Source organism: Macaca fascicularis, chromosome 12 (genome assembly GCF_037993035.2).
Source record: "Macaca fascicularis isolate 582-1 chromosome 12, T2T-MFA8v1.1".
NCBI lineage: Eukaryota > Metazoa > Chordata > Mammalia > Primates > Cercopithecidae > Macaca > Macaca fascicularis.
The window spans coordinates 97,884,419-98,113,381 of NC_088386.1; the positions used below are offsets into that span (position 1 = coordinate 97,884,419).

The 228,963-nt window shown below is 43.8% G+C and overlaps 3 protein-coding genes, 2 long non-coding RNA genes, 1 other non-coding gene and 2 pseudogenes across 12 annotated transcripts; 4 read left to right on the forward strand and 4 right to left on the reverse strand.

Annotated features, from left to right (window-relative positions):
* Positions 1-16,288: 16,288 nt before the first annotated feature.
* Positions 16,289-156,533, forward strand: KIAA2012 (KIAA2012 ortholog). Of its 7 annotated transcripts, none has more exons than XM_005573956.5 (24): positions 16,289-16,745; positions 17,925-18,209; positions 35,777-35,936; positions 38,032-38,187; positions 42,435-42,577; positions 44,616-44,799; positions 45,425-45,567; positions 48,104-48,272; positions 56,871-57,020; positions 60,508-60,684; positions 64,236-64,346; positions 76,210-76,278; positions 88,150-88,226; positions 104,930-105,067; positions 115,420-115,492; positions 135,405-135,495; positions 137,589-137,754; positions 138,803-138,917; positions 140,818-141,137; positions 145,112-145,314; positions 146,004-146,176; positions 147,237-147,453; positions 152,854-153,012; positions 155,136-156,533. In XM_005573956.5, exons 1-23 carry the CDS (start codon positions 16,662-16,664, stop codon positions 152,990-152,992), a joined length of 3,543 nt encoding a protein of 1,180 aa, XP_005574013.3. In that variant the 5' UTR covers positions 16,289-16,661; the 3' UTR covers positions 152,993-153,012; positions 155,136-156,533. The 7 variants fall into 7 exon arrangements, with proteins under 7 accessions (XP_005574013.3, XP_045223409.2, XP_045223411.2 ...); XM_045367474.3 differs by having other exon boundaries at positions 64,239-64,346; XM_045367476.3 differs by lacking the exon at positions 56,871-57,020.
* LOC141408212 (uncharacterized) lies at positions 17,215-19,980 on the reverse strand. The gene is made up of 2 exons (XR_012421377.1): positions 19,761-19,980; positions 17,215-18,600 (listed from the first exon to the last, which is right to left on the reverse strand). It is a non-coding gene; the product is annotated as an uncharacterized lncRNA (long non-coding RNA).
* LOC123568185 (small nucleolar RNA U13) lies at positions 26,827-26,930 on the forward strand. The gene has a single exon (XR_006691404.2). It is a non-coding gene; the product is annotated as a small nucleolar RNA U13 (small nucleolar RNA).
* Positions 59,303-78,652, reverse strand: LOC135966603 (uncharacterized). The gene is made up of 2 exons (XR_010580033.2): positions 78,217-78,652; positions 59,303-65,486 (listed from the first exon to the last, which is right to left on the reverse strand). It is a non-coding gene; the product is annotated as an uncharacterized lncRNA (long non-coding RNA).
* LOC102132405 (proteasome subunit alpha type-2-like) lies at positions 118,694-134,593 on the forward strand (annotated as a pseudogene).
* On the reverse strand, positions 151,675-152,411 carry LOC141408150 (DAZ-associated protein 2 pseudogene; annotated as a pseudogene).
* A 389-nt stretch (positions 156,534-156,922) lies between the features above and the next one.
* Positions 156,923-189,280, reverse strand: SUMO1 (small ubiquitin like modifier 1). Its single transcript, XM_005573960.5, has 5 exons — positions 189,154-189,280; positions 170,349-170,423; positions 164,996-165,073; positions 161,603-161,674; positions 156,923-157,762 (listed from the first exon to the last, which is right to left on the reverse strand). The coding sequence occupies exons 1-5, from the start codon at positions 189,163-189,165 to the stop codon at positions 157,694-157,696; spliced, it is 306 nt and encodes a 101-aa protein (XP_005574017.1). The 5' UTR covers positions 189,166-189,280; the 3' UTR covers positions 156,923-157,693.
* Positions 189,281-190,128: 848 nt separating this feature from the next.
* On the forward strand, positions 190,129-190,515 carry LOC102130753 (short transmembrane mitochondrial protein 1-like). The gene has a single exon (XM_074009762.1). It carries the CDS (start codon positions 190,193-190,195, stop codon positions 190,409-190,411), a length of 219 nt encoding a protein of 72 aa, XP_073865863.1. The 5' UTR covers positions 190,129-190,192; the 3' UTR covers positions 190,412-190,515.
* Positions 190,516-228,963: the final 38,448 nt, after the last annotated feature.

The window sequence follows — 228,963 nt, forward strand, 5'->3', positions numbered from 1 at the left end:
TGATCTTATGTTTAGAAAAACCCAAAGACTCCACAAAAAATAACTACAGCTGACAAACAAGTTTAGTGAAATTGCAAAATACAAAATCAACATACAAAAATCAGTAGCATTTATATATGCCAACAGCAAACAATCTAAAAAAGAAATTTAAAAAGTAGTCCCATTTACAATAGCTACAAATAAGATACCTAGGAATAAACTTATCTAAAGAGTAAAAGATCTCTACAATAAAAACTATAAAACGTTGATGAAAGAAATTGAAGAAGACACACAAAAAATGGGAAAATATTCCATGTATGGATTAGAAGAAGCAATAATTTTAAAATGTTCATACTAGCTGGGTGCAGTGGCAGGTGTCTGTAGCCCCAGCTACTCGGGAGGCTGAGGTGGGAGGGTTGCTTGAGCCCAAGAAGTGGAGGCTGCAGTGAGCTAAGATCATGCCACCGCACTCCAGCCTGGGTGACAGAGCAAGACCCTGGCTCTAAGAAAATAAATAAATAATAAAAATGTCCATACTACTCAATGGAATCTCAGTCAAAATATCAAAGACATTCTTCACAGGAATAGAAAAAAAAATCCTAAAATTTATATGGAACCACAAAAGATAGAATAGCCAAAGCAATTCTGAAGAAAAAAGAACAAGGCTGCAGGCATCACATTACCTGACTTTAAATTATACTAAAAAGCTATAGTAACTAAAATAGCGTGGTACTGACATAAAAACATACATGTAGACCAACCGAATAGAGAACCCAGAAATACATCCACACATTTATAAACAACTTATTTTCACCAAAGATGCCAAGAACATACATTGGGGAAACCACGGTCTCTTCAATACATGGTGCTGGGAAAACTCAATATCCATATGCAGAAGAATGAAACTAGACCCCTATCAATCACCATATACAAAAATCAAATCAAAATGGATTAAAGACTATGAATCTACTAGAAAAAAAAACATTGGGGAATGACTCCAGGACTTTGGCCTGGGCAAAAGAATCTTGAGTAAGACCTCAAACCACAGGCAACCAAAGCAGAAATTGACAAATGGGATCACATCAAGCTAAAAAGCTTCTGGGACAGGCATGGTGGCTCACGCCTGTAATCCCAGCACCTGGAGGCCGAGGCGGATGGATCACCTGAGGTCAGGAGTTCAAGACCAGCCTGACCAACATGATGAAATCCTGTCTCTACTAAAAATACAAAAATTAGCTGGGCGTGGTGGTGGGTGCCTGTAATCCCAGCTACCTGGGAGGCTGAGGCAGGAGAATCACTTGAACCCGGGAGACAAAAGGTACCGTGAGACGTAATCAAGCCATTGCACTCCAGCCTGGGCCACAGAGTGAGACTCCATCTCAATAAATAAATAAATAAATAAATAAATAAACAAACAAACAAACTTCTGCACAGCAAAGGAAACAATCAACAAAGTAAAGAGACAACCCACAGAATGGGAGAAAATGTTCACAAACTACCCATCTGGAAAGTGATTAATAACCAGAATATATAGAGAACTCAAACAACTCTATAGGAAAAAACCTAATAATCCAATCAAAATGGTCAAAAGATCTGAATAGACATTTCTCTAAAGAAGACATACAAATGGCCAACAGATATAAGAAAAAATGTTCAACATCACTAATCATCAGAGAAATGCAAATTAAAACTACAATGAGATATCATCCCACCCTAATTCATTAAAATTGCTTTTATCCAAAAGACAAGCAATAACAAAAGCTGATGACGATGTGGAGAAAGGGGAACCCTCATATACTGTCAGTGAGAATGTAAATATGGTTAACAATAATACAGCCACTATGGAGAACAGCATGGACATTTCTCAAAGAACTAAAAATAAAACTACAATATGATCCAGCAACTCCACTGCTGGATATATATCCAAATGAAAGCAAATCAGTATATTGAAGAGACACTGCCATGTTTATTGCAGCACTGTTCACAATAGCCAAGACATGGAATCAAACCTGTGTCCATCAACAGGTGAATGGACTTTTAAAACATGGTGTATAGACACAATGGAATAATATTCAGCCATAAAAAGAATGAAATCCTGTTATTTGCAACAACATGGATGGAACTGAAGGACATTATGTTGAGTGAAATAAGCCAAGCACATGTTTTTACTCATATGTGGAAGGTCAGAAAAAAAAAAGAAATCAAATCCATAGAGGGAGAATAGAACAATGGCTACCAGAGGCTGGAAATGGTAGTGAAGAGAGGGGGTTAGGGAGAGGATGGTTAATAGGTACAAAAATACACTTAGATAGAAGGAGTAAAATCCAGTGTTCAGTAGCACAATAGTGTACTATAGTTAACAATAATGTACTGTATATTTCAAAATAACTAAAAGGGGAATTAAAATGTTCCTAAGACAAAGAAATGATAAATGCTTGAGGTGATGGATACAACAATTACTCTGATTTGATCATTACACATTGCTTCCTTATATCAAAATATCACATGTGGCTGGACACCGTGGCTCTCACCTGTAATCCCAGCACTTTGGGAAGCCCAGGAGGGAGGATCTCCTGAGGCCAGGAAGTTCGAGGCTGCAGTGAGCTGTGATCATGCCACTTCACTCCAGCCTTGGTGACAGCAAAAATCTGTCCCTGAAAATAAAAATAAAAATAAATCACATGTACCCCATAAATATGTACAACTATTATGTATCCATAATTATAAATTTTTTAAAAAGAATTCATGAAAACTCACAACAATGTGGTCAAAAGATTGAGGATTAATTTGAAATATTTTTGAAGGTTCTGGGATTTCTAGATCCAGTGTCCCACATTGCTTTGGGCTACCCCACCTGGTTACTAACCACAAAAAGTTCTATCTTTGTTTATGTGTGTATATATACATATTTAAACATTTAAATTAAACAATTAAACAATGTATTTAAAACATTTTCTTCCGGCCAGGCACGGTGGCTCACGCCTGTAATCCCAGCACTTTGGGAGGCCGAGGCAGGCAGATTACAAGGTCAGGATATCGAGACCATCCTGGCTCACACGGTGAATATACAAAAAATTAGCCGGGTGTGGTGGCGGGCGCCTGTAGTCCCAGCGACTCGGGAGGTTGAGGCAGGAGAATGGGGTGAACCTGGGAGGCGGAGCTTGCAGTGAGCCGAAATCGCGCCACTGTGCTCCAGCCTGGGCAACAGAGGGAGACTCCATCTCAAAAAAAAAAACAGATTATCTTCCCTAAAATATGCCCTACAAATGCTTGCTATCCATTCTATTAACTAATGAAAATGACTGTGTGGTTCTACGTCTTTATTCTCTGGGCTTTTTTTTTTTTTTTTTTTTTTTGAGACATTCTGGCTCTGTCATCCAAGTTGGAGTGCAGTGGCACTACCGTAGCTTACTGCAGCCTGGAACTACTGGGCTCAAGCGATCCTCCTGCCTCAGCCTCCCGAGTAGCCTCTTGGTCTTTCATCGAAGTGTGCTGTCCTTTATCGGGAAGGATAATAAGCACTTCCTGCTTAGAGTCCAAGCTGAAAATGAGTCCCCCACTTCGGAGGGTTTGAATCCTCCCGTGTCACACAGTCAAGTTTCCCCCAGACAAAGGCCACTTGGGGTATTACTATTTAATCATGGCAAGCCCAGGATCATATAGGTTCAGTGTAGTATGTCTTATTTTCTCCTACTAGGCTGTGAGCTTCCTCAGTCTAGGGACTAGTTATCTATTTACCCCTATAATACTATTCAATCTCTCCCCCAGAACATTCATATGAAAGGTGCTCTCTCTATATATATACATATTTGTGTGTGTGTGTTGTGTGTGTGTGTGTTTAATGAAAAAAGCTATTAAGACCAGCCATGAACTATTTATCTATTTATCCCTATTATACTATTTAATCTCTCCCCAAAACATTCATATAGAAGGTGCTCTCTCTCTGTGTGTGTGTGTGTGTGTGTGTGTGTGTGTGTGTGCATGTATGTATATATATGTGGTTTTGTCTCCTTTTTTTGAGACGGAGTGTCGCTCTTGTTGCTCAGGCTGGAGTGCAATGGCATGATCTCGGCTCACTTCAACCTCCACCTCCTGGGTTCAAGTGATTCTCCTGCCTCAGCCTCCCAAGTAGCTGGGATTACAGGCATGTGCCACCATGCCCGACTAATTTTGTATTTTTAGTAGAGATTGGGTTTCTCCATGTTGGTCAGGCTGGTCTCGAACTCCCAACCTCAGGTGATCCGCCAGCCTCGGCCTCCCAAATTGCTGGGATTATAGGCGTGAGTCACTGCACCTGGCCATATGTGGTTTTTTTCTAATGAAAAAACTATTTGACTAAGACCCATCAGGGCCTTTCTTGCCCCACTCTCAAGATGTGACATGCCAGCTCCCCATTCACTTTCCACCATGATTGTAAGCCTCCTGAGGCCCTCACCAGCAGCAGTTGCTGGTGCCATACTTCATGTACAGCCTGCAGAACTGTGACCCAAATAAAACTCTTTTTCTTAAAAATTAAAAAAAAAAAAAACTCATCTGGAAAGGGCTAAAAGGGGAGAGAATGCATCCACTGCGCTGGGCTACACTTTCGTTACAGTCTAGGTAACTCTGGAATCTGACAAATGAATAAAGAAATTTTGTTTCTGTAGATATTATCTCCTCATCTCCATCCCTAAAAATCCATAATATTTGAGGAATTCTTCAGCCTAAAAAATAAATAACCACAAAGTGCCTTTCATATGCAGCATCTGTGGTTCTTAATGCTGGTTGAACATCAGAATCACCTGTGGAGCTTCTAAAACCTATCAGTACCAGGGCCCTATTCCAGAACAATTCAATCAGAATCTATGGGAGTGGTGCACAGATACTTCATTTCTCTTAGTTCTTGCAACACCTCCATACGAGAGGTGCTATTATCCCCATTTTCCAGAGGAGGAAACTGAGGCTGAGGCTATGAGAGGTTAAGACTTGCCCATTACACATTTAATAAGGGACACACAGCCTGATTCCCAAATAGCCCTCAAACATACGTTGTTTTGGTAAGTGCTGTTCATAACATACTTTAACAACATGTGGCTATAGAACCACCAAGAACCCTTACCCTGTTAAGCTGTGGACAAGCCAGTGGATCAGACATGGAGAGACATTAATCCACCTACACAGCAGCAGGAAAAGACCTGTGCTCACTTCCACACCACAGTTTTCACTCTCAGGCAGAGCAGTCACAAACCCTGTCTCTTTGACTTGTCAGCTCTTTCATAACATCTCACCACCATGACCAAGATAGCTGTTTTCTTTTTTTTTTTTTTTTAATTTTATTTTTTTGGTAGAGATGGGGGTGGGGGGTCTGGTATGTTGCCCAAGCTGGTCTTGAACTCCTGGCCTCAAGCAATCCTCCTGCCTCAGCCTCCCAATGTGTTGCAAGTGCAAGCATGAGCCACCACACCTAGCAACTTTTCTCTTGAAAAATCAGAAGGTTAGAGCAGCACAAATACTAGAGTGGATGGCCAGGTTAAAAGCCAGCATTTTTAATAAATATTACCGTGAATTTTGAACACTTTTATTTCCTGAATATGCTATGTACTTAGATTTTAGTGAGCACAAGTACATGAGATGAAATTTGCTTTAAAAAGACAGAGTCAAATGAATTGACACAAGTGAACCAAAAGTGAGACTAGAGTGAGACTAGCTTACCTTCTTTAAATCCACTTTGTTGCTTGTCATTTTATTTATTCCCTAAACAAAACAATAAAACTCAAAGTGCTTCTCAGTAAGACTGAAGAATTCCCCTAAGAATTCCCATCTTTATGAGTTACAGAATCGAGTTAACTTTTCTTTTTTCTAAATGCTGCGTGAAGAGCTACTTTTCACTGCTATTCTGAGCAATTCTGGAGCTGCTGAGATGTCTTGGGGAAGGGTGGAGCAGCTGCCAGACTCCTCAGGTTCTGAGGGAGGCAGATGCCTTTCCCCAGCTTGTTGCTGGCTGGGGACAAGCCTTCCACAATATGGATTTCGTTGTCTGACCTCCCTCAGCTCAGCAACGCCCCTTGTCAGAGCACAGAGCCCACAGTTATATCACAGATCAGCCCAGGAAACAGATAGTCATGAATCACAGAGGCTCATGGATCTCTGCCGAACAAAGAACTCCAGCTCTGGGAAACTTTCTGGCCCAGCCTCTCCCTCTGTCCCAGTGGCAAAGCAGGTAATTTCCCACTGGCCCAGTAGAAAACCAGTGCAAGGTTCACGCAAGACAGGTGGACTTAACCTGGCCGTTGCTTTCTCTTTCCTCATCTACTAATGCTGTTTTCATACCAACTGCATCCTAAACACAGAGTTAAGATGGTGATTCATAGTGGTGGTGGGCGTCTCAGTAGGAGCTTTCTTAAGAAGAAAGGGCTTTGAATGAGCCAATGAAAGCTGTTGCCAGGGAACCAGATGCCATGAACAGGCCACTCCAGCAGCATAAGAATACAAGCCGGGAGTGCTGGACTGAGCATTAAGTGTACTTGGCAGCTGAGTCCTACGAGGCCTGTTAACCCTTTGTGCACCTATGTCTAGACAGTGAGTCAAGAGAAGAATGATGGTAAAATCTGAGAAAGCCAAGCCACCTTTTCTGTCGTATCTCCCACTGGAATGTACCATTTCAAAGTTGTTCTCCCTGCTTGACTAACAGCTCCCCTGGACACCTGCTTTAGAGTGGATTGGCATAAGAGGTGGGCACGAGCAAGGGTTGGTGTGGAGGATGAGGCTCTGCAGAGGGCACTGCTCATGTCTGATCGTACACATTAGAACGCTAATGACTCCTTTTAACTTGTGGTTGAGTTTTATGTGTTCTCTTAGCCTTTGGAGAAGGGACTTTGCTGCCCCAGGTGGGTCAGCTCTATGAGATAAGGAGGAAATGCTTCCCCTCTTCCCTACATGTATACTTCAGAGCCTCCTAGGGCCAGCTAGAGATTGGCAGCCTATGCCTCGTGTTCAGATTGTTGGCTGGAGGAGTGTGGGCACAGGCTGCTGGTTGGGAAAATGGGGGAATGGACAAAGCTGCTGTGGATGGGCCTCCCGACCTACCTCCCAGGACTCCTCCATCTTGTCCTGCTTCTTCCTCTCCCTCTTCCGTCAATCCCCAATCCAGGCATCCTCTCTGGGTTCCATTCCTGCACAGCCTGATTAATTCAATCTCTACAAAGGTACTAGCATCTTATCTCAGTTCTCAGAAAGACGTGAATGCTTTCCAAAAGGAAACTATAAAGGTTGAAAAACAGGCAGTGAGATTACCTGTGGGCTAGAGGCTCCTTGATTCAAAAGGCAAACTCTAGCAACGTGTGGGTCTTGAGGGGAAGGTTCTCCCTGCACACAGGCTCCCTGCGCCCCTTCCTCTTTTTCACACCGTTAGCTGCAGCTCCCTGGCCACTCCCCTCCTGGGGCTAAGGATGGGGACATCAATTTGAACATCAAAATCTCACTAATGTGGGCAAACAGTGGGAAGAGAATTTGTGTATACCTTGGGTGTTGGTATGTCCCTACAAAGACACATGTTTTATATATCACATTAACAACATTTCTCTAAAATGATTAACACAGGGTTCACAATTTTCACTCTGTGATAATCAGAAAATACAAAAATTATTCTCATCATAGAGTTAAAATGGTGAACTGGAAGCCAGTTGACAGAGAAGCGTCTGGTAATGCAGTCTAGTGACTTACTATCTATTTATATTAGATTTCCTGTTGTGAGGAAATGACTTTCAGAGCATCCATTTGTGCAGCAAAACCTCACTGCTGAGCTGGGCACAGTGGCACTTGTCTGTAGCTCCAGCTACTTGAGAAGCTGAGGTGGAGGATAACTTGGGCCCAGGAATTCAAGACCAGCCTGGGCAACACAGCGTGACCCCCATCTCCAAAATAAAACCAAACCTCTCCTCAATTATGAGATGGAATTATTCATTAAACAATATTTTCAGCCGGGTGTGGTGGTTCATGCCTGTAATCCCAGCACTTTGGGAGGCCGAGTCGGGCAGATCACGAGGTCAAGAGATAGAGACCATCCTGGCCAACATGGTGAAACCCCGTCTCTACTAAAAATACAAAAATTAGTTGGGCGTGGTGGCACGTCCCTGTAGTCCCAGCTACTCGGGAGGCTGAGGCAGGAGAATCACCTGAACCCGGGAGGTGGAGGTTGCAGTGAGCCGAGATCGCACCACTGCACTCCAGCCTGGCAACAGAGCAAGACTCCATCTCAAAAAAAAAACAAAAAACAAAAACAAAAAACCCAATATTTTCTATTTATTGAGCATGTACTATGTGCCTGGCACAGACTCAGTGCTTGACACAAATAATCTCATTTGTTAATTACATAAACATCATTGTAACAGTATTTAATGAAAATCAAAAGAAAAATTTACCCACCACTAAACAACACAAATAAAACATTGCTATGTTATTATTACATGTTATTACTCTAAAGTTCAATGGTGATAAATTATCAGAATCCGTGCAGTCCCAATGAATGACATCTGCTCTAAGATCCTCCCCTTAGAATTAAAATCATCCCTGCTCCTGTCACCCTCCATAGGTTGGTTCCTATGGAGGCTTGTTACTTTTGCCCCAAGTAACTGAGCTGCCAGCCAGGTGGTGATTGATTTTCCCCATGTTATGAAAGAACCAAGAATGTGTGGCTTTTATTTCTTCTACAAACTCACTATCTCTCCACCATAAATTTAAAAGCTTGCAATTACAGTGAGTGCTCCTACTAATAAAGTGAAGCCATGAGCAAAGGGATAACCAAATATTTTAGACTCCCAAAGCAAACCCTTCAGAAAGATCTAAAATAAATAGATCCTTAGTCCCTTCCCTCTGAACTAGGCAGGCCATGCGGCCATAATTTGTAGCTAAGGAGAGAAAGGAAGCAGGAATCCAAGGCTGACACTCTCTCTCTCTTGCTATGATTCCAGAGTATTCTTTATCGCCTTTCATATTTTCTTCTTTCAAACCTGGCCTGGGCCACATGAGAAATTAGCCCTAGTCTCTGAATAAGCCAAGTAACATATCCTTAGCAGGTCTGTACTTCTTCTAACAAGTTCAGAGGGTTCTATCTTCCACACTGATTCTATTAGGGCCCTTTCAGCCTTTGTATACTAAGCCTTGAGTTGGTAAGCACCTTCAACCTATGGGTCTGAGCTTTGTACTATAGCAAACTACTGACTACTAAAACAGGCTTTGACCCAATTCTCTTCTATATTTTTCATACTGGCTCAAAGACAATTATGCATCTCTTTGGGCATGCTAAAAAGCAAAATGACAAATATTCAATCAGCTGCTACTATAATGCAATGGGTTCTATGCTATGGGGAGTATTAAGAATTTTAAGGGCCGGGCGCGGTGACTCATGCCTGTAATCCCAGCACTTTGGAAGTCCAAGGTAGGCTGATCATGAGTTCAGGAGGTCGAGACCATCCTAGCTAGCACAGTGAAACCCCGTCTCTACTAAAAATACACAAAAAAATTAGCCGGGCATGGTGGCAGTTGCCTGTAGTCCCAGCTATTTGAGAGGCTGAGGCAGGAGAATGGCGTGAACCTGGGAGGCGGAGTTTGCAGTGAGCCAAGATCGTGCCAGTGCACTCCAGCCTGGGCAACAGAGTGAGACTCCGCCTCAAAAAAAAAAAAAAAGAATTTTAAGATATTGGCCAGGCACAGTGGCTCACACCTGTAATCCCAGCACTTTGGGAGGTTGAGTCAGGAGGACCACGTGAGTCTAGGAATTTGAGCCCAGACAGGGCAACATAGTGAGACCCCATTCTACAAAAAATAAAAAATCAGCCAGGCATGGTGGTGTACACCTGTAGTCCCAGCAGTACAGGAAGCTGAGGTAGGAGGACTACCTGAGGCCCAGAGGTCAAGGCTGTAGTGAGCAATGACCACAGCACTGCATTCAGCCTGTGTGACAAAGCAAGACCCTGTCTCTAAAACAAACAAACAAAAAAAAGAATTGTAAGATGTAGTCTCTACCTTCCAAAGACTTAAAGTCTAGTTGGGACATAAAACACAAGCAAATGGAAAGAGCCTTAATAATGTAAGGCATTGCTGCTTGTCATGTACATGGCCCATCTTTTTAATTTTTTTTGAGACAGGATCTTGCTCTGTCTCTCAGACTGGAGTGCAGCGGTGCGATCACAGCTCACTGCAGCCTCTACCTCCTGCGCTCAAGCAATCTTCCCACTTCAGCCTCCAGAGTAGCTGGGACTACAGGCCTGCACCACCACACCCAGCTAATTTTTTTATTTTTTGTAGACAGACTGGCTAATTTTTGCATGTTTTGTACAGACAGAGGGATTTTGCCATGTTGCCTAAACTGCTCTTGAACTCCTGAGCTCAAGCGATCTTCCCACCTCAGCCTCCCAAAGTGTTGTGATCACAGGCATGAGCCACCATGCCCAGTCTCACAGCCCATATTTTAAAAAATCTTTTGTTTTGACTTTCTCATACAACTTGTTTTTGGTGCTTATGGTAGATAATTGTAGTTGGCTCTATCAACTTTTATTCTACATTCCCTCTGGTGCAAGAGCTAGAAAGCAGAAAACTTTATTTTCTAGACTCCCTTCCAACTAGATTTGCAAAGTGAACTTAAGAGAAGCAAGGTTGGGGAGATCTGAGTGCTTCGAAGTAGTCATAGCAGCCAGACCAGAGGTCCAGGGCCCAGTCACCAGCTTCATGGCTGAAGCAGGTAGTGGGGGCCAAAGTCATACCTGCTCTCTGAGAGCCATGGGCTTCTTATGAAGAGCTGCTACTACTCTATTGCAGAAGTATTACAGGATGAAAGACAGGCTGAAATTGGAACCAAATTTGGACAAGGTCCCATTTCACCTCTGGTTTGCTCTATGGCTTTCTGCAAATCATTTCATCTCTCTGTGCACTGATCTTTACTCTTTCGTTAACAAGAGCAACACCAAGGACTCTCCTTGTAGATTGCCCCTAAAGATGAATAAAATACTAGAAAACACGATTATACTTCTTTTTAAAGAGGGATAAAAGTTCTGACAGTATCACATAGGCCACTTCTCCAGAGTGGCATTCATTTACTCCAAGCACTTTGGAACAAGGGATACATTCCTGAATGTGCTGGGGAGGTGGCCATTGAACAGCATCTATCTTCTGTTTCATGTGGTTTCTATTTATTTACAGAGTGCCATGGTTATTCATGATGTTTTACAAACCATAAAAACAAGGTCTCCACCCTATAGAAGTTACAGTGTAATTCAAACAGACATGCTGCATGGGCTGACAGGTCAGGCGTGCCAGGAGATGGTGTTGGTGTTGTATAACATGGGTGTGGAGGGGTTCTTCTTGAGTTATAAATACTTTCCAGTTACAAGGGCCTTTCATCTGGGATCCCCAAGCACTTTAGAATAGCAATAACCTGGATTGCTTTCTAAATGTACTTTCTATAAACTGTTGTGGGGACTGAGTAAATGCTTTTAAATGACTATTAATTGATCTGTGGATCTGTTCATTGTCCATATTAAACAGCATAGATGTAAACACCATGGTTTAGGAGAGGCCCACTTTAGGTTGTGGTCTGGCTGCTTACAGATTACTGCTGCCGCAGAGACCTGGAGGGCTTGTCACAGCCTTGGGAGGGTCAGGTGGACTCCTAGGCATTTTCCTAGGTGGTATGCTCACTCAACCCAGACTCAGAAAGAGCACTTCTTGGGGCCCTGGTTCACTATGTATAGATGAGTTAACATTTCAAAGTCAGGTGAGTTCAGAGAAAGAGTCTCCACTGGAGAAACTTGGAGCCTTCCCTTGGCTAACGATAGTGGTTCTCATTCAAGTCCCAAGGGCTCCATTAAGTTCCTCTTATGCTACTTTTCTCTCTTTCTTGAGCAATGGCACTTTCAAAACAGCAAGATTTATCTTTCTTTGCAGCTGGTATAGAGTTTCCCCTTCTGTCTTATTCAAAGACCACTTAGCTGGTGATTTTTCCTGACCTATTTGACAAGTTCATTCATATCCAAGAGAAGACTGGCCCGGGTTGCAAGTCTTGAAAGTTCACCCAGAGGTTGATGAGATAAGGATTCTTCCTTCTATCCATCCTTTATAAACTTCTCGGGGTTATCTTTCTAAAAACCCAGATGGAATCATATCACCCACCTGCTTTAATAAAACCTACCTGGGGGTGCAAAGGACTCACGCCTGTCATACCAAGGTAACAAGGGCAACACCACGGACTCTCCTTACAGATTGCCCCTAAAGATGAATAAAATTCTAGAAAACACAATCACACTTCCTTTTAAAGAGGGATAAAGGTTCTGACAGTGTCACATAGGCTGCTTCTCCAGAGTGGTATTCATTTACTCCAAGCACTTTGGAACAAGGGATACATTCCTGAATGTGCTGGGGAGGTGGCCATTGAACAGCATCTATCTTCTGTTCCATGTGGTTTCTATTTGGGAAGCTGAGGCAGGAGGATCACTTGAGCCCAGAAGTTCAAGACCATCCTGGGCAATGTAAAAAACAAAACAACAACAACAACAAACCTACCTGAAGATTAAAATCCAAAATGCTTCAGCACAGTGTATGCAACCTTCATGGCCTTGGCCAGCTGACCTCTGTCCTTGCATCTCTGTCCACATGGCCTGCAGTTTTGTTTTCTTTTTTGTTTTTATTTTTGTTTTGAGATGGAGTCTCACTCTGTCGCCCAGGCTGGAGTGCAGTGGCGCAATTTCGGCTCACTGTAAACCTCCTCCTCCCAGGTTCAAGTGATTATCCTGCCTCAGCCTTCTGAGTAGCTGGGATTACAGGCATGTGCCACCACACCCAGCTAATTTTTGTATTTTTAGTAGAGATGGGGTTTCACCGTATTGGCCAGGCTGGTCTCGAACTCCTGACCTTGTGATCCGCCCACCTCAGCCTCCCAAAGTGCTAGGATTACAGGTGTGAGCCACAGCGCCTGGCCTGTTTTTTTGTCTTCTTGTTTTTTGAGATGGAGTTTCACTCTTGTCGTCCAGGCTGGAATGCAATGGCACAATCTCAGCTCATTGCAACCTCCGCCTCCTGGGTACAAGCAGTTCTCCAGCCTTGTCTCCTGAGTAGCTGGGATTACAGGCATGCATTACCACACCCAGCTAATTTTGTATTTTTAGTAAAGACAGGGTCTCACCATGTTGGCCAGGCTGGTCTCGAACTCCTGACCTCAGGTGATCCACCCACCTCAGCCTCCCAAAGTGCTGGGATTACAGGAGTGAGCCACCGCTCCTCGCTGACCTGCAGTTTTGATCACAACAGAGAAATCACCCCTTCCCCAGAGATCTCAAACTTTTCTGTCCCTGCCGCCTGCAATATCCTTTTTTATCTTCCCTCCTCACCATTCTCTCACATCTTCCCAGTGAACTGCTGTTTTCCAAAGCCCACCTCTAAACCTCCTCATCTTGGCACCCTTCCACAATGCCTGCCACCATCCATTCCCCACTCTCCCCATGCACAGGCCTTCACCTCTTTTCCTAGAGCACCTACTTCACTCTACCTCCATTAACACAGCTGTCATGTCATATTTCAGGTATCAGGACCGCCTGGAGTTCAGGGATCGTGTCTGGAATATAGTAATCTCTCGACAAAGTTTTGTTTAAGGGCCCTTTTTGCACTTCAAAGGGATAGGGAAGGGGAAGGGAGGGAGCAACCGTAGCCTAAGACCTCAGAAACTATTTGGAACCCTGGGTTTCTTGGATTTTATCTCACCTACTGTGAGGCGGTCACTCCATGATAATACTGACCAATCAGTTTTCAGATTATAAAGTGCTGAATTCAGTGTTTTCTTTTTTATGTTTTGCTATACAATTAAAAAAAAAATTTTTTTTGAGACCAAGTCTCACTCTATTGCCCAGGCTAGAGTGTAGTGGCGCCATCTCGGCTCATTGCAACCTCCACCTCCCAGGTTCAAGCAATTCTTGCGCCTCAGCCTCCCAAGCAGTTGGGATTACAGGTGCACACCCCCATGCCTAGCTAATTTTTGTGTTTTTAGTAGAGACGGGGTTTCACCATGTTGGGCAGGCTGTTCTCAAACTCCTGACCTCAAGTGATCCACCTGCCTTGGCCTCCCAAAGTGCTGGGATTACAGGCATGAGTCACCACAGCCAGCCAGAAAAAAATTTTAATTGTAGTAAAATATATGTAACATAAATTTATTTTCGTTTTAGAGATGAGATCTCACAATGTCACTAAGGCTGATCTCAAACTCGTGGGCCCAAGGGATCTTCTTGTCTCAGCCTCCAGAGTAGCCGGGATTACAGGTGTGTGCCACTGCACTGGCTCAAGTGGACCATTTCAACATTTTTAAGTTTACAGTTCATTGACGTTAAGCATATTCATATTGTTGTGAATCCAGCTTTAGAACTTTTTCATCTTCTCATACTGAAACTCTGTACCCACTACACAGTGATGTTCCATTCCCCTCTCCCTGCCAGCCCGTCAATCACCATTCAACCTTCTGTCTCTATGAATCAGACCACTCTAGGTACTTCACATAAGTGAAATCATACAATGTTTGTTCTTTCATGATTGGCTTACTTTGTTTAGGGTAATGTCTTCAAGGTTTATGGATGTTGTAGCATGTGTCTGAATTTCCTTCCTTTTTTTTTTTTTTTTTTTTTTTTGAGATGGAGTCTCAACTCTGTTGCCCAGACTGGAATGCAGTGGCATGATCTCGGCTCACTGCAACCTCCACTTCCCAGGTTCAAGCGATTCTCCTGCCTCAGCCTCCCAAGTAGTTGGGTCTTGAACTCCTGACCTCAGGTGATCCGCCCGCCTCGGCCTCCCAAAGTGCTGGGATTACGGGCATGAGCCATGGTGCCCGACTGAATTTCCTTCCTTCTTAAGGCTGAATAATACTACATTGTATGCATATGCTACATTTTGTTGATTCATTCATCTGTCAATGGACACTTGAGTTACTTCCACCTTTTGACTCTTATAAACAATTTTGCTCTGCATATGAGTATACAAATATCTCTTTGAGACCCTGCTTTCACTTCCTTTGGGTATACAGACCCAGAAGTGGAATTACTGGTGGCACAGTAATTCTGTTTAATTTTCTTAGAAACCGTCATACCATTTTCTACAGAGGCTGTGCCATTTTGCATTTCCAACAGCAATGCACAAGGTTTTCAATTTCTCCATATTTTCACCAATACTTGTTATTTTCTGTTTTTGTTTTTGTTTTAAATAGTAGCCATCTTAGTAGGTGGGAAGTGGTTTCTCATTGTGGTTTTGATTAAATTCTGTTTCGAGCCTCTGCATTCACTCATTCGCTGTCTTGATTCCCCATAATAAATCCTATTTTATTTTACAACAGAACCTCCGTTTCTTTCTCAGGAGACTTGAGCTTGGTTGGGGGGGGGGTCGGAGGGGGAGGGGAAAGTGCCACATAAGAAGATCAAAAAGGTAAGTGGGCTTGTAGCCCATTGTGCTTCTTCACACAGGCCAGCAGGGGGCACTCCCACAAGACTGCCAGGGTAGTTTAGCTGACCACTAACAGGCAGTTTGCTTTTCAAGGCTTGAGCAGGTTCCTAGATCCCCAGCTAAGCGGTCTTTTTGTTTCCTGACCCTCTTGCCTCCTGTCTGTGCTCGTCACAATGTCACTGCCAAAGAGACCCAAGCATCCCAGGCTACACAGTGCTTCTCAAAGCGGGTGCTCCTGGCATTCTAGTGGGACAGTTCATCACTATGTGGGAATTTCACGCAATGTAGAACATTTAGCATCTGGGGCCTCTGCTTGCTCAATGCCAGCAGGACCCCCAATCATTGCAACAACCAAAATGTCCCCCACCCACATTTCCAGAGCACCCCCATCTGGGGATAGGTTGCCCAGTTGAAAACCAAGTATGCAAAGGAAGCTAGAGAATCCCAGTGTCTCCCGCTCAGGCAAAGCAGCAACTACCATAATGAGGTCTCGTGTTCAGTCAAGGGGATGATGGAGCTCAGCCAAGGAAAAAGTCACAGGTGGTTTTAGGTGACCTAGATGACACCCTGGCTCTGTTAATGGTTAGTTGACAGTGACAGGCTCACATATCAGGAGAGAGGGAAAGACGCTTTCTAAAAACAAGATGACAACAATAACAGAAAAAGTACCCCAACAAGGCCCCCACCCCCCCGTGCAAATGAGACTTGCAACCTGAGCCTGGTCCCTTCAGTGTCCATTTGATCCCCACCCCCATCCCCGGGGACTGCACACTGCACCCGGCACCTCTCTGCCTTGCCTGGGTTAGTTTAAGGGACTTCATTTCCCGGTGCTGCCATAGCAACCAGGAAACAACCTCCGCTCAGACAAGAAGGATGGTGCTGTGGCCGAGCTCTGTAGATGCACACGGCTGGTAACAGAGCCACCGGGACCAAGGGACAACAAGAGCTCAGGAGAAGGGGAGAGACGGGTCGCCCAGAGAGTAGACAATCCAGGGCTTGAGGAGGCTGGCTGTGCGGTTTATTTTTTCTCTCCACAAAGACACACACTGTCTAAACTGTGTGACTGGTTGTTATTAAGAAGCTGCTGTGAGAGGGAAAAATGTATTTAATAAAAGGCCCTGTGTTTGTGGTCTTCTTGGGCTTGCTGTGAGCTCTGGAAATCTTGAGGTGTGACCAGATTTCAGCCTTCAGAACCAAGATGGACTGCCCTTGAGAAGGGGTGGTCAGAGGCAAACATGTTCACGCTCTCCCTCCTGAGTCGGGGCCACGGGAAGCTGGGCCAGGACAAACAGAAGTTAGAAGTCTACTTTGAACCAGAGGTGAGTCTCACAGCTGAAGAAAGGCACATTTTGGAGGTGGGAGAGGAATGCTCTATGTTTCCACTTGGGAGGTAAACCATGTGTGTCTTGGTTTGTGTTGTTAGTGAGGTGGCGGGGTCACTGGAAGATGGTCCTTCCTCCTTTATGAAACTCAAGAAAATAACGCCGTTTTCCTGACACACCGAGATTGCCACTGGGGCCCTCATCTTTCCCCTTATAGCTGTCTTTGCTTGGACCAAAGGAGATTCCAGATTGTCTGGAATTTGGATGGTTTGGTGCAAGACCAGAATTTCCACCTGGGTTCTAGGCAAGCTGATGGTTGTTTGGTTTTTGGAGGTCATGCTCTGCGGTTGAAATGCTGTGTGTGTTCATGCCATTTCAATGGCTTCCTTGAACTTTCTGGAATTCAACCCACAGGACTCATATTTAATATAGGCCAAAAAGAAAAAAAACCACTCATTTTAGAAGATTTTAAAGAGGTGGCAAAATTCCCCTGTTATACTAGAATTTTATTTCACTGAATCCTGCCAGGAATAAGAAATCTATTGGGGATACTTTGCAAATTTGGGGGTCATACAGAGATTTCCATTGTCATGGTACTTTGTCATGATATTTGACCTTTGCTGTGTTAAAAGGCGTATAAAGTTTCAAAGGACCTGTATGGCCAATGGCATTTACTTACCTACAAAATATGTAACCGCTTTATAGGCCCCTAAATAGCCAAATTAGGTAATGTTGCATAGCATCTGGAATGTGTAGAAATTCTCCCCACGTACAGCTGAAGTGGTAGTGGCTTGGAATGCTCCTATTTCAACTGCCAGCTAGTCCAGGTCTAATTTCAAAGTTATCTGCTGCCCTTAATAATTCTGATCGCTTACTTGCATACCAGGAAACTTTAACTGGCCTGTAACCTACACGCAAGCTAAGTTAATCCTCTGGTCATACATGACTCTCCTGAAAGTTTATGGGGTGAAATAGAACCATGCCCTGGGTTCCACTAATTTTGAAATGTGGAGAGAAAAGGCAGTTGCTAAGAAGAGCAATTGTGTTCCATAACACTGTGTGAACAATTCAGAGAAAATCAGTAACACAAAAATGCCGGAGGCTTTGCACAAGCAGTATTTGCTATAGAAAAGTCTTCCACAGTGGCTCCGTCAAAGTGGCTGCTTTTCATTGCAGGATTACTTGAACTGGAGGTCCCCAGAAGACTATGCTCCTGTCAGCAAACCTCAAGACGAGAACAATGCCAACCAGCACTCCTGGAGCCTCTTTCTCCCTAAAACTTTCAGCACTAGAAAGGGTGCCCTGATCCTCTACTCAGAAGGTTTAGCCATTTCGGCATGGACACCCAAAGAGAGGAGAAAAGGCCTCTACCGCCCCAAAGGTCCCTGGAGGAAGCTGGATCTTGAACTACACACACTTCAAGACCTCCAAGAAGCCATCCTGGCATATGGAAGGCAACAGGTAGGCAGAGTACTCCCTCGGGTTTGGGGAAGGTGCTGGCAACATGTCTAGAAACCCAGGTGCAGCTTTGGTAATAACTTCTTGGACCCGGGGAAGGTATGAAACTCTCAGACCTCTGTTTCTTCATCTCTAAAATGAGATTGACTGTACTCCTAGCCCTATCTGCTGCACACCATTGTCACGAAGTTTAAATGAGATAATGTATGTGAAAGGGTTCTGAAAAGCATAAAGGGCTACATTATCATCATTTTGTGTTTTCCTTTCAGTTAGAGTAACACAAAGTCCTTTTCAGCATTCCAACAGATTCAGGCCAGCAGACGTTTCAGCAGGATCCTTGAAATCCTGTCTCGTAGCTACAAGCATCATCATCCCACCTCTGATGTTCTTGGCTCTGTGGAAATGAGAGGGAGAACATTTTAAATATTTACCTTGAGCCCTTCAGCGTCTGCAGGATAAGTTAATGACTTTTTCCATCCTGAATATAATATTGAGGGAAAACGCCTGTGCTCATTTTTCTGATTCATACTTCCTAACGTCTTGTGAGATGTGCACCTCGCCCCTGCTTTATATAATTGCATGCATCAGCCCTTTGGCTGAGGCCATAAGATAGTCTGGGAAAATGTGTCACTTTGTAAAATTGTAGGTTAGAAATGGTGGGTGACTCCCTAATTTAAAAGTGTCTACTGACTTTTCATTCCCACAAAATAGTCATCAGCTTCTTCTATCAGACCTTTCACACACTGGCTTTTCTGCTCAATGTCTAGCCACATTTCCCACCTGTTCCTGTACCACTTCAATCATGGATGCCATAAGGCCCCACCCATGTGATTAGCTCATCATTCTTCAACACCTGTGCCCTGTCATGACTCTCCATTTTTGCACACACTTCTACAGCTGGCAAGCTCCCACCCATCCTTCAAAACACAACTTAAATACCATCTCCTCACTGAAGCCTTCTCCCACTTGCCTAGGCAGAGACAGACCATGCCTCCCTCCTCTGCAAATATTCCCATACCATCATGCACTGAGATTTATCTCTTTGACTGTCTGTCATTCCTGATGGATTAACATCTCTTCCCATCTGGGGACCATGTCTAAATCATTTCCAGAAAGAGTACCCACAAATGTTTGTGGAATAAATGACTTGGTCATGCATGATATTTTCAATGTTTCTTAGATCATCTCCTAGAATCATTGTTGGACAATTTATCACTACCCCCATGCCAGGCAAAGCTTCCAAAAGAAAAAACTCCTCTGCCCTCTTTTCATCTTTCAAAATAGAGAAGCTTGATGACCTTGGCCGAATACCCAATGATCTTTGCCTTAAAAATAATAAATTCTTGAATAAAAGAAAACCAATTATTGAATGCTTACTGTTGCGTTATAGCTAAATATTATTTTATTTAATCCTTACAATGACCCTGTTCAATATAGTTTTTCTTGCCTCCTTTTATAGATGAGGAAACCAAAGCTCAGGGTAGATAAGTGATTTGCCCAAGGCCAGAGAGCTACTAAATGACAAAGCCAGAATTCAAATCCAGGACTGCCTACCTCACTAGGGCCTGCATACTTTGCACTCTGCCCTGTTGTTTGTGGACTTGAAGGGACTCCAGTGGTCATTGAGCCTGGTCGTGACCTGTTTGTCTCAGATTCCCTCTGTTCCCTTCCCCTGCTCTGCTCTGCATCGCAGGCAGGTTGACCACAGGCTATATACAATTCCACAAACATCTGTGTTCACTGGCTTCTGGTTGAATTTGCCAATGGGAGACACAGAAAAGAGATTGGAGAGGGATAAGAAGAGGAAGACCACATTATTTCTCCCTTCCCCCTCTGCCTCAGGTGAAAAGAAGCATCTGCATTACCTCTGTGATACAGCTCTCAACAGACAGGCCCACTGTGACCCCCGACTCCTCCAGATGACCCCACCAGCTCCTCCCTCTGTCTTTCTAGCTTAAGTGTGGTGCTGACTTCCTGATGTTACTGATCTCAGTGTTGCCCCCCCGCCCCCATCTGTTTGGCTTCTGAGCTCTCCAATCAACTGTACAAGCAATTCCCTAAATTAAATTCCTTCTGTGTTTACTTAGTTTCTATTTTCTTGGTTGGACACTGAGTGATATATAGGCTAACTTACTGCCCAGAGTAAGAATACCTTCCATCGTTTTCAGATGCTTGTCTATAAGGCTAAATCAGGTAACAGATATCTTATTAGTTTATAAAGTAGATGAGTCAGTTTGGGTCAGTTTCATTTTTGGTTATATTTGGTGTCAATGAAACAAAGAAGTTACTATCTTCCTGTGATATCCATCTTCTAAATTTATAGCTCATATCTGTACAAAACAGAATATATAGTCTAACTCCACATGAACAGAGGGAAATGGTGTGAAGAAATTAGAGAAAAGAAAACGTATGGGAGAGTACAGCGCTGGAGTTTAAGATTAAAGGACATAGTAGATTAAAAGAGGAGGGGAAGCAACTCAAAAGGGACTTAGAATTAAAGAAAAAGAACACACCGGGTGCAGTGGCTCATATCTGTAATCCAGCACTCTGGGAAGCAGAGGCAGGAGAACTGCTTGAGCCCAGGAGTTCAAGACCAGCCTGGGCAACATAGTGAGACCCTGTTTCTATCAAAATAAAAATAATAAAAATTATTCTAAAAAAAGAAAAGAAACGCCTCAGAAGCTTTGGAAAATAGAGAGTACCATCTGACTATGAAAACAACAGCCTGGCAAGAAACTTTTAAAATCATAATACCCAGTGCCAGGACAGCTATAGGGAAACAGCAGTCTCACATGTTAGAAGTACAAATTCACATGACATTTCTGGAGGACAATTTGGCAAAGCCTAAAAGGGGCTGATACCTTTTGATTCAACATTTTACCTTTAGGAGCTGGCCCTAGGACATAATCAGATATAGGTTCAAAGATTTATGCAGAAAAACATGGACTACAGGGTTCTTTACCATGCAAAACACTGAAAACAGTATATGCCCAGCAATGGAACACTGACTAAATGAACTCTGGTAAATCATGTAATGACCTGGGTCAAGCAATGAAGTCATGTGTTAGTCATGAATAACATGAGAAAATCTACACAATGTTTTTCTTTTGTTTTGTTTTGAGACAGGGTCTCCTCTGTTACCCAGGCTGGAATGCAGTGGCCAGTGGCACCATCACAGCACACTGCAGCCTCAAACTCCCGGGTTCAAGTGATCCTCCCATCTCAGCCTCCCAGGTAGCTGGGACTGCTGCCTCACGTCACCATGCCAGGCCAACTTTTTGTATTTTTGTAGAGATGGGGTTTAGCTCTGTTGCCCAAGTGGTCTCGAACTCCTAGGTTCAAGCAATCCACCGACCTCGGCCTCCCAAAGTGCTGGGATTACAGATGTGAGTCACCATGCCTGACTCAGAATTTATTTTTTAAAAGCAGATTACAAAAATGTATTCATATAATAAAAATACCAATGTTCATTAACCTTTTTTGAGTAGTTATGGTATTTTTGCCACTATTCTAAGTGCTTTCCAAGTATAACTCATTTATGCTTTCTAATAATCCTGGGAGTAAGTACTATTATTATCCACTTTAAAGGTGAGGAAATAGAAGCACAGAGAGTTTGAGTGACTCACGCAAAGTTATACAGCCAAGTAAATCACTGCACCAGAATGTGAGATTAGGCCACATAGAAAACATCACCTCTCTAATATAATTCTGATTTTTAAAAAGTGATTATTGACCAGGTGTGGTGGCCCACACCTGTAATCCCAGCAGTTTGGGAGGCCAAGGCGGGTGGATCATCTGAGGTCAGGAGTTTGAGACCAGCCTGGCTAACATGGGGAAACCCAGTTTCTACTAAAAATACAAAAACTTAGCTGGGCATGTGGCACACGCCTGTAATCCCAGCTACTCGGGAGACTGAGGCAGGAGAATTGCTTGAACCCGGGAGGCAGAAGTTGCAGTGAGCCGAGATGGCACCATTGCACTCCAGTTTGGGCAACAAGAGTGAAACTCTGTCTCAAAAAAAAAAAATTGATTATATATCCACCAAAGGATATCCACCCAAATTTCAACTGTGGCATAAACCATGGGTGGTGGGATTATAAACCACATATTAATGTATACATTTCTTTCTACCAAATATATTTTTTAAACTATGGGATTTTACAAATAAAATAAAAATCTATAGCTTTGAAAGAGGTAGACAGTTGACCCTAGAGATCAAGATGAGAGGTTTCAGGGAGGAAAATGGAATGGCAAAAAGTGCTGCAAATTGAGTCCACCAATAACCACACCATCTGTCCATTAGGGTGAGTATTTCTTTGTCCAAATACGATAGTTCAAAAGTTTAAAACACTACACTCAAAGTCAAAGAGCCAAAGTGAGGATGGAAAATGGGGTAGAGTAATAGTGCTGCTGACGGAAGGATCTGTTCTTGGCTGGACTGTGTATCAAGAAACCTGCATGACTCAGGCCCCACCCAGACCTGTAAGAATGAAGCCTGTTGCAGAAAGGTGAAAGTCAAGGTTTAAAGCATCTCACAGCACCTCCAGCTCTTTGGATCTGACAGCACACATGTGGCAACCCGTCTGGAGTTTATAGCTCAGCATACATCCACCCTTGAACTTTCTTGATGGCCCAACTCCTAATGGGTAAAGATAAATGTAAAGTCAAGAAATCAGAGGTCAGCATTCTTAGACTTCTGGATACACACAGATATGTTGCTTGGTTGGTTTTTCGTTGTTTTTTAACAGAATGAAATCTTGTTTAGCATTTCTAAAGTTGAAACCATTCTTCTTGAGGCCTTTAATTTATTCAGCTTCCCATTATTGAGACATCAAATAGCTATAAAACCTAAGTAATCATAATTTGGGGTAGGATAAATACCAACAATGAGACATTGATTAAATAATGTACCTAAAATAATGTGTTTTAAAATTCAGTTCACAGGACATGCCACTTCTCTGTTCCATTGAGAGACAAACAGGATTTAGATAACTATAGCAGATTTCAACCAACATTGTACAATTGTCCCTCGGTATCTGCAGGATTCCAGGATACCCCTTGATTTCAAAACCAAGGACCACGATTACTTCCAGGAATCCCTGAAGATACCAAAATCCGAGGATGCTTAACTCCCTTATATAAAATGGCATGGTATTTGCATATAACCTACACATACCCTACCATATACTTTGAATCATCTCTAGATTGCTTATAATACCTAATATAGTGTAAATACTTTGCAAATAGTTGTTATACTGCATTGTTCTTATTAGTATTTTATTTATATATATATATATATATATATATATATTTTTTTTTTTTTTTTTTTTTGTGGAGACAGAGTTTTGCTCTGTTGCCCAGGCTAGAGTTCAGTGGCATGATTGTAGTTTACTATAACTTTAAACTCCTAGGCTCAAGCAATCCTCCTGCCTCAGCCTCCCAAGCAGCTAGGACTATAGACATGTGCCACCACACTCAACTAATTTTTTAAAAATTTTTTGTAGAGATGGGATCTCGCTATGTTGCCCAGGCTGGTCTCATACTCCTGGGCTCAAGCAATGCTCCCACCTCAGCCTCCCAAAGTATTGGATTACAGATGTGAGTTGCTGCGTCTGGTCTATATTGCTATTATTAATTGTTTTTTTCCACATATTTTTGATCCATGGTTGGTTGAACCTACAAATGGGGAACCCACAGATGCGAGGGCCAACTATATTGCTACTACCATCTTCATTATAAATTTGGTTAAGTTTAAAAGTATTGTCAGCCTTGTTCCACTGAATAGTCACCACTCATTCTGTACTGCCTAATTTCTCCCCGCATGTTAATACTCAAGGCATTTAACTCTTTCATTGCTATTTTCAGCCAATGTCCCCCCACGAAGGAAACTTTAGGTTACCTTTTTTTGTTTTGTTTTTTTAGACAGAGTCTCACTCTGTCACCCAGGCTGGAGTACAGAGGTGTGACCTTGGCTCACTGCAACCTCCCGCTCCCAGGTTCAAGCGATCCTCATGCCTCAACCTCCTGAGTTGCAGGGATTACAGGTGCATGCCACCATGCCTGGCTAATTTTTGTATTTTTAGCAGAGACAGGGTTTTAGCATGTTGCCCAGGCTGGTCTCGAACTCCTGACCTCAGGTGATCCTCCCGCCTGGGCCTCCCAAAGTGCTGGGATTATAGGCCTGAGTCACCATACCCAGCCCAGATAGCCATTTTATCAAGTAGAAAATACTGTAAGAAATATGCCTTCTGAATTATTTTTCCCATTCTAACAATAATATCGGGGTTTTATATAAATTAGAAAAATATAGAAAAGGAGAGAGAATTATAAATTATCTGTTACCCTTTTAGCCAGAGATTAGGAAGGTGAAGTTTCCTTGCAAGTCCTGATCAATAACCTGCTACTTGTTTGACGGTGTTGGTAAAATGTAGGAAGTGCTCTGGTGGCTGTCAACAGTGTTAAGTAGGCACCAAGGCAGCAAAGGGGAGAAAGAGCAATTTGCCTGCACTCCTTTTTCTGAGTGTGCTCCATTGGAGCAGGTCCTGAGTCGTTGTACTTGGAGTCTTTAACAAACCTAGAAGTAGGAAAGATCAGAGAGAAACATGGTCAACTCCAACTATGAGGTCAAAGGTAATGTCAATAACAGCTGAACTTATTGAGTGCTTAGTGTGTGGCAGGCACTTTACCTGTATAACCTCATTCAATCTGCACAAGCCTAAGAGCTAGGTGCTAGCATTACCTCTGTTTTATAGGAAGGAAACCTGGGGCTTGACATTAACTAGTTTGCTCAAAATTACACACCTAAGTGGTGAAGCTAGAATTGGAGCCCAACAACGGACTCCAAAGCCCCATGTTTAACCCCTAGGTGGCTTGATTTTGGAAACTCCACATGCCCCAGAGAAAAAGAAGCATCTCCCCAGCTTTAACAGTATGTTTAAAAAGTGGACCTGAGTCTTTCAACACATCCATTAAGCTAACCCTTTGTAATTCTAGGAGAGCAAATCAGACTTTTATTAAAATTAATTTGGATGATAAGTAGCATTTCTATAATAAGCTATATATATGATCCAGTACACTCCTGTTTCTCTAGGTTTTATGTACTTCATTCATTTGTTCCCTTGTATAACTAACAGAATATTTATAACAATGGCGGGGGCCAGGCATGGTGGCTCACGCCTGTAATCCCAACACTTTGGGAGGCCAAGGCGGGCAGATTACTTGAGGTCAGAAGTTCAAGACCAGCCTGACCAACATGGAGAAACCCCGTCTCTACTAAAAACACACAAAAAATTAGCCAGGCGTGGTGGTGCACACCTATAATCCCTGCTACTCGGGAGGCTAAGGCAAGAGAATCGCTTGAACCCGGGAGGCAGAGGTTGCAGTGAGCCGAGATCACGCCATTGCACTCCAGCCTGGGCAAAAAGAGTGAAACTCTGTCTCAAAAAAAAAAAAAAAAAAAAAAAAGAAAGTGCTAACACTTATGTAGAACTTAGTATTATATCAGTACCATTCTAAGTGCTTTACACTTATTAACTCACTTAATCCTCACAACAGGTTAATAAGGTAGATGCCTTTTTTATCATAGCGAAATATATATAACATGAAATTTACCATTTTAACCATGTTTAGGTGTACAGTTTGGTGGCAGTAAGTATATTCACATTGTTGTACAATCATTACCATCATCTATTTCCAGGAGTTTTGCCACTTGGCTAAACTGAACTCCATATCCATCAAATAGTAAATCCCCATTTCCCTCTGCCACCAGCTCCTGCAACCATATTTCTGTTGTCTCTGTGAATTTGACTATTCTAAGAACTTCATATAAGTGAAAGCATACAGTTGTATCCTCTGTGGCTAACTTGTTTCACTTAGCATAATGTCTTCACTCATTAGAAGAGTGAATTCATGTTGTAGCATATATCCAAATTTCCTTCTTTTGTAAAGCTGAGTAATATTCCCTTGTATGTATACACCACATCTTGTTTTCCATTCTTCCATCAACAGACACTTAAGTTGCTTCCACATTTTGGCTGTTGTGAACAATGCCCTATAAACATGGATGTACAAATATCTGTTCATGTCCTTGTTTTCAGTTATTTTATGTATATACCCAGAAGTGGAATTGTTTGGATTATACGGTAATTCTATTTTTAATTCTTTGAGGAACTACCATAGGATTTCCTATAGCAGTTAGTTACACCATTCTACATTCCCACCAGCAGTGCACAAGAGTTCCAGATTCTCCATATCCTCATCAATACTTGTTACTTTCTGTTTTCTTTCAATTTTTTTTTTTTTTTTTTTTTTTGGTGACGGAATTTCGCTCTTGTTGCCCAGGCTGGAGTGCAATGGCGTGATCTCGGCTCACCGCAACCTCCGCCTCCCAGGTTCAAGCGATTCTCCTGCCTCAGCCTCCCTAGTAGCTGGGATTACAGGCATGCACCACCATACCAGCTAATTTTGTATTTTTAGTAGAGACAGGGTTTCTCCATGTTGGTCTGGCTGGTCTCAAACTCCTGACCTCAGGTGATCTGCCCGCCTCAGCCTCCCAAAGTGCTGGGATTACAGGCATAAGCCACTACGCCCGGCCTTAAACATTTTGTTTGATAATAACCAGATCGTTTTGTAATTCATAAGCATGACGATTGGGTGTTCACATGCATATGTGAATGTGCCACCCTCTGAACCTTGTTACAATGTCAACACATCACCTGTCTGACCTGAAAAAAATTTTTCTTTATTTTATAATAGCCATTCTAGTGAGTGTGAAGTGGAATCTCATTGTGGTTTTGATTTGCATTTACCTAGTGATAAATGACATTGGGCATCTTTTTATGTTCGTATTGGCCATTTGTATATCTTTTCTGAAGAAATATCTATTCAAGTCCTTTATCTATTTTCTTAAGTGGGTTGTTTTTTTTTTTTGTTTGTTTGTTTTTTTTTCATTGAATTGTAGGAGTTCTTAGATATTCTGAATACTTGGTTCGTGCCTGTAATCCCAAAACTCTGGGAGGCTGAGGCGGGAGGATCACTTAAGCCCAAAAGATCGAGGCTACAGTGAGACATGATCACACCACTGCTCTCCAGTCTGAGTGACAAACTGAGACCATGTCTCTGTCTCTCTCTCTCAAAGAGAGATATTCTGGATATTAATCTCTTACCAGATACAAATTTACAAATATTTTCTCCCACTCCATGGGTTGCCTGCCTTTTCACTCTGTTGATAGTGTCCTTTGATGCACAAAAGTAGGGAGACTGAGGCAGGAGAATTGCTTGAACCCGGGAGGTGGAGGTTGCAGTGAGCCAAGATCGTGCCACTGCACTCCAGCCTGGGTGACAGAGTCAGACTCTGTCTTAAAAAAAAAAAAAAGTTGTAAATTTTTATGAAGTCCTACTTATCTATTTTTTTCTTTTTTGCCTGTTCTTTTGATATCATATTCAAAAACTCATTGCCAAACTCAGTGTCATGAAGCTTTTCCCCTATGGTTGTAAACTCTAGGGGAAAACTTTTCTAAGAGTTTTTGCTCCATTTTGAATTAACTTTTGTAAAGGGTGTACGGTAAGAGTCCAATTTCTTTTTTTTTTTTTTGCATGTAAAGTATGTACTTTTGTCATCCTTACTTGACAGATAAAGAAACTGAGGCACAGGTGAATCAAATAATTTCCCTAAGGTCACACAGCTAGTGAGTCATCAAGACAGGATTCAAATCCAGGCAGATGGAGCTCTTGTAGGACCTGGAGCCTAATTTTTGCTGCTAGCAATCCTAGTTGTACCTTCACATTTGTGACATATGGCTGGTCAAATCTTTGATGCTGAATGGTTTGGTCAGGGATCAAGCCTTCTTACAGCACTGCATTAATGAGAAAATTCAGACCACTTAACGACTCTCTTCTTTATGGCCTGGTATCCAGGAACACATGCTCACCGCAGATAGACAGGAGAGAGAGTTATCATTTGCACAGAATCCCAGAAATTAAACCTGCAGAGAAAGGGCTGGCTGAGAGCAGCAGTGTTTGCACAAGGCTAATCAAAGTCAGGCTGGGGATGGAGGATGCTTTCCAGGCACCGCTGCAAGTGGCCCCTCTCCCCTCCCGCCCTGCCCCCGCCTCTACTCCAGTGGCACTCACCTGGCAGTCCCAAGGCTGGCTCCAGTCACACATGCACAGGTGCAGCAACAATGGGCAGTCACCCTGTTCTAAGGCTTGGCCTTTGCCAGAGAACACAGACTCCAGCAAGCCTGGCTGAGGGTGAGCAGATGCCAGCTGTGCCCCTCCTGAGAGAAGGACTTCTGGCTGGAGCAGGCAGCTCAGAGCACAGGTGGTCAGCAGTAAAATGCAGACATTATTGGGTTTTTCCATTCAACCGAGCCAACATCTGAGTAGTCAGGAACTGCCCTGGGCCTAAAACAGTGCCTGACACATAGCAGATGCTCAGCAAATTGTTTAATGACATATTGGTTACAAGGATGTGGCCGGGGAAGGTGGGGATGGGGGTGGGGGTGGGCAGGGGGGGCCGTAACCTCTACCCACCAGGAGTGCACAATCTGGTGAAAGAGGCAGATTTGTGCCCCAGTGACATTTTGATACAAGGCAGTCCATGAGAGGAGCGAGATGATGATTTCCTAATAAAGAAGGCAGAGAGTGTGACTGCTTCTTACTGGGGAAAATCTAGAGCGGCTTCTTGGAGAAGGTAGAATTTGAGCTGAGTCTTGTAAAGATAAGCAGGGTGAGACCTTCCAGGCTTAGGTGAGCAGAGGCCTCTAGGGGAGAAGGTGCAGGGCAGGGGAAGTCAGGGTCACCCCCAGGCTGCCTGATGGAAATATACCTGGGGATGTGGGTGGGGCCAAATTGTGGAGGGCTGTGCCTGCCAGTTCTGGGATTTGGGGGCTTCTCTCTTCACCATTCTGCTGATTCCTGCACACAAAGCCTGGGCCACCCGCTGCAATATGATGGCAACTGGCTGCCTGGGCCTGGGCCTTCATTGCCTTCCTAGGGACTCTGGCGCCCTGTCACCCTATATCTGCTGGGCAGGAGCACAAACCCTACCATCTCCTTCCATCCTCTGAAAACCCTCAGCGGCCAGCACTACAGCAGGTGGACAGGACAGCCAGTGCGGGGGAAGGGACAGGTACACGGGATTGCCCTTCGTGCCTCTGCATTCATAGACCTGATATACATCAGGAGAGGCAACTGGCCAGAGCAAGTCCCTCGTTAAAGGCAGTGCTTACGGTGGAATGTGGATAACAGGCCACCCTGTGCACACTAATTACTCATTGCAGAAGAAACCCGAAGCTGGGGTTGATTGGCAAAGCCCAGGCAGGCCTGAACAGTCTGAAACCATCCGTAGCCAGCCTCCTGCTGTCATGTTTATTTCCCTGTTCCAGAAACTCCCTTCCTGGCTCCCTTCTGTCTCCTTTTATATTTTAGAGTGACTTTTGAGTGGGTGGTTAGGTCTAGGATAACTTAAGGGAAGAACTAAAGAAATACGCATGAGAAGAGGGTGGGTGCCATAAAATTAATTAATTTTTAACATGTTTTCTATTTAGAAATATAATCTAACTATATTACTGAAAACTTGATTTTATTTAAAAAAAAAAAGAAAGAAAAGAAAGAACTATTTGTAGTCTTAAGCCCAACACCCTAATACTGCCATTATTAGCTTTTTCATCTATTTTCTTCCAGTCTTTCCATCATGACTATATACAGGATATACTTGTGTGAGGCTGTATTTATACTATGCACGCTTTCTTATATTTTGCTGTTTTCCACTGAAAATATCCTTCAACAGGTTGGAAGTGAGTAAGTCGATTTCACCCTGACTGGTCTCTTCGGTCACCCTAAGCAGGCCTTGGGCATCCCTCAGTGCTTCAGTTTATCCAATGATATGGGACATTATTAACCAACTTCACGGGCATAATTTGAGAAGTTATTAAAAGAGACCAAGAAACTAGAAAAAAACGTGAAGAGAATGTGGTAGACAGGACGTTCTGCCAAAGATATCTCTGTCCCAATCCCTGGGACCCGTGAGGTTACAGGGCAAAGGGAAGTCAAGGTTGCAGATGGAATTAAGGTCGTCCTCAAGAGATGGCCTTGAAATGGGGAGATTATCTTGGATGATCCAGGTGGGCCCAAGGTAAGCACAAGAGTCCTTAAAAGCAGAAGAAGGAATCAGAAGGAATGATCAGAGAGAGGGCAGCCTGAGGAGGACTCGGCTCAATGTTGCTGCCTTTGAAGATGGAGGAAAGGGTGACAAGCCAAGCAATGAAGCTGGGGGTGACCTTTAGAAGCTGGAAAAGGCAGGGAAACAGATTCTTCCCTAGAGCCTCTAGAAGGAACTCAGACCTGTCAGCACCTTGATTTTAGCCCAGTGAGACCCATTTCAAACTTCTAACCTTCAGAACAATACGAGAATAACACATGTGTGTTGTTTAAACCACTAAATGTATAGTAATTTGTTAACAACAGCAATAGAAAATGAATACACCAAGATCAGCTTCCAAACCCTAAGCAAAAATATATGTAAATACTCTAAATTCCTGGTCTAGGATTCCCTAACTCTTCTTGGCAACTCCCTGCACCATGGTGCAAGCTTCTCAGTAAAGCTTCAGAACCAAGCTGGTGCTTCAGAAATGCCCACTAATGGCTGGGTGCAGTGGCTCACTTCTGTAATCCCAGCACTTTGGGAGGCAGATCATGATGTGAAGAGTTCGAGACTAGCCATGGCCAACATGGTGAAACCCCATCTCTACTAAAAATACAAAAATTAGCCAGGTGTAGTATTGGGTGTCTGTAATCCCAGCGACTCAGGAGGCTGAGGCAGGAGAATCACTTGAAACCAGAAGGCAGAGGTTGCAGTGAGCCAAGATCATGCCACTGCACTCCAGCCTGGACAAAAGACCGAAACTCTTTCTCAAAAAAAAAAAAAGAAAAAGAAAAAAGAAATAAAAGAAAAGAAAAGAAAAAGAAATGCCCACTAACGAGAAACTACAAGGGTTCTTGTCCAGACTCAAATAGCACATCATGCCATCCGCACAGGGGCCACCACAGCATCTCGGAAGAGACTGGTCCTTACTGCATTCAGAGGAAAGTCAGTCAAAGCAAAGATTCACAGAAAAGAAATGAAGTTCCAATTCACCCAGAAAAGGCCTCTGGTCTAATGGCTCCGTATTTCAGGGCCCAACACAGTGTCTGGCATATAAAAAGTACCCAACAAATATTTATCGTATGACTGAATGAAAAAATTGAGTGAGTAAAAGTGTCATTTAGCTTCCACCATCCTCTTTATAATTATTTCTTTCATGTCCTCTGGGAAAAGCCTCAAGACCACATGAGACTGAATTTCTAGGCTGTTTTTGCACTTGAAGTACCTGCCACATAAACTTTCCAGACATTAAGGAGCAGGTGATGCTCTGTGTTTGAATTCTAAGCATTCATTTAATTCATGAGTCCCTAAGGAGTAAAGCCAATTGAATAGTAAGCCACGCTTTCTTTTATCTTGAACCTTGAACCCATGCACTCTAGCCCTAAATCTAGAGCACTTGCCCAGGCTTTCTCACAAGCTGTCTCCTCCCCACTCTGCCGCTTGTACATTTTGCACTCACTTGATGTGATTTTATTAGTTATCAATCCATCTTAATCATCCCCTTTTCTCCAGTGCTTGTTTCCCATCCCTTCAATCTGTAGCAGCTTTCAATCTGTTGCTCCCATATCGTATCCATGTATCAGAAATACTTTTGGCTGCAAGCAACACATTTGATATGTTGATATCAATCATTGATAACTATGATTATCAATGGTTGAAGTTGGGGAATCAGCAAACACTGTTCACTGGCCAAATCCTGCCCATTACTTGTTTGTGTAAATAGAGTTTTATTGGAACACAGCCATGAGCATTTGTTTACATATTGTCTATGGATGCTTTTGCACTACAAGGACAGGTTGAGTGGTGGCAACAGAGACCATATGGCCTGCAAAGCCTAAAATATTTGCTCTCTGGCCCTTTAAAAATACCTTCCAGGTTGCGTATGATGACTCACGCCTGTAATCCCAGCACCTTGGGAAGCTGATACAGGTGGATAACTTAAAGTCAGGAGTTCAAGACCAGCCTGGCCAACATGATGAAACCCTGTCTCTACAAAAATATAAAAATTAGCCAGGCATTGTGGTGCACACCTGTAATCCCAGCTACTCTGGAGGCTGAGGCAGGAGAATCATTTGAACCCAGGAGGCAGAGGTTGCAGTGAACCAAATTAGCACCACTGTACTTTAGCCTAGTTGAAAAAGCAAGATAGTCTCAAAAAAAAAAAAAAAAAAAAAAAAAAAAAAAAAAAAAAAGTCTGCCAACCCCTGATTTAGGCAATAAAGAGATTTAATTATCTCAAGTAACACAAAGTGAAAGGGCAGGAGTTTCATGCTTGCCCAGCTGCTCGCCAATGCCATTAAGGATGCAAGCACTATCTTTTCCTTCCACTATCCTTTGAATGTTGGTTTTTCTAATTAGGCTTGTTAGCACATGTTCACAAGATGGTCCCGTACTTTCAGAGGTCACATCTGGGTTCAAAGCAGAAGAAAGGGGCCAGCAAGCCATCCTTGCACAGCTGTTCCTTCTCTAAAGAAACAAAGACCTTCCAGAGGCTCCCAATAGTTTCCCCTTAGTTTCATTGACCAGAGCTAGGTCCCTTGGCCACTCTGAGATGCAACGGAGTCTGGGAAAGCAAGGCCCTCCATGTCTGCACTTCCCTGGATTCAACCAACAGGGATTCAGAATATTCAGGAAAAAAAAAAATCCAAACAAACAAACAAAAAAAAGAAAGTATAACTATTTATACCGCATTTACATTGTATTCAGTATTATAAGTTGCTAGAAACAATGTAAAGAATAAGGAGGATGCATACAGGCTATACTGTACAAATATTACTACCACCATTTTATAATATGTAAGAGACTTGAGCATACACAGATTTTAATATCCACAGAGGCCCTGGAACTAATTCCCCACAGATAACAAGGGATGACTATTTGGGAAAGGGGATCTGCTGACAAAAAATCGGGGCTTTTTTAGCAAAAAGAAGCGAGAGGGAATAAGTGTTGAGCAGTTAGCATAATCTCCCACCACCTGGACAAGGGAAAGGAGAAAAGACCTAATATTTGTTCACCACCTACTATGTGCTAAGCATTAAATATTTTACATACCTCAGCTCATCTAATCCTTACACTGAGGACACTGAGTAAAATTACTCAGAGAAGTAATTAACATGCCCAAGGATGGGGCAAGATCTCAAGATCAATCCCATCTTAAGGCAAAGCCTTTGCTCAGTCTCCACTGCGTTCTCCTCAGCTCCCTTTAGGAGTACTGAGAGATTGGAAAGCGCTTTCACAAGTGCAGGGCGGACAGGGAGTGAGAGGATGCACCCTGTCACCTTACTATAAGCTGGCTCAATGGGACACCGTTCACTTACATTATTTCATTTACACCAAAAAGGAGGTATTATGCCAGCATTATGGGTGAAATTATATAACAATTACACGATTGAGAAATGGTGGGGCTGGGATTGAACTATTTGTTCATTTATTCATTTCCCCCACAATATTGAGCCCCTAGTATGTGCCAGGCACTGTGAAACCTGACTCTCGGGTTGATTCCAGAACCCATGCACTCTCCATTCCCTCTACCACTATTTAGCTCCATTTTAGAGAGAAGTCCAGAAGGTTCCAGAGCTCACCCGAGATCATAAAGTTCCCCTGAGGCAGAGCAGGCCTTGAGCCCAGGCACTCTGGCCGTAAATCCAAGGCTCTTTCCCAAGCTTTCTCACAGGCTGTCTCCTTCCCACTCTTCGGCTTGTGCTTTTTGGACCCACTTGATGTTTCCCTGTGTCCATTGTTCAGCCTCTGCAGGCCCATAAGACTGAAATGAAAGACTGTTCTGAAGGTTAGAAAGAGATTTGGTGCCTACAGGATGAGTTTCAGGATGCCAGAGCTATTGAGCCACTGAATTAACCAACCCTGGTATTCTCTAGCCTTTGGTCTTTTTGTTACATGAGACAACAAACTTTCTTTCTCATTGTTCAAGTCTGTTGAGTCAGGATTTATTGCATACTAACACGTATGAAAACGCTGGTCTCCCTAGAAGATAGTTCTTACAGTCTGCGACACTCACTGAGGCACCTACTTCAAAACATCTTTATTTATTGTTTTGACATCAAGCTGGTTCATGGTGCTAACTCTTGGTCCTTTGATGAGATGGTCAGTTGTTGAAGAACAAGAGGCTTTGCACTGATGTGGATTCTGAAACCCTAGATTCAAGCCCAACTCCACTTCTAACTGGCTCCACACAGTTGCCCTCTATCCTTCCAGGCTATATCGTTGCCTTGGGAGAGTTCCTTAGCCAAAGGGGACTAAGTGGGCTTCATCTCTCATGCCAGTTCTTACTGGCACACTGTGTGGATCACTTTTGTGGAGCATCCAAGAATATATGCTGTCTGTTTCCATTCATATGAAGTTCAAGAATAGAATAAAACAGTCCACAGTGTTAGAAATCAGAATAGCAATTACCTAGTGGGCAGGAGGATATTGACTAAAAAGTGGCATGAGGGACTTCCTGGGTGGATGAAAATGTTCTGGATTTTGTTTTCTGTGGTGGTTACAAAGGTATATACAGTTGTCAATATTTATCAAATGAACATCCAAGCTCTGTATAATCTATGCTATATAAATTATGCCTTAGTTTCAAAAATGTTTTTAAGGAGAAAATGGATTCTGAGATCACCTTCAGTTCAGCAGTCAAGAATTCTGTGATTGATTAGGAATGTCTGCCATGGACACTGGGGAGGGTGAGAGATGTCAACACAAATATCACACATTTGCTATTCTTGTGCCTAAGCAATCATCCTCTGAGAGCTTCTACATCAGTTAAGTGGTTATAGTAACTCAGTCCACCTTATAGGATTACAGATGAGGTGAAAGTTCTCTGTGTAATGTAAATTCCTAGTCAATTGTAAGATGTTATTATCCATATTTATTCCCCATGATGTCTTGCACGGTGGCACTGACTTTGGCAGGTAGGTTCCCAGAAAATTCTCCCCAGCTTAAATGAAATGCATCAGAGCCAGATATTTTCAAAATGCCAGGCTCCCCATGAACACGGACATGATTTGTCTGTCCCAGTATTCATATTACAAACACTGAATGCCAATGCAGATTTGTGAGCTGGCTTTCCCATTACAGTACAGAGCCATTTTTGAAGACACTAAAATGATGTCCACAGGCTGAACTAGGTAATGTGTTTTCTTCTGAAGTTTTTACCCTTTCCTAATGCTCTATCTCAAGATGGAGTCTGGTATATGTCATTTCTCCTTCTGCTTCCAACTGCAAACGTGCAGGGGCCTTTCAGAGCTTTGTTCTGAGGGCTCTTGGTTTATGTCTATTAGCCAAGGCATCTGTTTTTGGTGCCTTCTGGCACCTTCTGGGAGTTTCCTGGATTACTGATGAAGACTGTGCTAACCAGCCTATATCACTAGGTGGCTCAGGGCTCAGCAGCTGTACTGTTTCCTGACTGGTGTCCCCACAGGGACAGCAGGACAGAGCCTGGCAACCATACCTCCACTTCCGAAGCCAGCTGGAGAGCCAGGCCCAACGGCAGATCCAGCCGGGACATTCAGCCAAGAGATACCTCAGAGGCCTCCTGCGGACTTGGCCCCCAGACGCCATGTATAGGCTGTGGTGCGCAGGTCAGTGGGGAAATGGGAGAGGGGCACACCCCAAACTGCCCCACCTCCCATTCTGGTGTGACAGTGTGTTTTCCATCAAGACCTGAAACACCAGGATTTCAAGCCCAATTCTGTGTTAAAGCAAAACTCCATGCCTGGTAGCCCACAAATCCCTTTCACAGCTCCCACCCTTTGTCCTCTGAAGCATTTGCAGAGGGAAGAACGGCCTGAAGTCCTGCCTTCACTCCCACCCCTCGCCCTCAGCAGCCTCACATGCCACATCCAGGCCAGAACTTTCTTCCCAATCTTCTCCACTCAGAGACCCTCCAGTTCAACCCCCACCTTTTACAAGATAAGGAAGAAGAAGCCCAGAGAGGCAAAGGAATTTGTCCAAGATCATTCAGTCAAAAGCAGAGCTGGGACCAGAAGTCAGATCCACCCTGCACTCCCACAGTTCCACATTCTTCCCAGCATTCCTTAGTTCCCCATCTGAGGTGATCCCAGGTCCTCCCAGAAATGAAATGTTAGGACTTCTCCTCTTAAAGATGGCAGCTCTCCAGCATAATCCATTAGGAGTGGGATGGACACCCTTCTGATGAACAGACTCTAAATGCACTCTGTAAATGCTTGAAAACAAAAGCGGGAAGTGGTTGGGGATTAGAGTTGCCAGATTAAGCACGTGCATACCCACCCCTGCAACACGCATAAACAGTTACACTTGCAATCTTCGGGATGTACTTCTACTAAAAAAGTATTCCTCATTTATCCAAAATTCAAACTTAACTGGACATCCTGTATTTTATTTGGCAAGCCTATTTGAGATGAGAAGAGTGAGCAGCGAATGTGCCAGTACCCACTCAGCTGTTTGCCACTTCTTTAGCAACAAGAAACAGCCAGGACCAGAGAAAGACTGACTTTCTTCCTGCTTTATAGGTTTACCCTGAGGAAGAAGAGAAAGCAATTCACTCCCCCAATAAGTGGTGACTTGAAGCAAAATGAAAGTTGTGGGCTCGTCCAGTCATTGGTTTTACTCTCAGGGTAGTTCCACAGTTATAGGCAGTTCCATTTATTTGAAACTTTTGAGAAAGAGCCACTTAACCAAAGAAGTGTTTGTCATTGGGTGGGGCAGAGGGCAGAGCAGGCCACTCTCCTATAGCCTAGGTGCAACATTCCCCAGAATGAAGGACCCTCTTAGCCTCAAAAAAAGTCTCCGAGTCCTCCATGGAAGTCTATGGCTAAAATGTATGGTTTAAGGAAAGATACACACACACAAATGCATTCTTGAGCTCCTTGCCATAATTTCTTGCCAAAGTCCCTCTTGAAGGTGAGACCCTCAAGCTGGAGGCACAATGGCAAGAATCTGATGTGAGCCCATCAGTCCAATGGCCCCACCACCCTCTTCCTGCACATCTCAGAACTCCCCACTTTGTGACACTAATGTATATATTCTCTGGGACTTCTTTACACCCCTATGATTAATCCTCCCCACCCTTCAAGCTCACACCTTCTACAAAGTCTTTGCTGAAAACTCCAGTCAATATTGAGCTCCTTGTTTTCTGACCTTATATTACACTGACACTCAGAGCCATACAGAACACAAGAGAGCTTTGCCTCTCCAATAGACTATTGAGTGCCTTTTAAAAGGGCCCAAGTTTGGTTCCATTGTATCTACTTCACTGACTAGCTGAGGGGTGAGCCCATAGGGAAGCCCTCAATAAATACTTATAGAATGATGGATTGAGGAGGCTGCTGACCATGGGGCCTACAGAAGCAAATAGGATACATCCACTACCACTGGATCTCCTCCTGAGGCAGGAGGAGCTTTTTGCCCCAAAGAAGCAGCCATGTTCCTTCCACCAGGGAGACCCATTTCTTGGGAATGATGGGATGGAGGAAGTACACATGTAGCACAGAACCAGAAGCACCTAAGACACTGGATAGACAAGCCTCTATGGGTTCTATCCGACTTTTTAATCTCCCTCATCTTCTACTTGTCTTCCCTAATGGGCAATGTCCAAAGCCAAGACTAGTGCAAGTGAGGAACCTTGTAGTTACCGCTGAGAACTTGAAGTTGGTGACCACTGTTTCTATCAATATCCCCTGATCTGCTCTTCAGGATACATCAAGGATTCTGTGCTGCTCCAGGACAGTCAACTTAATGTACCAAAGAAGCTCAGGCCACAACAAGATCTTTCAGGTGTACCCCCAAAATACCATCTCCTGCCTGTCTTCCCTTCATTTTGGATTCAACAAGGAAAATCTTTTGAACAAGGTACATGTTGATTTGCATGTTGATTTTATGACCGGTTCTCAGATATTTGAATTGTTAACACCTTAAAATGGCGTTTCCCAAAACAAGGTCTTCGGATTCTGGGTTGCATAGTCCTCAATCTGTAAAATGAGGGGTGAGTGCAGACCAGCACTGTCCAATAACGCTTTTCACAGTGATGGAATGTTCCCTATGGGCTGTCCAATAAAGTGGCCATTAGCAACATGTGGCTATTGAGCACTTGAAATGTAGTAATTACAACAGTGAAACTGAGCTTTTTATTTTATTTTATATTAATTAACTTATATCTAAATAACCACATGCAGCTGGTGGCTACTGTGTTTGGCAGTGTAGGTCTAGACTCTAGATTTTAGATGATTTCTTAGATCTGTTTCACTCTTATATTCCTTAATCCTGTGATTTTTGTGCAATATAATGTGAAATATATATATAGGATTTGGAGCCAGAAATGTGTATCGAAATGGCTGTTCTCTCACTTACTAGTGTAAGATCTTAAGCAAGTCATTTAACCTCTTTGAGCTTCTGTTTGCTCATCTCTGTAATGGGCACAATAAGATCTACATCATGGCTATACAGAAAATTATTGCAAGCCATCTGTAAACTGTTTAGTAGTATGGGGATTGACCCTGTCAATATTATTCTATGGAACTTGAAGCATTAAAAGAGCCAGAAGTTGCCTTTGTAAGGGAGATGTGAAAAGACAACTGGGTAGCAGTAATAGGCAAAGACAAGAGCCTTGGCTGGTAGCAGAGTTCTTGAGAAAATAAAAGAACAAGAGCCCAACATAAGATTTTTGGCCAGACTCAGTGGCTCATTCCTGTAATCCCAACATTTTGGGAGGCCAAGGAGGGAGGATTGCTTGAGGCTAGGAGTTTGAGAACAGCCTGGGCAACATAGTGAGACCCTGTCTCTACAAAAAATTTAAAATTTAAGCTGGGCGTGGTGGCACTTGCCTGTAGTCCCAGCTACTTGGGAGGTTGAGGCAGGAGGATCACTTGAGCCCAGGAATTCAAGGCTGTAGTGAGCTATGATGGCACCACTGCACTCCAGCCTGAGACCCTGCCCCTAAAATATGTATAATGAAATTTTCCAGAAACAGTCGCAGTGGCTGACCAACCCCCATCTTTGGGGAAATGATCTGGTCAGGATAAGTAGAGAATCTGGTTTATCAAATGAATGGAGAAGAACATGGCAGGTTCTCAGAGCCTGAGGCCATTACATAGTTCAACCAACCACACATCTCACTTGAGTCTCTTTTTTTCTTTTTCTTTTCTTTTTTATTTTATTCTACTTTTTATTTTTTTTTTTTTAGAGACAAGGTCTTGCTCTTGTTCTGTCACCCAAGCTGAAGTGCAGCCATGTGATTACGGCTCACTGCAGCCTTGAATTCCTGGGCTCAAGCGATCCTCCCACTTAGCCTCCTAAGTAGCTGGAACTGTAGGAGCACATCACCACTCCCAGCTAATTTTTGTACTTTTTTGTAGAGATGGGGTTTCACCATGTTGCCCAGGCTGGTTTCAAACTCCTGTTCTCAAGTGCTCCTCCCCACTTGGCCTCCCAAAGTGCTGGGATTACAGGCATCAGTCACTGCTCTCGGCCTCAGGGCTTTCATTTTATGGCTGGAGTAACACTGCACACCTGAGGGATAAAGTGACTTTCCTAATTGATGCCATATACTAAGGAGCTGTCACAATCAGGCAGAAAACAAAGAGACTGTATCAAATAGTGATTAAACATGTGACCATTAGCACTGATTCCAAGCCATATAGCCACTCTGGGCCTCAGTTTTCTCATTTATGAAATGGAGATGACCATACCCATCTTTATCTCACAGGGTTGCATGTGGGAATTAAATGAGATACTGTAGTACTAGAAGCGGGCACATACTATGTGCTCAGTAAATGTTCATTATACCTCCTTAGCTTGTTGGAATGCCCAATTACCCATGATCACAGTGGCCAAAAAAATCTATTTTAAAAGAAGCAAAAATAGTTCAGTGGCTGTAACTTGAACCCTGACTGATGTTTTCATTTGTTTGAACCTTATCTTCCACTGGTTTCCCTCTCTTTGCTCAACACTGTATCTGAAGAAGTAGCAAAAGTCCCAGCTGCAAATCCCAGGTCTCCAACAATATGATGTTGGCTAAGTCACTTATGCTCTCTGCATCTTCAGTTTGTGCATATGTAAAATGCAAATACTGGGGTCTGCATTCCTTCCTCCCTGGTTGTTTGTGAAAAATAACAGGAGAGGACAGAGCTACTCCAAGGCACATTATCTGGATTATCTGAATCCATATCTGAGATCCAGAGAGATTAAGTTTTGTGGTCTCCTTTCAACAACTGAAGCTTCCAATACTTTACTTGCAAATCTGTTTCTATTAAGCACAAATAAATGAATCAGATGATGATGTTTACTAAGAAAAAAAATTCTGTTTCCCCTCACGTTGCTTGAGTCACATATTCAAACTCACCTGGGATATCACCAAAGGGAAAATTGTCTCTCTGTTCCGCCTACTCACAATGCCCCCTACCCCAACTTAGAGACCCAATGTGTAAGACTGTTCAGACTGGGTGCAGTGGCTCACACCTGTAATCCCAACACTTTGGGAGACTGAGGCAGGTGGATCACTTGACGTCAGCAGTTTGAGACCAGACTGGCCAACATGGTGAAACCCCCGTTTCTACTAAAAATACAAAAATTAGCTGGGTGTGGTGGTGCATGCCTATGATCCCAGCTACTCGGGAGGCTGAGGCAGGAGAATCACTTGAACCTGGGAGGTGGAGGTTGCAGTGAGCCAAGATAACACCACTGCATTCCAGCCTGGGCAACAGAGTGAGACTATGTCCCTGCGCCCCCCACAAAAAAACAAAACAAAACAAAAAAACTATTTAGTAGGTAAGTGGCCATTTGGCTAGAGTTTCACTTCCTCCACCCTCAGAAATGCATTTAGTTCCAGGTGAATCTGACCAGAAAAGATGGACCTAGTTAGTATCCGGTTTGACCCCAAGGAATCATTCTACAAGGAATCATTCTAGAATATCCCCAAAGGTCTTTAGTGCTGCTCTCTGTATGGAGTTGAGATCCTCTCAGGAGCAGGCCTAATGTAGCCCCGGGTCACCTCATATTAATGAGTCCCCAGCCCATCAGATTTCCCTGGGCCACTAAAACCAGAGCAGACCCTCTGAACCTGAACCTGAGCCTGAGCCTGTATTTCTTCCACCAACACTCAGCCTCAGTTCACTTCTAGCACGGCCTTCAGGAGCCACTGGGCAAAGGAAGGAGAGCTGGAGGGAGGGAGTAGCCCCACCTGTGGGCGATTGACTCTTGGCTCAGTGACACCAAGGATGGAAATAATGAATGGGAGCCGAGAGGGAAGGTGAGGCTGGCTGGAGGCAGGAGGAGAAGCAGCTCCCAGAAGTCTTGTGATCCATCACACACGGGCCCCCAAAGCCTTCCAGAGCCCCTAGTTGAAAGACAGCCCCGCATTGTTCCATGGAGCCGCATGCTGGGAATAAAGGTATTGCTAAAACTTGGCTCCAAACAAGGAAGCTTTGCCAGACTGTTTCAGCAATAAATCTACCTTGAGAAAGTGATGAAAACAGCTGCAGGACCCCTTAAACCATTGATGAAAGATTTGTTAACTATGTTGGAGTCATCTGTTGACTCAGATCCTTCCTGAGGATTGCAGACAGTATAAGTTCAGAGAGCTAAACAGCAGTCTCACCTCATTGCATTCGGCAGAGGCTTTTCTACAAATAAAGAGCCAGGAGACAGCCCTGGAATCCCAAGAGCTTGCTTCAGGCTGAGCACCTCCATGACAACACAGCAGGCTGCAGGTCACGCCACCATAATCACACCACTGTCATCCACTAATCCCTCACAGTTTACAAAGGGCTGTCACATTCATTATCTTATTTGAGCTCCAGATAACTCTACAAGGAAGTGAGGGCAAGAAATCCATATCCCCATTTTACAGATGGGGAAACTGTGTCTAAGGAATGAAGACTCAACCCTGAGCCTCCTGACTGCTAGTGCAACTCTGTTTCCACAGACCTGGCTGCCACTTCCAAGGAGGCACTAGCAGAAATACCGAATAAGGGAGGAGGGGGAGCAAGGGAGGGCCTTGAGCACCTTTACTCAGAGAAGCAAGAAGGGAGGCAGTTTGGAGGCAGCAAGAACACCGCATCCATTTCCAGGGTGATGAGCTGACCCGTTGTTCACCTTGGCAGGTCAACAGGGCCTGGATGAAGGGGAAGCTGGAGCTGCTGGACATGTGGACCAGGGCCCTCTAGCCAAGAACCATGGCAGTCAGGGGACTCGCTTGCCACCACTCAGGAAGCAGCCCTGGCAGGAAGACGAAACGCGGGCAGAGGTACCATTTCTTTGTTTTTGTTTTTGTTTTTTTTCTTTTCCCCCTAGATGGAGTCTCACTCTGTCACCCAGGCTGGAGCGCAATGGCGTGATTTTGGCTCACTGCAACCTCCACCTCTCAGGTTCAAGCATTTCTCCTGCCTCAGCCTCCCGAGTAGCTGGGACTACAGGTAAGTACCACCAGGCCTGGCTACTTTTTTGTATTTTAGTAGAGATGGTATTTCACCATGTTGCCCAGGCTGGTCTCGAACTCCTGAGCTCAGGCAATCTGCCGGCCTCAGGCTCCCAAAGTGCTAGGATTATAGGCATGAGCCACCGAGTCTGGCCAGTGCCAGAGGTACCACTTCTAATGTGCTCTCCTCTGTCATTGTTCTTAACTACTGAGAGGATTCTCTCTCCCTTTGCCATTTCTTGATACCTCCGCAGAAGGGAAGAGTACTTTGACCCTTTTGACCAGCATTTCGCTGAAGTGTCACATATAGAACTCTAGCATTGCAAGATGCTCCATTTCACAAAATTTTGGCTGGGTGCGGTGGCTCACGCCTGTAATCCCAGCACTTTGGGAGACCGAGGCAGATGGATCACCTAAGCCAGGAGTTCGAGACCAGCCTGGCCAACATGGCAAAACCCCGTCTCTACTAAAAATACAAAAATTAGCCAAGCATGGTGGCGGGCACTGTAATCCCAGTTACTCGGGAGGCTGAGGCAGGAGAATCGCTTGAACCTGGGAGGAGGAGGTTATAGTAAGCCAAGATCGCACCATTGCACTCCAGCCTAGGCAACAGAGCAAAACCCTGCCTCTAAATAAATAAATAAGAGTTTCATAGGCAAATACATTGGGGAAGTTCTGCATGCCTTCTCCTCCTGGAAAGTCACATGCATAGATACAGAGAACTTCAAGAAGTTCTATAACATAGTCACCAGCTTAACTTTGTTAAACTCTGGGTTTTCCAAACTTAGGTAACCACAGATTCTCCCCTGACTCTTTGCTCATCTTGGCAGCTGTTAATCTTGTTTGGAAAATAGCTATTGCCTTAGACTCAGAAAAGCCTTGGTTTGGGTCCTGCTTTTTGCTAGTTATGATAAGCCTGTCCAAGAATCGTTAACTAACTTTGAGCCTGAATTCACCTCTTCTGTAAAATGGAGCTATTATCATATGTCTCACAAGGTTACTGTGAGGATTAAATGAGTTACAATGTAGAAACACTTTCTAAACTCTAAGGCTGTGTGTGTGTGTGTGTGTGTGTGTGTGTGTGTGTGTGTACAAGATAACAATTGTTCAGAGCAACATAGACAATGTCTGCTCCCATCCTGAATAAACTCATTTGACTTACAAGAAGGTCATACACCAAGGAGAAGAGGAAAGGGGGAGAAGAGCCACAAAGTGGAAGGGCAGTGGGGAGAGACCTTTATTTTGGGGGGGGTGATAGGGAAGGGACACGATCTTGCTCTGTTGCCCAGGCTGGAGTGCAGAGGCGCTACCACAGCTCACTACAGCCTTGACCTCCTGGGCTCAAGCAATCCTCTTGCCTCAGCCGCCTAAGTAGCTGGGACTACAAGTGTGTGCCACCATGCCTGGCTAACTTTTTAAATTTTTTTGTAGAGATTGGGTCTTGCCATGTTGCCCAGGCTGGTCTCAAACTCCTGAGCTCAAGCAATCCTCCTCCCTAGGCTTCCCAAAGTGCTAGGATTACAGGTGTGAGCCACTGTATTCAGCCTGAGAAACATTTCATAATGGATAAAGACACCAATACTAGCACTTCATTTTGATTTTTAATCAAAATTTTGTGATTTTTTTCACAAGATAGTACTGTATGTCAGGCATGGCTAAGTATCATTCTTTCTATCAACAACAATAAAATGTTTTATTGTAATAAACAGCATTAGAGAGCTTGCTGTTATAACCTTATTTTTCTTCCCAACCTGCAAAGGAAATTTCATACTTGAAACCACAAGCCTAACCACGAGGGCTGTTAAAGAAACCTGCTCTGCCCTTTACAACAGCCTGTTTACAGGAATGTGTATTTGTCGTTCCCTAGGACACGTCAATAGAGAATCACCTTCGTTTATATGCTTCAAAGGAAAGATACAATGAAAAGACACAGCAAACCTTCAGGAAGGCCTTTGGGCATGGCCACATTGATTACTCTTGTCTCCCAAGTGACAAATCCCACATTACATTCTGTGGAGGCACCTTCCCTAATAGGAAGGCAGATCTCAGCGGTAAGAACCCAAATGTCTTGCTCACTGATCTGGGTAAACCCAGTCATGCAGAGTTCATATAAGGACACTGAAGCATGCCAAACATCACTTCCTTGTGCCACTCACCTTAGAAAATAAAAGCCAGAATCTAGCTGGACATGGGAATGAGACTCTGGCAGGTGCCTCTTTGTCTAGTGCTTAGCTGCATGCATTCGGAAATCACACTTTCTGGGCTCAAGTTACCCCCACTTACAGCTGTGATCTTGGGCATATTAACCAATATTGCTGATGCTCAGTTTTCTCATCTGTAGAATGGGGATAATGATAACCCCATAAGTCTATTGTGTAAATTGAGTTAATGTACATGAAATATCTACATAACTCTTTCCCCATATTTAGAGCTCAATAAATATTAATTATTATCGTTATCGTTCTCTTTACCGCCTGACTCAGCCAGCAAGACCTCAACCCAGATCAGGAGACTAGGGCTCTCTGAACCTCCCTCCCGCAAGGCTGGGGCTGTCCCAGCGCCCAAGCACACTCCCTGCCTTTCTCCCCATTAACCACAATATGATAAAGGTCAAAACTCAACTGTTCATCCCCATACTGCAATTAATATATTCTCATTCTCATCCTGTTTTTAAAGATAAACAAAGGAATGTGAAACGCCACAAGGCCAGAAGCGGCCACTTGTTACAGGCGCTTCCTGCTGAAAGATGCCTCTTCCCTCCCGTAGCATCTGCCACTGGCTCCGGAATAATCACCCCTGGGGAAGTGAAGAAGGAAAAGGTGGTGTGTATATGTATGTTTGTGCACGCAGGAGAAAGAGAGAGAGAGGAGGGAAGAGAGAGAGATTAATCCCAATCTAGAAATAAGGTGACTCAGAAGGTGTCTCAGAAGAGAACTGGCATCTCTAGCGTCTGAGCTGACCAGGTGGAGCTGGAATAGAACTGTAGTAATTTACTAAAGATTGAAAATTGTGAAGGGCAAGGAATTTCAGCTGCCACCAATTCTACCTTAAAGCATGTGTTATTACCACACTCCCTGACAGCGACAGAATTCTTTGATTTCTTAAGGGGCAAGGGATTATCTGTACACGTTTTAAAGGACAGAATTTGAGTTTGTAAGCAGTAAACCCACTTCAGATTCAAAATGCTGGAGATCTTGAATCCAGCAACAGTTTGGCTCCACTGAGAGTCTATCGCCTTTGAAAATGTAGGGGAAATTTTGCAAGTCTATCCACCTCCTTTGGGAGCCAAATACACCTTCTTTATTAGAGATGCCCTTGGCTGTCTCTGGTCTGGTCCTGCCTTGCAGTTCTATGTGGGCCTTTCTTCAGTGTTTGGAAGCACCAGTGATGAATGGGGACAAGCAAGGGCCCCAGGATGTTCTGCCCGGAGTAGCCATGGGAACATGAGCAGGTCACTCACACACTCTGAGCACAGTGACTTTATTATATATATTATCTGTGTATACAGATAATAACGTCCACCTTACAGGGCTGGTAGAAAAGATGAAGGACTTTTAGGAAAGTACATTGTATCTGACTGTGATCTACAGCGATGTTGATTAATTGTAGGGATTCGTGTCATCTGAAGTGTTCCTCAAGCAGCCATGGGCACTCCAGGTGGTCCTGCTGCCAGTGAGGGAGGTTGTTTACAGTCTGTTCAAGATTTTCTCAGATTTCCTGTGTCTGAGTTGATCTAAACCTTTCCATCCACACCAGAAGGGCTTCTGTCTTCCCAGGTTCCTTTGGTGCAGGAGTGAACAGCAGGCCTGACCTGCCAGGCTCACCACAGGCCTAAGGAAAGCCCTCAACTTTGCTCCTGGGTCCGCTCAGAACTGAGCCAGGCCCAGAGGAAAGGAGTCTGTTCCCTCCGCCCATGTATGTGGTTTCACAGAGCAAAGCAATATTTTCCACCATACTAAAACTCTGTGTAAATTTTTAATTAGGGTAAAGAAATTAAATCTTGGCTTGTCAGCCATACCTCACACAAATCATTTGAGTGTCCACATTGATTTCTCAATGCAAACCTTGTCAAACAAAATGCACACGGTCAGTATTCAAAACAGGGCAGTTGGTGTGGGCAGCCGGCACCTGGACAGTGAAGGTCTCCAGGAACATAAAGATCCTATGTGCGTGTGTTTGGTTTATCATTTGCTTAATGTCTCGAAATTATAAATATTACCCTGCAAAGATTTGGTTGAATTTCCTTCCTCAATCAACTCTAAATACACAGGTTGCTTATGTATGCTTCTGATCTTTTTTTTTCTTTTTGAGTACTAAAAAGGAGACACTAGAAGGGTGTCTGACTTCCCAGATTTCTTTGGACCAGGAGCAAACAGCAAGCCTAATGCTTTTCTTTTTCCTCCTATGAAACTGAACTCCTGAAACCAGCACATGTATACATTTCACAGAGCCAAGTTCCTATGTTAAAAGTTGCAAACTAAAAGGAGAAATTTTCAGCAACCTCTGAATAATTAGAAACAGGAGGCTCTACTACCCCCAGTGAATCTCTCATATACACACACACATACACATACACATACACATACACATACACACACACACACACACACTTTTTGGGGGACAGAAAATAACTGGACAAAATCAGTTGCTGATTCTGCCACACAATGATTCTTTTTCAGCTATGTTCATATTACACAAGCATGAAAAAGCTCCCATTTTTTCTGCTAGTGGCTAGATAAATGCTAATGAGAAGAGAGTCTACTCTCAAAGAAATATGGAAATAATCCTAGTTTCAAACACTATTATAATTGTGTATATTAGCTCATTTAATTCTTACAACAACCTTATGATGTAGATAGTATGATTACTCTTATTTTACAGAGGAAGAAACTGTGGCTTAGCATAGATAAGGTCAGCAATCACAAATGCTATTTCCTGCCCCTTCTTAGTGGAAAGCTTGCTCAAACAATGTTCTGTACTTTGCTTTTTCCCTTAACAACATATGCTGAGATTTCTCCCAATCAGTTCAAAGAGATCTCAGATATGTCATATTAGTCTGGCTCAGTTCTTCCAGCTGCAAGAAAAAGAAAGACTATATATCCTCTCAAAGGCTCTTAAACTGAGCATGTTTATAATTCTCAGAGGAATCACAGGTAGGATTAACAGGGGCATATTCTGGATCCCAGGACACCAAGTGGTACCACTGAAGTCAGATACCGGCTCCCAGCTGGATTAGCTTACCTCTCTCAGCAGCTCCGGGTGCAAGAGATACAATAAGAGACAGTATCGTTCGCCCCTGCAAGCAGCAGGGTTTGGACACCTGCCATGTTCGTTTTGTTTTTAAATTTTCTCCAGGCACCAAAGGCTTTGAAATTACCTCCTATCTCAGAAGAACCACCCAGAGTCTTGGAGCCCCTGAAGAGTCAATTTAAAGCCAATGAGCCCCCAACAGAGCTCTTCATCTTCCCAGTGGAGATTCATTACCACATCCAACACCCGCCAAAAGAGAAAGCCCACAGAAGAGGTAGGTCCCAGGTGCATGGGCGCTCCTGAGGGAGAGCCTGGGATGGTGGGGGGGAGAGGGTCCTGCCAATTCTACCTGCTCCTACATCATGGCTGACCTTCCCTATGGTCATCCCCTTCAGAGAATATTTTTTAAAGAAGGAAAAGGGGTAAAATCTAGAAGAAGATCTCTTCTGATCATATTCAATTGGATTTTTAACATATTTATTATACCCTTCATTAAGCAATGCATTTTGTTAAGCTGTGGAAGAGAAAGGAAGACAGGTATATACATAAATAAGTCCAGTGCACCATAGGTGTTATAAAAGGGCAAGAACTTTTCAGGCAGCTTACAAAAAAATCAATGTATAAAACAAGACAACTAAAATTGAAATTGGAAAAAAAAAAAAAAAAACTAGGTAAAAGGAGTAGAGAAATAGATGTTATCAGACATCTGAGATGAATTCATGGTTTGATGTAAGTACTGGATTTAGCTGAGTTTCCTGGCAGCCAAAGTAAAAATGACACTTGAATCTTTGCATCTCCATTTTATAAAAGAAAGATAAAAGTTCATCCAAAAAGTCATTTTCCTGATTTTGAATTAGGTTATTTTGTAAGGGATGACCTCTATAATCTTTGCCAGGACAGAGATTATGTGCTTCTAAGCAAAGTTCTAAGAGAATATGAGCAAGGGAGATCAATTCCAACTGGCGATGTGGGCTTTTTAGGGGAAGCCTCTGAGTGACGTCTCACCCTGTATCACAAGGAAAAACTCTTTCTGACTTTCCTTTCATTCCATAGTACTCTTGTTTAAGACACATTTCTTGCTCCGGGACTTCTCCGGGCCCTTTGGGGCAAAAGGTGTCCTAGTTTTGACAGGAGTCCTAGTTCTGAGTTTTCTAGAAACTTCAGCTGAGACTGCCACTGGCTTTTTAGAGAGTTTGACTCCTGAGAATCACACAGGCAGCCATTTTGTTCTAAGACTGTTTGGACTTCTCACTGGAAAGAATGCCAAACAGTGGAGCTTAAAAGACCAATTGAAGGGGATATGAAGGAACTTTCTTGGGTGATGAAAATGTTCTCACTCTGGGTTGGTTGTATGGATTATGGGTGTGTCAAAACTCATTGAACTGTACACTTAAGATCTGTGCAATTCACTATATGTGGATTTTACCTTGCCAAAAAAATTACTCATCTCCCTAAAAAAAAAAAAAAATCAACAACACAGTGTTTTAAAATGCAGATCTTCTTATTCAGGTGTGGTGAGGCCAACAGATCAGGAGACAGCTGGCAATGAAAAGATCGTTTGTTACTCACAGTTCCCAAGAGGAGGAGGCATGCCACACCATGCAGGGCCACACGGGGGTGCACCAACCTCCAGGAGGCAGAAGGCAGGGAGCACAGGCAAGAGGCCGTATTGTGGTTTTCATAAAGGAATACAGGCAAGGCAGAGTAAGCAATCTAAGCAGATTTAGAATTGTCTAGTTTGAGTAATTCTGCCAGCTCTCTGGCATAGGGGCTGTCCCTTGTTGTCTGGTACTGGTCCTCTGATAATTACAGCAGGCAGAGGGTAGCCTGGGAATGTATGAGTTTGATAAAGGAGGTTGTTGGGGGTTAGGAACTCTGGGTTGGTGGGGGTGCATATGACAGGTATGTTCCCAGGTGAGTCATTTACTGTCTCTAGGAATTGGCCAGCCCTTGGAGGGACAGTCAGGTCTCAGATGTCAAAACATCAGAATGAAAAGATATACTTGGGAGGTTCCAAATGGCCAAATAGGAACAGCTCCAGTCTACAGCTCCCAGCATGAGCGACACAGAAGATGGGTGATTTCTGCATTTCCAACTGAGGAACGCAGCTCCTCGCCAGCAATGGAACAAAGCTGGATGGAAAATGACTTTGACAAGTTGAGAGAAGAAGGCTTCAGAAGATCGTTAACAACAAACTTCTCCGAGCTGAAGAAGGATGTTCGAACCCATTGCAAAGAAGCTAAAAACCTTGGAAAAAAGATTGGATGAATGGCTGACTAGAATAAACGGTGTAGAGAAGACTTTAAATGACCTGATGGAGCTGAAAACCATGGCACGAGCACTGCGTGATGCATGCACAAGCTTCAGTAGCCAATTTGATCAACTGGAAGAAAGGGTATGAGTGACTGAAGATCAAATGAATGAAATGAAGCAAGAAGAGAAGTTTAGAGAAAAAAGAGTAAAAAGAAATGAATAAAGCCTCCAAGAAATATGGGACTATGTGAAAAGACCAAATCTATGTCTGATTGGTGTACCTGAAAGTGACGGAGAGAATGGAACCAAGTTGGAAAACACTCTGCAGGATATTATCCAGGAGAACTTCCCCAACCTAGCAAGCCAGGCCAATATTCAAATTCGAAATACAGAGAATGCCACAAAGATACTCCTCAAGAAGAGCAACTCCAAGACACATAATTGTCAGATTCACCAAAGTTGAAATGAAGGAAAAAATGTTAAGGGCAGCCAGAGAGAAAGGTTGGGTTACCCACAAAGTGAAGCCCATCAGACTACCAGCAGATCTCTCGGCAGAAACTCTACAAGCCAGAAGAAAGTGGGGGCCAATATTCAATATTCTTAAATTTTTGGCCAGGCTCGGTGGCTCAAGCCTGTAATCCCAGCACTTTGGGAGGCCGAGATGGGCGGATCACGAGGTCAGGAGATCAAGACCATCCTGGCTAACAAGGTGAAACCCCGTCTCTACTAAAAAATACAAAAAACTAGCCAGCGAGGTGGCGGGTGCCTGTAGTCCCAGCTACACGGGAGGCTGAGGCAGGAGAATGGTGTGAACCCGGGAGGCAGAGCTTGCAGTGAGCTGAGATCCAGCCACTGCACTCCTGCCTGGGGCGACAGAGAGAGACCCCGACTCAAAAAAAAAAAAAAAATTTCAACCCAGAATTTCATATCCAGCCAAACTAAGCTTCATAAGTGAAGGAGAAATAAAATCCTTTACAGACAAGCAAATGCTGAGAGATTTTGTCACCAGCAGGCCTGCCTTACAAGAGCTCCTGAAGAAAGCACAAAACATGGAAAGGAACAACCAGTACCAACCACTGCAAAAACATGCCAAATTGTAAAGACCATCGATGCTAGGAAGAAACTGCATCAACTAACGAGCAAAATAACCAGCTAACGTCATAATGAAAGGATCAAATTCACACATAACAATATTAACCTTAAATGTAAATGGGCTAAATGCCCCAATTAAAAGACACAGACTGGCAAATTGGATAAAGAGTCAAGACCCATCAGTGTGCTGTATTCAGGAGACACATCTCACATGCAGAGACACACATAGGCTCAATATAAAGGGATGGAGGAAGATCTACCAAGCAAATGGAAAACAAAAAAAAGCAGGCGTTGCAATCCTAGTCTCTGATAAAACAGACTTTAAACCAACAAAGATCAGAAGAGACAAAGAGGGCCATTACATAATGGTAAAGGGATCAATTCAACAAGAAGTGCTAACTATCCTAAATATATATGCACCCAATACAGGAGCACCCAGATTCGTAAAGCAAGTCCTTAGAGACCTACAAAGAGACTTAGATTCCCACAAAATAATAATAGGAGACTTTAACACCCCACTGTCAACATTAGATCCACAAGACAAAAAGTTAACCAGGATATTCAGGAAATGAACTCAGCTCTGAACCAAGCAGACCTAATAGACATCTACAGAACTCTCTATCCCAAATCAACAGAATATACCTTCTTCTCAGCACCACATCACAATTATTCCAGAATTGACCACATAGTTGGAAGTAAAGCACTCCGCAGCAAACGTAAAACAACAGAAATTATAACAAACTGTCTCTCAGACCATAGTGCAATCAAACTAGAATTCAGGATTAAGAAACTCACTCAAAACCACTCAACCACATAGAAACTGAACAACCTGCTCCTGAATGACTACTGGGTACATAATGAAATGAAGACAGAAATAAAGATGTTCTTTGCAACCAATGAGAACAAAGACACAACATACCAGAATCTTTGAGACACATTTAAAGCAATGTGTAGAGGGAAATTTATAGCACTAAATGCCCACAAGAGAAAGCAGGAAAGATCTAAAATTGACATCCTAACATCACAATTAAAAGAACTAGAGAAGCAAGAGCAGACACATTCAAAAGCTAGCAGAAGAAATAACTAAGATCAGAGCAGAACTGAAGGAGATAGAGACACAAAAAAACCCTTCAAAAAATCAATGAATCCAGAAGCTGGTTTTTTGAAAAGATCAACAAAATAGATAGACCACTAGCAAAACTAATAAAGAAGAAAAGAAAGAAGAATCAAATAGATGCAGTAAAAAATGATAAAGGGGATATTACCACCAATCCCACAGAAATACAACCTACCATCAGAGAATACTATAAACACCTCTATGCAAATAAACTAGAAAATCTAGAAGAAATGGATAAATTCCTGGACACATTCACCCTCCTAAGACTAAACCAGGAAGAAGTTGAATTCCTGAATAGACCAATGACAGGCTCTGAAATTGAGGCAATAATTAAGAGCCTACCAACCAAAAAAGTCCAAGACCAGACAGATTCATAGCCGAATTCTACCAGAGGTACAAAGAATAGCTGGTGCCATTCCTTCTGAAACTATTCCAATCAATAGAAAAAGAGGAAATCCTCCCTAACTCATTTTATGAGGCCAGCATCATCCTGATACCAAAGCTTGGTAGAGACACAACAAAAAAAGAGAATTTTAGACCAGTATCTCTGATGAACATCAATGCAAAAATCCTCAATAAAATACTGGCAAACCGAATCCAGCAGCACATCAAAAAGCTTATCCACCATGATGAAGTTGGCTTCATCCCTGGGATGCAAGGCTGGTTCAACATATGCAAATCAATAAATGTAATCCATCATATAAACAGAACCAAAGACAAAAACCACATGATTATCTCAACAGCTTCAGAAAAGGCCTTCGACAAAATTCAACAACCCTTCATGCTAAAACCTCTCAATAAATTAGGTATTGATGGGACATATCTCAAAACAATAAGAGCTGTTTATGACAAACCCACAGCCAATATCATACTACATGGGCAAAAACTGGAAGCATTCCAGTTTTTTGAAAACTGGCACAAGACAGGGACACCCTCTCTCACCACTCCTATTCAACATAGTGTTGGAAGTTCTGGCCACGCCAATGAGGCAGGAGAAAGAAAGGCTATTCAACTAGGAAAAGAGGAAGTCATATTGTCCCTGTTTGCAGATGACATGATTGTATATTTAGAAAACCCCATCATCTCAGCCCCAAATCTTCTTAAACTGATAAGCAGCTTCAGCAAAGTCTCAGGATACAAAATCAATGTGCAAAAATCACAAGCATTCCTATACACCAATAACAGACAAACAGAGAGCCAAATCATGAGTGAACTCACATTCACAATTGCTTCAAAGAAAATAAAATACTTAGGAATCCAACTTACAAGGGATGTAAAGGACCTCTTCAAGGAGAATTACAAACCACTGCTCAACAAAATAAAAGAGGACACAAACAAATGGAAGAACTTTCCATGCTCATGGATAGGAAGAATCAATATCATGAAAATGGCCATACTGCCCAAGGTAATTTATGGATTCAATGCCATCCCCATCAAGCTACCAATGACTTTCTTCACAGAATTGGAAAAAACTACTTTAAAGTTCATATGGAACCGAAAAACAGCCCACATTGCCAAGACAATCCTAAGCCAAAAGAGCAAAGCTGGAGGCATCACACTACCTGACTTCAAACCATACTACAAGGCTACAGTAACCAAAACAGCATGGTACTGGTACCAAAACAGAGATATAGACCAATGGAACAGAACAGAGCCCTCAGAAATAATACCACACATCTACAACCATCTGATCTTTGACAAACCTGACAAAAACAAGAAATGGGGAAAGGATTCCCTAGTTAATAAATGGTGCTGGGAAAACTGGCTAGCCATATGTAGAAAGCTGAAACTGGATCCCTTCCTTATACCTTAAACAAAAATTAATTCAAGATGGATTAAAGACTTAAATGTCAGATCTAAAACCATAAAAACCCTAGAAGAAAACCTAGGCAATACCATTCAGGCCATAGGCATGGGCAAGGACTTCATGTCTAAAACACCAAAAGCAATGGCAACAAAAGCCAAAATTGAGAAATGGGATCTAATTAAACTAAAGAGCTTCTGCACAGCAAAGAAACTACCATCAGAGTGAACAGGCAACCTAGAGAATGGGAGAAAATTTTTGCAATCTACCCATCTGACAAAGGGCTAATATCCAGAATCTACAAAGAACTTAAACAAATTTACAAGAAAAAATCAAACAACCCCATCAAAAAGTGGGCGAAGAATATGAACAGACACTTCTCAAAAGAAGACATTTATGTAGCCAACAGACACATGAAAAAAATGCTCATCATCACTGGCCATCAGAGAAATGCAAAGCAAAACCACAATGAGATACCATCTCACACCAGTTAGAATGGCGATCATTAAAAAGTCAGGAAACAACAGGTGCTGGAGAGATGTGGAGAAATAGGAACACTTTTACACTGTTGGTGGGACTGTAAACTAGTTCAACCATTGTGGAAGACAGTGTGGCGATTCCTCAAGGATCTAGAACTAGAAATACCATTTGACCCAGCCATCCCATTACTGGGTATATACCCAAAGGATTATAAATCATGCTGCTATAAAGACACATGCACACATATGTTTATTGCGGCACTATTCACAATAGCAAAGACTTGGAACCAACCCAGATGTTTATCAATGATAGACTGGATTAAGAAAATGTGGCACATAAGGCCGGGCGCAGTGGCTCAAGCCTGTAATCCCAGCACTTTGGGAGGCCAAGACAGCCGGATCACGAGGTCAGGAGATCGAGACCATCCTGGCTAACACGATGAAACCCCGTCTCTACTAAAAAATACAAAAAATTAGCCGGGTGAGGTGGCGGGCATCTGTAGTCCCAGCTACTTCGGAGGCTGAGGTAGGAGAATGGCATAAACCCAGGAGGTGGAGCTTGCAGTGAGCTGAGATCCAGCCACAGCACTCCAGCCTGGGTGACAGAGCGAGACTCCGTCTCAAAAAAAAAAAGAAAAAGAAAAAGAAAATGTGGCACATATACACCATGGAATACTATGCAGCCATAAAAAAAGGATGAGTTCATGTCCTTTGTAGGGACATGGATGAAGCTGGAAACCATCATTCTGAGCAAACTATCGCAAGGACAGAAAACCAAACACCGTATGTTCTCACTCATAGGTGGGAATTGAACAATGAGAGCATTTGGACACAGGGTAGGGAACACCACATACCAGGGCCTGTCATGGGGTGAGGGGAGAGGGGAGGGATAGCATTAGGAGATATACCTAATGTGAAAGACGAGTTAAGGGGTGCAGCATACCAACATGGGGCACATGTATACATATGTAACAAATGTGCATGTTGTGCACATGTACCCTAGAACTTAAAGTATAATAATAATAATAAATAAATATATATATATATATATATATATATACACACACACACACACTTAATAAAAAGAGAGACAAGACTATTCACAAGATTGGGTTCGATCTTATTATTTTCCATGATGACCCTGATAGGAAGGTGAGGAAAACCACCAGGCCATCATGAACCAGATTCTTAAAACCAGATGCACTGAGCTTGCCAACACACTGACAATGCAACATAGGAATCGGGTACAAAGAAAGTGAATTCATGGAGTTCTTCCCTCATTTACATGTCATAAGGACCCTCCTTTAAAAGCATCAGAAGCCTAATTCAAAATGTGTTAAGCTAAAAGAAAGGAAAGGGGAAAAAGGAAGGAAAGACAGAAGGAAGGAAGAAAGGGAGAGAGGGAAAGAAGGAAAAGGAAAGAAGGAAGGAAGGGAAGAAATGAAGGAAGGAAAGAAAGGAAGGAAGGGAAGAAGGGAAGGGAGGGAGGGAGAGAGGGAAGGAAGGAGGAAGGAAGGAGGAAGGAAAGAGGGAAGCGAAGGGAGGGGAGAGGATGAAAGGAAAGAAGGAAGGAAGGAAGGAAGGAAGGAAGGAAGGAAGGAAGGAAGGAAGGAAGGAAGGAAGGAAGGAAGGAAGGAAGGAAGGAAGGAAGGAAAGAAAGAAGGAATTGGTTCATGCAAGAATCAGGTAACTGCAGGAGCAGCTGAATCCAGGCCTCGGAAAATATGTGCGCAGTACTTGTCTCTCAACTCTGTTAGCCTTTCCTCTCAAGCAGGCTCTTACCATGAGGTGATAAAGATGTCTTCCTGCAATTCCCTGCCAATCTCCTTCCTGTTAACCTCTATAGAAAGGATATGCCTCTTAAAAGCTCTTGCAAAGCGCAGAAATCACCCGTGATTGACCGGACTAGGGTCATGTGCCCACCTCGGAACCAATCTCTCTGGCCAAGGCAATGAGGTACTCCCATGCCAGGCTGCAGTTCCATGCCCCTCTCTGGAATCAGCAAATGGACACTGCTCCAACCAAACCACGTGGTGTGAGCAAGGAAGGCATAGGTCCCCAAAAGAAGAGACATTAGGCAAAAACAACAGACCTCTGCTACAACTCAGCCTCCTCTTTGTCTCCTAGGTGCTCCACACCCTAAGTCAGAACCAGAAAGAAGCGAAGAAGCCAGGCCTGTGTGGAAACCGCCCCTAAAGCCTGTGTCCTTAGAAACGCCACGGGAGTTAACGGTGCATCTCCCAGTGGACGCGGGCAGGGACACACTCTCACCTCAAGGTAGCTCCTCCCTCCCTCCAGCATCCCTCGGGAACCTCACTCTGAAGGGAAGGAAGGCAAGACACACAACGGTCCACAGCCAAGGAAAAGGAGGCTGGAAGGGAGATTCGTTCACTGGCAACCACTGGAAGATGGCCTTTGTGCAGGCAGGAGCTGCCTTCACCAAAGTGCTGCACTAAAACTAACAGTGTCCAGTTCACCAGTTACCTACTCCCTAACTCATCCCACTACTAGTTTCTGGTTGCAGATGTAGAAAGGCATCAAACTTCCTGAAAGTTTGCTGCATGCCTGACAGTTTATCCTGTATTTTTAAACAATGAAATTTCATCTCTAATCTGTTTATAAATAGGTATTTATTCATTAAAAAGTCCATAATATCAGTGGGGTGTGGTGGCTCATGCCTATAATCCCAGCACTTTGGGAGGCTGAGGTGGGTGGGAATCACTTGAGGTCAGGAGTTCGCCAGCCTGACCAATGTGGCGAAACCCCATCTCTACTAAAAGTACAAAAAGTTAGCCAGGCGTGGCGGTGCACACCTGTAATCCCCGCTACTCAGGTGGCTGAGGCACAAGAATCACTTGAACCCAGGAGGCAGAGGTTGCAGGGAGCTGAGATTGTGCCACTGCACTCCAGCCTGGGTGACAGAGCAAGACCCTGTCTGAAAAAAAAAAAAAAAATCCATAATATTGATAAAAGTCTTCAATTTCCATGACATGTGGACATTTGAAAATATACACATGGGTGCATCTAAGTGTTTGTGTTTATGTGTTGGATAGGTCGGAAGTAACAGGCCATATTTAGAAAGCTCCCCATTTTCAGAAAGCTGAGCCTCCTTTCCAAAAGGCATGTGCAAGATGACAGTATCACAGATGTCAAGTGACCTCTGACTGCTGGCATCAGAAATAGGAAGATGCACATTAATGTGTTTGGAGTTCTTCCTCTGTGCCAGGCACTGTTCTTAGTTTTTAACATGTATTCTCTTAGGTACTCCTCACAGCAATCCTCTCCTTTTACAGATCAGAAAACAGAAGCCCTGAGAGATAAGTAGTATGTTTGAGGTCACATAACTATAAGTGGCCTCACTAGGATTGGAGCTCAGGGCTTCCAGTGCCAGAATCCATATTCTTACTCCATTATACTACATTTCCTTTCAGAATAAGCCCAACATAGTGATTTTCTAACTAATACCAAAAAAACAAAAAAGAATAAAAGAATAAACCAAACAATGAACCTAGATCAGGACATCCTCGAAACATTTAATGTCCTTTGATTATTGAGGCAGAGGCTTATTTGGTCTATCTCTTAAGTGGGAGTTAATGATCCTAAAGACTTTAATGTTTCCTTTTTTAAAAAAATCCAAATATGGGCAGGGATCACCCTGCAAATAGAGAAAAAAGCACCTTTCTGCTTATGGGCCACAATGCGAGGTGCACAGCTGGAGCCATGAGACAAAGGACACCAGTGATTTTCATCTTCCGTAGTGTTCATTTTGCACTGCCCTATACTTGTGTTGAGCTGCCATGTCCACCAGGAACTGAGTGCCAGAACTTGTCCCTCCTCTGCTACTCTGCCAGGAAGAAACTGGTTTAAGAAGCCCCTTGGTATAAATTATGCATGCGACCGAACCTGGGAGTAGATGCAGAAAGAAAGGGACCTAAAGAGGCAGTTCCGGCTGGGCGCGGTGGCTCACACCTGTAATCTCAGCACTTCGGGAGGCCAAGGTGGCAGATCACCAGAGGTCGGGAGTTCGAGACCAGCCTGACCAACATGGTGAAACCCCATCTCAACTAAAAATACAAAAATTAGCTGGGTGTAGTGGCACACACCTGTAATCCCAGCTATTCTGGAGACTGAGGCACAAGAATTGTTTGAATCCAGGAGACGGAGGTTGCAGTGAGCCAAGATCATGCCACTGAACTCCAGCCTGGGTGACAGAGAAAGGCTCTGTCTAAAAAACAACCACAACAACAACAACAAAGAGGCAGTTCATCATGGCAGTCGTCACACAGAGGCCCCTGCTGCATGGGCATGTTGATGCTGAGTGGGACTGCTCCATTGCCACAGAGGTGGCACATGCATCCACACATATGTATATTTTTTATTTTATTGCTTAACCACCTGAGAGTAAGTTGCAGACATTGTACCATTTATCCCTTATCAGCACGTATCTCCTAAGTCCAGGAATATTCTCCCTCCTAGCCACATACAATTACCACACTCAAGAAAGCAAACACTGATATAATAGTACTTTCTAATTTCTAATTCATAGTCACATTTCTCTATTTATATTAATAATGATCCTTTATTATAGCTTTTTTTCAACCTAGAATTCAACTCAGGATCATGCATTACATTTAGTGGTCCCACTCGATAGAATCTTTTCATCGAGAAGAGTCCCCCAGTCTTGTTTTTCATGATATTGACATTTTTTAAGAAGACAGGCCAGTTGCTTTGCAGAATTACCTTCAATTTGGATTTTTCTATTTCCTCATAATGAGATTCAGATCAAACCTTTTTGGCAGGAATATCACAGAGGTGACGTTGTGTCTTTCTCGGCCCATCATATCAAGGGTTACAAAATGTCAGTTTCTTCCATTGCAGGTGATGTTAAATTTCATTATTTGGTTAAAGGTGATGTCTGCCCCATTTTTCCATTGTAAAGACACTTTGCCTCTTTTTAATGAATTAGTAGTCTGTGATCATTTGAGACCACATGAAGCCAATTTTTAAACCCAAATATTAATGGCAACTATTGTTTTAAATGTGAAATAAAGACCACTTCCTCTGAAAGAGGCGAAACCAAGCCCTCAGTCACTTGGGTTCCTGTGTTTCCTGCTTCCTAGAGCAGGCCCTGTTGGTGTTGAGAAGAGAAAATGGAGGCAGAGGGTAGGGTATGCTTTATGGAATGCTACCGTCAATCCTGATGCCCTTTGACTTCCATCTGGAAGGTAGCACTTTTTATTTAACCCTGACGAAGGAATGCGATCATTGACTCTGCCTAGCAAAACTACTTTGTGGTCAGAAATCTGTATCCAATAATCTCATCAGCTCTAAAGCTGGGATCTCTCTAGTCAGAGCCTTGGGACTGAGGGTGGAAGGAGTTTGCACCCTCTCCAGTCCTCCTTCCATCTCAGGATTTCATCCATAAGATGAGAATAAAAACAACCACCACTCAGTTCCTCCCAGTTCTTGGCAATTTTCCAAATGAACAGCCACAATTCTAGTCAAGAGTCATGTCATTTTGGCCATGGGAGATATCAGGTCCCTGCTGCTTAGCAGGACTGGAAAAGAGGGACAAACCTGAGAATGAGTAGAATAAACCATCCTAACACCAGGACGGTTTCTCCCTTCTAGCCACAATACAATTACCCGTTCTTCATAGCAGTCTTCACACAGAGGTCCTTTAACCACGTTAGAAGAGAGCCTCCTTCTCCTTCCTGCTGATTCTGGTTTCTCACACAGGCTTTTTCCCCTTTTGTTTTAAAAGATGATGATGCCCCGCCCCACGATGCGGCCCCAGCATTGGATCTTCTACCCCCGATTAAAGGGAAAAAAAGTCCCAAGAGCCAAAATGGCCTGGATAGCCCCAGGACATCAGGCCGCAGCAGCCCCCCATGTCTCCCGCACATGAGAGCGTCCAGGAGGGCACTGCCAGCAGCTCAAGGTAACCATTCCCAGGGTGCACAGATGCCCCCCACTGGCTGGTATGTGGCTCATTTCCAGGGCCGTGTGGCTGCTGTGATGGAAGTTTTCTGAAAGGCACTCCATTGAAAAGGGGTAATTGACACAGTTTCTGATGATGTCAGTGGGATTAATGTTCCCCATGCATATTCCTAAAGGGTCAGTACATGTTTTAAGGGTTTGCTGCACCGACATGCACTGCCACGCTGTTTTGTGCTTTCTTCACTCCTGGCAGCAGCATTTGATGACACAGCTCCCTGCGCTCCTGGGGGAGACACACTACTGGATTTACCAGGCACACTCCAAACTGAGCCATAACCCTTGCCCCCTGAGGCAAGAGAGCCCGATGAGCCTGCCAACAGGAGAGTCCCCAGACAGAAGTCAACTCCAGCCCAGGGCAGAGCCTGTTCACAGAGACGAAAGGACCCTGATTCCTAGGGAAGGGTGAGGCAGGGCAAGGCCATTCCCTCTAGGTTTTAGCCTTACTTAAAGTGCTTATCCTTAAGGAGCTAATAGTCAAGGAGGGGACTAAGATGCTTATACAGAGCAATAATGCAAGGACAGTGCAAGAGCAGCTCCCCTGGGGCTTCCATCTAAAGGTAGCTTATAGAGCAAAAATTGCCTAGAGTCCAAGTTACCCCGGAAAATCCCCGGGAAGGTGCCACACTGGAGACTGACAGACCATTTTCAGGAACGTGTGGTCCAGGCAGCTGTTTCTCCTTCGTTGAAGGCTTGGACTGCTTTCTCAGTTTGAGCAGCAGATGAAGGAGATGACATGTGTTTGGGGGACAGATTGTATAAAGAAAGAGGTACCTCTGTTAACAGCAGAATCACACTCAGGGCTGCGAGAAACTCACACTTTGAGAGGCATATGGGAACAGAGAGCCATCATGGAGGCAACAGATTTCACATCTTTCATTTCATGCTCACTCAGGGACAGAATGCCTCAGTATTTAAATCAGTCTCGCTTACTCTCTCTCTCTCCCCCTGCCCAGCACACCCCCCTCTCATTCTCTCCCCAGAGTGTATGTAATTGAATTCTTTAAGCATAAATTAAATCCACAGATTAATAGTTCCATTCTGTGTTTGCAGCTTCTGTTTCAGGCTGAGATGGTCAAAATTAAATCCCTTCCTTCCCCGCAACACTCTCTCTACCCCTAGAGACACTGTTTTCACCTAGAAACCATTCCAAGGTTGGAACCTCTCTTTCACAAACCACTCCCCTTTATACTTGTGTGGCAGCAATGCTCCTTTAATTCTGATGCAAATGAACCAAACTTAGTGTACTGTTATGTCCCCACCTGGGGCCTTCCTAGGAAGTTGCATGGCCTGGGACACATCACAGCAAATGGATACTCACACCTACTTTAGACATCCTTATAAAGGGAGAATCTGATTAGAATAAAATACCAGTGGCCAGGTGCTGTGGTTCATGCCTATAATACCAGCACTTTGGGAGGCCGAGGTGGGCGGATCACAAGGTCAGGAGTTCGAGACCAGCTTGTGCAACAAGGTGAAACTCTATCTCTACTTTTTAGTAGAGATATTTTGTATTTTTATACAAAAAAAAAAAAAAAATTAGCCAGGCATGGTGGTGCACATCTGTGATTCCAGCTACTCAGGAGGCTGAGGCAGGAGAATCACTTGAACCTAGGAGGCAGAGGTTGCAGTGAGCCGAGATAGCACCATTGCACTCCAGCCTGGGCAACAAAGCAAGACTCTGTCTCAAAAAAAAAAAAAAAAAGAATAGAATGCCCAGACCAGGACTGGGACAAGAGAGCAGCCTGAAGCCTCAAGTGTGTGTGTTGGGTGTGTGCATGTGTGTAAGTGAATGTGTGTGGGATGTGTGCTTATATGCCCATGTAAGTACATGTGTGTGCTTGTGTGCATGCATGTCGTTGTGCACATCTACATAGGCATGGCTGCATATGCATGTAGATATCTATATATTCAGTCTTGTGAATGTATGTGTGTCATATGCTCATGTATGTCACTGTTCATGTGTATGGGGGTGTGTGTGCATGCCCTGTGAGAGTATGAATATGTCAGTGTGTGTTTGTAAGTGTGCATGTGTACGTGTGTGCTCCTTAGCATCCACTCTAGCGGATGGCCTGCTAGTCCAGGTAGCTGGACTCCTGGCCCCTTTGTCTTGGAGATGGGGAAGGTAAGTATGGTATAATATGAATAAATTTGGTCTTTGTCCCTGGTTTCTATTACTAAGCTAAAACTCTTGGAATTTTCTGAATGATAGTAGTATCTTTTGTTATTCATAATGAGCCCCTTTGAAAACACCTGAGTTTATGCTAATGAGGTGACATAGGGTAAGGCCCCTAGGTAGCCTCATGATGGGGCCAGCGACCAGAAGGACCAAGCGATAAGAGGATTAGAGGGTTGGAGTTTCCAGCCACAACCTGCAGGAAAGGGGAGGGGACACTGCAGATCAAGCTCTTTATTAGCTGTTGACCACGGGTTGATAAGCTTCAGTGTTGCTGAGCACGTCTAGGTGGGAGGGCAGCAGGCCCAGGGAGGGTATGGAAGCTCGGCACATCCTCGCCCATCTCTTCATCTGGCTGTTCACATCCTTTCTAATGTCCTTTATAAATAAGCCAGAAAATGTAAGTAAGTGTTTCCCTGAGTTCTGTGAGCTGTCCTACCAAACTGTTGAACCCAAGGAGAGGGAGGATTGTGGGAGGCCCAATTTAGAGCCGGTCAGTCAGAAGTATAGGTCACGATCTGGGACTTGCAATTGGCATCTGAAGTGGGGGGGGGGGGCAATCTTGTGGACTGAGCCCTACCCTGTGGGATCTGACACCATCTCCCGGTAGAGAGTGTCAGAACTGAATTAAATTATAGGACAACCAGTTGGTATCTGCTGGAGAATTGTTTGGTATGGGGGAAACCTCACAATCTAGTCCCAGGAGTGTTCTGGGTTGAGCATTGAGATTCAAGTGGGGAATAAATGACTTCTTTTTTACTTTTACAGTCAGGTTATAAAAAATACCTTCAATCTTTCTAAGTAACTAGGGAGACACAGCATCCTTTTCCTTGACCTGAGCCCCTGGCATCACCAAGCCATCCCAGTATTTCATCTAGAGGTTATGGCTGTGTATGCTGAGTACTGCACAGGACATCTGACGGAGGCGGACAGCAGAGGCAGGAAGCAGGAAGTCCTGTTCCCAGGGGCTCGGCTGCTGCACACGGCTGAAGGAAGGGACTCCCTTTCCTTCACACAGAGTGCCCATGCTTGCTTAGCCCTGCCCGTGAGGTAGCCAGGCTCTCCCGAAGGCATGATGTAGGCGAGTGGCAGCCCCTCCCTGTTCATCCCACCTTGACCCCCAGAAGGCAGAGCCTGAAGAATAGCCCCGCTTTGCTGAGTCCCAGGAACAGGCTCCCACTATACTCTGGCGGGCACCTGAGCCCATGTGCATCTATGGGTATGTGCCCACAGGGGACTAGAGGAACATGGCCGAGGTTCAGTCTGTCTCCCTCACCAACATGGTGTTGACACTGTCCATGCTTGTGCTTATTTTCAAGAAGATTCCAGCGACCCCACCCTGGGACACTTCTTGCTGGGTCCAGATGGAGAAGAAGTCTGCCTGTCCCTCCCAGGGCAGACCCAAACCGAGGCGCTTCCATCGGGTAAAGGTAAGCTCACACACTCCAGGGCAGCCTGGTTTTTTTTTTCAAAGGGGAAGATGTTACCTGCAGCTTCCAAATTTTCCCAGCAGCAGAGACATCATTAAAAACAGATGCAAGTCAGCCAGTTTCTCCCCTTTCACCGACACAGAGGTGCTTCTGTAGCTCAGACACAATGATTCAATGTTTGCACAACAAGTTTACTCTTGCTGGAGCATTTGGAGAGAGAAGTTCCAGTGGAATGGCTTGGAAGAGGTCTAATGTGCCACGCTGATGCCTTGATGAGAATGATAAAGTCCTTTTGGTATTTGCCCAAACTAAACACTGCCTTTTCTCTTCTTTCCAACCACCCTGCAGAGGTGGAGGCGGCTAATTGGGAATCCAATCAGGTATCCTTGTTATGAGCATTGGTTCATCCCTGTGAATCATCTGGCTCCTGACAGATAGCAAGGCAGTTTCCAAAAACCCTTCTGGCATGTTCACTTTTTAGAAAAGAGATGCTGCCTCTGGGCAATAGCCATTTTGCAAAGGAAAAAAGAAATGAAGTCAGAGGGTGATGAGCATCAACCACCCAGAAACCACTGTGATGTGTATGCATGAGTCTGCAGCCAGCAGGCCCCTTGATGTGGGAGATTAAAAGCTGCACTCATTTGGGGGGTTATGTCATGACTGGCTCAATAAAAAGAGCACGGATTCAGAGCTAGGAGATTTGAGGAGTTCTGGCCTCGCCTCTAAGTTGCCAGATGACATTGAGTCAGTCCCTCATCCTCCCTGTATCCAAGGTTCCTCCACCAAAATGAGAGGATTCATTCCTCCTCTGAGAAATTCCTTGACCATTGCTGCATTTTATATCTGTGTCCGCCGCTATTGAAGCAGCCACCTAGTATATGGATTTCCAGAAAGTAGAATGTATTTGATTCCAAATTCAGCATCAAAGAACTTCCATCAGCAGTTGGTTTATACCAGGATATGAGTACAAAAATATCTTGGTTCTGAATTGGTAGAAGCAGGAGTTAGACAGGTGGAGGCCGCTGTCAGCATGACACAGCTGGTGCAGCAGCTGGAAAGCAAATATGATTCTGTTCACCTGCTGCACATTTGTCCGCTCTGTTCCAGGAGAAATAGTTCCCCCTTTTGGCACAGCGAAAGCTAGAAGCAGAAAAGGAAATATTTAGGCTGTAAGTTTATTGTCACCATTGTCAATATGATGCTTCAGTCATTTCAGTATTCTTGGCACCTAGCATAGTCCCTGACATATACATAGAAGGATCACAATAAATGTTTACTGAAATTTTTTGAAAAATATTTCAATAATTTCCATGACATGGAGAAAGAGAAAGATGAAACTTATGCTGATAAATGAAGACTTGCCAGTCCCACAGATGGTATATTTAATCCTACTTGCCTCTCAAACCTAAAGGCATTCACTGCATGCTTATTGAATGAATGAATGAATGAATGAATGAATGAATGAATGAATGAATGAATCAGTTAGCCACTGACCTTTCTCAAGCCTTTCCTCCATGGGCAGTTGGTTGACCTTCAGTCTTGATGGTAACAGGATGTTGCCCAAGAAGGTGGTGAAAGATCTTAAACCCACATCTTCCTTATAAGGGTCTGACTTTTTCTAAGAGTATGTATTAATGAGCAAAGATTTTTTTGGTTTGGGCTTTCTTTTTTTTTTTTGGTTTGGTTTGGTTTGGGAGACAGTATACTGAAAAAACTTTCTCCTCTCACAAAATATTAGGTTGGTGCAAAAGTAATCACGGTTTTGCCATTACTTTTAATTGCAAAAACCTCAATTACTTTTGTACCAACCTATAATTGCTCCAACCACACCAAACTCTGTGCAGATCAGTTTGTTCAAAACCATCTTAATCACTGTCTCCACCCTCCCCTCCAGCCTCATCTTCTACTATATTCCAGCCCACCCCTTGCTCATCTCTTTGATGGCCTAAAAATTCAGTCTTCATTCTTTTCTCTCCAAACTTTTGCTCAAGTTGCCCCCAAATATTTAGAATAGCTTTAAGTTCATCTTTTCTGGAACATTTTCCTTAATAAATCCACCTCATTGCACACAACTGCCTAGATGTAGCCTCAGCCCCATTCCTCTCTCTCTGTCTCAATCCTGCTTTTGTGATTATTGTATTTATCTGCATCTGTTTTCTGTTTAGCTCCCAATATATGAGTCCTAGAGAACGTCTCATCTCCATCATATGTCCAAGAAAAGCTTGTTGATTGACTGAATACCCCAGGTGCCACAAAGGAAAGTTCTTTAGGGATCATAGTTGTTGTTGGTCTTTTTTTTTTTTTTTTTTAATTAAAAAAAAAAAACTCTTGAGTAAAGGAAGGAATATGATCTGTCTGATCTTTCTGAGACTTCCAGGCTCTGTCAACAACTATTTGGAAATAAATTCTTAGGCAATTAGATCATGATATCTTGCTTTCAGACAGCATAGGGAAATGAATATAAACCTTCAGAAGGAAAAAAAAAAAAAAAGATATGAAGACTAGAGCTGGAATTTGACCCTTTTGGTCATGTTGGGATATTGCAACATTTAGAAAATTGAAAGTCTTAAGAAAGGAAAAGTTAACTTGGAAGGATACAAGTCAAACCACTGGATATGCCCTCCGAATTGCTTATCCTTGATTCAAATCCTTCATGTACTTCCCTAGTCACAGTGCCAGCAATAGAAGTTTTCTCTCAGAAGTTCTTTTATTCAGAAGTTTTTTTTACAAAGAAGTTCAAGGATGTTTATGCCAGTGATTCAGGTTGGACATCAAGTCCCACGTAAATTTAAATTCCTGGTCTCTTTCAGAGTTTCTGTTTAGTATTTGTTCTTGTTCTAAATGGATTTTTACCCTCAGAAAATGTTTTTTGGGTGTTTTTTGTCTTTTTAGACAGGGTCTTGCTCTGTCACACAGGCTACAGTACAGTGGTGCAATCATGGCTCACTGCAGTCTCAAACTCCTGGGTTCAAGCTATCCTCCCACCTCAGCCTCCAAATAGCTGGGGCTACAGGCACGAGCCACCATGCCCGACTTTTTCTTTGTTGAGACGGGGTCTCCCTATGTTGCCCAGGCTGGTCTCAAACTCCTAGACTCAAGCAATCCTCCCACCTAGGTCTCTCAAAGTGCTGGGATACAGGCATGAGCCACTGCACCCAGCCTTTCTTGATTGTTGTTGTTGTCATTTGTCATTTAATTAGCATCCTTCCCCCTTGCAACTCTTTCATAGTATGGTGGTTTTAAAATACATCCGCAAATTCTTTGACACTTTCCCCTTCAAAAGGGAAAAACTAACTCTTCTCCCCTTGAGTGTGAGTGGGATATGATGGCTCACTTCTAAGTAAAGATAGACTATGGCAGAATTCATGGTATGTGACTTCTGAGACTGGGGTCATAAAAGGCACCAAGGCTTCCTCCTTGCTCGCTCTGTCTTGGATTACTCACTCTGGGGAAAGCCAACCACCATGTCTGTGATGAGGCCATTCAAGCAGCCTATGGCAAGCAGTCCACGTGGCAAGGAACAGAAGCCCCCTGCCAACAGCCAGAATGAACTTCCCAGGCTTGTGAGGGAGGTGCCTTGAGAGGAGATTCTCCAGCCCCAGTCAAGTCTTCAGATGACTGCATCCCTGGCTGACATTGTGTCTGTCACCTAATGAAAGGCTGCCCCAGAACCACACACCTAAGCCACTCCAAGATTCCCACAGAAACTGAGACATAACAAAGGTTTATTGTTTTAGGTTTCAGGATCATTTGTTTTGCAGTAATAGGTAACTAGTATTCTAGATAACTAGTATTCTTGGTGTCATTTTGTGATGGTCTGTGATTTGGTTGACAGAAAGGTGAGTCTAAGAATATCCCAGCTGGTCTCAAAACACTGATCATTTAGGGGTAAAACACAGGCTAAGTGATTGACTTTCTCTGTTCTCCCCATTTTTCCTTTGTGATAAGTTGGTTGTGGGACCCCATGAGTAAAAGAATCCTTCCATGTTGGTTGGGTACTGTTTAAATTATGATTTTCCTTAAGTAGCCCATCTCTTAGTAGCTGTTACCTTATTGATGATGCCGAGAGATGTAAGGGATGAGAATTAATTTTGATAAAGGCATATAAGGAAGAAAAAAAACCTCTGGTTTTATTCCCACCTGTACTGCCCAGGATTTCTGTGATCACAGGCAAATAACTTCATTGCCTTGGACCTCAGCTTCCTCATATGGAAAAAGAGGAGTTGGTATCAGATTCAGTCCTCACAGCACATGTCCCATCAAACTCCAATTCCTCAGAAGGTTAACAGGCATTGTGTAAAAAAGGAAAGGTTCTAGGGCCAGATACATTTGGAAACCAGTGGACCAAAGTTAAGCAGATCCCTTACCGCAGGACTTCCTAGAGCCTCCAATACGCTGATGTGCACCATGGTTCTTCAGGATGGGGATATGCACTGTTTCCCAAATTTATTTGATCACTGAATGCCTTTGTTTTTGGTAAAGCATCATGTGGATCTAAAAAGTTTTTGGCAAACTTTGGAAAATGCTAAACTGATAATTTCTAAGGTTCTTCTAACATGGCATGTTTCTAAATATGCCCCTTTCCCCAAGGAGACTCTCTCAGTGGAGCAGTTCTTTTGTCTAAATCCTGAAACAGGATTTCAGCCATTCAATCATTTGTGACTATTATTGTTTTCATTCTCTAAACATCAATTCTGAATCATAGGGTCCACAATCCATCCATCTCTGGATAGGAAGAAATACAGGAAGATAGGAGCCCCACGTGGTTATAGTGTTTTTCATAACACTTTTCAGTGTTTTTCATAACCCTCATGAGAAATAATGTTGGCAGATGTTACCAGTACTAGTGATCTCAGGTCAAATGTTTGAATAAGGGAAAATGTGGCTAGATATGGTCTCTGGGCACCCAGCGTTTCCTTCCAGTGGGCCTTCCTGTACCACAGAGGCTAGAAGGCTAAAAACTACATTTCCCAGATAACCTCTGCAGCTAGGGGGCTGGATGCAAATTGTGTTCTGCCAATTAGATGTGCTTGCATGAGATTTGGAGGGCAGAAGTGAGGCAGAAGCATCAAAGCTCTGGACACTGAACTCATGAAGACTGAGCATAAGAGGCAGTTACTCTATAGTAACTCTGTTTCTTCTTTAAAATATCCAGGCAGTTTCTGTTCTGGGCTGAACCCAGACTAAAAAGCTCTCCTTACAAAAATTACAGGAGATTACCATCAGGCTTGGCATGGGGCTAAGTTAGGTCTATCACATGTACCACAGTGTTGAGTGGGTGTAGAAGGGCAGGCTGTGATAGCTGTGCTTGTCCCAGCCTTCAGAAGGAAGCAGGGTTCTTTCCCTCACTGTAGTGATACCAGCAAAGCCTCACAGCCTACTCTGGAAGGTGTCCTGATAGCCACCAGTAGAGAGCTGCTAAAACACAGTAGGGACTCTCCTTCATTTCCTTTGACAAAAACCTCTTGTGATTCCTAGAAACACGAAGACTTCCCTACCTCACAGGTAGCTGAAAAGGTGGCATTATCACCACTTTATGGCTTCCAAAGAAGAAATATGTCAAGAATAATAGCTTGCAGCCAGTTACGGTGGCTCATGCCTGTAATCCACTTTGGGAGGCTGAGGAGGATGGATCACCTGAGGTCAGGAGTTTTGAGACCAGCCTAGTCAACATGGTGAAACCCTGACTCTACTAAAAATACAAAAATTAGCTGGGCATGATGGCAGGTGCCTGTAATCCCAGCTACTCAGGAGGCTGAGGCAGGAGAATTGAACCTGGGAGGCAGAAATTGCAGTGAGCTGAGATGGTGCCATTGCACTCCAGCCTGGGTAACAGAGTGAGACTCTGTCTCAGGAAAAAAAAAAAAAAAAAAAGGAAAAAAATAAAAAATAGCTTGCTTTGAATCCATTAGCTATTCATTTTTTTGAAGAAAAAATCAATATAAAGTACTGAAGAATACATAATTTCTTTTTTTTTAAGATGATGGTACTTATGTCACTTTTTACAGAAGCTGTGAAGCTATGAATTCTACCTCCCTTGCATTTGTTCTGTTTCAGGGAACCCTAGAGTCAGGAGGGAACTTAGGCATCACCTTCATCAGTATTTAAGCAAAGGAATCATTTAATCAGACTTTCTGAGAATACTAGTAAATAAAACAGATAAAAGCAGAACTACCTGGTTGAAGTGGAGATGGTCTAATTATGTCCCTCCCAACTTCTCTGCAGCCCAACTAACTCTTCCCCTCCTAAGATGGTTCTAGGAGTGGGGGTGGGGGGCTATGCAGGGCCACTAGAGCTATGCGACAATTAGAAAACCTGCTGGGCCAGGCACGGTGGCTCATGCCTATAATCCCAGCACTTTGGGGGGCTGAGGCAGGAGGATCATGTGAGCCCAGGAGTTCAACACTAACCTGAGTGATATCGTTTAGCTGTGTCCCCACCCACAGTTCATCTTGAATTGTAACTCCCACAATTCCCATGTGTCATGGGAGGAACCCATGGGAGTGGGATTGAATTATGGGAGTGGGTCTTTCCTGTGCTGTTCTCCTGATAGTGAATGAGTCTCACGAGATCTGATGGTTTAAAATGGGGAGTTTTCCTGCACAAGCTCTCTTTGCCTGTCGCCGTCCATGTAAGATGTGACTTGCTTCTCCTTGCCTTCTGCCATGATTGTGAGGTCTTCCCAGCCACATGAAACTGTGAGTCCAATTAAACCTCTTTCTTTTTTGTAAATTGCCTAGTTTGGGGTATATCTTTGTCAACAGCATGAAAACGGACTAATACACTGAGCAACATAGTGAGATCCCGTCTCTGCAAAAAATTTTAAAAATTAGCTGGGCCTGGTGTGCACACCTGTGGTCCCAGCTACTCCAGGGGCTGAGGTGGGAGGATTGCTTGAGCCTGGGAGGTCAAGGCTACAGTAAGCCATGGCTGCACCGCTGCACACCAGCCTAGGCAATAGAGTGAGACCTTGTCTCAAAAAGAGAAAAGAAAACCTCTGATTTTATGGATAAGGAAACTGATGCCCAAAGAGGTATGATTTGCTCAAAGCCACACAGCTTTTATATGGCAAATCCAAGGCTCAAGCCCAGATCTTCCTTCATCCAGTGAGGCCAGAGCTTTTCCCATTGCATCACACAGACTCTAGTCCCTTTTATCCAGGTATTTAAGCTTCAAGGACCAGTTGAAGTTCCCTCTCTACTGTGATGCCTTACCTGACCACCTCAGCCACAACTATTGCTATTTCCTTACATTCCACTCATTCCTACCACCTGGGCCTCTTACCAAGCACTCCCTCACATCTTTTATCCTTTTTACTATTTTTCTTATTTCCCCTCCTAGATTGAAAATTCCTGTGAGTAGATCCCCCTCATCTACCTCTGAATATCCCAGAGAACACACCTTGTATTCCCAGAGTATTTCTCATAATATTGACTGAATATTATGAATATTGACTGAATAATATTTACAAAAGGAATAGTGGAAGAATGTGTTCAGCTAAATTCTAATAATAGAACCCCCCACCTTGGATTTTAGCTGAACACATGGCTGCCCACAGAGAGATTACGCTTCCCAGACTCACTTGCAGCTAGGTATGGCCACGTGACCAAGGTTTGACCAATGGGAAGTGAATGGAAGTAATACATGCACATCCAGGTCATTTCCTTAAAAGGAAACTGTTTGCCCTTCCCCTTCTCCTTCTCCTTGGACTTGGTTGTGGTAATAGCTTCAACCATGTAGAAGAGAACAATTCTGTATGGGATGATGGAGTACTAAGATATTAGGAACCAGGGTGTTCAGGTAACTTTATGGAGCAGAGCCACCCGGATCGGCCTGTCTGCCTACCTCTGGACGTGGAATAAATGTTTATCTTTTTGGGTCTCTTGTCTTACAGCAGCTTACCTTGTGCCTTAACAGAATGCAACTATAATATCTGCCAACAGACTTCACATTGCTTTCTGAAAATCAAATCAGATCACACTTGCTCTCCATCTTATAAAGTATTAAGTAAAATTCCAATACGAAATATCATTGAACCTCAAAGAAGGCCCATTACGAGTGTGTTTGATTCATTTGATACAATGTACCGAACGCCTCCCATATGCAAGGGACATGGAAGGATGTTAATATTGAGAGCAAACACCCTCAGGCACCTTGCTGTGCATGTCATCTTGTTCCCATATCCCAGTGATCCTAAGAAGTGAGTATTTTCATTCACATATCATAGGTAAAGAGATTGAAACACAGGGAGCTCACTTACCTGGTTAAGGGCAGAGCTGGGCTTCATTCCCAGGCCTGTCTGTCCTCACTCCACACACCAAGGCTACACCCCAGGCACTGCAGTCACTGCCCTCAAGGACCTCACAGTCCACATGGAGAACAGATTCACAAGCCAATAACTGTACCATAAGGCAGAATGAAATGAGTGCCATCACAGAGGCCTAAGAGCACAATCCAGGGGTATTCCAGGAAGGGCCCATTAATTGCAGCCTAGGAAGGTGGGAAGGGCTTTTTACAGAGGAAGCTCCATTTGCACTGACCTTTGAGAAACGAGAAGTAGATAGACAGAGAAGGGGAGGGCCAGCCAGCCGAGACATTAGCATGAACAAGGACAAAGAGGAACGTAGAGAACACATGGATAATGAGGAGCAGCACGGTGTGAGTGGACTGTGGTGGGGGTTTCATGCGGGGGTGAGGAGAAGCTGGGCCTGGAAGGCAGACCAGGGCCAGACCAGGGAAAGCCTTGTGTGCCAGGAGAGAGCTGAAATGCTGCTGTTTAGGCAACAAGGAATCAGATGTTTGAGGAGGGATGTCATGCAACCCAACGCGTGAGCTAGCATGAAGGAACAGACAAGAGAAAAAGCAGAGGGCTCAGGCTACTGCAAAATCAGCCAGACAGCACTGGGTGAGGGCCTGAGTGGAAGGCAGTGAGCAGCCATGCCTAAAAGGCATGCTCCCCGGGGCCGCTGACTGCACAAGAGCATCTCAACCAGCACTCTGAGATCTGGGCCACCCATGACAAGCCTGTTTGTAGATCCTCTTTATAAAATTGGCTACAGGGCTCATCTCCAATCTTCTACTCCAATTCGCTTTTTTTTTTTTTTTTTTTTTTTTTTTTGAGACTGAGTTTCATTCTTGTTGCCCAGGCTGGAGTGCGGTGGTGTGATCTCGGCTCACTGCATCCTCTGCTTCCCGGGTTCAAGCGATTCTCCTGCCTCAGCCTCCCAAGTAGCTGGGATACCACCACGCCCGGCTAAATTTGTTGTATTTTTAGTAAAGATGGGGTTTCACTGTGTTGGTCAGGCTGGTCTCAAACTCCTGACCTCAAGTGATCCACCTGCCTCGGCCTCCCAAAGTGCTGGGATTACAGGTGTAAGCCACCGCGCCTAGCCTAAATTATCTTTATTCTGTTTTTACTTTCAGTTAAGAAGGTTATTTGGAAAGGGAGACATGTGTGTCTCCTGTATTATAATTAAGCTAAAACAACAACTAAGGCCTGGAGCCCACATTGGCCCCACAGCAGCACCCACAGGGCCACCGCTCTGGCAGCCTCCCTCAAGCCAAGTCAAAGTCCCACCAGCACACAGAAAAAAATAGATCCCCATGCCGTATGCCTCTCAGCTTGTCAGCAATGCAGTGTGGCTGTTTTCTGGCTCCTGGGCTGTAGGGGAAATGGTTGAGCTTCCTAGCAGGCAGCTGTGGTAAATAATGAGTTCTAAGGAAAATCCTGATACCAAACTTCTTGGGAGCTACGAGGCAAAGGGCAGGGCGGTGGCGGTGACAGACAGTGTTTGTGTAACCCTCCTCCACCCTCTCACCTGACACACACAGAGTTTTCTCTTTCATGACTGTTTTTTAGCCTCTTTTTCCCTTTCAACCACCGACCACTCAATTCTTTGAGGGAAAATTAACATTCATTATGCAATTTATCTCTCTCCTTTTAATCCAGAGTGTCTGTCTCCAAGGTCCCTACTCAATAATTAATGTTTGTTCTCATTTCCCATTCTCCAGAGCATCTATTCTTGAACCGTAGGGTCAACAATTAACACTAATTACGGCTTTTCCTCTCTCCAGTGTTGGTGCTCAGAATCCCAGGCCGCCTGCTCAGCCTCAGCCATCCACGCGCACGTGACGGTGTGTGTGCCCTGAGAGGCAGGAGCACCGAGAGGCAGGCTTTGCCAAGCCCCACCGCAGTTTAGCAAATCAATAAGACCCAAACATTCTTTCTTGGCATCCTCTCTAGTCTATTTGTTATCAGTAATGAGACAATGAAGCAAAAAAATAAATAAATAGAATTATTTGGAGATGAGTTTGGTAGACTAAAAGATCTCTAAGTCTTTTCTGTTTGAATTTTCTAGGATTCCTTTTTTTCTTCTCTATTGCTCTCTCCCTGATATCTCACATCTCCCTCTCCCTTCTCTCTCTCTCTGCTTCTCTCTCCCTCATATCTCACATCTCCCTCTCCCTTCTCTCTCTCTCTGCTTCTCTCTCCCTCTCATACAAACACACCAAATTTCCCTTTAAAAACCTTTCTTCCCGCTGGGCACGGTGACTCACGCCTGTTATCCCAGAACTTTGGGAGGCAGAAGCAGGTGGATCAGCTGAGGTCAGGAGTTCGAGACCAGCCTGGCCAACATGGTGAAACCCTGTTTCTACTAAAAATACAAAACAATTAGCTGGGTGTGGTGGCAGGCGCCTGTAGTCCCAGCTACTTGGGAGGCTGAGGCAGGAGAATTGCTTGAACCTGGGAGGTGGAGGCTGCAGCCAGCCGAGATTGTGCCATTGACATCAGCCTGCTGACAGAGCGAAACTCCGTCTCAAAAAAAAAAAAACCCCTTCATATAGGACCCACTCAATTGACCTCTTTGCTATTACCTCTCCCTTAACTTTCACAAGTCTGTCATTCTAATTCTCATCAATCATTAAGACAGCATTGTTTTAAGTAATTTTCATTTTGACTGACAAGGACAGCTAAGAGAATAATTCTCACCCCAGGTGACTAGCAGATCGCCGAAAAAAAAAAATTCATCAGGGGCTGTGAAAAAGCCTGTCTGTCTTTTGGCTAGAATCAGACGGACTAGAATCCCTCCTGGCTCCCCTGGTCCAACACTCTGTTTGTGCTACAACCGGAGAGGGGGGCTTTTTGTGCTTGTCTGTCATCCCCCATGGCTGCACACACTGAGACACAGCTGCTGTTCAAATCTGGGCATCTTGCAGCATGTGTCAAACGTTAACTGTTTCATGATCTTGTTTTGTCAAAAGTTCTCCTTACAGAATTTTATCATCATGGACCCTACAGAATTTTACCTTTAAACATCTTGGATAAAAACCTTATTTTCCTCAATGCTTTTTTAATCCTAGATCAACCTTCTCTCCAGAATATCATCTGTGGATTTTCAAAAACATCCAATTCAAGGCCGGTGTGGTGGCTCACGCCTATAATCCCAGCACTTTGGGAGGCTGAGGTGGGCAGATCACTTGAGGTCAGCAGTCGAGACCACCTTGGCCAACATGACGAAACCCCACCTCTACTAAAAATCCACAAAATTAGCCAGACGTGGTGGCACATGCCCGTAATCCCAGCTAGTCAGGTGGCTGAGGCAGGAGAATTGCTTGAACCCGGTAGGCAGAGGTTGCGGTGAGCCCAGATGGTGCCACTGCCCTCCAGCCTGGGCAGCGGAAAGAGACTCCAGCTCAAAAAGTAAAAACAACAGCAAAAAAAAACAAAAACAAAAAATCCAATTCATTGCAAAGCTTAAACATCGAGGCAACCACTTCATGTTTTCCCCTGTCTTCGGATAAGGGAATAAATTTTTACAAGACTTTTTCCCTCTCTCAGATAAAATATCTTATTGTTTTTCAGCCTATGAATCTGTCAATTCAAATATCAGCTATAAAGAGGACGGGCCTAGTAGTCAGCATTTCCTAAAAGGTAAGCTTTTCCCCTAAAAAGTTACCTCTACTTCTCTAGGTAATTTGACTCATGATCATATTATTTCATATATAGACCTCCAGAAACCCACAATTTCTCCCCAAATACACCAATAAGTAGCAGAGAGGATTTACTTCTTGGAAAGCCTGAGAAATGTGTTGTTCTCATGAGTTACTCATGGGCAGCCCCGTGGTCTGAGTATAGATATTAGTGAGGAAGAGACATCGGATGGAACCAAGTGCTTATGCTTAGCTGGCCTGGGGAAGGATAATTTGCAGGGATGTCCTGTGGGTCCTGAAGGTAATCCACTGCACAGTTCCCTAAATAATGAGGTAGACATTGTCCCCTGGAGTTGTGCATCCCTCACCCTGCACACACCACAAGCTAGGAGCCGATCTGGGAAAGACTCAGGCTTGTATTTTCAATAGATGACTGAGGCCAGGTCTGCCTCTCCTCAGATTCCTTTTCTATTTCATTTCCCCCATGGAGAGATCTGCAAACACTGGGAGTATAGGTTGACTTTGTAGCTCATCCTCCACCCACAGATATGGCTGCTGCTGCTTCAGACCAAGGAAAGGATGATGACCTGGAGACTTTCTCTCCTAAAAATAGTCTTTGATTAACAGAGAAATGTGTGTGGTCTTCCTGGCTGCTTTTTTTTTTTTTTTTTTCCGAGATGCAGTTTCGCTTTTGTCAGTCTTGGCTCACTGCAACCTCTGCCTCCCAGGTTCAAGCAATTCTCCTGCCTCAGCCTCCCGAGTAGCTGGGATTACAGCCGCCTGCCACCACGCCTGCCCAATTTTTGTATTTTTAGTAGAGACGGGGCTTAACCATGTTGGCCAGGCTGGTCTCGAACTCCTGACCTCGTGATCTGCCCGCCTCAGCCTCCCAAAGTACTGGGATTACAGGCGTGAGCCACCACTCCCAGCCTCCTGGCTGCTTCTTTTGGGGCTGAGCAGCAATGAATCCTGCATGAAGAAGCTGCTGAAGGAACAGGCAGGAGGCAGTGCCACAGATCAAGGGCTATAGGCAAATCAGGATGGAAAGATTGTTTGTGCCAGAGATTGCAAAACTAAGAGAAAAGGCACAATCATATCCTTGCCAATCTCAAAATCTGTAAACAGAGAAATACCTGGGAGTCTGGCCCTCTGCACTCCCCCCTGCCATCTTCCTTGGGCAGACATCCTGACGAAAGTAGAAAGAGTTTCCATGCCGTTTTTGCTCAGTCTCATGCATTGGTTAGAACTGGGCCAGAACAGCTCTTAAATAGGAGCCCTCAGTAAAAATGATGATGTTGGTGGTGGTGGTGGTGACAGCTACTGTTGTTATATATCCCTGATACGCCAAACATCATGCTGAGTGCTTTGCATTCATTATTTCATTTCACCCCCACAGCAATGATAGCAGATAAATCCTATTATTATCTTCATTTTTCATCTAGGACAATGTGGCTCAGAGAGGTTAAGTGATTTGCCCAAGGTCACACAAAGTAGTGAAGTTAGGATTTGAAACCAAGGAACCTGTATATTTATGACTAAGCATGGTTCATAGTGGCATCAGTCTAAAGAGGGGCAATTCCATCCGACAATATATGAGGGTTTAGGAAGTCCTTGACTTAGTAATGACCCATGCAAACAAATGGCTTCTGTCCAACCTCCATTTCCCCCTCCAATTCCCCCTACTCAGCATCAGACACCCTTTTGTGGGTAACACTAAAAAGGATTTGCAACTTTCAGAGATATCATAGGGAGAAGAGGAGAAGCTGGAAAAAAAAAAAAGTAACAGTTTGGGAGAATCAAAGTCCTGAAACAAATTTTCAAGCAAGATAAGCCTGATTACAGGCTAGCTCTGCAAACCAAAATATTCTTTCTAATAGCACCTAAAATGTTACCATTTCCCTTCATTCTACCATTAAAATCTCACGGATAAAAGACTTACCTTGGTTTAAGAAGTATCCTCTTAAGATTCTGAAACTTCAGAGAGGTGAATAGTCTGTCACACTTTAGTAAAAGTATATTTAATCAGATAGTTGCTCTCTTGCAGCCTAGCTAGGAACAGCTGCTCTGAGGGACTAAAAATTCTGATGGGGTGGAAACAAAGGTGAGTAATTTGGAAGTACATAGAGCTTTAAGGGTTGAAACATGCCTGGCCCATGGAGTGCCCCAGGGGGCTCGGATGAACAGCAGAACATCGGCTGCATGGAGGAGGGGACACTAGAAGGAGAAAAGTACAGAAGGGGCCATGGCAGCACACCAAAGGCTAACTTAGCCTTTTACAGGGGGCCTCGCAGCAAGCTCTAGATCCACGAAAAGGAGAGAATGTTTTGATCCTTCTCGCCTCTATTCCTAGTAACTAAAAGACCTTGGACTAATGCAAATCTCCTTCCTGTTTCCAAGCTTTAGAACATACTGTTCCCTCTGCCTGGAGCACAGTTCCTCATCTCCTCCTATCCAACATTTTTTAATTGCGGAAAAATACACATAACTTAAAATTTGTCATCTGAACCATTTTTACTGTACAGTCCAGTGGTGTTAAGTACATTCACATTATTGTGCAACCAGTCTCCAGAACTCTTTTCATCTTGAAAACTGAAACTTTATACCCATTAAACAACTCCCTCTTCTCCCTCCCCTAGCCCCTGGCAACCACCATTCTACTTTCTGTTATCCCCGACTTTTACCCCTTGTCCTAGTTAACTCCTGCTAATCCTTCACTTCCCGATTTAATTATCAAACTGACCTCCCCATGAAGGGTTTTCTGCTTTCCCCTCGCCCTCCTGCCCTCCCTGCCGATGGGGTGACACCCACCCTCCACATGTGCACAATGAACCATGCTTACCCAGTTACAGTCACAGCTGCTCACTCACCGCATTGGCCACTGACTAGACTTTTCTCTCCTTGAGACTGCAAGCTCTCTTCTCTTCTCTTCTCTGCTCTTCTCTTGTCTTCTCTTCTCTTGTCTTCTCTTCTCTTGTCTTCTCTTCTCTTCTTTTGACAGGGTCTCCCTCTGTTGCACAGACTGGAGTGCAGTGGCTGGATCTCAGCTCACTGCAGCCTTGACTTCCTGGACTCACGCGATCCTCCCATCTCAGCCTCCTGAGTAGCTGGGACTATAGGTGCTTGCCATCATGCCTGTCTTTTTTGTTTGTTTGTTTGTTTGTTTGTTTGTTTGTTTGGTAGAGATGGGGTCTCACCATGTTGCCCAGACTGGTCTCCAACTTCTGGGCTCAAGCCATCTTCCCACCTCGGCATCTCAAAGTGTTGGGATTACAGGCATGAGGCACCACACTCAGTCACTAGACTGCAATCTTTTTAAGGGCAGGGGCCCACCAGCAACGCTATTACCTGGTAATATGCTGCTAACACACACCTACTGTCAGTGCAGCATAAGCATTTAATGATTGAAAGGTTTAGCTACAATATGGGTGAAACAGCCTTTTTTTTTTCAGGTTGACTTGGAAACTTAATCACTATGCAAAACAGTCTCCGCAGGAAAATGCATTCCACATATAGGCATAGGGTGCCTCTTTCACAACTTAGAACCTTATTTGTTCCCTTGATTTGCCCACTGACCTTAACAAAAACATTTTTACATCACTTTGTGCTTAATATTCCCCATTTGTTGCTAAGGGAATAGATATAATACTACTTTGAAAATATCTGGGCCAGGCGCAGTGGCTCACACCTGTCTGTAATCCCAGCTATTCAGGAGGCTGAGGCAGGAGAATTGCTTCTCCTGCCAGAGGCAGGGTTGTGGAGGCAGAGGTTGCAGTGAACTGAGATCACATCATTGCACTCCAGCCTGGGCAACAAGAGCAAAACTCCATCTCAAAAAACAAATAAATAAATAAATAAAATACCTGATATCCCCCTGGAACTGAGTTCAAAGACCAATTTAAAACATCTATTCATTGGAACACCTATAGAGCTTTCATAAGTTTTTTTTTCTTTTTTTTTTTTGAGACAGAGTCTCACTCTATTGCCCAGGCTGGAGTGCATGGCACAATCTTGGCTCACTGCAACCTCCATCTACCAGGTTCAAGTGATTCTCATGCCTCAGCCTCTCTAGTAGGTGGGATTACAGGCGCATGCCACCATAACCAGCTAATTTTTGTAATTTTAGTAGAGATAGGGTTTCACCATGTTGGCCAGGCTGGTCTCGAACTCCTGACCTCAGGTGATCCACCTGCCTAAGCCTCCTAAAGTGCTGGGATTACAGGCATGAGCCTAGAGTTTTCACAATTTTTTGTTTTCTTTCTGATCATTTCGTTTTAATTAATATTTTCAGGTAAAAGTGATAGGATTCTAAAAGGATTGTGTAGATGGTAGACTTCTTTGGGTATTTGTGGACATGAAGGTTGATTTCAGCTACTTGAAATGACCTCAAATATCAGGGAACTGGCATGGTGTGGTGGTTCATGACTGTAATCTCAACACTTTGGGAGGCCAAGGTGGGAGGATTACTTGAGGCTAGGATTCAAGACCACCCTGGCCAACATAGCAAGACCCTATCTCTAAAAAAATTAAAATTAAAAATAAATAAAACATCAGGGACACACACAATTTGTCATTTTACAGAGGCATGGAGTCAAATCATTGATATTGCAAGGCTGGGAGACAGAAGACTATTACTAAGCTAGTGAGTGAGCCTAGCCAGCCTCGCAGCACTCACACATCTTATATTGTGGTCTATAATTCATTATAACATCTGCAATAGCTCTTTGTGCAGTTACTTTTCAACAGAAGAACATTGATTTCTTTATATATACATATATACACACACACACGCATTTTTAATGGCCCTAAAAAAAAGCTGACTGCTGGGACTCGTGATGGAAGTAAAAGAAAGTGAAATGGTCTAACAATGTGATGGTTCTCTGCCAAAAAAATAGTTTAATAAATCACACTAAGCCTTTATTTATAGTCTCATTCAGAGTCTGAAGAACTCTCTCTCTTTTTTCATTTCTTCTTTAGTTTTATTACCAATAGATACACACTAGGGGTATTCACAAATCTAAGGATTCTTAAAATTCTCAGGATGTGTCCTTCCCAAGTAGCCAGGATCTGCTGTTCACTTAATGCATGATATGCACGAGGGATCAGGACCTTGCCCAAGTAGTGAAGTAATACTTAGCACAATGCATTTTAAAGCAGGTATAGATCTTAGGATTTTGTGTGTGAGTTATATTTCTCAACCTATATTAAAGTTTAGAAGATTAAATTTTCTTCTGTCAGAGAGATCAAAAAATAATAACTTTCATTAACTAGTAATTCATAAATAGTATTTTCTGTTTAATCACCCTTCAGACATTTGTGTTGTCTTCTCATCACAACTATAAAGAAGCATAAGGCCGGTCGCGGTGGCTCATACCTGTAATCCCAGCACTTTGGGAGGCTGAGGCAAGTGGATCACTTGAGGTCAGGAGTTCGAGACCAGGTTGGCCAACATGGTGAAACCCTGTCTCTACTAAAAATACAAAAATTAGCCAGGCATGGTGGCAGGCACCTGTAGTCCCAGCTACTCTGGGGGCTCAGGCAGGAGAATCACTTGAACCCAGGAGGCAGAGGTTGCAGTGAGTCGAGATCACACCACTGCACTCCAGCCTGGGCAACAGAGTGAGACTCCATCTCAAAAAAATAAAATAAAATATAAAAAAACAAAGAAAGAAGTTTTTTTGTGGCTTTTCTTAAGGATGTTTCCCACCTAGTTTCTCTCTTGCTCCTTTCATACATCTCTCTGTGGCCCAAGGATTTTGCTACTGTCTTGGTTTCCCCATAATCCCTCCTTTGAAAGTTAATGTAAACACCAGAATCAGACTGTGTTCAACAGAAAGAATCTGTGAGTATGTTTTTTTGTTTGTTTATTTTGAGACGGAGTCTGGCTCTCGTTGTCCAGGCTGAAGTGCAATGGCACAATCTCGGCTCACTGCAACCTCTATCTCCTGGGTTCAAGCCATTCTCCTGCCTCAACCTCCCAACTAGTTGGGATTACAGGCGCATACCACCACACCTGGCTAATTTTTTGTATTTTTAATAGAGATGGGGTTTCACCATGTTGGCCAGGCTGGTCTCAAACTCCTGAGCCCAAGTGATGTTCCTGCCTCGGCCTTCCAAAGTGCTGGGATTACAGGCGTGAGCCACTGAGCCCAGTCTGTATGTTTTACAAAGCAGAAAGATATTGCTCATTCATTCATTCAACAAACACTAATTGTCCATCTACTAGTGACAAATACTATGGTAGGCACAAAAATACAGTTGAGAGACGATATTCATGCCTTAAAGTAGTCCACAGCAGTGGAATGTGTTGAGAGCTATGAATTAGTTCAGACTGACTCAGCCTGGAGGTTGAAAAGGCTTTTGGAAGGAGAGGACACTTAAGCAGAGTTTCTAAGGATGTATGTGGGAACTAGCCGAGTGGTAAAGAAAGGATGCTGTAGGAGAAAGGACAATATAAATGTGAGAGAGCATGGCAGCATGGAGAAACTGAGGCAACTTGTAATGACTGTACCCCAGGGTACACGCAGGGGAAGGAGTGATGAAAAATACACCTTGAGAAGGAGGCAGAAGCCAGATCATGAAGGGCCATAGAAAGCAGCTAAGAGGCCGGGCGTGGTGGCTCACACCTGTAATCCCGGCACTTTGGGAGGCCGAGGCGGGCAGATCACCTGAGGTCAAGAGTTTGAGACCAGCCTGACCAACATGGAGAAACCCCATCTCTACTAAAAATACAGAATTAGCCAGGCATGGTGGTGCATGCCTGTAATCTCAGCTACTTGGGAGGCTGAGGCAGGAGAGTCGCTTGAACCCGGGAGGTGGAGCTTGCAGTGAGCCGAGATCATGCCATTGCACTCCAGCCTGGGCAACAAGAGCGAGACTCCATCTCAAAAATTTTTTTTAATTGAAAGCAGCTGAGGAATTCACGCCAATGGCGGTGGGACTCTGCTTACATAGGAATTGGCATCACCAGATTTTTATTTTATAGAAATGACTCCCAGCTATGTAGAGAATGGATTGGAGGAGATAAGACTAGAGACTGGGACCCCAGATATCTTTATTTGTTTGAGAGCAAGTGACCACAAATAATATTTTCTGGCCAGGTGCAGTGGCTCACACCTATAATCCCAGCACTTTGGGAGACCAAGGCGGGCAGATCACCTGAGGTCAGGAATTTAAGACCAGCCTGGCCAACATGGCAAAACCCCATCTCTACTGAAAATACAAAAATTAACCAGGCGTGGTGGCGCATGCCTATAATCCCAGCTACTCGGGAGGCTGAAGCAGGGAGAATTGCTTGAACCTGAGGTTGCAGTGAGCCAAGGTTGTGCCACTGCACTCCAGCCTGGGTAACAGAGCGAGACTTCTCTAAAAAAAAAAAAACAAATATATATATCTATATGTGTGTGTGTGTGTGTGTGTGTGTGTGTGTGTGTATGTGTGTGTGTGTGTGTGTGTGTATTTTCTGGAGAACAGAGACCACCACGTGAATGACATTTGCTGGCTGTTTTGTATGCAATTCCACCTTCAGCCTTTTTTTTGAATTCCTTTCCTCCACACAGTCTTCCACCACAGATATCCTTACGAATCCTGTGATGTCTCTTGATTGGAGGGTTTCTCATGTGGTTGACATTTTGTTGTTATGCATCTCGAATTTAAATTCAGTCCTCTAGCTAGGCTTTCATTCTGGGCTTGGTAAACTGCCATGTGCCTTTAGACCTTTCCATAAAAAATAATTTATGAATTTTTGAGAGAGATTGGTGTTCCCAAAGCTAAAGCCAGACCCTTGAGACTTATCTAGCCTTAATCTAAAAAGATATAAGTAAAAGGACTGTTATCCCAAATTGGAAGAAAAATATTGCCCTTGCATTTACTGGGTACTTCCGTATTTAAATTCAGACTGACTCATATTTTCTAGCTCTGTCTACTTGACTCCCTAGTTAGAGCTCCCAGGGGGATGTCTTTCGCCTGGAGACTTATTCAGGCTTCCAGCAACTATTCCCTACACCCATCTCACCCTCCTCCTCATTCAGGAAGATTTAAAGTGAAAATGTGTAGCATAAACAAGGTCTTAAATCTCGTCCCAAGAATTTGATAATGACAATACCAAAAGGCCATCTTGGGTCTTGGTCCCCTGCATTAAACAAGCAGACTCAAAATTTATTATAACACTACAAACACTCTATAGGTCATAGGTGTCTTGAGTCACATCATATAAAATAAAGTATTTTTAGATATTCTTAAGGAAAGGTCAGCAGGACCAAAATTATCCTTCCTTTTATGGTTAAGTTTATACTAGGGAGAATTTTTTTTAATAATCTGGAATTTGTGTTTGCATTTTCCATTTATGATCAAAAAAACATAGTCCCCATGAAGGGACTGAGGCTGACTTTCAGGCCTTCTCCCATTGATTCCTGCTGGGGCCAGCAAGTCCCTGTGCAAAGCTATGAGAAGGCAAAGGTGCTTTCTGAGACCTGTTTGGCAATGGATATATCCCTTCCATGGTAATGAAACATTGCAAGTTATGGGGTATGTTCCATGACAGCATGTTAGCCATCAAAGGGTGCTCTTGCCTCAGAAATGATATACATAGACAAACGCCTTAAACAGATTTAAAGAAGCTCCTGCCAGCACCTCCAACAGCTACTGCCCTTGTAACCACTGCATATTTGGAAAGTTTGGACCAAACCCTGACATATATCTAGGAAGGAGCCAGGTGGCCCACCTGGCCTAATAAGGTGACTCTCTGGAGTCGATCTCTATTTTGACACCAGATGGGGCCCACAAGAGGGTCCCATACCAAGGCAAATATGCATCCTGAAACAATGGGAATAGATATGACTATATTTCTTTCTTTCTTTTTTTTTTCTTTTTTTTTTTTTTTTTTGAGACAGAGTTTCACTCTTGTTGCCCAGGCTGGTAAATGGCGCGATCTTAGCTCACTGCAACCTCCGCCTCCTGGGTTCAAGTGATTCTCCTGCCTCAGCCTCCCAGGTAGCTGGGATTACAGGCGCCCGCCACCACACCTGGCTAATGTTTGTATTTTTAGTAGAGACAGGGTTTCACCATGTTGGCCAGGCTAGTCTCAAACTCCTGACATCAAGTGATCTGCCCGCCTTGGCCTCCCAAAGTGCTGGGATTACAGGCGTGAGCCACCATGCCCAGCCAACTATGTTTCATTTTTATTGAAAACAACAAACAATGACTTGGGAATTAAACATAGCCAATGCAGATTTAAATAGAAGGAAATGTTAAGGAGCCATATGCCATGCTAGAATCAGATGCCCTTTCCTGCTTTTCAAGTTTTGAGTGTTTGGTGAAGGATTCCATGATTTGAAGAAGGCAGAACAGGCTTGGGATGAGACCCCCATCTAATAAGGGTCATCTCTAAAACTGCCTGATTATCTGGTGAGAATGCTATCTCCTCACTAAAAGCCTGTGGTTAGATTAATGCTAGCATTTGAAAATCTGCTAAGGCCTGATGGTGGGCAGCCAAGGAAGGAATGTGTTTTCTGTTTATCTCTTTAGTGGCAGAAATGTTCATCACAGAAAGACTGTGAACTCCCAGTTTCAGGCGTGCCTGGAAGTTGTGCAGCCTATAGTCTGTATAGCCTGTATAGACTGTAAAAACTGGAATGTGCACACCAGTTTTTGAACGACAAAAAAAGAACCAGGCCTTCGTTTGCAGCCAATTACCTGGGTTGGTCGATGGGTTAATCAGTTTCTTTGACTTGATAACAGGGGTAGATCTTGTCACATTGTTCTGAAAGGAGGTTTTACCACCCCCGCTGTTCTATCTCCCAGGAATGCAGTTTGAGTTGTGTCTCCTCCTTGACAGCTTGGACCTCAGTAAATTACCAAGGTCTTGACCCAAAAGATGGAGAAGTCCTAAGTGATTTTTCAGTCTCCTATCTAAAAATGTGTTTACATTTCTTGAACTCTGGCTGACTGATTCATTCTCCTGGTGTTGCAAGAACTTTCCTTATGCATTAGAATTTATAAGTTTCATTTCTAAGAGGCCCATGAATCCTTCCAAGCCACAGTGTAGTGAACCTCATCACAACACAATTCTGCTGGGCTGGATTTGTCCCGAGGGTGGATCATGGCCAAGCAGCTGTGATGTGGCAAGCGCGTTGAGGCTAACGGGAGGCAGTGTGATGTGGAGGGGAAAGTGCAAGAAGCTAGGTCAGGACATTTGGGTTCCGGGTTCTGGTCTTGTGTTATTTCAAGGTGTGCCCTTGAGCCAACTGAATGAAAATGCTTTCAGGGCCTCAGTTTCCCCCAGGCTGATTTAAATTTTTAAAAAAAATTTTTTTTTGAGACAGAGTCTCACTCTGTCACCTAGGCTGGAGTGCAGTGGTAAATCTCGGCTCACTGCAACCTCCACCTCCCGAGATCAAGTGATTCTTGTATCTCAGCCTCCTGAGTAGCTGGGATTACAGGCATGCATCACCACACCCTGCTAAGAAATGTTTTAAATCTGTGCAAAAGTCATTTTCAAAAACAGAAGCAGCTAGCTGAGAAACAACAGAAAAGGGAAGGTCAGCCCACAAAGAATGAGTAGAGGCTTAAGGTCAAAAAGACAAAGATACAGAGTGACATATGGCCATTGGCTCCTAAAAGAGCTACTTATGAGTACCAAGTATGGAAAGAACTTTTTGTTGGACATTGGTCCCACAGAAGAGACTAAAACCTATGTCAGTAGAGCCATTGCTTAGCTAAATCTGTTCCTCAAATAAACATTCCTTTAGAATATTAAAATTACTTTTTTTTTTCAGACAGAGTCTCGCTCTGTCACCCAGGCTGGGGTGCAGTTGCGTGATCTTGGCTCACTGTAACCTCTGCCTCTCAGGTTCAAGCGATTCTCCTGTCTCAGCCTCTGGAGTAGCTGCAACTACAGGCGCCCACCACCACGCCCAGCTAATTTTTGTATTTTTAGTAGAGATGGGGTTTCGCCTTGTTGGCCAGGCTGGTCTCAAACTCCTGGCCTCAAGCAATCCACCCACCTTGGCCTCCCAAAGTGCTGGGATTACGAGCATGAGCCACTGCAACCGACCAAATTTACTTTCTTAGGGGAAAAAAAGAAGCAAAATAAAACCTATCCTTTTGCACCATGGAGTTTTGGGGTCGGGCAGTCTTGGAGGGAAATCCTTACTCAAAACCTCACTAGTGGTACAACTTTGAGTGGGTTACTATACTTTTTGCACCTCCACTGCCACACCTATAGAGAACATTGATAACAACAGCATGGAGGGGAGTCATGGGCATCACACGACAGCCCCTGCTGGTGTCCAGGTGGTGCCTGCTTCCCAGCTGGCTCCACGGTTTCTGTGGTTTCCGTTAGTCCCCTCCCTCCAGCCCCGCTTTGGCGTTTGCCTTTGTTTGATTCATGTTTCCACCTTTCCTCTTGCCCCTCCACATTATAAGGAAAAAAGGAAGCCTCTGATCTCTCTATTTGGAAGTTTGCAGAAGCCTTTTCCTACTTCAGTGAAGTGCAGTCATACAAAATTTATACTCAACAGCATCAGCAGATTTTTTTCCATCAATATTTCCTTTTTAATTTCAGCTTTATCTGAATTTTAATAGCATAAAGAATTTACTTTTGTTCTTTTAAAGAGCAACCAAAACAAGAATAATATGTATTTGAATATAAAGTCTTAACACTATGTTTAACATGGTGTTTAGACTATGCCTATAGAGGTTACAGGTGTTATTTGGTGAGTAAATTGTGAATGCCATGGGTGTATATGTGCTTATAATCTTACATACATATGAACTAGGTGTGTGTGTGTGTGTGTGTGTGTATGGTATATATAAAAAGTCATGAAATCCAGATCTGACCACCTTGATATTTTTTCCTCTTTGATTTTCACTATAGCAAACACTGAACCTAGAGCCAACCTTCACATGAATCTTTATGAAACCTCACCATTGACCCAAACAACAGAGAAGCAGGTACAGTATTGACTCTGAATGAGGATGACACTGGGAGTCACAACTCGGGTTCTTGTCTCAGCTTGCTGTGTGGCCCTAGGTGAGACACTTTACCTCTCTGGGCCTCATTTGCCTAATCAGTAAAATGAGACAAGTAGACTATGAAATCACAGGGGTTCCTTTACTCTTAGACTTGGAATATCTTAACTCAACTTGGACTGTATTGTTTGGCTCTTTACGTGTGTAAATAAGCTGAATAGGCCTTTCCCTGACTTCTGCGAAGTCAGAAAGAGAATAAGGGAACACAGAAAGGTGACATCCAATGAGGCAGTAGGCACTAATTTTCATTCGTAATAGAGATAAATATTGGCAATTAAGAAAAAAAAAGTGCAAAGGTAATCGTGAAGAAAGGAGGATGGTGGTTCATCTAGATATATTAAGAATTTCTATTAGTGGACTGGTCACAGTGGGCTCGTGCCTGTAATCCTAGCACTTTGCGAGGCGGAGGCGGGCAGATCACCTGAGGTCAGGAGTTCGAGACTGGCCTGGCCAATGTGGTGAAACCCTGTCTCTACTAAAAATACAAAAATTAGCCGTGTGGTGGCATGCACCTGTGGTCCCAGTTACTTGGGAGGCTGAGACAGGAAAATCGCTTGAACCTAGGAGGTGGAGGTTGCAGCAAGCTGAGATCATGCTGCAGCCAGAATCCAGAGTGAGAGAGCGAGACCCTGTCTCAGAAAAAAAAAAAAAAGAGTATCTGTTAGTGGTTCAAGGACATATGTTCACAAATATTTATAAGTTTGTTCCTTCCTTGGAAGCTTTGAAGCTGGAACTGTCTTCAAATTATCTCTAGAGAGACAACTCAAGGAAATTCCTAGAACTGAATCCAGGGCCTTGGAGAACCTGAGGCAGAGGCAGCACACGCAGCTGCAGGGGACTCGCAGGTCTCACCCTGCTGTGTGACACCTCTAGGCCATGATCTTGATTTCTCCATTCTGTCCACCTTCCTTCCTGCCACAGCCTGGCTTTCTATTCTTTCCCAGCACTCATTATGCATAATGATAATAGAAATGGGATTGCTTTCATCTGTGTGCCCGAGCTGGGCTCTGATGAACTCTCTGTGACAACCCTAGGCCTGGGTCAGGTCTCCACTGAGGTGAAACGCAACTGAGCAACTCCTCCTGCTGCCAAGGAGCTGCTGAACCAACATTTGCATTTTTTAAATGCCCACTTTGCAGACATCCCATTTAAGGGAACTAGAGACAGAGTTTTTGAAAGAGTATGTGACTAAGGAAAACATAATATGGTGTATTTTGATAATTCTGCAACCCAAAGGCCATGCAAAGGCCTCACATACCCTAAATACACCCCAAATTCACACAGCCCCACGGTTCTGTTCCAAAAGATCTACTATCACCTGCAATGAAAGAGAGGCTCGGGCGGGCGTGGAGGTTCACGCCTGTAATCCCAGCACTTTGGGAGGCCAAGGTGGACGGATCACAAGGTCAGGAGTTCAAGACCAGCCTGGCCAACATGGTGAAACCCAGTTTCTACTAAAAATACAAAAATTAGCTGGGTATGGTGGCACACCTCTGTAATCCCAGCTACTTGGGAGGCTGAGGCAGGAGAATCACTTGAACGCAGGAGACGGAGGTTGCAGTGAGCCGAGATCACACCATTGCACTCCAGCCTAGGCTACAGGGCAAGACTCCGTCTCAAAAAAAAAAAAAAGAAAGAGGGGCTCAACCATGTCTAATTAAATCCTAGGCTGAATTATTAACTTTGCAGTCAGAAGAAGGAATACCAGAGCGAGGGGTCTTAAACTTTCATCCCAGTTTCCCCTGTGAGGCTGTGGAAAGTTAGCTCACTGAGAAGCCCACGCGCCTGCCTCCTTTGTGAAACAGCGGGGTGGCTCCCACCAGGAGCGACTTGTCCAAGTTGCAGTAGTCCCAGTTCCTTTAGAAGCAGCCCTGGAAAGAAAGGGCATCTGAGGAGAAGTCTAGGGAGCCCCACCAGCCCCAAACACAGAGAAAACAGGGTGGGAGGGAGGTAGGGGTGTCTTCCTGGCCTCCTGCACCCCCGCTTACTTCTCAAGGCTAATGGCCTCTTATTAGATTAATCACTGACTTTAGTTTTAACTACTTCCTCAGCCTACTCCATGGCAATGACTAATTTCATGTTTATTATAAAGCATCTGGAACACATTTAGGACAAATTTCTGTCCAGCTGATTTCAGTTCCCTACATTGATGGGCCACTGGCAATCCAGGGGATTCCTTCCCTTGTGGCCTTTCCCCCACCGAAGCAGAGGACATCACAATACTGATCTTAGCAGCACCGTTCCTTTCCATCAGTTCCCCCACTGACTCCCTCTTCCCTCCCTTCCTTGGGATCTGACTCTATTAGGGGTTCAGTCACATGAAAGACTTGTACTTTTTTTTTTTTTTTTTTTTTTTTTTTTTTTTGAGACGGAGTCTCGCTTTGTCGCCCAGGCTGGAGTGCAGTGGCCGGATCTCAGCTCACTGCAAGCTCCGCCTCCCGGGTTTACGCCATTCTCCTGCCTCAGCCTCCCGAGTAGCTGGGACTACAGGCGCCCACCACCTCGCCCGGCTAGTTTTTTGTATTTTTAGTAGAGACGGGGTTTCACCATATTAGCCAGGATGGTCTCGATCTCCTGACCTCGTGATCCGCCCGTCTCGGCCTCCCAAAGTGCTGGGATTACAGGCTTGAGCCACCGCGCCCGGCCAAGACTTGTACTTTTATCACAGTGCTAGCTGAGAGAGGGGAAGACTTGCCAAGGGTGGATATTCTGGTATTACCACCCTCTAATGAGAAGTCGCAGGCCTAGATTTAGAAAACAATCTCTGGCGTGTGGGTTGGGGAGAAAGCCACAGGGTGCTCTGCAGAGGCTGGGGTGACAGCATTCCCTGGGCTGGAGGCTTCTGCAGAGGCCCTACCGCTGCGATGCGAGAGCCTTCACCTTGGCTCCTCGGAGGCTGTCCGCACTGTAATGGGAGCAGAACGGGTTAGGCTCCTTCCTCCAACACACGATGAGGATGGCAAATGGTGGGAATGGCTCCAAGGCACCTCTTCCACACCTGACCTGAGGAGCGGGGCCTCGGCAGCGAATCCATCAAAAGAAACGAGAGTAGCAACTGATACCAGCAAGTTCCTAGGAGTTAGAAGAGGGGGTGAGGTGGTGGGGGCGGGGGTAAGAAAACTACAAGGGGAAATGTGGAGATGAAAAGAGAGCAATGAAAAAAGAAAAAGGAGACAAGCAGACATGTTTCAACTCCAAGCTCCCATTTCCTCTTTCAAATGAACTGCTTCCCCACTGTGAACAGAATCAAGTATTTATGAAGGCATTTTTTGCATATTAATAGCTGCATATGGAGCATCGCCAGAGCTGCAGTCCTAAAGGTACGGTGCCCTTTTTTAATGCAGGTCTTTCAAACTCCTCACAGAATTTGGTATTCTCCTTCAGATTTATTTTCATTTCTGCCTCGTGGCTCCTCCTAAGGCCCTTCATTTGATTAAGGGAAATTAGTTCCTGGGATACTTTCAGAGACAGAGTATTGCTCTTACCTCGGTGGGCCGCTGACATCAATCGCTGGAGAAGCTTTTCCTATCCCCCGAGGCCTCTCTGCGTAGAGGCCGCAGGTTGGGTTAGGTGACCGGCACCTAAAAAGAGTATTAAAATTACAAATGAAAATTTCGGGAGGAAATATTAACATAGCTAGACAGTGGTAGGAGAAAGTAAAACTAGAAAAAAAAGTAAAATAATTTCATTAACTTTACCATCTATACTCAGTAAAGATTACCTGCAATTTTAAAAGAAAATCATTGAGAACCATGATAAAAATAAGCAAAAGACAGAAACAATTCATATCCAAAAAGGAGTAACAGAAAATAAATATGAAAAAATCATTCATCTGGCGTGAACCCGGGAGGCGGGGCCTGCAGTGAGCTGAGATCCGGCCACTGCACTCCAGCCTGGGCAACAGAGCTAGACTCCATCTCAAAAAAAAAAAAAAAAAGAAAAAATCATTCATCTTGATTAGCAATTTAAATGTATATTGAGGCAAACTATCAGTACCATCTTATATCTGAGATTTGTGCCTTCTCTTACTCTTTTTAAATGGTAACACCCAGGGCTGCCAGGGTTTTAAAACTGGTATACTTATACACTTCTGGTGGAACACAGTTTTGATTCAATCCCTTCGTAAAGCAAAATGGCAATATAACTCATGAAACATGAAAAATATGAAATATCCATTGATTATGTATTTCTGACTTCCGGGAATTTATCCTAAGGAAATAATTCAACAGAAAAAAAAAAAAGTCATTGAAGATGTCCATTGCAGCATTATCTGTAACAGAGAAAATCTGGAAACAGTCTAAGAGTGTAACATCAGAGAAATGATTTTGGGGAGATTTAGAATCGTGTAGCCTCCAGCCGCATGACTCCTAAACCATGATTTCTAATTTTGTGGCTAATTTGTTAGTCCTGCGAAGGCAGTCTGGTTCACAGGTAGGAAGGGGGTTTGTTTTGGGAAAGGGCTGTTATCATCTTCGTTTCAAAGCTAAACTGTAAACTAAGTTCCTGCCAAAGTTAGTTCGGCCTACACCAGGAATGAGCAAGGACAACCTGGAGGTTAGAATCAAGATGGAGTTGGTTAGGTCAGATCTCTTCCACTGCCTCAGTTAAAATTTGGCAATGGCAGTTTCACCCTCGGTGAAGGGTTTAATTCAAGCATTAAAAAAGGATGATTGTTCATACTAGAAACTGAGATTTAATACTAATGTTTAACACAGGCAACATCATTGACATTTTGGACCAGGTAGTCTTTGTTTTGGGGAACTTTCCCGTTGATTGCAGGATGTTAAGCAGTATCCCTGGCCACTGCCTACTAGATGCCAGTAGCACAACCCTCCCCGGTTGTGACAATCAAAATGTTTCCAGACCCTGCTAAATGCCTGCTGGGGAGCAAAATCACCTCCAGTTGAGAACCACTGATTTAACTTTTTTTTTTTTCTTTTTGAGATAGTATCTCGCTCTGTTGCCCAGGCCAGAGTGCAATGGCGCAATCTCGGCTTACTGCAACCTCCACCTCCCGAGTTCAAGCAATTCTCTTGCCTCAGCCTCCCAAGTAACTGGGATTATAGAATCATGCCACCACTCCCGGCTAATTTTTTTGTATTTTGGTAAAGTTGAGGCTTCACCGTGTTGCCCAGGCTGGTCTAGAACTCCTGAGCTCAGGCAATCCACCCGCCTTGGCCTCCCAAAGTGCTAGGATTACAGGCATGAGCCACCGTGCCCGGCCTGATTTAACATTTTAAAAGTGGAAATCAAAATAAGTCCACTATGGCTGCAACTATATAAAAAAAAAAAAAAATGTGTCTGTTCGGAAAAGACTTGCAAATAATGCATGAAAAAAGTGCAGTCATGCTAACTTGAAACCGAGGTGGATTCTGTTATTTGTTTTCCTAGGCTTTTTTTTTTTCAGTGTTTTGCCTTTTTCCAAATTCTCCCTATAAGAAGGAAAGATGGATCATGAGGCGAGCTGGTTTTATTCAAGTCTAGCATAAAATAATCTCAGGCTCAGAGTATGCAAGTATTCAGCAAGCTGAACAGGGTCAACACCATAGCAGCATTATTTTTTAGCTAATTATCATTGGTTTAAAATATTTAACATTAATCAGGTTTTTATTAGTTTATTGAATAGAGTCATCAGCATTCTCCTTTTAAGGATCTCGATTCCTTTTGGCATTTTATCCCTCTAACTCTAGACTTTGGGGGACAACGAATTCATCTTTCTGAAAAATTGGAATTCAGAGCATAAAACTCTCATCCACCCAGATCCATCTACGTAAGCTTGGGAAAAGAGGGGCACTGAGCCCACTTGTTTGTAGAGCTGTCAGGGCAGAGGTTGTCAGTAAAGAGTATCAAAGTACAAGCTCAAACCTTAATTAGATTTCCCAAAAATGATTGCATCTCTTTGTTTAAAATAAGAAAGAAAGCATCTCAGCAGTTTTCACATTGTCACTTTTCTCCTTTTGTTTAAACTATTTCCAAGCTAGGGAGAACAAACATCCTTTCTCACATGCCTTATCTTGGGTTTTGTTTTGTTGCTTTGTGGGGCTTAGAACTTTGGTGGTATCCTAAAAATCCTGTTAAATTGGTGTTATATCCCTTTTTTCACTTCTGTTTCAACCTATACTATTTCTTGAGTTCAGGTTTCATAAGTTTACAACAGTATAAATTCATATTTGATCTTATGTATCCTAAGTTTATCTCTTTTGGATTTCAAAGAGTAGCCTGTAATTCTAGCACACTAGGATTTGGTTTGAATAAACCTGTGTTTACCCCCATCTGTTTCCTTGGTGGTTTCATAGATGGTGTTCATATCCCCATCAGCTCTCCTCTTTCAGGACCAAAAACAACATGCACACACACAAAAAAACAAAAGATAAAACACCTGTAGACACACTATGTTTTGTACAAGGGTACAAAGGTAACCTTTTATTTCGTGTCCTTCTAAGCCATACCCTACCCTGCCTTCTGTTTAAGGCTGTCGTCTGCCTTTGTATCACTTGCGTCTGGCACAGTTCCTGGTACATAGGAGCCACTCAAAAATAAATCAACAGGCTGGGCGCAGTGGCTCACGCCGGTAATCCCAGCACTTTGGGAGGCCAAGGTGTATGGATCACTTGAAACCAGGAGTTCAAAACTAGCCAGGGCAACAAAGTGAGATTCTCTCTCTCTCTCTCTCTCTCTCTTTATATTTGTGTGTGTGTGTATATATATGTATGTATGTATAGTTTTATATATATAGTTTTATATATGTGTAGTTTTATATATATGTAACTAAATCTGTCATTGACATTAAGATCCATATTCTGAATAGAAAAAGCCCATCTCCTCTACATAGAATTCCGAGATTGCACTTGATTTATTTTCAGTGATAATGAGATGGAAGTTCAACTGATTTTTCCCCCACAACTCACACAGTCTCTGGGCATTTCCTGCTATTGGTCATTATGATTTGGTTTTTCTTCTCTGGAAAAGCTTTGGGTCATGTGCAGACTTGGGGATGTCACTAGGCATCCTTCTTAGAGATCTCTCTGAGGCTGACAAGTAAGATTGGTCTCCACACCAATGCCTAAGAGAATTCGCTTTCTGCATTTCCCCATCAAGAAAAGTGCTCTTGACTCCCTACCCTGCCTTTGTTTCTTGTTTCTAAAGTCAGCTCTCTTTTCCAAGACACTGCAACAGCTCACCTAGTTCCATGCCTGTGCTCACTCTCCCTTCTCTCTCTCTCTCTCTCTCTCCCCCGCCCTCTAGTTTTGTAAATAGCTTTGGTTGTGGAACTTGATTCAAAGGCTTTTTGAAGATCTAAGCAAACTTCATCTTCTGGTTGAGCCTTACCCACAGGATTACTTTGTCTGCCCCAAAACGCCCTAGACAATTTAAGGCTAATTTCCTGAGAGGGGTTTGTTTTTAATTACAAAATGAGGGCTTTTATTTGTTGAATTTTCACTGCAACTATCATTTATTCCAATAAGTCTGTATTAATTGATATCTTGGCTGCTAGTGACACACAATATCTGCATAGTTAATTTGTTTTCCTTTTTTCTTTGTATTATGAAAAATTTCAAACATGTAAAAGTAGAAAGAATAGTATGATGAACCTCCACATACCTATAGCAAGCTTTAACAATTACCTCCCCATTCTCTTGAGAGGGTCTTTTTTTTTTTTTTTTTTTTTTTTTTGAGACGGAGTCTCACTCTGTTCCCCTGGCTGGAGTGCAGTGGCACAATCTCGGCTCACTGCAACCTCTACCTCCAGGGTTCAAGCAATTCTCCTGCCTCAGCCTCCCGAGTAGCTGGGATTACAGGCGCCTGTCACCATGCCAGGAAAATTTTTGTAGTTTTAGTAGAGACGGGGTTTCGCCATGTTGACCAGGCTGGTCTTGAACTCCTGACCTCAGGTGATCCACCCACCTTAGCCTCCCAAAGTGCTGGGATTACAGGCTTCAGCCACCCACCTGGCCAAGAGGGTCTTTTCAAATGGTAAAAACAGCCAATATCTTTGAGTTTTTCTACGCACAGGGTTTAGGATTATCTCATCCTTACAACATCCTCATGTAGTTGGTATAGTTATTATTCCTGTTTGCAGATAAGGAAATAGATATCAGGACTAATAGGACCCCTTTCACACATGAACTGCACTTTCAAAGAGGCCTAGTCGTTTGGAAATCCAATAAAGCTGCATTTAAATCCCAACTTCTAGGCCAGGAGCAGTGGCTCACATCCATAATCCCAGCACTTTGGGAGGCCAAGGCTGGAGAATTACTTGAGCCCAGGAGTTTGAGACCAGCCCGGGCAACAAAGTGAGACACCGTCTCTATAAAAAATTAGCAGCCAGGTGCGGCGGCTCACACCTGTAATCCCAGCACTTTGGGAGGCCAAGGTAGGCAAATCACAAGGTCAGGAGTTTGAGAGCAGCCTGGCTAATACAGTGAAACCCTGTCTCTACTAAAAATACAAAAAAATTAGCCGGGCGTGGTGGCGCTCGCCTATAGTCCCAGCTACTCGAGAGCCTGAGGCAGAAGAATCTCTTGAACCTGGGAGGCGGAGGTTGCAATGAGCTGAGATTGTGCCACTGCACTCCAGCCTGGGTGACAGAGCGAGGCTCCATCTAAAAAAAAAAAAAAAAAAAAAAATAGCCAGGTGTGGTGGTGCGTATCTGTAGTACCAGCTACTCAGGAGGCTGAGGCAGGAGGACTGCTCAAGCCTGGGAGGTCGAGGCTGCAATGAGCCATGATCACCTGACCGCACTCCAGTCTGAGTGACAGAGTGAGACTCTGTCTCAAAAATGAATAAAATAAAATAAATCCTAACTTCTTCCTTACAGGCTGTGTGGCTTTAGGCAGGCTATTTAACCTCTCTGAGGCAGAGTTTCCTCATAGGGTAATAATATTTCCCTCATGGGGTCACGATGAGGATGAGATGAAACATATGGAAAGGGATTCACACAATGCTTGGCAATAGGCAACCCCCAATACATTATAATCATTACTGTTGTACTCCCCTGTCCCTTGCCTTGAAAGCCATTATAAAACAGAACTTGGAGCTTGTATACAATCTAAGGGTTTAGACATGGAAAAAGAGAAGCTTGAAAAGCAGGAATAATTTAAAGGAGGACAATGGGTCAATCTACCAATTGTTCCTTCCTTTCCCATCCCCAACCCCCAATTCAAGCATCCCTCTCTCTGCCTCCCAAATATCCTCCATGCCTTCTGGAGTGTTCACTGTGTTTCACTGCTTAAATTTCTAACTATTAGAGATTATTTTGGGTTCCTCATATCTCCTTGTGAAAGTTTCTTAATTGCTTTCCCCCTATACCTAAGGGAGCACAGCTAAGGCCTGTGGGCAGAGAGGAGGCAGGGAATTTGGGGACCAGGAGCACTGTGTTGGCAGGGCCCCACGGCCCACAGCACAGGGCTGCAGAGGAAAATTTAGAGGTTGGAGGACAGAAGAGCCCAGTGGAGGGGAAGGGGTCAGGAAAGTGTGGGGACCCAGGAAAGAAAAAGAAAGGACATTTTTCTTTCTCTTCTTCCAGCCTCCTGCTGTCATACAAGACCAGGACTACTTCAACTCCATAGTCTGGCTGAATCTGGGTTAGATAAACTTTTATGGGAGAGTCTGGGAATCAAAACACCATATTTTTTTTCCTAATAAAAATCAACTGATTTAAAAATGACCTTTTCACAGTGGAATCAGTTTGCAAGTTGAGATTCCCTGTCTGTCGGTTGTCAGATTGGAAAAGTCCCACCAGACCCAACAAAACAAGGAAGTCACACAGTTTTGAGTTCAAGTTTTGAGTTGGAAGGAGCTGAGGAGTTGTTCAGATTTCCCACCTTTCACCTTTCGACCTCCCATCTCCCAGTCTAAAATAGAAGGTGTCATCCCTCAAACACAGGCACAGTTCCGGCCTGAATACAGCTAGCCACCCCCTCACAGAAAAAGCTGGCTTCTACCTCCCTTGGGGCAGAAGAGATCACTATTTTGGCTTGAAATTTTTCTCCTCCAGCTCCTAAGCCAGATAAAGTGATTCTGTTGTATCAACAAAGCACATAATATTGTCGAAGACAGTAGCAGTTAGAACTCACAGATAAGATTTACTTATAGTAGAAGCTCTGGAATGAAAGTGTCCAGAGTTTCGTTCAGAATTCCCTGGAAGAGAACAATGAGCTTAGCCCCATTTTCTAGGTAGGGAAGTGGAGGTACAGAAAGAGGAATGGCTTAGCCAAAGTCACGAAATGAGCCCCTGACGGAAGCGAAGACTGGAGGTTGCCATGCTTCTCTTTCAAGGCTCATGTTTGCTAGCTGTTCGGCTAATTTGCTGAACACTCAGGAGGATGTCAAATCTCCTTCTGTAAAGTTGAGGACATTTAAAAATAGATGAAGACCAAAATTCCTGACAGGAGGAGAATAAGGAAGCTCTTCTTTGGCTACCAAACTGTGTCTCCACCGTGCCTACTTGTAGAGCCCTCGCAAAACGGCTCACTCAGCCCATTTCACCAGCACCAAATTGCCTGTAGAATGTAAAAAGTGGGCCCAGACCTCACATGGCCAAGAAGAGCAGGATGAGCCCAGGTGACAGGCGCTGGACTGCTGGGCACATTTGTGTGGGGTGGAAGCCCCCTGTGGCTCTGGGGTTCTGCTGCTCCTCAGAAAGAGGCTATGCGGCCAGGCTGGGTTGCTGAGCTGAGATCCCAGGTGTCCATCTGACCTCCTGCACACTGGAGGCCTCCTCCCTTCCAGCCAGGGAAACCTAGACAGAGACAGAACCTCAGAGTGAGGACTTTAGGGGTGGCCAGGGTGGTTGGCCTTGCCACAGACAGGGTGCCCTCCAAGTCCGCCTGAGGTTGACAGTGTATATAACGCCTGGCCCACTCGGATCCCCTCCCTAGGCAGCCCCATCTCAGGGAGCCCAGGGAGTCCCAGGCACACTCAGCCCCACCTCTGGCCCCATTCCCATTGTCCGCTTTTAGGTCCGTAGGCTGTCATGGGCAAGGAACAGCTGGGCCCGGGAAGACCAAACACGGGGAAAGTTGGCAGGCCCTTCGCGCCTGCAGGAGGGGTCCCTTCCAGGATTTGGTTCCCCTACCCTAGGAGGGGATGGGAGGACAGGAAAGCTCAGAATCCCAGCCCTCCCTCTCCCTTAGCCCCAGTGACTAAATCTCTCAGATCCCTCCGTGCCCCTGGGACTCAGAGCCACCAAGGGGAGTCGAAGGACAGACTATCAGCCAACGAGGGGAGCCCGGGGTCAGAGGAGCGACTGACTCTTCCTTTTGTTTACTCACAGGAGGCAGCAAATGCCCTGTGTGCACAGAGGTTTGATGTGGCAACTTGAGAGACCACCTAAGGGTTTCAGCAAAGGCTCCCCCCACCCGCTCTTCAAGCATTAAGATAATGGTGGGGTGTGTTCCCCAGCATATTTCAGATCTTGGTTACAAAGGCCCTCCTCTTTTCTGTTTTCTTCCTCCAGCTCAGCTTGCCCACAGGTTCCCGGAGCCTCTTGGCAGCCTGTTCTCCGGCAGAATGAAGTTGTGAGCTGCGTGGGAGGGAGTTAGACAGCGAGAGTGTTGCAGCCTCCTTAATGAGGGACAATCACTCTTCTTGGAGCCATTAAGCTGCATCTACAAAGATGGGGAACCCCAATTAGAAAGCAGTGGGAGAAGTAATGAGGAGGGCCCGAGGGACACCTACGGGACAGATCCTTATCTGTGGTGGCTCTGTGGGACCCAGGGCAGAGACGTAGCCACTTGGATTTAGAATTTCATCTCCTGCTTAAGGTTAGACTTCCCAAAGTCTGTTTGGAGAACCAACCCGTGGTAGTGACCATTTAAAATATACCAGCTGAAAGGAGGAGGAAACATTACTGGGGAGAAGGGTTTCTCCCTGGGTCTATAGTTCAGATATTATCATTCAAGAGTAAGAAAGGAAACAATAAGAGGTGTCTGTAATTTTAATGGATGTTCTCTTTAAGTTTTGCCATCTTGTATATGTGTGTAAGTCTAGATGTTTGTACGCAACCAATAGTGCTCTCTTTTTTCTGTGTGATAGCTCAACTGAATCATATTGTGTTTACAGCAAGATAATAATCCTGGATTTTCCATGGCTCACTCTGTCAGAGTATAAGATTAGCTCTTGAATTCATTAACAGGCATCTCCTTTTAAATGTCAGATAACTTTTTAAATGCCAAGTACTTACGCAATGCCTTCTGTGCAATTCAAATCAGCTTTACCAAATTAACTCGTTAATCTTTATTGTTTCATTTACTAAAGAGAAAGGCTTCCAGGTGTTTTTAGCAGAACATGAAAATACTAAAGTATTTGCAGTACAATATAGGTGAAGGGATGGCTTCTGTTTTTCTGTTAAACATTTCACCATTCCATCAGTTTTTTTGGTTTGTTTGTTTGTTTGTTTGGTGTGGGGTTTTTTTTTTTTTGGTTTTATTTTGTTTTTAAGACAGTCTTGCTCTGCGGCCCAGGCTGGAGTGCAGTGGTGCGATCTCAGCTCACGACAACCTCCGCCTCCCGCGTTTAAGCAATTCTCATGCCTCAGCCTCCCAAGTAGCTGGGACCACAGACATGCACCACCACGCCTGGCTAATTTTTGTATTTTTAGTAGAAATGGGTTGTGCTGTGTTGACCAGGCTGGTCTTGAACTGCTGGCCTCAAGCAATCCATCCACCTCAGCCTCCCGAAGTCCTGGGATTACAGGCATAAACCACCGCGCCTATCCATTCCATTAGTTTTTTAATCATCTCCACCACAGTATTCACATAAAAAAAATCCTTCAGGCATCTCTGCTTTCTTCAGTTCCCCCATTTTCCTTCCCTTCCATTTAACCTTGTTAGAGACCTTGACTCCTGATCACTGTTTATTTTTCTGTCTTTGCTCTCAACATACCATAGAGCTACAAGTGTCAGTTGTGATTGCTCTGCCACTCGGAAAACAGAAGGGTGCCTCACAGGGTCAGGGATGGAGCCCAGAAGGCTGGGGCAGACAGGCCTAGAGATCAAGAATTCCACTTTCCTTTTAAAAGATTCCCTGCTTAGCTCTAAATAATCAGACCAAGAGCCAGGCGCAATGGCTCACTCCTGTAATCCCAGAACTTTGAGAGGCCAAGGCGGGTGGATCACCTGAGGTCAGGAGTTTGAGACCAGCCTGGCCAACATGGCGAAACCCTATTTCTACTAAAAATACAAAAATTAGCTGGGCATGGTGGCACACACCTTTAATTCCAGCTACTCAGGAGACTGAAGCAGGAGAATCGCTTGAATCAGGGAAGTGAAGGTTGCAGTGAGCCAAGATCGCGCCACTGCACTCCAGCCTGGGCGACAGAGCAAGACTCTGTCTCAAAAAATAATAATAATAATTCAATAATTCAATAAATATATAATCAGACCACAGAGATACCAGCTACCCTGATTGCTAAAGACAGATTAATCCAGGGCTGGCTCCAGCTTGTCATCCAGCTCTCTGCTCAAATGTCAGCTCCTCAGAGCGGCCTCCTCTGACCACTCAAGCCAAGCGGCCACCCCCTTCCCATTACCCTCCCTCCTAGCACCACTGTGTTGTCTTCACAGACTAGTCACCACCTAAAGGCATCATCTTGCTTGTGTGTGTGTTTGACACACAGTAGGCACTTGATAAATATCAGTTTAATGGATAAATGAAAAACCACCCAAGCACATGACTTTCATTTTTATTTTTGTATTTGTTATTATTTATTTATTTATTTTTAGAGACAGGGCCTCACTCTGTCGCCCAGGCTGGAGTGCAGTGGCATGATCACAGCTCACTGCAGCCTCAAACTGTTGGGCTCAAGGATCTTCCCACCTCAGACTTCTGAATAGCTGGGACTAGAGGCACGTACCACCACACCCAGCTAATTTTCTTTACATTTTTTGTAAAGACAGGATCTCACTGTGTTTTCCAGGTTGGTCTCAAGCTCCTGAACTCAGGTAGTCCTCCTGCCTCAGCCTTCCAAAGTGATGGGATTACAGATATGAGCCACTGTGCCGGACCTAGCATGCGACTTTCTTTCCTGCTTTCAATTTTCTGACTTTCTCTTCTCACATCACTACCTCTTCTTTATATGTTTAATCGTTTTTTTCCTCCCATCTCCCAAATCCTCTTTCACTATCATTCATTCGTTAGAACACTTGAACATAATGAGCAAAAACAGTACTTTTCATTCCAGTGGGTATAGAGCCTTCACTGAAAACATTCCATCAAGCTAGAATTGATGGCCCCTGAACATTAGGGAGATGAGCCATATGGTAAGGAGAATTGTTTTATCGAAAGATTTATAGGTCAAGTGGCTTGGGGAGACTTTTCTCAAAGCCTCTCAACTCCCCACTCTTCAATCGGAGCCCCAAATAAGGAGTTAAAGTAATTTCAGCCATTGAAATTGGTCTTGACTATGCCTTTTGTTCTCCAGTCAAACATGAAAACTTCTCTTGGGGATAATGGAGAAATTTCCCGCAAATCATTATCATCTGATTTCTATTATTCAATCCAGTGATTCATGCATGATTGTGGAGGCTAGAAAGCTTGAAATGCTTTGTCTGAGTCTAGCTTGGACCAAATGCTTTCATGTGATTGAGAAATGGAGAGGGACTGTCTCACCCTGAAAAGCTAATCAGATATGTGACTGAGATGATAAAAAAAAAAATTGGACGTGTGTTTATCCAGAACAATCTTTATCTCTAGCCACATTTCAGAGCAAAAGAAAAGGGTGTGGGTGTTCATTGGAATGATAACTGCTTGTGGGGACTCACCAATTGTTAATTCATCATTAATGTTTAAAAGTAATATAAATGTTATGGGAGGGAGACTTTATGACTGCCCAGAGAGATGGCCATCTGAGAGTCTCCTAGAAAATATGGAAATTATCAAATCTACTCTCAGTGATCTCATGACATATTAATGTATGTGACCCCAGCAAATTTGTCCCAAAAATAATAAATAACTTTTCTCTTTGGAAATGAGGAACCAGTGCTCCCTAGAGGACTGTCTTCTGGAGGTCAACACATACTTCCTGTAAAGGTATCTTCATTGCTCCCTCCTCCTTTGAATTGAGGTGGGCCATAACCTGTTAGTTACTCTTTTGTTCAGCAAATATGTATCAAGTGTGTGTTCATTTCCAGACCCTGTGCCAGAAACTGCCGGGACAATGGGAATGGAAGAGCCATGGTTCCTGCCTTCAGGGGGCTTCCAGTCTAGAGGAGGAGGAGAGATGGCTGCACAAGCCTGAGCAATCATTGTGGGCAATGGCAGGAGGTGCTCATGCTCTGGGTGGTCACAGGGGCATAGGGAAGCCAGACTTGAAAGACGAAGAAGAATCAGAAGAAGGGGAGCGGGAAGGACACGTGCAAAGGTCTTGCTCCAGGAGCTCAAGGGCCGGTGTCCATGTGGCCCTCTGCACCTGCTATTCCCATAGCGAAGTAAACACTTCATGCAGATAGACCCTAGAACCTTCCTTCACCATCTTCAGAGCTTGCCCTGTCATTGCTTTTTCATGGGACCTCCCTTGACTCCCTGCTTAAAATTGCAGCCTCCACTTCCATCCCCAGCTATTCCCTCCGCCCACTTTGTGTTTTATTTTTCTCCCTATCACAAACCACCTTCAGACATACTTATGTTCCACTTCCTTGTGAATTCTGTCTTCCCTTTCAATGGAATGGATGTGCACTCTTCATGAGGGTGGAGACTTTCGTCCCTTTGGGCACTGCCCTATCTGCTCTGCCTGGCATAGAAAAGACACCCAATAAATATTTGTTGTATGACCTAATGAAGCAGGAGAGATCATCTAGGGCCAGGCAGGAAGGGCTTATAAACCTTGTAAGCCGGTTGGCCTTCATCTTGAGGACAATGGCCTTTGAAGGTTTCAAGCCGAGAAGTGATATGAGCCAGTATGCATCTTGGAAGGAGCACCCAGGTTGCAGTGTGGGGCATGGGCTGGGGTGCAACTTCAGATCCAACTGTGTGGTATCCTGAAACGTGACACCCTTTGCATGGCCCAGAAGTTTGGAGAGCCCCCGGGGCCTCCCAGACTCCTCTGTTAGCTCATTCTTCCTTCTCTCTCTGCTATATTTGTTCAAATCAGTCTTCCTAACATATCAAATTCATTTTTGTCATCTTGGAAATAAACTGGAATCTTGCTATAACCATATTTGCTGCAAAGCAGATTTGATAACCATTCATGGAAGCTATGTAAGTATCAAAAATATCTCATTAAAAAGGAGCCTTCAACAGATGGTAATTTTAGCTCTGCCATATAGTAGCTAATGGCTTTGGGCAAGTTGCTTAACCTCCCAGAGCCTCCCGGTTTCCTGTCTCTATAATGGGAGTAACAGTGCCCGCCTTACAGGGTTGTTGTGAAGGTTAAATAAAATAATTAAAGCCCTGGGACCTAGGAAGGTCCCTTTTTCCACTTCCATAGGTACTAATAAATAAACACTCTTGGGCTGTTTTCTCTCTATAGGGTCCTCTGTGTCTTCAACAGTAAAATTAGGTGTTGCGTATTATTGTTTCAATGATTTAAAAAATTGCCTTCTGTAAATATTTGGGGATTTGGACTAGCTCTTATTGCACTGTATATCATTCATATGAAAGTTTGAGCTTTCTGCTTCTCTTCACAGGGAGCCCAGCAGTCCTTGGAGGCAGCAGCTCAGAAGACAGAAGAGCCTCAAAGTTGTATAAATAAAGGGCTGATATGTTCAAACAGAAAAGAATTTTACACGCGCAAGCTGCACATCGACATGACGCCGTTCCTGAAGGTGATCTCACACTGAGAAGACGAGAGGTTTTATAGACACAAACATAGGAATTCCAGTTAATACACTTCTGCATGGTGCAAAAACAGCTTCAGAAGTCCCTCAGAGCTCCTGCATTATCAGAAGGGACAGAAAATAGGCAGTTTGTAGCAGATGAAGAAAGAACAAATTAGGACAGTAATCACAGCCAGCCATCGGGGACAAGTCAGTCGGGTGTCTGGTTTGGGTAGTAGGGGACAGGGAACAGAAAGGAGAAAGAGTAACTTTAAACTACCTCATAAAACAGTCAAATATAATTCATTTTATCTTGACAGTAGCTAAAATAATTGTTACTGTTTTACCACTGTCACTTGGTAGAGTTGATATTACTACTGTAGAGAAGACTGATTCTTGAGTTAACTATTTAGAAGTCAACTGCAAATTCCTTTCTGGATATCTGGCCTTGCTTTCTGTTCTCTAAGAGTTCACTGATCTCCCAAGCTTAGCTTCATTTCAAGTTAAGGGTTCTGAGGGTTTCTATAGTGAGGATGGCATTTGTCCATCTTTGCAACACTCCCTTCCACCCCAGCATCGAACACAGCGCCCGACACATGGAAGGTGCTCATTAAATGCTCCATGAATTGGCCCATCCTTTTCATCCCACACCCTCTGGTTTAGGGCCCCTTTCCTACCCATTCTTTGCCCTCCTCAGAGCTTATTGAACTGGAAATAAATAGCCATGGAGTCAAAGAAACTGACCAGGAACATAGCCAGGCCTAGCATGGAAGGATCTCAGATCCTTCATAGTACCCTGGAGAAAATATTCCAGGCCCTTGATAAGAAATGACTGAGAAAGACAAGAATGGGGCAGAAGAAACCAAATACTTGCCGAGTGTATGATGGTGGCTCTATCTAGTGCCATAGCCTGGCAGGGGTTTTGGAAGTCATGAGGGTCACCCTCCTAATTCTCTGGGCTGCCCCAATCCCAGTTCTACAAGGTGGGACTTTGATTAAGAGTCATGCATTTGTCCAAAATCTGTCTCTGTCCACGACTGGGCCCTGCTTTTCAGGGCTTCCTCTTAGATAGGCTCTTCCCCAGGGGTGGCAAGCTGGCCACCAGCTTCTATTTCCCAGGTCATTCCAGAATTGAATGTAAACCAATGTGGGTCACTTATCCATACCCAAATGAAATGCCATTGGCCCACCCTGGAGCCACAGGGACTGAGAATGGGAACAGAAAGTATGTCTGATAGAGGAAAATGGGGTACTGAAAACTATAAGAAGGAATTTCAGCTACTCAGGAGATTGAGGTTGGAGGATCACTTGAGTCCAGGAGTTCAAGGCTGTAGTGTGCTATGATTACACCCGTGAATAGCCACTGTACCCCAGCCTGGGCAACATAGTGAGAACCCATCTCTATAGGAAAAAAAAAAAACTACAAGAAAGAAGAATGATTCTGGACCCCAAAAGAAAAGATATTTGCTACAAGTATTCAAAAAATATTGCCATATTGCCATGCTCCATGATTTATACTGTTGAAACTATCCCTTTTATTCTTAGCAACAGTTTAGTTCTTCACTTAGGGCTGAAAGAATTATGAATCGTACTTTCTGGGAGGAAATATCCCATCACAGACACCATTCATTAACCAATATTTGAACACCGGCTATCTACTATGTGCTTGGCAGTTTCTGGGCATTTGGGATACATCAGTGAAAAAAACAGACCAAGATCCCTGCCCTGCTCCAGGATAGTACAGGGAACAGACAACAGACCTAATACACAAGCAGAGCGTGTAGCATGTTCAAAGGTGAGAGCTGCTAAGGAAATGAGATAAGAAAGTGGCTCATGCCTGTAATCCCAGCACTTTGGGAGGCCGAGGCGGGCAGATCATGAGGTCAGGAGATCAAGACCAGCCTGGCTAACAGTGAAACCCCATCTCTACTAAAAATACAAAAAATTAGCCGGGCGTGGTGACAGGTGCCTGTAGTCCCAGCTACTCGGGAGGCTGAGGCAGGAGAATGGTGTGAACCCAGGAGGTGGAGCTTGCAGTGAGCCGAGATCCACCACTGCCCTCCAGCTTGGGTGATAGAGTGAGATTCCATCTCAAGAAAAAAAAAAGAAAAAAGAAAATATGGAGCATTTAAGAATGCAGAATTCAAAGTGGGGAAATTTACAGTAATTGCTTGTATATTTAGTATCCACAATGCTTTTGTGTTACACTTTTTTGTCCAGCAATTTTGGCACAGTATTATAGAAGGAAAAGTGTTGTCATCTCTAAGGCCCACTTTCCTGTCCACCTCCCTCAAGACTCATGGAAATGGCAACTCAGCCTGCTTCCAAAGGACTCACAAAGTACACACTCAGTACACTTTCTGACTCCCAGGCCAGTCTTTGCCCCAAAGACCATGCCTTCTCTTGGAAATGTTCAGTGTTCACAGCTCTCTCTAGATAGACCTTCTCCTTATGGATGTGGTAGCTCCCACGTTCTTAGGGATTGCCATGTAGTAAGACACAGTCCCAGGGTAGTACAGACAAAGATGATGAGTTCAAACAGAGAAGAGCACACAGGCTGTCCTCCACTCCTGGAGCTGTGTAGAAACCAACTCATCCTCTACATTCATTCATGTATCTCCTGCCTGTCCACAGGGTATGTCATTCATTTTTGCCTGGGGCATGTAGGAAGCATTGCACATTGCAGGGGATGAGGGTAGGTGATAAGAAAGGTCAAGGCAGAACAAGGGAATGGAAAGAGATAAAAATAATCACAATTGCTAACATTGCAGAGCACTTATTCTGTGGCTGGCTTTGTTCTAAATTTTATATGCATGCATTTACTTAATTCATAAAATGAATCTAAGTATGTAGAATTACTCCATTTTACAGATGAGAAAACTAAGGCATTGAGAGGCTAAGTAACTTACCGAATGTCACACAGTTGGTAAATGGCAGAAGCAAGATTTGGTCAGGCAGCCCAGTTCCAGTGCCTATGCTCAACCATCTGTTATAAAGCCTCACTGCAGCCCCCAGCTGAGCCCTGTCCAATCAAAAACACTGCCTATCATGTTAGCTAAGCATCCAACACTCCTTCTAGAAAATTCCATTCCTGAGGACACATTCCATCTGCTCCAGGAAGATTTTCTGACCCCACAGGACTTTGCCCTTCCCTCCAGTCCCACCCAAGTTCTGTGAAGGCAATATAAAGCTTTCTCTCCCACTGATCATTTGGTTCCCCTCAGCCAACATATTTTTATTTTTCTTTCTATATTGAGACAGAGTCTCACTCTGTCACCCACGCTGGAGTGCAGTGGCGTGATCTCGGCTCACTGCAAGCTCCGCCTCCTGGGTTCACGCCATTCTTCTGCCTCAGCCTCCCGAGTAGCTGGGACTACAGGTGCACGCCTCCACACCTGGCTAATTTTTTTGTATTTTTTAGTAGAGACGGGGTTTCACTGTGTTATCCAGGACGGTCTTGATCTCCTGACCTCATGATCCACCTGTCTCTGCCTCCCAAAGTCCTGGGATTACAGGCGTGAGCCACCGTGCCTGGCCCCCTCAGCCAACATATATTGAACACGCTCTGAGTATCAGACACTGTGATAGTTACTGAGGATACAGAGATGAATCATCTCTATCCTTGACCTTCCAAGGAGCCTAGAATCTAAGAGGAAGATAAACAATGAAACAGGTAATAGCACAATGTTGTGGCAGAGGCAGGCTCACGTTACTACAGGAGAGCATTCATTCATTTTCCATTTATTGCATGTGAACTTCTCACATTTTAAGAACCTCTTTACAACACTGAAGGCAACACTATTAGCTGATTACACAGAATAATTTGTTTATATCAGGCTTAGATTTGAGGAAATATGATTGATCCAGAGTACATCTGGGTTCATTTAAAAATCAAACCATTTCACCATTTCAGACACAGTGGCACATGCCTGGAATCCCAGCTGCCTGGGAGGATGAGGCCGGAGGATCGCTTGAGCCCAGGAGTTTGAGACCAGCCTGTTTTCTTTCTTTCTTTTTTTTTTTTTTTTTTTTTTTTTTTTTGAGACAGGGTTTCGCTCTTGTAGCCCAGGCTAGAATGCAATGCCGCAATCTCAGCTCACTGCAACCTCCACCTCCCAGTTCAAGCGATTCTCCTGCATCAGCCTCCTGAGTAGCTGGGATTTCAAGCACCTACCACCATGCCCGGTTAATTTTTTGCATTTTTAGTAGAGACGGGGTTTCACCATGTTGACCAGGCTGGTCTCAAACTCCTGACCTCAGGTGATCCACCTGCCTCGGTCTCCCAAAGTACTAGGATTACAAGCGTGAGCCACTGCACCCGGCCAAGACCAGCCTATTTTCTAAACCAAAAAAGAAAAAACAAATTTTTTGAACCATGTTTTTAAAAACTCGATTGTGTTTTTTCAAAAAGAAATGGTAATTGATGAATGAATAAGGATAGAATTTTTTTTTCAGAGACTTTTTAAATTATCAGGGTTAGGTCATGGTCATAAGGAGGAAAACAGCAATAATGCCTATTAACGCTAGATATCAAATTGAATATCCTTATACTCCACGTTGATATCAAAGGGTGTGTATGTTACACCCAGAACATCTGAAGAATGAGAAATAAGCTTCTACCTCGCAGTTCCCACACAGTTAGCACATAGTGCCCTCAAATGCAAGGTAGAGGAATTGACCTGAACACGGACAAGAGCCAGCAGTGCCTGGAGTTAGAGCTGCCCCGCCTGTTTTGAGACCAGTCCCAAGCATTACTTATGTGGGCAAGTGTAGGTGCATCCCACCAAGCAGAAGGGGGCTGCCCCTTAATCCTGTGGATTTCACATACAACAGGAAAATAATGCTTGGCTTAGGACATCGTCCAAAGATGGAGCAGGGTGCCTTAGGAGATAAGTTTTGGTCTCCACAATCATTTAAATGTGCCTTGATGACCATTTGGCAGGAAAGTTGTAGAGGGATCACCAGCAGTTCTCAAGATTTAATGATTCCAGGAGACTTGAATAATATTCCCAGGAAAAATATTTATGAGTGTGTTCTATTTCAAAAAGAAAAAAACCCGAATTAAGTGGAATATTATCAATATTAAAATGTCAGACTGGTAGTTGGGAAGCCCTGGGTGGAGCCGGGGGTACTTCTCTGACACTCTGATACTAAGTGACCTTGTGATGCTTCTCAGACTCCATTTTCTCTTTAATAAAACAGAGATAATAATACTGGGATCTGACCAGGCATGGTGGCTCCTGCCTGTAATCCCAGCACTTTGGGAGGCTGAGGCGGGCGGATCACCACCTCAGGTGGTTCGAGACCAGCCTGGCCAACATGGTGAAACCCCGTCTCTACTAAAAATACAAAAAATTAGCCGGGCATGTTAGCGTGTGCCTGTAGTCCCAGCTTCTCGGGGGCTAAGATAGGAGAATCGTTTGAACCCGAGAGGCGGAGGTTGCAGTGAGCCGAGATCGCACAACTGCACTCCAGCCTGGGTAACAAGAGCGAAAGTCTATCTCAAAAAAATAATAATAATACTGGGAACTCCATACCTGCCTCTCAACAGTGAAGCAAGAATTACATGAACTAATAGTTTTGAAAGAATGTTCATATCTGTAAAGGACTCAGTTCATAAGGGAGAAAGGAACACTCACTGATCCCTGCTAAGGGCCAGGCCCCTCACTTATTGAGCCTTGTGTAATCTTCCCTTCACTCTTCCCAGTAATTGTGCGATCCCCACTGTGCAGATGAGGAAACCGAGGCTCAGAGATGACCAGTCACAAGGCTGGCAGCAGAGAGAGCTAGGATTCGAAGCCAAAAAACCCCACAGTATCAGAGATCCGTGAGGTCTGTCTGTTCTGTGCCTGTGTGCCTAGTTGTACTTCTTTGTTCTAGCTGCAGAACCCAAGAAGGGAGCAGAGATTTGATAATATATATTAATCTTTTTTATCTTAATAACACAAGATACTTTATGATTTTCATAAATCATAAGGTCTTTAACGAAGACAACATAGGGGACTTCTCTGTTACACAAGAAAAGTTGTACTACCTTGAAGCTGAAACTTTTTAATGAGATCCTGATTTTCTTCCATCATTAAGAAAGTATTGAAATTAGTCATTTATATTCATGTATCACATGGTATGTTACATGGAATTTCCAAATGTCTCTTCCTGGTTAAACCTTTTGAGAACTCTACAATTATTTATTATTACTCCCATTTCACAGGTGTAGAAGCTGAGGTTCTACGATAGGGCATGCAGCTGGCTCAAGGCAGGCTGGAGGCCGCACTTCAGACTCCTGCAGTCTTTGCTCCTCCATCCTCCCAGCAGCTCCCTAAAAAAGCCTGCTGTGGTCCTAAAAGTAACATGCCCAGCAGGCACCCGTGCATGAGAGTGGAGGGCAGGACAGCTGGAAGGTTTTCCAAGGACAGATTACCTAAGATCACTTGTGCAGCATCTGTCGGTTTCCAGTTGAAGAAACTGAGGCTCAGAGGTTAAGTAACTCCTACGGTCTGTAAGATATCAAGTGTAGGAGTTAGGACTAGAGTGCAGACAGCCTGACTGCAGGACCTATACCTCAGCCACCAGAGAAAGCGCCTCTCACATGTTGGTTTCAATGTTGTAGTTTGTGTTCGCAAAGTGTTTGTGACTCTTCCTCTTCCCCTGGTCTTATAATACCACACTGCTGCCAGTGCTCTAAATACAGCTTAGTCTTATCACTGGTTTGCTTGAAATTCTTTACCGTGTCCCCATTGGCCCTCTGGTTAAATTCCAAGCATCAAAGATGTATTTATTTTACAAATAGAAAAATATAACATGTGCAATTTTTCTTAAACTCCAAACTGTAACATGCAAGATCTGGCCTGTGTCTAATTTACACTGTCCTCACACTGCCCCCGCACCAAACTATCCCCTAAGCCAGCACATGCTGCTTCCTCTGCTTGGAATTGTTCTACCTTCCCTTCACTGCAAGATTTAGCACTGCGTCTGCCGGTAAACAACCTTCCCAGCCTAATTTAGCTTCACCTCCCATGAGGCCCTGCAGAAACCTGTCATAATCTGCCACAACATTTATCACGCTGCATTGCAAACTGACTTGTCATTTCCCCACAAGTCAGTGAGCGTCCTACGAATACATCTTTCATCTTTGTGCCCCCAGTGCCTATCTCAGTACCTGGCACACAGCAGACTCTCAACAAATGTTCATTAGTTGAATGAACAGGGGAAGAGCACACGACTTGGCCAGAATAACAGAACTGGGTTTTGAATTTGCAGTCCCTCCATTTGTTTTGCTCACTCATCAAGTATTACTACCTGTGTTTCTATCACTCTGTTTTAATCATGCATTTGTAACTCAGACTAAAAGTGACATAACATTTTATTTAGGTTTAGTTTCTTTAATTCAAATTTTGAATCTGAAATATACTCAGAAGATTTTTTTTCAAATTTAAGTACAAAACAGTGTGCCTTCCAGCTGCTCAGCTCCCTTCCCTTGAAAAACCGGGGTTGCTAGTTTCCTGTGTCCCCTTCCTGGAATGTATAATGCATATATATATATAAGCAAATACAGATAGATACATACACAGATAGATATTATATGCAACTTTTAGCATATTATACACATTGTTCAGAGTCTTTTTGTTTGCTTGCTTGTTTTTTTAGATAGAGTCTCACTCTGCCATCCAGGCTGGTGTACAGTGATGCGATCTCGGCTCACTGCACCCTCCGCCTCCTGGGTTCAAGTGATTCTCCTGCCTCAGCCTCCCAAGTAGCTGGCACTACAGGCATGCACCACCACACCTGGCTAATTTTTGTATTTTTAGTAGAGACAGGATTTCACCATGTTAGCCAGGCTGGTCTCGAACTCCTGACCTCAGGTGATCCACCCAACCTGGGCCTCCTAAAGTGCTGGGATTATAGGTGTGAGCCACTGCACTTGGCCCAGAGTCTTTTTTTTTACTTACTACATCTTGCAGTTCTATGTTAATTCATAAAGAGATGCTTGTGTTTTTTAATGGTTGTATAATATTCCATTGTATAAGCTAATAATAATTCATTTAACTAGTCCCCAATTGATGGGACGTTTAGGCTGTTTCCAATCTGTTGCAGTGAATGAATGACTTTAGATAGAAGTTATTTCACATGTGTATTCTTTTTTTTTTTTTCAAGATGAAGTCTTGCTCTGTCTCCTAGGCTGGAGTGTAGTGGTGCGATTTCAGCTAACTGCAACTTCCACCTCCTGGGTTCAAGCAATTCTCCTGCCTCAGCCTCCTGAGTAGCTGGGATTACAGGCACCCGCCACCACGCCTGGCTAATTTTTGTATTTTTAGTAGAGACAGGGTTTGATCATGTTGGCCAGGCTGGTCTCAAGCTCCTGACCTCGTGATCTGCCCGCCCCAGCCTCCCAAAGTGCTGGGATTACAGGCATGAGCCACTGCACCTGGCCACATGTGTATTCTTATATCTAAAAAATGAAAGTTCTTTTGACACTTTTCTAAGCAACATACAATTGAATTGACAGAGTTTCAAATTAAGACTATTTCTTTTTCTAACAAAGACTCACCTGAAAATATTTTTCCAAATCCCTGAGTTTCTCTGTCTCCCTCTCCCACTCTGTGAAATGAGAAGATATTCCTTGCCCCTGAAGGCTCACGACTGTGCGTTGTTGACTCTGAAGGTTGATCCTTCTTGGCATTAAAATTCTTCCAAAAGAAGAAGCTTGACTCTCCCTTTCAATACAGTTTCTTGTTAGATTAAAAGGCTTTATAACCAGGGATTTTTTTTTAAGTTTCTCTTTTCTAGTCTTCTAACTTAGCCTCTTACTCCTTTCCATTTTTCAGGGATGAGGGTTTTTTTTGTTTTTTTTTTTTTTGTTTGTTTGTTTTTGTTTTTTTTACTGTACCAGGCCAAATTGACTTTGTCTCCAAAATAAGAAACCCAAAAGTAAGAAAATTATTTACTTGTGTTAGCTTTTTTATGTCAGTATATATCATCAGCTACAAACACTAAGCTAACAAGTGAGAAACAAACACACAAGGTAAAAAGCCACTAAGTGAGGGAACTCAGAGGGGAATTAAAGAGAGTGCCAAAGTAGCAGATAATTAGTTGTCTCTTCTCATAGCAGGATGTGACTTTGATAACAAAGTGGAAAGGTGACTGTCACTACAGAATGAGGGTAAACCCGGAGAGACTTCCAGGACCCTTCCTGCCAGATTCCAGCTCCAGCACCAAGATGAAGCTGTGGGTCGAGCAGGGATCCAGGTGACAAAGGCCCAGATCTGGCCTCGTCAGACACACGGGGCTTACTTGGGTCACCAACTCTACCTGCCACGTTACTTTGGCACTAAGGAGCTGCTCTTCCAACACTCTAGAGAACAGCATGATTATCAGTCCTGGCTGCATATCAGACTCACCCTAGAAGCCTTAAAATGCCCCAGCTCCAGCAAGTCTGACTGTTATTATTTGGAGTTAGGTCCTGTGAATCATATTTTCTAAAACTTCTCAAATAATTCTAATGTGTAGCCAGGGTTGGTAACCACAGTTATGGAGATTTCTGGGAGGAAGGATTGCAAGCAGCTTGTATGACTCAAGGAAAGAAGGAAGAAGGGATCAAATGTGATAAGAAACCAAATCTGTGGTAATCCTGAGGATGCCACAAAAGGCCTGTCTGACCCTTTGGCTCCCCTGCTTTCAATCCTGAATGTTTCCATTTGTTCTCAACATAAAGACCAAAGTCCTCAACCTGCCTTCAAGGCCATGGGGGTCTGACTCCTCCCAACCCTGTGCAGTTCTCTCAGTCTCTGCTCTAGTCACACCAGTCCTCCCTCAAGTCCTGGAGGTGCCCTGCTTCCTTCTGCTAGTTGGCCTCTGTCATGACATTCTTCTCCCCTTCCCCCAGTAAACTCCTACATACATTAGGCATTCAGCACTGCACAGATGAATGGGATAAGACCCCATGAAAATAAGCACACCCAGGAAGGTAACAGTGCTCAATGCTGCTGGTGCCAAGCCTGCCAGGCCCTGGCTTTTTTTTTTTTTTTTTTTAAAGAGACAGGGTCCAGGGTCTTGCTATGTTGCCCAGGCTAGACTCAAACTCCTGGGAACTCCTGCTTTAAGTGAATCTCCCATCTCGGCCTCCCAAGTAGCTGAGGCTACAGGTGCATATTATTATGCCCAGCCGTGCCTGGCTCTTTAAGCCTGTTTAACGCTAGTAGCAGCCTTCCTGGAGACTTAAGTAGAAACAAGTTGATGAAGAAGGAGAAGAAACCGCTAAGAAAACTGGATTCCCTTTTACCAAAGGTCGTGGACCACAGAAGTGTTTAAAGTGTTGCATTTATTGTGTCTAATGTACTCTTTGGTGTGTGTTAACCCAATAGGAAAGCGGAAATGCACTGGACTCTCAGGAAGAAGCGGGGAGACCCCTCAGAGAAACTCATCACGACGGCCAAGGTAGAGACCACTGGTTGGGGCTTTATAATCTTATAACCATAATTGTCAGATGAACTTCGCACTGTTAAAAGATGTCAATGGGAGGCCAGGTACGGTGGCTCATGCCTGTAATCCCAGCACTTTGTGAGGCCAAGGCGGGTGGATCACCTGAGGTCAGGAGTTTGAGGCCAACTTGACCAACATGGTGAAACCCTATCTCTACTAAAAATACAAAATTAGCTGAGTGCAATGACACATGCCTGTAATCCTAGCTACTTAGGAGGCTGAGACAGGAGAATCACTTGAATCTGGGAGGCGGAGGTTTCAGTGAGCTGAGGTCACGCCATTGCACTCCGGCCTGAGCAACAAGAGCGAAACTCCATTTCAAAAAAAAAAAAAAAAATGCGTAAAGTCACAGATTTTGGATTTCACCCTTAACTTCATCTTTTTCTGTTTATATCTTGTACCATGTCCTTCAGTTGGCATCCAATCAAAAGTAATTTATTTTTATACTAAATTGACAAGAGTTTGTTGTTTTGAGGATATCAGACAACAGTATATTATGGTAGCCTGATCCTGGGTTTGGCTAAGCTTCTAAGCAGGTTTCTGTTCACATGAGCTCTTACCACCTCCATTTTCAAGGCAGAGTGACACTAGCCAGGGAAACATGCTCCAGTCTTCAGATCTGCCATATCATAAATCACACATGCAGAATGTGAACACTGACAGGGCTCCAAGGGCTTGGCTAAGTGCAATGGAGGTTTTAGGCAGCACAGAACATGGCCAAACCTAAGCAATGACCAAGTCAGTCAAAACAGATTTCCTGTCTCATGACAGAAAAGGCACCAGCTGGGTTGCATAAAGGTTATTCAGACCATCTTTAATGCAATGAAATATCACCACAGAAAATTAAAGAAGGCATTTTCCTGTCCTGAATGATAAACGCTAATGTTCAGAAAGGATTTCAAGTATTTGAAGAAAAAAGAGGAAGGAGTGCCAAGGAATTTTTTTTAACTATTTAAGGATCAATTTTCAGCCGGACACAGTGGCTCATGCCTGTAATCCCAACACTTTGGGAGGCCACGGCAGGAGGATCACTTGAGGTCAGGAGTCTGAGACCAGCCTAGGCAACACAGCAAGATCCTGTCTCTACAAAAAATTTTTAAAATTTCTGGGCATGGTGGCACATGCCTGCAGTCGCATCACTCCAGAGGCTGAGGTGGGAGGATCATTGGAGCCCAGGAGTTTGAGGCTGCTGTGAGCTATGCTATGATCATGCCATTGCACTCCAGCCTGGGCAAAAGAACCAGACCCTGTCTCCAAAAAAAAAAAAAAGAGGATCAATTTTCTTCCCATAGGTCTTAAGGCTAATTACCAGGATTTTTTTCCTACTCTAAATTAAGTCGTGATCTTCATGGTTAATTATAAGCAGTGAACCAGCTGCCACCTGTGGTGAGAATATCATGAGTCTTAGACTTGGTGAGAACACTTCATCCAAGTTTCCACAAGAGAGGTCAAATCAGCAACCTCCAAATCAAAGTGGCTTTGAAAAATTGCTCTGGCTTTAAATACAAAACTTTCCACTTTGGGAAGCCGAGGAGGGCGGATCACAAGGTCAGGAGATTGAGACCATCCTGGCTAACACGGTGAAACCCCGTCTCTACTAAAAAATACAAAAAGCCGGGCGCAGTGGCGGGCGCCTGTAGTCCCAGCTACTCGGGAGGCTGAGGCAGGAGAATGGCGTGAACCCAGGAGGCAGAGCTTGCAGTGAGCCGAGATTGCGCCACTGCGCTCCAGCCTGGGTGACAGAGCGAGACTCTGTCTCAAAAAAAAAAAAAAAAAAACACTTTCCACCCCTCTACCCCTGTCGAAAATCCAGGGAAATAGTAAAATTTTAATTCTTATTTCAATTCTTGTTTATTTCCTAGGCCAGTGGTTCTCAAACTTCAATGTGCATCAGAATCACCTGTAAGGCTTGTTAAACTAAAGATTTCTAGGCCCCGCCCTCAGAGTTTCTGATTCACTAGATCTGGGTTGAGGCCTGACGATTTGGGTTTTTAGTAAGTTCTCAGGTGATTCTGATGCTGGTGGACCAGCAACCACAGTTTTGAATCACTGCCCTGGGCCTTGTTTCCAGTATGTATTTCCCTGAATTTGGCAGCAACTCAATTTAACCTGTTCTTTTAAAAACAGTAGGAGGAAATAGAGGCAGGAGAATCACTTGAACCTGGGAGGCGGAGGTTGCAGTGAGCCAAGATTGTACCACTGCACTGCAGCCTGACGACAGAGCAAGACTGTCAAGAAAGAAAGAAAGAAGAAAGAAAGGAAGGAAGGAAGGAAGGAAGGAAGGAAGGAAGGAAGGAAGGAAGGAAGGAAGGAAGGAAGGAAGGAAGGAAGGAAGGAAGGGAAAGAAAAGTATCTGTCACAAAGTGCTCAAGAAGGGATATTCATCTACTTTTTAAAAAGCTTTAATAGGAGACACAATTTGCTCCTTGTCAGGAGAGCCTTATTCTAAGGTAACAACCTGATTTCTTTACTTTCCCAGTCTCGGTGGCAGAAGGGGCATTGGGGGATGCATATAGTCCTCTGCTTAAGTCCAGGTGTGGGCAGCAGACCCGAAATGAATGAAGCAGGCTTCCAGCCTCTGCATTCAGTGAAGTTACTGGGACATAACTCCTTGGGACATGACAGAACCGCTTTAAGAGTCAGGAGGAGTGAGACATTTGGGGAACCCTGCGTGAGGTGCAAGGGGTCCTTAAGGAGCATCCTGGAACAATGTCAGGGGTGGGGATGAAAGGCAGGTATTGTGGAAACTCTCAGAAACCAATGAGCCATTTCCATCATTTCTGTTCTGTCAAAAAAAGGAGGCCCAGAGCCCTATTGCCTTATTCAAGAGACAGATGTGTAGTAGATAGGATGTTGGTACAACTGTTCTAACAAAGGCCAAAGTAAAGTGACTTCAAACACGATGGAAGGATTATTCCTCTCCTATGGAAAAGTCTGAGCTGGCAGGCAGGGGGTCCCTGGGGCCCCTGAAGTCTAATTCGATTGCACACATGCTTATTGGGTGGCTACTAAGTACCACCTATAGCCCCATGTGTTATGTGAGCTGCTTGAAGGCAAGAATCATGCCTTATTCAGGCCCGGTAAATGTTTCATAAATGAATGAATGAGTCAAATGAATAAATGAATGAATATGCTGAGTATTCAAGGGATTCAAAGATGACAAAACCAAGTTTCCCACCCTCAAGGCCTCACAGTGAAGACTTCAACTGCAGGCATGATGTTACCTGTGAGGAAACAGTGCCTCCCAGGGTTACTAAGGTCATAGCCCTCTAACGAGGGTGCAGTCAAGGAACCTACAGCCACAAGCCAGAACCTGCATCTTCACCATAGACCCAGAAGCAGCCAACAGGCAACAGGTGACTGATGCTGATGGGGAAGGAGGACACTGGCTCTATCAGCTTCTTGGTGAGTGTCCCAGCAGTCAATGCTCTCATTAACCCAATAAGGCTGGTCTAATTCCTGGCTGGTGTTCCAAGTCATTTCATCATAGTGCAGTCTAGATCAGAGATTTTTTTTTTTTTGAGATGGAGTCTCGCTCTGTCGCCCAGGCTGGAGTGCAGTGGCGCGATCTGGGCTCACTGCAAGCTCCGCCTCCCGGGTTCACCCCATTCTCCTGCCTCAGCCTCCCGAGTAGCTGGGACTACAGGCACCCGCCACCCCCCTGGCTAGTTTTTTGTATTTTTTTTTAGTAGAGATGGGGTTTCACTGTGTTAGCCAGGATGATCTCGATCTCCTGACCTCGTGATCCGCCCGTCTCGGCCTCCCAAAGTGCTGGGATTACAGGCTTGAGCCACCGTGCCCGGCCTAGACCAGAGATTTTTCTAAGAACCACTTATGTAGATCCATTCTAGCCAGCACCTGGGAACTTATTAGAAAAGAGAATCTGGGGTCTCACCCCAGACCTGCCTGTGTTATAACAAGGTCCTCAAATGATTCATATGCCCGTTAATATCTGGGAACCACTGGAATCTATTCATCGAGGAAAGTGGGTTTCAGATTCAAAAGACATGGATTCCTTTACCAGTTGTGCCTTTGGGCCTGGTTCTCTGGGCCTTGGTCTCCTTTCCCATAAACCAAGGAGGCTGTGATGGATCATCTCTAGGGCCCCATTCCATTCCGATGCTCTGGCCATCTATGAGTCGCTCAGGCTTGCACAGTGGTAGGCTGCAGATCCACGACTGGGGCCGGGCCTACTTCCCAAGCTCATCCCCAACCCCCACTTCCGGGGAAGGCCAGCCTGCCACCTTCACTGTGTCCTACATAAACCTCTGCTACCACCCAGCCTCCCTCAGGTGACAGCCTGGAAGGAGGCCATCCAGGTGCCATTTGTGAGCCCTGGCTCAGTGCAGCAACAAGTTAGAGCTCAATGGGTCAAGATGGGAGCACTACTTTGCCGTGGTGCTCCTGCATGGCATGAGGACTCCATAAACCCCTGGGCCTCTGGAGGCTTCCACTTCCTGATCTGAAAATAACAAAATTGACCTTCCAATATCGTTTCCCACTTTCTGTGATTCAATGACATTGGAACTGTTTCTGTTAAGGGGAAAAGCAGAATCCACAGTGCTACCACTGAGATAGCTCCACGGTTCAGCCTCCAGGTTCAGGCCTTCTTAATTCTTTAACCACCGACTGCCTGAATGGAAGCGTCCATTATTCACTCAACATACACTTGCTGATCCCTGCTAAGTTTCATAGCCTTCATGGTTGGATAAAACACACTCCTTACTGCAGCTCCCGCTTTGGTGGAGGAAACAGATATGTGTGCAGACAGCTCCAGTGAGTGGAGTGTGATCAGTGCTCTAAGAGAATACAGGAAGGACAACTGACCCAGACCCGGGCAGAAGGGATAGGGAGAAATCAGCTAGGGTTTCCTGAAGGAGGTGATGGCTGACATGAAGGAAGGCATTTACTGAACCTAGATTGCATTCACCCATTTGTGATGAAGACATCGAGAGAAGGCAGCAGTTCTTACTCCCTGTGTGCCAGGCACCAGGCTATGCATTTTCTGTAAAGTGCCTCATTTAACTTTTATACTAATCCTGTAAAGAAGCAGCCCTTGATATCCCTATTTGTCAGATGAGACAATTGAGGCAGAGTGGTTAAGTACCACATCCTTGGTCACAGAGCTGGGCAACAGTGAGGCTGACCTCCCCAGGCCATCTGCATAGATTAATTCTGGATGTTAACAGCTATGAAAAAAAGGGTTTGCCCCCCTCCCCAGGGGAGAAAACAGCAAGGTCCCGGGAAATCAAGATTTAAAGAAATACTACACACACACACACACACACACAGACACACACACACATATACACAGACACATATACATACACAGACACACACACACACACACACCAACTAGAGAAATATGAATGAAAAGATTCTTCAAACAGTTTTTTGGGGGTTTTTTTGTGTGTTTTTTTTTTTTTTTTTTTTCCTTTTTTGAGACGGAGTCTTGCTCTGTCGCCCAGGCTGGAGTGCAGTGGCGCGATCTCCGCTCAGTGCAACCTCCGCCTCCCGGGTTCACGCCATTCTCCTGCCTCAGCCTCCGGAGTAGCTGGAGCGCCCGCCACCTCGCCCGGCTAATTTTTTGTATTTTTTAGTAGAAACAGGGTTTCACCGTGTTAGCCAGGATGGTCTTAATCTCCTGACCTCGTGATCCGCCCGCCTCGGCCTCCCAAAGTGCTGGGATTACAGGCGTGAGCCAAGCAGTTTTTTTAAAGGGAAAAAAGGTGTGGCCAATCGGGGAGGGAAGCCAAAGTGGCCCAGCAGTGCGGCATCTGCGCCTCCACGGCGGCAGGGGCTGCGCAGCAGGCGCGCAGGGAGCAGCTCCTCTCGGGGCCGGCGGGGTTTGTGGCTTCAATAGCGCCACTCCGGGTCCCCGCGGCGTCGGAGAAGCTTCTGCCTAGCGTCTCTCAGCTGCGTGAGTCGTCCCGGCCTTACAAAAGGAGCTCCTCGCCGGTGAGCTCAAGACCCCAGGCGGGCTCTCCTCGAAAGGTCGCTTCTCCGGGTGTGTCGCCTCCTTTAGTCTTTTCTTTTCCTCTCTGTGGTTGCTTGTGATGTCTCTAACGCTGGAGCCTCCTGTGGACTCCATCCCGAGGTGGAGACTGGCAGAGCTAGAAGGGCTAAACAACTGAAAAGCAAGCACGCATAGTCGCTTTGGAGAAGGCAGGGAGGCAGGCAAACCCCTGAAGTGCCACCGAAACAATTTGGACTTTTTAATTGATACCGTTTTATTTTGGCCAGTTTTCCACTTAGGTGTGGAGAAAAGGGAAGTAATTTCCGGCATTTACTTTTTTTTTTTTTTTTTTTTTTTTGACAGAGCCTTGCTCTGTTGCACAGGCTTGAGTGCAGTGGTGCGATGGTTCACTGCAACCTTCGCCTCCCAGGTTCAAGCAATTCTCCCTCCTCAACCTCCCGAGTAGCTGGGATTACAGGCACCTACCACCATGCCCTGCTAATTTTTCTATTTTTATTAGAGACGGGTTTTCGCCATGTTTGCCAGGCTGATCTCGAACTCCTGACCTCAGGTGATCCTCCCGCCTCGGCCTCCCAAACTGTTGGGATTACAGGTGTGAGCCACTGTGCTTGGCCATTCTTGGACTATGAAGCAAGACATAATGCTAGGTGCTTTATTGAATTTATTTTATCCTCACTATAACCTTATGAGGTAAAGTGCATTATCCCTATTCCACAAATGAGGAAAATGAGGCTCAAAGAGGTTAGGTAACTTGCCCAAGGGCACACAGCCAGTAAGTGGAGAAGCTGAGAGATGAACCCAGGTTTCTATGACTCCACAGTCCTTGAATCTTTGAGTTGTGCTGCCATCCATGTGTTTCTGAGAGGAAATAGTAAAAAGTCAGGGAGACATCACGAAATTATGGCAGTATGTTTTTTAAGCCAGCATGAATCTTGGAGGTGATCTAGAAGTTCTTTTATATTATGGATGAAGAAACCTGAGGTCTACAAGTCAAGAGAATTGTGCATGACAACTAATTATTAAAACCAGGGTAACTGGAGTCTCTGCCCAGTGTTTGTGGTTATCTAGTTCAGTTCAGTTCCGTTCAGGTCAGTTTCATTTTGAAGGCTTTTCCTTGGGCAGTTTCCGGCTTCAGGAATAAACAGCTCCAGAAGGAGCAAGTGTAATGATTGCCTGACTTGTGCAAGGAAGTGAGGAGTAGCCAGTTTTGGAAAAGTTCCTCCTAACACTGTGGAGAAAACAGGGAGACCAGATGTGTGTGCCCAGGAGTCCTGGTGGTGCCACTCACCAGAATCTACAGCCTGGAAGATGGCACCATGCAAAGGTCTGGGGCTCCTTGCTCCCCACATTGCCCAGTATGATGCCTGCACAGTCACAGCACAGCACACTGCCAGGCCCTGCTATCTGCAGACCACAGTACTGGGTGCAAAATATTCTGCTAGTCCTTAGCACCTAGATGACCTAACTCTGGTACTGCTCTATCTTTCCTCTGGGAAGTATTTCAAAGTTCTCCTTCATATTGGAGGAGGAGGAAGTGGGAAGTGGTGCACCCTTAAGAATGTTTCTGGCTTACTCCTACTCAGCCCAGACTGAGGAAGTCCCCCCTCAAGGAAGTCCCCCAGAGTCCCAGAGAGCAACAGTCATCCCTTGATTCTGAAAATTCTCCTCACTTTCCAGGGAGAAAAGCTCATTTCTAACAAGAGACCTAAATTTGTCAAAACCCAAAAGCAGCTAAAACTAGAGATAAGGACAACATAAGAAAGGAAAATTATAGGCCAGGTGTGGTGGCTCACACCTGTAATCCCAGCACTTTGGGGAACCGTGGCGGGCAGATCACATGAGATCGGGAGTTCGAGACCAGCCTGACCAACATGGAGAAACCCCATCTCTACTAAAAATACAAAATTAGCCGTGTGTGGTGGCATATGCCTGTAATCCCAGCTACTCAGGAGGCTGAGGCAGGAGAATCACTTGAACCCAGGAGGCAGAGGTTGTGGTGAGCCAAGATAGCGCCATTGCACTCCAGCCTGGGCAACAAGAACGAAACTCCGTCTCAAAAAATAAAAATAAAAAAAGGAAAATTATAGACTAATCTCACTTATGATCAAACATACAAAACTCCTAAATAAACTATTAACCAATCAAATTCTTAAGCTTATATTTTTAAAAGTATTAACAATATACACAACTGAATTTGGTTTATCTCAAGAATTCAAAGAGGATCTAACATATGAAAATATGTTTATAATCCACACCAACAGGTTAGTGGGGAAAAGCCTTAGGGTCATCTCAATAGATGCAAAAGGAGAAAAGTAAAATTCACCCATTCCCAATTAAAACTGATCAGACTAAGAATAGAAGAAGGCTTCTTGATTTTGACAGAGTATCCATGAAAAATCTATAGTAAATATCACACTTGAATGGTAGAACTTGAGAAGCATTCTTTATTTTATTTTATTTTATTTTTTATTTTTTATTTATTTTTATTTTATTTTTATTTATTTATTTTTTTGAGATGCAGTTTTGCTCTTGTTGCCCAGGGCTGTAGTGCAATGGCACAATCTCAGCTCACTGCAACCTCCACCTCCCAGGTTTAAGTGATTCTCCTGCCTCAGCCTCCCAGCTGGGATTATAGTTGCTTACCACCACACCTGGCTAATTTTTTGTATTTAGTAGAGATGGAGTTTCACCATGTTAGTCAGGCTGGTCTCGAACTCCTGACCCCAGGTGATCCACCCTCCTTGGCGTCCCAAAGTGCTAGGATTACAGGCATGCAGCACCACGCCTGGCCAAGAAGCATTCTCTTTAGAGACAGGACTAGGAGAAGGATTTCCTCTATCATTGATTCTATTCAACATTGTACTAGCAATGCTAGCCAGAATGGTAAAGAAACCAAAGAAAGGAAAGATGAAGGGATAGGAAGGAGGAAAATGACACTGGTATTATTTCCAGACTATATTATTACTTATATGGAAAATTCAAGGAACTGTACAGACAAGACATTAAAAGACAAACAGAAGAATTCAGCAAGATTACTAAATACAGATCAATAAACAGAAATCAATTGTGTAAAAAGCAGTGTTTGGAAACATAAAGCACAATTTAAAAATAGAATTTAAAAGTAATTGTTATTATGGAAAACTACAAGCATACACAGAGGTGAACAGAGCAGCACAATGAACCAACCCCATATACCCATCTCTTAGCCAATATTGTTCACCTATATCTCCAACTCCTTTCTCCCATGTTATTTTGAAACAAATTTTAGGTTCACATCATTTTACTCATGGATACTTGAGAACATATCTCCCAAAGATGAGAAATGGCTTTTAACATAATCATAATACCATTATTACACCTAAAATTTAAGTAATTCTTTTTTTTTTTTTTTTTTTTTTTTGAGACGGAGTCTTGCTCTGTCGCCCAGGCTGGAGTGCAGTGGCGCGATCTCGGCTCACTGCAAGCTCCGCCTCCCAGGTTCACGCCATTCTCCTGCCTCAGCCTCCTGAGTAGCTGGGACTACAGGCACCCGCCACCGCAACCGGCTAATTTTTGGTATTTTTAGTAGAGACGGGGTTTCACCGTGGTCTCGATCTCCTGAAATTGTGATCCGCCCGCCTCGGCCTCCCAAAGTGCTGGGATTACAGGCATGAGCCACCACGCCCGGCCTAGTAATTCTTTAATATAATTGAATATTCAATCAGTTTTCAAAGTTCAAATTGTCCATAATTATTATAATTGTTTTGGAATTTGCAAACCAACTGTTTGCAATTGGTTGATATGGCCTTTAAATCTCATTGAATTTATAAGTTCCCTTCCATTTCTTTTTTTTTCCCCTTTTAGTGTATTTGTAGGAAATAGGGTCACTTGTCTTGTTGAGTTTGAATCTAGACTTCGTGGATGCATCCTCATGGTGTGGTTTAACATGTTTCTCTGTCTTCCACACGTCCTGTAAGTTAACACTTGGATCTAGAGACTTGCTCAGATTCCGATTTGGTTTGGTTTTTCCTTTTGGCAGTCTATAAATTCAGTGCAATTTCAGTTTTAAAAATCCCCAACAGGGTTTTTGGCAGAACACGATTAGCTGGTATTAAAATTCATATAGAAAAGCCAGAAATAGCTGTCATGGTCTGAATGTTTGTGTCCCCCCAAAATTCACATGCTGAAACCTAATCACCAATGTAAAGGTATTTAGAGGTCGGGCCTCTGGGAGATGATTAAGTCATGAGGGCAGAGCCCTCATAAATGGGATTAGTGCCTTTAAAAAAGAGGCCCCAGAGAGCTGTCTTGCCCCTTTTATCATGCGAGGACACAAAAGAAGGTGCCCTCCATGAACCAGAAAGTGAGACTTCCCCCAGACACTGAATGTTCCAGCACCTTGATCTTAAACTTTCCAGCCTCTAGACCCATAAGAAATAAATTTCTGTCGTTTTTAAGCTACCCAGTTTATGGTATTTTGTTATAGCAGCCTGAAACAGACTGAGACACTAGCCAGTATAATTTTGAAGAAAAACAAAGTGGAAGTTTGCCCTGACAAATATAAAAACTTATTTTAAAGCTGTGAAAAATAAGACTGTGTGCTATTGGCTTAGAGACAGACAGAAGAGAATAGAGAATACAGAAATAAATGTGACCATGTATGGAAACTTGATATATAGCAAAAATGGCATTATAAAGGGAAATAGTGGAGAAAGGATGATCTATTATTCACTATATAATTTTGAGACAACTGGTTATGCAATTTTAAAATTCTCACCTCACAAAATATCAGGTGTATTCAGGGGCTTAATGTCAAAAAGCAAAATTTAACTTTTAGAAGAAAATATAACAGAATAGCTTTATGAATTTGGGAAAGGAAAAAACTTTTTACCTATTATTCATAACACAAACCATGAAGAAAATTATTGATAAATCTTTTTTTTTTTTTTTTTTTTTTTTTTGAGACAGAGTCTCACTTTGTTGCCCAGAGAGTGCAATGGCATGATCTTGGCTCACTGCAACCTCTGTTTCCTGAGTTCAAGTGATTCTCCTGCCTCAGCCTTCCAAGTAGCTGAGATTACAGGTGTGCACCACCAGTCTGGCTAATTTTTGTATTTTTAGTAGAGACAGGGTTTCACCATGGTGGCCAGGCTGGTCTCAAATTCCTGAACTCAAGTGATCAGCGTGCCTTGGCCTCCCAAAGTGCTGGGATTACAGGTGTGAGCCACTATGCCTGGCCAATGAATCTGACTATATTAAAGTTTAAAGTTTTCAACAAGACAGTATAAAGTTAAAAGCCAAATTACAGATTAGAAGGAGATACCTGCAATGCATATAGCCAACAAAGGCTTAGTAACCAAAATGCAGCAGCATTTCTTCCCTCTACAAATAGGGAAAAAAAAAGACAGTCAACCCAAAGGAAAAATGAGCAAATGATATGAACAGGCAACTAACAGAAAAAGAAACCCAAATAAATGGCCATACAGAAAAAAAAAGTTCTCCCTTCCTACTAATCAGGACAATCCAAATTAAAATAAAAAGATATCATTTCATATATATCAGACCAGCAAAAGTTTAAAAGTCTATAAACATTGTTAATGAGGATATAAACTTTTAGTAATTTAGAGCAATTTGGAAATATCAATAAATTGAAGATGCATATATCCTGCAACCCAAAAAGTTCATTCCCAGGTATCCTTTAGAGAAAGTATAGATGAACAGTGACTCACCTAAAAAGGTTCACTGAAACATTCTTTATAATCACAAACAATTGGAAATAATCAAAATGGCCATCAATGGTAAAATGGATTTTAAAATGTGCATATATTCATACAATGGAATACTGTATGATAGCTGAAAATAAAATTACATGTATTAACATGGGTTAATCCCAAAAACCTTATTAAGGGTTTTTTGCCTTATTAAGCAAAATAAGGCAAGTTGAAAAAGTTATACAAATATCATTTATGTAAAATTTTAATATGGAAAATAATACTATATATTGTTTACATGTGCATTTATATGTAATACAGATATAAAAATATATATGAAGACTGATAAATATCAAATTGAAGAGACTTATTACCTCTGGGAGAGAGAGGGAAATGGGATTATATGTGCCTTAATCCATTTTGTGTCGCTATAACAGAATGCTTGAGATTGGGTAATTTATGAAGAACAAAACAGTCTCCCACAGTTCTGGAGGCTGAGAAGCCCAAGATCAAGATGCAGGTTTCTTACTGTGTCCTCACATGGTGGGAGGCAAAAAGGCAAGAGAGAGGGAACCCATTCCCACAAGCCCTTTTTATTTTAAGAGATGGGGTCTCTCTACGTTGCCCAGGCTCAACCTGAATTCTTGGGCTAACACTATCCACGGTCTCAGCCTCCCAAGTAGCTGGGACTACAGGTGTGAATCGCTGTGCCCAGCCCACAAACCCTTTTTATAGCAGCATTAATCCATTCATAAGGATGGAGCCCTCCATGACCTAAACACTTTTTATTAAGCCCCACCTCCCAACACTGCTGCATTGAATATTGAGTTTCCAACACATGAATTTTGAAGGAGACAATTCTATTCAAACTATGGTAGCATGTGATAAATGAAGTCTTGGACTGTGTCTTAAATGTTTTCTTTCTTTAGAAAATGCATGACTCAGGCCGGGCACAGTGGCTCATGCCTGTAATCCCAGCACTTTGGGAGGCCAAGGCAGGCAGATCACAAGGTCAGGAGTTCAAGACCAGCCTGGGCAACATGGTGAAACCCTATCTCTACTAAAAATACAAAAATTAGCTGAACATGGTGGCACACGCCTGTAATCTCAGCTCTTCGGGAGGCTGAGGCAGGAGAATTGCTTGAACCCAGGAGGCAGAGGTCACAGTGAGCTGAGATGGTGCCACTGCACTCCATCCTGAGCAACAGAGTGAGAGTCTGTCTCAGAAAAAAAAAAAAAAAAGAAAAGGAAAGAAGAGAAAAGAAAGAAGAAAGAAAAGAAGGAAAGAGAAAGAAAGAAAGGAAAAGAAAGAAAGAAAGAAAGAAAAGAAAGAAAGAAAGAAAGAAAGAAAGAAAGAAAGAAAGAAAGAAAAAGGAAGGAAGGAAGAAAGGAAGGAAGGAAGGAAGGAAGGAGGGAGGAAAAAATGCATGACTCAAAGATGGCAAAATGTTAAAATTTTACGAAACTAAGTGGTAAATCCATAGGCAATGAGTACACAGTATTTTTCCTATACTGTGAATGTTTAAGATATTTTATAGACTTTTAAAAAGTAGTTAAAAGTTGTAGGTTATTATTCAAAGCACTGACTTCGTTTGTTCCAATACTTCCTAAATATCAGGTTATTTTACGAAGAGAAAAAAAAATCACCCTTCTATGGCCCACATCCCAAAACTGGGAAGGTTTCCATTCTAGTCACAATGGAAGTTTCACCAATGTAGAACCTCAGCTTTTGGTCAATACAAATGCGCCCTCTGCTGGTTCTATCGTGCCCTGTCCCTGAGTTCAAAATAGTTGTGAAGAGCAGTGAAAGTCTTCAGTGAGAGTTTTTTCACAGCCAGCCATGTTAAGGAAAGAAACCCTCACAGAACTACCCTTTGACACTAAGATACTTTAATTAGCTTCTGCTCTCTGGTAATGTTACATATTATCCAAGACAAAATAAGTTCCAAGGTACAGCTCCAGTTAACCTTTCCAGTTTCCTCAACCACCTTTGCTCGTTAATAATCTTGTGCCCCTCTAAAGTCTGGAGGTTGATTTGTGAGACAGTGAACACCTCCCTGAACCTGAGTAGAAGCAGAAGAAAACCAAAGTTGCAAAGAAGCTCTTGGGTGGGGAAACCACAATCTAACATTGAAAAATAGATTAACTGTAGTATTAAGGGAATGATGCCAATGGAATAATGGGTGACCTTTTCTTTTCAAATCTTTCTTTAAAACCATGACATCTTCAAATAAACAAAACTGAGGATAAATAAATTAATTCATGCAAGAATCTACTTCTCAGAGAGAAAGGCACGAATTGAGTATTAGCGTCTTCCTTTCAAAAACAGTTTTGTGTTTTGAGGTTGGTTTTAATATTCATCTTCCCCACTGGAATGTAAGCTCCCTCAGACCAGAATCTGTGTCTGTCTGATTCAAATTGGTACAAATTGTCTGGGGAACAATTTGGCAGTAGGCATTGTGACTTCAAAACTGTACATCCTTGTGCTTTGGCTCTTCGGGTAAAGATGGCGGAGCTTTTCGCTAACTGCATTCAGCCGCTCTGGTAAACTTCTCTAGATTGAATACACTTTGGCTGCTGTACCTGGAGGAGCCCTGTCAGTGGGAATTAAAGCTGCAAATAGCAACCGAGAAAAAACAGAAATTCATTCTGTATGATGAGCGAAGTGTACACAAAGTGGGACCAATTATCAAGCATACAGGTTTGGTGTACAGTGGCGTGGACCGAGATGTGCACAGAGCTCAAAACTAGCTCAACAATACTATCTTGTGTACCAAGTGCCCATTCCCACAGCTCACCTAGTACAGAGAGTGGCTTCTGTGATGTAAGAATGTACTCAGTCAGGTGGTGTTCGTTCATTTGGAGTTTCTTTACTTGTTTGTGGTTGGAATAAGGGACGACCATATTTATTTCAGTCAGATCCATCTGGAGCTTACTTGGCATGGAAAGCCACAGCAATGGGAAAGAACTATGTGAATGGGAAAACTTCCCTTGAGAAAAAATAAAATGAAGATCTGGAACTTGAAGATGCCATTCATACAGCCGTCTTAACCCTAAAGGAAAACTTTGAAGGCCAAATGACAGAGGATAATATAGAAGGTGGAATCTTCAACGAAGCTGGATTTAGGGGGCTTACTCCAACTGAAGTTAAGAATTACTTGGGGGAGGCCGAGACGGGCGGATCACGAGGTCAGGAGATCGAGACCATCCTGGCTAACACAATGAAACCCCGTCTCTACTAAAAATACAAAAAAATTAGCCGGGCGAGGTGGTGGGCGCCTGTAGTCCCAGCTACTCGGGAGGCTGAGGCAGGAGAATGGCGTAAACCCGGGAGGCGGAGCTTGCAGTGAGCCGAGATAGCGCCACTGCACTCCAGCCTGGGCGACAGAGTGAGACTCCGTCTCAAAAAAAAAAAAAAAAAAGAATTACTTGGCTGCCGGCCGGGCGCGGTGGCTCATGCCTGGAATCCCAGCACTTGGGGAGGCCGAGGTGGGCAGATCACCTGAGGTCGGGAGTTCAAGACCAGCCTGATCAACATGGAGAAACCCTGTCTCTATTAAAAATACAAAATTAGCCGGGCATGGTCGTGTGTGCCTACAATCCCAGCTACTCAGGAGGCTGAGGTAGGAGAATCACTTGAACCCGGGAGGCGGAGGTTGGGGTGAGCCGAGATCACGCCATTACATTCCAGCCTGGGCAACAAGAGTGAAACTCCTTCTCAAAAAAAAAAAAAAAAGAAAAATTACTTGGCTGCTATAGCATAACAATGAAGTGACTGAAAAATCCAGAATTTCAGATAATCTATCTACTTAAACATTTTTAAAGTATGTTTTGTTTTGCTGACTTTTTGCATACTTATTTCTACATGGTTTAAATCGACTGTTTTTAAAATGACACTTATAAATCCTGATAAACTGCTAAACCCACAAAAAACGACTGTACATCCGTTAATAATCAGAAATATGAACAAAGAGTAAATTTTTTAATAATCAAAACATTCCTGGCCAGATGCTGTGGCTCACGCCTGTAATCCCAATACTTCGGGAGGCCGAGGCAGGTGGACCACTTGAGGCCAGGGTTTAAGACCAGCCTGGCCAACATAGCAAAACCCAGTCTCTACTAAAACTACAAAAAATTAGCTGGGCATAGTGGTGCATGTGTGTAATCCCAGCTGCTCAGGAGGCTGAGGGATGAGAATTGCTTGAACCCAGGAGGTGTGAGCCAAGATCACACCCCTGCACTCCAGCCTGGGCGACAGAGCAAGACTGTCTCAGAAACAAAACAAAATAAAAATTCCTTTCAAGGATATTCTATGCAAAGTTCTTTATGGTTATAAAAAATAGAAGCAATATGAATATTTTAAATTACATGTTTGGTTAAGTCATTTAAGGTATATTCATACAATAACATACTGTGCTGCTATTAAAAAATTTTTTTAATAATCTTTCAGCTTATTATATTATTATATTAAAAATCTGTCTTTCAGGCTGGAGTGCAGTGGTGCCATCACAGCTCATGGCAGCTTCAACCTCCCAAGCTCAAGTGATCCTCCCATCTCAGCCTCCTGAGTAGCTGGGATGACAGACTTATGCCACCACGCCCAGCTAATTTTTCTATTTTTCGTAGAGACAGGGTCTCACCATGTTGCCCAGGCTGGTCTCAAACTCCTGTGCTCAACCGATCTGCCTGCCTCAGCCTCCCAAAGTTCTGGGATTATAGACATAAGCCACCACATCTAGCCTAAAATCATTTTTAAGAACATTTAGGCCAGGTGTGGCAGCATATGCCTGTCATCTCAACACTTTGGGAAGTTGAGGCAGGAGAATTGCTTGAGGCCAAGAGTTTGAGACCTGCCTGAGCAACTTGACAAGACCCTGTCTCTACAAAAAGAAAAATTTTTAAACATTAGCTGGGTGTGGTGGTGTACACCTGCAGCCTCAGCTATTCAGGAGACTGAGGTTGGAGGGCCCTTGAGCCCAGGAGTTCAAAGTTACAGTGAGCTGTGATTATGCTACTGCACTCCATCCTGAGCGACAGAGCGAGACCCTGTCTCTAAGAATAAAAAAAAAAAAATTTAAGAATAATTATATGGGAAAATTATAATATAAAGTAGATTAAAATTGAATATACACAAATCAATTATATGGAAATATGATATTCACTATATATACATGAAAGTAAATACACCAAAATATTTGCAGTAGTTGTATATGGGTAGAGTGAGAGAGCATGGTGAGATTTTTTTTGTTCTTGTTGGTTTTTACCGTGTGCTGGCACTAGTTTAGGCACTTTCCTTGTGTTAACATATCTCTTGCTACTTTTTTAAAGCAGCTTTATCAAGGGATAATTGACATACAATAAATTAGACCTTTTCAAACTGTACAATTCCCATGAAACCATCACCACAATCAAAATACAATATTCATCACTCCCAAAAGTTTCCTCATACCTCCCCTATTCCAGCCTCCTTCATCCCCAGACAACCACTGATGTGCTTTCTGTCACTATAGATTAGTTTGCATTTTCTAGAATTTTATATAAATGGAATCATGCCATATGTACTTTTTTTCTTTTTTCTTTTTTTTTTTTTTTTTTTGAGATGGAGTTTTGCCCTTGTTGCCCAGGCTGGAGTGCAATGGGGATATCTCAGCTCACTACAACCTCCACCTCCCGGGTTCAAGCCATTCTGCCTCAGCCTCCCGAGTAGTTGGGATTATAGGCATGCGCCACCACACCCAGCTAATTTTGTATTTTTACTAGCGATGGGGTTTCTCCATGTTGGTCAGGCTGGTCTCAAACTCCCAACCTCAGATGATCCGCTTGCGTCAGCCTCCCAAAAGTGCTGGGATTACAGGCATGAGCCACCGCGCCCAGTCAGCCGTATGTACTTTTTCGTATGATTTATTTCACTCAACATAATTATTTTGAGATTCATCCATGTTGCCAAGTATATCAATAGTTCATTGCCTTTTACTGCTGAGTTGTATTGTATTGTATATATACACACCAGTTTATCTGTTTGTCTTTTGATGGACATTTAAGCTGTTTCAGTTTTGACCATTACAAATAAAACTGTTATGAACCTCTGTGTACAAGTCTTTGTATGGATTTATGCTTTCATTTCTTTCATTTCTCTTGGGTAATACCTAGGGGTAGAACAGTTGGATGGTATGGCAGGTATATATTTAACTTTTTAAAAAACTGCCAAATTATTTTCCTTAGTGGTTGTACGATTTTACATTCCAAACAGCAGTAGATGAGAGTTCCAGTTCCTGCACATCCTTGTCAAATCTCAGTACAGTCAGTCTTTAATTATAGTCATTCTAATAGTTATGAGTTGACTGTGGGAGTTTTGTTTCTTCTTTATGATTTTTTGTATGTGTGTTTTCCAATTTTTCTGCAATAAAATGTATCTTCCATAATCAAAAAATTATTTAAAGTAACTAAAATAAGATGTAGACTAGTCCAATATGAAGTCTTAGTCTGGAGACTCTTCATTCTAAAAGAGTAACCCAACATGGTCTTCAGAGCACCCAGCAAAGACCACTAGCTGTATGGCCTGTGTAACCCTGCCTCATATCCTCATAAGATAACATTTGTTTTTTGGCCAGGCATGGAGCCTCATGCCTGTAATCCCAGCACTTTTGGAGGCTGAGGCGGGCGGATCACTTGAGCCCAGAAGTTTGAGACCAGCCTAGGCAATGTAGTGAGACCCTGTCTATACGAAAAATAGGAAAAATTAGCCGAGCATAGTGTTGCACACCTGTGGTAGTGGCCACTTGCAAGACTGAGGTGGGGAGAATTGGCTGAGCTCAAGAAGCTGAGGTTGCAGTGAACTGGTATTGTGCCACTGCACTCCAGCCGGGGCAACAGAGCGAGACTCTGTCTCGAAAAAAAAAATGTTTTTTGCAGAGAGAGAGAGAGATATATATATAAAACTATATATATATAGATATATATTTTTTTTTTTTTTGAGACAGAGTCTCACACTGTCACCCAGGCTGGAGTGCAGTGGTGCTATCTGGGCTCACTGCAACCTCCACCTTCCAGGTTCAAGCTATTATTCTGCCTCAGCCTCCTGAGTAGCAAGGATTATAGGCATGCACCACCACACCCAGCTAATTTTGCATTTTTGGTAGAGATGGGGTTTCACCATGTTAACGAGGCTGGTCTCCAACTCCCAACCCCAGGTGATCTGCCCGCCTTGGCCTCCGAAAGTGCTGAGATTACAGGTGTGAGCCTAACATTTGTTTTTTAAAATCAACTTGCTTTTCAATGTTACAACCTTTAGGAAAAAATGTACCAACACACCTAAACTTCCCAATGTTATCTATTATTTCCTTTTTCTGTTTTCCAGTTCGTATCCATCCAGATTTTATAGAGTTCTAACACACTATTCTGTAGTTTATAATGAAATTTTACTTGTCATATCGTATTTTCCATATTGCTTATTTGTCTTTTTAACCATAATTTTAAATGTCAAGTTAATGTATCATATATTACTTCCCCCTTCTCCCTTGTTGAGCTGTTTCTAATTTTTCATTATTAATAGTAATGTTGGCCGGGTGCAGTGGCTCACACCTGTAATCCCAGCACTTTGGGAGGCCAAGGTGGGTGGATCATGAGGTCAGGAGTTCAAGACCAGCCTGGCCAATATGGTGAAACCCCATCTATACTAAAAATATAAAAATTAGCTGGGTGTGGTGGCACACACCTGTAGTTCCAGCTACTCAGGAGGCTGAGGTAGGAGAATCACTTGAACCCAGGAGGCAGAGGTTGCAGCGAGCCGAGATCACGCCACTGCACTCCAGCCTGGGTGACAGATCGAGACTCCGTCTCAAAAGAAAAGTAATTTAATAAGAAGTAAGTTGATACAAAAGCTTGTTTCTTCTTTTGAATTTTTCCTTATGATAAACACCCAGGAGTGAGACTCCTGATCAAAGGCTAGAACATTTTTCTGATTGCCAATACATACTGTCATATCACTTTCCCAAAGGATATTTTAATACTAATTTTAATGTTACTTGCCATGTGTCAGCCCTGGTTTCTGAAGTATTTGCTAATTTTCTAGGTATAGCCTACGTCGTTGTTCTAGTTTACGTGCCTTTGGCTACTCACCAGGTAGACGTTTTTCCATGTCTGATCTCCTGCTAGGATAGCTGCCTGTTGTCCTTTATTGATTGATACTCTGTTTTCACAGATTCAGAGCCAAAGAGTATGACCCTTGACTCTCTCAGGGCTTCCCAAACTGAGCACATCCGGACCCCAGAGGCAGATATTGTGCAAAAGGTGTAAGTATTCAAAGTTGTAATAACATGGGCTTCTCTGCTTTTATTTTGTTTGTATTTTTAATTGATTTAGTTTGGTTTTTTCAGACAGGCATGGGAGTTCTCAGCTGACAGTGTGCTCCGACAGCCAAAATTAAACGGTTGTCTAAGAAACAAAGATTCTTGGGGATGATTATATTGTGATGTGTTTCCTACCTAAACCTTATTATTTGGCTGGTTGGGTAAAGAGTGAAGTTAACTCTAACCATGTGGGAACAGCTCTTTCCATTTGTCCAATCTGAGATCTACAGAGATGCCTAGAAAGCTGAAATCTATTACTTCAACCTGGGTTTCTCCCCTCAGCATTCAATCAGCTCTGAGTAAAATAAATAATGCTAATAATCTTAACACCAATATTAATAATAATTGCTAGCCTGTATTGAGTGCTTCCTGTGTACTGTACTAATGTGCTTACTGCAAGCCTGGCCTGTCAGGCATAGTGTTTTCACTTAAGTACCTTCGGTAGTGGCAGCTGGTGTGGCCTCTCTGCTTCCATCTGGAACTGCAGCCTATTGTGACCTCCCGAAAACCTCGATGACTTAAGAACCCGCCATCACCTGCCCAGGAATGTAAGGATTCCCTCCTGGGTCAAAAAGTTTTTGTGTTCCCCAGGAATAAAGGGGGAAAGGCACTTGGATGAATAAGACAGCCACCAGAGGAACTCCATTTTTAGAATTTTATACCTGATCTTTCCTCACAATGTATTTTAAATGCTTATGACAACCAGCCCCACCAAAAAACACACAAAAAAATTTTAAATCAGAAGAAAAAAACACAAACATTTCACAGAAGTCATTATAGCCTTTGTGACTTAATTTAAGGCTTGACAGAAGGATTCCTGACATAGAGATTTCTGGGGGAAAAAAAAAAAGCAAAACAATCAGGTTTGTGGTTCTCATTTGCAGCATAGCTATTCCTCAGGGAAATTAAAGGTTTTCCAAGCACTAAATTCTAAAGGAGACTTCTCCTATAGGCTTTTATAGAGTGACATTGAATGATTTAAAGTCTCATATATTTACAGGAAATTCCATTCACCTCCTTCAACAAATATTTCTCAAGTTTCTACAGTAAGGCCGTGTACTAGCAGAGCACAGTAAAGAGAATACTCATTTAGCTAAAAAAATAAAATAAAATGCCCAGAACCAGGCCTGGCACACAGCAGGCACACAGTAGCTGATATTGCTGCTGTCACTGCAATCCATGTGGCTGCTTTTCAGTGTCCTTTTTACCCAGAGGGCATAAGTCAGTTATCATCACGGCAAACAGCGAATGACAGCAGTTCTACAATGGATAAAACCAACACAGCACATGACCTTTTAGTGGCTGAATTTGATCAAGGATAGAATTCAGAGGGCATGTAGCCAGGCATGGTGGCTCGTGCCTGTAATCCCAGCACTTTGGGAGGCTAAGGCTGGTGGATCATCTAAGGTCAGGAGTTTGAGACCAGCCTGACCAATTTTTGTATCTCTACTAAAAATACAAAAATTAGCCGGACGTGGTGGCAGGTGCCTGTAATCCCAGCTATTCAGGAGGCTGAGGCAGGAGAATCGCTAGAACCCGGGAGGTGGAGGTTGCAGTGAGCCCAGATTGTGCCGTTGCACTCCAGCCTGGGGGACAGAGCAAGACTCCATCTCAAAAAAAAAAAAAAAAGAAGAAGAATTCAGAGGGCATAAAGGAATGAATGGATAGTTACATGTTCCTAACACAATCTTTCTTAAAGGTCACTTTCTTTTTCCAGCTAATCCTTTGATAGAAGAAATTTCAGTTAAATAATTATATGCCATTCAATTAAAAGCATAAATATGCAACCCCAAAGAGCAAACTATTTCTCCCACTGTCTAAGTTTTAGGGTTTATCCTGAGGAAACCCCAAAAGTGAAGACCAATCTTTCTAATCTTCCTTACCATGGGATATGCAGAAGAAAAAGAGTTGACTAAGTATGTCAAATGTCAGGCACAGTGCCTGCAGAGAACAGGTGCTCGATGTTGGTTCACTTGCCCTCTTTCTTTCCACCAGTTTTTCTTTAGTTTGGTCCTGTTGGTTTGCTCTTTTCAAAGGGGCAGAGATTATGATATACACCACCTACACAAAGGACTTCTGGGATACGGGCCTGAGTCACCCAAGAAGTTGAGCGCTGTGTATACATCTCTTCTTCCAAGAGAAAGAGAAGGGAAGGCTGAACCAAGACTATTTAGCCGGGAGACATCAGCCAGCATCAGTCATGTGAGTGTAAACCCCTAAAAGCTTGGTCTGAAAGCCCTACTTGGAGTTCATCAAGGATACCATGTACAGTTGTATAGATTGCTAACTATATGAGGGCACCTGATAAAGGGGATGAGGGAGGCACTGAGGTCCAGCCTGGGGTCTGCTTACCAAGCCCTGCACAGCCACATTGGGCTGCATCCTCCTGAAGGATGGAACATCATTTCTAATTCCCTTTCCCCCCCCCCCCCGAGACACAGTCTCACTGTGTTGCCCAGGCTGGAGTGCAGTGGGGCGATCTCGGCTCACTGCAACCTCCACCTCCCAGGTCCAAGCGATTCTCCTGCCTCAGCCTCCCGAGTAACCGGGATTACAGGCATGTGACACCACTCCTAGCTAATTTTTGTATTTTTCCAGTACAGACGGGGTTTCACCATGTTGGCCAGGCTGGTCTCGAACTCCTGACCTCAAGTGATCCACCTGCCTCAGCCTCCCAAAGTGCTGGGATTACAGGCATAAGCCACTGTACCCGGCCCCATTTCTAATTCCTACAAAGGTACTGAGTGGGTAGTCTGCCATCCTCTCTTAGGAGGAACCACTGTGTTGTTCTAGCCCATGGGGAAAAGTGAAGACTGACATAGTTGTGGTCATCTGCCTGAGGTTTCCTGAAAGTTAGCAAATAATTCCGCAGTGAATAAAGCTGGCTTTGATTTAGAATAGTTAACCGTTAATCATGGCAACACCAATCTACCAAAGGTGAAAACTGTTTCACTTTGACCCAGCTCTGTAGATCATGATTTAGAAACTAAGAAAGGAAGCAGGCCCTAAGTGTTTTTTCTTCCTCTTTCCTCGTATGAAATTATACCCAGCAGTTTTACATCAAAAGCTGAACCTTTGAGTCTCCCCATTGGCTCTGCATTCTCTAAGATTCACTCTTCTACTTCACCTGGAACCCACACAAATTCCATTCTAAGCCAGTCTGTCACCTTGTTCGACATAATCTTCTTTGATGGATTTTTTTCATTTCCTATACATGTCATGGTCCCCTTCCTTGATTTTTCACCTTTAGGAGAGGGATTTGATTGACAAGTCCAAGAGAAAGAAAAGACCCAAGAAAGACAAAACCAAAGGACCCAACAGGGAGAGAGAAGGAAAGGTCTACGGGGAAGCAGAGGCTGCCATTGGTAAGAGAGTGTGCCTGCAAGTAACAACCTGGAGAAGACTTCTGTTAGGGGTCTGGAGGTAGTATGGATAATTAGCATGGATCCTACCGGACAAACTCTCCGTTTTGAGTCTCCTTGACTACTACAGCTAAGATGGTATTGCAGCCTTACGTCATGTCAGTATCTTAATAGACAGAGATACAGGAAAGCGGGGAGCCTAGAGGCCTGTGATCACCAAGAAAGGAAATTATAATAATAACAATTTACTGAATACCTACTCTATTAGGACTCTGTATATGTGATCTCATTAAATCCTCACAACATCTCCATGAAGGAAGTGTTATTATTATATTCATGTAGCAACTGAGGCTGAGCAAGGTTGGGTGACTTACATAATATCAAGCAGATCAGACAGTAAAGTGGTAGACCCAGGGTTTGTCCTTTCCTATTTGACTCCCAACAGATTCTATTGCCACTACCTCCAAAAAATAATAACTATATCACATAATCGGAGTATTGGGTAGTGAGAGCATTTGGGAAGGGGAAGGATGCCACAAGTGTTGAATGATCTTCCAAGCTACAGTTTCTGTCTTGGTTCCCTAGGTTGAGCCTAACCAGGAACTCGGATTTTGTTGCTTCTGAAGACTTTCTTTAGCCTAAAACTTACACCCATCCTTTACTGCCCACATGATTCAGAAGACCTTCCAAACAAATCCAGTGCTGCCAGAAAGGACAGCAATGGATATGCTCCTGAGCGAAACCTGTTTTTGAGATTTGCTTGTTCATCTCTTGCTGAGTTTACATTTTTGTAGCCCATGACTTGGGTAGCATTAGCGGAATTAGGAAAAGGAAATACTTGTGGTGCCCCCACCAAAGGTGAAGCGAAGGAAGGGTCCTTAGAGTGCGGAAGGCTGAACTTTGCCAGGTTGCAAAGCTGCAACCTCAAGTCAGACTCTCAAGGCATGACTTTCCAGCTGTGTGTACAAGCCTCCCCTCTGGACGGTCCTGCCCCCTCCATAAGTCAGAGTGAAATAGAACTTTTTTTTTTTTTTTTTTGAGACAGAGTCTCACTCTGTCACCCAGGATGGAGTGCAGTAGCACAAACTCGGCTCACTGCAACCTCCGCCTGCCGGGTTCAAGCAATTCTTCTGCCTCAGCCTCCCGAGTAGCTGGGATTATAGGCACCCACCACCACGCCCAGCTAATTTTTGTATTTTTAGTAGAGATGGGGTTTCACCATATTGGCCAAACTGGTTTAAAACTCCTGACTTCGTTAATTGCCCACATCAGCCTCCCAAAGTCCTAGGATTACAGGTGTGAGCAACCACGCCAGCTGAAATAGAACTTATTTAATAGCAAGACGGTTGAATGTCAGTTGATCCAAAGAGGATAAGGTAGTTTCTCAAAGGGTGGTCTGTGAACTACTCTTCCCAAAACACTTGGGGTGTTTGTTACAATATGGATTCCCACTGAACCAGATTCTGGGGCTGGGGCCAGGAATCTGCACCCCAGGTGAATCCACTGCATGCTAACTTTTAAAAGTTACTAAAAAGGGGCCAGGCACAGTGGCTCACACCCGTAATCCCATCACTTTGGGAGGCTGAGGTGGGCGGATTGCTTGAGCTCAGGGATTTGAGACTAGCCTGGGCAACATGGCAAAACCCTGTTCCTACAAAAAATACAAAAATTAGCCAGACATGGTGGTATGCCTGCAGTTCCAGCTACTCAGGAAGCCGAGATGGGAGGATCACAAGCCCAGGCAGTCGAGGCTGCAGTAAGCCATGATCGTGCCACTGCACTCCAGCCTGAGCGACAGAGCAAGACCCTGTCTCAAAAAAAAAAAACAGTTACTAAAAAGGATGTCTAGTGATCACATTAAGTTAACTCAGCTATATCTCTATCCCCAATTGTTCTCCCCCAGGAAAGTCAAAGGACTCAAAGGCTAAAAAAAAATTAGAAAAAAAAACAAGACCCCAAAGGAAAAGGACACAGAAGGAAAGAAATCTGGAGACAGCGGCAGAGCTGAGTGGGCCTGATGTCAACTCTGACGAAACAGAAGACACCTCAAATAGAGGTTCCTTCGCTTCAGACTCCTTTGTAGAGGACCTTTGGCTTTCTCCCAAATATGATGCCCAGGAGACTCAAGTTTCTCTAGATGGAAGATCATCACCCTCCCAGATTGCAACTGTCACTGGCAACATGGAATCTAAAGAAGAGAGAAGCTGTGAGGACCCTTCCAAGGTAGGGTCTGATGTCCTCAGCTTGACAGAGGAAGTTCTGTTCTCACTTGGCACGACTGCAGAGGTGGGAAAAGCTGCCCCTAATTATATTGCACTTACTAAAACAGCTCAACTACCTAATGGTCTTATTGTTCTACTTTGGTACGTTCTGACCCCAGTAAGAAGCCAGACCTAATCAAAGATGCAGGGGTAGCAAAGCCCCTCTGAGGTGATGATGCATTCTGTGAGGCCTGCACATTGCCAGGGCAAGTGTCCACCCTGTAAAGAATAGGAAATGAGGCCGGGCGCGGTGGCTCACGCCTGTAATCCCAGCACTTTGGGAGGCCGAGGCGGGCGGATCACAAGGTCAGGAAATCGAGACCACGGTGAAACCCCGTCTCTACTAAAAATACAAAAAATTAGCCGGGCGCGGTTGTGGGCGCCTGTAGTCCCAGCTACTCGGGAGGCTGAGGCAGGAGAATGGCGTGAACCCGGGAGGCGGAGCTTGCAGTGAGCCGAGATCGCGCCACTGCACTCCAGCCTGGGCGACAGAGCGAGACTCCGTCTCAAAAAAAAAAAAAAAAAAAAAAAAAAAAAAAAAAAAAGAATAGGAAATGAGCACAGCACCCATCTCTGAGAGGTACAGGACTCATGGTTACAGGGAAACATGGATACTGGCTGTCAGAGCCGAGCATATTTCCTTGACTTAGGCTAGGGCTCATCTATTACTTGCCTCCCAAAGGCTGTGGAAATTCCTGCTTTCCTAATCTGCGTTTCTGCAGTATACAGCTGGAACAGAGAGAAGCAGCTTGTACACATATAGTACACCTTTGTACACAGCTTACAATAGGTGTGTAGTACACCTATCGTACACAGCTTGTACACCTGCTTTTACAAGGTGCTTTCAAGCCAGGCGTGGTAGCTCACACCTGTAATTCCAGCACTTTGGGAAGCCAAGGAGGGTGGATCACGAGGTTAGGAGTTCAAGACCAGCCTGGCCAACATAGTGAAACCCCATCTCTACTAAAAATACAAAAGTTGGCCAGGCTTGGTGTTGCGCACCTGTAATTCCAGCTACTTGGGAGGCAGAAGAATCACTTGAACCCAGGAGGCAGAGGTTGCAGTGAGCCAAGATCACGCCACTACACTCCAACCTGAGTGACAGAGAGAGACTCCGTCTCAAAAAAAACACAAGATGTAAGAGTCACTTGGTTCCAGGGTCCTTGATTCTAATGTGAAGGTCTGAAGAGAAAAACTGAGTGTAAGGAAAAATTACTCTTGAAAATTGCTGCAATTAGGCCGGGTGCAGTGGCGCATGCCTGTAATCCCAGCACTTTGGGAGGCCAAGGCAGGAGCATTCCTTGCGATCAGGAGTTTGAGGCTGCAGTGAGCTATGATTATGCCACTCCACTACACTCCAGCCTGAGCAACAGAACAAGACTCAATCTCTAATCAAAAAAAAAGAAAAGAAAAGAAAAAAGAAAATCCCTGCAATTAACTAAAAAAGAATGCCATATAGATATGTCATCTGTCAGTAAGACCAAAACAGCCCATTTTTCCTCTGCTGTTGGAATAAGTTACTATTTCTTCCACTGAGACTAAGGTACTGAACTTCATTTTGACATCTTACACAAAAAAATTACAAAGTAGCTTTAAATACTACAAATACACACACAGCTAAGCCACTACAGTTAAACTCACACATGTTACATTAACCTTTACAACCACCCTTGTGAGCCAGGTGTGATTAGCCCCATTTTACAGATCCAGAAATAGAAACTGGAAAGAGTTAAATGCAGGTTGCCAGAAACTGCACAACCATCGAGTGGTATAGCCAAGACTTAAGCTTAGGTCCTGTGACTCCAAGTTCAGGACTCTTGTCACCATTTTAAATTATTATCTATTTACTTTTTTTTTTTTTTTTTTTTTTTTTTTTGAGACGGAGTCTCACTCTGTCACCCAGGCTGGAGTGCAGTGGACGGATCTCAGCTCACTGCAAGCTCCGCCTCCCGGGTTCCCGCCATTCTCCTGCCTCAGCCTCCCGAGTAGCTGGGACCACAGGCGCCTGCCACCTCGCCCGGCTAAGTATTGTATTTTTTTTTAGTAGAGACGGGGTTTCACCGTGTTAGCCAGGATGGTCTCGATCTCCTGACCTCGTGATCCGCCCGTCTCGGCCTCCCAAAGTGCTGGGATTACAGGCGTAAGCCACCGCGCCCGGCCTCTATTTACTTATTTTATGGCTCATGGACTTCCAAAAAGGATTCCAGGAAGATTTTCCTTTATAGTTCTCAGTCCCTCCCAGCTGCCTGGATCACACAATTCTGCTCTGCACAACAGATGAAAATTTTAACCTATGGGCAAAACTTTTCTGAACCTGCGAGATCATCAGCATTTCTTAGATTTATTGTCAATCCATAGCACTATGCTGCCTCTGCAAAGGCTAAAAAGCAAGGAGGTTTTTCTCTGAGTTGGATACACAGAGTTCCTGGAAGGCTCGCCTCTCAAGGTTCCCTTCATAGGCATATTTCTGAGAAAGAGGCACTAGGGAGAAAAAGAAAGCTATGACAACCTTCATATAAACTGAAAGAACAACCTTCCATTGGAAAGGTGAGTTTCTATGGGATTAAATGTGAGTCTGACCCATTTAAACCTAAAATTTTCCCCTGGTAAAATAGCTTCTTTTTTTTTTTTTTTTTTTTTTTTAGAGGGAGTTTCACTCTTGTTGCCCAGGCTGGAGTGCAATGGCGCAATCTCGGCTCACTGCAACCTCTACCTCCCGGGTTCAAGCAATTCTCCTGCCTCAGCCTCCCGAGTAGCTGGCATTACAGCCATGCGCCACCACACCTGGCTAATTTTGTATTTTTAGTAAAGATAGGGTTTCTCCATGTTGGTCAGGCTGGTCTCGAACTCCCTACCTCAGGTGATCTGCCCACCTCAGCCTCCCAAAGTGTTGGGATTACAGGTGTGAGCCAATGCGACCGGCCAGTAAAATGACTTCTATCTAGAACCTGTGGTTCCTAGCTCTAGCTTCATGTTAGAATCACTCAAGAAACTTTTTAACAACTGAGGCCTTCCACCTAGAGATTCTCATTGGTCTGGGTAGAGTCTTGGCCTCAAGTAGTTTTGTTTTCGTATATATATATATATATATATAAATTTTTTTTTTTTTTTGACAGAGTCTTGCTGTGTCGCCCAGGTTGCAGTGCAGTGGTGAGATCTCAACTCACTGCAACCTCTGTCTCCTGGGTTCAAGCAATTTTCCTGCCTCAGCCTCCCGAGTAGCTGGGATTACAGGCCTGCACCACCATGCCCGGCTAATTTTTGTATTTTTAGTAGAGATGGGGTTTCACCTGTTGGCCACGCTGGCCTGGAACTCCTGACCTCAGGTGATCCGCCCACCTCGGCCTCCCAAAGTGTTGGGATTACAGGTATGAGCCACCATGCCCGGCCCCTTGTTTTTATATTTTTGAGACAGAGTCTTGCTTTGCCACCCAGGAGTGCAGTGGCATGATCATAGGTCACTTGTTACCTTGAACCTCTGGGCCCAAGCAATCCTCCCACCTCAGCCTCCCGAAATGCTGGGGTTACAGGCGTGAACTGCTGCACCCAGCCACAAGTAATTTTTGAAAGCTCCTTGGGTGATTCTAAAGTGCAGCCAGGGATGAGAACTCTAGAACCTACTATGTACTGGACATTATGTTGGCACTTTCATCATTTCAGCTAATCCTGGCAATAGACCATGAGGAAGACAATATTGGGAAGTTTAAGTTGTGATCCCTAAATCCCAAAGCAAGTAAGAGAGAGCGTTGAATCCAGGTCAGTCGGACCCGAAAGTCCAAGCTGGTGGTGGCTAAGTCTATGCAGCTGTGGGTAGAGTGTGGAGTCTGTTTTGTGATTCCATCTTTGATTAGAGACAACACTATCTTGGGTGGAGAAGGGCTCACTGCTGAGACAGACCCATCTGTTTATTGCACTGAGAATACTCTGGTTTCTTAGGCCCTCCTCACTAAGAGGGAGCAGGAGAAGGCTTCCTGGGACAGGCTTCGAGCAGAAAAAGCCGAGATGAGGTGGCTGGAGGTGGAGAAGAAGAGAAGGGAGCAGGAAGAGCAAAGGCAGCTCCAGCAGGAACAGCTGGAGAGAGCAAAAAAGATGGAGGAGGAGCTGGAGCTGGAGCAGCAGAGACGTGCAGAAGAGATCCGGTAGGTAGGGCAAGCCAGAGAGACTACAGCCATGTTAGAAAGCAGAAGAAAAAGGCAGCGGTTGACCTCCCCTAGGGGCAACGTTTGGTTCTGACACTCATGCCCTGAAGTTAAAACAGCATATGTCATTTTTCTCTATCCTCAGTTTTCCTAGGAACAACACTGACCAGAGATAAGCTGCAGCGTCTCAACCATGTGCACTGATTGATACACTCTGCTGAATATCACTCTCTGTCAAGTTTACAACTCCATGTGAGGGTTACTCACATTGATGACCCTGAGATCTTCTTGAGAAGGCTCTGAGATTCAGTCCAGCAAACATTTGTCAAGCCCCTGTACTTTGTTGTCTGCAATGTGCTAGGCCCTTTCACAGGCCTCAACTGCAATTTAATCTTCACAACCCTGTGAGGCAGGAGTTTCAAAATCATAAGCATGAAAAATGAACTTAAGACCCCTGCCCTAGAGCACAGAGCTGTGCACTGAAACTTCTAGGCTTCTGGTTTCAAGCTCCCTGGGCTCTTTGCTCTTCAATCCTGGCCTCCCTTGGAAAACTGAGTCTCCTGGGAATAGGGTGCTCCCTGTGGCGTGTGGGCTGCAGAGTCTCCCCCATGGGCACTGTCTGTTGGCTTATCTCACAAGGATGCCTCAGTGTTTTCTGCCATTTCCCTGACCATCTTGTGTTTTTTCAGCTTGAGGAAACAGAGACTCCAAGAAGAACAGCAGCGGCAGGAGGAGGAGGAGAGAAAGCAGCAGCTCCGGTTGAAAGCAGCCCAGGAGAGAGCCCGGCAACAGCAAGAGGAGTTTCGGAGGAAACTGCGAGAACTACAGAGAAAAAAGCAGCAGGAGGAAGCCGAGAGGGCCGGTGAGGGGGTTCTTGAGCTCTTTGGCTCTCTCTTCTATTTGGGGCAGAAACATTTTTATCCAACTGTGAGTGTTCATTTATTCCTATCCTAGGCGTTAGTGTGTTAAGCACTCTAAATAATATATAAACTATTTTTTTCAAAGTGATTATGTATGACTATAGTGTGTTAATATAGATCTAAATAAGAAAGTAATGACTTGCTTGTGGAAATGACTCCAGAGTCCTGCTCTCAATCCAACAATCTCCTGAACTGGGATCCTGCCCTTCCCTTTGCCCTTTTGGCATTGCTCAGGAGCTACCTAAATTGGAGACACAGTCCTACTCCTTGCCTCTTCCTGAGCAGACGGAAACAGCCACAAACATCTGGATAGCTTCAGGGCAGACTTTCAGGTGCTGATATGTGGAATCTCGCCAGCCTCTTTTTAAAAATCATTTGTTTATTTGTTTGAGTTAGAGCCTTGCACTGTCGCCTGGGCTGGAGTGCAATGGCGTGATCTCAGCAACCTCTGCCTCCCAGGTTCAAGCAATTCTCCTGCCTCAGCCTCCCGAGTAACTGGGATTACAGGCACCCGCCACCATGCACAGATAATTTTTTGTATTTTTAGTAGAGCTGGAGTTTCACTAATGTTGGCCAGGCTGGTCTCGAACTCCCGACCTCATGATCTGCCCGCCTCGGCCTCCCAAAGTGCTGGGATTACAGGCTTGAGCCACTGCACCCGGCTAGGAAGCACCAAGTTTCTCTAGAAACTGATCTGACACTCTTCTCTAACCCAGCTTCATACCACCACATAAACACACCAGGCTCTGGAAAAATTCTTCTCCAAGGCTTTGTATTAACTGCATAGTGTATTACACGTAGTAGGTGCTTAATAAAGGACTCTCAAATTAGTAAATTAATGCCTAAGGTACTCCCCAGAGAGGATGTGGCAGCCTGCTAGCAGGTAAACTGCAAAATTTCTCACGGGGAGTCCTTCAGAATCACAGATTTGAGAATTGGATCAGAAAATTGTTTTCCCCAAAACTGATCCCTGCTGAGCCCACCCCCTTTTCTATTCTGCAGAGGCAGAGAAGCAAAGGCAAAAGGAATTGGAAATGCAGTTAGCAGAAGAACAAAAACGCCTGATGGAAATGGCTGAAGAGGAACGACTGGAGTACCAGTGGCGAAAACAGGAAGAAGAGAAGGCTCAGCTGGAGGCAGAGGAGAGGAGGCAAAAGGAAGAGGAAGCAGCAAGACTGGCTCTGGAAGAAGCCATGAAACAAGCCCAGGAACAAGCCAGGTACTGGACATTTGGGCAACAGTTGCCATAGGGGGATGGTCCAAGGGCTTCACTGTCCAGTGCTTAGGGCCAGCCTTGCACTGCCTTTAGACAAGAAAAGTCCCCCGACCCCAAGCATGGTTTGGAAGACTGAAAGGCATAGAGGGATTATTTTGCTGCAAATATCAAGGATTCCTCCATGGCTTAAAGAAGTTGTAATGAATCTACAAGGGAGTTTAGAGATATCTACCTCAATCCTCTAGTTTATAGATGAAAAAAGCAAGTCCCAAAGAGGGAAAGGATCTTGATCACAGACAAACGTGACTTAGGGACAATGCCAGGACCAGATCTAAGACCTCCCGATTTCAAACCCACTGCCTTCCTTGATATCTACTGAGTGCCTGTTATGTGCCAAACACTGTCCTAGACACTAGGAATTCTGGAGTAAGCAAGACAGAGAAGGTCTGTCTTCCCATCGCATTTACATTCCAGGGGTGAGAGTGAGGACAGACTCTAAACAAATATTTTTTAAAGCCAACAATAAATGCTATACAGAAAAAAATTTAAATATGTGATAGGACGCTGGGCACAGTGGCTCACACATGTTAATTCCAGCACTTTGGGAGACCAAGATGAGAGAATTGCTTGAGCTCAGGAGTTCAAGACCAGCCTAGGCAACTAAGTGAAACCTCCATCCCTACAAAAAAATCAAAAAATTAGCCGGGTGTGGTAGTGAATGCCTGTGGTCCCAGTTACATGGGAGGCTGAGGCAGGAGGATCGCTTGAGCCTGGGAGGTCAAGGCTGCAGTGAGCCAAGATCAAGTCACTGTACTCCAGCCTGGGTGACACACCAAGATTCTCTCTTTAAAAAAAAAAAAAAAAAAAAAAAAGGCAGGGGGTGCCGGGTGCGGTGGCTCACGCCTGTAATCCTAGCACTTTGGGAGGCTGAGGCAGGTGGATCACCTGAGGTCAGGAGTTCGAGACCAGCCTGGTCAATGTAGTGAAACCTCATCTCTACTAAAAATACAAAAAGTAGCTGGGCATGGTGGCGGGTGCCTGTCATCCCAGCTACTCAGGAGGCTGAGGCAGGAGAATTGCTTGAAACTGGGAGGTAGAGGTTGCAGTGAGCCGAGATCGTGCCATTGCACTCCAGCCTGGGCAACAAGAGCAAGGCTCTGTCTCAAAAAAAAAAAAAAAAAAAAAAAAAAAAAGGATGTGATAGGATTGCAGGTGGCTTATTTTAATTGGTTAGCCAGGGCAAGACCTCTCAGAAGAGGTGTCATATATGGTGAAACTTGAATAACAAAGAGCCACCTAAACATCTGGGAGAAAAATATTCCAGCAAGTAAACAGTAAATACAAAGGTCTGAAAAAAGAAATGAGACTGGCATGTTGGAATAAAAGACAGTATGGATGGAATGAAGTGGATGAAGGGCAAAGAATACTTCCAGATGAAGTTAGGGATGTGGGCCAAGACCAGATCTAACATGAGGGCCTTGTTAGGAGAAAAAGCACAGAATCCAAGTCATCCAGGGCCAGGGGAATTTTCCCCCTTTATTCTCCTACAATAGTGATTATCATTGCATCTTTCTGATAATAAAAACTGAGGTATGGGTTTCAATTGACTCTTCAAAAAGCTAGGTCCTCTATAGTTGCTACATCATGAACTTCCCTTCCTTAATGAAAGCAACTAATAATCATCCCTCTTTAGAACCACCAAAGTTGAAGGGTAAAGAGGCACAACCCAGAAAACTGTGATTCCAAAGTTAACTGTAAATACTTTTCCCCTTGATATTTGTCCACAACTTAAGCTGAATCTAAGATGATAAATACTCTTTAGGGGACCAAAAAGAGAAGGCAGCCAGTGCAACTCAATTTCAAGGTTGTCTACTAACCATAAGTTCTTCCTTCTCTGGACTTTCCTCAGCTGTTAGGTGAATTACAAAATGGATCATTAGGAAAGCCATGACTCCATTTCAAAATTATGTATTCCATGTACCATAGAAGCAGAATTAGGTTCCTAAATATCGAGACCACAGGCAAACTATTGGGAGTTCCAACTTTTCACGAGAAGAAAACTGACAGTCATCGAAGGGAAAGCTGGGCAATTTATAAGGCTAGTCCAAGTAGCTGAAAGCAGAGAACCAAATAACTAAAAGAATGAGGGGAAGAGCCTCACTCTACCAAGACTCAGGAGAATTTGATACTAACTGGCTTTATTTCATCTTCACTGTGACATTGGCCCTGGTACTTCAACTTCTCTGGCCCATTTCCTTACCCCACCCCACTTTTTTTGAGACAGAGTCTCACTCTGTTGCCCAGGCTGGAGTACAGTGGCACAATCTCTACCTCCACCTCCCAGATTCAAGAGATTTGTGCCTCAGCCTCCCAAGTAACTGGGAGTACAGGCATGCGCCACCATACCGGCTAGTTTTTGTATTTTTTATTTATTTATTTTTTCAAATATTCAAAATAGTCTTTATTCTACATTTTTAGCATAAAATTCCACAAGTTAACTGCACCACAGTGTAGAGAGAGACATACAATGCTGAACTTCCAGAACAGTCAATGGTACAGTCAGACATCACATGTACGTACAGAACTCACAATTTAGATGAACTGAAATTATAAGACAAAATAAAATCTAATTTCAGAAAACAAAAATCAAAACATTAAGGATCCCTGAAATATTCTTAAGCCTAATGAGATTTCACTGGACTCAAGTCATTTTGTAGTGAGGCATTCACAGTATGACCTTATTAACCCAGTCTAGGAATTTTGGGGAGCCAAATGAGTGGCTGCATCAGACACTCTGACAAAAAAATGGTAGCCAATTTTTGATCTGAAAACTCCTCTTAATTTGGCTCTGAACACATCAATCAGGCTTTTGAAATGCATCCTCCTCCTTGCCCCTCTTTTTTTTTTTTTTTTTTTTTTGAGACGGAGTCTCCCTCTGTCACCAGGCTGGAGTGCAGTGGCACGATCTCGGTTCACTGCAACCTCTGCCTCCCAGGTTCAAGCGATTCTCCTGCCTCAGCTTCCTGAGTAGCTGGAATTACAGGCACCTGCGACCACGCCCGGCTAATTTTTGTATTTTTAGTAGAGGTGGGGTTTCACCATGTTGGCCAGTATGGTCTCGATTTCTTGACCTCGTGATCCACCCACCTCAGCCTCCCAAAGCGCTGAGATTACAGGCGTGAACCACCGCGCCCAGCTGCCCCTCATATTTTAAACCATCTGTTGTTCACAGTACAGTTTGCACGATATCTTTGTTCAAACATAGCTGTTTTTCTGGCACCAAAACAAATTTGGGTTAGGTTCGTGTATGTAGAGACAACCTATGAGGAGGGTCCAAAAGGCACCCTCCACTTTTGCCTGAGGAAATACGAAAGCAGAAGTAATGGGATCTGTGCTTGGGGCACAGAGTGGGTTTCAGAGGATCCTTGTGAAAGACTAGTTAAAAGATGACAAGTGGGGAGAAGTGTGAGTAAAGAAGGAAATTACTCTGACTGACTTTCTGTCCTGCACCATTGATTCAATTGAGACTGGCAGGAGGAAATAGAAGACTAGGGTTGGAAATGGGATGGGTGCGGCAAGGGATGGAAAGGAAAAAGTAGACAACTAATGCGTTCCATTTATAACAAGTCATATAAATCAAAGACAATGGAGATTAAAGACCAATCAGAATAATTTCATAACTTTTTTTTTTTTTTTTTTTTGAGACGGAGTTTCGCTCTTGTTGCCCAGGCTGGAGTGCAATGGTGCGATCTCGGCTTACCGCAACCTCTGCCTCCCAGGTTCAAGCAATTCTCCTGCCTCAGCCTCCTGAGTAGCTGGGATTACAGGCATGCGCCACCATGCCTGGCTAATTTTGTATTTTTAGTAGAGACGGGTTTTCTCCATGTTGGTCAGGTTTGTCTCAAACTCCCAACCTCAGGTAATCCGCCTGCCTCAGCTTCCCAAAGTGCTGGAATTACAGGCGTGAGCCACTGCGCCTGGCCCTAATTTGGCAACTTTAATTCTTAGGAAGATCAAAGTTCCCTCCAAACCTAATTTGATGTTTTATTACCAACAGCAAAGACCAGTATGGCACAGTATTACTCCAGAGAAGTTAAAGGAAGATCCTTAGGGCAGCTTCACCCACATTCATTTTATGAATGGATACCTCCCCTACCTCAAAATGCTTTAGGGAGGTACTGCTGCCATTACATGGTTCCTTATTAAATTTGGAAAGTCCTTGAAAGTTTGGGCATCAGAAAGACATTCCAACATGTGTCTAAACTGCAACTTCAGGTTAATATGACTACAGCAGTTACATTGTGAGAAGTGCTGAAGTTATGTGATGTCTTTCCCGGCACAAAGGTTGCCTTGGTTCCTCACCAGATGGTGTAGCCACCATCTGAATCACCCATGAAATTCCCCTTTCACTGAGTTACGAGGACGTTGGCTCCCTGCATGACTGCAAGCTGAGCAGCATTGGGAGGGCATCCAGGAGGTGGAGGAGGAATGTTGCCAGCAGTAGCCCCAGCTCCAAATCTGGCACCTGCATCATACCCTCCTTCCACCAGCACTGTGGAGTCAGGTGGATAGATGGGACCAAGTGGATAATAAGCCATGGGGATTGTGGAACCTAAAGACCCAACAGCCACAGACTGGGCCATGGGAAGATACAGAGAGGCTCCAGAAAATGCGGCCGATGTGGTGGGGACTGTGGCAGCCCCTGGGTACACAAAGCTTGGACAACAGAGCTCTGAGTAGGCAGGTGAAGCATCAGTATAGGGTGGAGCCTGAAAAAGATGCAAGGTCTGAGGGTATACTGGACTCCCAGGAGGCTGCACAGGATAGGTTGGCTGTGTCAGATATTGACCTTTGCTGTTCGTCGTGACTGCAGGTCCGGTTCGTCTCGGCACTGGGGACGGTTATCTTTTCCGTCCTCTTCCTGTTTGGAGCCACTTCGTGTCACGTGACAGTCCATCCATCTAGCGTCACCCAACGCCTGAGTGGCGCTGCCACCGCAGTTTTTGTATTTTTAGTAGAGACGGGGTTTCACCATGTTGCTCAGGCTGATCTCAAACACCTGGCCTATCTGCCCGTCTCTACCTCCCAAAGTGCTGGGATTACATGCATGAGCCAGTGCACCTAGCCTGTTTCCTCATCTCTTAAATGAGGGAGTCCTTTCTAGCAGTATAAGAACTGTGAATTACGCCTTCCCTTTTACTTTTCCAATAGGAGGCTCACGGTACTCCAAACCTTGTGTGTAAATTTACTAAATGAAGGGTATGATCTTCCACTAAAATCCAAGATCAACAGCCCAAGTCTAACTGATAATTATTTGAATCTAAAGTTATCCTGCTGGCTTATGAGGACAATTTCTAGGGCGCTTAATCATTATTGGAATTGGGGGTGGGGTTGTCTCCTTAGGCAAAAAGCTGCCTTGAAGAAACATCTTCACTTCCATCAAGAACTCCGTAAGGAAGCCAGTGGTCTGCAGTGGACACATAACATTTCCAGACCATGGGTTTACTCTTATTTCCAGTTCCTACAAATACCCAGGCCTTAAGGCTAGAAGAAAACTAAAAAGTAAGTTGGGAGGTGGTGACAGAAAAGGAGAAATTTCCCTTTATAATAAAGTTCCAGGGGCCAGGCATGGTGGCTCATCCATGTAATCCCAGCACTTTGAGAGGCTGAGGCGGGAGGCTTGCTTGAGGCCAGGAGTTCGAGACCATCCTAGGCAACATAGTGGAAACCCCATCTTTATAAAAAATGTTTAAATTAGCCAGGCATGGTGGGGTGTGCCTATAATCCCAGCTGCTCAGGAGGCTGAAGCAGGAGGATCGCTTGAGCCTAGGAGTTCCAGGCTGCACCGAGCTATGATGGTGCCACTGTACTGCAGCCTGGGTGACAGCGTGGGACCCTGTCTCTTAAGAAAAAAAAAAAGTTCCCTTCTGAGCCCAGTTAGTTCCATTTCATCTGGTTAACCTCAACCCACACCTAAGATATTCTCTACTCTGGAACCTCCATTTCCATCACCCCTCCACAACTCACACACTTTGTTCAAACCAATTAAACTCTTAAATCCTTTATGTTCACCTAAATCCTTTATGTTCTCCAGAACCACATAAATCCAGAAGCCTTGGTGCCTAAAACTGCCCATAATTTCAGCCTGAAACACTAACGTGGTCTTAGGATAGTCAAAGTATTTCATTTCAGTCAATGTATCTGAGAGAATTGTAGATAAATGAAAATTTTGTAATGCAAATAATTTTGAGTTAGCTCAGAGAAACTAATTTATATATTCACATATATATATTAAGAATTTTATTATACCTCTCTATAAAGCAAAACCACAATCATTTCACCCTAAGAATCTAAAACTTAATGTCTATTTAGAACAAGGTATATTTGCAATCACTTGATAAATGTCCATTTCAGCAAAATGTGTTGTTTTGTGAGGCCATTCTCACATCCTCAAAATATAGATTTTAGAGCTGCACTGCTGAGTAACACAGCACCAACTGCATGTAGCTATTTAAACTTGTTAAAACATTCTTCAATCACAACACCCCCATTTCAAGTGCTCAGGTCATGTGTGGTTACCAGCTACTGTACTGGAAAGCACAGATGTAGAATATTTCCATGACAGGAAGTTCTATTGGACAGCATTATTCTAGAGCTCTGAACATTAATAAATCTTGAGTTTTACCCTGTGCCCTGAAGAACTAACCACTCACAAAATTTCCCCAGTTGAAAAATTATATTGACTCTACCAGGATGTCTTTTTTTTTTTTTTTTTTAAAGACAGGGTCTCGCTCTGTCACCCAAGCTAGAGTGCAGTGGCACAATCACAGCTCACTGCAGCCTTGACCTCCTGGGCTCAAACGATCCTCCCACCTCAGCCTCCCAAGTAGCTGGGACTACAGGCACGCATCACCGCACTTGCCTAATTTGTGTATTTTTAGTACAGACAGGGTTTCGTCATGTTGCTCAGGCTGGTCTCAAACTCCTGGTCTCGAGTGATCTGCCTGCCTCAGCCTTCCAAAGTGCTGGGGTTACAGGCACGAGTCGCTGTGCCTGGCCCAGGATGAGACCTGATTAGATATTTAACATCTCTCTTTTAATATTTAATAAAATATCCCTTTAACAAAATGGATGAAGAAAGGTATTTTTAACATACAAGTTACATAAAAGGATGTTAGTTAAATCCACAGCATATGAACCTGAATTTTTTCACAAATTTCCTTTGGCTCTACTCTGTAGTTCAGTGTCCACAGATGAAAAGCTTAATATTTGCAAGTAATCCCCTCCAATTCCTCATTAATGTTTGCAAGGTATTTGCTTTCTACAGAAATTACACCTTTACAACACAGAAATCCAACCTATTTGTATTCTGTATTGCTGTTACTGGACTTGCTTAGATTTGATCCTTATTTTAACTCCTTGTTTTATGTAAAAATTAAATAGAAATAAAACAGTTAAACTAGATAATATCAGTCATACTGAACTTAAATATGTCATCTAAACGTTTTCTCAAGCTTGTGGACCCTATCTGAACATTCATTCAATCAATTCATTCAGTACTACTTAATCAGATAAGAAAGGAGCATCTCAAATAATTCAACCCACAACAGAACAAATACTTAAGGAAAACATCCTTGTGGGGGGAAATTACCATTGCTGACTTTATTTTCTCCCTTCTTTTACAGATTAGGATGTTGCAGTCAAGCACCAGATAAGAGTGGCTTCACTAAACGTTATCTAAGGTCCCTTCAGAAATCCGATAATCTGTTAAAATTTTTGTTGTGAAATGCCTATTTTATCAGCACTGCTAATCAGATAAGCACAAATTTAAGTTAACCATAGCAGAGTGCAACACATTTAGAATCCAAAAAACTGAAAACAAAAAAATTACTTCCCGGCCGGGCGCGGTGGCTCAAGCCTGTAATCCCAGCACTTTGGGACGCCGAGGCGGGTGGATCACGAGGTCAGGAGATCGAGACTATCCTGGCTAACATGGTGAAACCCCGTCTCTACTAAAAATACAAAAAACTAGCCGGGCGTGGTGGTGGGCGCCTGTAGTCCCAGCTACTTGGGAGGCTGAGGCGGGAGAATGGCGTGAACCCGGGAGGCGGAGCTTGCAGTGAGCCGAGATCACGCCACTGCACTCCAGCCTGGGAGACACAGCGAGACTCCGTCCCAAAAAAAAAAAAAAAAAAATTACTTCCCCAGTAGCTAAGTCCCACCACCTAAATCCTGAGAGCCTTCAGACATTTAGAGACGCAAACAAAATTAAGATACGAAACTATAGATTCGCATAGTTCAAATACCCAATCAGATCTGTTATTTAGTCTTGACAGAAATATGCAGCTCATGAAGATTTTCTTAAAATGGGCCTAGTTCCTAATCACTGTTTAATGAATATAATGATAAATATCAGGTGACAATCTAAAAGCTCTAACTTACACCATACAAATAATTTTTCAGTTAGGGTCAAACATAAGAATTAGAAGATCAAGCCAATCAATTTATTTCTCAAAAGGTTCGACCTGAGTAGGTATGTAAGCTGTAATAGTTTATAAAATGCATTCAAAGTGGGTTTTATTTGGTCTTCTCAACTAGTTAGATGACACTCTATTTGAGATAACATGAAACTGGACTGTATGTATGCACACATGCAGTAAATTCTGTGACTCAGCATTCAAAGGAAAAGTTAAGCACTCTAATAGGAACAAACTAATCTGATATTTTAATTTTACACAAAGTTTAAATATTTAAGATATAAATAAATATGGCTGGGCCAGGCACGGTGTCTCACACCTGTAATCCCAGCACTTTGGGAGGCCGAGGCGGGCAGATCACAGGGTTAAGCGATCGAGACCATCCTGGCCAACATGGTGAACCCCATCTCTACTAAAAATACAAAAATTAGCTGGGCGTAGTGGCACGCGCCTGTAGTCCCAGCTACTCGGGAGGCTGAGGCAGAAGAATCACTTGAACCCGGGAGGCAGAGGTTGCAGTGAGCCAAGATCACACCACTGTACTCCAGCCTGGGTGACAGAGAGAGACCCCATCTCAAAAAAAAAAAAGATATAAAGAAATAAAAGGAAAACATAAAATATACCAAACCTTACCATTTTGTACATTGTTAAAGGAAGAATTGAAATTATCGATAAAAATCAATTAAGAATTTTTGGCATGCCCATTTATTCAACATGATTAGGTAACTGCATCATATATATGCACCATACAGGAATATCAAGTTTTCAAAAAAAACAGAACACTGAATATTAAAAAGGTATTGTGGCCTTAATTAAATCCTTGATTCAGAAGGCACTTCAGGAACTTTCAGTGCTTCAAAGTCATTAACATCATCACTGTACAGTAATGAAGAAAAAATTTGTACCATGTGCAATTTCCAATATTTATGCAAGAAAACCTTATTTTAGGCATTTTCTTTTTTATTTCTATACAATTAAAATAAAATAAGCATTAGTACGATTTTTACAAATATTGTTTATTTTAATGAAGCTGGTACAGACAATGTCCATTTAAAACCCATATCCCAGGCCAAAAAGTACAAATAAAATCAAAAAGAGCAGTGTTCTGTTATATTCATTTCTGCATGTATAGCTTTATTAATTGCTAATGAAAATTAGAACTTTTCTGGGATCTTCTGACAAGATTTTTAAAAAATCTTAAAATGCCTTTTCTTCAGTGAAGCCATCTTTGGAGTTAGTCATTACTCTCACCTTATCTGTCATCTTGACTTCAACCTGATATTCCTCTTCTTTTGGTCCAGACCCTCAAATTTTAAAAGTAGCTTCAAGTTAAGGAAAGGTCATTTTTCCACAGTTCAGTTCTCTGAAAAACTTCCATCTCCCACTGAAAGTCACAGTCCAGGAGTGAAGCAATCACATGCTAGAACATCAGGGCCAATTGGAAAGTCATTATGAACACTTGCATTGGTCGATCTTATTTATCACCACAAGCCTGAAAATGCAATGTCCTGAAAAAGGTGGCCTCTCTGTGCACACGTAATTTTTAAAAAGGAGAGGGTAATATGAAGGGGACTGAGGCTTGATCACCAAAAATCAGCACAATGAAAACAAACAATAATGAATAATGAGCACTAGAATTCAAATTACCAGATGTTTCAAAGAGATGGGTGCCAGTTTTCAATTCCGTTTTGAACACCACATTACAAAAGAACTATTTTTAAAAATAAAAAAGGATTGAGGGAAAAGAAAAAAAATAAAAAGAATATCTAAACTGTTGAATGACCCCCCGTTTGTTCCTGATAAACTTCAATCACATCTTCTTCCTCCATTCCCAGCTGTAAGAGGAAAGAAAAATGTTAGCAGAATATAAAAGCAGTTTTTAAATTGACTACAATTATGTGGCCACTAATTTAAAAGTGCAAAGAGATCCAAGTGTGACCCATACTTACACTCCTCTAATATTAAGAATCCTGTTTTCTTTAATCTAAAGAACATAGAGGTGTCTTTCCTTCTGTCTGTTGCGTTATTCATCTTACTTTCCTGAGTCAATTTCACTTCCCAGTTTATTCGCTATATAAAACTGAAGCGTTTTTGACAGCTATGTTAAAGAACTTTTAAATTTAATGAAACATGTATTTAATAGTTTAAATGATAGTTTAATAATAGGATATATTCTAATTTGTTTGGTTTTTGTTTTTGTTTGTTTTTTGTTTGTTTTTGTTTTGAGACAGGGTCTCATTATATTGCCCAGGCTGGAGGACAGTGGCACAATCTTAGTTCACTGCAACCTCAGCCTCCTGGGCTCAACCTCAGCTCACTGCAACCTCAGCATCCTGGGCTCAACCAATCCTCCCACCTCAGCCTCCTGAGTAGCTGGCACTACAAGCATGTGCCACCATACCCGGCTACTTTTTCTATTTTTAGTAGAGATGGGGTTTCGCCATGTTGCCCAGGCTGGTCTCAACTCCTGACCTGCAGTGATCCAGCCCGCCTCAGCCTCCCAAAGTGCTAGGATTGCAGGCGTGGGCCACTGTGTCTGACCAAAAAGTTTTTAATTTTATAGGTAACATTATAAAATAGGTATATTTATATATACCTATATATATAAATAGGTATATTTATATATTCTGCTACCTATATTATAGGTAGCAGAATATTAAATATGAAAATTAAGTATGTTAAGAAATCTAAACATAACACATGCGAATTTAGGATTTTAAAGTGATCAGAATGGCTCTAGTAGTGTTAAGCTATCTTGGTTGCAGAACATATATGAATATTTAAGTAATTATTAAAGATGCTCTTAGGCTGGGCGCAGTGGGTCACGCCTGTAATCTCAGCACTCTGGAGGCCGAGGGGCCGGGGAGCGGGACGCGGATCACCTGAGGTCAGGAGTTTAAGACGAGCCTGACCAACATGGTGAAACCCCATCTCTACTAAAAATACAAAATTAGCCAGGCATAGTGGCGCATGCCTGCAATCCCAGCTACTCAGGAGGCTGAGGCAGGAGAATCGCTTGAACCCAGGAGGCAGAGGTTGCAGTGAGCCAAGATTGTGCCACTGCACTCCAGCCTGGGCAACAAGAGCAAAACTCCATCTCAAAAAAAAAAAAAAAAAAAAGATGCTTTTAAAACAATTTTAATTGCCCATATAGCATGGTAAACACTGCAAGGAATAAAATTCCAAATGTTATTAGAAACCTTCAAAACAGGAAGACAGCAGGAGTCCTTGAGCTATAAAGAATATAAAGCTACAAACTTCAAGAAGTACATTAATCGAGACAAGTGAACAACAGCACAGGAGCATCACTCCCTAAAGACCTACTCTCTCCCACTGCCCCAACATTCCTCTGAAAAGATAATCTCTTAATTATAAGGAATGTGTAAGGCATGTGTCAGTAAAATGTATTGGGTATCTACTGTACAGTCCCAGAGATTACGACAAGTTAGGTCAAGGAAAGTAAAAGATGAGTTTGGAACTTCTTACTGTGCCAGAAAGTAAGGAAGTGTTCAAGAAGGTGGTGGATACTAAACCTAAGGGGAAAATTTCATGAGAAAGGGGATATTTGCATAGTTTCAAAGTGTGTCCCCTCAAATTACTTAATTGTAACAGGAAAAACAGTTAACTACAAAATTAAAAAAAAAAAAAAAGACAACACTTAAACTAAGTGATCAAAGCCTGGGCACACAGGGAGACTCCATCTCTATAAAAAATTTAAAAGTGAGCAGAGCATGGTGGCACATGCTTATAATCCCAGCTATTCAGGAGGCTGACAATGATAGTTAGGATTGCTTGAGCCCAGGAGTTTGTGGCTGCAGTGAGCTATGACTACATTCTAGTAGTCATACTAGAAAAACATACTTTTTTTTTTTTTTTGAGACAGAGGACTCCTCGCTCTGTTTCCAGGCTCATCTGGAACTCTTGGGCTCACTCAAGCGATCCTCCTACTTCAGCCTCCCAAGTAGCTAGAACTATAGGCATGCACCACCAATCCCAGCTATCAAATGCTGCACAATGTTATTTTATTTTATTTTATTTTTATTTATTTATTTTTGAGACAGGTTCTCACTCTGTCACCTAGGCTGGAGCACAGTGACATGACCAGGGCTCACTGCAGCCTCAACCTCCTGAGATCAAGTGATCCTTCCACCTCAGCCCTCCTAGTAGCTGGGACTACAAGCATGTACCACTAAGCCTAGTTAATTTTTTTTCTTTTTTTTTTTCTTTTTTGAGACAGAGTCTCACTCTGTTGCCCAGACTGGAGTGCAGTGGCATGATCTCGGCTCACTGCAACCTCTGTCCCCCGGGTTCAAGCGATTCTTCTGCTTCAGCCTCCCAAGTAGCTGGGACTACAGGCGCACGCCACCACGTCCGGCTAATTATTGTATTTTTAGTAGAGACGGGGTTTCACCATATTGGTCAGACTAGTCTCAAATTCCTGACCTCGTGATCCGCCCGCCTTGGCCTCCCAAAGTGCTGTGATTACAGGTTAAGTCACTGCACCCGGACAAATTTTTTATTTTTAGTAGAGACGGGTTTTCATCATATTGCCTAGATTGGTCTCAAACTCCAGGACTCAAGCAATCCACCCACCTTGGCCTCCCAAAGTACTAGGATTACAAGTACTAGCCACCGTGCCTGACCCAAATGCTATGCAATTTTAATTGGTGAATCCAAGGAACAGATATACAGGGGAGTATTATACTATTCTCACAATTCAGTAAGTTTGAAATGTTTTCAAAATAAAAAACCAATAACCCTATATTGTTCCCACTATCAGAAATATCAGTAATGTTACTCTGTATATGATGGGAATCTATGTATATAGATACACACACACACACACTACTTTGAGATATCTCTATAGAGGGAAGATGGGTGGAATATAAAAGCAAAGAAAACCGCTCATAGAATAAAAAAATTAAGGCCAGGCGTGGTGGCTCACACCTGTAATCCCAGCACTTTGGGAGGCTGAGCCGGGCAGATCACAAGGTCAGGAGATCGAGACCATCCTGGCTAACACAGTGAAACCCCGTCTCTACTAAAAAATGCAAAAAATTAGCCAGGCATGGTGGTGGGCGCCTGTAGTCCCAGCTACTACGGAGGCTGAGGCAGGAGAATGGCGTGAACCCGGGAGGCAGAGCTTGCAGTGAGCCAAGATCGTGCCACTGCACCTCCAGCCTGGGTGGCAGAGCGAGACTCCGTCTCAAAAAAAAAAAAAAAAAAAAAAAAAAAACTTAAATGAAGACAGAGAAGCATTAAAAAAAAGGATAAAACAAGATGACAGAGCCAAATATATTAATATACACTATGCTTCTGTATTAACATTCTCAAAATAGGTCAAAAATCAAAATCCAGCCATTAATGTTACCATCACCATGAAAGTATACCAGAAATTTACCAAATCTGAGGAACATTTGTCCATCTTCAAAAACAATGTAGCATGTGCCCTATGACAACTTCAGTACTCATTTTGTTTCCACTGCCCTTTTTATTGGCACTTTTGAAGGCACTATATGGGAAGTTCAACCCAAAACATTATTTCTTCCCTCCGACAAAAGATATGCCATTTAAATCAGAGAATATTCAAGAAAAGGACAGTTTAATACCAGTGAACAAAACTGCTCAAAGGAGAATTTAAATTTTTTCTTGACTCAGGAAAAAAGTATACTCACTTCTTTTGGAGTATGATTATCAGCAATTCTCTGACCCTCAAAGAGAAACCTGAGTGAATTCATTGGAACGCCCTAAAAAGGTAAAGATAATAATAATATATACATACACACACAAATCTTAGAAAACATAATGGTAACTTTGATGCACAAAAAGCAAGCATGAAAGCCTTAGAACACTACATAGAAAATAAAATTAGCTAATTCAATCATAAATAACATATACTGAGTAGCAACTATTTGCAAGGCCGTCCCTGTACCAATTCTTTACATACAAAATCATAAGTGTTAAACACAATAACCCTGGAAGGTAGGTATTATCACCTTATTTTCATGTTACAGCTAGGGAACCTAAGGCTTGGAGCTAGCGAAGAATTTAAGCCCAAACCTGTTTCTAAGCCTGTGCTCTTGACCACTACTCAATTCATTTTGCCCTAAATCTGTAAGCTAGCATAAAAGATCAGATCAGAAACTGGATGAGCACCCTCACTAGCTTCAAACTATACTGGCAAAAATTGGTTTTAAACAGATTAAATCATAAAATTTGGTAAAGCACAAATGGCTAGCTAGCTAATCTACCATAAACCTGAATGGCACAGATAGCACCACAAATATTACAAAATATATTAGTATACATTTTTCTAATCGCTCTTCAACAAAAATAGCTGAAAGGGGAGAGATGGCTCACTTGAGGTCAGGAGTTTGAGACCAGCCTGGCCAACATAATGAAACTGTCTCTACTAAAAATACAAAAATTATGGGGCAGGCGCGGTAGTTCAGCCTGTAATCCCAGCACTTTGGGAGGCCGAGGCGGGTGAGTCTCTTGAGGTCAGGAGTTCGAGACCAGCCTGGCCAACATGGTGAAACCCCATCTCTACCAAAAATATAAAAATTAGCCCAGCAAGGTGGCACGCACCTGTAATCCCAGCTACTCAGGAGACTGAGACAGAAGAATCACTTGAACCTGGGAGGTGGAGGTTGCAGTGAGCCAAGGTCGTGTCACTGCACTCCAACCTGGGTGACAGAGCAAGACCTGTCTAAAAAAAAAAATACAAATACAAAAAAAATAAAAATACGAAAATTGGCCAGGCCTGGTGGCAGGTGCCTGTAATTCCAGCTACTCAGGAGACTAAGGCATGAGAATCACCTGAGTCCAGGAGGTGGAGGTTGCAGTGAGCTAAGACGGCACCACTGCATTGTAGCCTAGGCAACACACTGAGGCTCTGTCTCAAAAAAAAAAAAAAAAAAAATTTCCCTGGCCTATAGATGGGGGGTGTAAAGACTGTATGAATTTTCTTCAGAGTTATGAAAATTAAATGACAATGAATCTTTTTCTTTTTTTTTGACACGGAGTCTCACTCTGCCACCCAGGCTGGAGTGCAATGGCAAGATCTCGGCTCACTGCAACCTCCGCCTCCTGGGTTCAAATGATTCTTCTGCCTCAGCCTCCCAAATAGCTGGGATTACAGGTGTGCGCCACCATGCCCAGCTAATTTTTGTATTTTTAGTACAGACGGGGTTTCACCATGTTGGTCAGGCTGGTCTCGAACTCCTGACCTTGTGATCTGCCTGCCTCAGCCTCCCAAAGTGCTGGGATTAGAGGCGTGAGCCACTGCGCCCGGCCGACAATGTATCTTAAATACTTATGGCACAGTACACATAATTGAGATTTCAATAAATGTTTTTCTCCCCTGATGAATTTCATCTCAATTTTAACACCCAAATTATTACAAATGTGAAGTAGCTGAACCCCAATTAATGAGATTTTATTAAGTCAGACAATTAAAATCTACAAAAACAGAAAAAGACAAAAATGCTTATTGTTTTACTTATCCTAACACCTAGTCTCTCTTTCTTATGTTATTTTTATGTTAGTTACAAATTTAAACTGTTAAAAGCAAATCTTCTAAACATGAAATCTATAGGCCGGGCACGGTGGCTCACGCCTGTAATCTCAGTACTTTGGGAGGCCGAGGCGGGCAGATCACGAGGTCAGGAGTTCGAGACCAGCCTGACCAACATGGTGAAACCCCACTACTAGTAAAAATACAAAAATTAGCCGGGAGTGGTGATGCATGCCTGTAATCCCAGCTACTAGGGAGACTGAGGCAGGAGAATCGCTTGAACCAGGGAGCTGCAGGTTACAGTGAGCTGAGATCGCACCACTGCATTCCAGCCTGGGCAACAGAGCAAGACTCCATCTCAAATAAATAAATAAATAAAAATAAAACTCACAATACCTGAGTTAATATTATGTAATATAATTCAATTTTTTTTTCTTTTTTCTTTTTTTTTTTTTTGAGATGGAGTCTTGCTCTGTCACCCAGGTTGGAGTGCAGTGGCATGAGCTCAGCTCACTGAAACCTCTGCCTCGCAGATTCAAGTGATTCTCCTGCCTCAGCTTCCCAAGTAGCTGGGATTACAGGCAGGTGCCTCCACACCTGGCTAATTTTTGTATTTTTAGTAGAAACAAGGTTTTGCCATGTTGGCCAGGCTGGTCTTGAACTCGTGCCCTCAGGTGATCTGCCCACCTCAGGCTCCCAAAGTGCTGGGATTACAGGCGTGACCACTGTACCCGGCCTATAATTCAATTTAACAGACTGATTAAACATATATTTCTTGCCTATTAAATCATAATTTCACTTAAAATATATCTTGATTGTCTCATACTAATTCCAATTACATTTATTTTCAAAACCTATTTTATAAGGCCAGGCGTGGTGGCTCACACCTGTAATCCCAGTACTTTGGGAGGCCGAGGTGGGCGGATACCTGAGGTCCGGAGTTAGAGACCAGCCTGACCAACATGGAGAAACCCCATCTCTACTAAAAATACAATATTAGCTGGGTGTGGTAGTGCATGCCTGTAAACTCAGCTACTTGGAAGGCTGAGGCAGGAGAATCACTTGAACTCAGGAGGCGGAGGTTGCAGTGAGCCTAGATCGCGCTACTGCACTCTAGCCTGGGCAACAAGAGCAAAACTCCGTCTCAAAAAAAAAAAGAGATAATATACTAATAATACTACTACTTAAATTTAACATTGGCTAAACACTCATGATTAGAATTACAAAAAAAATTCATAGTAATCACCAAAAAATTACTTCCCTTTCTTGCTGTATATACTGGTAAGCCATCAAGACAGAAACATTCATTTGAGCTCTCTTTACAATTCTGAGTTACTTTTCAAACTAGTTCCACATCTTACGAATTTAAACTTTAAAATGGGCCACAGGACAAAAAAAAGCAATTAAACAGGGTACAAGAAATGATGAGTGTTTTCCTTGAGTTGCTAATGGTGAAATAAAACAGGATTTTTCTTTTGACAACCTTCTATAAAAAAAAAAAGAAAGAAAAATTAACAACAAAGCATTGTACTTAATACCAAAATGGACAAACCTGTCTTTGACAGTATGATTCTTTGAGTTTCTTGAGATGTGTTGTCATTTTCACTTTGAAGTGAATCTCACTGCTATCCTAAGGACATAAAAGAGAAAAAAATTATCCCTCTTTGTATAAACCATTTGCTTTACTTGAACCAAACTATTTAATTACAAATATAGTGCAAATAGAAACATAAACTTTGTAACCTGTATTTTTCCACCACAATATTCTTTTTAGCATTCTTAACAGGTTTTCTTAAAACACTGTAATCATCCTCAAAGCTACTGTATACCCATTACAAAAGAAACTGAGTAAAACAAAGTTAATCAGTCTTGAGTGTTAAAATTATCAGTATAAGTAAAAGCCTAAGTAAATGCATTCCTTTATTACTGCATGGCCATTCTATTCTCAAAATAAAAGATGAACCATCACATCTTTTATTTATCCCAATAGCAACTCAAAACAAAAAGTCTGTCCCCCCAAGTGAAGTGTCACTGAAGGTGGTCACGTAGGAGAAAAGCATATACTATAAAATAAGAGACTGAGAAATTTATTCCTGCCATAAAAAAATCACCACATGGGGCTGAGCGCGGTGGCTCACGCCTGTAATCCCAGCACTCTGGGAGGCCGAGGCAGGCGGATCACAAGGTCAGGAGTTCAAGACCAGCCTGGCCAATATTGTGAAAACCCGTTTCTCCTAAAAATACAAAAATTAGCCAGGTACGGTGGTGCACACCTGTAGTCTCAGCTACTCAGGAGACTGAGGCAGAAGAATTGCTTGAACCCAGGAGGTGGAGATTGCAGTGAGCCAAGAACGCGCCACTGCACTCCAGCCTGGGCGACAGAGCAGGACTCCATCTCAAAAAAAAAAAATCACATGGAATCTGGTTTCTCTCACATTAGTAAAATGAGTAACAACCTGAGTTAGTCAAACTGATTTGTGGGATGAAAAATTCTTTTATTTTACTCAGATTGTGAAACAAACTATCAGCCAATCATCAGAAAAAAATACTGGTACTTGCATAATTAAAATTTCAAAGCCAAACTTCATAACTACATTCACAAATGTGTATTTGCAGAAGCTGCACATTTACAATATTTTTGCTTGTGACTGTAACTATGAAGAAATAAAATTATCTCCATATAGATCATTTCATAAACAGATAAAATTCTACAGCAAGCCTCATGCTATACATTAAAATCACTTCCAGGCTGGGCATGGTGGCTCATGCCTGTAATCCTAACACTTTTGGAGGCCAAGGCTGGCAGATTATTTGAGTTCAGGAGTTCGAGACCAGCCTGACCAACATGGTAAAACGCCATTTCTACTAAAAATACAAAAGAAATTAGCCAGGCGTCGTGGCGCATGCCTGTAATCCCAACTACTCGGGAGGGTGAGGCAGGAGAATCGCTTGAACCCAGGAGGCGGAGGTTGCAGTGAACTGAGATCTCGCCACCGTACTCCAGCCTGGGCAACAGAGTGAGACTCCGTCTCAAAAAAAAGAAAAATCACTTCCAGATGAATTAAAGAGCTAACATTAAAATTTTTTTGGCCAGACGCAGTGGCTCACGCCTGTAATCCCAACACTTTGGGAGGTCGAGCCGGGCAGATCACAAGGTCAGGAGTTCAAGACCAGCCTGGCCAACATGATGAAGCCCTATCTCTACTAAAAATATAAAAAATTAGCCGGGTGTAGTGGCAGTTGCTTGTAATCCCAACTACTCGGGAGGCTGAGGCAGGAGAATTGCTTGAACCCGGGAGGTGGACGTTGCAGTGAGTTGGAAGTATCACTGCACTCCAGCCTGGGCGACAGAACAAGGCTCTGCATCAAAAAATAAAATAAAATTCTCAATATATTCCCCTCAAGGGAGAATTTTTTTCCCCTAATCTTGGTCTTGGGATGCCCTATTGCAAAGCATGATTTTAACCTAAAAACCGTTAAAAAAAAAACAGGTGGATAAATTTGACTTAATAAAAACATAAAACGTCTGTATAGTAAAAGATGCCATAAACAAAAGTTAAGACATACTGGAGGAAATGTTCATAACATGTAACAGACAAGGAAAATGAAGACAATGTTTTTTAAAATCCCACAAATTAATAATTCTTAAAAAGATATTCCACAGCATATGGACATATAGATCAATGTCATAAAATTTGAGAGCCAAGAAATAAACCCTTATATCTATAGTCAATTTTTTGACAAGGATACCAGAACAATTCAGTGAGAAAAGGACAGTCTTTTCAACTAATGCTCTGGGACAAACACCCATACAAAAATTACTCAAAATGATTAAAGATTTAAATGTAAGAGCTAAAACTATAAATAAAACCATAAAACTTTTCTTTTTTTTTTGAGACAGGGTCTCACTCTGTCACCCTGACTGGAGTGCAGTCATGTGATCACAGCTCACTGCAGCCTTGACCTCCCAGGCACAAGTGATTCTTCCCGCTCAGCCTCCTGAGTAGCTGGGACTACAGGCATGTGCCACCATGCCCGACGAATTTTTTATATTTTTTGTAGAGATGGGGTTTCGCCATGTTGCCCAGGCTGGTCTCCACTCCTGAGCTCAAGCAATCTGCCCACCTCAGCCTCCCAAAGTGCTGAGATTATAGGAGTGAGCCATTGCACCCAGCCTTAAAACTCTTAAAACACAAGCGTAAACCTTTGTGACCCCGGATTAGGCAATGGTTTCTTAGATAAATTACAAGCAACAAAAGAAAATACAGATGAACTTAATTCACCAAAATGAAAAACTTTATACTGCAAAGAATAAAATCAAGAAAGTGAAAAGACAACTCAAAGATAGGAGAAAATCTATGCAAATCATATATATGATAAAGGTATAATACCCAGAATAAAAGACATATTACAACTCAACAATAAAAAGACAACTAACCTAATTTAAAAATGGGCAAAAGATCTAAAGATCTTCATTTTTCCAAAGAAGATGTACTAACAGCCAATAAGTACATAGAAAAATGCTTGGCATTATTAGCCATCAGGAAAGTGCAAGTTGAAACCACAGTGAGATACTACTTCACACCCACTAGGATTATAATCAAACAGATGGATAATTACAAGTGTTGACCAGAATATGGAAAAACTGAAACCCTCACATGTTGCTGCTAGGAACCTAAGATGGTAGGGCCACTGCTAAAACAATTCAGCAGTTCCTCAAAAAGTAAAACATACAGTTGCATACTAGACCCAGAAATTCCACTCCTAGGTATATATCCAAGGGAGCTAAAAACATACGTCCATGCAAAAACACACATAAATGTTCACAGCAACATATTAATAGTAGCCAAAATATGGAGACAAACTAAATATCCATCAACTGATAAATGGAAAATGAAATATATTCTCCCCATACAATGGAACAGAATTCAGCCATTAAAAGGAATACAGTACTGATACATGCTACACCATGAATGAACCTTGAAAACATGCTAAAAGAAAGAAGCCAGGCCAGGCATAGTGTCTCACACCTATAATCCCAGCACTTTAGGCCAAAGTGGGAGATGACTTAAGCCCAGGAGTTCAAGACCAGCCTGAGCAACACAGCAACACCCCTGGAGAGGGAGAGGAGGTTGGGGGGGATAGGGTAGGGGTGGGGGGGAAGGGGAGGGAGGGGGAGAGAAGCAGGGAAGCAAGGGAAGCAAGAAAGAAAAGAAGATGAAACAAACCAGAATAAAAAGCCACATATCAAAGCTAGGCATAGTGGCTCATGCCTGTAATCCCAACACTTTGGGAGGCCGAGGTAGGCAGATCATCTGAGGTCAGGAGTTTGAGACCAGCCTGGCCAACATGGTGAAACCCCGTCTCTACTAAAAATACAGAAATGAGCTGGGCATGGTGGTGTACACCTGAAATCCCAGTATTAGGAGGCTGTGGCAGGAGGACTGCTTGAACCCAGGAGGTGGAGGTCACAGTGAGTTGAGATCAGGCCACTGCACTCCAGACTGGGTAACAGAGCAAGACTCTTGCCTCAAAAAAAAAAAAAAGAAAAGAAAAAAAAAAGCCATATATCTTATGATTCCATTTATATGTAATGTCCAGAAAAGGCAAACCCATAGAGACAGGAAGTAGAATCGTGGTTGTCACTGGCTGGAGGAAATAGGATGGGGAACGACTGCTAATGGGTACAGGGTGTCTTTTTGGGGTAATGCAAATGTTCTGGAATTGGCAGTGGTGATGGCTGCACACACTTGTGAATATACTAAAGTCACTGAATTATATACTTTAAAATAGTGAATTTTATAGTATGTGAATTATAGCTTTTAAAAGTTTTCAAAATAAGGCCAGGCATGGTGGCTCACGGCTGTAATCCCAGCATTTGCAAGCACTTTGGGAGGCCGAGGCAGGTGCATCACCTGAGGTCAGGAGTTCGAGACTGGCCTGACCATCATGGGGAAACCCCGTTTCTACTAAAAATACAAAAAAAAATTAGTTGGGCTTCGTGGCAGGCGCCTGTAGTCCCAGCTACTCGGGAGACTAAGGCAGGAGAATCGCTTGAACCCGGAAGTGGAGGTTGCAGTGAACCAAGATCGCGCCACTGCACTCCAGCCTGGCAACAAGAGCACAACACCATTTCAAAAAAAAAAAATTTTTTTTAATGTTGAAAATAAAAAATAAAAGTCTTCAAAATAAGATAATCACAGAAAAATGGGAAAAGGGTATGAACACAATTAAAAGAATATAAATGTAGCAGACCAAAAAATTATATCTTATTAATAATTAGGTAAATGAAAAATAAACAAGAATGTTTTACCTAGCATATGTGAACAAAATTTAACGACTGGTAGTATCCCATGTTTGGGAGAATATAGGGAAATGGTACTGTCACACTTCAATGGAAGTACCACTGCACTCCAGCCTGGGCGAGTCCACCATTCCACCAATTCTCTGTCTTTTGTCCTTTAGAAAACCCACATAACTATGCAGACTCATTCCTCCAACAGTTGTTAGCTAACCTTAATTAACATTTCAGAGTCAATAAGATACAGACTAGACTCTAGGGAAATAGGGGGCCAGAAAAGGGGAAAGGGTCGGCAAAAGGGCTGACAAGCCTTTTACTCAAGGTTGGCCCTAGCCTTATCACTTAATAGTATTCACTGTACTTGTCCCTGAAGCACACTAACCAAGAAAACGTTCCTATTTGGAAAAATTAAGGTGATCTAAAACTGCCTGGCAGAGTAATTTAAAAAACAGTATCGGCTTCTTCTACCTCTAACAGACGCATACACAGTAAATTAAAATGCATACATAGTCATTTTTAAATAAATTGCCTTAAATAATTTTTTTTCCTGTGAAAAAGTATTCACATTGAAGGGGAGTCAAAAGAGAAAAACAATGAAACTCACCTGTCCAATGACTTTGAGTTTAATATATTCACCTTCCTTCTTATCCCCCAAGTCCTCAGTTGAAGGTTTTGCCTCCTGAAAGAAAATTAAATTTCAAGATCAAAGTTCCTACATGCTATTTTAATTACTCACTTATAAGTATCCATTACTTTCATTCAGGGTGCAAAATCTGCACCTGAGAATACAAAGAGCATTTCTTTCCATGCCAGTCGATTCAGAAAAAAAGATCCTAAGTCAATTACTGTCCCAAATACCATTCACTAGAAATCAAGAAAGGGGTCTCTTTTATTATAATACCGCATAGTAATGGTCTAAAACTTTACCACGCATCAAAATCACCTGAAGGACATGTTAAACAAACTGCTGGGCCCAAGCCCCAGTTTCTTATTCAGCACATCTATGATAAGACTCTGTTTCTAACAAATTACCAGGTGGTACTGATGCTGCTGGCCAGAGGAACAACTTGCAAACAACTGCCCTGCAGCCAACTCTCACCAGCACAGAGGGAGTCCATCCTCCATGAATTTTTAGACAAACATTCTGAATCCAAGATTATCTTCTCACAGCCTATCATGAGGAGTTTACTTTAACTACAAAACTGTACTAAGAAATGTAAATTAATCATATTAGCATAAGCAAGGCTATTATTTATTTATTTTTATTTATTTATTATTATTTTTTGAGACGGAGTTTCGCTCTTGTTGCCCAGGCTGGAGTGCAATGGCGTGATCTCAGCTCACCGCAACCTCCGCCTCCGGGGTTCAAGCAATTCTCCTGCCTCAGCCTCCCGAGTAGCTGGGATTACAGGCATGCACCACCACACCTGGCTAATTTTGTATTTTTAGTAGAGCTGGAGTTTCTCTGTGTTGGTCAGGCTGGTCTCAAACTCCCGACCTCAGGTAATCTGCCCAGCTCAGCCTCCCACACCTGCTGGGATTACAGGTGTGAGGCACAGTGCCCAGCCAAGCAAGGCTATTTAGAAAGGAAAATCAGCCGGGCGCAGTGGCTCAAGCCTGTAATCCCAGCACTTTGGGAGGCCGAGACGGGCGGATCACAAGGTCAGGAGATCAAGACCATCCTGGCTAATCCGGTGAAACCCCATCTCTACTAAAAAATACAAAAAACTAGCCAGGCGAGGTGGCGGGCGCCTGTAGTCCCAGCTACTCCGGAGGCTGAGGCAGGAGAATGGCGTGAACCCGGGAGGCGGAGCTTGCAGTGAACTGAGATCCGGCCACTGCACTCCAGCCTGGGCGACAGAGTGAGACTCCGTCTCAAAAAAAAAAAAAAAAAAAGAAAGAAAGGAAAAATCAAATAAGAAAGTATTAGCCTAATGTACTCTGGAGTCAAAACAAATCAGTTTTATGTAATCAATTATTTTAGACTATCCGAAGCATAATGCTTAAGTTTAAAAGAGGAGATAAAAATAGGAAGACAAGATACTTGAGAGGCTGTGGCAGTAGGACTGCTTGAGAGCCCAGGAGTTGGAGGCCAACCTGGACAACATAGCAAGACCTCATCTCTTTTAAAAAAAGGATCACAAAAACACAGTTGCAAAACAATTTCAAATAAAGAGGTACTGAAATGAAAATGAGGTTAACAGAATAAATTTCTGAATTTATTCAGAAACAACTTCACCATGAAGTATCTCAAGAATAAGCAAATCATTTTTAGTAAAGGGGGTACCTTGGAAAATTTCATGAATAATGTACTAAAGAAGTAGTTTTTTTTCTCTATGTGCTACACCTTAGTTTGGCCACCAAATTACCCACTTATTTAGATATATACCTTATTATTCATAATAATGTCAAGCAGTTAATCCATATTTGATAAGAATAACCATAACCATTACCTGTGTATCTCATGCCAGTAACTTAAAATACAAAATTCTTTAACATTCAACAATTAAAAGAACATATTAAACTAGAAGCAGCTTTCAACTTTAAAACACAGGCTGGAGTCTAGGGAAATGCTTAGATAACAGAACTGATTTCATTAGTATGAATCCCTGCCGGTTTTTCATTCTGCAGTGCTTTCAACATTTGCTGACTACTGACTATTATGGCAGCAGGCAAAATTAACCTTCTTCAGTGAGACAGTATTTCACCTGAAAACTAGAAGACTGTCCTCAAATATAGTCTCTCCACATTTCTATGAATTATATTCATAGTACACAGCTGCTGCTTCCTCTAAGTATCTAGAAGGCAAAGACAGCTTATTCCATGCAGTGAAGGGCAATAAGCAGCAACCAAGCCCTGAGTCCTCCGTAACTGGAAGGAGAGGAGGCCTTAAGCTTTGTTTAAGTGAGCACAAAGGACAGCCCCCTCCCCTAGCAGCAATATATCAGCACAACAGGAGTGGCTCTGCTCCTGTGTCTCCTAGACAGGGTAGCTATAGTGGCCACTCAGCACAAAAGAATTCTTCCCCTCCTCCCCTCCATCATCCTCAGTGCTTCAGCATTCTCCTAAAGCCCAGCTTCTCCAATCCTACAACTACTCAGATAAAAAAGCATAAATACCTTCCAGTACTTTAGGGCCTATAACCTAACTCTATAGCATGACATTCTGTGCTTCCACAATCAAGCTCAATTCCCATTTTTCTCTCATCACTCACTTTACAAACCCAAAGATTCTGTTCAATTGGACTATTTGCTGTTCCCTGAATATGTCCATTAGCATTACTTCAACTTCAGCCCTTTGCGTTCCTAGTTTCATTTACCTGGAATATACATATATATCCTCTCTCGGCCTCTCTTGAAATCACCTCAAGGATATCTACCTCACACATGAACTTAAATCCGGTATTTTTTTTCTTTCTTTCTTTTTTTTTTTTTTTTTTTGTAGACAGATTTTCGCTCTTGCTGCCCAGCCTGGAATGCAATGGCGCAATCTTGGCCCACTGCAACCTCTGCCTCCTGGGTTCAAGCGGTTCTCCTGCCTCAGCCTCCCAAGTAGCTGGGATTACAGGAGTATGCCACCATGCCCGGCTAATTTTTGTACTTTCAGTAGAGACAGGATTTCCCCATGTTGGCCAGGCTGGTCTCGATCACCTAACCTCAGGTGATCCATCCACCTCGGCCTCCCAAAGTGCTGGGATTACAGGCTTGAGCCACTATGCCTGGCCTGCTTCTTTTTTTCTCTTTTCTGAGACAGAGTCTCACTCTATCACCCAGGCTGGAGTGCAAGGCTGTGATCTCGGCTCACTGCAACCTCTGACTCCCAGGTTCAAGCGACTTTCTCATCCCTCAACCACCTGAATAGCTGGGATTACAGGTATGCACCACCACGCCCAGCAATTTTGTGTGTGTGTATTTTTAGTAGAGACAGGGTTTCATCACATTGGCCCAGGTTGCTCTTGAACTTCTGGCCTCAAGTGATCTGACCACCTTGGCCTACCAAAGTGCTGGGATTACAGGCATGAGCCACCATGCCAGGCCAAGTCCAGTATTTTTTAAAACTGGTCTATGAACCAGAGCACTCCCCCAACCTTCCAAATGATATTAATATCTTCCTTTAATGCTCCTATTTGCAATTTATTCATATATTCTATGGCATTTATTCTCCACTTAAAAATACTCTCCCTTGACCTTACTTCTCTAGTTGTTTTTCTCACCTTTTGTTGTTATTGTTGTTGTTTTGAGATGGAGTCTTGCTCTGTTGCCCAGGCTGAAGTGCAGTGGCACAATCTCGGCTCACTGCAACCTCCACCTCCCAGATTCAAGCAATTCTCCTGCCTCAGCCTCCTAAGTAGCTGGAATTACAGGTGTGTGCCACCACACCCGGCTAATTTTTTGTATTTTTAGTAGAGATGGGGTTTCACTGTATTAGCTAGGATGGTCTCGATCTCCTGACTTCGTGATCCACCCGCCTGGCCTCCCAAAGTGCTGGGATTACAGGCGTGAGCCACCACACCCAGCCAGTTCTCACCTTTTTTCAAAATCAAACTTCTTAAAGAGTATTCAGCTTTTGCTATCCCCACTTTCACTGTCAACCTACTGTAATGTGGTTTACGCCCTCACCATTCCACTTTACACTCTCCTCACCAACGGTTAGCAGGTGGACTCTTTATTGCTAAATCCAATGGACACTTTCAAATTTCATCTGTAACTCAAACAACAAACACTGATGAGTTTTACTTTGAAAACTCTCCACCTTTGGCTGCCAAGATTAGGTTCTCTCTTCATTTCTGTAATTTCCTTCAATGCTGGGTTTCATCTGAATTCTGTGTCTTCAATCCTCTACTTTTCTCTGTCTCCCTGGTGACCCGTGATTCCAACTGTTCTCAGATACTAATAACTCAATCATTCCCTCTAACCTTTATGAGTTTCACACTCATTTATCCAAGTGCCTGAATATACTCCTTGGGTACTTCAGTATGAAAGTGTCCCAAACCAAATCATTATCTCTAACTCCTGGGTCAGTTTTAACTCCACTTTCTAAAAACCAAAATCAACACAAATTATAACTCTTCCTGGATTGCCAATTACAATAAATGGTTACCATACAACCAGCTGCCAACAACAGAAATTCCGGGGTCATCTTTGGCTCCTCTTCTGCTTTTAAACATTAAACTTCATATTTAACATCACTCTTCATTCTGACAATTCTGGGTTTTTTTGTTTTTGTTTTTGTTTTAGAGACAGGGTCTCACTACGTTGCCCAGGCTGGTCTTAAAACTCCTGGGTTCAAGCAATCCTCCCATCTCAGCCTCAGCCTCCCAAAGTGCTGGAATTACAGGCATAACCCATAGCACCCGGCCTGACAATTCTATTTCTTACTAGCTCTCACGCCCATCCCTTTCTCTCCTTTCTACTGCTTTAGTTCAGGCACTCAGTGATGCTTATTAACATCACTGCAACAACATAACAGGCCTGGTGCAGTGGCTCACACCCATAATCCCAGCACTTTGGGAGGCCAAGGTGGATCACTTGAGGCCAGGAGTTTGAGACCAGCCTGGGCAACATGGTGAAACCCTGTCTCTACAGGATATACAAAAATTAGCCAGACGTGGTGGTACACGCCTGTAGTCCCAGCTCTTGGGAGGCTGAGGTGGGAGGATCATTGGACCCCATGAGGTCAAGGCTGCAGTGAGCCAAGATCATACCACTGCACTCCAGCCTGAGTAAAAGAGCAAGACCTTGTCACTAAAAAAAACAATAATTAATTTTAAAAATAGCATAACTGACGTTCTCAGTCTTCCTCCCTTCAATTATCTCTCCAAACTGTCACCAGAGCCATCTCTCTAAAATGCAATCTGGTCTGCTCAAAATCTTCAGGGCTAAATTCAAACTCCTAGGCCTGGCACAGTGGCTCACGTCTGTAATCCCAGCATTTTTGGAGGCCAAGGCGGGTGGATCACCAGCCTGACCAACATGGCGAAACCCTGTCTCTACTAAAAATACAAAAATTATTAGCCAGGTGTGGTGGCACATGCCTGTAATCCCAGCTACTCAGGAGGCTAAGGCATGGAATCGCTTGAACCCGGGAAGCAGAGGTTGCAGTGAGCCAAGATCACCCACTGCATTCCCACCTGGGCAACACAAGGAGACTCCATCTCAAGAAAAAAAAAAAATTTAAACTCCTTAGCTGACATACACTGATCCTTCATGTGCTGGTCCCTGCCTAGCAGTGAAACCTTATTCTCCTCCCTCTATTAGCAAATATCCTATCCTCCAGCCACAACTATCTACAATGCCTGGAACATGGCACCCTCTACCTTATCTCAATTATCTCTATACATGCTGACCCCCTCTTCTTAGAAGGCCTTTTCCCACTCTATTCACCTCTCATGACCACCGAGACATCACTTCCCTGATTATCTTCTTAAATGTTCCCATACTGCTTACTTATCTATCATAATCATTTGTTTGCATATCTGTCTCTTCTATCAGATTTCAGTTTCTTACTGGCATGCCTTACTCTTCTTTGTATTTCCAGTCAAGCACAGAGCCTGGTACTTTGAAGATACTCAATATTCTTATTAAACAGTTTTCTGTGACAGGTTTGTATGTCTTGTCTTCCCTACAAGTTTACAAGCGGAGGGTCCAAGTTTTTTCACCTCTCTAACCTCTGTAGTGCCAAACAAATACTAAGCAATTTTTAAACGTTTGTTGAATAAATAAGATTGACAGCACTATTTTCTGTGTATCATAGAATCTTACTCATGCGTCATACTTCTGTATGCAACAGTCAGTTCAAACAGATCTTTTCAGTTTTTTGCATTCACAGTTGAGAATAAGAGATAATTCACCTACATTTCATAAGAATATGTGAACAACTGGATTTAAAATTTTTGGATTTTAAATTTCCAAAAATAAGCTGCCACTTTCCCTAGACACTCCATTTGGTGATGTCTTCCCAACTCTTAACCACTATAATAACAATCACTTGTACCACTTGTTTAATGGCCTCATGCTTGCTTAAGGCAGTCATCAAGTTTTTCACCTTCTCTCTTTTTCACAAACCAGCCTTGAAAATGAGAAGATCCTGTACAAAAAACACCTAAGTTTGTCTCCAACGAGCTCAGTGTCTTTTGTATGCTGTCTCTCCTTCTCTTCCTTGCAAAAAGCAGCCAATACAGAACAGTATGACACGCTGGTTACAAAACAGTGAAAGCATTCAGCTCTGAGTCTGGGACACTAGGTCATCAAAGAAAAGAGAACACCAAAGAGAGCTGGGTGATTTGGTTAGAAAGGATACTCAGCCCCAAAGCAGAAGAAACGGGTGATGGAAAGATTAAGTGAATATACAGGATCAAAGAGAGAACTGAAAGTCTCTTAGACTGCAAAAGATACGGAAAACACAATAGTCCTCATTTTCAAATGTACAATATTCATGAGGAGGGTTTTATTATGCTATTTCAAAGTCAAAAGAATAAGACCTTTGCTTAAAAGCACTCTAGAGGCCGGGCGCAGTGGCTCACTTCTGTAATCCCAGCACTTTGGGAGGCCAAGGCAGATGGATCACTTGAGGCCAGCAGTTCAAAAGCAGCCTGGCTGCCCATGACGAAACCCCATCTCTACTAAAAATAAGTGGTGGTGGTGCACACCTGTAATCCCAGCTATTTGGGAGGCTGGGGCACAAGAATCGCTTGAACCCAGGAGGTGGAGGTTGCAGTGAGCCGAGATCATGACAAAAAAAGCACTCTGGTAGTCAGTACAGTGACAATTCAGTCACAGGGACAGAGCATCACACTTAACTACTGCCAATGTGTCACGGACCCAGCTGCACAAGGATTGCTTTTTTTTTTTTTTTTTTTTTTTTTTTTTGACGTGGAGTCTTGCTCTGCCACCCAGGCTGCAGTACAGTGGCATGATCTCAACTCACTGCAACCTCTGCCTCCCGGGTTCAAGCGATTCTCCTGCCTCAGCCTCCTGGGTAGCTGGATTACAGGCACAGGCCACCACACCTGGCTAATTTTTGTATTTTTAGTAGAGACGGGGTTTTGCCATGTTAGCCAGGCTGGTCTCGAATTCCTGACCTCAGGTGATCTGCCCACCTCAGCCTCCAAAAAGTGCTGGGATTACAGGCATTAGCCACCGCTCCCGGCTGGATTGCTCATTCTCATTGAAAGAGGAGGGATTCTAGGAAAACCCAAAAACAAATAAAAAATGCATTTACTCTTACTTGATGATATTAACAAATCTGTTCATTTTTTAAGGTGTGACAAGAGTATATTGGTCATGTTAAAAGAAAAAGCCCTGGCTGGGCACAGTGGCTCACGCCTGTAATCCCAGCACTTTGGGAGGCTGGGGCAGGCGGATCACTGAGGTCAGGAGTTCAAGACCAGCCTGTCAAACATGGAGAAACCCCGTCTCTACTAAAAATACAAAATTAGCCAGGCACGGTGGCGCATGCCTGTAATCCCAGATACTAGGGAGGCTGAGGCGGGAGAATCGCTTGAACCCAGGAGGCAGAGGTTGCGCGCCATTGCACTTCAGCCTGGGGAACAAGAGCGGAAACTCCGTCTCAAAAAAAAAAAAAAAAAAAATGCCGGGCGTGATAGCTCACGCCTATAATCCCAGCACTGTGGGAAGCCAAGGCGGGTGGATCACGAGGTCAGGAGATTGAGACCATCCTGGTTAACACAGTGAAACCCCATCTCTACTAAAAATACAAAAAATTAGCCGGGAGTGGTGGCGGGCACCTGTAGTCCCAGCTACTTGGGAGGTTGAGGCAGAAAAATGGCCCAAACCCAGGAGGCAGAGCTTGCAGTGAGTCAAGATCGCGCCACTGCACTCTATCCTGGGCGGCAGAGCAAGACTCTGTCTCAAAAAAATAATAATAAAAATTTTAAAAAAAGAAAAAGCCCTTCTCTTTTAAAGATACATACTGAAATATTTACAGGTGAAATGATACAATATTTAGAATTGGCTTCAAAATAGTATGGGGGAGTATAATGGGGTGCTGTAGATTATAGGCCAAGAGGAGGCCACAAGGATTCATTATATATACAGTACATTTAAACATAAATAATTTTTTAAAAATTTAAAAATTCACTCCAGCCGGGCGCGGTGGCTTATGCCTGTAATTCCAGCACTTTGGGAGGCCGAGGCGGGCGGATCATGAGGTCAGGAGATCAAGACCATCCTGGCCAAGATGGTGAAACCCCATCTCTACTAAAAATACAAAAAATGAGCTGGGCGTGGTGGCAGGCACCTGTAGTCGCAGACACTTGGGAGCAGGAGAATGGCGTGAACCCAGGAGGCAGAGCTTGCAGTGAGCCAAGATCGCACCACTGCACTCCAGCCTGGGCAACAGAGCAAGACTCTGTCTCAAAAAAAAAAAAAAAAAATCACTCCAAGCTTCAAACAAATTCTACATATATCAGTGTATTTTATTTCTTAATGAAGAAAGTTCAAAAAGGGTTAAACAGGATAATTCTAATGCACCCATTAAAAGAGAAATACTCAGAATTACAGTAAAGTCACTTCCCTCATACTTAATTTACCACAATTACATTTTATTTATTTATTTACTTATTTAGAGACAGAGTCTTGCTCTGTCACCCAGGCTGGAGTGCAGTGGCACGATCTCGACTCACTGCAAACTCCACCTCCAGAGTAGCTGGGACTACACGCACACGCCACCATACCCAGTTAAATTTTGTATGTTTTGGTAGAGACAGGGTTTCACCATGTTGCCCAGGCTGGTCTCAAACTCCTGCGCTCAGGCAATCCGCCCGCGTCAGCCCCAAAGTGCTGGGATTACAGGCATGAGCCACTGCACCCGGCCCACAATTCTAAAAACACAAAAATACATGTATATTTTCATCTTCGTGCTGCGTATGTTCAAACTTAATAAGATGGTACTAGAGATTTAGAACAGAACTGACCAGATTTAACTGCGTAACTTCAAGGTTTAGGTCAAAGCTGTCAACACATTGGGCCTCTGAATATTTACATTCAACCCTGAATGGCAGTTAAACACTAGTCATGCACAAATAGCTTCTCAGGAACTAAAAACTATAACTAAAAATTTTACTGGTTGTGTAAACCTTACGCTTTGAGTCTAGACCTATGCTAAGCCTAGAACAAACCAGTTTGATTGCATCCAAAAGTACCAGCAAACAGACTTGGAAGTATGACAGACACTGTTAATTATCCATCTGATATCTATTTTCCCTTTCTTCCTTACAAAGGGAAACCTAAATTTACCCAGAAAAAAAAAGTATTTCCCAGTTTCTTTTACAGCTGTTTTGGCCAAAGAGATATAAAGTGACATACTTTTTCCCTTTGCTTCTCCCTTTTCTTCTGTCTGGAACACAAAGTAGCTTTTTTGTGCCCACAAGTAGACAAGCACCAGAGTGAAAGACTGCTGTTAGGGATGGAGAAGAAAATATGAAGGCACTGTGGAGCTACCACATCAGCCCTACACTACTTTTGTCTACACTTCTTGTTTTACAAGAAAAAGAAAAAAAAAAAACTTGTTTAACCTACAATAAATCAGATTTTCTGTTATTCAGTCCAAAAGTAATCCTGAAATAGAAGGTGCTATAAAAAAGGTATCAATTTGGCTCATATTAAAAACAAGCACTAGAAAATTCCTCAATGGGCATCAAAAGCAGAATGAATAAGTAAATTGAGTGTATTGCATTCCACACAATGGAATGCCATACAACAATGAGATTTAAAAACATACAGCTATATACAATAATAATGAACGAAACTCTAAACAGTGCTGGGCAAAAGAACCAACACAAAGAGGTACATACTGTATGATTTCACTTATAAAATGTCATGCTGTATAAAAAACAGACAAAACTATTCTACTTGTTAAGTCAGTACAGCGGTTCTTCATCTGAGTGCTGGTTGCATGGATGTGTTCAGTTTGTGAAAATTCAGCAAACCATACACTCTTGTGCACTTTTTTGTAGGCATATTACTCTTTGGTAAACCTTTAAAAAAAAACTGCCCTAGATATTAAGAACAACCAGCCTAGCAAACAAAACTCCACCCTTCCTTCCTTCCTTCAGGTCTTTTCCTTCAGATCCTCATTAGCTCAGAAAAGGCAACTGAATGCAAAAATAGCCAAAAAATATAACCAATACAATGTATTTTTAAGTAAACATAGTCATGTTGCAGGAATTATCCAAATTTTAAACTGTAAAACAAAGGTGCTCAGTAACAGTATCTGTGTGAACTTTTCCCCATGACTCCTAAAGAAACAGAGTATCAGCCAGGCGGGGCAAGCGCAGTGGCTCACGCCTGTAACCCCAGCACTTTGGGAGGCCAAGGAGGGCAGATCACCTGAGGTCGGGAGTTCCAGACCAGCCTGACCAACATGGAGAAGCCCCATCTTTACTAAAAAAAAAAAAAAAATGAAATTAGCCAGGCGCAGTGGCTCACGCCTATAATCCCAGCACTTTGGGAGGCAGAGGCAGGCGGATCACGAGGTGAGGAAATCGAGACCATCCTGGCTAACACGGTGAAACCCCATCTCTACTAAAAATACAAAAACTTAGCCAGGCATGGTGGTGCGTGCCTGTAATCCCAGCTACTCAGGAGACTGAGGCAGGAGAAATGCTTGAAACCGGGAGGCAGAGGTAGCAGTGAGCCGAGATCGCGCCATTGCACTCCAGCCTGGATGATAGAGCGAGACTCCGTCTCAAGAAAAAAAAAAAAATTAGCCGGACATGGTAGCACATGCCTGTAATCTCAGCTACTCGGGAGGCTGTGGCAGGAGAATCACTTGAACCCAGGAGGCGGAGGTTGTGGTGAGCCAAGATCGCGCCATTGCACTCCAACCTAGGCAACAAGAGCGAAACTGCATCTCAAAAAAATTAATATAATTAATTTAATAGAATATCAGCATTATGTATCTTTTGTTAAAAAATCACAACTTCAGGGAATTCCAAAATGGAATGCTAAAGATGTCTTAATAAAAAATTAACTGGGCCAGGCGCAGTGGCTCATGCCTGTAATCCCAGCACTTTGCAAGGCCAAGGCAGGCAGATCACCTGAGGTCAAGAGTTCAGGACCAGCCTAGCCAACATGGTGAAATCTCGTCTCTACAAAGATCAAAAATTAGCTGGGCATGATTGCGGGTGCCTGTAATCCCAGCTACTTGGAGTGGCTGAGGCGGGAGAATCGTCTGAACCTGGGAGGCAGAGGTTGCAGTGAGTCGAGACGGCACCACCGCACTCCAGACTGGGCAACAGAGCATGACTCCATCTCAAAAAAAAAAGATTATCGGCCTCTCTTGCTTTATCCACCATCATGGTGTGTGCTTGACTCCACTTCTTGCGTGTCTTCTCACAAGACTTTCAAGGTTAAGTGATTTCTGGTCAAGAAACAAAAGCAAAATCGTCCCATTCCCCAGTGGATTCAGATGAAAACTGGTAATAAAAACAGGTAAAACTCCAAAAGGAGACACTGGAGAAGAACCAAACTGGGTCTATAAGGAATTGCATGATACAACATACTTATGCTGTCTGAAGGTCACAATCATGTTACCATATCGAGCTGAAAATGTCACCACTATCTGAAGAGTTGGACATGTTTTATTGGGAATATATTTTTTCTCTCTGAATCTGTTATGAACCCGTTGATTGGCTAGTTTCAGTAATAAATAAGTGAGACCTTTCGTTTCAAAAAAAAAAAAAAAAAATTGTCCTTAACAATCCCAGTGTTCTGGAAGAGGTACATGATTCAACTTCGGAGATAAAGTTACCAGGTCTATTGCTAACAAAAGTAAAGGTGAAGAAGGTATGCAAAAATATCATAAGAGAAAAACGATTCCATGGCAACCAACCCTGCCTCAATAACAAAACAACATCAAGAGGACTGAAAAAGGAGGAGGAAGGTACCTGCTGTTTCATGTTTTTGGGGCGACCTTCCAATTCTAGGGCCTAGAATCGTGCTGTGAACATTGTGACATTCAATAAACATCTGTTGAATGAATCTGGCCACTCTCCTTTAAAAATTTTTTTACTAATTATCCACTCAATGTGCTAAGCATTACAGGGAAAAAAGGATGAATAAAGCCTGATGTAATGGAGAAAAGACACCTGGAATGCAAATAACTGGCAACGCGGTAGTTCATGCCTGTAATCCCAGCACTCTGGGAGGCTAAGGCAGGCGGATCACTTGAGGTCAGGAGTTCAAGACCAGCCTGTCCAACATGGGAAACCCCGTCACTACTAAAAATACAAAAACTAGCCGGACATGGTGGCACACTTCTGTAATCCCAGCTACTTGAGAGGCTGAGGCAGGAGAATCACTTCAACCAGGAGGCAGAGGTTGCAGTGAGCCAAGATCATGCCACTGCACTCCAGCCGGGGCCACAGAGCGAGACTCCATCTCCAAAAAAAAAAAAAAAAAAAGGGAACATAAATAACTGTAACACTACGCGTTAAAAATTATGAAAGAGATACCCTAACTGCCTTCGGGACTAAAGGATGTCATGATTTGACAACTGCTTAATAGTTTTGAAATCTGAACTACTAAATCTTAATGAGCACTCTAATCATAACATTCATATTCAATTTTTAAACTACTAGTAAAGTTTGTTTAGATAATGCTTCCTTTAAAGTTTGTTTAGATAATGCTACATTCCATACATTTGTTAACATCCACTAGCAGGACCTCATGTCTATCAGAGAGGACACAGAATATGTATTCTTCTTCTCCTAAGGCATTAAATGCTTAAGGTACACATCATTAACTACATATGCAAGTAATAACTACAGCTTAACATAACTATTCTATGATATAAATAGTAGTACACATAATTATGAATTTTAACACACAACCAGTTCATCATATTCTCCTGCTACCTCAAGCAAAGAATTTCTAAAATCAGTAAAAATCAATAGCAGGGAGTTATATAGAACACTGCAGGGAATACTACTATCATGGCAGGAAAAATACAATTAATGTAGATTAAAGATAACTGCAAATTCTTTGTTACTCCTCCCATTGAGAAACAGTGTCTAAATAAACGCCTTTCCCTTGAATCTGGCTGACCTTAGTGATTTGAACGGCCAGCAGAATACAGAAGTGATTTCCAAGGCTAGGTTGTAGGAGCCTTGCTATTTCCACCCAGGTTCTCTTGGAACACCTACTATCTGTGATCCCTGAGCTATAAGTCTGAATTCCCTGGGGTCTCTATGCTGAGAACACATGATGAAACCACTAAGAAAGGCTCTGAGACTATATGGAGACACTTGCACCATCCAGTCTCATCCCACCCCACCCCTAGCTGTTCCAGCCCCCAGCCACTTGAGTCATCTCAGCTGAGGCCCCACACACCTAGAAGCAGAGATGAGTCTAACCCACAGAGCCCTGTCCAAATTGCAGATTTATGAGCAAAATAAATGTCTGTTGTTTTAAGTCACAAAATTTTGAGGTAATGTATCCGATAATCAGAATTACACAATGCTTCCAAATCCTTGACTAAAGATAAAAGGAAATCATTCAATCTCTCTTTCTGGGGTGTTAATACAGATTCAGTTAGAGTGGAGCAAATCAGTCATCCAATTGCTACAATTAACAGACCTGAATTGAAGTGCTAACCAAGCTACCTTTGATTTTGATATAAAAAAGAAACACTATAAACTCAAATATCAGAAAGGAGGAAGGGGAAAATATTTGTACAAATTACACTTATCCTTTTGATATTAAGCTTCTGGTTCTGTGAGACTGGGCTAAAGGAAAACACCCAATCAGATTTCTGTTACTTGTTAAAGGATGGTCCTTAACCATTTTGAGGAATCACGTACCCCTGATGAGACTACGGGTCCTTTCTCCTATTTAAAAAAAAAAAAAATCGGCCGGGCGCGGTGGCTCAAGCCTGTAATCCCAGCACTTTGGGAGGCTGAGATGGGCGGATCACGAGGTCAGGAGATCGAGACCATCCTGGCTAACACGGTGAAACCCCGTCTCTACTAAGAAATACAAAAAATAGCCGGGCGAGGTGGCAGCGCCTGTAGTCCCAGCTCCTCGGGAGGCTGAGGCTGGAGAATGGCGTGAACCCGGGAGGCGGAGCTTGCAGTGAGCTGAGATCCGGCCACTGCACTCCAGCCTGGGCTACAGAGCGAGACTCCGTCTCAAAAAAAAAAAAAAAAAAATGGCCAGGCTCACACCTGTAATCCTAGCACTTTGGGAGGCCAAGGTGGGCAGATCACCTGAGGTCAGGAGTTCAAGACCAGCCTGGTGAAACCCTATCTCTACAAAAAAAACAAAAATTAGCCGGGTGTGGTGGTACGTGCCTATAATCCCAGCTACTAGGGAGGCTGAGGCAGGAGAATCGCTTGAACCCGGAAGGCAGAGGTTGCAGTAACCGAGATCACACCACACTGCACTCCAGCCTGGGAAATAGAGCAATGCTCTATCTTTAAAAAAAAAAAAAAATATGCACAGATACTCACAAAATACTCCATACAATGTAAGGGAACTTTCAGTCTTTATGGCCTATGGGCCTTAGGTTTAGAACTTGTTTTAAAGGATTATTTAATAATGGTACACAAATCTACTAGATGATGTTGGAATTGTTAAAATTATAAAGTGGGTTCGCTGTTGTTGTTTTTTGGCAGGCATGGTGCCTCACGCCTGTAATCCCAGCACTTTGGGAGGCTGAGGCGGGTGGATCACAAGGTCAGGAGTTCAAGACAGCCTGGCCAATATGGTGAAAACCTGCCTCTACTAAAAATACAAAAAAATTAGCCGAGCGTGGTAGCTAATTTTTTGACTCCATCTCAAAAAAAAAAAAAAAAAAAAAAAGGTTTTTTGGTTTTTTTTCCTTTTCTTTTTTTTTTTTTTTTTGAGACACAGTCTTGCTCTGTCACCCAGGCTGGAATGCAGTGGCATGATCTCAGCTCACTGCAACCTCCGCCTCCTGGGCTCAAGCAATCCTCCCACCTCAGACTTCCAAGTAGCTGGGATTACACTCATGAGCCCCCAGGCCCAGCTAATTTTTGTATTTTTAGTAAAGACGGGCTTTAGTCATGTCGGCCAGGCTGGTCTCAAAGTCCTGGCCTCAAGTGACCCACCCACTTCAGGCTCCCAAAGTGGTGGGATTATAGGCGTTAAGTCACCCTACTCAGCCATTAAGAAATATTTCATTCAAATTCCAAAAACAATCATTTTTTATTAATCAATGGAGAACCCAGCAATTGAAGTCTTGTGTGTATTTAATGTCCACCGATTTTAACCTTATTACTCAATTTCACTATTTTGGCACCAGACAATAACCTTCTGAGAGGTGCCTCAGAAAATACATCACTCTAAAATAACTTGATTCAAATTAAGGTTCTCTTTTTAGGACAGTGGTTTAGTCTCATGCTGATATTAAACAGTGCAGGATTTGGAGATTCTTGCTCTCACTTATAAACCTCTTAAGATTAAAGGTTCAGCTTCATAACTCTTTAAGTCTTTAGCACTCAACACTGAACCTGTACTGGATCTTGTTTGTTTTGAGTCAGGGTCTCTATCGCCCAGGCTGGAGTGCAGTGGCATGATCTTGGCTCACTGCAACCTCAACCTCCCGGGCTCAGGTGATCCTCCCATGTCAACCTCCTGAGTAGCTGGGACTACAGGTACAGGCCACCATGCCTGACTAACTTTATTTTTTGTAGAGACCACGTCTCTCTATGTTGCCCAGGCTGGTCTCAAACTCCTGGGCTCAAGCAATCCTCCCCCACTTTGGCCTCCCAAAGTGCTAGGATTACAGGTGTGAGCTGCTGCACCCGGCCAATGTACTGGGTCTTTTTTTTTTTTTTTTTAAACGGAGTCTCACTCAGTTGCCCAGGCTGGAATGCAATTGTGTGATCTCCGCTCACCGCAACCTCCGCCTCTCGGGTTCAAGCAGTTCTCCTGCCTCATGCTCCTGAGTAGCTGGGATTACAGGCGCGCACCACCACACCCGGCTAATTTATGTATTTTTAGTAGAGACAGGGTTTCACCATGTTAGTCAGGCTGGTCTCGAACTCCTGACCTCGTGATCCCCCCATCTTGGCCTTCCAAAGTGCTGGGATTACAGGCATGAGCCACCACGCCCAGCGAGTCCTAATTATTAATAATGATGTTGGTCAATCAGCCTACAGCAACAATTCTCAAACTTTTTGTTCTCAGGAATCTTACACTTAAATTTATTTAGAATCCCATAAAGCTTTTGTTAGGTTGGTTACATCTATTGATGTTTCCAGTATTAAACACTGAAAACTGGGAAATGTCTTAAATATTAATTCATTTTAAAATACCAACAAATCTGTTATATGTTAACAAATACATATTTTTATTGAAAATAGTTTTCAAAACAAAATTAATGAAAGAGTGGAACTGTTACACTTTTTTGCAAATCTCTTTAATGTCTGGCTTAATAAAAACAGCTGGATTTTCACATCTGCTTCCACACTTAATTTGTTTTATCACAGGTCATGTTAGTTTCTAGAAATGTCCATTGAACACTCATAAAAGAATGACAGTGAAAAAGACAAATAATGTCCTAGTATGAACATGAAATAAAAGAATGTATTTGTATCCTAGGTTCCTCATTTCTTTATGTCTCTCTTAAATGACCTAACTTCAAACTGGAGCAATAAAGTCTACATTTTATAATTATTTCTTTATGTTGCTCTTTCATCGGTCTACAATAAATTTCAAAATGCTTCCTAGATGCTTCTGAGAAGCAAAATAAAAGGATGATGAAATTAAGCATTTACACCTATACTTCTCTTCCTAGTAACCAAGTAAAAAACTACCTAGGGAAACACTTAAAATGCCAATTTGGGAATTAATCTAGATTATTAGTAAGTAGATCCATCCAAAATCAATCTAGATTAAGTGTACATTTTGTACAATAGTACAAATCTGCAAAAACCTCACTTGCTCTCACCAAATGGTACAAAACTGGGTTAAAAGCCAAGGGAATAGGTGTGTTAAATTTAAAAGTTCAAGTACATCGTGGAGTTGAATGAAAAATAGTTTTCTGAATACCACTAAACGAGTAAAAGTCCAAAAATAATGGAAAAAGTCAAAGTCGGCCGAGCTCGGTAGCTCATGTCTGTAATCCCAACACTTTGGGAGGCCGAGGCGGGCGGATCACAAGGTAGGGCGATTGAGACCAGCCTGGCCAATATGATGAAATGCTGTCTCTACTAAAAATACAAAAAGTAGCTGGGTGTGGTGGTGCGTGCCTGTAGTCCCAGCTACTCGGGAGGCTGAGGCCCGAAAATTACTTGAACCCAGGAGGCAGAGGGTGCAGTGAGTGGAGATCGCACCACTGCACTCCAGCCTGGCGACAGAGCGAGACTCGTCTCAAAAAAAAAAAAAAAAAAAAAAAAAAAAAAAGTCAAAGTCGTCTGAGCAACAAAAGACCAGACAAAAACTTTATGAATTAAAAACTAGCCATAAAGGTGGTTAATTAGAACAGTATGAGGAAGAAAAGCTTAGGGAAAATCTATCACTCCTGATTAAGTGCAAATCCCAAGTAAATTACTGATACTAACAGTGAGCTGGAGCACTTTGCCTTACCAGGCAACTTTCTGCAACTACTCTACATGCACAAAGTTTTCCTATGCTTTTCCTCAAAAATATGAGCCTGCTTCAGGTTAATGCCCAGGTGAGATGCTTTTTGTTGCTGTAGCAGTTTAGTTCTATTTTCTTTCTTGGTTATTCTAAATGCTCTATTACAACTGGAGAGCTAGGATGAACCAATCCCGAGTAAGAAACGGGAAAGTACAGTAAAGAGGCGACAGCTCTGCACCCCCACACGGAAAAAGACTCAGAGAAGAGCAGCGGCATCCTTGCCCCAGCTCCAATCCGAACGGAGGCAGGATTCCCAACAACATCGGACGTCTCCCTCCCTCGCCGCCCCACGCCCTCCCGACGAAGAAGCACAAAGTGGAGAGTCCAGCCGCTTCTCAGGGCCACGGAGCCTCCCAGTCAGGGATTCTCTCCCGTTACATAACTGAGGCCTAGGGCCCTGCTTCTGCGATCAGTCCTCTGGAGGGAGATGGACGGGTTCTCCAGGGACCCTCTCAGGGAGGTGGAAGCGGGGCTCTGCACCTGGTCGACCCGGGAGAAAGAAGTGGGACGACATGAGGGAGGCCGCGACCAGAGGCTTTGGGGTACAGGGGGTGATGAGCGAGCCCGGAGAGGGGCGGGCGGCTCCGGGAGCTCCGCAGCAGGCCCTGGCACCTCCGGCCCTAGTCGGCTCCCCTCCCTCGCCTGCCCACTCCCCACCGGCCGCCCCCTCCCCCATTCCGCGCTCCCCTCCCCCGCGCCTCCATCCCCGACCCCAGCCTAGCGGCAGGCAGACCTGCAGGGAAGGCCCTGGCCACCGCCGTTGGATGGCTCCCAGCCCGGTACCTGGTCAGACATGATGACGGTGGCTTCACCCGGGGGTCTCCGCACAGCAGCGGCCTCGGGTAGGCAGAACCTCGCTCCGGGATTTACAAATCCGTCTCCCTTCCCCACAGCACAACACCGCGGCTGCAGTAACTTCCGCTACGCCTCGCGTCACTTCCGCTACGCGCAGGGAGGAGGGAGAGAGAGAAGAGAGGAAAGACAAGGCGGGAAAATGGGTGGGGGAGCGGCCAAGAGGAGGGGCGGGCTGTGGAGCTGCTTTGCCGGTGGTCGCGCGGGTGAACGGCAGTTTTGTCAGCTCTTTCAAGGACTAGGTCCAGCGCATCAGTACTAGGGCCATCCCCCAGGAGCAGAAGTCCTGGCTCCATGTCTCAGTGTTTGGAGCCACTCACAGCCTAGATTCCTCTCTCCATTACACCTTGCGCGTCTCTGACGACTGAGCCGGGATACTTCTTTTGTCTCCTCCCAGCCTTGCTCATCAACCTCCCACCCCCAAATATGTTTATTTGAATGCCAGCTCTAGAACTAACATTTTCCGTTGACCAGCACTCTTGCCAAACACATGACCGTGATTTAAAACAACAAGAAATCAACGACCCAACACAATCTTGATGGCTACTGATGCTGAAGACCGCTGCTGAAAGTTCTAAATAGGGGGTGGGTAATTCCAACCCTTGAATTAGTTGCTTTGCGTTAAGGTTAAAGAATGATTCTTCTTGGCAGGGCGCTGTGGCTCACGCCTGTAATCCCAACAGTTTGGGAGGCCGAGGCGGGCGGATCACCAGAGATCGGGAGTTCGAGACCAGCCTGGCCAACACGGTGAAACCACGTCTCTACTAAAAATACAAAAATTAGACGGGCGTGTTGGCTGACACCTATAATCACAGCTACTAGGGAGGCTAAGGCTGGAGAATCGCTTGAACCTGGGAGGCGGAGATTGCAGTGAGACGAGATCGACGCCATTGCACTCCAGCTTGGGTGACCAGAGCGAAACTCCGACTCAAAAAAAAAGGAGGAGGGGGTGCGGTTCCGCGCCCCGCGCATGGAGAAGCAGGCTCCGACCGGCCCGCCGAGCTGCAGCAGCCCTTTGCGCCCTCCTGGCCCTCCCACCAACATCATGTTCCAGTTCCTGCTTGGATTTACATTGGGCAACGTGGTTGGAATGTATCTGGCTCAGAACTATGACATACCAAACCTGGCTAAAAAACTTGAAGAAATTAAAAAGGACTTGGATGCCAAGAAGAAACCCCCTACTTCATGAGAATGCCTCCAGCACTGCCTTCCAGATACACTGATTCTACTGCCCTTGAGGGCCTCCTTTACCATCTGAACCAAAAGTTTTTGTTTTCATCTCCAGCCACTGGGCTCCTCTTCTTTGCTAGAACCTGTGTTTTTGGCTTTAGAGCAAGCAAAATGGGGCCTCAATTTGAGAACTACCCTACATCTCCAACTCTCACCTCTTCACATATTCCCTTTCCAATTGCATGGGAGGTTCTAAGACTGGAATTATGGTGCTAGATTAGTAAACATGACTTTTAATGAAAAAAATGATTTTTCTTAAATTTCTTCTGTAAAGCACGATGGCCCTACTGGCACAAACAGTGGCCCTACGGGCATACTCATGGAGGATAAGAATATAAACAAATAGAATTGAGAATCCTGAAATAAATCAATAACCCTCACATTTACATCAACAAAAACACCAAGACAAATCAATGGTGAAAGAACAGTCTTTTCAACAATTGGTACTAGCACAACTAGACGTCCACATGCAAAAGAATGACTGTTTTGTTTTTTGTTTTTTTGTTGTTGTTGTTGTTTTGGTCACCATCTCAAAAAAAAAGAAAAATAAAAAAGAACACAAGGAGGCCGGGAACCACGGCTCACATCTATAATCCCAGCACTTTGGGAGGCCCAGGTGGGCAGATCTCCTGAGCCCAGGAGTTCAAGACCAGCTTGGGCAACATGTTGCAGTGTGCCAAGATCATCCCACTCCACTCCAGCCTGGGCAACAGAGTGAGACCTTGTCTCAAAAAAATAAAACAAACAAACAAACAAAATGATCGGGTGCAGTGGTTCATACCTGTAATCCCAGCACTTTGGGAGGCCAAGACAGGCAGATCACTTGAGGTCAGGAGTTGGAGACCAGGCTGGCCAACATGGTGAAACCCCATCTCTACTAAAAATGCAAAAGCTAGCCAGGCATGGTGGCGCAGGCCTGTAATCCCAGTTACTCGGGAGACTGAGGCAGGAGAATCGCTTGAACCTGGGAGGCAGAGGAAGCTGCAGTGAGCTGAGATCACGCCATTGCACTCCAGCTTGAGACTGGGTGACAGAGTGAGACTCCGTCTCAAAAAAGAAAAAAAAAAAAAAAACAAGGAGATACCACTTTATACCCACTAGAAGGGCTATGTTCAAAAAGACAGAAAATAACAAGTGTTGACAAGGCTATGGAGAAATTAGAACCCTTATACCCTGCTAGTAGGAATGTAAAATGCTTTAGGCTAGGCATAGTAGCACTGGCCTACAGTCCTAGCTACTTGGGAGGCTGAGGCACAAGGATCCCTTGAGGCCAGGTGGTGGAAGCTTCAGTGGGCTATGCTATGATCAAGCCTGTGAAAAGTCAATGCACTATAGGCTGGGCAACATAGCAAGACCCTGTCTCAAAAAACAAAAATGTTTTGAAAAACTGGCTGTCAGTTCCCAAAATTGTAAAACATAAAGTCACCATAAGACCCAGACATTTCGCTCCTAGGTATATACCCAAGAGAATTGAAAACATATATCCATTCCAGACTCAGTGGCACATGCCTGTAATCCCAGCACTTTGGGAGGCCAAGGCAGGAGGATGCCTTGAGGCCAAGAGTTCAAGATTACAGTGAGCTATTATAGCATTCTAGCCTGGGCAACACAGTGAGACCCTGTGATATGGTTTGGCTGTGTGTCCCCACCCAAATCTCCTGTCCAGTTGTAATTTCCAATGTTGGGGGAAGGACTTGGTGGGAGGCGATTGAATAATGGGGGCAGATTTTCCCCTTGCTGTTCTTGATATAGTGAGTGAGTTCTCACGAGATCTGGTTGCTTAAAAGTGGGTAGTACTTTCCCCTTCACTCTCTTTTTCTCCTGCTCTCATGTGAAGAAGGTGCTAGCTTCCCCTTTGCCTTGGTCCATGATTGTTAAGTTTCCTGAGGCCTTCCAGTCATGCTTCCTGTTAGGCCTGCAGACCTATGAGTCAATTAAAACTCTTCTCTTCATGAATTACCCAGTCTAAGGCAGCTCTTTACAGCAATGTGAGAACAGACTAATATACTCTGTTTCTAAAAATAAAAATAAAACATATAACAAAAGCATGTACACTAATGTTCACAGCAACATTAGTAAGCTACTGCTCCAGCCTAATACCAGGGCTGAAGGATTAGGGAGAAAATAGAGAGTGACTGCTGATGAGTACAGAGTTCCTTTTGGAAGTGATGAAAATGCTCTAAAATTGATTGGTGATGGTTGCACAGCTATATGAATACACTAAAAATTATATATTTTAAAGAGGTGAGCAGTATATGCTAATTATCTCAGTAAAACCATTATATTTTTAAAAAATACAATGGCCTTGAAAAGAGCTGCTAGTACTAGCTGAAGAGGATTATTAAGGGAGCCTACATCCAAGCCAGCTGGTCAGGAAAAGCTTCCAAAATAAATAAATAAATAACATCTAAATTGAATGTCAGAGAGTAAGCTGAAATAAGCTAGAGCAGTAGTTCCTTTTTTTTTTTTTTTTTTTTTTTGAGACAGAGTCTCACTCTGTCACCAGGCTGGAGTGCAGTGGCACTATCTCGGCTCACTGCAACCTCTGCCTCCTAAGTTCAAGCGATTCTCCTGCCTTAGCCTCCGGAGTAGCTGGGACTACAGGCGCCCGCCACCTCGCCTGGCTAGTTTTTTGTATTTTTAGTAGAGATGGGGTTTCACCATGTTGGCCAAGATGGTCTCAAGATCTGCCGGCCTCAGCCTCCCAGAGTGCTGGAATTACAGGCGTGAGCTACCTCGCCCAGACTGAGCAGTAATTCTTAAGCGTTTTTTCTTTTCTTTTGAAATAGAGTTTCGCTTTTGTCGCCCAGGCTGGAGTGCAATGGCACGATCTGGGCTCACTGCAACCTCCGCCTCCCAGGTTCAAGCAATTCTTGCCCAAGCTGGAGTACAGTGGCAAGATCTTGACTCACTGCAACATCTGCCTCCCAGGTTCAAGCGATTCTCCTGCTTCAGACTTCCAAGAAGCTGAGACTACAGGCGCATGCCACCACACCCAGGTAATTTTTGTATTTTTAGTAGCAACAGAGTTTTGCCATATTGGCCAAGCTGGTCTCAAATTCCTGGCCTCAAGAGATCCACCCACCTTGCCCTCCCAAAGTGCTAAGATTACATGCGTGAGCCACTGTACCCGGCCCAGTGTTTCATTTTTTTTTAATTAGACTTCTCTGAAGGTAGTGAGTTATCTCAATTGATTGTTCATAGTCAGTTACAGATTAGACTCCTTGTTTTACTTTTTCCACTCTTCTAACTACAGCACTTGGTTAGTCTTTTTTTTTTTTTTGAGACGGAGTCTTGCTCTGTCGCCCAGGCTGGAGTGCAGTGGCGCGATCTCGGCTCACTGCAAGCTCCGCCTCCCGGGTTCACGCCATTCTCCTGCCTCAGCCTCCCGAGTAGCTGGGACTACAGGCGCCCACAACCGCGCCCGGCTAATTTTTTGTATTTTTAGTAGAGACGGGGTTTCACCGTGGTCTCGATCTCCTGACCTTGTGATCCGCCCGCCTCGGCCTCCCAAAGTGCTGGGATTACAGGCGTGAGCCACCGCGCCCGGCTGGTTAGTCTTTTTTTTTTTTTTGAGATTGAGTCTCGCTCTGTCGCCCAGGCTGGAGTGCAGTGGCACGATGACTCACTGCAACCTCCGCCTCCCAGGTTCACCCCACTGTCCTGCCTCAGCTTCCTGAGTAGCTGGGACTACAGGCACCCACCACCACGCCCGGCTAATTTTTTGTATTTTTGGTAGACATGGGGTTTCGCCGTGTTAGCCAGGATGGTCTCCATCTCCTGACCTCATGATCCACCTGCTTCGGCCTCCCAAAGTGCTGGGATTACAGGCATGAGTTACCGTGCCTGGCTTTTAATTTTTATTAAAATTTAAAAATTTTTAATAAAAAATAAAGTGGCACCAAGCACGGTGGCTCATGCCTGTAATCCCAGCAGTTTGGGAAGCCTAGACGGGTGGATCACCTGAGGTCAGGAGTTCAAGACTAGCCTGGCTAACGTGGTGAAACCCTGTTTCTACTAAAAATACAAAAAAAAATTAGCAAGGCGTGGTGGCGGGCACCTGTAATCCCAGCCATTCCGGAGGCTGAGGCAGGAGAATCATTTGAACCCGGGAGGCGGAGGTTGCAGTGAGCCGAGATCACACCATTGCACTCCAGCTTGGGCAACAAGAGCGAAACTCCATCTCAAAAAAAAAATAAAATAAAAATAATAAAGTGGCTAAATCAGCTCACAATGGAAACTATCTTAGGTGTGCTTTTCCTTAAGATAGCCATTGTATGGAGCAGAAATGGCTGGCTGTATTTCTTCACACAGAATATTTTAAAAAATGAACTTAAGCAAATTTTGTTAAATTTGTTAAAGAAATTTAACAAAATGTTTCAGTTTCCTATTGCTGCTAAAACAGACTACCACATACTTCATAGTTTACAGCAACACAAATCTTACAGTTCTGGAAGTCAGAAGTCCTAAAATCAAGTTGTCTGTTGGGTTGTGTTCCTTCTGAAGACTAGGGAAGAATGTTTCCTTGTCTCTTACAGCTTTTAGAGACTGGTTGCATCCTTTGGTTTGTGTCCCCTTTCTCCATCCAAGAACAGCAGCTCAGCATCTTCAAATATCTCACTCTTCCTTTGTCCCCTTCCTTCTTTCTTTCTCTCTCCCTTTCCCCCTTCTCCCTCTTTCTCTTTTTTTCCTCTTTCTCTCTCTCCTCTGATTCCATGGTCCTATTTTCTTTTTTTGAGACAGAACCTTGCTCTGTCACCCAGGCTGGAGTGCAATGGTGCAAACACAGCTCATTGCAGCCTCTACTTCTTGGACTCAAGTGATTCTCCTACCTCAACCTCTCAAGTAGCTAGAAGGTGCACACCACTGCACCGGGTTAATTTTTTAAAGTTTCTTGTAGAGACAGACTCTCATCATGGTGCCCAGCCTGGCACATTTTCTTCTCCAACTCTGACCCTTTGACCCTTTTGTCTCGCTCTTTTTTTTTTTTTGTATTTTAGTAGAGATGGGGTTTCACCATGTTGGCCAGGATGGTCTCGATCTCCTGACCTCATGATCCACCCACCTCGGCCTCCCAAAGTGCTGGGATTACAGGTGTGAGCCACCGTGCCAGCTTTGTCTCCCTCTTAGAAGGACTCTTTTTTTTTTTTTTTTTTGAGATGGAGTCTCACTCTGTTGTCCAGAATGGAGGGCAGTAGTGTGATCTTGACTTACTGCAACCTCCACCTCCCAGGTTCAAGTGATTCTCCTGCCTCAGCCTCCCGAGTAGCTGGGATTACAGGCACGCACTACCAGGCCCAGCTAATTTTTACATTTACATGGGGTTTCTTTTTTTTTTTTTTTTTTTTGAGACGGAGTCTCACGCTGTTGCCCAGGCTGGAGTGCAGTGGCGCGATCTCGGCTCACTGCAAGCTCCGCCTCCCGGGTTCCCGCCATTCTCCTGCCTCAGCCTCCAGAGTAGCTGGGACTACAGGCGCCCGCCACCGCGCCCGGCTAATTTTTTGTATTTTTAGTAGAGACGGGGTTTCACTGTGGTCTCGATCTCCTGACCTTGTGATCCGCCCGCCTCGGCCTCCCAAAGTGCTGGGATTACAGGCTTGAGCCACTGCGCCCGGCGTACATGGGGTTTCACTATGTTGCCCAGGCTGGTCTCAAACTCGACCTCAATTGATCCGCCTGCCTTGGCCTCCCAAAGTGCTGGGATTACAGGCATTAACCACTGCACCCAGTTGAAAAAAAATAAGGTTTAAATATAATGTACAGTATCCAAAGTCTTCCAAAGGGAGATTTCAAAGAAGCAATTGATTACCATTTTGAGCACTGAGAGAAATCTGAGCTGAAGATAAGAAATGTGGAAGCCATTGGCATATAAATGTTGATGATGAGGATGATGATGATAATTGTTAACATGTATTGAGTGTACAGTATTTAAATACTGTACATTTATTATCTCACATAATCTTATAAAGCAAGAAATAATTCTATCCTCATAGATGAGAAAACAGATGCAAAAATGGAGAACTTACTCAAGTCAGGGAGGGAATCAAGATTTAAACCCAAGAGATTTTGACTTCAGTTCCTTCAGTGATTTACAATAGGTACAGAGGGCAGGAGAAATGCTACCTATAGGAGGCCTATCAAAATCACCTGTGAACCAGGTGCAGGGCACACACCTGTAATCCCAGAGCTTTGAGAGGTCAAGGTGGAAGATCACTTGAGGCCAGGAGTTTGAGACTAGCCTGGACAATGAAGCAAGACCCCATCTCTACAATAAAATTTAAAAACTAGCCAGGCGTAGTGGCACATACCTGTAGTCCTAGCTACTCAGGAGGCTGAACCGGGAGGATCATTTTAGCCCAGGAGTTCAAGGTTGCAGTGGGTCATGATTATTCCACTGCACTCCAGCCTAGGTAACAAAGCAAGCCTCCTTCTCTTAAAGAAAAAAAAAAAATTGCCAGTGGAGGTTTTCAAATCAAACAAACCTTTGGGATGCAGATTAATGCTGTACCCTTGGGAGTTTACTCCTTTCTATCTCGCTCCTCACCTTGAGAATCACTACTATAATAAAACACAGTTACTTCTAGGAGTTATTATGTTCCTCAGGCGTGTTATGGCAATAAGAGAGTGACTTGGATTTAAGGTTTTAGAGGTGAAGAAATTTTTGGTAATGACAAGGGTCAAGGTGTGGCCTTGGAAATGAGTGGCTAAAGTGTCTTGTGTAATAAGAGATGGAGGAATATAAGATTAGGTTAGCGTGTTGGATGGTGATATGGTTAGGCTTTGTGCCCCCACCCAAATCCCATCTTGAATTATAATCCCCATAATTGCCATTTGTCAAGGGAGAGACCAGGTGGAGGGTAATTGGATCATAGGAGCAGTTTCCTCATGTTGTTCTTGTGATAACGAGTGAGTTCTTGCGATATCTGTTGGTTTTTTTAAGGGGCTCTTCCCGCTTGGCTTGGCATTTCTCCTTCCTGCCACCTTGTGAAGAAGGTGACTTGCTTCCCCTTTATATTCCGCCATGACTATAAGTTTCCTGAGGTCTCCCCAGCCATGCAGAACCGTGAGACAATTAGACCTCTTTCCTTTATAAATTACCCAGTCTCAGGCAGTTCTTTATAGCAGAATGAAAACAGACTAATACAGATGGGTTATCATATAAAAATTGAAGTCACCCTAGATGGCAGTAAGGCTTGGGAATGTAGGGAAGCTAGTGAACCAGTGAATGAATTTGGTGGATAATAGCAAAGGAAGACAAATTTGTAAATTAAAGAAAGAAATGGAGGTCTGGGGCTGGGCACGGGGTGCACACCTGTAATCCCAGCACTTTGGAAGGCCAAGGTGGGAGGATTGCTTGAGGCCAGGAGTTCAAGACTAGCCTGGGAAACATGGTGAGACCTTGTCCCTACAAAAAATACAAAAATTATCCAGGTGTGATGGCACACACCCTTAGTCCCAGCTACTCAGAAGATTGAGATGAGAGGATCACTTGCGCTTAGGAGGTTAAGGCTGCGGTGAGCTGTGATCACGCCGCTGCCTGGGCAACAAAGCAAGACCCTGTCTCTGAAAAAACAAATAATGATAATAATAATTATAATGGTGGTCTGAAAGTAGAGGGAGAGACAGAGAAACATGAAGAACTTGGACCAAACTAATGACATTTCTCAAAAAAGATTCTTGGAGAAATTAAAAGTAAACATTACTTGAATTACCATGCCTGGCTAATTTTGTATTTTTAGTAGAGACAGGGTTTCTCAATGTTGGTCAGGCTTGTCTCCAACTCCCGGCCTCAGGTGATCCGCCTGCCGCAGCCTCCCAAGGTGTTGGGATTACAGGAGTGAGCCGCCGCGCCCGACCTCTTTCCTTTTTCTTTTCTTTTTTTTTTTTTTTTTTTTTTTTTTTTTTTGAGATGGAGTCTCCGTCTGTTGTGCAGACGGAGTACAGGCTGTGTACAGGCTGGAGTGCAGTGGTGTGAACTCGCTTCAGGGCAATCTCCACCTCCCGGTTCAAGTGATTCTCCTGCCTCAGCCTCCCGAGGAGCTGGGATACAGGCATGCACCACCACACCTGGCTAATTTTTGTATTTTTAGTTGAGACGGGGTTTCACCATGTTGGCCAGGCTGCTCTCAAACTCCTGACCTCAGGTGATCTGCCCACCTCAGCCTCCAAAAGTGCTGGGATTTCAGGCTTGAGCCACCGTGCCCAGCCAGGACTTCTCAATAAAACTACAGTGCAACAGGCCGGGCGTGGTGGCTCACGCCTGTAATCCCAGCACTTTGGGAGGCCGAGGTGGGCGGATCACGAAGTCAGGAGATCGAGACCATCCTGGCTAACATGGTGAAACCCCGTCTCTACTAAAAATACAAAAAAATTAGCCGGGCGTGGTGGCGGGCGCCTGTAATCCCAGCTACTGGGGAGGCTGAGGCAGGAGAATGGCGTGAAACCAGGAGGCGGGGGTTGCAGTGAGCCAACATGGCAGGACTGCACTCCAGCCTGGGCAAAAAAGTGAGACTCCATCTCAAAAAAAAAAAGCAAAAACGCAAAAAGAAAAAAAACTACAGTGCAATTAACATTGTCTTCTATGAATAGAATTGTACATAAAATTAGAAACAGAAACAGCCTGCAATCACAATCCCCCACACTCTATTTTCTTACTTGGGAAAGCAGAGGAGTCAGAAGATATAGAAAAAAAAATTTTTTAATTGGGTTAAAGGAGATAAGATACAGAAAAAAAGATTAAACTTCCTACTGTGATTTTTTTTCCACTTGATTTTTAGAGCCAAAATATAACTTAGATGTTCATTTGATTGGTGATTTTTGGACCTGGCGTACTTTTTTGTTTCTGATTTCAAAAGTTATAAGTTGTATTTATTTTTATCAAATTTGTGAATAAAATTTGTTAAAATATTTACTAACATCAGAGTAAATTTTTCTGGAAATCAAAAGGAAAATGGCCCATTCAAATGAAAGAGGAATCAAGGAAAAACATTAATAGAGGTATACCTAAACAAAGTATTTGACCTAAGTCGCTAGATCTCATAAAACTTGCTCTACAAAGCTGGACCATAGCAACAGTCATATATCTGATTTTTCCTTCTGAAATAAAAACGGTTTGGCCCTAAGTATGAATGAAATCTCCTGGGCTCAAATTTCAGTATAATTCCTCTAGTTGATTATGTTAGACCCCTCAGAGAAATTATTTCAAAGACAGTCATTCGATTATACAACCCTAATCAAATATATTCTAGGAACAAGAAGTATAAATCTTAAACTGGTTTGGTAATAATAATGTTTGTATTGTTATCTTCAAACATATATCAAGTATAAAGTAAAGCATATAATTTTTTTTTAAGACGGAGTCTTGCTCTGTGGCTTAGGCTGGAGTGCAGTGGTGCAATCTTAGCTCACTGCCACCTCTGCCTCCTGGGCTCAGGTAATCCTCCCACCTCAGCCTCCAAGTAGCTGGAACTACAGTTGTGTGCCACCACACCAGGCTAATTTTTTGTATTTTTTGTATTTTTTTAGCGATAGGGTCTTACCATGTTGCCCGGGCTGGTCTCACACTTGTGAGCTTGATCAGTCAGCCTGCCTCAGCCTCCCAAAGTCCTAGGATTATAGGCATGAGCCACCGCTCCATACCTAGTATTTTCATTATTATTTAATTTGAAGTATGTTTTTAATGTTCCCTGATGTTTCTTCTTTCTAAAGAATTTTTTTAAAGATGGGGTCTTGCTATGTTGCCCAAGCTGTTTTTGAACTGCTGGGCTCACAGGATCTTCCTGCCTCAATCTCCAGAGTAGCTGGGATTATAGGCATGTGCCACCATATCCAGCTGTGACTCACAGATTATTTGGAAGTTTATCCCTAAATTTAAAAATATGTAGGAATTGGGGGGAGGGATTGCATTGGGAGTTATACCTGATGTAAATGATGAGTTGATGGGTGCTGACGAGTTGATGGGTGCAGCACACCAACATGGCACAAGTATACATATGTAACAAACCTGCACGTTATGCACATGTACCCTAGAACTTAAAGTATAATAAAAAAAAGTAGGAATTTTCTAATATCTCTTTGTTATTAATGTCTAGCTTAATTTCACTGTGGTCAAAGAACACACTTTATATGATCTGAAATTTGTCATGACTTATTGTAAGGCCTAGCATACGGTCAGTTTTGGTAAGTGATCCATGTGTACCTGAGGAAAAAAAATGTGTATTCTTCAGCTGAACACTAGATTTTGTTTCCTCAACCCAATAGCCCTGCTTAGCTACTCTTGCCCACTGCTTTTTGCCCAGTTTCTCATCTCAGCCATCACCTTTGGGTTAGTAAATTCCACAAGGGGAAAAGTAGCACCAAAGTAGGATTTGCTTCTCTGAGCTTCTCTTCTCTCTGTGATTTTTCCCCCAAAATCCTCATTGCCTTGGTAAGTCTCAGATGCCTTAAAACAAGTATGTTTCTCTCTCTCTCTTTTTTTTTTTTTTTTTTTTTTTGGTCTACTTTTTCTAATTGGTCTTAACAGGAAAATAGGCCCAAAATAAGCTAGTCTCCCACTGCAAGAAGCAGCACTTCCCAAGAGACCTAGTTTCTTAAAAGAGTTGTATTGCTTCAAAAGAAACCATAATTCTGAATGGAAAGAGTCACAAATACAGAGTCAAAAAAATACCTTAAGCCTCCAATGTCTGATGAGCAAAAAGTAGGCTGTCAAACCTGAACAAACCCCGAAAAAGTCATGATGTACAGTGTCCACTTCAGATAAGACCAAGGAAAATAACAGAAAAGGAGAACCTCCTAGTGGGCAACAATAAGAAGCCTTGAGAATGATGGGCAAAGGATCCCCTCCCAAGGACCAGAATTAAGGCCTAAACAAGGCCACATTTCCCACAACAAGGATTAAGGCTTCTTTGACCAATTACTGCTGCATGCCTCCCATTCTTCCCCTTCCAAATGGGAACTGAATTGTAGATGCTCTGTCCCTGTTCCACTGTTGCTTACTGAGTTTGTGGGACAGACATCTTGCCTCTTTAGTTCATAGGTCTCTAGAACAAAAGAGATCCATACTTTGGGCGTACTAAAGCAACTGTCCCACAGCTGCCCCACTGTATAGACTATTGTGCATTAGCCAAAACTCTGGCTCTTGAACTTGATGTCTGGAGAAAGGCATCAAGTGAACCAAGTTTATGACCACAAAGGCAGACGGTGGTGTTTATGAATGCTTCTCACCAAATTTTTTTGGACTTTCAATCTTCAAGGCTTGTAATGGGATTACACTTCCTGGCTGGATGCAGTGGTTCACGCCTGTAATCCCGGCACTTTGGAGGCCAAGACAGAAGGATCACCTGAGGTTAGGAGTTTGAGACCAGGCTAGCCAACATGGTGAAACCCTGTCTCTACTAAAAATACAAAAATTAGCCAGGCATGGTGGCATGCACCTGTAATCTCAGCTATTTGGGAGGCTAAGACGGGAGAATCGCTTGAACCCAGAATGCAGAGGTAGCAGTGAGCCGAGATGGCACCATTGCACTCCAACCTGGGTGACAGAGCAAGACTCCATCTCAAAAAAAAAAAAAAAAAAAAAAATTACACTTCCTGCTGCTTGGGTAAGGTCTTGTGACTAGTATTGACCAGTGAGTTAAGACTGGAAGTGACAAATGTCATTTACAGGAGAACATATAACAGAACATGTAATTGACAGTGTAAAACCATTCAATATCCTGTTTTCCTCTGGTACAAAGTTCAGCACCTTTGGAGACAGTGGCTGCGCCATTAGCCTGAGAGTCTGAGTGACTGTGATGAGTAGAGCCCCCCACCTTTGCCAACACACAATAGACATGCAATCTGAGCAAGAGCCATTATTGCTTCATATTCTGGCCTATCCTGACTAATACACGGGGTTTGTTTTGTTTCATTTTGTTTTTTTGAAATGAAGTCTCCCTCTGTTGCCCAGGCTGAAGTGCAGTGTCATGATCTTGGCTCACTGCAACCTCCGCCTCCAGGATTCAAGCAATTCTCCTGCCTCAGCCTCCCAAGTAGCTGGGACTATAGGCGCCTGCCACCAAGCTGTGCTAACTTTTGTATTTTTAGTGGAGACAGTTTCACCATATTGGCCAGGCTGGTCTCAAACTCCCGACCTTGTGATCCCCCTGCCTCAGCCTCCCAAAGTGCTGAGATTACAGGCGTAAGCCACCACGCCCAGCCTACACACTCTTAATAAAATCACAAGAGTTCCTACTGCACCCTATTTGTAGACAATGATTTCCCACTTACCCTACATTTATAGAAAAAAAAGTGCAACTTGTGATGTTTTCTAAGAGAAGACTTGTTTTGATAAACTAAAAGAACAAATCAAGCAGGGCGTGGTGGCTTACACCTGTAATCCCAGCACTTTGAGAGGCCACGGCGGGCAGATCACCAGAGGCCAGGAATTCAAGACCCAGGAGCTGGAGGTTGCAGTGAGCTACTGCACTCCAGCCTGGGCGACAGAGCAAGACTCTATCTCGGGGAAAAAAAAAAAAAGGCAAATCAATGAGTGGGCACAGTGGTGTGCACCTGTAATCCCAGCCACTCAGGAGGCTGAGGCAGGAGGATCCCGTGAGCCCAGGAGTTCGAGACCGGTGTGGGCAACATAGCAAGACCCCACCTCGCAAATCAATCAATTAATTAATTAAAAATAAAGAGGGCAAATCAAAACCACAATGTAATACCACTTCACATGCACTAAAGTGAATATAATTTAAAAAATAGAAAATAATATGTATTGGTGAAGATATGGAGAAATTTGAACCCTCATACATAGCTAATGGGAATGGAAAACAGGGCAGTGGCTATGGAAAGCAATTTGGCAGTTCCCAAAGAAGTTAAATATAGAATTAACATATGACACAGAAGTTTCCCGGCTAGTTATATATCCAAAAGTAACAAAAACATATCTTTGCAAGGAAACTTGTATACAAATGTTTATAGCAACATTATTCATAATAGTGAAAAGGTAGAAACAATTCAAATGTCCATCAACAAATGAATGGATAAACAAATGAAGTGCTACAACTTGGATGAGACTTGTAAACATTATGCCAAGTGAAAGAAGCTGGGCACAAGAGGTCATCGGCCGGGCGCGGTGGCTCACGCCTGTAATCCTAGCACTTTGGGAGGCCGAGACAGGCGGATCACGAGGTCAGGAAATCAAGACCATCCTGGCTAACACGGTGAAACCCCGTCTCTACTAAAAATACCAAAAATTAGCCGGGCGAGGTGGTGGGCGACTGTAGTCCCAGCTACTCGGGAGGCTGAGGCAGGAGAATGGCGTGAACCCGGGAGGCGGAGCTTGCAGTGAGCCGAGATCGTGCCACTGCACTCCAGCCTGGGCGACAGAGCAAGACTCCGTCTCAAAAAAAAAAAAAAAAAAGAAGCTGGGCACAAGAGGTCATATATGATTCCTCTTCTATGAAATACTCCCAATAGACAAGTCCACAGAAACAGAAAGCAGATCAGTGGTGCCCAAGGAATGTGAGAAGGGGAGGATAGGGAGTGGTTATTTATTGGGTATAGAGAATTTTTCTGGAGTGACGAAAAAATTTTAAACTAGAGAGAGGTAAGCCGGGCGCGATTGCTCATGCCTGTGATCCCAGCACTTTGGGAGGCCGAGGCGGGCGGATCACGAGGTCAAAATATAGAGACCATCCTGGCCAACATGGTGAAACCCTGTCTCTACTAAAAATACAAAAATTAGCTGGGCATGGTGGCAAGCGCCTGTAGTCCCAGCTATTCGGTAAGCTGAGGCAGGAGAATCGCTTGAACTAGGGGGCGGAGGTTGCAGTGAGTAGAGATCATGCCACTGCACTCCAGCCCTGGTGACAGAGTAAGACTCTGTCTCAAAAAAAAAAAAAAAAAAAAAAAAGAAAAGAAAGAGGTGGTTGTTGCCTGATATTGTAAATGCACTGTGTGTCACTGAATTGTATACTTTAAAATGGCCAATAGTAGGTTATATGAATTTTACCTCAACAAAAATTAATTCATTAATTGAAAGAGACATATAAATTCCACATACAGCATTTTTAACCCAGAACATTAAACACAAGGATTTTTCTATGACTGGTTAGAAAAGCTTCTAAAACCATGTTTCAGTCTGAAATGTTTTCTGACTTACCTTACATTTCACTAGTTCTCATTTCAGATGTGCCCCATTCATATAATTCTTTTTTTTTTTTTTTTTTTTTTTTGAGACGTGGTCTCACTCTGTTGCCCAGGCTGGAGTGTAGTGGCGCCATCTCAACTTACTGCAACCTCCGCCTCCCAGGTTCAAGCAATTCTCTGCCTCAGCCTCCCTTAGTAGCTGGGACTACAGGCGCGCGCCACCACACCTGGCTAATGTTTTTGTATTTTTAGTAGAGGCGGGGTTTCACCATGTTGGCCAGGCTGGTCTTGAACTCCTGACCTCGTGATCCACTGGCCTCGGCCTCCCAAAGTGCTGGGATTACAGGCGTGAGCCACCATGCCCGGCCCATATAATTCTTAATCTGTATTATAGTTTTTCAGTCCTACAATTTCTATTGGTCTTTTTCAAATTTGCTATGTCTTTGTTAATAATTTCAAATTCTCAGTTGACATTCTCTATATACCTTAACAATAATTAACACAGTTATTTTAGATCCTGTTTCTGATCATTCTAGAGCCCCTGGAAGCACTTGCTTCTTTTGATTCTCATTCACATTATCTCCTCATTATCTTTGATTATGTGCTAGGCACTGTATTTGAAACATTGCTGAAATAATCTGTATTAATATTTTCTTCCTTCAGAGAGGAGTTTTGTCCTAGGGCACTAGGAACCCAGAGTCACCTTAATCCAATTTTAGGGACTGAGATTTTCTACCTGCCAGAATTCTCAAAGCTGGGCTGCAATTCATGCCAGTTCTGTTTTATCCTTAGTCTCAAGAGTCTACCCTTAGATGTTCCATTCCAAATCTTGGGGTGTTTGCTAGGGCTTCTACACTTGATATACTCAACTGTTTTTCCTTCTAAATAGACTTTGGTTTTAGAGCAGTTTTAGGTTCACAACAAAATTTAGCAGGAAGTACAGTGCCCACATCCCCCATGCATCGCACACTATCAATGTCCCACAACAGAATGATATAAATTATTATAATTGATAAACGTATGTTGATGCATCATTAGCACCCCAAATTAATAGTTTACATTAAAGTTCACTCTTGGTGTTCGACATTCTATGGGTTTTTTTTTTTTTTTTTTTTGAGACAGAGTCTCACTCTGTTGCCCAGGCTGGAGTGCAGTGGCACAATGTTGGCTCACTGCAACCTCTGCCTCCTGGGTTCAAGCAGTTCTCCTGCCTCAGCCTCCTGAGCAGCTGGGATTACAGGTGCCCCCCCACCATGCCTGGCTAACTTTTGTAATTTTAGTAGAAATAGAGTTGTTTTTTTTTTTTTTTTTTTTTTTTTTTTTGAGACGGAGTCTCGCTCTGTCGCCCAGGCTGGAGTGCAGTGGCCGCATCTCAGCTCACTGCAAGCTCCACCTCCCGGGTCTACGCCATTCTCCTGCCTCAGCCTCCCAAGTAGCTGGGACTACAGGCGCCCGCCACCTCACCTGGCTAGTTTTTTGTATTTTTTAGTAGAGACGGGGTTTCACCATGTTAGCCAGGATGGTCTCGATCTTGTGACCTCGTGATCCGCCTGTCTCGGCCTCCCAAAGTGCTGGGATTACAGGCTTGAGCCACCGCGCCCGGCCAGAAGTAGTTTTACTATGTTGGCCAGGCTGGTCTCGAACTCCTGGCCTCAAGTGATTCGCCTGCCTCGGCCTCCCAAAGTGCTGGGATTACAGGTGTGAGCAACCACACCCGGCCGTTGCTTATTTTTTTGAGATAGGGTCTGGCTCTGTCACCCAGGCTGCAGTGCAGTGCAACCACGGTTCACTGCAACCTCTGCCTCCTAGGCTCAAGACATCCTCCCACATCAACCTCCCAAGTAGCTGGGATGACAGGCGCGTGCCACCACGACCAGCTAATTTTGGTATATTTGTAGCAACGGGGTTTCCTCATGTTTCCCAGGCTGGTCTCAAATCCCTGTGCTGAAGCAATCCACCCACCTCAGCCTCCCAAAGTGTTGGGATTACAGGTGTGAGCCACTGCACTCAGCTTCCATATGAACTTTAGAATTGATATGTTGATATGCACAAAATTACATGCTGTGATTTTGATTGGGATTGCACTGAATCTATAGATCAGGTTGGGAAGAACTGACATCTAACAAACAACATTGAGCCTTCTTATCCATAACATAGAAATCCTTCATTATTTAGTTATTTATTGATTTTTTTCATCAGAGTTTTGTAGGTTTCTTCATATAGATTTTAACATATTTTATAGATTTATACCTAAATATTTCATTGCGGTTGATGCTAATGGTAAATGGTGGTTTTGTTTTGTTGCTTTTTTTTTTTTTTTTGAGATGGAGTCTCACTCTGTCGCCCATGCTGGAGTGCAGTGGCACAATCTCAGCTCACTGCAACCTCCGTCTCCCAGGTTCAAGTGATTCTCCTGCCTCAGCCTCCCAAGTAGCTGGGATCACAGATGCGTGCCACCCAGCTAATTTTTTGTATTTTTAGTAGAGGCGGGGTTTCACCATGTTGGCCAGCCTAGTCTCGAACTCCTGACCTCAGGTGATCTGCCCACCTCGGTCTCCCAAAGTGCTGAGATTACAGGCAGGAGCCACTGCACCTGGCCATAAATGGTGTGTTTCTAATTTCAAATTTCACTTGTTCATTGCTGGGATGGAGCTAGTTTATAACTTGTATGCCTGAACTAACAAAATGTTGAAAGCACTGCTCAGCCTTCCAGCCACTTCTACTATAGTTGGCAAATGCCAAAGGGGGGAAATGACAACAGATCTTGAACTCACTCCTCTAGATTCTTCTACTTTCCAAGATCTTGGTCTTCTTCACTACCCTTCATAACTCTTAGATGACTTCAAGCAAATTTTTAGGAAATATTTTATTCAACTTTTCCAGTTTTCCTCAGTAATAGGGCTGGTCTTAGCTACCTAGTCCCCTTACTAAAGGTGGAAGTCCATAACCTTAAAAATTAAAGTTCACTTTAGATCGTTTAAAATAATGTTTTTAAAACAATTTCTCAGAATCCTTTTAATTAATGCTTCTGAAATTTTTTATTCTTGGACCCCATGAATCAGAATTGCCTAGTTTCTGTATTTAAAAAGCCAGACTTCAGGCCCAACTCTAGACCTATTGATTCAAACTCTGTGGGCAGGGTCCAGAAATTCCCAAATTTCCAAGCTCTCTATATTATATTTATTACAGTGATTTGAGCATCATTGATTTCATAAAGGGATTTTTGTTTGTTTGTTTGTTTGGTTGGTTGGTTGGTTGGTTTTTAGACGGAGTCTCACTGTGTCGCCAAGCTGGAGTGCAGTGGCACGATCTTGGCTCACTGCAACCTCCGCCTCCTGGGTTCAAGTGATCCTCCTGCCTCAGTCCTCCTAATAGCTGGGATTACAGGCACGTGCCACCATGCCCAGTTAATTTTTGTATTTTTAGTAGAGACGGAGTTTCACCATGTTGGCCAGGATGGTCTTCATCTCCTGACCTCGTGATCCCCCCACCTCGGCCTCCCAAAGTGCTGGGATTACAGGTGTGAGCCACCGCGGCTGGCCCCATAAAGTTTTTTTTTGGTGGTGACACCTTGGGATAAAGAAAAACTGTTGACCAGGCACGGTGGCTCACGCCTGTAATTCCAGCACTTTGGGAGGCTGAGGCGGGCAGATAACAAGGTCAGGAGATCGAGACCATCTTGGCCAACATGGTGAAACCCTGTCTCTACTAAAAATACAAAAATTAGCTGGGTGTGGTGGCATGTGCCTGTACTCCCACCTACTCAGGAAGCTGAGGCAGGAGAATCACTTGAACCCGGGAGGTGGAGGTTGCGGTGAGCCAAGATCACGCCATTGCACTCCAGCCTGAGCAACAGAAGCGAAACTCTGGCTCAAAAAAAAAAAAAGAAAAAGAAAAAGAAAAACTTTCACTTAAGAAACACTATATTAAAGGAATGAATGTTAGCTTTTGCTATGGTACAAGCATTGGTAATACTTCCTAAGAGTAGACTGAATCTTCCTTGGTTCACTTGCTCAAAAACTGAAGGAGTCGTGGGCTTGCTTTCTTCTTAAAAAGTGTAATCAGGGCACGGTGGCTCACACCTGTAATCCCAGTACTTTGGAATGCTGAGGCAGATGGATCGCTTGGGCTTGGTAGTTCGAGACCAGCCTGGACAACAAAGTGAAACCCTGTCTCTACAAAAAATGCAAAAATTAGCTGGACATAGTGGCACAGGCCTGTGGTCCCAGCTGCTTGGGAGGCTGAGGTTGCAGGATTTCTTGAGCCTGGGAGGTAGAGGTTGCAGTGAGCCAAGATCACACCACTGCATTCTAGCCTGGGTGACAAAGCAGGACTCTGTCTTGGTGGAAAAAAAAAAAATTAAAGAAAAAAGTGGGCCAGGCGCGGTGGCTCACGCCTGTAATCCCAGCACTTTGGGAGGCCGAGACGGGCGGATCACGAGGTCAGGAGATCGACACCATCCTGGCTAACACGGTGAAACCCCGTCTCTACTAAAAAATACAAAAAACTAGCCGGGCGAGGTGGCGGGCGCCTGTAGTCCCAGCTACTCGGGAGGCTGAGGCAGGAGAATGGCGTGAACCCGGGAGGCGGAGCTTGCAGTGAGCCGAGATCCGGCCACGGCACTCCAGCCTGGGTGACAGAGCGAGACTCTGTCTCAAAAAAAAAAAAAAAAAAAGAAAGAAAAAAGTGTAATCAAATGTGAAAAGATAGCTGATTCTTATATTTTTTATTCTAATACTCATCGCCATGAAAAGAAGGTCAGCATCTCTAATAATAGCATCTCTAAGAATTGGAAATTAAAATGAGATACAATGTTTACATATCTGTTTTGCAAAGATTAAAATAATAAATAATGCCCAGTGTCATTGATATGGTTTGGCTCTGTGTCCCCACTCAAATCTCATCTTGTAGCTCCCATAATTCCCAGGTGTTATGGGAGGGACCTGGTGGGAGATGATTGAATCATGGGGGTGGGTCTTGCCTGTGCTGTTCTCATGATAGTGAATAAGTCTCATGAGATCTTATGGTATTATAAGGAGGACTTTCCCTGCACAAGTTCTCTTTGCCTGCCGCCATCCACATAAGATGTGCCTTGCTCCTCCTTGCCCTCCACCATGATCGTGAGGCCTCCCTAGCCATGTGGAACTATAAGTCATTCAACGTCTTTCTTTGTGAATTGCCCAGTCTCTGGTATGTCTTTATCAGCAGCGTGAAAACAAACTAATACAATCATCAAGGTTTGAAAAATGGGCACTGTCAATTTAGAATGGTAGGAGTGTAAATAATACAGTTGTATTAAAGGGCAACTTGAAAACATCTGTCAAAATTTTATACATACATACAAATTTTACACAAGACAATTTATCTTCTAATAATTTATTATTCAGTAATACACATTTATTTATAAACATGTATTCAAGGATGTTCTTTTTAGCATTATTGGTGATAGCTAATAAACTGTATACAATTTTGTGCATATTAATGGGAAATCAGATAATTATGTCTATTAATGGGAATCAGATAAATCATGCTACATCCCTAGAATAGAATCCTATGCAGAGATGGGGTTTCACCATGTTGACCAGGCTGGTCTCGAACTCCTGACCTCATGATCCACCCACCTCAGCCTACCAAAGTGCTGGGATTATAGGCCTGAGCTGCCGCGCCCAGCTGTATTATGTCTACTATTCATTTATTCACTTAACAAATAATTGTTTAGTTCCTGCCATGAGCCAGACACACTGGTCTAGGTACTAAGGAGAGTAGTGTTTTAATGAGAAGATAACTAGCTACTAACAAATAACTAAAAAATCTCAATGTCTTCACAAAGTAAAGCTTTATTTGTCATTCACATAGTCTGAGTTGGGTGTTCAGTAAGCATCCTTTAATATTTTGATTTAAGGAATTAAGTTGGTCTCCTACCAACTTGTGCTGGCACCATCTTCTCATACATGCATCTGCAAACATTTTTTGTAAAGGGACAGATAGCAAATTTTTAGGCTTTTGTGTCACAACTATTCAATTCTGCTACTGAAGCATGAACACGGCCATAGGCAATATGTAATTGAACGAGCATGACTGTGTTCCAATAAAACTTTATTTACAAATAAAGTATAACAGAATATTTACAAAAACAGAATATTAGCCGGACGTGGTCATGGGTGCCTGTAGTCCTAGCTACTCCAGATGCTGAGGCAGGAGAATCGCTTGAACCCAGGGGGCGGAGGTTGCAGTGAGCCAAGATCACACATGGCTCAGATCACAGGATCTAGCCTGGGCGACAGAGCAAGACTGTGTCTCAAAAAACAAACAAAAAACAAACAAAAACAGATGGTAGGCCGGGCGCGGTGGCTCAAGCCTGTAATCCCAGCACTTTGGGAGGCCGAGACGGGCGGATCACGAGGTCAGGAGATCGACACCATCCTGGCTAACACAGTGAAACCCCGTCTCTACTAAAAATACAAAAACTTAGCCGGGCGAGGTGGCAGGCGCCTGTAGTCCCAGCTACTCGGGAGGCTGAGGCAGGAGAATGGCGTGAACCCGGGAGGCGGAGCTTGCAGTGAGCTGAGATCCGGCCACTGCACTCCAGCCTGGGTGACAGAGCGAGACTCCATCTCAAAAAAAAAAAAAAAAAAAAAACAGATGGTAGGCTGAACTTGATGCATGGGCCATGATTTGCCAATCCCTGTTGTAGGATGTCCACAGAGTCTTGAACTGATTCTCTTTGCATTCAAGAGGTCAAGAGAAAGCACGAGAAAAAAAGGAAGAAAGAAAAAGCATGAGGAAGGCCTAGAAATGGCCTGACTTCAATCCTCTCTCATTGACCAGAATCCGAACACAATGTCACAACTAAGTCTTTCTTGTGACCCAATGAAAGGAAAAGAGAGACACAGTCTGCCTTTTGCTTACCAAATATCCTGTTTACATTTTTTCCTTTGTGTAGATAATATTCTCCCCTTATCTCTGAAGAGGACAGCCCAAAGTTGCTCCCAGTAAATACATGCAGGTGAAAGTCCAAACTCTCCAGGTGATTTGCAGTTTTCTTCATCAGGCTCAGAAATGGCTTTCTTTTTTCTTTTTCTTTTTTTTTTTTTTTTTTTTTGAGGAGTCTCACTCTGTCACCCAGGCTGGAGTGCAGTGGCCGGATCTCAGCTCACTGCAAGCTCCACCTCCCGAGTTCATGCCATTCTCCTGCCTCAGCCTCCTGAGTAACTGGGACTACAGGCGCCCACCACCACGCCCGGCTAGTTTTTTACATTTTTTTAGTAGAGACGGGGTTTCACAGTGTTAGCCAGGATGGTCTCGATCTCCTGACCTCGTGATCTGCCCGTCTCAGCCTCCCAAAGTGCTGGGATTACAGGCTTGAGACACCGCGCCCAGCCTCTTTTTTCTTTCTTTCTTTTTTTTTTTTTTTTTTTTTTTTGACAGTCTTGCTCTCTTGCCCAGGCTGGAGTGCGGTGGCATGATCTCAGCTCACTGTAACTTCTGCCTCCTGGGTTCAAGCGATTCTCCTGCCTCAACCTCTCGAGTAGATAGGACCACAGGCACCCGCTACCACACCTGACTAATTTTTGTATTTTTAGTACAAAAATACGGGGTTTCACCGTATTGGCCAGCTTGGTCTCAAATGATCCGACTGCCTCAGCCTCCCAAAGTGCTGGGATTACAATCATGAGCCACCACACTCGGCCCCCTCAGATACGGCTTTCTATTATCTGGTGACCTATGAACTAAAAAGACAATCTGCCCATATACACCCACACCCATGATAATGCAACATAGACAGGAAAACTGGGGAAAAAACGTCCTCATTCAGAACAAGGAAGAATTGAGGACACACGTGTCACTGGACCACAGCAGTTTTGAAATTCCACTGGGTAAGTATTGTGAAGGCCCCCTTCACGATGGATCAACTCTACTGGTGGGCTCTCAGAGTTCACATCGTGGGGATATCCTCACTTCACGCAAGCTCCAACATTCCACACGAGGCAATTGTCTACATGGATGTTCTCTTGTCAAGTTCTGACACCATGACTGGGCCTTCCCTTCACAGGACACCCTCTTTACACTAGTCGGGCTCTGACATTTCTCTCCAGGTGACACCATGTTAACACTTAGTCAACTTGGCCGTACCTAATGGCTATGGGACTAAATTGTTCAGAAAGGGAAAGAGAAAAAAGAAGAAGAGAGAAAGGGATAAGGGGAAGAGAAGAAATAAAACTTTTCTTCGGCCGGGCGCGGTGGCTCAAGCCTGTAATCCCAGCACTTTGGGAGGCCGAGACGGGCGGATCACGAGGTCAGGAGATCGAGACCATCCTGGCGAACACGGTGAAACCCCGTCTCTACTAAAGAAATACAAAAAACTAGCCGGGCGAGGTGGCGGGCGCCTGTAGTCCCAGCTACTCTGGAGGCTGAGGCAGGAGAATGGCGTGAACCCGGGAGGCGGAGCTTGCAGTGAGCTGAGATCCGGCCACTGCACTCCAGCCTGGGCTACAGAGCGAGACTCCGTCTCAAAAAAAAAAAAAAAACTTTTCTTAATTTCGTACTATTAGGGCTAGAAGCAGTCAGCATTTCCTACTTTCAAGGCCGCCAACTTTTTTATTCTATTCCCTTTCATTTCTGCTTACAAACCCAGGAATTCTTTCTTGATCTCATCTCTTTCTTTTTTTTTTTTTTTGAGACGGAGTCTCGCTCTGTCGCCCAGGCTGGAGTGCAGTGGCCTGATCTCAGCTCACTGCAAGCTCCGCCTCCCGGGTTCACGCCATTCTCCTGCCTCAGCCTCCCGAGTAGCTGGGACCACAGGCGCCCGCCAGCTCGCCCGGCTAGTTTTTTGTATTTTTTAGTAGAGACGGGGTTTCACTGTGTTAGCCAGGATGGTCTCGATCTCCTGACCTTGTGATCCACCCGTCTCGGCCTCCCAAAGTGCTGGGATTACAGGCTTGAGCCACCGCGCCCGGCCCGATCTCATCTCTTTCTTGTAATATCTTGCCAAACATTGCTAAAAATAATCACTATTAAGTTTCTACTTTCTATTTCCTTCCGCCAGGATGGATGACTCAGTAGACACATGGCCTGCTGCTCAAGTAACCTCAGGCAACAATTTTGTGAAATGTACTGCCACTGTATCTCATGGCTTAGCATCTTTTCAGCCACTAACATCAAGTTCATTGCAGCCCACCACTCACCTGCTGTCTCAATGATATATAGCTAAGGTGTGGCTTTTTTACAATAGAATTTTACTTCAAACCAATACTCTTAAAACTGAGAGAGGAAACCCCTAGTGCCGCAGAAAACAGCCAGTTACGTGAGGAAGCTGGAGGAGGCGGTGTTTGATTTGCATAGGGCTTAGGGGGTTGGTTTGACCAGGCTTGTTATTTACGTAGCCTGAGTTAAAACTGACCCTTCCAGCATAGCCTTTTAATATACAAATGCAGGCCACCAAGATGTTTTACACATGTGGGAATATGTAGGGGAGGCCATGTTGCCAGGCACATGTGGGGGCAAGGGCAAGAGGACAGAGGCGGGAATCACCCTGTTTGGGTGGACCCACTTTTAATAGCCTACATTTGCGTATTAAAGGTTGCCGGCGGGTTTTAAGAGCCAGAGCTTTTCTGCTAGACAGACATTTCTGGAGCTGCTTTAAAAGAGACAAAAACTTCCTAAAGACTCCTTTTCCTCTCTATCTGCCTAAAATAATTGTTTAATAACTCCTATAACACTATTATTCTTCTTTTGAAAAAGGACAGGGCCGGGTGCTGTGGTTCCTGCCTGTAATCCCAGCACTTTGGGAGGCTGAGGCAGGCGGATCACTTGAGGTCAAGAATTCGAGACCAGTCTGGCCAATACAGCGAAATCCCGTCTCTACTAAAAATACAAAAACATAGCCAGGCGTGGTGGCATGAGCCTATAATCCCAGCTACTCGGGAGGCTGAGGTAGGAGAATCGCCTGAACCCAGGAGACGCAGGTTGCAGTGAGTCAAGATCGCACCACTATACTCCCGCTTGGGGGAGAGAGCAAGACTCCATCTCAAAAAAAAAAAAAGTAAGAAAAAGAACAATCAATTTGTTGACAATTATGGTGAATCTGTGGTATGCTAATCTGCGGTAGGTAGAATAATATCCCCCAAAAGATATCCATGTCCTAATGCCCAGAACCAATGAATATGTTACCTTACATGGCAAGGTATGGCAAAAGTCCCCTTATGGCAAAGGGGACTTTGCAGATGGGATTAAATTAAGGATCTTGACATGGAGTGCTGAATTTCCTATGTAGGCCCAATGTTATCACGGGTTCTTATAAAAAGGAGAAAGAGCCAGGCATGGTGGCTTATGTCTGCAATCCCAGCACTTTGGGAGGCCGAGGTGGGCGGATCACATGAGGTCGGGGGTTCGAGACCAGCCTGGCCAACATGGAGAAACCCCGTCTCCACTAAAAATATAAAATTAGCTGGGTGTGGTAACGCATGCCTGTAATCCCAGCTACTCGGGAGGCTGAGGCAGGAGAATCGCTTGAACCCGGGAGGCAAAGGTTGCGTTGAGTTGAGATGGCACCATTGCACTCCAGCCTGGGCAACAAGAGCAAAACTCCATCTCAAAAAAAAAAAAAAAAAAGGGGGGAAGAGGCCGGACGCGATGGCTCACACCTGTACTCCCAGCACTTTGGGAGTCTGATGTGGGCAGATCACAAGGTCCGGAGATTGAGACCATCCTAGCCAACATGGTGATACTCCATCTCTACTAAAAAAAAAAAAAAAAAAATTAACTGGGTGTGGTGGCATATGCCTGTAGTCCCAGCTACTGGGGAGGCTGAGACAGGAGAATCGATTTAACCCAGGAAGCGGAGGTTGCAGTGAGCAGAGATCATGCCATTGCACTCCAGCCTGGCAACAGAGTGAGACAGGCATGGTGGCATGCGCCTATAATCCCAGCTAATCCATGTTGACCAGGCTGGTCTCGAACTCCGGACCTCAGGTGATCTGCCCACCTCAGCCTCCCAAAGTGCTGGGATTGCAAACGTGAGCCACCACGCCTGCAAAAAAAAAAAAAAAAAAAAAAAAAAGACAAGGCAATCAGAGTCTGAGAAGGAGCTGTGACAAAGGAAGTAGGGCCATGAGCCAAGGAATGCAGGAAACTTCTCTTAGTCTGTTCAGGCTGTCATAACAAAACACCATAGACTGGATGGTTTAAACAACAGACATTTATTTCTCATAGTTCTAGAAGCTGGGAAGCCCAAGATCAAGGTGTTGACAGATTTGGTTCTTGGTGAGGACTTTTTTCTTGGCTTGCAAGCAATTGCCTTCTTGCTGAATCCTCACATGGTACAGAAACGCATGTGATCTCTTCCTCTTCTTATAAAGACATTAATCCCATCATGGGGACTCTACTCTCATGACCTCATCTAAACAAAATCATCTCCCAAAAGCCCTACCTCCAAACATGATCATATTGGGGATTAGGGTTTCAACATATGAATTTCAGGGGCACATAGACATTCAGTCTATAACATTCCAGAAGTTGGAAAAGGTGAGGAAATAGAGCCTGTCCTAGAGTCTCCCCACTCTAGATGCCCTGTTAGCACATCTATATTAGCTCATTGAGTCCCATGTCACGCTTATGACATCTAGAAGTGTAAGGTAATACATTTGTGTGGTTTTAAGCTATTAAATTTGTGGTAATTTGTTACAGCAATAATAGGAATCTATTACACTTGTTACAGATGGTTAGACAGGCATGAGCAGGGCAGGAGAGGGCTCTCCCCTAATCCACTAGAAATGTCAGACTTCACAATTATCACATTGCCTCTCTAAAAGTGATAAATTATCAGCGGGTCCCAGGGAGAGGCCATTTCCTGATGGTCTGCACCTGTTGTACTAAAGTGTTAATTGAATGCAGACACCAGAGAGAAGGAACTTTCCTGGCATGTGCATTAAAAGACAAAATGGCAGAGTATGACCTTTGGGACACTCCACTGGAAAAGGGAAGAAAGCTTCAGATGGGCATGCATACAAACACATCGCATGCGCTCACTTCCCAAACATAAAAAGGGCAGCATGCAGCCCGCCCTAAAGGAAGAATCATGCAGCTAGAAGACACCAGAAGTGGGGCAGCCTACAAAGTCCTAGGACCACAGCTAAAGGCAGCACTTGACCTTCACATGCCTGCTTGGATCTCCTCCAAGCATACTTTCCTGTTCTACAACCTTTTTAAATAAACCTCAGGCCCGGCACGGTGGATCACGCCTATAATCCCAGCACTTTGGGAGTCCGAAGCGGGTGGATCACGAGGTCAGGAGTTCAAGACCAGCCTGGCCAACATGGTAAAACCCCGTCTCTACTAAAAATACAAAAGTTAGCTGGGTGTGGAGGCGCATGCCTGTAATCCCAGCTACTCGGGAGGCTAAGGCAGGAAAATTGCTTGAACCCGGGAGGTGGAGGTTGCTGTGAGCCAAGATTGGGCCACTGCACTCCAGCCTGGGCTACAGAGTGAGACTCTGTCTCAAACAAACAAACTTCAACTCCTGCTTTAAAATTTGCTTTGGTCTCTTTTTCGCCTTATGCCCTTCAGTCGAATTCTTTCTTTTTTTTTTTTTTTTTGAGACGGAGTCTCGCTCTGTCGCCCGGGCTGGAGTGCAGTGGCCCGATCTCGGCTCACTGCAAGCTCCGCCTCCCGGGTTCACACCATTCTCCTACCGCAGCCTCCTGAGTAGCTGGGACTACAGGCGCCCGCCACCTCGCCCGGCTAGTTTTTTGTATTTTTTAGTAGAGATGGGGTTTCACCGTGTTAGCCAGGATGGTCTTGATCTCCTGACCTCGTGATCCGCCCGTCTCGGCCTCCCAAAGTGCTAGGATTACAGGCTTGAGCCACCGCGCCCGGCCGAATTCTTTCTTTTGAGGAGGCAAGAATTGAGGTTGCTGCAGACCCATACGGATTTGCTGCCAGTAACTCAGACACCTTTTGCCAATAACACACTGTCCTTGCTTGTGAACATAAGTGTGTTTCTATCCAACCTGAAAAGTATACAATGAAGTCAGGCTTGGTGGCTCACAATTGTAATTCTAGAATTTTGGGAGGCCAAGCCAGGAGGATCATTTGAGACCGAAAGTTCCAAACCAGCCTGGGCAACTGTATTAGCCTGTTTTCATTCTGCTGATAAAGACATACCCAAGACTGGGAAGAAAAAAGAGGTTTAATGCACATGTTCTCACTCACAGGTGGGAATTGAAGAATGACAACACTTGGACACAGGGTGGGAACATCACACACTGGGGCCTGTCCTGGGGTGGGGAGAGCAGGCAGGGATAGCATTAGGAAATATGCCTAATGTAAATGACGAGTTAATGGGTGCAGCACACCAACAAGGCACATGTGTACATATGTAACAAGACTGCACATTGTGGCCGGGCGCGGTGGCTCAAGCCTGTAATCCCAGCACTTTGGGAGGCCGAGATGGGCAGATCACGAGGTCAGGAGATTGAGACCATCATGGCTAACACGGTGAAACCCCGTCTCTACTAAAAAATACAAAAAACTAGCCGGGCGAGGTGGCGGGCCCCTGTAGTCCCAGCTACTCAGGAGGCTGAGGCAGGAAAATGGCGTAAACCTGGGAGGCAGAGCTTGCAGTGTGCTGAGATCCGGCCACTGCACTCCAGCCTGGGTGACAGAGCGAGACTCCATCTCAAAAAAAAAAAAGACTGCACATTGTGCACATGTACCCTAGAACTTAAAGTATAATAAATAAATAAATAAATAAAAAGAGGTTTAATGGACATACAGTTCCACATAGCTGGGAAGGTCTCACGAACAAGGCAGAAGGCAAGGAAGAGCAAGTCATGTCTTACGTGTATGGCAACAAGTAAAGAGAGAGCTTGTGCAGGGAAACTCCCCCTTAAAAACTCCCCCTTAAAAAGACTTATTCACTATTATGAGAACAGCATCAAAAAGACCTGCCCCTCCATGATTCAATTACCTCCCACATGGTACCTCCCAAAGCACTTGGGAATTCAAGATGAGATTTGGGTGGGGACACAGCCAAACCATATCAGCAACATAGCAAGATCCTGTCTCTACAAAAAATTTAAAAATTGCTGGACGTGGTGGCTCACGCCTGTAATCCCAGCACTTTTGGATGCTGAAGCAGGCGGATCACCTGATGTCAGTAGTTTGAGACCACCCTGCCCAACATGGCGAAACTCCGTTTCTACTAAAAATATAAAAAATTAGCCAGGCGTGATGGCAGGTGCCTATAGTCCCAGCTACTCAGGAGGCTGAGGCAGGAGAATCACTTAAACCTGGGAGGCGGAGGTTGCAGTGAGTTGAGATCTTACCACTGCACTCCAGCCTGGGTGACAAGAGTGAAATTCCGTCTAATAAATAAATAAATAAATATCAGCTAGGCATGCTGGTGTGATCTGTAATTCTAGCTACTCCAGAAGCTGAAGTGAGAGGATCACCTGAAACCAGAAGATTGAGGCTGCAGTGAGCTGTGATCATGCCACTGCACTATAGCCTGGGTGACAGAGTAAAACCTTGTCTGTCTCTTAAAAAAAAATACATATATATATATATATACACACACACACACACACACACACCCAATTACTAATATATACTCATTACTCATATCAATAATTGATATCATTTTTACAATATATAATTAACTTGTAGACGTTGAGCTTTTCTTTTCTTTTTTTTTTTTTTTTTTTGAGACTGAGTCTCACTCTGTCACCAGGCTGGAGTGCAGTGGGGCGATCTTGGCTCACTGCAACCTCCACATCCCAAGTTCAAGCAATTCTCCAGCCTCAGCCTCCCGAGTAGCTGGGATTACAGGGGCATGCCACCATGCCCAGCTAATTTTTGTATTTTTAGTAGAGACAGGGTTTTACCATGTTGGCCAGGATGGTCTGGATCTCTTGACGTTATGATCTGCCCTCCTTAGCCTCCCAAAGTGCTGGGATTACAGGCATGAGCCACTGCACCTGGCCCCTGAGCTTTTCTTTTTTAAAAAAATTCATTTTTTTTATTTTGAGACAGAGTCTTGCTCTGTCGTCAAGGCTAGAGTGTGGGTCTTTCCCTATGTCATGTACTGTATTGTATAATACTCAGTCAGATTATGAGTCAATCTAGGGGCGCAACGCTTTTTTAAAATAAAGATTGGGTCTTGCTGTGTTGCTCAGGCTGGTCTCAAACTCCTGGGGTCAAGCGATCCATCTGCATGGACCTCCCAAAGTGCTGGAATTACAGGCGTGACCTACAGTGCCCAGCCTAGGGGCACAACTTTAGGATTAATTATTTAATTTTTAAATTTTTTATTTTTTTTTCAGACGGAGTTTCACAATTGTTGCCCAGGCTGGAGTGTAATGGGCAATCACAGCTCACCGCAACCTCTGCCTCCCGGATTCAAGTGATTCTCCTGCCTCAGCCTCCAGAGTAGCTGGGATTACAGGCATGCGCCACCACGCCCAGCTAATTTTTGTATTTTTAGTAGAGACGGGGTTTCTCCATGTTGGTCAGGCTGGTCTCAAACTTCTGACCTCAGGTGATCCTCCCGCCTGAGTCTGCCAAAGTGCTGGGATTACAGGTGTGAGCCACCACGCACAGCCGAACTTTAGGATTTATCAATACCTTGTGAAAGGAAAATAGAACCACAAAATCGCCAAGTCAAAGGTAAATTCAAGCTGGGTACTGTGTCAGGCAAATCTGACTCCCATTTTATTCTTTTTTTTTTTTTTTTAATTTATTTATTATTATTATACTTTAAGTTGTAGGGTACATGTGCATAACGTGCAGGTTTGTTATATATGTATACTTGTGCCATGTTGGTGTGCTGCACCCATCAACTTGTCATTTACATCAGCCATTTTATTCTTAAATAAGATAGCTGCAAAGAAAAAAAAGCTCCATACCTCCCTTACAGTTTAGCCACAAGGAAATTCCTTGTGGGTCTCAACATCTTTTTTTTATTTATTTTTATTTATTATTTTTTTATTTTTTTATTTTTTTATTTTTTTTTTTGAGACGGAGTCTCGCTCTGCCGCCCAGGCTGGAGTGCAGTGGCCGGATCTCAGCTCACTGCAAGCTCCGCCTCCCGGGTTCACGCCATTCTCCTGACTCAGCCTCCCGAGTAGTTGGGACTACAGGCGCCCGCCACCGCGCCCGGCTAGTTTTTTGTATTTTTTAGTAGAGACGGGGTTTCACGGTGTTAGCCAGGATGGTCTCGATCTCCTGACCTCGTGATCCGCCCGTCTCGGCCTCCCAAAGTGCTGGGATTACAGGCTTGAGCCACCGCGCCCGGCTCTTTTTTTTATTTTTTTATTTTTTTTTATTTTTTATTTTTTTTAGATGGTGTTTTGCTCTTGTTGCCCAGGCTGGAGTGCAATGGTGCAATCTCAACTCACTGCAACCTCTGCCTCCAGGGTTCAAGCGATTCTCCTGCCTCAGCCTTCCTAGTAGCTGAGATTACAAGCATGTGCCACCACGCCCAGCTAATTTTATATTTTTAGTAGAGACGGGGTTTCTCCGTGTTGGTCAGGCTGGTCTCGAACTCCTGACCTCAGGTGATCAGCCCGCCTCGGCCTCCCAAAGTGCAGGGATTACAGGTGTGAGCCACCGCACTCGGTCTTCAACATCTTTTTTTTTTTTTTTTTTTTTTTTTTTTTTTGAGACGGAGTCTCGCTCTGCCACCCAGGCTGGAGTGCAGTGGCCGGATCTCAGCTCACTGCAAGCTCCGCCTCCCGGGTTCACGCCATTCTCCTGCCTCAGCCTCCCGAGTAGCTGGGACTACAGGCGCCCGCCACCTCGCCCGGCTAGTTTTTTGTATTTTTTAGTAGAGACGGGGTTTCACCGTGTCAGCCAGGATGGTGTCGATCTCCTGACCTCGTGATCCGCCCGTCTCGGCCTCCCAAAGTGCTGGGATTACAGGCTTGAGCCACCGCGCCCGGCCTGGTCTTCAACATCTTTATCCTAAAACATTTCTGTTGAATTTCACCCTGGCAAAGTAAATTGATAGCTTATCTTCACAGGTGCAATACAGAAAGTCATCCTTCTGCTCAACTGAGACAAATGCATATCTGATCACTTCCTCTGCCCTATTTTTTATGTAAAAATGCAGATTCACTCAGCCAGACTAAGGCATAAGTGACTATTTCTCTACTCCCCTCTCACATGTAAATTGTGGATTTAGTGAAAGACTGATCAGGCCGGGAGCGGTGGCTCACGCCTGTAATCCCAGCACTTTGGGAGGCCGAGGCGGGCGGATCACGAGGTCAGGAGATCGAGACCATCCTGGCTAACACGGTGAAACCCCGTCTCTACTAACAATACAAAAAATTAGCCAGGCGTGGTGCGGGCGCCTGTAGTCCCAGCTACTCAGGAGGCTGAGGCAGGAGAATGGCGTGAACCCGGGAGGCGGAGCTTGCAGTGAGCCGAGATCGCACCACTGCACTCCAGCCTGGGCGACCCAGCGACACTCCGTCTGAAAAAAAAAAAAAAAAAAAAAAAAAAAAGGCTGATCAAAGACTCAAAAGAATGCAACCATTTGTCTCTTATCTGCGGGCGACCTGGAAGCTCCACGCCCCCAATGCCCCACCGCCCCCAGCGCCCCACCCCCACCCCAGCCTATGCCTGGCTTCCAGTTGTCCCACCACCTAACCAATGTACATCTTACACATATTGATTGACATCTCATGTCTTATGTCTCCCTAAATGTATAAAAGGAAGCTGTACCCTGACCACCTTAGGCGCATTTGGGCACACGTTGTCAGGACCTCCTGAGGCTGTGTCACAGGCGCATCCTTAACCTTGGCAAAATAAATTTTCTTTTTTTTTTTTTTTTTGTTGAGACAGAGTCTTGCTTTGTCGCCCAGCCTGGAGTGCAGTGGCCGGATCTCAGCTCACTGCAAGCTCCGCCTCCCGGGTTTACGCCATTCTCCTGCCTCAGCCTCCGGAGTAGCTGGGACTACAGGCGCCCGCCACCTCGCCTGGCTAGGTTTTTGTATTTTTTAGTAGAGACGGGGTTTCACCGTGTTAGCCAGGATGGTCTCCATCTCCTGACCTTGTGATCCGCCCATCTCGGCCTCCCAAAGTGCTGGGATTACAGGCTTGAGCCACCGCGCCCGGCCCTCTTTTTTTTTTTTTTTTTTTTTTTGAGAGGGAGCCTTGCTCTGTCGCCTAGGCTAGAGTGCAGTGGCATGATCTCGGCTCACTGCAAACTCCGCCTCCCGGGTTCAAGCGATTCACCTGCCTCAGCCTCCAGAGCAGCTGGGATTACAGGCGCCTGCCATCGTGCCTGGCTAATGTTTGTATTTTCAGTAGAGATGGGGTTTTTACCATGTTGGCCAGGCTGGTCTCGAATTCCTGACCTCGTGATCCACCCACCTCGGCCTCCCAAAGTGCTGGGATTACAGACGTGAGCCACCGCACCCGGCCGGCAAAATAAACTTTCTAAATTGATTGAGACCCGTCTCAGATAGTTTGGGTTCATAAGCTTGACCATACATGGAGCTTTCCGTCACATCTGACTTAGTTCATTTGTATATTTCTATAGGACTTTTCTATTTTCTTTTAAAAAAGGAGAGAAAAAAAGTAATGCTTCCAGAACCCTTTAGATTTCTCAAAAGATTGTGAAGCTCCATTGTTTTGGATTTTCGTTCTATCACACATTCAAGCTCATTCATATAATTATTCATATAATTATTGTTAAACCAAGTAAATCCATTTTAAAATTCTCTATCCTAGGCCGGGCGCGGTGGCTCAAGCCTGTAATCCCAGCACTTTGGGAGGCCGAGACGGGCGGATCACGAGGTCAGGAGATCAAGACCATCCTGGCTAACACCGTGAAACCCCGTCTCTACTAAAAATACAAAAAACTAGCCGGGCGAGGTGGCGGGCGCCTGTAGTCCCAGCTACTCCGGAGGCTGAGGCAGGAGAATGGCCTAAACTCGGGAGGCGGAGCTTGCAGTGAGCTGAGATCCGGCCACTGCACTCCAGCCGGGGCTACAGAGCAAGACTCCGTCTCAAAAAATAAATAAATAAATAAATAAAAATAAAATAAAATTCTCTATCCTTTGTTCTAACTCCATATGCCTGGACTTAGCTTAACTGCAAAGTTTAAAGCTAACTATCATGTTTAGAAGGCACACAGTCTTCCAAAAAACTGCCCTCACTTCTGACACTAACTGCAAATTTGGGGGGGTTCCCAAAACCACCCTCAGATTGAGTAATTAACTACAAGTATTCACAGAATTCACTGAAAGCTGTCATACTCATGGTTACAATTTATTATAGGGAAAGGATACAGATGAAAATCAGCCAATGGAAAAGCACACAGGGCAAAATCTGGGCAGGTTCTGCTATGGACTAAATGTTTGTGTCCCACTCAAATTCATACGTTGAAACATAATCCCCAATGGGCGGTATTTGGAGGTGAGGCCTTTGGGAGGTGATTAGGTTATGAGGGCTCTGAGGGCTTTAATATCCAGAGTTGTTTTTTTTTTTTTTTTGAGAGGGAGTCTCACTCTGTTGCTCAGGTTGGAGTGCAGTGGCACGATCTCCGCTCACTGCAAGCTCCGCCTCCCGAGTTCACACCATTCTCCCACCTCCACACCATTCTCCTGCCTCAGCGGGACTACAGGCCTGTGCTACCACGCCTGGCTAATTTTGGTTTTGAATTTTTAGCAGAGACAGGGTTTCACCATGGTAGCCAGGATGGTCTCGATCTCCTGATCTCGTGATCCACCCGCCTCGGCCTCCCAAAGTGTTGGGATTACAGGCGTGAGCCACCGAGCCCGGCGTTTTTATTTTTTTGAGATGGAGTCTTGCTCTGTCACCCATGCTGGAATGCAATGTCACGATCTCAGCTCACTGCAACCTTCACCTCCCGGGTTCAAGCAATTCTCCTGCCTCAGCCTCCCAAGTAGCTGGGACTACAGGCGCCCGCCACCACGCCCAGCTAATTTTTGTATTCTTAGTAGAGATGGGGTTTCACTATGTTGGCCAGGATGGTCTCAATCTCTCGACCTTGTGATCCTCCTGCCTTGTCCTCCCAAGTGCTGGGGTTACAGGTGTGAGCCACCATGCCCGGCCTTATCCAGAGTTTTTATTGGACTTTATCACATAAGTCATAGGATTAATGCCCTCATAAAAGAGACCCCAGAGAGCTCCCTCCCCACTTCAGCCATGTGAGGTTACAATGAAAAGACAGCCATCTTTGAACCAGGAAGTGGGTCCTTGCCAGACATCAAGTGTGCTGGCACCTTGATCCTGGACTCCCCACTCTCTAGAACCGTAAGAAATAAATTTCTGTTGTTTATAAGACACATAATTCATGGTGTTCTATTATAGCAGCTGGAATGGACTAAGACAGGTCCCAAACTCAAAGCTTTCACTGTTCTGTCCTGTGGAGAGATGTGTTACCCTCTCAGTATCAACATATGACCCTATCCGTGGATTACTGCCACCAGAGAATTTCACCCAAGTTTTAATGTTCAGAGTTTTTATTGGTGCTGCATCACATAGGCATGATTAATTGATTGATTGCCCACCAGCTGCACTCAGTCTCCAGTGTGAGTGACATTACATGACCCAAAGTCCCACTCTAAATCACATGGTGGGACTTTCTCACATGGCCAGCCCCTACCCTACAACTATTGATTGTGGCTAGCCCCTGCTCTAAACTAAGACCCTCCTATAAGGTATGACATAGATTACCTCCCAGAAGCTGAGGGTAAAGGCCAAACCTCATTTTAGACAAAGCCAAATTATCTCCTATATGTCACATGAAAACAGTTTCCATTTTTTCTTTCTTGTATACATTTTCTCCACTTAGATGGTGATCTTTGGGATTGCATACAAACAGCAGACTTTTAAGATTAATTAATCTCAAATAGTTTTCAGAGGGTACATAGCCATAGATACAGAAACATAAATGAACCATTGTAAATGTTAGCTATCTTACTTTTGCAGAAAGAAGGAAAGTTTTTTTCATTTGTATGGAAACAGAAAATGAGCAGCCACAGTTTTCCAACCTCAAAGGTTGACAGGAAGCACAGAGCACAAAACTCACCAATTACTTATAGCAGCTCCAGATCTCAAAGAGCTGTTTTCTGTTCACAGACCCATACAATATTTTTAGTTCATTAATTTATAATGACCTGCAGACAAGACAAATAACATAGAGGATGCCAGAACAAACAAAGAGACAAACCAATTAAAAAAAAAAAAAAAGAAAAAAAAACATAAAAAGACAGCCAGATACTCTGACTTCTGCTACCCAACAGTGAGAGATTCGTTGTGTCTGCTGGCCATCAGGCAGAGACCAAATGGACATTTCATAAACAAACAAGTAAATGCCAGATTCCATGTTGCTACCATCCATAGTGTTATACAAATCAAAACCAGAACTAGGTCCAGACTTGGCCATTAACTAGAAACACTGAAATAAATTTAGGGTAAAACTCTATTGCAACACAAGAGTCAACTCAGGAGCTAGAAAAATTATGCAGAGGTGAAAATAAGCTACTTGGTTCCCTTCTCTGGAAGTACAGTCTCCTAAGCACTGATAGGCAAATCCGTGTGGTCCTCTCAATGGAATCTAAAGAATGAAACAAAAAGTCATTTAGAAAAAAAAATTACTTGCAGAAAAGTTGTTGAGAAGGTCATTTTATTTTACGGTTGTTGTTGTTGTTGTTGTTTTTTCTCTTGTTGCCCAGGCTGGAGTGCAATGGCATGATCTCGGCTCACCGCAACCTCTGCCTCCCAGGTTCAAGTGATTCTCCTGCCTCAGCCTCCCGAGTAGCTGGGATTACAGGCATGTGTCACCACGCCCGGCTAATTTTTTATTTTTAGTAGAGACAGGGTTTCTCCATGTTGTTCAGGCTGATCTGGAACTCCAGACCTCAGCTGATCCGCCCACCTCGGCCTCCCAAAATGCTGGGATTACAGGCGTGAGCCACTGTGCCTGGCCAGGAGGTCAGTTTTTAAATAATAAACGTAGGCCTGGTGAAGTGGCTCATGCCTGTAATCCCAACGCTTTGGGAGGCAGAGGTGGGCGGATCACCTGAGACCAGGAGTTAGAGACCATCCTGGCCAACATGGAGGAAACCCATCCCTACTAAAAATACAAGAGTTAGCCAGGCATGGTGGCACACGCCTGGAATCCCAGCTACTCGGGAGGCTGAGGCAGGAGAATCACTTGAGCCTGGGATGCGGGTATTGCGGTGAGGGGAGATCTCACCACCATACTCCAGCCTGGGCGACAGAGCAAGGCTCTTTCTCAAAAATAATACTAATAGGCCAGGCGTGGTGGCTCACACCTGTAATCCCAGCACTTTGGGAGACTGAAGTGGGTGGATCACAAGGTCAGGAGTTCAAGACCAGCCTGGCCAACATAGTGAAACTCTGTCTCTACTGAAAATACAAAAATTAGCCGGGCGTGGTGGCATGCACCTGTAGTCCCAGCTACTCCAGAGGCTGAGGCAGGAGAATCACTTGAACCCAGGAGGCAGAGATTGTGGTGAGCTGAGATCCTGCCACTGCACTCCAGCCTGGCTGACAGAGCAAGGCTCTGTCTCAAAAAATAAATAAATAAATAATAATCAAAGGTATTATTATTATTTTATTATAATTCTTATTGTTTTATACATCTCATTTTTGTTTATGTTTACCTCAAGGTTTACCAATTTATTCGCTCACTTTTTTTTTTTTTGATGAGACAGAGTCTTGCTCTGTGCCCCAGGCTGGAGTGTAGTGGCGTGATCTCGGCTCACTGCAAGCTCTGCCCCCCGGGTTCACACCATTCTCCTGCCTCAGCCTCCCAAGTAGCTGGGACTACAGGCGCCCACCACCACACCCGGCTAATTTTCTTGTATTTTTAGTAGAGACGGGGTTTCGCCGTGTTAGCCAGGATGGTCTCGATCTCCTGACCTCGTGATCCGCCCGCCTCGGCCTCCCAAAGTGCTGGGATTGCAGGCGTGAGCCACCGAGCCTGGCCAATTTTTGTATTTTTAGTAGAGATGGGGGTTTCTCCATGTTGGTCAGGCTGGTCTCGAACTCCTCACCTCAGGTGATCCACCCGTCTCAGCCTGCCAAAGTGCTTGGGATTACAGGCATGAGCCACCGCACCCGGCCATGTTCAGGAAACTTTTTTTTTTTTTTTTTTGAGACGGAGTCTCGCTCTGTCACCCAGGCTGGAGTGCAGTGGCCGGATCTCAGCTCACTGCAAGCTCCGCCTCCCGGGTTCACGCCATTCTCCGGCCTCAGCCTCCCAAGTAGCTGGGACTACAGGCGCCCGCCACCTCGCCCGGCTAGTTTTTTTTGTATTTCTTAATAGAGATGGGGTTTCACCATGTTAGCCAGGATGGTCTCGATCTCCTGACCTCGTGATCCGCCCGTCTCGGCCTCCCAAAGTGCTGGGATTACAGGCTTGAGCCACCGCGCCCGGCCGAGGAAACTTTTAAACTGAACTAGAAACTCAATTGAAACAGATATCCTTGATTTGCATAGGGCCCACAGGGTAAAGTGAGGGAAAGACATTGAGGTTCCTACTAGTGCTGATTTGATGGCAAGAAGTCCTCAGAAAATGCTGGACTGCCCAAAAAGACAACAGCGTCATAAGAGAAAACCATCACACATCTAGTTGCATGAGCCAGACCAAACCAAAAGGATGGCTGTTAGAACAGATGATCAGAGGTTTGAGGCTATTTCTGGCCATCTCCCAACATATTATCCTAGTAGCCTGACTTCTCCAAGCACCTATGATCTCTGGAAAAAAAAGGACTCTGGCAAAAAGAAAGACATGTGACACAAAAGGCCAATAACTCTGAAAGAACAAATTAGAAGGCACAAAAGCTGATTCCTTGTTGGCTGGAAAGGGACATCAACCCATGAAGGTAGCGATATAGAGAAGGTAGGCAATCCTGTGGGCAGCACCTGTGTTCAACAAAGTGGGAGCAGTCAACACAGTAGAGGTCTGCAATACCAGCAGACACCACAGCAAGAAAATACAGCGCTGTAGACCCTGCGCGGTGGCTCCTGCCTGTAATCCCAGCTCCCAGCACTTTGGGAGGCTGAGGTGGGCGATAACCTGAGGTCAGGAGTTCAAAACCAGCCTGGCCAACATGCAGAAACCTTGTCTCTACAAAAATACAAAAATTAGCCAGGCATAAAGGCGGGTGCCTGAAATCCCAGCTATTCTGGAGGGTGAGGCGGCAGAATCGCTTGAACCCGGGAGGTGGAGGTTGCAGTGAACTGAGATTGCACCATTGCATGACACAGCAAGACTCTGTCTCAAAAAAAAAAAAAAAAAAAAAGAAAGAAAGAAATAAAATATAGCACTGTACGTGGCAGGTCAGTGATTGTATGATAGAAACAATTTCCATGTCCATC

Coding starts and splice junctions, on each gene's coding strand:
- KIAA2012 (XM_005573956.5), top strand. CDS start 16,662: ATGTTCACGCTCTCCCTCCTGAGTCGGGGCCACGGGAAGCTGGGCCAG. Junction 64,347..76,209: donor GGCGCTTCCATCGGGTAAAG/GTAAGCTCACAC, acceptor ATTGTTTTTCAG/CCTATGAATCTGTCAATTCA. Junction 146,177..147,236: donor GGAGGAAGCCGAGAGGGCCG/GTGAGGGGGTTC, acceptor TCTATTCTGCAG/AGGCAGAGAAGCAAAGGCAA.
- SUMO1 (XM_005573960.5), bottom strand. Junction 161,675..164,995: donor AATCATACTGTCAAAGACAG/GTTTGTCCATTT, acceptor TTACCTTTTTAG/GGCGTTCCAATGAATTCACT. Junction 157,763..161,602: donor ATAATCATACTCCAAAAGAA/GTGAGTATACTT, acceptor TTCCTCTTACAG/CTGGGAATGGAGGAAGAAGA.
- LOC102130753 (XM_074009762.1), top strand. CDS start 190,193: ATGGAGAAGCAGGCTCCGACCGGCCCGCCGAGCTGCAGCAGCCCTTTG.